Genomic DNA, 240,088 nt, shown 5'->3' on the forward strand with positions numbered 1-240,088 from the left:
CGTGGAGATCCCTGATGATGCAAGGCCCCTGCGGACCTGGCCAGGCGACACCCTTCCTTCCACAACCTGCTGCCTCAGTTTCCTGAGGTCTCACAGCAGAAAAGGTGCTGGCCACTGCACACACTTTCTGAGCTGTTTCGCTGGCTCCCAAATGTGAGCAGCTCCCCAGTGGCCGCACAGACCCCAGCAGTGTCACCCTGTCTTGATATGTGCAGATGCCAATTCAGCATCAGTGATTTGGGAGAAATCTGAATTGTTGCCTGTGCTTTTCCACTTCCAGAGGTCTGGAGGCCCCTCCAGGCCATGCCACACGGACCCATCTGCACCTCTGCCTCCACCCCTCACTTTCCTCTCTGTGCCTGGGCCCCTCTCCTGTGTGGTTTTCGGTCTGCAGAAATGTCAGGGAAAGGTGGGGAGCCGTGTAGAGCTGCCAGATTTAGGGACCCATGTGAATTTATGATAATGAAGCATTTTGAAATACCAGGATATCCCAAATATTGCATAGACTATACCTGTGTTTAAAAATGAGACAGAAGGGAGTTCCCGTTGTGGCACAGCGGAAATGAATCCGACTAGTATCCATGAGGGCGCGGGTTTGATCCCTGGCCTCTCTCAGTGGGTCGGGGATCAGGTGTTGCTGTGAGTTGTGGTGTAGGTCGCAGACGCGGCTTGGATCCTGCATTGCTGCGGCTGTCTCGTAGGCCGGCAGCTGTAACTCTGATTGGCCCCCTAGTCTGGGAACTTCCATATGCCTCGGGTGTGGCCCTAAAGAGCAAAAAATAAAAATAAATAATAAAATAAAAATAGAAAATAAATAAAAATGAGACAGGCGTTCTCATTGTGGCTCAGCGGTAACGAACCTAACTACCATCCATGAGGTCTCGGGTTCGACCCCTGGTCCCGCTCAGTGGGTTAAGGATCCCACGTGGCTGTGGGGTGGGCTGGCAGCTGCAGCTCCTATTAGACCTCTAGCCGGGGTACCTCCATATGCCACGTGTGGCCCTGGGAAGACAAAATAAATACAAAATAAAAAAACTAAGGACGAGACAACAGTGCAGCTGTAGACAGATCAGGGCAGCAGGATACGCCTGAGGGTGACGGGGGGCCTCTGTCTCCAGTCGCGCTCTGTGCAGACGGCCTTCCGCGCTCCATGAGGTGGAGGCGTGTCTGCACTTACGGAATCGGCTCAGTGAGTTAAGGCTTGTCTGTGGTTTCGGGGTCTCCCCCACTCAGTCTCTCTCCTCTGATGGGGGCTACCCTGGTCCGAGGTGGGTACAGTTTGGGGGCAGAGATGGGACAACCCGGGCGTTTCCTTGTCTGGCTTCTGGAGCCACCCAGAGGCAGGGGCTTTCATGGCAGGGAGGCCCTCGATGAGAGCGTGAAGATGGACCCAGAGCCCCTCGGCCTGGGGGGAGCTCGGAGGAGACCGGGGAGGGGGGGGGCCTGGGGCAGTGGGGACAGGAGCCTGGAGCCCACACCTTCAGCAGTCCCCCACTGCCCGTGACAACATGACAGGATGGCCAGGGCCACCTTCGCAGGTCACACCCCTCAGGAGGACACTGGGCGGCGCTCGCAAGCCTGTGACTTCCCGGTTGGAGGCTTCAGGCCACTTGATTGTGTGTGAAAACATCCCTTGAAATAGCACGTCTCAGAACCACAGATGTATGTGGATTTCTTAAGGTGAAGCTGAGACAGTTGTGTTTTCAGAATGAGTCAGTGTGACCTGGCAGTTAGATCACCGGGTCCGCAGGGTGCTGAGAACCGCAGAGCTTGGGGCAGGGAGGCCCGTGAGAGTTTCCTGGCAGGAGACCCAACATGCAATGCCAGCGCGAAGCGCAGCCCGCGGCATGGACTGGGCTCGGGGACCCCGCACCCCTTGCTCAGAAGGCCACGTCCACACCCCCGAAGGCCACCCGCCATCCTCCCTGCCGACCTCAGGGCCCAGCCTGCTGCTCCCTTGGCCTCCCTCTCGCCAGGCAGCACACGCACTCTCTCCCAAAGCCCAGCCGGGCAGGTCAGCATGTGTCAGGTCACCCCCGCCCCCATCTCCGTGTCACCTGGTCCAGCTGAGGACCAAGGCTGACCTTTGACCCACCAGCTCAGCCGAGGCACCTGCCCAGGGTGTGCGTGTGCGTGTGTGTATGCGCACCTGCGTGGCCTGACTCCCGTCGATGGGGCACCCGGACCCACGTTGGACGGCTGGGAAAATGGGGGGGGCAGACGCTGTGCCGAGGTCAGCGGAGGCGGCAGGGCGGTGTTGGGGGGAGGGGACCTCGAGGAGCCAGGAATGCTGGGTGTCCTGCCCAAGGCCTCATAAACGACACAAACGCATGAAGAGTTTATTCCGGAAACAACCGGGAGAGTTGATGGGGGTGCAGTTGCCATGGTGATGGTGTGTTTCTGCTAAAGCTCTATCATCGAGGAAGAGTTGGTGAAGGATTTGCAAAGGCCATGGCAGCGTGGGAATGAGAAGGGCTGAAGACAGGACGAGCCCGCCAGTCTCTCGAAGCCCCGGCTGGGAGTCCCCTGGGGGAGGTGGCACCAGGAGCCGAGGGCCCCGGGAGGTAGAGGTCACCCAGGGTGACCTGCAAAGGGAGAAGCAGATGCAGAGAAACGGACAGAGCATGAGCCAGATGGCTCCCTCCTGTGTCTGGGGTTTGTGCCTGGTTATCCCTGAGTGAGGGGAAGGCTGGGGTCCCTCCTGGGGACAGACCAGCAGTGGGAGACCAGGGTGTCAGCAGGCTTCCAGCTCCACCTCCCTGGGCTTGAGGCTGCCCGCCTCCCCCGCCTGGCTGCTCCCTGCCAGGATGTGTCCCCTCTCTCATCAAGACGCCAGTTTCCCAACCTAAATGTCCGTCGACAGAGGAGTGGATCCAGAAGAGGTGGTCCATATACACAAGGGGATGTGACTCAGCCATGAAAAAGAACGAGATGTCGGCATTTTTTGCAACATGGATGGACCTAGAAACTATCATGCTACGTGAAGTCAGCCAGACAATGAGACGCCAACATCCAATGCTTTCACTGACATGTGGAATCTGAAAAAAGGACAGACTGAACTTTGCAGAACAGATGCCGACTCACAGACATTGAAAAACTTATGGTCTCCGGAGGAGACAGTTTGGGGGGTGGGGGGATGTGCCTGGGCTGTGGGATGGAAATCCTGTGAAACTGGATTGTGATGATCATTACACAACTACAGATGTGGTCAATTCATTTGAGTAATAAAAAAAAGGGGGAGTTCCCGTTGTGGCTCAGTGGTTAACGAATCCGACTGGGAACCATGAGGTTGCGGGTTCGGTCCCTGCCCTTGCTCAGTGGGTTAACGATCCGGCGTTGCCGTGAGCTGTGGTGTAGGTTGCAGACGCGGCTCGGATCCCGCGTTGCTGTGGCTCTGGCGTAGGCCGGTGGCTACAGCTCCGATTCGACCCCTAGCCTGGGAACCTCCATATGCCGCGGGAGTGGCCCAAGAAATAGCAACAACAACAACAACAACAACAACAACCAAAAATAAATAAATAAATGAAAAAAAAAAAGAAAAAGGCGCCAGTTTCCATGGGGTCCCTACTCCTCGCAGCCGGCCTCCTTTTTCCCCAGAGGCCCCCGTTTCCCAGCAGGGTCCCCTCACAGGTTCTGCGTGGACGTGTCTTGGGGCCACTGCTCACCCCAGTGTTTGCGCTTTGCGGGGGGAGGGTGGGCAGTGGGCGTCGCCGCGGAGCCTCCTCCTCTGAGCCGATCCCCCTCGCGTGAGCTGGCGCGCTCGCGTGCACACTCGTGTACAAGAGCGTGTCTCTCAGGGCAGCGTTTTCGGGTGCCTCTTTCCTCCTCAACTGCAAACATGGGGCATATGTGAGAAAAGACACCGCCGTTCTTTCGACAATAAATTAGAAATAGGAACAAGCCCGGAAAACGAAAGGCGGGGGCGGGGGCGGGGCCGACACCAGCCCCGCGAGCTCAGACTCCGCCCACCGGCCCCTCGGGGACTCAGCGCGGTGGGGCCGGGCGACTCAGCTCCGGGAGACCTACAGCCCGCGTCCCCAGGCTGGGCCTCGCGGCTCCCTAGCAAACACTGCCGGGCAGCCTGACCTAGATTAAAAACCACTAAAATAAAGCATCTCTGGGTTTCAGGGATGCACAGAGGCGCAAAACAGTGCCTCCGAAAGCAAGGGAGTGGTGCCAGGGGGTGGGTGGGTGCGGGGGAGGGGAGGTCAGCCGCGGCCGGCATGGGCGGTGGGCTCCCCGGCGCTGAGTCCTGAGCAGATGAGCGGATGAACTGGACCGGTGGCGAGAATCACAGTGACGCCGCTCTGGGCTGTGGGCACTGGCCGATTAAATGGGTGTCCACGCAGATGGAAAGCCGGCACCCAGCGCAGAGCAGTTGCCACTGGTGGGCAGCGTTCAGGACACACCACCAAGCGAGCGGGGCCCTGCCCCGAGGAGAACGGGTGGGTACTGTGTGGAGTCCACTCCCCATTTGCCCTGGCTTCTCATCCACGGTCAGCACTGGAGGCCAGCAAAGGGCAGGGCTGCGATGTTACGGGCCCATCACACCCTGTGAGCAGCCCCCCAGGACCCCAGGAGCCCCTGTGTGTTAGGGGAGAAGAAGGCCCCTCCCGCCATGGGCCTGGCCATCTGTCTGTCTGCTCCCCCAGTCTGTCCCCCAGGAGGACAAGCCGGCTCGGGCCACCCCTGGGCCCATGGGCACACCTGTGACAAGGTCCCCTGTGCCCCCAGGAGAGTGGTGGTCAGCCCAGAGCCTCCGCAGGCCCGGCCCTGCAGGAGGAGGACAGGAGAGTGCTGGGCAGTTTGCATCGTATGTTCCTGAAACTCCTCCTGGCTCAAATGAGATGTTTCTTTCAAAGCTGGATGCAGCCATTCTCCTTCCAGGGCGCAGTGGGTCTCCCTGTGCTGCTGCCCCGAGGCCCCCAGACCAGCGGGGTTGTGCACCCACCCCACTCACACCAAGAACCCCTCGTGCCCCCATACACTGGCCCACTGGCCGGACATGCAGGCCTCAGGCCCCCAGCCCCACAGGAGCCCCAGGGGGAGGCAGGTGGGGGCAAGACCACTGGTGGTCGCTCAGCTAGAGGCAGGAGCCCAGTTGGGGGTGGGGCGGGGAGGATCACAGCCCCCTGCCCCCCCACCCACCCCCGCCCCAGTCCGAGCTTCCGCACTTGCAGCACTGGGGAAGGGGGTGTGCCGCCGCCAGCTTGTCCTCCAGTCATTCTCCTTGCTCAGCCCAGAGCCCCACGGGTCAGGACGGGGCCTGATCGCCAATGGCCCGAATCTCTCAGAGGCCTTTATGTTCCCGTCTGGCTTTGCTCCTGGCCCTTCTGCCCAGTTCCCCCAAAACTGGGGGAAAAAATCAGAAGCAGTTGCATTCAAAACCGAACGATCCCAGCCCTGACATCCTGGAAGAGGCGAAACTATGGCCTTCGTCAAAGATCAGAGGTGGCCAGGAGTCGGGTTGGGGGCGCACAGAGTGCTTAGGGCAGTGAGACGGCTCTGTGTGGTGCCTAAGGATGGGTGCGTCCCACCTCTGCCCAAGCCCACTGGGTGTCCCGCACCGGGGGGGCCCTGCCGGACCGTGGGGCTGCAGCCAGTGTGGCTGGACAGGCTCATCAGCTGTGTCGAAGGGCCTGCGGGTTCGCGGTGTCTGTCCTGCGGGGGCGCAGAGCCTCCGCACTTCCTGCCCCGTCTTCCTGTCGGCCTGAAACTGCTCAAAACCAAAACAGCCTATTGTCACTACTGTCATTCTTTTTATCAAAGGGTCAGTTGTTTAATTGAATCAGTGAAGCTCATCTTTCGCTTTTAGTGGGAGCTGAAGATGGGTGCTTATTTCAGAGGAAGTGAAAGTCCCGTTTTCCAGAGAACTCACGAGCTCCACGGGGGGCTTTCTGTCGCTGAGAGCAAGTCCCCACGTGCCCAGCCGGGAGTGCGGGAGCGGGAGGGGGCTGGGGGCCGAGGCCGGTCGCCTCCAGCTGTAACCCTGTGGGACACACAGCCCAGCCGTTTTGCACGTTTTATATAAAGTGGGAGGAGGATGCCTGTGGCGTGAGCGGGGGCCTCTCCCGGGCCTCGCTTCCTGTGTCCTCTGTCTGCCAGTGTCCCCTGGCCCACATGATGAAGTCCAGAGAAGGGCTGGGACACAATGGCCCAGGAGGAGCTGGGGAGCTTCTGCAGGAGCTTCTGCAGCAGCCCAGGGCACCCATGACCCATGGGCCTTCCTTCCTCCAGGGAGCACCCTCAGCACCGCTGAGGACCACCAGGGGCCCCGGGGCCGACCCCGGCCGCCGGCCACGCAGGCCTCCACGTCCCGCCTCCTGGTCGCCAGGCTGCTGTGGGCCGTCCTGCCCTTGGCCGCCTCGGGGAGCGCTCCGAGAGGAGGTACGCGCTGCTCGGCCCGGGGGGGATCCCACAGGGGCCAGGCAGCGGTGGGAGCCAGCCCCGGGTCAGGCCAGGAGGGGCCCAGGCCCCCGGGGGAGGGCGGTCGGTGGGCGTCCTGGCGCCCAGCCCTGCCCAGCGTGTGCGACATCCCCCCCCACAGGCTGGGACAGCCCCAACTGCACGGCGGGCGTGGTGTCGGTGTCCCGGGGCGAGCACGCCGAGCTGGCCTGCAGCATGGCCAACCCCTTCTCCCACGTGCGCGTCTCCCTGCGAGCCCACCCCGGGGAGAGCTGGCAGCTGGTCTTCGACGAGCAGGCCCCGGGGAGCTTCTGCCGGGACGGGTGGCAGCTCTGGGTTCAGGGGAGCGAGGCACGGCTGGTGATTGAAAAGGCCCAGGACGCCCAGGCGGGGACGTACAGGTGGAGTCTGGCGGGCCTGCAGCGGAGCTTCAGAACCACCGTCCTGAACGTCTTGGGTGAGCCGCCTTTGCCTTAGGGAGCGGCCGAGGCCAGGGTGGGGAGCTGCTGCCCGGCTGAGGTGCCCGGAGGCTCAGGGACGGGCGTCCTGCGCTGCCCACCCTATCCAGCGTCTTCCCGGGGCCCCCTGCCCTGTCTTCACTGGGAGCTGGTCCCCTTCCTCCCGAACCCCCCCTTCCTTTGCTGCCAAACTCTCCAGATCACCCCCGCCCCCACGCCTCGATGTAATGCCCTGGTGGGCACCCTGAGGTCTGGGGACGGGGAGCAGGAGCATGAGGGGCTGAGGACGGCACCCCCAGCCTGGCTGAGCCCTGGGAAGGGGACCCAATGCACACTTCCCGGACTCCTGGGGCCAGGGCTCCCCTGACACCTGGCTGGAGGGGCACACTGGGGCTGGCCTTGGGCAGCCCCCCAACCTGCCTGGTGTCTTGCTCTGGCAGAACCCCAGGACCAGCTCTTCACGCCTTCCTGGGGTAAGTGTTTCTGTGTTCATCCTGGGGCACAGGAGGGGAGCCCCAAGGACACTCCTTGAGTCGACACCCCCGCCCCGCCCTCTGTGCCCAGTGCCTAGGCCCATCCTGTACACTTGTCTGCCTGCCACTCTCCCCCACGGGCATCCCGCCAGAGGTGACATCCCCCTGGAGGGTGCCCCCAAGGCGGGCAGAGGATGGAGGCCTCGCCGCTGCCCGCAGGCCCCCAGATGCTGCCCTCCAAGCCCACACCCAGTCCAGAGAAGATCCCGGTCCAGCTGGCTTATCTGGCCTTCAGCCCGGTGGCCATCTTGTTCCTGCTGGTCTGGCTCCGAAGGCGTGCTTCCAGGAGGTGCTCCAAGGTCGCGCAGGTACGGTCGCTGCAGCAGGGCTGGGCAGGGTCTTCTCGGACCCAGCATGGCCACTCCGCCATGGTACCCACAGGGGCGGGGGAAGGTGGGGAGGGGGCAGGGTCCCAGCCAGGGTGTCCTCCCCCCCAGAACACGGATGCCCCCTTCCAGCCAGGCCACTGGGTCACCCTGGGGGACAACAGGGGGGCAGGAGACCTGGGATGTGTGGACAGTGGGTGTGTCTGCACACGGCTCCCCCCCCAGATAGGGAGGCTCTGGGCTCCACACAGAGGGGAAGCTCGGGCAAGACAGCAGCTCCTGTGGCCCAAAGCATAAAAATCTCAAGTTCCAAAGCCCTCGACCCGAGAGGATCCCCTCCTCTGCCCCGTCCAAGCCCCGAGCGACGCCGGAGGGTCATGCTGCCGTGACCCCGGAGACCGCCCGGGGCGGGGGTCTTGCCTGTGAACACACTCCTGGCTTTGGACCGTGAGCAAGAATGGCATTTGAGGACCCTCCGGCCCGCAGCTGTGGGGGCCCGAGGAGCACTGACTGGTTCCAGAGACGGGGCGTCGGCTCCGCCAGCACCACCAGGGGGCAGAGCCGTCCCTCCGCCGGCCAGGTGGCTCCAGCAACACGCCCCCCCTCCCCGACACCTGCCGCCAAACACCTTTGTGCTGATGTCATCATGCTCCAAAGTCTACCTCCGTGGAGTGTGTTCTTTCGTTTTGCAGGTCTTTTTCTTTCCTCTTTTGTCCTCTGTGATTTGAGGACTATCTGGAGCATTGCATTTGGATCCGTTTTCTTTCGTGTGTGTGTGTCTGTTACAGATTTTGGTTTGCCTTGCCAAGGCTCCCATGGAAATGCTGGTTTGTGCCACACGGGGCCAGGCCGTCAGACACAAGGGGCGTCTGGGACTTCCATGCTCTGGGCCCGTGGGCGTCTCTTACATTTTCCTCAAGACAGACCAGAAGTGTTGATGCATTTAAACAGATGTCAGGAGTTCCCGTCGTGGCGCAGTGGTTAACAAACCCGACTAGGCTCCATGAGGACACAGGTTCAATGCCTGGCCTCGCTCGGTGGGTTAAGGATCCGGCATTGCCGTGAGCTGCGGTGTGGGTCGCAGGTGCAGCTCGGATCCTGCGCTGCTGTGGCTGTGGTGGAGGCCGGCAGCTTCAGCTCCGATTAGACCCCTAGCCGGGAACCTCTATATGCCGTGGGTGTGGCCCTAAAAAGACAAAGAGCCACACACACACACACAGAGAGAGAGAGAGAGATATCAGAGGTGATTTCAACATTGCTGTCACATGGGGAGGGGCTCGCATAAGCTGGGCAGGCCCTGCACATGCCAGGCGAGAAACCCAGGAGAGGCCGGTCTGCGTCTGTGACTCATTTCAGTTTCTGCATGTTGCTTATTCATGTTCTCAAGGACTTCCCTAAAGAAAGTTTAGTGCTGGGTCCTCGCGGTGTCCCAGAGGCCCTCCCGAGCCCCTCCCCCTCCTCGGCCACACTGGCCCTCCCCTCGCAGGCCCTCAGACACACCAGGCACTTTCTGGCCTCAGGGGTCCTGCACCTGCCAAGCCCTCTGGCTGGAGCCCTGTTCCCAGATACCACGTGACCCCTCCTCACCTCCTGGGCCCTTCGTTCCTGCAGCCCCTCCCCTGACACGTGCTGTGTGTCCTGGCGTAGGTCTGCTCCTCCAGACCAGCGTCGTGTCTGTTTTGTCCTCCGTTCTTGGCACAGCGGCTGGCACATGCAGGCATCCGGAGAGTGTCCGTGGTGAACAAAGGCAGCAGGAGACCAGGAAGGGGGCTCGTTTGCAAAGCCGGCGCCCTCGTCCCCTCCGGCCAGCAACTTCCTAGGACCCTCGGGGCAAGTCCTAGGGTCTGTCCCCAGACAGATCCGTCTCGAGTGCAAGGAGAGGCTGTGGGCAGGAAGGCAGCCCCCGCTAAACTGCCCCCACCCCAGACCCCAGCCACACCCCGAGACTCTGAGCCATCAGTAGACAGGAGCGTCTGACCGGCCAGCGGAGGGGATGCCGGGGAGGAAACAGCTGGGGGCTGTGGGTCCATGTGTGAGCCGGGCGCTCGCTCCTGTGCACACGTGCGCACGTGGCCTTGGGCGGCTTGAGGCTGGGCCGTCTGGCCCAGGGCTCCCGGGTGGAGAAAGGCACCTCCTCATCGTCCAGTCTCTTCTTCCCCGGGGGCCTCCGTGAGGGCACAGGTCTCCCTCTGCTTGGGGGGCAGGGTGGTGACTGAGCTGAGCCCTCGAACCTACAAGAGGCAGAATCAGAGCCACTGGGGCAGCCGCAGCCTTGGCCATGTGCCCTGGCCCTTCTCTAGGGCCACATCGCACCCACGGGCTCAGTGTGGCAGTCCCACCCCTCCCACTGCAGGGGTGGGGTTGGGGGTGGGGTGCTACTCCAAGTTTCTGGGCACAGATCAGGTCCCAGCAGAAAGGGAACCAGAGGACCAGGGCGGCTGGACCCCCAACCCGACCTGGGGGCCCCCTTGTCTTCCTCCTGGTCCTGTCCCCACCCAACCTTGACCTCCTCCCTCCCCCTCCTCTCCCTGCTGTGCTCTGTGGAGATGCCAGAGGCCAGGACCACAGTCTACCTGTGGGCACGGAGCAAGATGGGGGAGGGCATGCGGGCGGCCCCCCAGCCTCGCCCGCAGTGCCTCTCCTTGCTCAGGGCACCACCTTCAGGAAGCCCTCCTGGAAGTGCCCAACCTCCAGTCACTGCAGACAGCCCCCCCCCCAACCTCTGGCTCCATCCTGCCCCCACCACCCTAGAGCTGCGCCTGTGAGGTGGTTGCACTCAGTTGGGTGCCGCTGTAGACAGGAAGAGTCGTGAAGGCCCTTAAGAGGGGCCTTGCCCTTTCCTGCCACCCAGCGAAATGGCCCGGCTCCTGGGGCTCCCGCTGCTCCCCCTGCTCCTTGCCCTCTCTTTCAACCGGGCTGCCCAAGGTGAGTGCTTCCCAACTGCCCCCCCTCCTCCGGCCATGCCCCCTCCCCCAGGGTGCCCTTCCCAGGGTGCATGGTCCCTGGATGTGGAGCATGGGCGTCCCTCAGAGCCCGCAGCCCTTCCAGAGAGTCAGGGCCAGCCCTGGACAATGGGCACCAAGACGGCGGCATCTGGGTGCAGAGCTGCTGCGGGAGGGCTCTTCCTTCTTTTCACGGGGGCTCTGGGGACTTTCTCTTCGACACCCAGCAAGGCTGCCTCGTCCTTCACGTGCCTCCTGTGAGAGTCTCTGCGGTGAGAGGGAGACACCAGTCATGTAGGTGGGAAGGGGCTCTCTGCAGGCACCGTTCTTGTGCCCCCTGCCCCCAAAAGGGCTGCAGAATTTCGTTTGCTGAGAAGCTGACATTTGGATTATGTTCGCCCCGGGAAGCTGGTCCTGCAGGGCCCCCGTGGGCAGGCGAGGAGCCTTTCTGGGCATCCCACGGACAAGCCAGGATGTACCCACCTCAGGGAGCTGCTGGCTTCAGGTGCCGGGAAACGGTGGGGAAACAGAGGCAGTCGGCCTCGAGAGGGCTGGGCAGGCGGGACAGTGCCCTGGCTAACTGGGAACTGGTCATTTAAGAGGGAAAAGCTGGGAGTTCCCGTCGTGGCGCAGTGGTTAACGAATCCAACTAGGAACCATGAGGTTGCGGGTTCGATCCCTGGCCTTGCTCAGTGGGTTAACGATCCGGCGTTGCCGTGAGCCGTGGCGTAGGTCGCAGATGCGGCTTGGATCCCACGTTGCTGTGGCTCTGGCATAGGCTGGCGGCTACAGCTGCGATTAGACCCCTAGCCTGGGACCCTCCATGTGCTGCGGGAGTGGCCCAAGAAATGGCAAAAAAAAAAAAAAAAAAAAAAGGGAAAAGCTGTGGGAGTTCCCGTTGTGGCGCAGTTGTTAACGAATCTGACAGGAACCATGAGGTTGTGGGTTCGATCCCTGGCCTTTCTCAGGGGGCTAAGGATCCGGCGTTGCCGTGAGCTGTGGTATAGGTTGCAGACAGGGATCCTGCATTGCTGTGGCTCTGGAGTAGGCTGGTGGCTACAACTCCGACTCGACCCCTAGCCTGGGAACCTCCATATGCCACGGAAGCCACCCTAGAAAAGGCAAAAAGACAAAAAAAAAAAAAGGCTGTGGAGCTGGGGAATGCCCCCCATTCCCTCCCCCCCCCCCCGAGCTCTCAGCAGGGGTCCCGGTGCTCTGGAGGGAAGAGGCCCCAGCTCAAGCGTCCCTGACCTCGATCTGCGACCTCCTCTGGTGGGAGAGGGTGTCGCGAGTGGCCCAGCCCCCAGGGGAGGTCAGCGTGGGGGGTGCTGGGCCACGGAAGCCACCCCATCCCCGGTGACATGTCAGCAGTGAGCTGTCCCCAGGAGACTCCCCTGCCCCCGTGCCCTCTGCAGCGGTGGTGACCGGTGGTCCCCCTTGCAGAGGTGTGGCAGTGCCCCCCGGCCGCGCCATCGCTTTGGAAGGAGGTGCCATCCACATCACCTGCTCCAGCCGCGGGCCCCTGCTGGGCGTCTACCTGAAGCGAGTATTGCCGAAGGCCAGCAACGTGATCTACTACGAGGAAGGGAGGGAGGCCACCGTGGACGGGCGCTTCAGGGGCCGCGTCACCTTCTCAGGGCCGCAGCACAACCTGACAATCAGCGTGCACAGCCTGCAGCTGCCCGACACGGGGGCCTACGCCTGCCAGGCCATCATGGACAGCGAGGTCTGGGGCCCCGGGACCCTGGTCGTGGTGACAGGTAGGGAGGGTGCACCCCCCGGCCCACCCGGCCCTGCCTGGGGCTCCTCCCTCTGCATTTGCTCCGGTTATGCCTTCCAGCTGGAGCCCACCGCCTCCAGGAAGTCTCCTGGATTCCCCCGCACACACACTCCAGAGCCCCTTCCTGAACCCCCAAGGCTCTCTGGGACTCCCCGCCTGCCATCTGCCTCTCTCTGTCCCTTCTTCCCAGACAAACTGCCTCAAGCTGCGAACAGCTGCCGGGAGGCTCAGTGGACACACATGGCCCTCTCTGCAGCCCTGGCTGCGGTCTGCTTCCTCGCCGGGCTGGGGCTGGGGGCAGTGTGTGCGCGCCGAGGGACACAGGTCAGTGTGGCCTCAGATGTCATCCACCAGCCAGCTCCTCTCAGGGAGCAGGGAGGAACCGGCAGGGGTGCCCAGGGAGCTGGCGGTGTGGGAGAGCCCAGCGCCCCCCCACGCCCTCCACCCAGTCTCGGGAGCTCGGTGTGTGCACAGCAGGGTCCACGTTGGGAGGAACCCAAGAACTGAGCCCCAGCAGGGCCGGGCATGGGGCCCGGGAGGATGCCTGGTCAGACACCTAAGGGCAGTGAGCGGGGCGTCACTATCTGAGAGTCTGGGGGTGCCCGTGGGACTGAGAGTGTGCGTGTGTGTGAGCCCGTGTGCGTCCGTGTGCAAAGGGGAACGCGGGATCTGTGGCTGCAGGAAATCTGCATGGGCATGGCCTGGAGGTGGGAGGAGCTGGTGACGCGGGTCAGCTCGGCCTGGCCCCTCTGCTGTTGCCCCTCCTGGCACCTCCAGCTCCTAGGGGCCTGCATCCACCCTCCGCCTCCCCAGGCCTGGCAGCCGGGAGAGCTGGGGGGCTGGCATGGCTTCCTGAGCAGAGGTGCCTGGAAGACGGAGGGGCCCTGGGCTGGCTGCCCAGGGGGAGACATCAGGCTTTCTTCCAGATCCGCAGACTCTGCTGTGCGGGGGGCGAGAGCTCCGTGTGTGTGGTCTACGAGGACATGTCCCTCAGCCGCAGCAACACCGTGTCCCTCCCCAGCCAGTTCCAGTGAGCCTGCAGCACTCAGCCTCCCGCTGCCTCCTCCCGGAAGCCCTCCTCGCCTGCGTCCCAGAGCCCACCTTGGAGCCCCCAGAAAGGAAGCCTCTCTGTCCTGCTGCTGCCCTGACCCTCGCACCACTGGGCGGGGGGCTGCTCTGTAGGACGACGGAGTTGGGCAGCTGGTGGGGAGGCGGGGGCGGGGGTGGCCCGGCCTTGCCAGAAATAAAGGCTTCTCTTCTCCCCTTTCCTGCCAGTGTCCATTTCTCAGCCAGCTCAGAGCCCACGAGGGGGCCTTGCCTGAAGCTCCCTCTGGTGTCTCCTAGGACTCGGGCAGCCTAAGTGCCTGTGGGTGAGACGGTCCATGGAGAGGAAGGGGCGGGGGACACACGTCCCCTCGGGGCCCTGGACGGGACTGGGGGAGGGGCGAATCAGCCAAAGCCCTTCCGGCCTCGGAGCCGGTGGGGCGGGGCTGACGAAGGGCTGCTCGCCCGCGGGCTGGGGTCCTGGATGGGGGAGCAGCAGACGGTGTGGCCGCCAGCTGAGCCGAGCTCGCCCTTCATGCCTGGGATTCTGCGCAGATTCAACTCTCATTAGCAGAGGGCGTCCCTTTCACCCGGAATCGTATCTTTGGGAAATGAGCTTTGGGCATAGAAATGAACTGCAGTGAGATCCATGGCAGAGTTGCTTCCAGGACAGAAATCAACTGAGAAGTTGCCCGAATGTCCAGATGAGAGATGTGCTGCGTTGGCGACATCACGCACCAGCTCAGATGTTCAAAGGGCACCGGGGGCACCCGTGGGAACTTCGTGGGACACTGGAGAGACGCAAGCGGGGTGCAGAGCGTGTTGTGGCCCCGCAGGTGTAAAGCGCAGATGGGTGTGTGTGCCTCTGTGTCTACGTGGTGACACCATGGAACAGCAGAGGGTTGCTGACACTGGCTGGGACTGCATGTTGCCAGGGATGCCCTGGGCTTGCGGTGGGCAGCTCGGGCCACTCTCAGCCTTTTGTGGAGGGCCCTGGGCCTGCAGCTGGGATCCACACGGGTGCCGGGCAAAGGCAAGGAGCACAGCGCCCCTGCACCCTGCCTCCATGGACCCCGAGGAAAGGCAGAGCCAGGAACCTGGTGGTGTCCGCCAGCTGCCTGCTGATGCCTGGTGCCTACGCAGGACCACTTGGCAGCGTGGCCCTGGGCAAGCCCTGCCCTTGGGCCTGGGTCCTCATCTGTAAGTCGGGGGCGTGGGGCCCCTGCTCTCCTCCGGAGCCCTTGCGGGCCCCTCTCCACCCTGCTGCGCCTGCCACCAGAGGCCACGCCCACTCACCAACCCTGAACGGTCACTTCTCGGTCCACACGGGACTGTGGAGATGGGCAGGCAGGGTGGAGCCCTCGTCTGCGTGCCCCCTCCCCCGCCCCCGAGCACCGCTGGCATGGAGCACATCTGCACTTTGGTCCTGGCGCACCCCTGGCTGGGTCCGGGCCCTGCTTCTCCGTGTGTCCCCTGGGCCGGAGCTTCTGGGACCTCGGATTCCTCAGTGTAAAACGGGGGCCCAGGGTCAGGCCTCAGCGGCCTCCTGGAGCAAACGTCCTACACTGTGCGGGCGTGGGCTGAGCCCACAGAAGCTGGAGGCAAAGGCCTTGACTGTGGGGGGCCCCCACCACAGACTGCAGCTTTGGGGCCCCTGGGGGCTTTCAGGTTTGGAGAAGGGGGGACGGGGGGGGGGGGAGCACAGCAATGGAAACATGTGCCTGGGGGATGGGCTGCTCCCCGCTCTGGCCCCCAAGGCCCTGGCATGGCTGCGGATCCTCCCAGCACAGGCCCTGCCAGAAGGCGGGAGGGGCAGAGGGCGGGCTCTCACCTGCCCAGGGGGCGCACCCCTCCCTGCCCTCGAACCCCCGGCTGAACTCACCAATACTAAGGTCCTCTCAGATTGGATTTAGAAGAAAAGATCCAACACTGTCTTGTGTGCCGAGCGACAGACCCGCCTTCAGCAGGACACCGTAGATTGGAAGGAAGAGAATGGAAGAGGTACGAAGCAAACAGGCACCAACGAGAAAGCTGGAAGGGTCCCTCCTACTTTCTGACAAAGCAACAGCAGAACACAATACATAACCAACGTGCAGACTGGGGGGATCTAAAAATAGCAAAACACGAAGGCCAGGAAAGATACACCCGCTGGGAAAAGAGACCAAGCAACCACTTCCGCCTGAGAGTTCAATGCCCCTTCAGACCGGAATCTTCCTGCTAGTGGAAGTGAATCCCACGCTCATCGACAGGAAACAGACAGAACCGCTCACCACCCGTGAAACTTTTTGAAATGAACATTGACTGTCAACAGGGGCTGAGCAAACGCAAGAACTGAATGAAGTCTGCAGGCCCAGCGCTGCCTGCAGGGGCTGCAAACAGGCGCGCGGGTTTACCTTCAGCAGACGTACCTGTGGCAGACTCAGCCTTGGGCTTCAGGGGCGGGGCGGGGCCGGGGGCGGGGCTCGAGGGGCCGGGGGCGGGGCCTCTGTCGGGGACCCAGGCTGAGACCCCGGTGGCCACCACGCTGACCATCCCAGGGTGCCGGCCACAGGTGCAGCCCAGCCCTCCGAGGTCCCAGGTACAAAACCGGCACAAAAGCAAGTGCTAATTTAGAATGAGAAAAGAAAACAATTTTTTTTACAGCATCTAAAATATCTGGGAAATGACACTATTTTAAAATTAGCTGACCCCACTCACAATTCTCTCTCCTGCTCCCTGCCTCCCCTTTGCCTCTTCGGGTGACCAGAAAAGAGCGCAGCGACCCTTCAGCCCCAAAGCCCAGCGCTGGCCAGGCGGGGGCGGGGGGTGGGGGTGGGGGGCCCTGCTGGACCAGGATGTGCTCGGCCGGCTGGGGAGGCCGAGCAGGGGCCTGGGCTCTCCGTGAACCCAGAGATCTCAGGAAATTCTACTTTTCAAGCGTCTCCAAAAAGAGAAAGGGGGGATGGGGCAGCTAAGGGTCAGGCTGCCGTGCTGGGCGCAGTCCTGGGGCTGAGCCTGTTCTGACCGGCCCGGACGCGCACCAGGCCCTCTGCCACACCGTCACGCTCCGCACACCTCCGCCGGCATCGCAGGGCACCCGTTCCGCCCGCCCCGACCCCCACCTTCCTGTCGGGGGCCGGAGAGCCCCTTGGGAGCTGGGATGTGAGGACAGGCCCGTGCTGGTGCCCACAGCGCCCCTAGCGGACTGCGGGTTAGGACAGCTCGGTTGGCTTAAAAGAACAGAAACTGATTTTCTCACGATGCTGGGGGCCAGAAGTTCAAAACCAAGGTAGGGTTGGTTCCTCCCGGAGGTTCTGAGGGAGGGTCTGCTCCAGGCTGCTCCCAGCTCCCAGCGGTGCCAGCGAGGGCTCCTGCCCTCATCCCCAGTCAACACATGGTCTTCTGGGCCCAAAGTTCTCTCTGCCTGTAAGGACACCAGCCACACCGGGTTTCGGGCCACCCGGGTCTCCTGGTAACTCGATGACAGCTGCAAAGACCCACCGCCAAATCAGGCCCCAGTCAGAGGCCCCAGGTGGACATGAATTTCGGGGCCCCGTTCACCCCAGCGCACTATCCCTCCCCAGAGCGACAGCAGAAGCATCATTGATCTTGGAGCCAGCAGGAGTGCAGAGGGGGCAGGGGACACAGGCGAGGGGACCAGCAGGTCACACACTCACTCTGGGAGGGCCCGGAGCCGGGTGGCCTGGCTGAGGGCGTTACGGTTCTTCTGGCTGGACGGCGGCCAGCCGTGCATCGGCCCCCAGGACTGCAGTGCGCGGAGCGGATGGAGGCTGAGGACGGTGGCAGGTCAGCTCTGGACGCCTTGGCGGACCGGCGGCACTGAGTGGAGGGGTTGCAGATGGGGGCCTGTGGGCATAAGAGGTCAAGGCCGTGTCCTGGGGGGCAGGGGGACCTCAGCCAGACACCAGGCCGAGGGGCAGGGCTGGAGCTAAGTCCGCCTGCTGCCCTCGCTGCCCTGGGGAGGACTCAGGTCCGAGGGCCTGGGGAGGAGGAGGGGCAACCCCAGGAACCCCTCCCTCACAGGCAGAGATGAGCAGCCACAGAAATGTCTATCTGCCCACAGCGCCTGTCAGCCTCACCACAGAGCCTGCGGGTCCTGTGCCCGGGCCCCCAGCTGCATGCAGGAAGGAGAGGTGAGGCCTGCAGGGCCCCTCAAATTCTCACCCCCTTGCCGGCCGCACGTGTGCCCCCATCCCGGCTCAGTCCTGCAGCACCCCCCCCACCCCCAGGGGCAGTAGCACAAGTGGCCCCCATACCCTGGCATCTGCCTTTCACACCTCGACCCCACCCCTACCCCTGCCCGGGCACCATCACCACCTTTGCAAATGAAAACCCACAGCCCCGAAGGGCCAGGGACTCCTGTGCACACCGCCCTGCCCCCACCTGGCCACCAGTGCGGCCACAGTCTGCCCCCCAACCCCGGGCACTGGGCCCAGCCCGCCCCACCTGTCCGGGCTCCTGGAGGCGCTTTCGCCCTCCTCCCCTCCGGGTCCTGGGCCCCCACATCCCTTCTGCCCCCCCAGGCCCTGGCTTTGCACTCTGACCTCCTTGCCATCCGGTAGAAGGTGTCCAGGACTTCCTGAGCACCCGGTCTCTCGGGGGATGGCCGGCCTTGGGCAGGGGAGCTGCCTGCTCTGGTGATGCCTTGGCCTGGAGCTCCCGCCGTCCCTCAGACCCCCAGCATCCGCCACTCAGGCTGGAGTCCTGGGCTTCTGGCACCACGTAATGCATCCGCAGCCCCCCACCCACTGACACAACCCCGCCTTGGCCCCCACCCCGATGGGCCGCCCAAGAAGGAAGGCGGGCTCCCTTCAGGAAAGGCTCCAAAGCCCCCGGAAGTGCCGTGGCTGCATTTCAGAAGTGGCATCACAACCCCTGCCCCCCATTCAGACGAGCTGTCCCGGGGTTGGGGAGGGGGCTCTGCTTCACTGTAAGACCTGCGGTGGGGGGTGTCCCCATTTGACAGTTGGAACGTGGGGTCCTAGAAGCCAGCGACACACAACAGCAGGCCTCAGGGCCCCCACGCCCCAAGGCCCTGCAGCAAAGGGCCCTTCCTCACAGCTCAGCACTGTCTAGGGGCTTCCTGAGTCCCAGCAAAGCCTGCCTAGAGACCATGGACGAAGATTCCAGAAGCCTGGAGGACCCCGTCCTGGGCTTTACACGTCATCACTGTGCCCACTGCTGGCCACTGGAGGGGTGGCTGCTGTTGACCAGAGCACCTGGAGAGACGTGGCACCCAGGGCCTGGGGATCTTGGAGGGGCGTCCCAGGCTGCAGCTGAGTGGAGTCTGTGGGTACCTGTCCCCTGGGTCACAAGCTCCAGGCCTCCCCGGGATATGAGGAGAGCCCCCAGAGGCAGGTGGAGACGGCCCCTTGTAGGCGACCCCGTGAGCACCCCACAGTGGGGGGGCACCGCTCATGGGGAGCCAGCCTGGACCCACAGCTCTGCAGGCCAGTTCACCCAGCCAGGCCCACGGGTTCGCACCACAGCGGCCGCGCTTCCTGCTTCTCAGAGGTGGGCAAGGAGGCCACATCCTGCCTCTCCTGGGTGCCCTCTGTGAAAGCCCACTGGCCCAGGCCAGCCCCAGCCTGGGGGCCCCCACTGAAGCCTCCCCCCAGGACCGCCCCCCCCATCTGGTCCATGGCGAGGGGTCCAGTCTACACTCAGCACGTCCAGAAAGCCACCACTTTGGCTGCAGGGTCCTCTCTCTGCCTTCTCACACCCGTCCACCTGGCCACGTGGGTCTCTCTCCACCTGGGCTCGAGGCTTCAGCCTTCACTCGCCGGAGGTGAGGGTCCCCTGGGGGACCAGGCAGAGGCTGGGATGTCCCCTCGACCACTCTCCCTCTCCTTGGGCTCCAATGTCCCCCTGCCAAGGGGCCATCACTTGCCAGACCACAGGGCCAGGAAATGGTGGTCAGCCCCAGGAATCGGGGCTCCTACGGCCCTCCAGCCACAGAGCCTTGGGAGCCACTGGCACTCCTGGCTTGGGCCTCGTCAAAAGGGACACCCGGTCCTGGTCACCGAGCTTGGGCAGGTGGCCCTTGTGACACGGCCAGTCACATCTTGCTGGTATCCAGGCCACTTAGGGGTGGGGCTGCCTCTCTCATCCGGTCCCTGGACCTTGTGTGACCCAGGCCAAGCCCACACATGCTGGACCCCTGCCTGGACCCCTCTCGGCTCCAGCCAGGGCTCCGCTCCCCCAGTTCTCGCCTGGGTCCCTGCTGCCCCACACGCAGACCGGAAGGCCTGCGTCACCTCCTCCCTCTTCACCCAGAGAGCTTGCTCTGAGCACAGATCTGCTCTCAAGATGCCACCGCTTCTGCTCCCTGACGTGGGCACAGCCCTGATGGCCCCACCCAGTGGGTTCTGGGCACCTGTGGCAGGGAGGTCCAGTCCTGACCCCTGCCCTCCATCAATCACCTCAGCCGCTACCCACCATGGCCCCCAGAACCCCTTGCCTCTCCACCCCCTTCTTCTGGAGCCAGAGGAAGGGTCCAAACGAGGGAAGAAGCCCTGGGCAGCGGCCGCGTCAGAGCTCAGCCTGCACACACCCCCACCCTCGCCAGCCCCTGGCTGCCTCCAAGGGCCCTCATTGCCCACCCGTGATGAGCCTGTGCCCAGCCTGGCACAGCTGGCCCTGAGCGGGGTCCCCCAGCCCCTGTGGATGCTTTAGCGCCCTAACCGAACCCGTCCACCAGGCCGCAACTGCCGCCCTCGAGCGCTGTGGAGCGCGGAGCTGCCTGCCCTCTGGTGGCAGGACCGGGACAGGGCAGGGAGCGGACCCAGCCACAGTTCCCGGCTGGACATGCCAGGCCTGGAAGGGACTGAGTGCCGGGTTCATGGGAGTCCAGCCCCTTGCCGACAGACGGGAGACGGAGGTCCGGAGGTGGCCTTGGACGAGAGTTGCAGCCCCCAGCCTCAAGGTGGCTGCTGCGGTGGGCTGACTGAGGGGCATGGAACGGTGGGAGGGTGTCACCAGGCTGTCAGGGTGTCCCTGAGAAGTGGGCACCCCTACCGCTTCACAATGGTTTGGGGGTCCAGGATCTGGGAACTTTAACGACTGCCCCGAAGGGCTGGGGTGGTTGGGACCCCCTCCAGGGCTCCAGACTCTGGGGCCTAACTGCTCCTCCCCTTCTGGCCATTGAGGGGGGTTCTGGCCCATGGATGGGGCCTGGTTGCCCAGCCTGTGGGGCAGCAGAGCCTAGGTGTGACAAGCACCAGTACGCAAGCACACAGGGCCTTCACGTGGACCAAGCCGGCTCCCCACCCGTGCAATTTTCCACGTGCCTGACCCCCCCCCCCCAAGCCGTCTCCTCCAACCCCCTCACCTCTGCACAAATCCGGAAAGGAGCTCAGCTCTTTCCTGCTGGCAGTTACGGACTCAAATCTGTTTTTGCCACGTTGGTGGGCTCGGGAGACTGACACACACACTCACACGGCCTCGAAGACAGCTAATGCTCCGCAGCCTTCACTCCTGCGCCCGGATCAGCCTGCCCACTGCTCCCCGCCCTGGACAAAGGCCTGGGGGGCACGGCTGGGGGCACAGCGGGCAGAGCCACTTCGAGAAGCCCCCCTGCCTGGGCCTCAAAGGGGCTTCTAGGGGCCGCTGGGAGGAGGCTTGGGGCACAGTGGGGAGCAGACATTCAAGAAGGGTGACCCCTGGAGTTCCCTGGTGGCTCTGTGGGTTAAGGATCTGGCATTGTCACTGCTGTGGCATAGGTTCAATCCCTGCCCCGCGATCTTCTGTGTGCCACAGTGCAGCAGGAAAAAAGAAAAGACAAAAGAAAGGAGAAAGACAGGTCCTGAGGCTGTGGCTGTGGGTTTGGAGTCGGAGGGGCCGAGTGCTCCCACGGCTCCTCTCCCTGGGCCACGTCATCACTCCAGGCACAGACTTCCGGTGCGCTGGCCCGCTCGTCCACTGTCGAAATACGCGTCATGGGACAATGACCCAGAACACGTCCGAGACAAAGGAAGAGAAGCTCTCGCGAGGCAGAAGCCCACAGCCCAGCGCACGCAGGCTCTGGAAGCGTCTGGGTCCGGCGAGCCTGCCCCCCACGCCCAACGGACACCTACGGTGCACTCCTCCCTGCCACCCTCCACCACCCACCTGGGCCCCTCCAGGGTGCCCCCCAGCCCCACCCCCTCCCAGCTTTTCTAGGCCAACACCTCCTCCCCCTTTCTCACCCCTCGCTCATCCCCTCCCCCCACCCCCAGGTCTCAGAGGGAAGGGACCCAGGCCGGGCACCCCCGCCCAGCACCGTCCTCACACCAGGATGCCAGGAAACAGAGAATGCCCCCCTTGGTACTTTGTGTTTTAATTCAGTTCCAAATCATCTGCAAAGGTAACAATAAAATGACAATGAAATGTCATCAAAATTTTTAATAAAAACTTGGAGTTCCCGTCGAGGCTCAGTGGTTAACGAATCCGACGAGGAACCATGAGGCTGCAGGTTTGATCCCTAGCCTCGCTTAGTGGGTTAAGGACCCAGCGTTGCCGTGACCTGTGGTGTAGGTTGCAGACGCGACTCGGATCCCGCGTTGCTGTGGCTCTGGCGTAGGCCGGCGGCTGCAGCTCTGTTTAGACCCCTAGCCTGGGAACCTTCATATGCCACCGGTGCGGCCCTAGAAAAAGACAAAAAAAAAATTTTTTTTAACAAAAACTTAAACATAGAAAATATCTTTTTACTTTTATCAAGTTTTTGGGCTTTATTTTTCAGTCTCTTCAAGGCCATAACTGCGGCATATGGAAGTGCCCAGGCTAGGAGTTGAATCGGAGCCGGCTAAGCCACAGCTACAGCCACAGCCACTTGGGATCTGAGGCAGGTCTGCGACCTACACCACAGCCCATGGCAAGCACCGGGTCCTTCGCCCACCGAGCGAGACCAGGGATCCGTCCCCCGTCCTCATGGACATTCGTCGGGCTGGTCACCGCTGAGCCCCCACGGGACCTCCCTCGAGTGTTTCTGAAACGGACAACACCTCTGGAACCCAGCCAGAAGCCAGATTGGGACATGAACCTACCGTTTTTGTTTTTGCTTTTTGTCTTTTTGCCATTTCTTGGGCCGCTCCCGTGGCGTGTGGAGGTTCCCAGGCCAGGGGTCAAATCAGAGCCGTAGCCACCGGCCTACGCCAGAGCCACAGCCACGCGGGATCCGAGCTGCGTCTGCGACCTACACCACAGCTCACGGCAACGCCGGATCCTTAACCCACTGAGCAAGGCCAGGGATCGAACCCGCAACCTCATGGTTCTTAGTTGGATTTGTTAACCACTGAGCCACAACGGGAACTCCCTGAACCTACCGTTTTTAAATTAGAATCGCTCACCTGGTGCCTTGATTTACAGAAGTTCAGGTTCTTTGTGTCTCAGCGCAGAAGGAACTCAAGCAAGAGACAAAGTGATAGGCGAGAAATAGATTTATTAAGATAAGATGCTTGTGAGAGATGCAAGCGGGCAGGCAAGGAGGCTCTGCCCGGGGATCCGGTGGCTCCAGTTTTATAACCCAGGGAAAGCGGGGAGGGGAAGAGACCCCCTTCTTCCTCGTCCTTCAAGGGAAGGTCCGGCTTTACGTGGAGGTCCCTGGCCCCTCTTCAGACTGGGTGAGAGAGTCTTTGATCCCATGAGGTCAACCTGGGACTGTGCTGGTGCTTTTTCAAATCAGCAGAAAGGTGGTCACAGACGCTAACATGTGTTGAATCATCATCTCAAGTTCCCGTCTTGAGAGGCTCTCCCACGTGGAAGGTCATCTTTCCCTCCGACTCCTGTGCTGGGTCCTGGGGAATCCTGTCTTGCTGAACTGGAACGCAGGCCTGCTTTCATCTTTCACTGAATGCCTCAGCCTGTGTGTCGGCATGTCTCGTGCTTGCAGTTATGATTTACAGCGAAGCAAGCCTGCTTCACCCCCCAATGTTCTGATGGCTTTCTTGAGTGATTATTAACTTACAGGGACTCCCAAAGTCCCCTAGGTTTCCCTCCTGGGACTTCTGCAGCTGCCTGTGTAACTATCCTACTCCATCCTATCAGTTTTAAATCACAGACTTCGCTGAAGATGGAAGAATCCTGTCCTGGGTCCTTTCAGATGGGAGATGGTCCAGGTGCTGGTGACAAAATGCTGCGACCTGGCCGCCTGGGGGCCGTTTCTCCCTCCACCGCCAGGGCCAGGGCTGCTCCCTTTTCATCTTCCGATGTGCTTCTCTTTACCTCTCCCGCAGCAAATGAGAGGTTCCCGGAGCCTCCACTGCGCTCAGTAGAGCAAACTGCCCCCAGAGAGGTGTCTTGGGAAAGAGCACCGTCCCTCTGAAGCCCCTTGGGAAAACTGCCTTCCGTTTCACAGTGGTTAGTCACTGTGGGCAGAGAGGGAAGTGTGGAGAGCAATGACGAGTCACTCCTTTACTGAGCAGGACCTAGGGGGCAGGGGACAGTCCCTCCCCCAGGGCCTGTGTGCCTCCCTAGGGTACCTGCTGCATGTTCCTGAGTTGTTCTACACACGTGAAAACCCGCCACCAGATGGAAGATGTTAATTACCTGCTTGGGGCATGTGGCCCGGCCTCTTGGAGCCTAAACACAGATGCTGTGGACGCCCCCCCCCCCCAACGTGACCCCGCCCTGTTGTCTCACCATCAACCAGAGAATCGTGCAGGAGCTGATCCCGCACCCTCTGTGCCCTCTGCCCTTAGACGGGTTCTTGCAGCACCCGGGTTCATGGTCCTGCATGGCCACTGCGGAGGCTCGGGCTGGCTCCCTGGCTTCGGAACTTCCACATGCCCGCAGGCTCGGCCAAAACAAACAAGCCAACCAACGCTTTCCTGAAAGGCACCGGGAGTTCTGGCTTTCTGGGCACTAGCTGCCCGGACTCCTTGCTTGGCGCCGGCAGTAAACGCCGCCGCACGTCCCACTTCCCCTCCCCACGACCCGGTGTCAGGACCCAGTGTCAGGCCAGGGGCGCCGAGCTGGGCTTGTCAGCAACCTTAGGATGATGAACTAGCAAAACGTCTCAAGCTACAGGAAAACTAAGAAGGGCTGGTGGGCCCACTCTAAGTGCAAGTCAGGAAGCGCTTTATTCTATTTAGAAAAAGCGTAACCGTGAGTCCCCCGTGCACTTCGAAGACCTGTACGAATTAAAGCCTCACCGGAGTCAGAGCGGTGGAGAAGCGTCTGACCCAGGCCGGACCCAGAGCCCCAAAGGCCACCGGCGCAGCTCGGCGCAGCTCTGCGCAGCGCGGGGAAGGAAAGACGAGCCCGTGAGTGCCGCGGGGGGTGCGTGGGGACGCCGCCTGGGGGCGGGGGGTGTGGGGGAGGCGGGGGGGGGCGCCGAGGGGCGGGGAGGCGGGGGGGGGGCGCCGAGGGGCGGGGAGGCGGGGGGGGGCGCCGAGGGGCGGGGGGGGGGGGGGCGGGGCGAGGGGCGCAGGCGCGGCAGGGGCGGGGCGGGTGGAGAAGGCGCGGCATCTGCGGCCTCTGGGGACTTGGGGCGGCGGAAGGGGGTGGGAGGACAGGATCCACTGAGGATCACGGGGGCCCGGAAGCCGGCTGCCGACCAGGCCAGACACTCCCGCCGGGGTTTGTCCGTGCGGCCCCAAGTGGATGGTGACCCAGGGAGCGCGGTGCGCCGGGGAGGAGACTTCTGACCGGACGCCCTCAGTGTCTTGGTCTGAATGCGGAGGTTCAGGACCCCTGCCCGCAGCGCAGGCGTCAACGGACCAGAGCCCAGGAGGCAGCCCTCGGGTGAAGGGACACCATGCCAGGCAGGCCCGCTCCCAACCCCAGGAGGGTCCGCGGCCAGGCTGCTTTCTCCGGAGGAGGCGCCTGTTAACTCCGCACACATCCGTGCCTGTTTGACCTCAAGTCCTTGCAACAAATGATGCGATTAAACGCAGACATCCACATCGCAAAAAGAGATCCTGCGTCATGTCGTGTCTAAAAATTAATTTCTAGATTTAAAGGTGAAAGCTAAAAGAGTAAAGTTTTCAAGGAAAACAGGGGGAAAAAAATCTGCTTGATTTAGGAGCAGGTTAAGGTTTCTTGGCAGTAACCCTAAGAGAATAAATAGAGAAATTACAGGTCACTGAAATTTAAAATGTCTGTTCCTGGGTGTTCCTGTTGTGGCTCAGCGGAAATGACCTGGCTAGTATCCATGAGGATGTGGGTTCAATCCCTGGCCGCACTCAGTGGGTTAGGGATCCAGTGTGGCTGTGGCTGTGGTGTAGGCTGGTGGCTGCAGCTCCAATTCAACCCCTAGCCTGGGAACTGCCATATGCCACGCCTGTGGCCCTAAAAATTTAAATACAATAAAACAAGGAGTCCCTGTTTTGGCCCAGCAGGAGAAACTAATCTGGCTAGTGTCCATGAGGATGCGGGTTCCATCCCTGGCCTCGCTCAGTGGGTGGGGGATCCAGCATGGCTGGTGAGCTGTGGTATAGGTTGCAGACCCAGCTCAGATCCTTCGTTGCTGTGCCGTAGGCCCTGCAACTGTAGCTCCAACTCAACCCCTAGCCCGGGAACTTCCATGTGCCGCAGGTGCTGCCCTAAAAAGAAAAGAAATGAATAAATAAAATGTCTGTTCATGAAAAGACACTAAGACAAGCAGCAAGCCACTAGGACTGGAGAGGATATTTGTAAACCTAGTTAGTATCTGACATGGACTGGTCTCCCGACTATGTAAAGAACTCCCACTGCTCCACAGTAAAAAGTCAAAATTGGAAAATTCCATAGTATCTCACTATTGCTCTTTTGACCACGTTGGAGAAAGGGCCAGCCAAAGCTCCAACATGAATACACCTGTCTTTTATGAAATCAAATCCACGTTTAGGGTGTATGACCTCTTCACCCTGAGGAGGAGAACCAACCAGCCCAAGAAAGTAAATTGGGAGCCGTCCGTAACTAAAGGACACGAGGTCAAGGCATCCGGAAGTAAAAGCTAAGGTGACCACAGGCAGAAGGTGGAATGTGCGCTTCTTCAGATTGACATTTTGAGTTGCCTACATGATGGAAAGTTAAGCAAAATGTACACTAACCTGCTTCCTCTTTTATTATCACATACCCTCCCTGCAGCGTGACTAAAGCTGGCACCGTGAGGAGTGCCCGCCCAGAACTGCCAGAGGCCAGCAGGTCCTCCTTAGCGACACCACCTGCAACACACAAGTTTAGGTGGGCCCACAGGCCAGACGCACTTCTGCCATCTGAAACAAGGGTTTAAACACAGGGAGGGGTATTTTAAATCCACCAAAAACTTGTTCTTCTCAAGAGAAGAAAAAAGTACCTAGTCATCAAGACAAGGCAATTGAAAACCACAGTGACATACCACTTGCGTCTTTGGTAGAATGACTACTAATTTTTTAAGTGCTGGGGTCGAGTACTTAGGATTTGGCTCCTTCACCACTGCAGGCTGGGTTCAGTCCCCGGCCCTGGACGTCAAGTCGCTGCGTGCCGTGGCCAAAAAGGTACAAAGTGCCGATGAGGATGTAGGGAACGTGGAGCCCTTGTTCGCTGCTCGTGGTGTGCAAATTGAAAGTTGCGGTGGACGATGTGCTGGCTTCCAGTGACACAAAACACTCCTATCCTTTGGCCTGGTCCTGGATATCTGGCCAGAGAAATAAAAACATATGTCCGCACAAAGACGTCCAAGAGGAGGTGAGCAGCAGCTTTATTCGCAATAGGCCAAACCTGGAACCGGCCCAAGAGTCCGTCATAAGGTAGAGGAACACAGTGGAGCCGACCTCGGCTGTGGAAATGACCAACTGCTGATGCACCCAACATGGATGGGTCTCAAAAACACTACACTGGGCGGAGAAGCCTTACACAGAACTATGTTCTTGGTGCTTCACGTATGCGACTCCCAGACTATCCAAGACCACAGTGGGAAAAATCACAACAGTGAATGCCTCTGGTCGGCCGGGGTGGACATGGAATGGGAGGGGCAGGGGGAAACTTTCCGGGTGCTGGGCTTGTTCTCTTTGCCTGGACAGCGTCTGGGCTCACTCAGTGGTTGTATTTGCTAAAGCTCAGCAAATGTATGACTAGGATTTACCAACTTCACTGTGAATTTAACATTAAAAATCTGTGAACAAATGCTACATGCTAAGGGTATGGGTGCTGACGTATTCGGGGGGAGTGTGCTTATACTTGCAACATAATAATATTAAGTTTTTTATAAAAAAGTATGTTTTTACCATAGTGGTGTAATAATATAATGAACACCTGCAAATCAACCTCCAGCAGGAACATCAGAGCATTTCCAGTAATTGGCGTCTGTCGCTGTGCTTCTCCTCCTCCCCATACCCAAGGTGTTTAGCATTTTCCAGCTTTAAAAGGTACCTCCCTATGTCTGTATGCTGTTATGTATTGTAAGAGTTTATAACACATTTACAGGCCTAAAAAAAAGACGGACTGACAGATGTCAATGGCAAAGTTTCGGTGGCGTTTACTGGAAAATTACTTCCACTTTGCTGAGTTGCATTATCCGTTGAACAAAACCCTGAAGGGAAGGGTGGGGGTGAGGCGGGGGTCTGGTCTTTGGGTGGTCCACCCTGGACGAGCGCTTTGCCCAGGGCCAGGGGCCCGGGAGGATAGGCTTCCAGCGTTCTGAGCTGGCCAGCCGGACGCAGCCTCCGCGATCAGCGAGGAACCCCGCCCCGCTGACCCTCCCAGCTCCCTTAGCCCAGGCTCCTCCGCACATGACCCAGTCTGGCCAATCACAGAGGCCGACTGGGTCCGAGATGGGCACATGATCCTAAGTAGCCAATCATAGCCCAAGGAGGTCTATTTAAGGTGGAGCTGGCCCCTTATCCGCAGCTTGGCGTGGTGGCGTTTGCGGCTGTGGGTTTGCTTCTCGTGGGCGGTTGGAGGGGGCGCTGGCGACCGCAGAGAGCTTTCGAGACGCTAGGGGCGCCCACTTGGACCACGAGGGCCCTTGCTGCATCTCCCAGAGGGTGACTTGGGATAAGTCCCAAATAAGCCCGCGGGGTCAGGGGTCGTTGCGGTGGTCGGCCTGGGGCGCATAGTCACGTGTGCTTCTGGGGTCCTGGCTCGCCAGTCCCTGCAAGCCTCCCCCGCTGGCCCACCACTCTATGGCCCCTACGACGTGGCAAGAATAAGCCCCAGGAGGGAGCACAGGGGGCTGTGGATTAAATGCCGGGTCTTTAATTGAAATACAACGCACCGGACTTCCCGTGCGGCTCTCAGCATAACTACTCCGCGTTGCTTCTACAGTGGCTGTGGCTCGACCCCTGGCTGGGGCACTTCCATGTGCCACTTGTTTAAAAAAGAAAAAAATGCAACGCACCTACTATAAAATTCGCTTATTTAAGCTGTGTTGTTCAGGAGTTCCCGTCATGGTGCAATGGAAACGAATCCGACTAGGAACCATGAGGTTGCAGGTTCGATCCCTGGCCTCGCTCAGTGGGTTAAGGATCCCGAGTTGCCGTGAGCTGTGGTGTAGGTCGCAGATGCGGTTTGGATCTGGTGTTGCTATGGCTCTGGTGTAGGCCGGTGGCTGTAGCTCCCATTCGACCCCTAGCCTGGGAACCTGCATATGCCGCAGAAACAGCCCTAAAAAGTTAAAAAAAGAAAAGGGGGGGGTGTTTCAGTGGTTGTCAGTATATTCAGAGTTGTGCAACCAAACCCCTCTATCGAATTTCCATTTTCATCACCTCAGAAAGAAGCCCCGTACCCATCAGCAGCCATTCTGGGTCCAGTCCCCCCGCCCATTCTAGGCAAAGCACTAATATACTTTCAGTCCCAGTAGCCTTACCTCTGTGGCGCATACTAAAAAATTATTCCGGGTTCATTTGAAGTAGAAGTTTGATTGGATGTCTTGTATTTTCATTTTTTAAGAGTGTTCAAGCATCCTCACCTGACGAGGGGTGACTCTCTTTCCCTATTGTCTAGTTTTCTCTATATTTAAAAATAGTTCAGAAGTTCCCAGTGGCCTAGCAGCTAAAGAACTGGTGTTGTCACTGCTGTGGCTCAGGTCACTGCTGCAGCATGGGTTTGAAACCTGGCCCTGGGAACTTAAGCATGCTGGTGTGCAGCCAAAGAATACATTTACATGCGATAGTTCACAGCGAGTTTCCTAGGTCACATTTCAATGTTGTCTTTAACCATTTCCCAGTTTCACTACGCAATGGCTCAGTAACCCTTCCTTTCACCTGGAGGCCCTGCGGGAGGGAACCGGGGCTGGTGCCTCCCCTCCCTGCCCTCTTAGTGGAGTAAACAGGCTGGGAGGCCTCACCAGCCTAGCCAGAAGCAGGCGGGCTCTGTGGCTTTGGGGCTAGCCTTCCAGTTTCACAGGTCCCTCTTTCTCTGAGAGTCAAGTTCATCACACGTCTCAGGTTGTGGAATATGATCGTGCTTTGTAGTGCGAGGCCCTTTCTTGTTTCATCTGTTTGTATTTTACTGATTCGTTTCCTGCTCTCATTCCCTGACCCCATAGGCAGCCCTTCAGATGGGTTTTGTGTGTTTTGTTTGCATGTATATTTTTTCACCTCAGAGGATGGTTTGACTTAAATATTAAGTGGATACTAATTATCAGTACAGTTATGAGCCAGCTGGGGATAATGGGGAAGATCCTACTTGTTATGGTAACAATCGGGAACCTGCAGCAAATATCTTTTTTCTTTAGAGCCATTTTCTTTTTTTATTACTCAATGAGTTTATTACATTTATAGTTGTACAAAGATCATCACAATCCAGTTTTATAGGATTTCCACCCCCCACCCCCCACACTGTCTCCTTTGGAAACTATAAGTTTTTCAAAGTCTGTGAGTCAGTATCTGTTCTGCAAAGAAGTTTAAAAAAAAAAACAAAAAACCCAAAACTGATGTTCCCGTTGAGGCTGAGCGAAACGAATCTGACTGGTGTCCGTGAGGATGCAAGTTCGATCCCTGGCCTCGCTCCGTGGGTTAAGGATCCGGTGTTGCCATGAGCTGTGGTGTAGGTCACAGACGTGGCTCGGATCTGGCGTGGCTGCGGTCGTGGCGTAGGCCGGCGGTGGCAGCTCTCGTTCAACCCCTAACCTGGAAACCTCCATATGCTGCACGTGCCACCCTACAAAGATAAAAGATTAAAAAAACCTTATTTTCGTACCTGTTTATGGAAAAGCTGTGACGACAGTAGAGTTGCCGTAAACCCCACGTGCAGTTTTCACCTGTTACCAGCATCTGGCATGAGTGTGATGCACGTTAGAGCTCTTGAGCCACAGCTGATGCAGTATTATCAACGCAAGTGCCCGCTCTCCGTGTCCCCTCAGTTCCAACCTCACACCCTCCTGCTTCTCCAGGACCCCAGACCCCCGGACCCCCGGCCCCCCGTCGCCTGGGGCTCCTCCCGGCTGGGAGGGTCTCGGCCTTTCCTGGGGTGAAGGGCCCGGCAGTTTGGAGGAGGGCTGGGCAGGGGCTCGCAGATGGCCCCGTGCTGGTGTCTGTCTTCTCCCCGTCGTTAGTCTGGGCGTGTGGGTTCGGGGGAAAGTGCCCTTCCCATCATGTCGCGTCGGGGCCCGGGCTCTCAAGGCCACTCATGGCCATGGATGTGCCCTGGGCCCCCCGGCGGTCCTCCTGCTCTCTCTGGGGGTTTGTGCCCTGGGCCACCTGCCCTGGGCCCCCCGGCGGTCCTCCTGCTCTCTCTGGGGGTTTGTGCCCTGGGCCACCTGCCCTGGGCCCCCCGGCGGTCCTCCTGCTCTCTCTGGGGGTTTGTGCCCTGGGCCACCTGCCCTGGGCCCCCCGGCGGTCCTCCTGCTCTCTCTGGGGGTTCGTGCCCTGGACCACCTCCCTGGGCCCCTCGGCGGTCCTCCTGCTCTCTGGGGGTTCGTGCCCTGGACCACCTCCCTGGGCCCCTCGGCGGTCCTCCTGCTCTTTGGGGGGAGGTCACCAGGCGCGGCCCACACGGAAGAGGTCTGTGCCCTCCCGGAGCAGAGCACCGACACGCGGGCCTCGGGAGTTCTCGGCGCAGGCCCGTCTCTTCTCCCCGTTTGTGTGTTTACTTGGTCGTCTTTGCATCAGTATGAACTCGTAGCTGCCTATCCGTAGCCTTGTGTGTTAATCCAGCGCTCCATTATCTATTTCGTGGCTCAGGTCATTCAGCCTTGGGGGCTCCTTTGGTCCGTGTCCATTTAACAGGAGCCCTTGGCACGGGCTGCGGCTTCGGTCCGTCTTTGAGGCGTCCTCGCATCCGAGTCGTGTTCCTGTGCCGGGGTTTCTCTAACGAAGCACCACAGACCGAGAGCCTGACAGCTTTTCTCACCATCTGGAGGCCGGACGTTCAAGTGCCCCTCACAGCTCCTTCCTGGGCGTGGGGATGGCCGTCCCCTCGCTGTGTCCTCTGCTGGTCCTCCACCTGCGCCCACTCGCTCCTGGGCAGGACAGCAGTGCTGTTGGGCCCGGACCCACCCGCAGGACCTAATTTAACCTTCGTTGCCTCTTAAAGGTCCCATCTCCACGTACGGCTGCGTGGAGGGCTAGGGCCTGCCACCCATGAATTGGGGGTGACCGGTGGGGGCACAAGTCCGTCCGTGACACTAGCACTGCAGAAAGCTCCAGGGTCATCCTGCATATTTGCCGTCCCGTCCTCGAATCAGCTGTTTCCCTGGGGAGCCCTGGCCCCTGTTACCGGCATCGGTGTTAGGAGACCGAGGTTGGGGTGCCTCGTGTCTCAGCTGTGCGTGCGCTCAGCTGTGCGTGCGCTCACCTGTGTGCACACACGCATCTGCAGGTATTTCTACGCGCCCCGCGGGAATCCGCCGTAAGCCTGGGCTCCTCCTGGTGCCTGCATCCTCCTCTGCTCATGGATCTGCCAGCCGGCGCCCTCCCTCCGTAAAGTCCCCTCCCACAGAGAGAAGCCCTTTGCCGCATCCACCTTCGTGCCCTCGACTGTTCAGTTCCAGGGTGCCTGCCAGCGACCCGGCGGGTCCGGGTTCTCTTCTCCTGCCTGTGGTCCCAGGGACTCACTCATTCCCGAAGCGGCTGGGTCAGCACCTTCCCAGCCCATCCCCTACGGGGGCGGTTCCATCCGTTTGTAACGCAGCCCGAGTCTTCGTCATTCCCTCCGGAGAGCCCCGGCTCCGGCTCCGGCTCCGGAGTGGTTCTCTGAGATTCGCCGCGACGTCAAGCCTCGTGTGTGTGTGTGTGTGTGTGTGTGCTTTCATGTGTCCCCCATTCCAGTACCACACAGAGTAGTTTCACGGCCCTAACATCCCCCGTCTTCTGCCTCTTCATCCCTCCCCGACCCCATCCCCACCCTGCTGACCATTCATCTTTTTTCTGTCTCCATGGTTCTGCTTTTTCCAGAATGTCATGTAAAGGAGATCCTATGGGAGCTCCCACTGTGGCACAGAGGGATCCGCAGGTCTCTGCAGCTTGGGCACGCAGGTTTGATCCCCGGCCTGGCGCCGCGGGTTAAGGATCCAGCATTGCTGCGGCTGTGGCGTGGGTTGCAGCTGTGGCTTGGATCTGATCCCTGGCCCAGGACCTCCACATGCCACGGGACAGCCAGAAAGGGAAAAAGGGGGAGTCAGTGTAGCCTTTTCACACGGGCTTCTTTCACTTGTGATAAAGGTATTTACACGTCATCCAGGCTTTGTGTGGCTTGACAGCTTCTTATCGCTGAATGATATTCCGCTGCATGGAGGGTGCAGCCTGTGGTGGATCCATTCATCTCCGGAAGGACAGCTCCCTGACTTCCAGTTTGGGGCAATTCGGAACCAACCTGCTATAAACATTTGCCTGAAGGTTTTTGTGTGAGTGTGAGGTTTTAACTCAGTTGGGTACATAGCTGGGAGGGTATCTCAGTTCAAGCTGCCCTAATGGGATCACCAGAGGCTGAGGGGCTGAGCGACAGACGTTTATGTCCGGAGCCTGGAGGCTGGACGTCCGAGGCCGGGGCGCTGGCAGATCTGGTGTCTGGTGAGAGCTGCTTCCTGACTGGCAGCGCCGCCTCTGCTCGGAGTCTGCATGCGGCTGGGGGCGAGCTCGCAGGCCTCTTGGAAGGGTCCTAACCCCATGGGCCTCTGCTCTCATGACTGGCCACCCCCCGAAGGGCCCCCCCCCGCCCCCCCGCTCCTCACACCATCACGCTGGCGGCTAGGGCATCGGACGTGGGGGCAACATTCTGTTGATAGCCAGGCGCGACTGCAGGTGGTGCGGCCCCTGAGGCTGCGTGGAACCCGGGCCTCACCCAGCAGCCCGTCCCGGGCTTGCTCGCTGTGTTCCCTGTTGCATCCACCGGTGCCATGGGCTTGGGCCCAAACCCCCGCCACGAGAAGGAAGTGCTCTTCTATTTCTACTGTAAGAACTTTTTATTTTATCTTATTATTATTTTTATTATTTTTTTGTCTTTTTGCCTTTTCTAGGGCTGCTTCTTGCGGCATATGGAGGTTCCCAGGCTAGGGGTCTCCGCCAGAGCCACAGCAACGCAGGATCCAAGCAGCGTCTGCAACCTATACCACAGCTCATGGCAACGCCGGATCCTCAACCCACTGAGCAAGGCCAGGGATCGAACCTGCAACCTCCTGGTTCCTAGTCAGATTCGTTAACCACTGAGCCATGACGGGAACTCCTGTAAGAACTTTTTAATCAGAACAAAAAGGAGTTCCCGTCGTAGTGGGGTGGAAATGACTCCAACTAGGAACCATGAGGTTTTGGGTTCGATCCCTGGCCTCGCTCTATGGATTAAGGATCCGGTGTTGCCGTGAGCTGTGGTGTAGGTTCCAAACAGGGCTCGGATCCGGCGTTACTGTGGCTCTGATGTAGGCCGGCAGCAACAGCTCCAATTGGACCCCTAGCCTGGGAACCTTTGTATGCCACAGGTGCAGCCCTAAAAAGACAGAAGTAAATAAATAAAAATCAGTAACAAATAGACTAGACCTGCTTTCTTGCAGGCAAGTGTCAACTGCTCTTCCGTTCCTATGCTTCGCAGCACCTTTCTCCCTCTTCTGGGAAGATGAACTACGCGAGGTGTTTGATGTTAAGTCCAGACCGTGAGGCCTGGGTCTCACTTACCACGGGGGCCCGACCTAGCATTTTATCTCGGATCTTTTGCATCCAAGTTCCTGAGTGAAACGGGCTTCTCATCTTCTCTTCCCATTTGTCTGGTTAGGAGCCAGAGTGAGCTGGACACATCCCACTCTCTTCCACTTTCTGGAACATTCTGTCCAAGGCAGGAATTAACTGGTCCCTGGAATCAGGGTGGGACTCTCATAAAAGCAGCTTTGGCTCCAGGCTGGGGGAGGGGATGGCTCTGGCAACCACTTTTTAATCTATTCCTGTTTTTTGCTTCATTCTGCTCTTCTTTTTCCCACTTTATATTTTTTTGGGAATTTATCTACCTCATTTCGGTTTTCAACTTTGTTAGTGTGTACAGTTTCCTAATTCTATTATTTTTTTTTTATTTTAAAATTTTTATTATTGTTTTTGGCTGCACCCATGGCATGGGGGAAGTTCCTGGGCCAGGGATGGCATGTGCCCCACAGCAGTGACAGCACCAGACCCTTAACCACAAGGCCACCAGGGAGCCGTGTCTGCGACCTACACCACAGCTCATGACAGCACTGGATCCTTAGCCCCCTACGTGAGGCCAGGGATCGAACCTGTGTCCTCATGGATACTAGCCAGATTCGTTTCTGCCGAGCCACGATGGGAACGCCCCACGTTCTATTATTTGGAAACTCAGGTTGTGCTGCAGCTCGTGCTCTCTGGCTCTTCTGCTTGCCTGTCTCTCTTCCTGCCTTTCTGCTGGAGGGCTTTCCTGTGGTTCTTCTTGCAATGACCAGCTTTGGGTTTTGTCCCTCTGCCCTCTTCCTGCTCTCCCTCACGCCAACCTTGACCTCTGCCCTTTTCAATTTCTTTTGTATCTTCTCCTCGTGTCTTTGGATTTGCTCTGAATTAAACTGCATTTCTGGGACCCATGCTCAGTCGGAGCAGAGCTGGTCTGGAGTCAGCTGCCTCCATGGCCCCGGCACCACGATTATTTCAACCTTCGGGACAACTGTGCGTCCCTCTCGGGGCACGACCCTGCCCCCCACCCCCCCAGGCAGGAGCCCCGCCGGAGAGCATTCCGAGTCTAGCCTTGATTTGACCCCGGAACCCTCTGCTCCTGCAGCCCTCCTGGAGGCCTCCCGGGGAACAAGGTCAGGGCTGGCCAGGGCCGGGTCACTCGACCAGACACCCTTTGCAGGCTGCTATTGGGGGTATCCTGGCTGGAGCAGACTGCTGGACCTGTGTTGTCAGAGGCCCCGGCCCCCACCTTGTCAGGGACTGTTCCGTAGGACCCTCCACGTGTGTGACAGGGGCCCCAAGCCTACCTGGGGTGGGCAGACCAGTGAGGCCTCAGGGGAAGGGGTGTCACGGAAGTGCCCGTGGCTGCCAGCTCATCGGGTGGCACCTGGGGTAGCAGCTCAGCCCAGTAACTCACCGCCCAGTTGCACAGCACAGCTGCAGATGCGGAGATGGGCAGACAGTGGTCTGAGCGCCCCCAGCTGGCCTGGCCCTGGGCACACAGAGTGACTATGAGAGAGGACACCACCTGAGGCCAGGGACAGGCCGGCAGCCACAGTCCATCAGGGAAGGGGCACCCCAACTTCCTTCTGGCCAGATCAGAAGCACAGGTGCCCTCGTTGTGAGGGCGGCTTCACTGCCTACCCACAGGCCGCTGTTCCTGGCCCCTGGACAGCGTGTAGCCTGCTACCAGGGCCGGCAGGAGCACGTCTGGACCCTGCCTGCAAGAGATGACAGAGGGTGGCGAGGCCAGAGGTGAGAGGGGACAGCTAGGAGAAAGGCCTCCCGCTGGAGGGGTCACCGCCAGAGATCCTGCGGCTCATGTAGACCAGGGCAGGACTCCAGACGAGGCTGCAGGGACCTGCCTCCTGTCCAGGAACAGGGCCCGGGGCCCTCTGTGTCTGTGGGTGACACCTCCAGGAGGCACCTGTTCTTTAGGGCCCACCTGAGCCAGGCATTCGGGCCGGAAATCAGCTCCCTGAGGCTGGAAAGTAATCAGGGAGCCGCAGAGAGGGGTGGGGAGCTTGGGTTCAAAGGTCAGGGTTGCCTTGCTGAGATGCTGCTGCCCCTCTGACTGCCCTGTGTGTGAGTGCTGAGGACCCGCAGAGCCTCTGCCCACTGCGGGCTGGCGTGAGGATGGGCTGCTCCTGAGCCGGGCCTGGTCACACGGAGACCGAAGACCTGGCCGCCGTTGTGAGCGGCCCCACCGCTCCCAGCTTGGAGGCCCGGGACTCCCAGCGTCGGACCCCAGCCGCCCAGAGCCTGGAAGGCTGCTCCACCCGAGCCCGCGGGTGCCTGTCTGGCCAGGGCCCGGGGTGACCGCAGTGCTCCCTGGCCTTTTCCTCGGCCAGCGGCTGGGCACGAGCACACGCAGCCTCTCAGCCCTGGGAGGCCCCCACGGGCCCCGCTGCCGTCCCCAGGCGAGGCCACACTTCCTCCTTCAGGTCTCTGGGCGGGTCACCTCCCCATGGAAGCTGCCAGAAGCCTCAGGCTGCAGGCCCCTGCCCACGCCTGCCAGGAGCCCGCCCGGGCGCGGCCCAGCCCTAGTCCGGTTGGTAACGGCGTCCCTTCCCAGGGAGTGGACTGGGCAAGCTCGCCGCCGCCCACCACCCCCACCGCAGCTCGCTTGGTGAATTAATTCTGCGAATTAAGTGGGGATGACCATTGATGCGGGGGGCCGGGGCGGGGGGGGGTGGGCATGGTCCCCACTGCCCAGGATCTGAGCAGGGGGCTCCAGAGGGGGCTGGCTGGGCTGTGGGCTGTGGGGCAAAGGAGCCCCTGTGCACAGCCTGGCGGGTTAGGAGCCTGGGTCACCGAGGAGGAGCCCAGCCCAAAGCGCAGGTTGCTGTGCACAGCCTGACTCAGCTTTTTCAGGAGGAAGGAGGGGGCCCTGCTGGGGTCCTGCTCCCAGCGAGGCTGTTGGGGGAGAAGACGGGGCTGCAAGTAGGGGAGGGGGAGGGGCTGCCGCAGGGCCACCCCAGCGTGGCCTCCCCCCCCCGGGGGCCGTGGGAGGGCAGATGTGGGATACTGCGGTGGGGTGGGCTTCCCCTGCGGCTGGGCTCTGGCCTTCAGGGGCAACGGGCCTGGCGGTTGCCCTTTAAAGATCAAGAATGGCTTCCATCAGTCAGGGGTGTTTGCCTCCCGTGAAGGAAGCAGGGCCTCATCTTCGGCTCAGGGCGGGGTGAGGAGTGAGCCCTTCCTGGGGGACCATCTGTGGGGGCCGAACCCCCTGCCCTCCCCCTGGGCTGTCCCCTGCGGAGGACGGCCTGAGAGCCGCACCCCTGGAAAGGGCACAAGGGCCAGGGGACCACTGGGGGTGGGGAGGAGGGGGAAGGCCCTCCCCACGCCGCACCTTCCAGGCCTGGGCTGAGGGCTTGAGGGGACAGCCCCCAGCCAGCTCTCAGGCCTGCGTGACTGTCTGGAGCCTCCCTGTGCACACGCCTGGGCCCGGCCCTGAGGAGCCTCCCCGCTCCAGAGGCCGAGGGCCCTCCTTGGACGGCCTCCCGCTTGCTCAGAGGCCCCAGAGAGCCTTTCCATGGAGGGGCCACGTGAACCGGGTGCAGAGCCCACCCCTGCCAGCCCGCAGAACCCCTCCAGGTCCCCTCTTCTTCCTTCGACATCTGAGGGGCCGGCTGCTCCATTTCTCTGGCCGACGAGGGACCGACAAGCAGAGTCCCCTCCCAGCCGCGATGGAGGCTGGAGGTGGGGTATCAGCAAGACATAAACGCGCCTCATCAGTCCCCGAGGTCTGGGGGCTGTTTGTCACACAGCTTAGCCAGCCTGGCCTGACCGAGACCACCCGTACCCCAAACGGTCCACCGAATGTGGCCACCCGGAACATGCAGGGCTGGGGACTGCTCTGTGGGCACCTGCGGGGCCCAGGAGAACGTCGAGAGCACATCGTGGGGGACACGGGCCCCATGGGAGAGCCCCGCACAGGCCTCTGAGGTGTGGCCGCTTTCCTCAGCCTTCCTCCAGCTCTGACCGTGAGGGTCACGGAGCAGGCACAGGGGCGAGGGAACCTCCCGGAGCTGTCACCCAGCAGGGCCGGCTCGGAGGAAGAGGCAGCTGCTCCCCGCCCCCCATTCAGGCCTCTCCCCACCGGGGTCCACGCCCTGGAAGCCCCACAGCACTTTCCCTCCCCTCGGAGGGCCCTCCCCGCCCCGAGGTCAAGAAGCAGCCGGTCTGTTCCTGCCGTCTAAACAAGACCCCAGCTTGTTTTCCCCATCAAGTCCCTGTCCTCCTCGTCCTCCCGAATACCAAGAGGACATCCCTGGAGGATTCACTCCTGTGTCCTCCCCTCCTGCCCACCTGTCGTGAGACCTCAGAAGGAGTCTATCGTTGACTCCCCTCCCCCAGCTTCCGCTTTTTTAGCGCTAGCCACAGATGGATGGCCTGGCAGCAGCCCCTTCTACAGCAAGAGTCCTCACTGAGAGCCTCCTTCCCCGACCCCGCGAGACGTCACTACCTACTTCCACTCCGTGTCAGCCGCACGCAAGCACAGACACACAAACCATGTGTGTGTGCCCGTGTGTCCGTCTGCAGGATGCGTGTGCACATGTGAACTCACAAGTGCCCCCGAGGCCGTGCTGTGCCTCGTGCACCCGTCGCACACGTGCGGATACGAGCGCCGGGGGAGAGCCGGCAGAGGATGCTGAGCACTTCTCCGTGGTCCCTGAACCTCTCTGCCTGGAGGCCTGGTTCTGTCTCAGTCTCGTTTCCCAGGAGGCCTCTCTGGGCCCCTTCCTGGCTGGCCTCAGGGCATCCAAGTCAGGCCGTGTCTGCGCCGGCCCGTGAGTCCTGGGAGCGGCCAAGGCTGCTAGAATGTGCTCTCCCCCAGCCTCTGCAGGCTTCTAGTCACACAAGGCGCCGGAGGCCAGCCTGCCTCTTTTTCCTTTGTCAGCATCTCAATAAAGTTTTGAAAACCTCTTCTTTCCCCATTGGATGTAGGAGTTTTATCGGGCTGGGCCTGGGCGGGCCTGTCCTGGCTTCCCACGCCCGGGATCCCCCTTCGGCTCAGCAGGTGTTTGGTCACCTGTCCCACAGTCCTGGTCACACTCACCACCTGTCACCTGCCCCCTCTGGGTCTCCACCCTCGGCCGAGGTCCAAGCCTCGCACCTCCTCCTGGCGCCTGGCCTCCTGGCGCTTTCCCTCTGTGATGAGGGGGTCCTCCTGCCTGCACGTCCAGGTGTTCACCGATGGTGGCCTCTCCCTCGGGTCCCTGGCTGACATTTTTCTAGTTCGGCTGCAAGGGTTCCTCTGCGTGTGTGTGTGTGTGTGTGTGTGTGTGTGTGTGTACACATCTCTGTTGGTTTTCTCTGTGGCGTGTGGGGGCCAGGTGTTCGCACTGCCTCCTCTGGCAGCTCTTCCTCTCGGACTCCTGGGCTCTGGCCCATGTCCCCTCCCATGTCACATGTGCCGGAAGAGGAGTCTGGGCACCTGTGGCCCCACCAGGGACGACGACAAAGCCACCCTCTTGCCCTGGGCTGGCCCATCTGACGGCGCCTTCTGGGCGCCCCCTCCCCTGTGCCTGCGGGCTTCTCCACTGTCTAGGTTACAGAGCCAAGACACAGAGAAATAGCAAGACACGGGCACGCAGCACAGCACCGTTGCAGCTGTCTGAAGCTCTGCCACGGAAAGCAAGAAAGATAGATAGGCGCCATTAAGAGGTATAAACAGGTATCTACAAAATAAGCTGTAAGGATATACTGTACAAGACAGAGAACGTAGCCAATATCTTATAATAACTACAAGTAGAGTATAACTTTAAAAAATTATGAATCTGGTGGTCACAATTTATGCAAATGACCCCGCCCCTGCCCCATCATTTGGCTCTTGCCAGTGACCTGTGACTCCCTGCAGACAAAGAACTGGCCGACCAGGACCAGCCAGTTAGCTGAAGAGGCACAGAGGGAGGTCACGAAAGCTCAGTGGCAGAAACTACCAGAAGCCAGAAGAGGAAAGAGAATGGAAGTAGTGGCTGGGAGGTGCGAGGCCACTGTGACAGCAGCAGCAGCGGGGGGACCCCAGCAGCTCCCAGCCCCCACCAGGCCCAACAGACACATGCACACACACCAAGCTCCCTCCCCAAAGGGCCGAGGCCGGAATGGGAGAAGGGAGGAGCGTGCTTTCAGGACGCGAGAAAATGCGAAGGTCTGCAGCCAGGCCCCGCCGACCTCAGAGCACAGTACTTTGTTCATGCGTGGGCCTGGGGCATGACTGTGGGGTGGAGGCTTCTCTTTGGGGTGATGAAAATGTGAAGTTGACTGTGATGATGGTTGCTACGTGCTAAAACCATTGACTCGCACACCCTAAGTGGGCGCGTTGTGGAGTTCTCGCCATGGCGGTGTGGGTGAAGCAGCCCACCGCAGTGGCTCCGGTGGCTGTGGAGGTGGCTGGTTGGATGCCCAGCCTGCTGCAGTGGCGTAAAGGATCTGGTATGGCCGTGTAGGTCACAGCTACCATTTAGATTCAATCCCTTGCTGGGAAACTTCCACATGCCGCTGGTGTGGCCATAAAATCTCTCTCTCTATATATATCTATATATTTTCCACTGTGTGTCAGGCACAGGCTGGGTGTCAGCTTTGAGTCCGTGTGAGCTGGGACACTACTGAGGCTGTTGGCACCCAACAAAAAAAACGTACCTAGCACCTAGTGGAGGGAGCATATTACTCCCTGCAGGTGCCGGTGCAGGGAGGTGCCTCCCCCCCCCTCATAGGGCACTGCCTGGGAGCCTGTCCCAGGCCTGCAGCAAGGAAACGCTGGCTTCCCAGACAGCTGCAGGGAATCCTGCACGAGCACATAGATCCTGCCGGCGGAAGGGGGCCAGGCGAGGGGGCTCTGGGCCCTGGGCTGCCGCCAGAGGCAGGGGGCAAGGAGCGGGGGGGAGGTGCCTGGCCGGGGGCGTCAGTGGATCGGGAGAACGCGGTCCCTACCCCTAGGGCAGCGCAGGCCCCGCCCCCAGGCCCCGCCCCGCGGTCGCGATCGCCCCGCCCCGGCCGTCGCTTGGAGCCGCGGCCCCGCCCCGCCGGGTTGCTAGGGGAAGTGACGTCACAGCGCGATGGCGGCGGCTCCTTCAGGCCCCTGAAGGGGGATTTAGGCCCGGGAGATCCGAGTCCATCCGCGGCGGGGAGAGGGCGAACGGGGTTGGCGGAGGCCGGAACAGGGGCGGCGGCGCCCGGACTGTCCCATCCGCCCCGTATTGAGGCGCTGGGAGCGGCAGGGCGGCCGGAAAGCGATGGTGAAAGCGGGGCCGTGAGGGGGGCGGAGCCGGCAGCCGGACCCGCAGTAGCGGCAGCAGCGGCGCCGCCTCCCCGAGCTCAGACCCAGGAAGCGGCCGGGAGGGCAGGAGCGAGCCGGGCCGCCGCCGCCGCCATGGAGCTCAGAGTGGGGAACAGGTACCGGCTGGGCCGGAAGATCGGCAGCGGGTCCTTCGGAGACATCTATCTCGGTGAGGCGCCCCTCCCCCCGGGCGCGGCCCCCAAACCGGCGCCCGGCCGCCGGGCTCCGCTCCGGCCGCCGCCCCGGCGACCCCGCCCCCGGCGGCCGGACCCCTGACTCGCCCCGGGGCCCCCACGGCTCGCGCCGCCCAGCTCCCCGGGCAGGAGCCTGCGCCGCCCCCCCCCCCGACCCGCGCCCCGGGGCAGCCGCCCCAAGCCTGCCCGCGGCCTCCGGGACGGCCGGCGACCCCGCAGGCGACAAAGCGGTCGGCGGGCGTGCGGGCCCGCGTCCTGCGCGCTGCGGCCGGGCACGAGACGAGGCGAGGCTTGCGCGCTGCCCCTGGCGGTGCCCAGCCCCTCCGGCCGCGGAGCGCAGGTGCAGCGCGGGGGGCCCGTCGGGCGGTAGTGGGGTACGTGTTGCGCCTCCAAGTTGCAGTCTCTGTCCCTGGCCGTCAACCAGAACGACGCTCAGGCGACCCAGGACGAAGTCAGCGTTTAGGCGTGGGCTGAAGTAGGGGCAGGTCGAGTGGCGCAGCGCTACCCGGAGCTTGTCCTTTGCTGCGAAAGTTCTCGGGGTAGACCGGAAAACCTGGGGTTAGAATGTCCCGGATTGTTGGAGGTCTCCTGCGCAAGAAGGCTCGGATACACCCGTGTGCTAGAAGGTGGGCTTGGATCTTAAAGTGGAAGTTTAAACAGAACTCAGCGGCATTCCTCGGAGGAACCGTGGGTCACTCGCTGCCACCCCCGCGTCGGGGCTGTCCAGCCCGGCACGCCTGCTGTGCGGCGGGAGGGACTGTCGTTGCGCAAGTTCGGGGTAAACATGCGCCGGTGGCGCAGCCCGCCCCGGGGCTTCCGTTCGGCTGCTGCTGCGCTTGTCGCCGAGGGTCACTGATGCTTCTGGTTATGCCTTTCAGGTGGTCCCAAGTGTGCGTGCTCCCCGCCCCATCCTGGGCTCTCGTTACCTGGAGAGGGTGCGCGACCTCGGTGGGCTGGTGTGTAAGAGGAGTCCCCACTGAGGGAGTTGGGAACTGCTTTTGGTACCCTTACCCCACAGGGTACCTGTCCCTCCAGCACGTGCGCTGCTCTCCAAGTAGGGGACACTTCAGAGACACTTGCGTTTTACTACTTAAATATTTATGTCCAGTCGTCAGGAGCTGCCTTCTCAGCAGGGTTTTGGAGGCGAAGCGCTGGGTAAATGCAAGCTGTTTGCCTTATTTATAGAACAATGGATTTTGGCAAAAGTTTTAACCTAGGATCTAGGAGCTGTACTCCAGAACCGATCCATTAGCCGCCTTTGCACAGATAAGAAAAAGATACTTTGAAGCTTTGTGTTCTCCTTTCTGAGACTTTGCCAGATGGCTGCTTTCCGAAGCTGCTTTCGGACGCCCAAGTGGAGGAAGGTTGTGACCGAGACGTTCACCGATATGGGAGCTTCGCGGGAGACACCGAGGGCCTGTCCCCAGCTGTGTCCTCCGGGCCTCACCTTGTGATGGACGCACCAGTGGCGCTTGATACAGATCGGGCTTGCCGGCCTCAGAGGGGTCTGTCCTCAGTCTCCTCCACCTTGAGGCTCGGGAACCCCCGTCAGGCGCGCCCTGAGGCCCACCTATTGGAATAGACTTTGACTGACTGGTGTGGCGTTCGCACAACCGATTTATTTTCTGTCACCATTGGCTCTTGTCCCACAGGGCGGTCCCTTCAGGCTGCCTGCGACCCCACAGAAGAGCCGCAAGGTGGTCTCGTTAGATTAAGATGTAGCGGGAAAGGTGGGTCTGAGGAAGCTCACCTATACCGTGGTTAAGGGTGGAAGAGGGCAGACCCTCCACGAAGACCACGTGATGGAGTGAGTTGTCTGTATCACGGGTGTTTTCTGTTTGTTAGGAGACTAATTAGGTGAGGAATCGGGTCCTCATCTTAAAAATGAGTGTGTTCTCCGTATCCTGGCGTGACAGTTAAAACCACGCCTAGTACTGTCCCTTCGCCCTAGTGTCAGAAGGCTCCTGACTCCTCCAGGTAGGTTCACCTTGTCTTTAGGCCTGGGGTTTGGGGTCCTGAATTTCCACCTGAGACTTTCTGGTGCTTTCAGGTATTTGAGGTGGGAGGAAAGAAAGCTTGTTCAGCTTGCAAAGTGCCTCCTGGACCCAGAAAGCCCAGTGTTGCCCTCCCTTCCCAGTGGCCTGCCGTGCTGACGTGGGCAAGCGGCACTGTGCCCTGCCAGCTTGTTCCAGTCCTTCCCAAACACGTGAGCCCCTATTCTTAGGGAACTCTGTTCCCCCCCCCGTCACGATTGGTGGGATGGAGGTTTCCTTCCTACCGGTTCTTGGCACTTGGGCTTGCGCCTTTCGCTCCATCAGCTCACTGGGGATGGCCTCTCCTGTCCAGATGTTACCCAGCCGGACTGTGTCTGCGGCTTCATCACGGACACAGGTGCCTGTTGGGAAGGAAAGCTTAGTACTCGCTGACGGTGCTTCTCTGCAGTGGACCTAGCTGGGTGTCTGGCACGTAGTAGGGCTTCTGAAGTGCTGGCCGGCTGGCTGTCAGAAGAGGAGAGCAGTTAGCTGCCTGCACGCTCAGCTTGAGCTTTCGTCGTTTTCTGTCTGTGTTCTCAGGGTGGTTTCTGGTGAGAAGTCACCAGACTGTGTCAGCTGTCTTGTCAGTGGTTGCCCTGCGAGAATGACCTTTGCCCTGCTGTTCAGAGGCCTCTCCCTGCTTCTTCGTGATAAGACAGGCATCCGTGGGAGTCACCTTTCTGTCCCAGGACGGGGTCCTGCTGGGGGTTAAGTTCACGTAATTTACCATCTGCCTTCGCGCAGCTTGAGAGATGGAGTTTTGTTTTCCCAGGACCAGCCTTAGCCTGTGTCTGACGTAGCCGGACGTCCCTGCTTAGGGAGGAGGACTCCTGTGTGACTGGCACTGGAGCTGCACAGCGGAGCTGAGGTTGCTGGGAGATAAACACGCCCCTGAGTCAATGGGACATGCTCCGAATCTGGCCTCCAGAGCTTCGTGGTGTCTTGGGGATGTTTGTTCCCCATGTAGAAGTACTTCTAAAAGTTACCTGCGGTGAAGGACTGGGTTTTGTAATTTCTGATGTTACAGACCGGCGCTTTTGTAAAATACAGTCCTGTCGCAGTGTCACGTTGCTGTCAGCTCCTGGGTGCTTCCTGGCTGTCCTGTGTGTGTCCCCTTGTGGGCTGGTGGCGGCTTGAGGACTAGACATGGGGCAGCGCAACCAGTGGAGCATATGGGCTGCTTTCAGCCAAGGGAGCTGGGACAGGACTGCAGGGCTGGGGACTGGTGGACCTCAGTTTTGCTTAGTGGTCTCTGGTGTTTGGTTTGCATGGGAGGCACAGAACTTGAAGCTCTGCTGCTTCACCCAGTGGGGGAAGACCTCTCAAAAAAGGCAGCCCTGAGTGTTGTGCTGCCCTTGAGTCTGTTTGGCAGGGAACCCTTGTCCACCTCCTCTCTGAGTCATCAGACTCAGGGCAACCTTCACATCTGTGGTCCTGGGGGAGGCTGGCCGTGTTGCTGGTGTGGTCCTGCGGGAGGCTGGCCGTGTTGCTGGTGTGGTCCTGCGGGAGGATAGAATTCATACTGTTCCAGAGTCGCCTGTGGTCATTTGTCCCCAAGACTGTCAGTATTGCAGGGTGACTGCCAAACCTTAGCTTTGTCCGCTGCAGTATGGTGGAGCTAGAAGCGTTCTTAGCCTTCTCAGAGATGCTAGTTCTGTAGGCAGCCTGTGCGGGCCCAGGCTGTCTTGTCATTGAGGACCTGCCTCCTAGCAAGGGTGACAGTGCCAGCAAAGTTGGAGGAGCAGGAGTCCTCTCAGCAGAGGCTTCACTGCTCCTGCTTTGGGGGGCGGGGAGTTGCTGACGTAACTCGTGAGATGAGTCATCCGTTCCTCCTGGGCTTCCGAGTTCAGTGCAGGGCTCCAGGTCCTCACAGGAACTCTGAGTTCATTTTTCATCTGCACGGTACATTTTATGATGAAGTCGTTTCTCTTGATAGATTGTCCCAACCTCAGGCAGGAAGAACAAAATGTATTACCTGTCTTTCTTCGGAGTGCCCAGGAGTCTCTGTGGAGTGGTGGGGGGAGTTCTTCAGTCAAGCATGGTCACTGGCAGTGACCAGGTGGTGCTTACCCCACGGAACCCCAGCACTGGGGACCAGTTTGGGATCCAGGTGGGCTAGGAGTGGCCACATCTCGTCAGCGATCTGAGCAGACGAGGGGAGAATGCCTCCCTGCCCTTCCTCGGCACTTACTGGGTTTGTGACTCAGCTGACAGCTCTCCTGCAGGTCTCGTTGCTCTAACGCCTGCCGAGTTCTCTCTACCTTTTGTCCAGGAGTCTCCGAGTGCTTTGTCACCTCACCCACTCACCCCACAAGTCCCTCAGGATGCAGGCTGCAGGTCTCCCCACTGAAGACAGGTGGCCAGAGAAACTGAGTCGCCCAGGACTGGCGGGGTTGCTTTGCCCCGCAGCACGGGTCTCCCTGAGCAGGCCGTGTCTCAGGTTCCGTCTGGTTACTGGTCAGAGCGTTAATTCCTTCGCACACAGCACTGCTAGCGGGAGGGATTAAAGTGCATGTACTCGGAGAAGCTGGCGAGGAAAGCAGGGGGGAGCGGGCTGAGCGCCGAGGCTGCTTTTCCCTCGGCTTCTGGAGGAAGGTCCTGCAGCGCAGCTTTGGGCCTCCACTGACGCCTGGAGGGGTGGCGGGTGTCACGTGTGCGGGCCCTTACTGGAGCCAAGAAGAGGGTGGCTGAGCTCCCGTCATGGCACAGCGCCAGTGAACCTGACTGGGACCCATGGAGGTTCAGGTTTGCTCCCTGGCCTTGCTCAGTGGGTTAAGGATCTGGCGTTGCCTTGAGCTGTGCTGTGGGTCGCAGACATGGCTCGGATCCCACGTTGCTGTGGCTGTGGTGTGGGCCAGCAGCTGTAGCTCCGACTCAGCCCCTAGTCTGGGAACCTCCATGTGCCGTGAGTGCGGCCCTAAAAAGCAAAAAAAAAAAAAAAGGTGAAGAGTAGGGTATTTTCCCACAGGGACATATCTGTCCTGACCACACCTGACAGCAGAGAGTGGGGTGCACCTATCACCTGGCCCTTGGGAGACCCTGCAGCCTTCGTCTCTCCAGCGTGGGATGACTTGGGTTGGGTGGGGGACTCCAGATGGATAATGCCTGTGATTTTCTTTCTTTGCCAAGGTACGGACATTGCTGCGGGAGAAGAAGTTGCCATCAAGCTTGAATGTGTCAAAACTAAGCACCCTCAGCTCCACATCGAGAGCAAAATCTACAAGATGATGCAGGGAGGAGGTACGGCTCGCCTGGTGGCAGCGAAGGCCAGGGCAGTACGGGTGTCGTGAGCTGCTTTGTGTGGGGCGGGGAACCGTTCCCACCCTGAGCCCGTCCCATGGCTTCTTCAGACTCTGCCTGAGTCCGCGGACCCTCCGTCCTCAAAACGTCATTTCGTGCTTTTCTCATAAACATCCCCTTGCTTGGTTTTTTGTTACGTGACTGTCTTTGGACATGGCCTGCGAGGACGCTGACCTGGAGGACGTCACTGGTTCTCCTGGGCCACCTCTGTCACGCCCTCGGCTTTGGGCCAGACCCTGCAGACTCTCCTGAGTGAGGGGCACGGCCTCAGCCACCCTGTCCAGCTCAGTTACTGCCCCCGCCCCAGGAACCCGCCTTGGAGCGCGAGGGTGCCTGAAGGCGGAGGGTGCCCAGCCTGAGGTCAGGGTGCTGGCATTCTCTCAACTTTGGTTGTTTGGCTGGCGGAGCAGGAGGGGGTCTTGCTGGGGGTCTCAGAGTCCTGGGGATGCTGTAGCGTTCTGAAGGGTGTGCCCGGGCCACTCCTCAAGGAGCTCAGGAGGCCAGGGCGTGGCCCGGGGTGTCTCGGGCCTTCTCCGGGGTCAGGGCTTGCTGTGCGGAGATGGGCCGTGCTGCTTCCTCTCTGGCAGCTTGTCCATCAGAAGCCCCCGTGGTGCCTTCCTGGCGGGCGTGGGGTGGGAGGGCTCTCGGCGCTTTGCCAGGGGAAAGCTTGGCTGCACGGGCTCTGTGGCCCTTCTGTCGGGGAGGAGGGGACTGGCGAAGCCACGTCTTGACATCTTTGCTCTGCGAAGGGGGTGAATGCGTGCTGCTCCCCGAAGCCAGCCTTTCTCTGTTGTCACCGCACAGGGTGTCTCTCCAGTCGCGGCTCGTCTTAGAGCAGCGCGGTCCCGCGGGGGCGCCGCGCACCACAGCGGCCTCGTCCCGCGCCTCCTGTCCCGGGTCCCCCGGGGCCAGAAGAGGCGGCGGGCTCTCGGGCGGCCTGTGGGGAGGCGACTCTTTGGCTCCCCTCGTGCCCGGGAGAGGTCAGTGGAGGACCCCATGGGTGTGTCGGCCCTCGGCGGGCTTCTCTGCGCAGCTGTCAGCGGAAGCGGTGACGTGGGCTGCGGCCTTCGTGGTGGGGAGGAGCCCGAGGCTGGACGTTGTGTTCCGAGGAGCAGCATTTCCGCAAGGCCGCGGAGGCCTGGTGTCGGGGTCCGGGTCGGGGGAGGGCGGGCGAGGGCTGGCGGCGCCGCCGTCACGTCTCTCACTCGTGTGCCTGGTCCGCTCCCACGGTGGGGCCCAGACGCTTGCCGTCTTTTTATTAGGAAGCCTCGATGGCACCTAAGAACATGCGTGGCGTGGGGCTTCAAGGGCGGTGACACGGAGCGCGGAACGCCACCGGCGACCTGCCTCCCTTGTCTTTAGATTGTTGTCGCGCTCACCCGCCGGAAGTCTGTTTTTCACAACCTGATGACGTGCTCCCCGAAGCCAGCCTTTCTCTGCTGACACAGCACAAGGTGTCTCTCCAGCCGTGCTATTTACGTTGTTCTCAGGTTGAATCGGCAGACACTTCGTGAAAAACGGTGCTCGCGTTCATGCCGAATCCCCGTGTTTGCATTGAAACCTCCCACAAGTCGGGTGGAGGCCTGTCCAGGCGGGCGCTGTCCCCACTGCCCCCAGGTGTGTTGTGGTGCCCTTGGCCCCGATGAGGGAAGAGGTGGCAAGTGGTAGCAGGCTGGGTGACCATTTCCTGTGCCGGGGCCGCGGGCCAGGGGCAGCTGGCGTCTGCGGCTGGCAAGACCCGTGCCTGGGCGCGGGGCCGCATCCCAGCCGCTGCTTCTCTAACCCACGGCCCCGCGTGTCCTTCCGGTTGTCTCAGGTCACAGGGCGGCCGTCTGTACGGGTAGCAGCCCGTTCTTGCGTGTGGCTTCCTGGCCGTGTGCTGCCTGGGGCTGTGGCACGTGGTTTGCAGAGAGTCCACGCAGGACGAAGCAGGCGGCCCAGCGTCCTCGTCCTCTGGCCGGAGTGCTGAGAGCAGAGCGCCTGGCCGGGCGCGTAGGTGCGGCCAGGGGCTGGAAGGAAGGAGCTGCTGTGACAGGCCGTTGGAGCGGGCGGGCGGTGGCCAGCCCCTGCCACTCGCCCCCCCAGTCCCCCCGCTTCCAAATAGACACAGTACAGTCTTGCTGGGTGCGTTCTGCGGCCTTCCTTTTTGGCTCGCTGTGCTCCTGAGGCGGGTCTGCGGTGGCGCAGCTGTGCTCTCATGGTTTTCGTCGCTGTTAACGTGCTCCCTGGGCTGGGAGCCGAGGTTGGCGCTCAGCGCTTTGCTCTTAAAGATGGTGCCTGGATGACCCCGAGCCCACGCCTGTAGGTGCAGAACCCGAGAGTGCCCCTGTGTTTGCTGGAGGGGCCTGCAGGGTGGCACCGGGGCTTTGGGGAGCAGGGGTGCGTTCCAAGGGGGCGCTCGTTTACCCTCCCGCCTGCACGGCATCGGGGCTCCTGTTGGATCCGCATCCTCTTCAGCCTCGCCGTTGCCCCCTCTCCAGCGTGGCCGGCGGTGTCCCAGCCAGGCCAGACGGCGTTTTCACGGGGTTGTTTGCAAGAGCGAGGATGGGAGAGCGAAGAAGTCAGCGTGCTCGTGCTCGTGGCTAGGAGACCCCCGTCCATCGGCTTCTTCTTGGTCCCGACCCCACTTTCTGCCGGGGCCCCTGCTTCTCTCCCTGGGATTAGAGGTTAAGTAGGTGTGAGCAGCCTGAGTGTCACGAATCACGTCCAGGAATGGTCTTGGCTCAGGAGGCTGGCAGCGAGGAACGGAGCGTTTCTAGCTGCTTCCGTTTTTTGGCGCAGGTCACCTAAGGGTTGTGGAGACAGAGTTCCCATCATGGCTCAGCAGGCAACAGACCTGACTGGCATCCGTGAGGACACAGGTTCAACCCCTGGCCTCGCTCAGTGGGTTAAGAATCCGCCGTTGTCGTGAGCTGTGGTGTCGGTCGCAGACGAGGCTCAGATCTGGCGGTGCTGGGACGGATGTCTGGCTGCTTTTCTTTCAGTACAGTAGGGAGTTTGCAAACAGTGGAAACCCTGGAAGAACTTGGAGAAAGACCCACACGCTGCACCGAGAGCAGCTGCGCCTCACCTCCCGCAGCCCTCGCAAACGGTGGGGCGGCAGAACCCGGTGTCAGCACGTCTGCCGCCTTCAGATGCAGTGAGTCCAGCGGGCGAACCAAACCCTTTGTCCTTCAGCCGCCACACTGGCCACTGCTGCCATGGGCAGGACGCTGGCACCAGGTGCTACGGAGGAGCCCTCGCCTCTGGTCTCAGGACGCCGAGGGGAGAGAGCCACGCCTCGTTAAGCCTTAAGGATCTGGGTTCTTGCTTCGTGTGGCCACCCGGTAGCTCGGGGTGGGGGCACAGGACCCTGGTGAAGGGCCAGGGAGGGACACAGGCCTGCCGGGGGAGGTGCAGGAAGGCTTCCAGCGCGGAGACAGCCTTCCCTGCCTGGCCTCCCCTGCCCCGTCCGAGCCACGTTTCCTGATCGTGCTCATTCCTGCCTTCTGGTAGGAGGCGCTCAGCTGGAGGGCAGCAGAGTCAAAGCCTGGCCTCCGGTGGAACGGTGGCTTTGGAGGGTTTCAGGAGGGCAGACGAGCCAGCTCTAATCGGCAGAGTGAGATGGTGCGGTAGGCTCTGCTCTCCAAAAAGTTGTCCTTCTCAGTGTCAAAACCCCAGAGTTGGTGCCTGCTGTGCTTTCCTGGAGCCACCGCCACCGCCGCTGGCCTGAGACTGAGGCACACAGACGAGTTTCTGTCAAGAAAGGGATTGAAACGCGCAGATGGGTCGTTTGCAGGGGGCTAGTGCCGTCAGCACCCCGAAAAGGGACCCCAGGGAGCAGTAGGCCTGTGCTGCCGCAGGGCTGTAGCTGTTGGCCTGCCTCCCTTCGCCTCAGCCCGGCACCCCGCCCCGCCAGTGGGTCTGGAGGAGACCAGCGCGGCCCTGAGGTCCCCCGAGAGAGCACTTTGCCTGGCCCTGCGCCTGGTCTTCTGTCATTAGCGTGTAGCTTTTCCTTTTAGGAAAACGCCCGGCCTCTTTCCAAAGCTGGGGTTTGGGGTGGAGACGCCAGGAAACAAGCGGATGCGGGAGGGCTGTCCCCCACGCCCTCAGGCACTGGCACAAGCAGGGTTGGCGCCTGGCACCCCAGCTTTGCCCACTTCCTCCACCCCCCGGGCCCTCGGCTCAGTCTTGGTAGGGCAGGGGTGTGAGCTCCTGCTCCTGAAAGGAGGCCGGCTCACTGTGGGGTGATGCCCTGGCAGAGGGGGCGCTTCTGGGGTGGGCCGGGGAAAAAGTGGGTTCCTTGGCACGCAGGTCTACACCTGCCCACAGCCGCCTCTGGCCTGTCTCCGTCCATCTCTGCACTCCCAACACAGAACACCCTCCAAGGCCGGTGGCTGGAGAGCTTCCGGGCCCTCGGCCGCCTTCCGAAAGGTCATCTCTGCTGCCTCGTCCTCCGTGAGGCTCTGGACGCTCTCCGTGTCTCCCTGGGACTCAGACATCCGCTTGGAGGCCAGGCGTGGCCTCGGGTGCCGGCGGCTCTGCTGGCCCCGGAGAAGTCCAGAGGCCAGCGCGTCGTTCTTAAAATACTGTTTACAGCAGCGGAAGAACCCGTGGGGTATAGGTGTGACCTGTATATGGAAAATTTTAAGCTTCGTTGGAGGACCCTGACCAAGACTGGTCAACGGCAGCCGTTCTGTTCGTGGTCAGGGCACCGCGGCAAGATGCCGCCTCCCAGCGCTCCGGGGCTCCGGCCAAGGCCAGCAGGCCTCTTCCCACAGAGCAGGCCGACGCCAGGATTCACAGGGCTGAGAAGGGCCGAGTCGACGATGGCATGGATGCCACACGCCCACACACAGCGCCTGGGCTGGTGACGACCCGGCACCCTGGTCATGGCTTCTAGTGTCACTTGCCACCACGAGGGGCCCAGGTGCCAGGTGGGGCAGGAGGAGCTGGCAAGTCACGTGGAAGGGACGCAAGTGCTCCCAGGCCAGTGGGCGGGAGTCCAGAGGGCGGAGCGAGCCCGGAGCAGCGTCTGTCGGCCACGCTTGGGTCAGTTAGAGCCTCAGAGCGGTGAGGGGGTGTGACACAGGGGCGACCTCACCTTTTCTCTTGAGCACTGATGGCCGTCCTCGCCAGAGCGGTCGGATGAGGAGCGGAAATAAAGGAGCCTAACTGGCAAGGAGGAGGTGACGTCGTCCTGATCTGCAGGTGACGTGAGGCGGCCTGTGGGAAAAACCCTGGAGGCTCCAGGCCACCTGCTGGGCGGGTGGACGGGTCCCGCAGGGCAGCAGCGGGCAAGGTCGACGGACATTTGCACTCACAGTGAAATGCCAGGGAGAGTCTGAAATACTTCGGGGTACACCTGCCCAAGGAGGTGGGAGATCGACATGCGGAGAACCGTAAAATACCAGCAGAAGAACTTGTAGGTGATGGAAAGACCCCAGGCCCTGCATTGGAAGAACTGCTGTAGACGCGGCCGTGCTACCCAGGCCGCCTACGGATTGACGCTGCTGGAGACCACTGAGCAGCCGAGCTCTGTGGAGGCTCCGGCTGCGGACTCGGCTGTAGAGCGCGGGGGCGCCCTCAGAGACGTTGTGCAGAAACTGCTCCTCCGTAAGCAGCTGCGCTGTGCCCTGGAGGGACGCGCCGGTGCTGATAGTGGCCTTGTCATTGCCTGTGCCTGCTGCCCACTCATAGCCACACAGCACCTTCCTTAATAAAGGGCGTGTGGCCTAAAGCCCAGGGCCTTGGTTCTGCGGAACAGGGCCTCCTGGTGCCGCACTTTCTCGTGGAAAGGAGTCTCGAGGGTTTCGCGATGCTGCCCGCTCTTCCAGGACTGCCCGTTTCCCGGCAGCGCTGGGCAGCGCGGCAGAGTGGTGCCCCCTTAATTCGGTCGCTTTCAACTTCACGCTTGGCCTTTTTCACAGAATTAGAGCAAGTAGTCCCGAAACTTATATGCGACAGGATTCGCTTTGCTGTCAGTTGTCTCATCTGGTCTTGGCTTTGCGTTTCCCCCTTTCTCGGCTTGCTTTGGGTCGAGGAAGTTTTCCCTCGGGTTTCAGGATGACTTTTGTGCTGCCCCTTTGCTGAATTCCTTCGCCCTGCCTGAGCCGACTCGGGGTGGTTGTCGTTGATGTGTCACCACCCACCCCCGAGTGCATGTGGGGTGCCTTTCCCACAGAGCCCTGTCTGCGGGGAGAAACCCACCCGCGTTTCCATTTACTGTGGCATCGTTTTTGTGGACGCCGTCGCATCTTTTAAATGTCAGTTGTCTTTATGTACTTGGGTTGCTCCTCCCCGGCCTCATCCCTTTCTGTAGGCGTGGACGTCCCGTAACAGGGGTCACAGGGCGGGCCTGCTGGGGCTTGACTGGTCACCTCCTCGGTCTGTGACTGTTGGATCTCAGCTCCGAGGTGTTTTTGTGGATGGCCGGTTCTGTGCCCAGCGCTGGGAAGGTCTTCCTCCACGGCGCTCTTTCTCCGGCTGCTTCCAGGGTGGTCTGTTTGTCCCGATCTGGGCTGGCGTCTGTGTCTCCCTCGGCTTCCCCTCCGTGTGCTCTCGGTTCCCTCCTCCCTCTCCGTGGGGCTCCAGTTTCAGGTGGCAGGGTCGTGAGGCTGTCCTGTCGCTCCGAGCGCTTGTTGGCTTTTGCAGTGGCTTCTGTCGCTGTGCCTTCAGGTCAGGCGTCTCTTCCCCCGCAGTGTCTGACCTGCTGTTAATCACATCCTCCCGGACGGTGCAGTCTCGTCTCTGGGAGCTGAGGTGTGCATCTTCCATTTCGTCTCACGCGGGACACAGCTGTTGTTCATGGCAGCTTCCTCCTCTGCTGCCTCTGACACCTGAGTCTGTCTTCACGGGTCTTCTCCGCGTGGGTCCTGTTTGCCGCTTCCTGGCGTATCTGGTGCTCTTTGGGCGCAGCACTGAGGTTCCACGTCCTCAGACTCGCTCAGCTCTGTGATGGGTTGGAGCTGCTCGGTTTGCCCCTCTGCTCGCTCAGGCAGGACTGGCGTGTCGCGTCTCAGTGGTGGTGTCGCTCGATGCCCACGGTCGTGTCGACTTGTGCCTTCTCCTGGTTACTGTGTGTGAACACAAGTTGGGTCCCTTTGTCCATCTTGGCGGGACTCTCACGTAAGACACCAAAGAACAGTAAAGGAGCGGACCGAGACCTTGGAGCTCCCGTCGTGGCGCAGCGGAAAGGAATCCGACGAGGAGCCATGAGGTTGTGGGTTCGATCCCTGGCCTCGCTCAGTGGGTTAGGGATCCCGCATTGCTGTGGCTGTGGTGGAGGCCGGCAGCTACAGCTCCGATGTGACCCCTAGCCTGGGAACCTCCATATGCCGTGGGTGCGGCCCCCAAAAGCAAAAAAGAAAAGATCAGTACGTTCATCTTCGTTAAACCCTAGCATCTCGGAGTTCTCATTGTGTCTCGGTGGTTAACAGACCCGACCAGCGTCCATGAGGACTTGGGTTCGATCCCTGGCCTCGCTCAGTGGGGTTAAGGATCCAGGGTTGCTGTGAGCTGTGGTGTAGGTCGCAGATGTGGCTCGGATCCCACGTTACTGTGGCTGGGGCATAGGCCGGTGGCTACGGCTCCGATTCAACCCCTAGCTTGGGAACCTCCACATGCCACCGGTGAGGCTGTGAAAGACCAAAAAAAAAAAAAGTAGCGTCTCTGTTCATCACAAGACCCAAAGAAAGTAAAAAACATCCATTAACAGAGAGAAGGTATTTATTTGCCTTTCATAAAAATGATAATAGTTGAGTATCCAGAATTTATAAAAGAACTGCTGTAAATAAAAGACCCTGTGATAGAAAAAAATTGTCAAAAGATACGACTAGACGTTTTGGAGAAGAGGAGACATACAGCCAGTAAATAATGAAAAAAGATGCAAACTGGGAGTTCGGTGAGAACCGTTTCACACCCACCCACCCGACTGGTGGAAATTAAGAGCTCTGATGAGATCCTGCCTGAGCTGGAACCTGTTCACTTCTGACCGGCTGTGAACGGGGTTGTTTTCAAAAGCAGTTTGACGTTATCTTGTGTAGTCAGATGACTTGTACCCTGTGTTTCTCGGTACAAACCTGGGAGAACTAGGTAAGAACAGGGACTCATGCGTGGGACCTTTGACCAGTGGACACGCGTGAGAACGTCCTTTGCATCCTGTTTAATCATAAGAAACCGGGCCTGTGCTGTGCTCGCCGAGTGGGTGCGTGTGGCGCGTACACGTTATCAAAGCCGGGGAAGGGCGCAGTCCCTCGTGGCCCTCGTCCAGGGGGTGGGGGGTGAAAGCGGACCCCGTGGGGGTAGCGGCCCTGGTCTGTGTTCACTAGGGTGCCGCAGACTTCCTTACATCGTGTGTATGCCTGTGTCATATGTCAAAGGTATTTTTTTAAAACTATTTCGTTTTTTGGCCGCACCTTTGGCATGTGGAAGTTTCCAGACCAGGGATGGAACCCGTGCCACAGCTGAATCCTTAACTGCAAAGACAGGGAACTGCTGAAGTGTATTGTTAAGATACTTAATTTAAAAATAACAGGCGTTCCCATTGCGGCTCAGTGGGCTGTGAACCCGACTGGTATCCATGAGGCTGCGGGTTTGATCCCTGGCCTCACACTCAGTGGGTTAAAGGGTCCGGCGTCGCTGTGAGCTGTGTTGTAGGCCGGCAGCTGCGGTTCTGATTGGACGCCTAGCCTGGGAACTTTGATATGCCGCAGGTGTGGCCCTGAAAAAAAAAAGCCCAAAAATGAAAAACAAAAGGAAGCGTTTGCCCCATTGGTATCAGAACTAAAACTATTAGCGTCTTATAGTATCGGAAGGTAAGGCAGTGCTCAGAACGGGCAGCGCCTGCCGCGAGGGGCCGCTAGGGAGCAGCCAAGGCTGGGACACGCTGTGCAGCAGGGTCCAGGACGTTGTTGGAGAGCGGGCCACACGGATGGGAGACCCTGAGCGCCTAAACGGGGAGAAGAGAACTCCCGAGGCCCGCGTGTCGGTGCTCTGCTCCGGGAGGGCACAGACCTCTTCCGTGTGGGCCGCGCCTGGTGACCTCCCCCCAGAGAGCAGGAGGACCGCCGGGGGGCCCAGGCCCTGACATGACGTGATGGGAAGGGCACTTTCCCCCGAACCCACACACCCAGACTAACGACGGGGAGAAGACAGACACCAGCACGGGGCCATCTGCGAGCCCCTGCCCAGCCCTCCTCCAAACTGCCGGGCCCTTCACCCCAGGAAAGGCCGAGACCCTCCCAGCCGGGAGGAGCCCCAGGCGACGGGGGGCCGGGGAGAGTGGTTCCTGGATCGGCGGGAGGGCGTGAGGTTGGAACTGAGAGGACACGGAGAGTGTGTTGCTCATGACAGCACCACATGCGTGCCTTAGTTGTGACAGGTGCACCAGGCTGCTCTAGGATGTTGGCACCGGGAAGCTGGGTGCTGGTGTGGGGGGAGCCCGGCCCCTCCCCCACTCCTCATCGAGGGGCTGGTGCAGTTGGTCACAGGTGCCAGCGCAGTGCCCCAGGGTGGTGGGGGCGGGCTGACGCTGGCTCTCTTGCAGTGGGCATCCCCACCATCCGGTGGTGTGGGGCCGAGGGCGACTACAATGTCATGGTCATGGAGCTGCTGGGGCCCAGCCTGGAGGACCTCTTCAACTTCTGCTCCAGGAAGTTCAGCCTCAAGACCGTCCTGCTCCTCGCTGACCAGATGGTGAGAGCGCCTTTTCCTCAGGTCCCACGCTGGGTCTGGCTCAACAGCGCAGGGCCTGCGAGCGCACGGGGAGGGCAGGAAGGGCTCGGGGTCCTCCAGGGCTTTGTGTCCACAGCACAGCTGTCACGTCAGGCTGCGGCTGCCCTCCTGTGAGAGCCCAGGGCGGGGCCGGAGGGATCAGCTCGGTGCCCCCACACGTTTTTATTTTTTTTGTCTTTTTGTTGTTGTTGTTGTTGTTGCTATTTCTTGGGCCGCTCCCGCGGCATATGGAGGTTCCCAGGCTAGGGGTTGAATCGGAGCTGCAGCCACCGGCCTACGCCAGAGCCACAGCAACGCGGGATCCGAGCCGCGTCTGCGACCTACACCACAGCTCACGGCCACGCCGGATCGTTAACCCACTGAGCGAGGGCAGGGACCGAACCCGCAACCTCATGGTTCCTAGTCGGATTCGTTAACCACTGCGCCACGACGGGAACTCCTCCCCACACGTTTTTAAATTGGTGTAGGGTGCTGGGTTTTTTTTGTTGTTTTTTTTTTTTTTTTTTTGGCTGTGCCTGCAGCATAGGGAAGTTCCTGGGCCAGGAACAGCGCCCAAGCTGCAGCTACCACCTGCACCACGTGGGTCCTTCCTTTGTGCCCCTTTCTGACGCCGAGGGCTGCGGAGTGTGGGCACCGGTCTCCTGTGGGGCCCCCTGGGCTTTGACCTGGCTCCCCCCCTCCCCGCAGATCAGCCGCATCGAGTACATCCACTCGAAGAACTTCATCCACCGGGACGTGAAGCCGGACAACTTCCTCATGGGGCTGGGCAAGAAGGGCAACCTGGTGTACATCATCGACTTCGGGCTGGCCAAGAAGTACCGGGACGCCCGCACCCACCAGCACATCCCCTACCGCGAGAACAAGAACCTCACCGGCACCGCGCGCTACGCCTCCATCAACACGCACCTCGGCATCGGTGAGGCCTCCGGGCCCTTCCCGGCTGGGGCGGGGCGGGGCGGGCGCGGGCTGGCTCCCTGATGGCCCCCGCGACGCTGTTGCCGCTCTTGCCGTCTGGGCTGAGAGCGTCTCTCGGCAGCAGGGGCGGCCTGTGCCGCGCAGGCATGCGTGCCGCCCTGACCCTCGGCCCTCTTCCCAGAACAATCTCGAAGGGACGACCTGGAATCTCTGGGCTACGTGCTCATGTACTTCAACCTGGGCTCGCTGCCCTGGCAGGGCCTGAAGGCGGCCACCAAGCGCCAGAAGTACGAGCGCATCAGCGAGAAGAAGATGTCCACGCCCATCGAGGTGCTCTGCAAAGGCTACCCCTGTGAGTGTCCCGGGGCCGGCGGGGGCGGGGCCCGAGGCTGGGGGGGAGGGGGCGAGGCCCCGCCCACACCCCTGTGGGTGTCCCAGGGACGGGGGGCGGGGCCCTGCCCACACCCCCGTGAGCGTCCCAGGGATAGGGGGCGGGGCCCGAGGCGCGCGGGGGGGGGGGGGGGGGCGAGGCCCCGCCCACACCCCCATGAGCGTCCCAGGGATAGGGGGCGGGGCCCGAGGCGCGCGGGGGGGGGTGGGGGGCGAGGCCCCGCCCACACCCCTGTGAGTGTCCCAGGGACGGGGGGCGGGGCCCGAGGCGGGGGCGGGGGGGGGGCGCCCACACCCCTGTGAGTGTCCCAGGGACGGGGGGCGGGGCCCGAGGCGGGGGCGGGGGGGGGGCGCCCACACCCCTGTGAGTGTCCCGGCTTGGGCGGGGCCCGAGGCTGGGGGCCGAGGCCCTGCCCACACCCCTGCGCTGGGGCGGGACAGGGGCAGGTGGCCTCCGTCCCTAGAAGAAGGCTCCTCTGTCTTCCTAAGCCGTGCCTCCCGGGGCCCTTTGTTTTCCTGGGGCGGCCCCTGGGGTAGGTTCCCCCGATGAAGCCTAGGGTCCGGCACTGTTTTCTCAGCCTCTTTGCTCAGTGTGTGCCCGCGTTTCATGTCCAGCACGTGGCAGGCCTGCTCAGGGGTCCTGCTGACAGCCGCCGTGCGGCCCTCGGTCGGGCCACGGCTGGTTACCCTGAGTTTCCCGTGTTTTGCAGCCGAGTTCGCCACGTACCTGAACTTCTGCCGTTCCCTGCGCTTTGACGACAAGCCTGACTACTCGTACCTGAGGCAGCTTTTCAGGAACCTGTTCCACCGCCAGGGCTTCTCCTACGACTACGTCTTTGACTGGAACATGCTCAAGTTTGTAAGTGTGCCGCCCGCCGCCGAGCCTCCCCCTCCCTCCTCCGACACCATGGGGCGGGCTTCGGGTGGCGTCGCGGATGTGGGGAGCACGAGGGCCTCCGAGACCGAGAAGGCCCTTCCAGGACAGCCAAGGCCACGGGGGTGTCTGTGGTGCAGGCCTGCCCCCTGAGGTCACTGTCGTCGTCGTCGTCCATCCTGGGGTGTCCAGCCGGTGGCCCGGGTGGCCGGGTCACTGGGGCGTGGCTGCCCCCGTGTGGTGAGGACCTGCCTCTTCCCCTGCGCGGCCTCCGAGGGGCGCCATGTGTTCCCAAGGCGGGAGCCTGGCTGTGTGAGCAGGGGCCGAGCAGGCTGGCGCTTTGGTGTTGCTCTGAGACAGGCCTCCTGTCGCTGAGTCTGTCCAGTGCACTCGATCAGTCTTCGGGAAGCACTGCCGGCGTTCCAGTGTCTCATTCAAAGTTGGTTCTAAGTTTTTAGTTCTGCGCTTCAAACCAAAGCAGGCACGTTTCTGGGGTGACGGAACCTGATGGGGACAGAACCGCCTCTTGAGGCCCCAGCGCAGAGCAGGCAGCCCCTTCCCAGGGCCTCAGGTGTGCAGTGCTCACACCGGGATCAGGTGGAGGGTGGCTGCAGCCTCCTGCAGTGGGGCCAGCCCCAGGCCTGGTCCGTGTCCGCTGGGAGCCAGGCCCCTCTGTCAGGGTGGCCCGGAGTTGCCACCGCTGGACCTCCTGCCAGAGCCGCTCTGCCACGGTCTGTTCTCTGGCAGATGATTTCGGACCTGCCCTCTGCACCGTGTTGGCACCGCTGGTCCCTGTTGTGCCCAGAGAGCTGCCCGTGCGGTTTGGACAGAAGGGCGTGGCTGCGCCAGGGGCGGCTCGGGAGCGGGGCGCTGCGAGGGCTGGCGGGAGTTGACTAGGACGGGTGCCAGCACCGCACTTCCTCAGGTGCCCCCAGGCTTCCGGTTGCACTTCACTGTTTCGGGAGCAGCCCGGCCGCCTCATCACCTACGCGCCGCCGTGACCTTCGCCTGGGGCTCGGGGCTCTGGCTGGAGCCCTCAGCCGACCGAGTGCTGCCTCTCCCTCCAGCTTCGCGGGCCCCGACTCTCACGGGGCTGGGCCACCTCTGACCCAGGCTGGCTCCCGTCCCACGGGGCAGGGCTGCTGGGCGCCGCCGGTCCCGGCTTTGAGGAGGCAGCGGCTGGGGCTTTCTCTGCGCACCGGCGGGCCGGGCCGCCAGGTTCCGGGGGGAGAACCGCTGGGCTGCTGCGTGGCTGGCGACGGCTGCCCCGGCCCACGGACCCCCACGCGCGGCGTCGCTGGAGCAGTGGCTGAGAATCGCCGAGCCCAGTTCAGTCCTGGTCTCGCCCTCTTTCCTCGCAGGGAGCCAGCCGGGCAGCCGACGACGCCGAGCGGGAGCGCCGGGACCGAGAGGAGCGGCTGAGACACTCCCGCAACCCAGCCACCCGCGGCCTCCCCTCCACGGCCTCAGGCCGGCTGAGGGGGACCCAGGAGGCGGCCCCTCCCACCCCCCTCACCCCTACCTCACACACGGGTGAGTGTCCTGGCGCCCCAGCACGCGCCGCCACCCGCTCTGCCGGCGGCCGGCCCTCCGGCTCGCGTGTCGGTTGCTCCGGCCGCGCCAGCGTGTGACCTTGTAGGGCCCCGTCCCCGTCGGTTGTTATCCCGAGGCGCCCGGGCGGCTGGCAGTGTCTGTTGGCGGGTGCTGGCCTCCTGAAGGGCTGCATGTCCCCCCGGGAGCTCCGCGTTGTCGTCTCGCTCGTCTCGAGACGCGCGTCCTCCCCACCACCCACCCCTCCGTTCTCTTCCTCGCCCGTTGCCTCGGCCGCCCTCCCACTGGGCGCCTGGCGCCTGGCTCCCAGGAGTCACCTGGGTGCTGCCAGGGCCCCACCGCAGGGCCGGCCTAGAGTCCGGGTGCAGCAGCGCTCCCAGCCCGACGCCGGCGCAGCCGCGGGTCCTCGTGAGACACGGCTCCCGAGGAGAGGCCCTCGCGGAGTGTGGGGCTGCGTCCTGAGGCCTCACGCTGCCCTGTCTCCCTCTCCTCCAGCGAACACCTCTCCTCGGCCCGTGTCCGGCATGGAAAGAGAGCGGAAAGTGAGTATGCGGCTGCACCGCGGGGCCCCCGTCAACATCTCCTCGTCCGACCTCACGGGCCGGCAAGATACCTCCCGCATGTCCACCTCACAGGTACGCGCCCGGCCGCCACCGGGCCCTGCGCTCCGCGGCCGCGTTGCGCGCCGGTCCTGCGGCCCCCCGCAGAGGGCGACGGCCTCGGAGGCTTCCTGCTTTCCATCCTTCTCGCTCTCCCTCTTCGGAGCGTCTGAACTGCCGGGGACCTCGTGTCTCTCGCTGCCGTGGGGCCCTCGGTTGAGGGCCCCAGGGACAAGCTCTGTGGGGCCAGGCTGCGCCCTGGCTGTGCTGGGACGCCCGCTGGCGCCTCTTCTCTTGCGCTGTCTTCCCTGGGCGGACGCCCCCAGCCTGCGGGCGCCTGGTGTTGCGGCGCGCCTGGCCCGGCCTTCGAGCCTCTGTCCTCGCTCTTGTCAGCCGGGCGCTCCACCCCTGCGGAGAGCCCTTGTCGCCGGCAGTCACTGTAGGGCGTCCTAGGCGCCCGGCGCCGTGTCTTCTCTAGCCACGCCCTATGCCCACTCGCTCTGCTCGCTGTCCCTGCCCAGCAGCGCCGCTCCTCGCCTGCGTGCTGGCAGGTCTTCTGCGCGTGGGTGGCAGGAGGCGGGCAGGGTGAGGAATGGTCCAGGTGGGCCTCTTCTCCTCTTCAGCCGGTGTCCCGTGGGGCCGGGGTCACCCCATGCTGTCTGCTGGGGGGTAGCTTGTCGGTGAATTTGGCGGGTTGAGCGTATTGATCTGGAGGCACAGGGCCTGTGCGAAGTGTCCAGAGCCTGGTCCTGCAGCGCCGGCTGGCCAGGCAAAGGGCGGGATGTGCCCAGCAGAGGAGGTGCCCCGACCACGTTTTCTTAACTGCGTGAAGTAAACAGGGCACCTGTCGCTTGCTGGCACTTCTACTGGAAACGGGCTGCTGTTCGCCCATTAAGCTTCTCTCCGGCTGGAGACGCAGCTGGTCGGAATCTTGGGGCACAGAGGCTCTGGTCAGGGGCGCGAGATTGGCCCCACGCGGCTCCCGGCCCCCAGCCATCCTGCCTCCCTCGGGACACAGAAAGGGCCTCCGGGTGTGTTCCCACGAGCCCTGGAATGCACGCCTCAGCGGCCTGGCACGGGCCCGGAGCGCCTCGGCCGGGACGAAGGAGGGCAGGCCTCTCTTTGGCTTTAACACGAGGAAGGATCAGGAAGCGCCAGGGGTTCAGGGGCGCCGGCGCCTCGGGTCTGCGTCCACCTCTGCCGCCAGCTCCTTGGGCTTTGCTGCCCAGTCTCCCCTTGAGGGCCTGCCTCTGCTCTCTGGTTCTCTCTCTGCTTTCCTACCAAGACGTGTGCCGTGGCTCTGAGGAGGGGGCGCCTCCACTTTGTCCCTCTTCCCCCCGGGGTCTCCTTAGGACCTCTGCGTTGAGGGCACAGCCCCAGTCCCCTCTGTCCAGGACAGCTCTATCCCTTGGCGCTCTTGCTGGCAGGCGCCGTTCCTGGCCGCCAAGGGCCTCTGTGATCAGGGCTGTTCCAGGCTCGGTCTGGCGGCTTCCCCCAGAGATGCGAGCGGAGCACGTGTGGTGACACAGGGGTGCAGGGTCGCAGTGGGCCGGGGTGGCCACTTCCCTAGCCGCCTCTGCCCCTTAGGGAGGAGGCGCCAGAGCCAGCACTGCCGCCTGAGGGGCCTGCTGATCTCAGCTGGGGGCGGGGGGACGTTGGCCCGTGTCCCTGGTCGTGGCTGGAGTGCCACGGAGACGGAGGGCAGCTGGCGGACGAGCCTGGCGGTGGCGTTTCTCTGAGAAGTGCCCCCTCCGTCCAGTGCTGTCGAGGGACACGATCCCGGCTCCTGGTGCCAGTCACTCGTGCGGACTGACTTGTGCGAATCCCTGCCTCCCCCCCCCCCCCCCCCCGAGGCCCGGAGCCCGGTCTTCTTCCCCGCGTCCAGCCCTCGCGTGCCTGGGCCTCGGGGAGCCGTGGGCGTGAGAGCCGATGGAGGGGCCGCCGTCGAGGGTCCCGTCCTCTTACAGCCTGCGCCCTGGGGGCGGGCTCCGTGTCGGCAGGTCCAGGGCAGGGACCACTCTTGAGAGGCCGCTCAGCGGGGAGAGGCCCAGCCCGTGGCCTGGTTCGCGCAGGCAGCGCTGGTGCAGGAGGAAGGAGGAGGGGCCTCCGTGCTGGTCCCGCCGCGAACCCTCCCCAACAGCTGTCTTTTCCCCCCACCTCAGAATAGCATTCCTTTCGAACACCACGGCAAGTAGCTGCACGGCTCCCGTCGGAAGGCAGCGCTGGGTGAGTGTGCGCAGGCCGGGTGGGGGGCTTGCATGCCAGGAGCCGCCAGCGGGCGAGGCCCCTGGCCCAGGTCTTCTCCTCAGGCGGATTCCGGGGCAGCTGTCCGCTGTCCCTTGGCACCGGCGTGGGGCGCAGGAGCCCGGTCGCGGCTCCCGTGGCCCCGAAGGCTGGTGTGGACGTTGCGTCCCGTCGTGCTGGCAGAGGGCCGCACAGGGGAGGGGGGCCCCTGCGCTCTCGCTGCGGGAGACACTCCTGGTCTCGCTGTCCCGGCTTTGTCATCTCTCTTCCTGAGCGTTGACCTATGTCGTCCTTGTTTGCTTTTCTTTGCGAGCTCGGTCTCTGCCCAGCACCTCGTCCACGCGCTCGTCTGCATTAACCCATCAGCCACAGCTGCCTGCTCCCTGCCGTCGGTGCATGGCTGGGCGTCCACGCCGGCTCCTCTCGGCAGCGACTCTTGTGGCTCCTCCTGGCTCTGTCTGCTGGGCGCTGCTCTCTGGGGGCGTCTCGGTGGGGAGTGCTCATAGGTCTTGCCCGCCGGAGTCCCAGGGCCACCGGGGCCTGGGTCCTGTGTTCAGAGCAGCAGGCTCCTTTCCAGGAAGCGGCTGGGAGCAAGCGTCCCTTCTCCGCTCGGGCCCTGGTCTGACTGACCGGCTCTCGGCCCCACGCCTCCGGGCTTCCTCGCCTGCATGGCTCTCCTTCCCTCCCCGTCTTCTGTCACTTTCTCTGCTGCACGTGTCCTGGCCTTAGAGGGACCTTCCGGAGCGGCTGGGGGTGCGCGTGCAGAGGGGCCAGGCGGTGTCTGTCCCCTGTCCCAGGGCACTGTCCCTGGCGGTGTGTCCAAGCCTGACCGGCTGCGTCCCTCAGGCCTCATGCTGACCTTCTCCTGTGCTTTGGCTCCGACAGATTGCCGGTCGGGTGGCTGCCAGCGGTCTCCAGTCCGCCGTGCACCGGTGAGAGCGCTCCTTTGGCTGAGGGCAGACATGCATGGCCGACCTACTCTGTTATAGTGACACGCCCCGGTCTAGAACCGAACCGTTACCACCGGGAGCTCTCCAGGCCACCCACCCAGCGACGCCCACGGGGAAACAAACACAAACCCAACCGGACAGACTGCACGCGCTGCCATCGCCAGGGGCTGCGCCGAGGCCCCGCGAGCTCGGTGGCAGCGGGGCTGGGAAGAAGAGAGACGAGCGCAGAGAGAATCAGACTCCCATCCAAGAGCCTCTTGGTCCGGTCCCTCGGGTGGCGGCGCGCCTGTGCCCCTGCCGAGTCTGCCGTAACCACCGACCTTCTACTCGGCTAAGACAGTTTTGTATCATTTTGCTAAAAATTATTGGCTTAAATCTGTGTGAAGAAACCTGTCTTTTTATTGTTTCTTTCCTGTCTGTTTTGCTGTCTGTAAAGAAATCCGAAGCAGACGCTGGCGTGGAGTCTGGGAGGGCAGGCCGGGCGCGGAGGAGCCCACGGGGGCCTCCCGGTCTGTGTCTCGTGCTGTCTTGTGCGGGCTGCTTGGGAGCCTGGCACGTGTATACGCGTGTGTAAGTAACGTGTGTGTCCGTGTGTGCCTGTGTCTCGTGACCTCCCTGACCCCTCCCTGCCATCCCCGAGGACTGAAGCGCCTGCTCACGGTGGACCCGCTGGGACTCTCGAGTCGTCAGAGCGATTGGACTGTGCCGGCGACGGCGCGGGCGCGGCAGGTGCCTCCCGATTGAGCAGCCACGGCGAGGAGGAAGCTGAGCCTGGAGACGTGGGGCCCCCCTGGGGGCGGGGGTGCTTGTTTCAGTGGCGCTTGCCTCAGCGCCTTTGCGTCTGGGAGGTTCTCTAAGCAGACTGTCGGCGTTAATAGCGCAGACCGGTCTTCTGTCCGTGTTAGCAACCGGATGAACGGCCAAGGGCTGTGGCGTCCGCCCCGGATGCCAGCTTGGCCCAGGCCCAGGCAGGCCGGCGCACCCAGGGGGATCGGCTCTGAAGTGCCACGAAGCAGGGGACTCTTGACAGCCTGACCACCCAGCAGGGCGAGGGTCTGGACGGGGGGGGGGGGGGGGGCTGGGCAGCCAGGGGCCTGAGAGGCGTCCGTGTCCCGGGACACCCTGACTGCCGAGTGGCCGGCCCGGAGCACAGCCGTTTGCGTCTTTCCGAATCCCGAGCCGGCTGCTCCGTGTGTTGGGGCGCGGGCACTCGGCCACGTGGGCTGAGACCCAGGAGGGTCAGCACGAGCTGCCCAGTGCCTTGCGCAGAGGGCGCCTGCCTTCCCGGGGAGGCATTGGCAGCTGCGGCCCTCGCCCCGCGCCGTGGCTGCAACGTCTGCATCGCCTGTGTGCCGGCGGCCGGTCCCTGCGCTGCGCTTCTGTTGGATCCCTGTACCCGTGTCCAGCCTCCGTGTAAATAATAAACTCATGACCACTTCCACCTCTGCTCCCTGACCTGCCGCCTGCTCGTTATTTGCTTCATCAGTTCCAGGCTCGGTGTCCGTCCCTGACGCGAGACTAGCTTTCTGAGGCCGGGCGTCGTGTTCCTCCTCTGAAGCTGTCGCTGTCTTTTGGCAGCTGATGGGGGGCAGGCGGAGTGACACTGCGGACATGGCACGGCCCCACCCCCAGGGGTACCTGTGGGGAGACACCCGTGCGCTGGCACCCAGCTGTCTTCCTGCTGCCCGCAGGGGTGCACATAGCTCCCAGGAGGCAGCTCCCAAGGGGGCCCTGCTGGGACCCAGGGGCTCAGGCCTGGCAGCTGCTGTTCCAGTCAGGGCAGCGCCCTGCCCACCCCACGGCCTGGCGCTGGCCCTTCCTATCAGCCAGCACGATCCGTCCGTCCACTGCACTGTGGCCTCCACTTCTTTCTCACCCTGGAGTCGTTAAAGCCCAAGATGTCCCCAGCTTCAGGGAGCGCCGGGCGGCGCCGAGTAAGAAGGCGTGGGCGTGGGTCCACCCGGGTGGCCCCAGCAGGCCCTCCTGTCTGTGGGGACTTGCCGGCGGGGGTGGGGGGCACCTGGGACCGCAGATGTGCACTTTCTGGTCCACGTTCAGCTCTGGAGCTGAACACGCTGAGCACAGGCTGGGCACGGGGAGGCCCTGGCCCTGCCTGCCCATGGGACACTGCCCTGGGCCCAGGGGAGGGGGGCAGCATAGCCCCTTACTCCTTCCGGCCGGCTCTCCTGCCGTGCCAGGTGGTCCCTGGGGTTCCCGAGGGGGCCTGGGCCCTTGCCCCCCCCCCCCTCCAGCCTGCTGACAGGTGAGCTCCTGAGCTCTGCTTTCCTTGCAGGAGGGGGAACCTTGCCTGGCCTGCTGCCCGGTCCCGGACCCACGTCACAGGGTCTGAGCTCAGGAGAGCAGCCCTGGGAAGGAAGGTGGACTCTGTCCTTGGCCTGCTCCCCCTTCCCCACCTGCCCGGAGCCCTTGGCACCATGGCCCGTAAGGGTTTCTGGGTTCCGGGGCAGAGCAGGAAGCCACGAGGGGACTGGCGGGCAGGAGGGCGGCGGCCTCTGCCCTGCTACCAGGCTCCTCTCCGCTTCAGGCCCTCCCCCGTGTGTGTGGCAGGCAGGCGCCTCAGGATCTGGCCAGGCTGGCAGCCCAGGTGCCTGGCTCTGCTGTAGGCTGATGTGTGGGTCCTCCTAGGATGCTGAGCAAGGCATTCAGAGGGCAGGGGCGCCCTGTCCGTGCCCGCCCCTCCCCCCGGCACCGCTCTTTGGGCCCTTGGCTTCCTGGGCATCGGACGTTTCCCTTGTGCACCTTGGGCACAGCTGCAAATAGCCGTCAGAGGACTTGGCAGACAGGCCGGTCCGGTCACCCTGTGTCCCCTCATCCTAGCCCCGCAGACCAGCCTCCAGTCTGGGCTGTCGCTGCTGTGCAGGCAGGGCCTCGGGTCCACCCCGACCTGCTGTGGGTCCCGCCCCCAGGGGAGCAGGTCCCCACATGTCAGCCCTCTCAGAATCACAGACCTGCGGACTCCGAGCCTGGGGCAGGGGTGAGGGTGAGGCTGCTGTGGCAGGGTACTCGCACCCAGTCCAGGAGACCCAGGAGGGGTGGGGTCCGCACGGAGCAGGCCAGGGTGCCTGGGGGAGGGGTTTGGGCAGCCTCCCTTCCCTGCCACCCCTGGCTCAGCAGGTGGCTGTGGGGAGCGCAGGTGGGGCTTGCCCTTTGAGCCCTGACAGGTGTGGTGTGCCTGGCTCTGCCTTGCCTGAGCGCCGGCCTGGGGCGAGGGCAGTGAGGCTAGGCTGCCCCTCACCCCAGCATCGCTGCAACCCGAGCCCCTGGCAGCGGGCACAGAGGGGCAAGGGCGCCCGGCTCCCCCTTAAGAGCTAAAGGGACAGATGGAGGAGGCGGCGGCAGCCCCCTCAGGGTGCCGTCCCGGGGGCAGCCCGAGATGTGAGCTCTCGCTTGCTTTTCGTTGCAGAGGAGCAGGGACGTGGCATCTCTCCGGCTGCACGCGGCCCGCCAGGGTGCCCGCTGCCGTCCCCAGCGCCCTCGACGCACCACCTACTGAGGCGGCCCCAGCGGCCTCTGACCGGCTCCCAGCCATGCAGGCCGCCGCTGGCCACGAGGGCAGGTGGGTGTGAGGTCCCCGGGGCGAGGAGAGCGGGGAGCAGAGACCCGCCCTGCGCGCGGACTGCGTGGGGCGACTGACCGGGGGGCCGGTGAACGGAAGGCAGGCAGACCGCCTTCTTTAAACAACACGCAGCGTGTACAGAACCCGCGCCACCCTCCAGCTGCCGTGCGGCCCACCCCCGGGCAGCCCCCAGGGTGCTGTGGGATGCTCTGAGCCGTTGGGGCCCAGCAGGGCAGGGTCCAGAACCAGCAGTACTCAGGAGGCTGACACGGACCAGAACCACTTTGTAAAAATAACTAGGCTGTTTGTTGAGAAAGTGAGATCCCGGGCACACGGGTCAGACCGCTGCCCTGCGGGGAACACAGCTTCTGCCCCTCCGGGAAGGCGGCGCCTCCCACACGCAGGCTTATTTCAGCCCTTCCAGACTTCGGGGGTGGGGGGCTTTGTCCACTAGACCCTCAAGAGAGGGGTGGGCTGGGTGCCCAGGGAGAGCTGGCAGGACGGGGAGCTCGTGGCACCAGGGAGGGCCGTCATGGCGGCGCCCGATCCGCAGTGCCCAGCCCTGCCCCAGTGAAAGTCGTGTTGTCTCCGAGGCGTGGGTTTCTAGGTCCTCAAGCCCCGCGGTGGGCCCTGGGCTCGGGGCAGGGGGTGGCAGGCGGGGCCCCTGGCGCAGACGGCTCGTAACTTCGCGGCTTGGCTTCACCACAGATCCGCCTTGGAACGACGCGTTCCCACCCCGCCACCTCCCCCGAAAAACACTGATGGGGCGATGACCTGCTGCGCGGGCAGCTGGTGCCCAGCCGACGGCCCCGCCCGCTGGTCCTGTCTGTGAAATAAATACGAGCGTTGGCGCGCCCCGTCCGGCTCCCTGCGCCCCGGCCGGCCTCCCCGGCTCAGACGCTGGTTTCCGGCGTGTGAACCACCTCCCCGTTCTGCTCAGGCTCCGTCTTCAGGAAATGCTCCACCTCCCGGGAGTCCACCCTCACGTCCTCGGGGGGCTTGGGGGCCTCCTCCGGGGCGGCCGCGGGCCTCCTCCCGATGCAGAAGAAGTTGCCCAGCACCAGCACGAGGGAGGAGGTGAGCACCTCGGCCCCCGCCAGGATGAACACGTACTGGTAGACGTGCGTCGCGTCCAGGAGCTTGCCTGCGGAGGGGACGGGGTCAGCCAGGGCCCCCCCCTCACCGCCCCCGCCCCTCCCCCCACCCCTCGGGCAGCACAGACTCAGAGGACGGGCCAGCGTGGCTCTGGCGAGGGTTTGGAGCAAAGCCACCCTCCCCCACCACCCCCGCCGGCGGCCCTGCCGGGAGCCGCCCGGGCCCCAGGACCGCAAGGCAGTGGCAGTTCAGGCCCCAGACCTCTGCCGGAGGGGAGAGCCAGAGGGGCCAGGGTCGAGTGGGAGGCGGGAGACTGCAGGGCAGGGCAGGCCGCAGACCCACAGCTGGGTGCGGGGACAGCCAGGGAGGGCCGGGACGCCACCTCGTCGCCACCACTTGTCTCCAGCACGCGGCAGGGCCCTTCCTCGGGCCCAGGCCCACGGCCGCCTCCCCCGGGGGACCAAGCACGCGCCTCCTGGGGCCGGCGCGAGGCCGCGCTCCCTGCCGACGCCCGCTGGCCGTGGCCCAGGCACGCGCTGGCCTGGCTGCTGCGAGCCTCCCCCCCCCGCCCCGCCCAGCAGCACTCACCTCCCGACGGGGGCCCGATGAGCACGGCCATGGCCTCCAGCAGCAGCACGAGGCCGATGGCGCTGGAGAACTTCTGGGTGCCCACGATGGCCATGAGCACCTCGAACTGCAGGGCCCCCACCATGCCGTAGGAGATGCCGAAGAAGATGCAGAAGACCACCAGGCCGCCGTAGTCGCCGGCCGTGGACCCCGTGAGGTCCGTGAAGCCGTTGAAGAACATGGCGAAGCTGAAGAGGTAGACGGAGTAGGGCCGCACCCGCTTCAGCCCCGCGACAAAGCCCGCCGCGGGCCGGGCGAAGATGTCGATGAAGCCGAGCACGGTGAGCAGGAAGGCCGCCCGGGTGTCGGGCACGCCCAGGTCCTTGGCGTAGCTCACCACGAACACGGGCGGCACGAAGAGCCCCAGCACCATGACGGAGGCCGCCACGGCGTAGATGACGAAGCCGCGGTCCCGGAAGACGCTCAGGTCCAGCAGCCGGCGCGCCGGCCGCTGCGGCCCGGGCCCCTGCCCGCCTCCGGGCGCCTCCAGGGGCCGCATGAGCGCGGCGCACACGCAGCAGTTGAGCAGCAGGCCGCCCAGGATGAGGAAGCCGCCCCGCCAGCCGTAGTGGTCCTGCAGCAGCTGCCCCAGCGGCGACAGGGCGCACAGGAACACGGGGCTGCCCGCCGCCGCCAGCCCGTTGGCCATGGGGCGCCGCTTGTTGAAGTAGCGGTTGAGCATGATGAGCGAGGGCTGGAAGTTGAGCGCCAAACCCAAGCCTGGAAGGAGCGGGGCAGGTGAGGGCTGGACGGGCAGGGGCCCGGCAGGGGCGCCCCGCTGCCCGCCCCCGGAGGCCCTGTCTCCTCCCCCCGCCCGCTCCCGCGGGCCCCGCTCACCGGTGATGACCCCAGTGGTGAGGTAGAGCTGAACGATGCTTCCGCAGAAGGACGCGGACACCATGCCCAGGGACGCCAAGAGGCCCCCCGCGAGCATGACGGGCCGGCAGCCAAAGCGATTCACACACACACTGCAGAGCGGGCCTGGCGGGTGGGGGACAGCTGTGGCCGGGGGGCGAGGCCGAGGCCCGCCCCCCCCGTGCCCCACCTCCGGCTCAGCGGACACAGGTCACCAGCTCGCCGCAGCTCGCCGTCCGGGCAAAGCGCGGCTCACCAGGAGAGCCTCCCATGAGAGGCCTCTCCTCCGGTGGAGCTGCGCAGGCGGCAGGACCCGGGCGTCTGTGGGGACTGGCGCCGGGACCCAGCCCAGCTGGGCAGACACAGCCCTTTGGCCAGGGCCCCCAGGCAGCCTGGGCGACCACGGAGCCCTGGTAGGGCTTCCCTCTGGGCGACCCCGCGGGCTGGGCTGCAAACACCAGGTGCGCCCCCTGACCCCCGATCCCCGGGCCTCTTTGCCCAGAACCGAACCTGGTGAGCTCTCAGAAGCGGCCCCCGGGCACGACGGCCCCTCACCTGTCCCGTACAGCATGGCCAGCAGGATGGAGGAGACCCAGGCCGTGTCACTGTAGCCGATGCCGAACTCGCGCATGAGCTCCTTGAAGAAGACGCTGACCGCCTTGGGGAAGGCGTAGGAGAAGCCCGTGATGACGAAACAGCCCCAGAGGACGGCCCAGCCCCAGCCCCCGTCCGGGGCCTTGATGCCTGTCGGGCCCTCGTCGACCACGGCCCCTCCCATGGCCAGGAGGGCTGGTTCCGCGTCCCTGAGAAAGAGGAAGCCTGGCTCTTCACCTGCTGCAGCCCGGCAGTGTGGGGACAGAGCTGGCCCCGGGGGCCGGCCCCCCGCCCCGTCAGGCCTCAGCCCCCGGCAGCTGCCCTGTCTTACCTGGGAGCCCCGCGTCTGGCTCTCACCTGTGCCCGGCGCGGGGCAGGAGGGTCTGGGGTGACGGGCAGCTGCGTGCCTCCACCCTCCTCCCTCCCCCGCTCAGGCCTGGCCAGCTCCCATTCAGCTGGCTCTAAAGGGCAGTGGCTTTTTTGGGCTCAGCCAGGTCTCAGGTTACCTCCTGAAGACGACAGACCCCAGGCGGGAAGTCAGCCCTGCTCTGCCTCCCCCCTGACCCTGCGTCTGCAGCAGCTCCCCCTGCAGCCTGGTTCTGGCTGCCAACACCTCCCCTCTCCTCCGGCAGCGACGCCAGCCCTGGTGGGGACCTGGGGCCTGAGCTGTAGGGCACTGTCCCTTGAGCCCTCAGCCTAGATGTGGCCGCCCAGCTCTCCCACCCCCGGGGGACAGGGCTCCCCTGCCCACTCGGGCACCCCACACCAGAAGTGCGCCGGAAGAAGAGGCCGGGGCGCCTGTGCCGTGGACTCAAGCCGTGCCCCCCAGCTCCCCACACCCGCTCCTCCCGCCTGCACAGCCCTCTGGGACAGGAAGGGGCCCAGGTGGAAGGCGGGGAACGGGCAGGAGGGCCGGGCTGACACCCAGCCACCCAACAAACCGTCCCGGCGTCCCAGCGCCGCTGCCAGGCGTGGAGGGGGCGGCACCCGCTGCAGGAGCCCGGCCGACTTCCCTCTTTTAAGTCCAGGGCCCTCGGCTCCTCTGAGGCCCAGGAACGTGAAACACCGGGGCCAGATTTCCACCTGCAGATACCCCCTCTTCGCTCCTCGCCCGCCCCGTCGCCACTGCAGACACCCCCTGAGCCCCGGGGCCAGTCCAGGGCCCCTTTCCGCCTCACCTGGCAGAAGCTGCTCCGAGGACGGTCGGCCTCCTGCGGCGGGCGCTGGGCCGGGAGGGCTTGTCCGCCGAGGCTCTGTCTCTGCCCCCGCGGCGGGCTGCAGACCCGGCGTGCAGGCTGCAATGTGAACGCTCCACCTGCACAGATGCCCCCAGCACCTCCTGACCAGGAACGCTGGGCCAGCACCAGGCCCCTTCCCTCAGCCCGCCCGCCCCCGCGCCGGTTTCATAACCTGTCCTGGCTCCACCCCTTGCCCCTCTTCCTTGGGTCCCTCTGGACCTGGCACAGCCCCCTGGGTGGCCACCTCTGTGTCCGAGGTGGACACAGAACCCGGGATGGGACCCCAGGACAGACAAGGGCCTCTGCCCTGGGGCAGTCTGAGCAGAATGTGGACCCCCACCTCCAGCCTGCTCCCAGCACCCCGGTCACAGCTGCCGTGCCCCCTGGGGGCCCCAGGTCGGCAGTGTGGTGGGGTCTGGGGTCTGGGCTCTGATTCAGAGTGTGTGTTGTGGGGGGGTACCGCTTTAAGGGCTTCCTAGGTCCCAAGCCGCGGCCACTGTCCATGACTAGCACTGTGTGGTGGCCAGACCCCCAGGAGCCAGCTGGCTGCCCGGGTGATGACCAGGCAGACACAGCCCACTGGAGCAGAACAGTGGCCCTGCCCCCACCCCAGGCTGGGCCAGAGGCCCACCTTCAGAGCCCGCGCTGCCTCCCAGCTGGGCCAGTGCCACGCGCGCCACTTTCGGGAAACGCAGAAGCCCTCGCCTCCTCGACCCTTGGCCCCCCGTGCTCCGAAGGCTTGGACTTCAAGGGGCAGGATGGAGGGTGCATCTGAGGCCAAGGGCTGCGCAGCCGAAAGGGGCCTGGGGGCGCCCCAGCCAAGGGAGCCTGTTCCCCTGCAGACGCGGGCACAGCCCCTGGGTGGCCGCTTCCGTGTCTGAGGCAGACACCGCACCTGGGATGGAACCCAAGGAAGGGTGCTGGGACAGTGAGCACCGCTTCAGTGTGGCCTGCCCCCAGGGTCTCCACGTGCCTGGGCCTAGGACAGGGCAGATGGCACCGAGTGGCCCTCCCGTTCCCTCGTCAGCGGTAAGTGTGGGAGGTCTGTCTCCAAGCTACATGCGACAGAGTGGCTGAAAACAACAGCAGCTGTATCTTAGGAACAGGAAGGCGCTGTGGCGCAGTGACACCGTTTCAGGCAGAAAACACGCGGACCCCAGACCCGGCACCCAGCGATGCAGCTGGCCACGGGCATGGGGCGCTGAGAGCCTGCTTGTCCTCAGGATCCTGACTTGTTTGAGGCAGTGGGCTTCGTAAGTAAATCACACGGGCCACGCAGAGGCCCCGGAGGAAGCGGGTCTGGGCCGAGCAGGTAGGAAGAGCCCAAGTCTCACGCATTTCAGGTCATAGAACAAGACGAGCCTCCCTCTGGAACCTTCCCGGTTGCACCCAGTGCTCACAGGGGGCGGGGGTCACAGAGGGCACCCCAACCTTTGAGGTCTGTTCTCTGCCCACCAGGGCCGGGCCCTTCCTGGAGAACTAGCATCTAGGAGAGCAAGGAGGCAGAGGGCTGGTGCCAAGGCCCAGGGGAAGGAGGACACAGCCTGTTCCGGAACCTGTGTGGCCCAAGTGGCTGTCACATGAGGCTCGTGTGGGAGAGGGCCATCTTCTGAGCCTGTCCCCTCTCCCACCAACCCCTCAGCCTGGGGTGCCAGCCCCACTGTAAAGACCCCGCACCTGCCGGCCCGCAAACAGGCTTCTCGGGGAGCTTTTGGCTTGCCCCCGGGGCGGCAGGCAGGGAAGGGGATAGAGGGCGGGGTGGGGTGGGCTCTAGGTTGGGGGCCAAGGGAGTCCACCCAGCAGGGCTCCACGGGTGGAAGAAGGGGCTGGGATTTCCAAGAGCAGCCAGTGGGGCCTCATCAGACCCGCCCGCTTGCCCGCCGGGTAGAGGCGGCAGTTCAAACACAGGCTGGCTGAAGTTCAAGGAGAACCCTGGGTGGGAGGAGCGCCCCCTCCGGGTGGGGGCGGGGGGGACCCTCAGTGCAGGGCAGGGGGCGGGGGGGTGGCACCAGCATATCTGAGGGCACATGCTGGCCAGCTGTCCTTGCAGTGACATTTACTCTCCCAAGGAAGCATGCAAACCACGTCCCCAGCCCAGAAATAACCCGCCCTGTGGGCCTCAGAAAGCTGATCTCCCAGGTGGGGTGCGTGTGTCCACTCCTGGGTCAGGTGAGGCTCTAGGGGCCACCCGGCAGGTCCCGGCCCAAGGAGGGGTGTGCATGGGGCCCCCTCAGAAGGGCCCGTCCGCCTTGTCCTCCCAAATTGGGACTCTCCCTAGCTGCTCGCCGGGCGAGGGTCCTACCTAAGGCCAGGCTCCAGCTTTTGCGTCACCCCCTCCCCCAGGGCCCTCCTTCTCTGCCTACCTCACCCCACCCCGCATCTCCACCCAGGGAGCTAGAGTTCCCAGCACGACCACCCTCCCTCCACCCCGAAGTCAGCCCTGGCTGTGTCTGCTGACCCCACCTCTCTCTCACGCGCATGCGCGCGCTCTAGACGACGCTCACCCACCTTGTCAGTCCCCAGGGTGGGCCATGAACCTGGGGCGGGGTTCGGGGGGGCCCCGGAGCCCTAGAGCCTGCAGCCTGTCCCAGGTGCTTAGGCGGTGTGCCCTCTAGGCTGGCTGGTTACCTCACTGGACTTCCAGCTCCTGGCACGTGGGGCAGCAAAGGGCAGTTACATTCCTTCCTGACTCTTCTTCCCACACCAAGGGAACAGCCCAGCCTGCCTGGCCAGCACCCGCTCCTTGGCCCCGAGGCCCCTAAAATCCGTGGGGGTGGCTGACGGCTAGAGGGTGCCGCATCCTCAGGAGGGAGGGTCTCCCCTTCTTCCATCTCCCACTGCCCCTGTCGTGAGACAGGACTCAGAGAGCACCGCTGGTCAGAGTGCCTGTCCCTTCCCAAGACGCCCGCCCTAGCCACACCCGCCTGTGGCTGCAGCTGCGGCTGGAGGGAGGTGGGCAGTGGGTGAAGGTGTGATGCCGGCCTGCTTGGCCGGGCCTGGCCCTCCACTCCAGCTCCCCTGACCAGGCGGCCCTCCCACGTGCCCAGTGCCCCTGCGGGCCCTCAAGTGGGGATGGAGACAGTGGCCTCACTTGCCAGGTTGGACACTGCACCCTAGGCCAGCCCCGAGCTCTGAGTCATCTCCACTCCACCACCGTCACCCCACGACGACGAGGAGGCCACTGGAGGGGGCCTGGGACATTTTTGTGCTCACCAGGAGACCCTCCTCTGGGAGGAGGGTGATGGGGAGGGGCCAGGACGGAGCCCGGACTTGAGCAGACCCAACCCTGCCCAGCCTGGGAGTGCCCGGCCAGCCCGTTCACGTGGTCGCCTTGTCCCATTCCGCAACTCCCTGAAGCCTCACAACCCTAAAGCCAGTGACCTAGGGTCAAGGCCCAGAGGGTGGTCCGTGTCAGCAAGCTCCACCAGCCAGGAGGAGCCCCTGCCCCTCCCAACTGGGTTCCTAGCTCCCACCACCACACAGGGCCTTTGGGGCAAGTGGGGGAGGGGAAGGGCAGTAAGCGGACGGACCCTGAGCTCCACCCACTCCCCTGGCCCCGCCCCCACCCCACCCCCTCCCGGAGGCAGCTGGATGGATGCCCCTTCCCGCGCCAGCTGCCAGCTTCCGGCTGGTCAGGCGGGGGGTCGGGGTCGGGCTGAGCTGACCCTGCTGGGCGGGGGGGGGGTGGGAAAAGGGAGGATGCTACGTGCGCCCCGCCCCGGACCCGCTGCCTGGCCGCGCGCGGGACGTGGGGGACGTGACCGCGCCAAGGGAGGAGCCGCCGCCGTATTGCCTGGAGTAGGCGCCCCCCGCGCCGTCCGCTACCGCTACCGTATTGGCCGGAGCGTACAGCCAAGGCAGGGGGCCGCCGAGGTCAGCGAGTCCCGGGGCTGCACTGGGCGTCCCCGCCGCGCGGAAGGGGACCCCAAGGCTTCTCCAGGGCGGGGCCCGCCTCCCTTTCCCTCCTTCGGGTTCCCAGGTGGGCGCGGCTCGGGCTCGCAAGTTGACTGAGAATTCTGTGTCTCTGGGACCCGCTTTCCTGCCCTGAGGCCAGGTCTGCACTCGCAAGCGACGCCACGAGGAGCCCCAGGCCCTGTCCGCTCCTGCCCCGCCCCTGCCTCTGGGCCCAGTGCCCGGCTGGCCCGAGGCCCGATCCATGCCCGAGGCCCCATGCGGAGGCACCTCCAGTGGATCAATTGCTCTGCGAGGCCGTCTTCTCCCCTGACCACCGCCCAGAAGGGCCAGTCCAGGGGTCGCTCTACCGGGCTCCTCGCCTCGAGGGGGGAGCAGTGACCCTCTCCACACCCACCAGGTGACTGCGAGGACCACCCTGGAGCAAATCAGCCTTGTCAAGAGGGACACCGCTAACCAGTGAGTGAGACCCCACAGGCCCCGCTCCACGCACACGCACGCACTAGTGTCAGGGAGCAAAAGCCCTCCCGCTGGGTGCAGCCCTAAACACTGAGGTGTCCAGCTGTAGTGGGAGAGAGCAGGGCTGCCTCCTGGGTATCAGGCCCTAGCCAAGGTCACACGAGGTCATTACAGAGCCTGCCTTGGGGTCAGGCCTCCCAGTGTCCACCCTAGGTATTATCTGGAACACACCTGCCTGGGCACTGCCCCCCAGGGCCCTCAGAACCCCTTGGGGGCAGACCTCCCAGAATGCGAGCAGCTCCTCAATCGCTGGGCCCAAGGGGACCCAGTCCACCCTCCAGGACACAGGCTGGCATCTGTCCCTGTCCCTCCCAGTGCCCATCTGACCCCTGAAGAATCCTGGTCCTTCAGAATGAGGCAGGGGACCCACCAACTCGCACAGCACCCACCCCTGCTCTTGGCTTCAGAGGAGCCCTTTGACCTGGGTTGCACGAAGGTTGGTGAGTTCAGCTGCCATCTCCTGTGCCTCAGACCCCTCAGCTGGCCATGGTCAGCACACAGAGGGACCCCGCCAGCCCAAGCGCCTCTGATGGGCAGCTCAGGGCTTCCGGGACAGAAGTCTTTGTCCCTCACCGTGACTCCAGGCACCCCCCGCGGCCACGACCCCCATGGCCTCCCTTCCACTCATGCCTGCTGCCCACCGGCCTGGTTCAGCATCCAGGCGCCTTATCAACCAACTTTCCGGGTAAGTAAACCCAGGCCCCCCAGGTGTGTCGCCTGGTTTTCCCAGGGCTAGGGGCCTGCTGGGAGGGCGCGAGCGAACTCAGGAGTCCAGTCTGGTCCCCGAGGGGCTCCCCTCCTCTGCCCGGGACTGGAAAGGAACCGTCCGGTGTGGGTTGGTGAGTGTTCGGGGCGGCGGCGACAGCAGGAAGGAGGTGAGAGAGGACAGCCTCGGCGCCGCCGCCCGGTGCGCACGTGCTCCCCGCTCCCTCCCGAAGGGGGCCCCGGCCGGCGGTAGCCCCACCAAATATAGCCGGCGCGCCCCGGCAGCTTGCCGCGGACCGCGGACCGAGTTATTTATACCCGGGACCGGCTCTGCAGCCTGGCGGAGCCTTCTCCTGGCCCGAGCCCAGCCCCCGAGGGGCGCCCGACAGACGGGTCCCCGGGCGACCCTGGGAAGTCGCGGCCGTGCGACCCGGGTCCGAGGGCGCGAAGCGGCGAGGCTGGCTCCCCGGGGCCCTTCAATGGGGGCAGCCGCCGGCGAGGGCCTCGTCTGTGCCCGAGGCGCCCCCCAAGCGAAAGCGCGGACCCCGAGGCCGCCCCCACGCCGAGCGCAGACTCAGCGCGCGGGCGGCTCGGAAGGTCCCAGGACCCGGCCCGCGGAGCATCCGGGCCGCGCCTACCTGTCGCCGCTCGGCCGCCGCGCGCCTCTGCCGGCCTCGCTGCCAGGCGCCGAGCCGGGGGCGACTCAGTGCTCCGGTCGCTGGCGCGGCACGTCCCCCGTGCACGTCACCGCCGCCTGGCACCGCCCCGGCCCGCCCCTCCGGACCCCGTGGGAGGGGCGCCCTAGTGCTCCCCGACGGCGCGGACCCCCGACACGGGCTGCGCCTCCTCTCCCCACCAGACCCGCGCCCTCAGGCCAGCCTTGCCAGCCCCTGGCGCTAGGCTGGGGGCCGGGCGATAGGACCCCTTCTGCCCCTCCATCTCCCACTCGGTCCGCGCTCGCTTCCCTGTGCCCGGACGTGATAGGAGCACGCCCGTCGCCCCCAAGCCCAGGGCCGCGCCCTCTGACAGGTGCACCCCACACGGCGAAGTGTCCGCGCACCCGGCGAGGTTCCCGCCTACCTGCTCAGCTCTGGGGTCTGCAGGCCTCCTTCGCCAAGTCCCCTGGGATTTGCGCCTCCATCCAAACCTCCTTCCTCCGGGGCGGGGCGGCGGCGGCTTCTCCGGGCCACCATGCGCTTGCCCGAGTGATCTTGGGCAAGGCCGGCATCCTCTGTGACTTCCGTTTCCCCCTGTGGCTCCGAGCACCGCGGAGCCACAGATGCGGCTACAGCCCCTCCCCCCCCGCAGCGCGCACTGCGCTGTGCTGGGGTGACGGGGCCCCACTGCGAGCTTCCCATGCCCACGCCCGCGCCCTCCATCCGGCGGGATCCTGGCCAAGGCGCTTCAAACTCTGGGTTTTCTGTTCTTTATTTTTTCTTTTCTTTCTTTTTGGTTTTTTTTTTTTTTTTTTTTTTTTGCTTTTTAGAGCCGCATCTGTGGCATGTGGAAGTTCCCAGGTTAGGGGTCGAATGGAAGCTGCAGTTGCAGGCCTACACCACAGCCACAGCACCACTGGATCTGAGCTGCATCCACAACCTACACCGCAGCTCATGGCAACATCGATCGGTAACCCACTGAGCCGGGCTGGGGATGGAACCTGACTCCTCAGAGATACTAGCGGGATTCCTAACCCGCAGAGCCATGGCGAGAACTCCAAACCCCGGGTTTACTGATCTGCCATATGGAGAGAACTCAGGTTTGAGGAGCTGCCGCAGCAGAGAGGTGTGGCCCGGGCCCAGGATACCTCCTGGGGGTGGCCACCCAGCCACATGACCATTTTCCACCGAGTTTACTTCAAAACAATAGCCAAGTCTCCTGGGACCACAGAGGCCAGGCACTGGTGCCTGGGCTTTATCGCAACAACCCCAGTCCCTCTGGGCCAGGGTGGCAGAATGACCATCCCTGGAGGACCACCCCTCCAGGCCTGGAGGGCGGGCACCCCCCTTGGCACAGTAAAGAGGAGTGGGCAGAAAGGCAGCATTGGCCTCCTGGCCCAGAGTTCACCATCTGACCACCCCTTCTTTTTTTTTTTTTTTTGTCTTTTTAGGGCCACGCCCTCAGCATGTGGAGGTTCCCAGGCTAGGGGTTGAATCGCAGCTGTAGCCACTGCCCTACGCCACAGCCACAGCAACACCAGATCCAAGCCGCGTCTGCGACCTACACCATAGCTCAGGGCAACGCCAGATCCTTACTTAACCCACTGAGGGAGGCTAGGGATCGAACCTGTGTCCTCATGGATGCTAGTCAGATTGGTTTCCGCTGAGCTACAGTAGGAACTCCCCAACCACCCCTTCTGAGACACCAAGTCCACTGAGGCCTTTGTGCTCTTTTCTTCCCGGCACTGGGAGACCATCACCCACCCATTCCCTCTTAAATGAGCCCTGGCACTCACAGAGGCTGTGCCAGCCCACCCCTGCCTCGGCCCAACCACCCTCACCCCAACGTGCCAAAGCAGTTGCCACAGGGGCACGGCCCAAGCCTCCAGAAGCCTGGCCAAGGCTCCCAGGTGAGGCCCACTGAGTTGACCTGGACCCTGGCTCACTGTAGGGACTCTTGGGGAGGAAGGGGGTCCCCACGGGGTCTGGGCAAGCCAGCCGCCACCTGCCTGCACCAGTGACAGTCACTGGCCTCCTTACTGCTGGAGGTGAGAGACGTAGCAGCGTGGGGGTGCGGGGCAGAGCTGCAGAAGGGGTCCCTCCCCGGGGCGGTACTTCCAACCTCTGGGGGCACCACCCTCCGCTGGCCCATCACCGAGGCGCACACCCGCTCTGCCCGGGCCCCTCTTGCCACCTGCCCGTTTTCATGAGACTTGGGACCTGGAGACCCCACCCCTGACGCCAGAACCAATGATTCCCTGCAGCCCCAGAATCCCCTCCTACCCCCCAACTGGGAGAGCTGAGAGGAGCAGCCAAGCCTCCCCCAGACGGGGGGCTGGGTCTTCTCTGAGACCTGGGACACCCCACCCAGCGACTTGGGGGAGTGCCGGGGTCCCCCCTGCCCCCCAGAAGGAGGGTTCCTGAGGGTCCTGCCGGGATCGGTTAGCCAGAGGCACTGTGGGCCTGCAGGGGCCCTGGGGAGGCAGAGGTCGGGCCCCCAGCCCCGGGCCCTGCAGGTCGTCCCTGGGTGTGGCCCCTCCTGGGGGCACGGAGGGCAGGCTGACTTGCGTTCCAGGGTGCATGCTCTCTCGGGGTGTGGAGGACCAAAGTGGGGTGATGGCGTGCTGGCTGCCGTGTGTGGCCCTGCACGGGAGCCGGCCTGCTGACAGCCAGCGGGGCAGAGCAGGCTCACCCTGGGGCCGCCCCGGGCCAGGAACCACCCGGACCTGAGACCCACAGCCCTCTGGACCCTGAGCTCCCCCGGGTGCTCCCATCCCATGTCCAGGGCCAGGAGCCCTGAGCACAGCAGGCAAGGAGTGGGGCCAGCTCCTCGGAGCGGGGGGTGGGTTGGGGTGTAGGTAAGGCCAGGGGCACCCTCCCTGGACCTGGCTCACATGCCCAGTTCCCCACTGTGGCCCTGGGCCAGCCCTCCACCCCAGGCTGCCCTTTCCTGAAAGAGAAGGGGGTGGCGACCCAGGGTGGGGGTGCAGCCAGCCCCGGCGAGGTCTGACCCTGGTCCCAGCCTGGCCCCCCCCCCCCCACCCCTGTCCACCGTGCCCCTGCCAGTGCCCCACTGGCCGCATCCTCCTCTCCACCTCCTGGACCCCAACTCCTCTGGTCGTTGCAAACCACAGCTGCAGGTCCCAGCCCGGCCCGCCGCCCCCCCCCCCGCCCCCAGCTGCAGCTCCTGGGGTCTCTCCAGCCTCCTGGGAGGAGCAGGTGGACATGGAGCCTCACCCCACCTCCGATCTCCACCTCCCACCCAGACGGCGGGTGGAGCCAGGCTCCGCAGGGCAGCTCTCCCTGAAAGTGAGCTGGGAGACCTGCAGAGACTTCTGAGGATCTCAGCCGCGCCTGCGGAGTGGGGGGGACAGGCCTCTCGTTCCTGCCCAGGGTCAGATCTTGGCACCAAGGAAACTTCTGGGGCCTAATGGAGCCGTGAAGGCGTCCCATCCTTTTAATTTTTTTCTTTTCTTTTCTTTTTAGGGCCACACCTGTGGCATATGGAGGCTCCCAGGCTAGGGGTCGAAATGGAACTACAGTTGCCACCCTACACCACAGCCACAGCAACTCCAGATCTGAGCTGCATCTGTGACCTACACCATAGCTCATGGCCACGCTGGATCCTTGACCCACTGAGGGAGGCCAGGAATCGAACCTGCATCCTCATGGATACGAGTTGGGTTCTTAACTCACTGGCCCATGATGAGATCTCCAAGGGACCCCATCCTTGAGCCTTCCACACCTCCCACTGGACTCCAGGCCCCAGTGGGCCACTTGTCCTGCCCCAGGCCTGCCTGTGCTAGCCAGCACTGGCTGCCACCACCCTGGGGACAAGGTCAGGGCCAGCACAGGCCAGATTGTTGAAGAGGTGAGTCTTGGGATGGATGTGGGGCTCCCTCTGCCCTGGAGTCCTGGCTCTTGAGCCCGCCCTCCTTAGGGACCTGGAGGCAGGACTGTCACAGCAGGGCCTCGCTCTCGCACTACACCTGCAGGAGGTGCAGCAGCAGAAGCTTCCCTGAGGCCTAGATCTGGGTGGGGAGGCCGCCTTTCCAGCCAGAGGGCAGTGGTGCCCAGGCCTCTCTCCCAGCAAGGCCACCCCCTCCTCCTGCGGCCCCTGGGCTTTTCCTTGGAATCGGCTCTGGCTTCCAGTAAAATAAACACATTAACCATTTGGCTGGCCCAGGCTGTAGGCAGAGGCAGAGCCAGCTGCAGAGGCCAGCGCCCGCCCAGCTCAGCCTGCTGTGCCTGCACTCCCCACCCAGGGCTGGCACGGCTTGGGGTGAGCATGTGGGTGGGGTTGGGGTGCTGTGGGGGAGGAGAGTTTGGGGGGGACGGGGCAGGCTCTGGCCTGGGCCTGGTGGGTGACCACCTGGAGGCCAAGGCTGGCTGCCACCACTCAGGCCAAAGTCAGTCACGAGGGGGTCACCCCAGCTCCCTCCTCCTTATCCCACAGCCGCCCCCCCTCGGGGGGGGGGGCGGCAAGGAACAGCAGCCTGGCTGGGGTGGGGGGAGGCCCGGCGTCTCTCCAGAGGGCCGGGTGTCCTCGCACCGTGTGGCAGCCGCCCCCAGAGGGATGATTCAAAGCAGCCTCGGAGGCTCTGCCGACTGGTCCCGGAAAGCCAGCGCCATCACCCCAGCTGCCTCCTGTGGGCACAGTCCTCCATCCAGGCCCCACTCGAAAGGAAAACTGGCTCCACTTTGGGAAGGCCCCGGAGGACACAGACCCTGGACCCTGAGAGGAAGCGGAGGGGTGGCAGGTGCCAGACTAGGATTGCTGTCTGGGCCATGACCCCCGGTCCCCTGGCAAGGGCACCGCCGGTCCTTCCTTCCACCCCAGCCCAGAAGTCTCCAGGCAGTGCCCCTTCCAGGTGGGTCTCGGCAGGGGGTGGACTTGACCATCGAGCGGCCAGAGGGCTGGGCAGACCCTGCCCCCTCCCCTGCCATGCACACCCCAGCTGCTCAGCCACGGTGCCCCCCTTTGCCTCTTCTCCTGGCCTGGCCCAGGCCCCTCACCGGGCCCTGGGGGTTCAGGCATGGCAGTTCTACCACTCGGCCCCTGAGAGCAGCCTGGGTGACAGAGTGTGCTGTGGTCGGCCTCACTTTGCCCAGCCGGTCCTGCTTCTGAAGGCGACGCCTACAGCCCCGCTGCCTGCCGACCCCGAAGCGGGAAGCAGCGCCGGAGCGCAAAGCAAAGGCCACGTGCTTGCTTGTAGAAAAATACCCGCGTGGCCTGGGAGCGACAGAGGCCCACGCCCCCGGGGGTCAGGTAGGGCGATATTCCCTTTCTCCTTTGCACTTTTCTAGGCTTTCCCAGTGTTCCTGCAGGGAGTGTCTATTTGTTGAGTCTTTTCCTTTTTTCCAGTTGCGTGTTCACATAACACGCACTTAGTATCTAAAGTGTGCAACTCAGTGGCGTCCGTGCACTCCCAGTATTGTGCAAGCACCGGCCCTCGCTCGTCTCAGAACTTCTTCACCACCCCGTAAAGACCCTCCCCGGATCCGAGACGTCGTCGCGCCCCGTGTCTCGCTCCCGAATCCTCCGGGAATGGCTGACCCGCGCCGCCCCCTTGGACCCACCTCATCCGGGTCCGCCACGTGAAAAGCACCCGGGGAGGGGGGCCGGCGGCCTTTGTGTCTGGCTGCTTTCACGCTGCAGTGTCCTCAGGTCCATGCACGTTGCCTCTGCCCCTTCACTCCCTTTTGGGGTGAACGCCAGCCCACAGTTGGAGGTCCATTTCTCCGTGGACATTGGGGTCATTTCCCCCTTTTGGAGATTGTCAGTAACATGTCTATGAACAGGAAAGGTTTTTAGTTTTGTTTTGTTTCGTTATTGCCTTTTTTTCTTTTGGTCTTTTTAGGGCCACACCTGCGGCGTATGGAGGTTCCCAGGCTAGGGGTCCAATCAGAGCTACAGCTGCCGGCCTACACCACAGCCACAGCAACGCGGGATCTGAGCCACCTCTGCGACCTACACCACAGCTCATAGCAACGCGAGATCCTCCACCCACTGATCGGGGCCAGGGATCGAACCTGAGTCCTCACGGATGCTCGTCAGATTCTTTAACCACTGAGCCACGAGCCATGATGGGAACTCCCCGTTTTTGTCTTTTTAGGGCCGCATGTGCATCCTATGGACGTTCCCAGGCTAGGGGTCGAATCGGAGCTGCAGCCACTGGCCTGCACCACAGCCACAGCGATGCAGGATCCGAACCACATGTGCAACCTACACGGCAGCTCACGGCAACGCCGGATCCTTAACCCACTGAGCGAGGCCAGGGGTCAAGCCTGGGTGCTCAGGGATCCTGGTCAGACTCATTTCCACTGAGCCAACCCAGGGATTCCCCTGCTGCACCCTTGTAGGTTCCCAGCAGCACACAGGCAAGTTTCCATTTTAGAAAAATCAAAACCATCTCAATAGGCGTGAAGTGGTCTCGCATTCTCGTTTTGACTCGCATTTCCCTTGTGACCAGTGACAGTGCATCTTTTCCTTAGTTCACTGGCCATTTGCACATCTTCTTTGGAGAAATGTCTCTTCAAGTCCTAGACCATTGTTTAAATTCGATGATCTTTTCTGGCTGAGTTTTCTCTGTCCTGGACCCTATCAGATGAATGTTCCTGGGCCTCTTTGCCTTTCAGCCTCTGACTCTGCCCCTTGATGCAGAAGGCACTTGTTTCTTTGGTTGCTGCGTCTTCCGTGTCACAGCTCAGAAGCCATTGCCTTGAAGACTTACGCCACGTTTCCTTCCAAGGATGTTTGGGTCTTGCTCCTTGGGTTTAGGTTGTCGAGCCTTGGGCAGATATTTGTGTGTGACGTGAGCTCGGATCAGACTTCATTCTTTGGCAGCTGGAGACCCACTCATCTCAGCGCCGTTTGTTAATCTATTACTTTCACAACTACGAAAATAAGTTTAAAAAAAAGGCTGTCCCGGAGTTCCCGTCGTGGCGCAGTGGTTGGCGGATCCAACTAGGAACCATGAGGTTGCAGGTTCGATCCCTGGCCTCGCTCAGTGGGTGAAGAATCCGGCGTTGCCATGAGCTGTGGTGTAGGTTGCAGACGCAGCTTGGATCCCGCGTTGCTGTAGCTCTGGCGTAAGCCGGCAGCTACAGCTCCGTTTGGACCCCTAGCCCCGGAGCCTCCATATGCCGCGGGAGCGGCCTAAGAAATGGCAAAAAGACAAAAAAAAAAAAAAAAAAAAAGCCTGTCCCTGTGTTTAAATTGGAGTAGGCGTGGCAGGACAGAGGCCTCCCTTGGGTCCAGAGGCTGCCCCAGGCTCCCCTTCCTACTCCCAGAGCCGCAAAGCCCTGCCCCCACCCTTGTCCTCTCCAGCACTTGGGCCACAGGGGGCCGATGAGCAGCCTCGAGCCAGAGGCCCTACTGATGGATGTGGAGCAGAAGGCCACTCTCCTGGGGAGGCCAGGCCAGGCCAGTTCAGGCCATGCAAGAGACCCATCTCTCCCTGGGATCAGGCTGGGCAGGTGGGCCGGTGGGTAGGGGCACAGCCCTTGGCTCTCAGCCCAACCTCTTGGCCTCGAGGCTGGATAGGGCAAGCCCCTAGGGTTTGGGCTCTCCCTGCCCCCACCTGCTGCCCCAGGCCCTCGGATCCAGTCCTCTTGATCCACTCCGCGCAGGCGACGCTAGGGCTCTGTTGCCCCTGCTCCATCCCGAGCTGTGGGCTGGGGGCAGGAGGGGGTCAGGGCTCCCACTGCCCCTCCTCAGAGCCTGGCTAGGTCCTGGGGTGGGCCTGGGACCTGGGGGTGCATGGGTCAGGGTGGGAACTGTCCTTTCGTGCTGCTCACCAGCCGGAGCCTCCCACCTCCCTCTTTGCTCCCTGTGTCCCCACCCCTCCTCTCCCTGAGGCCTCCTGGACCTGTGCCCCCCAGGCCCCAGCCCTTCCAGCCATGGGCCCCACTGCCCACGCCTCCCCTCCTGCCGGAAGCCGCCCAGGCCAGGCGCCCAGCAGACAGCTGCTCTGCTGGCTTCCTATAGGCCTGTTCTTCCTCGGGGTCTCCTCCCTGTGCACCCCCCTCCAACCCCGCAGCCTGCCGCTGTCTGCCCCCCACCAGCTGTGGCCTGAGGGAGGTGTTGCTAAGAGCGGTGGAGCGGCCAGGCAGGGAAGGACTGGGGACAGAGGCTGTTGGAGGTGGGGGTGCAGGGGCCCCTCTGCTGGTGGGCCTGGCCCAGAGCTGGCCCTTCGCGATGACGAGTGGGGATTTCAGGAACTGGCGCCTCCACGCATGGTCCGGCCTCCTCGCCACCCTCCAGCCTGTGCCCTGTGCCCTGTGCCCTGTGCCACGGCCGGAGGGAGCCTCCCATCCCGCTCCTGGCCCAGGCCTGGCCCAGGCCACCGTTCAGGCCTCCGCTGCTCAGATGGGCTGCCCGGTGGCCCCGGTAACTTAGCCCACGCTCTCGGCCTTGACCTCCCGCTCGCTGGGGATCTTCGTACCTGCTGAGGGCTGAGCCAGCTGGGGGCCCCCTTGTTTCCCGACTTCGCTCTCTAGGGATCAGGCTCGCTCACCCGGGCTGCCCGCTTCCAGGTGGCACCTGGAGTTACAGCTCCCCACTAACCCCCTAATCTCAGCCCCAGGGAACAGAGGTTGTAGCCCCTGCCCGGCACACGGAAACCCTGGAAGGTTCTCCTGAGGTGCAGGGTGGGAGTCGCAGCCCGCCCCCCCCCCCCCCCCCCCGCCTTCACCACGTCCCTTCCAGGAGTGCTGTCCAGGCCAGCTGGGGGTTGCAGCCAGGCCTTGGCCAGGAGCCAGCCAGGGAGCCACCGCGGGGCCGAGGGATGGGGCTGGGGCTGGGCTGCATGCCAGCTGCCGGGAGGCCGAGGCCTTGCCCAACCTTCCTGCGCCGACCGCAGCGCTCGGCTCCCAGTGACTCAGCACAGCGAGCGCGGCCCCAGGGCCTGGGGGAGCCGGGAGAGGGTGGCCCAGTCAGGAAGGCGTCCTGTCCCCACTGTGCTTGGCCGCTGCCCCCACCCCCACCCCCCGTGCCCTTGTTTCACCCTGGAGGCTGGACCTCGTGGCCTCTGGGGATTCGGTGACAGGCAAACTCTCCAGGAGCCCCCAGGCCCCAGAACCCCCTCGCAGGCTGCGGTGGGGGCGCCAGCGTCCTGGGCAGTACCATGTGGGGCTACTCTGACCTGCAAGGCACAGCCCCTCCTGGTGCCCACCTGTGAGCATCCCGTGTCCATGGTCCAGGCCTTGACCTCTAGGATATGGCCACACTGGGCTCCCTGGTCCCCTCTCCTGTCCCTTCCAGGATTACTGACCTTCCCGCCAAAGTCCCTTCCTGGCTGTGGGGCCGTGAGGGTGCCCGCCACCCCCCAGTCTGCCCCCCACCCCACCCCCCCAGTTTGCAGGCAGCAGGGAATCTTCGGGCCGATCGGCCACAACCTGGCACCTGTAGAGGTGAAAGACATCTCCCGCTGGAGCCCCCTGCTGGTTGCTGCTTCCGCCGGCCCCACCAGGGGTTTGCCCTTCTGAGGCTCAGAAGGACACGCAGAGGCCCAGGTGGCAGCCCGGCCTTTCCTGCCCTGGGGCCTGTGAACCAGTGGAGAGGCCATTGCAGGCGCCCTCCTAACCCGAGGGGGAGCTGACCTGCTCGTGGCCACGCAGGTCGGTGCCAAGCCTGCCCCACCCAGATCCTGTGCTCCCAGCACCGGGAGCCCTGAGGCCAAAGACCGGAGGAAGGTCCTGAAGTCACAGGCAGTCCAAGCGGGGCCTCCTGGGCCCGCCCCTGGCGCTCCCCACATCCTCCGTCCTGGGGGGACCTCCAGCTGCCAGGCCAGGCTGCCCACCCAGGGCTCCCTCGATGGCCACTGAGGTCAGGCTCTGTTCTGTCCCCTGATGGGCACCGTCCTGGTTTCTGCCCCCACAACCACCCAGCCTGCCCCCCCGTGTCGGCGTTGGCTCTGGGCTTGGGCGCGGGGCCTGCTGATGGGCGCAGGCTGGTAGCTTCGGCCACGCCTGGACCCCAGCCTCGGGTTCCCCATCTGTGAGGTGGCTCTGAGGGGGCGATGAGACAGGGCAGCAGGGCCCCCCAAGGCAAGCCGGGGAGGTCCCGGCCGGGCGCTCGGCCGCCGTCAGGGCTGCTGCGTGTTGCTGCTCCCGCACCAGCAGGAGCTGGCAGCCTGGGGCGCGCAGTCAGCCGGGTCCTGGCTACACCGGTCCCGAAGGGGCTGGGCAGGCCCTCAGCAGCCACTGTCCTGTCTCACATCTGTGACGGTGACCTCAGGGTGGCCTGAGGGAGGCTGGCCTGGGCGAAGCAGCCTGACCGTCTCAGGGGTGGTCTCTTCCAGGGCATTCGGTCCCAGTGCCGTGGGGCGACCCAGATGGAGTCGGTGAGGCAGAGGTCACGCTGGAGCCAGGTGGGGACCTGCGCCCGTGGGAAAGAACATGCGAGACGGCAGGGGGGAGGGAGGCCGTGGGGCGACGCGTCTGCCGCCGAGGGAGGAGGCGGGTCAGGGTCCCAGCGGGGCCTTGGGCGGGACCAGAGCCCCGCAGGCACCTTGACTGCAGCTTGTGGCCTCCAGAGCTGCTGTCTCAAGCCCTGGCCTGTGGTTCCTGTCACTGCTACCACAGGACAGACGCATGGCCAGCCAGCCCTGGGCATCGGGGGAGGGGGGGTGCGGCAGGCCGGCCGGAGGTCACCCGGCTTGCAGGGGGGCAGAGGGTATTCTGGGCGGAGCGGGGAGGGTGTGGGTCTGCCTGGACCCTTGTGGTGACAGGGCAGGGAGCCGGGCAGAGAGCAGTCAGAGCAGAAACGAGGGCCCACTGTGCGTTGCTGCCGGCCTTGGCCTTGTGGGCTCAGGGGACAGGAGCCCCTGATGGCCAGGGGGCCGCTGGGTGGGAGGTCACTGAAGGCTGGTCAGGTGAGTGGGGCGTGAGGGGCCTGCCCGGGGAGTGGGCAGTACAGAGGCGCCGGGCACACAAGTCAGTGAGATGGGCAGAGACGGCCCATGCCAGGGCCTGGTGTCAGCATGTCCCTTCTCCACCCCTACTGGGCTCCTGGATGTGAGGCACAGATAAGGGGCCGGGCTCCAGAGCCCCAGAACTCCAGATGGAAGACCTTGGAGGGGCTACGGGGCCGGCCAGGAGTGACGAGGCCCCTTGCAGGGTGGCGATCCCACCACCACCGCTGGCTCTGCTGTTCTGTGGCTGTGTGACGCCCGGGGGCAGGTGTGTACCACACCTCTCTGGGCCTGGCCCCTCAGAAGCCTTAGGTGGGGCTAGGTGAGGGAGTCAGAGGTTCTGGGATGCTGGGCAGTTGAAGTGGTGGGAGCTGGCCCTGCCACGGGAAGCAAGGCCACGCTCCACCTGGGCTACCCTTGGGGTTAGTGCTAGGGTCGGAGTCTGGGTTGGCGTTAGTGGGGGCTTCTGCGGGGACAGGGCTCTGCTGGGGTGGGTCTCAGGGCATGGACGGTGAGGTACAGAGCCTGTGTTCATTGTTTGTGTTTATCTTTATTCAAAGGAGCAGGTCCTCTGGCCCCTCGGCTTTGCATAGACACACCCCAGAGCCCCTTCCCTGGGGCTGAACCAGCCCTTGTGTAGCTTCTGATCCTCAAGTCCATGGGCATCCACTGGGCGTCGTCCCTGCTTTATGAAGAAGCAGAGTCCCAGAAAGTTGTAATAAGGCTGAAGCAGAGCTAGGATTTAAAAAAATGTATTGGGAGTTCCCATCATGGCGCAGCAGAAATGAATCCGACTAGGAACCACGAGGTTGTGGGTTCCATCCCTGGCCTCATTCAGTGGGTTAAGGATCTGACGTTGCTGTGGGCTGTGGTGTAGGTTGCAGATTTGGCTCAGATTCTGCGTGGCTGTGGCGTAGGCCAGCAGCTGTAGCTCTGATTCGACCCCTAGCCCGGGAACTTCTGTATGCCGCTGGTGCGGCCCTAAAAGGCAAAAAAAAATAAAATTAAATTAAAGAAATGTTTACTATGGTTGATTTGCCATGTTCCACCGATTTCTGCTGTACAGCAAGTGCCCAGTTATACGCATACATACATTCTTTTCTCACGCTATCCTCCATCAGCTTCCGTCGCAAGTGATCAGATGCAGTTCCCTGTGCTGTGCGGCAGGATCTCATTGCTTATCCACTCCCAGTGCGATCGTTTGCATCTACTAACCCCAGACCCCCAGTCCCTGCCATCCCCTCCTCTTGGCAACCACAAGTAGAACTAGGATTCGAACCAGGACTGTCAGGCAGGTAACTAGGTCTGGAGGCAGCAAGGTTGCCCAGGGCCTGAAGGATGTAGGTTAAAGCTCATGGGAACCTTTTGTGGCTCCTCCAGGCAGGCTGAGCTGTTTTCACCTGCTCTCTGCACCCATAGGCTCACACCTTCCACTTTCCACGGGTCTTGAATTATTGATCTGCCTGATATTTAATACCCCCTGGACTTCCCTCAAGAGCTGCCTCCTAAAGCAGAGCCTTTCTTACTGTCAGCCGGGTTGGGATGCTCATCCAGGAGTGGCAGGACCAGCTTGGGGACTGCCCTGGGCAGCCAGAAGGCGGCCGGGGTGGAGAAAACACTGTTGGAGAGGAGGGACTGGACCCAAGATTGTGTCCCGTCCCCCCCGCCCCCCCCCCCCCGCCCCCCTCTGTGCCCATCCCTGCCCGGAGCCCTGTGGTGCCACCGGCGGGGAGGCTGAGCGTGGGTGTCTCCATTTGTTGGGACAACTGCCTTCCCTTCAGCCTGGGTGGAACCTCGGATGCCCTAAGCACGGGGTGGGGGCCTTGGCGTAAAGTTTGCTTGTTGCCTCTGTGAGAGTTTTTTTTTCTTTTTTTAACTCTTAATTGAACACATTAACACCAAACGCACAGGTTATGAGGGCACACAAACTCAAGAATCCAAACAAGCCAAGCACACTGTGCAACACAGCTCCGAACAAAGGGCCATCCCCCGCTCTGCACCAGCGGCCTCGCCCGGGATGCCGTGTCGGCCTCTTCCACGGCTGGAGGAGCCACGCTGCAGGGAGAGATGCCCCACGTCCTGTGGGCCCGGGCGTTCGCCCCGCGGTAACTGTGCTCCAGCCCACGTGCAGCCCCAGGACCCCCACGCCCCTCGCATCCCGGGCCCCACCGCTCCCAGGTCCAGGCCCGCCCCGCCCCGTCCGGAGCCACCAACAGCCTGGGGCTACGAGGCGGGCGGGATCGCGGAGTCCCGCTGGGCGAGGGAGGACCGTCACTAAGAGGAGCCTCGGCCGCCGCCCGTCCACCCCCGGACCCCGCGCCCTGGAGAGTCCGAGGCCTTCCTCCCTGGGCGGATCCGCCCGAGTCCGGTGGGAGGAGAGGGGCGGGAGGAGCCCGGAACCCGGCGCCGGAGCTCGCGTTTCTGGCCGGCGGGACCCGAGCGCTGCACCGAGCGCGCCCGGACCTCGGCCGACGGACTCAGGTCACCATGGCAACGCGGCGGGACCGGAGGCTGCTCGCGGCTGGCGTTCCGGGTGAGGCGCGGGCGCGGGGCGGCGCAGGGCGTGGGGGACCGCAGCGCGGGAGGGCGCGGCCTCTCGGGCCACCTGTTGCGGGTGTCGTGCTTTCCTTGGAAAACCCGAGTCGTGCCGGGCCACCGTGCGTGGCTGGGTGCGCGATTGGTGCTGGCCCGCGGAGCCCTGTTCACCGAGCTGGGGCTGTTCCCTGCTCATCTGTTCCCTGCAGCGCCCGGCCGGCCGCCGGGGTCGGGGCCCTGGAGGCGTTCGTGGGCGTCGCGCTTTGTTTTGGGAACTCGCGGTTCCCTAACTCGTCCCTACCAGGTGCCTGAAGAGCGGGGCGCTGCGGCGCCGAGAGGCTTTGCCGGGTTCCGCAGCCGGCGAGCTCGGGTCCAAGGCCAGGCAGGCTGGTCCAGAGTGATTCTTTGTTATTTGAGACTCACATACAAGTTGCAAAAGGTCTAAATATACAGGATTTATTCAAACTCAGCAGTTATCTTGCGAAGACTTTACCTGTTCACAGAATCCAAGCTAGGACCACCCGTGTTTTCTTCGTTTTCTCATTCCTTAATCTGGAGCAGTTCCCCAGTCTTTCCTTGACCTTTATGAGTCAGTTGTCTCGCAGAATGCTCCTCACTTTGGGTTTATCAAAGTTCCCTTATGATAACTTGTATATTTGGTGAGAAAAACCTTACCAGTGGAATGGTGTTTTCTCTGCACCCTCTCAGGAGGCACATGATGCCAGTTTGTCCTATTACTTCTTTTAAAATGATTTTCATTTTTCCTGTTATAGCTGGTTTACAGTGTTCTGTGCAGTTTTCTACAGTACATCAAAGAGACCCAGTCACACACACATATGTACTTTCTTTTTGTCACATTGTCCTCCATCCTAAGTGTCTAGATGTTCCTATTACTTCTGATACTAACTTTGGTCCTTTGTCCTAGGTGATATCTACAAGGTGTTTGCGTCATTAAGCTTCCATTTCCCCCTTTGTATACAGTAAATATTTTGTGGGGAGATACTCTGAAACTATTACATAGCTTGTTTCTAACCATACTGCCAGTCATATGGAGGTGAGCATTTTCTGAAAAAAATTATAAATGTACTTGCCAGGCGATATTTCCATTCACATTATTTCTTCTACTTTTATTAGTTGGAATCTCTTTTTTTTTTTTTTTGTCTTTTTAGGGCCACACCCTCAGCGTGTGGAGGTTCCCAGGCTAGGGGTCTAATCGGAGCTACATCTACCAGCCTGCACCACAGCCACAGCAATGCCAGGTCTGAGCCACGTCTGTGACCTACTCCACAGCTCATGGCAACGCCGGATCCTTAACCCACGGAGTGAAGCCAGGGATCAAACCCAAATCCTCATGGTTCCTAGTCAGGTTCATTTCCGCTGAGCCACGACAGGACCTCCTATTAGTGGGAATTCTACTGTAAGGAAGAATCTTCCATGTTTTAATTTATTCAGTTGTTTATGTTGGTGTATACGTTTTAATTCTATGTTTGTTTCACAGGTTATAATCCATTCCTATCATTTATTTTGGTGCTCTTGTTGTCCAGATCTGGCCCGTTCTGTTTGGCTTTTATGTCCTTTTACCCTGTGTCCTTGTCCCCAACAGTTTGAGCACCTCCTCATTTTTTGACCCCAAAAGATGTCCCAGACTCATCAGTGCTTCTTTGACCTAGGCTGGCATCAGGCATTTCTGTAAGGAGTGTTGGCTCCTTTTAGTTGAGAAGGTGTTTTCCATAAGCCAAGATGTGGGAGAGGTGTGCTGCTGGAGTGTCATTGCTTTTTGGCTTTCTCAGCGGGAGGAGCCAGGAGCCAGGACACTGCACGCCCTGTATATACATCTGTATCTATTTCTAGATCCACATGTCAGCGTGTATGTTCAAAACTGGGTTTAGGAGTTCCCGCTGTGGCTCAGGGGTAGCGAGCCCAGCGCGTATCCACGAGGATGCAGGGTCGATCCCTGGCCCCACTCGGTGGGTTCAGGATCCTGCGTTGCCACAAGCTGCATCACAGGTCACAAACCCGGCTCAGCTCCCGCATTGCTGTGGCTGTGGTGGAGGCCGGCAGCCAGCTGCAGCTCTGAATTTGACCCCTAGCCTGGGAACCTCCATATGCTGTGAGTATGGCCCTAAAAAACCCCAAATAATAAAATAACAAAACCGCCCGAGTTTACCCTGAGGCCTCCAGCTCCAGTCCATCCCTCAGGGCTCGTCGCACATTCCCCTTCCTCTCGAAGTCTGGCTCCTGTTGTCCTCGGCGTGGGCACCTCTCGCTCGGCGCTAGCCTGCTCGCGAAGTGGGTTCGGTGCTGCCCATCCGTGTTTACGAGAAAAGCAAACCGGCTCACCTAGAGCAGGACATGTGCCTGCGCGTGTTTGTTTTCATCCTTAGGACAGGTAGTCAAGATGCTGTTTTACAGAGTCGCTGTAGTGTTTACTCATTAATTTATGATGAAGTTATAGGTTTATTTGTTTCTGGTTATATTTCACGGTGAGTCCTTACTGATTTTAAGTTTCAGGATGTGACGCATTTATGTGGTTCTAAAAGTTAGCAGAGCTCTTAAGTACACGCTGTTGGATTTCTCTTTTTCTCTCTCATTTGTGTACTTTTTTTCCCCCTGCTTTTTAGGGCTGCACTTGCGGATTTGGAAGTTCCCAGGCTAGGGGTCAAATCGGAGTTGCAGCTGCCCGCCTACACCACAGCCACAGCAATGCAGGATCCGAGCTGCATCTGCATCTTAAACCACAGCTCACAGCGACGCCGGATCCTTAACCCACGGATCGAGGCCAGGGATCGAACCTGCATCCTCATGGATACTCGTCAGCTTCATTTCCACTGAGCCACGATGGGAACTCCCCATTTACTTTTTTTGGAAGGGGGCAAGGCAGCTGTAAATTCAAGTAAAGCATTTCATTCCTCTCAATGCAGCAGTGTTCTCTCCCCCAGCAAGTTCCTGCCGTGGAACTGAGGTCCATCTGCTGCTTACCTCTCTCATTTCAGGCTTTGCACATGGTGGTGGGACTATTTGGCAGTCAGTGAAGGGAAGGAGAAGAGGCTTGGGAATCACAGGCCCCTAATTTTCATCCCCCAGAGCACCTGAAAGATCCCCTGCACTGAGTTGAGTTCCCGAGGCCCACGCTGGGATTCCAGAGGGTGCGACACTGAGTCCCTGTCCTGAGGCCGAGACGAGCCACCTCTGGACTTTCAAGTCCCACAGAAATGTTTTGTCAGTTCAGCTTGTTAAATATGTTTGCAGAGCAGCAACAGGACAGTATTCTTGACCGAGGCAGACCTGGGTTCTTCTGCATAAGGAATGGTGTTTGGGGACTTCCCGTCATGGCTCAGTGGAAACAAATCCGACTAGCATCCATGAGGTTGCAGGTTCAGTCCCTGGCCTCGATCCGTGGGTTAAGGATCTGGCGTTGCCATGAGCTGTGGTGTAGGTCGCAGACGCAGCTTGGGTCCCATGTGGCTGTGCCTGTGGTGTAGGCCGGCAGCTACAGCTCCGATTAGACCCCTAGCCTGGGAACTTCTATATGGCGCTGGTGCAGCCCTAAAAAGACAAAAGAAAAAAAAAAAAAAAGGTGTCCGGGTGGAAAGCCAAAGGCACCTCAGTCTTTCAGAGGAAGGGGGGAAGGGACCTTGCTTTGGGTGTCTCTCTGCTCAGCCAGTGCGCCTACGTGGCGCGTTTGCGAGCGTCTGGGGCCTGACTTTCAGCCTTGTCAACAAACGGTCCTTTTGCGTAAATGCTAGCGTCTGCAGCAGCTTATATGTCATTGAGGTCGTGCAGTGCTGTCCCAAGGGCGCACTCTCAGATGCATGTTCTAAAACAATTCCTCCACGTTGTTGGTCAGACCAACGAAAGTGGGATTAGTTCCGCTGTCGCAGCTGCAGGTGGGGAGCCTGGGCTTCCTCTCTGATGGCTGTGCTTTCCTCTGCCCATCCGGTGCTCGGCGAGGCCTGAGGGTGGCGTGGAGGGCGTCTTCCTCTGGGGCCTCCTCCCCGTGTATCCCGCTCGCAGCCCCTGCAGCCCCCTCGCTGGGGGGCGGCCCCTGCCGGGCAGGACCAGCCGCTCTGCAGGGCGCTCTGCAGGGCCCACTGCGCTCGGGAGGCTCTGGCTCTTCGGCGCGGCTCCTCCTCGCAGCGACTTCGGGCCCATCTTTTGCCTCTTCTCTTGAGTGTGCTGCTGGCTTGGGGATGCTTGGCTGTGGCTCCGGGCGCAGCTCCCGCCCGGCCTGGGAAGAGGCGCTGAGTCTCTCTCCCTCCGTCGGCCGCCCTCTCGCGGCTCCCTTTGATCTGACCGGGCTGGGGGCCCGCGCCGGGCCACCGGCCGGAGCCGGGCGCCTGTCCCAGCTGGTCCGGCTCCGCTGTGTCATCTGGCGGCTGAGGGGGTCTTCCCGGCGGGGCCTCTGCTGCTTGTGTCTGGCTGCAGCCTGCCGGGCTTCCTCGTGTGGGAAGCATGGCTTTCACGAGGAGTCATTTCCACCTTCCGAAGACCCAGGGATTTGCAGGTGCCTTTCAGACCTGACAGGCAAACATCCCCCTTAGATTCAAAACGGAAAGTTAGAAAGCTCAGCACTTTCATTGGGTTGTGATGTTCGTTGTACAGCTGTAAATGTAATACAATGCACTGAGTTGGAAAAAAAAAGCCCAGCATTTTACAGATAAGAAAGTCAGAGATGAGGTGACCCGGCCCGTCCCCTGCTGACCCCGCTGGTTTTCGTAGGGACCGTGAACGCTGTGGGCAGAGCTGAGTTGCCAGTGTGCTGCCCCGCCTTTCTGGAGGTTTCTGCTGTTTCCCCAGAAGTTTTGCGTGGTTCCTCCCGAACCCTGGGTGCCTGCTGGGGCGTTCGCTGGTTGGCTGACAGACTGGCTCCGGATCATGAATCGGTGACATTTAATAAAAGTGGATTAACCTCGGCCTTGGGGCTTCAGAATTTGTGATGACAGAGGCAGGCAGGCTGTCTGTGAGGGGGTAGGAAGGCAGGGAGCATCAGTGCTGGGCGTATGGGGCATGGGGCGGGGGGGCCTGCACGGCCAAAGCTGTCTCTGGGGAGCCGCCGGAGCTGCAGAGGGAGCTGTGCTGGGCGTGGTGGGCAAGACGGGCCAGGCCACCCTAGGGATCTTTGAATCCTGTGCCAAACAGGTGCAGCTTTACTTTGAAAAGGCCCCAAGCCACGGGCACAGGGTCACGTGTCCAGATTTCCGTGCCGTAACTCCCGTGGGTGGCTGTGTGACCATGCCTTTAAGAGGCGAGCCTGGTGGCAGGGCGCCTGGCACGGGACAGGGCACACAGGGCAGTCCTCAGAGGAGGGAGGCCCTTCCTCGCAGGCCTGGTGCACTGTTGAGGCAGCGCAGCGATGACTCACTGCACTTCGCCCGGGCACGGCATCGGCGTCATCGAAGGTTGTGTATTTGCTTGAATCCCGGTTCGTGGCCTGTGTGTGCACTGATTTCTGCCGACGGGCCTGTGCCGGAGCCCAGAACCCGCTCGGCTGTGCACCAGCCCCACCGCAGTCAGCGGGTTTGTGTGGATGTTGGGGTTTGGGGGGCCAGGCGTTAGGCAGTTAGTGTGAGTGAACTCCCAGCCGTGGAGGTCACCGCATCGCCTTATTGTTCCTTGATGCACTTTCCCTGAGCTTGGTGGCCTGACCTGCTTCCCGGGGGTCCTGGGCTTGGAGGCCGGCCTGACCTGCTTCCCAGGGGTCCTGGGCTTGGGTGCCGGCCTGACCTGCTTCCCAGGGGTCCTGGGCTTGGGGGCTTGCCTGACCTGCTTCCCAGGGGTCCTGGGCTTGGGAGCTTGCCTGACCTGCTTCCCAGGGGTCCTGGGCTTGGGGGCTTGCCTGACCTGCTTCCCAGGGGTCCTGGGCTTGGGTGCTGGCCTGACCTGCTTCCCAGGGGTCCTGGGCTTGGGAGCTTGCCTGACCTGCTTCCCAGGGGTCCTGGGCTTGGGTGCTGGCCTGACCGGCTTCCCAGGGGTCCTGGGCTTGGGTGCTGGCCTGACCTGCTTCCCAGGGGTCCTGGGCTTGGGAGCTTGCCTGACCTGCTTCCCAGGGGTCCTGGGCTTGGGTGCTGGCCTGACCTGCTTCCCAGGGGTCCTGGGCTTGGGTGCTGGCCTGACCTGCTTCCCAGGGGTCCTGGGCTTGGGGGCTTGCCTGACCTGCTTCCCAGGGGTCCTGGGCTTGGGGGCTTGCCTGACCTGCTTCCCAGGGGTCCTGGGCTTGGGTGCCGGCCTGACCTGCTTCCCAGGGGTCCTGGGCTTGGGGGCTTGCCTGACCTGCTTCCCAGGGGTCCTGGGCTTGGGGGCCGGCCTGACCTGCTTCCCAGGGGTCCTGGGCTTGGGGGCTTGCCTGACCTGCTTCCCAGGGGTCCTGGGCTTGGAGTTCCCAGGCCAGGTGTCATATCTGAGCTGCACTTTCAACCTACCGTGCTGCTGCGGGCACACCAGATCCTTGAACACACTCGCCTGGCTGGGGGTTGAACCTGCTTCCTGGTGCTGCAGAGACGCTGCTGATCCTGTTGCGCCACAGCAGGAGCTCCTGAATACTTGTTAAGTGGAATTTAAGAAAGATTGCTGGGTCTGAGGGAGGCAATTTTCCACTATTTGGTATCATTATTTTTCTGGCTACAGTGATTCCCACTCGAAATGGAGTTGGAGTAAAATGCTTGTTATCTCCTTCAAGGGGCCAGGGACTGGCGTACGGGACAGAGTGTGACTTGGGACATAGCCGAGGACCTCCTCTGCTGTGTACTTGGGGGAAGTACTTGGCCACTGACTGAATTTGAACCCAGTACCTCCAGTTTTTACTGATTGAAAACTTTTTTTGGCCGTGCCTGCTGCGGCATGTGGAAGTTCTTGGGCCAGGAATCAAACCTTCACCACAGCAGCGACTGAGCTGCTGCCGTGACAAGGCCAGATCCTTAACCTATTGTGCCACCAGGGAACTCCTGAAATCAAAAATTTTTTTTTGTCTTTTGTCCTTTTAGGGCCACACCCATGGCATATGGAGGTTCCCAGGCTAAGGGCCAAATCGGAGCTGTTGCTGCTGGCCCACGCCAGAGCCATAGCAATGTGGGATCTGAGCCACGTCTGCGACCTACACCACAGCTCACGTCAACGCCGGATCCTTAACCCACTGAGCAGGGCCAGGGATCGAACCTGCAACCTCGTGGTTCCTAGTTGGATTCGTTTCCCTTTCCGATGCGCCACAACGGGAACTCCGTGAAATCAAAACTTTTTAAAGTAATTGTCCTTCATTTGCCCGTAGTTCCTTGGTACACCCTTAACACGCTTAAGGGTCAAGTGATCACAGCTCTCGGGACGACTCTGAAGGGTGGAGGCTGGGGCCGAGTGCAGGGGCCGGAGTGGGGGAAACCATGGCGGGTAGGGTAGCCCAGGTGGGCCGGCGCCTCAGCAGGTGCGGGCCCATCCCCTGGGGGTGGAGCCACGTGGCGGAGACTCCAGCCTTGGGAGGAAGGAGTGGTTTGGAGGGCGGGAACGGGGGAGCAGAGATCCCTGCCACCCCAGCTCTTCTGCCGGAGCCCCACGGTTGTGTGTGTGGTGTGACAGTGTCCCCGCAAAGTTACGCAGCTTGGGAGCGCCTCCTGGGGGCTGCCGTGTGGAGGGGCGGGGAAGGGCGACGGGCGAGCGGGCCCCGCCGGACTTTGAACAGGCCGGTGGGCGGGGCTTCCGTCTGTCCCCGCCCGGGACGGACAGACCGACGGAGCGAGCCCGCCGGGGGCGCGCGGGGCGCGCCGTGCTGGGCGCGGCCGGGCAGGAGGCGGGGCCCGCTCTGCTGCGAGCCCCGCGCGGAGCCCCCGCGCCGCCCCGCGGTTAGGGCCGTGACCGCCCTCCCGCCTGCGCTCGCTCCGACGCCGGCGTCGCCTCCACCCAGCGCCCCCAGGTCCCCGCGGACGCCAGCGAGCCGGCGGGCGGGCGTCCCGCGTTCACCTCGGTTCCCACACCGACCGCCCGGGGCTGGTGCCGGCCCCGCAGACGCCGCCTGGAGGGGCCGCCGGCCCAGGTGGTGGCCTCCGCTTCCGCCCGACGCGGAAAATCAGGGTCCCTCCGCCCTGCGGAGCCTCAGCTTCAGCAACGGCAGCTCCGGCAGGCGCTCTGCTGACCGGGCCGCCAGGTTCTTAGGAGGACGCGACGCAGGGCAAGGGGTGCGCGCGCAGGGGGACACTGGCGTCCACGTCTCGCCTTCGCCGGCCGGGAGCTCCCCACACCTGGTGGGTCGGGATGCCGCGAAGCTGCGCCCGAGGATTCGTCAAACCCTGCACCTGCCTCCACTAATCAAGGTCGTCCCAGGACCTTTAAGACCAGAAAGAAAGCCGTCTGCCTGAGTCGAGGGCCGGGCGCTGCCAGTTCAGACTGGCTGGGACCTCGGACCCTCCAGCTGGGCGTGGGGGCGCGGGCGACACCTCCACCCTCCGAGCGGGCAGGGGCTGTCGCTTAGTTAGACCTGTGCCGGGCAGTCCCACACCTCCTCCCAGTCCCCTTTCCTCACCCCCCCTCCCCAGGCCTCTGACCGCCTGCTGTCTTTTTTCAAGGTCCTTTTAGGGCCGCACACACGGCATGTGGAGGTTCCCAGGCCAGGGATGAAATCACAGTTACAGCTGCCAGCCTGCACCACAGCCGCTGCAACGCGGGATCCGAGCTGTGTCCGCGACCGACACCACAGCTCACGGCAAGGCCGGATCCTTAACCCGCTGAGCGAGACCACGGGGCCACAGCAGGAAGGCCTCTGACCGCCTGCTCTTTTTTCCTGATGCCCTAATGCCCTGAGCCCCCGGCCTCTGGGGAGGTGGATTTCAGCTCCATTTCCCTCCCTCCACCATCTGGCGAATAAAGCCCCTCTTTGCTGCAAACCAAGGTGCTCCAGTGTTGGACTTTGCTGTGTGTGGACCAGACTGAGTTCCTCTTGAACGCTGGAAGCTTGGGGCTGTGGGACCAGCCTGAAGCAATGGTCGGCCTTGTCACCCGGGTGCGGAGAAGGCACCCTGCACAAGACTGGCCTTTGGCCAGACTCGGCCTTTTGTCTTCTGCGGCCGCTTTCACCAGCCACCCTGTAACCCCGACTGCCTGTGGAGAGAAAGCGCGCCCCTCTGGGCTCTCACAGGAAGAACTGCATAAGGAATTCGTCTGGATCGAAATGCCTGAGACATTGCCTTGCTTTTTCCTTATGAAACATGCAAATCCTAGGATGGACCCTGTCTTCCTCTGCGCTTTGCCTTCCAGCAAGCCCTTAGACGCGTTGCTCAGTGCTCACCAAATACGTGGCCTCTGTTGCTCACCGCTAACGTTCATCCTGTTGTGTTTTCTTCTCTCTTTTTTTGGCTTTTTTTTCTGGGCCACACCGGCAGCATATGGAGGTTCCCAGGCTAGGGGTCTAATCAGAGCTGCAGCTGCCAGCCTACCCCACAGCCTCACAGCAATGCCAGATCCTTAACCCACTGAGCGGGGCCAGGGATTGAACCTGCATCCTCATGGGTCCTAGCCGGGTTCGTTATTGCTGAGCCACGATGGGAACTCCTGTGTTGTGTTTTTTTATGTTACTTTCTGTGTTTTAAGTGCAGAGATAACAAATGTCTAAAAAGCTTTTGTGGGGAGTTCCCGTCGTGGCGCAGTGGTTAACGAATCCAACTAGGAACCAGGAGGTGGCGGGTTCAATCCCTGCCCTTGCTCAGTGGATTAAAGATCCGGTGTTGCCGTGAGCTGTGGTGTAGGTCGCAGGTGCAGCTTGGATCCCGCGTTGCTGTGGCTGTGGTGTAGGCTGGCGGCTACAGCTCCGATTGGACCCCTAGCCTGGGAACCTCCATATGCCACAGGAGCGGCCCTAGAAAAGGCAAAAAAAAAAAAAAAGAAAAGCTTTTGTGTCCCCACTGTCTGCTGGGCATCCTGGCACACAACATGCATCTTTTCCCAGAAAACACACCTTGTTGTTTCTTTGGTCCTGGCGGAATATTTAGGGATTCTCTAAACACCAGCCCAGGCCATTATGACAATTCCTCCCTTACTGTTTTCTTCATTTCGTTACCAAGATGTTATAGTAGTAATTCTTTTTTTTTTTTTTTTCTGGCTGCGCCCACAGCATATAGAAGTACCTGGGCCAGGGATCGAACCTCTGCCTCAGCAGGACAACAGCAGATCCTTAACCCCCCAGGCCACCAGGGAACTCCTGTAGCACTCATTCTGACTACATAGATCATTTTTTGGTGGGGTTCTGGGGTTTTTGTTTTGTCTTTCTCTGTTGTTTTATGTGTTCTGCTAGTGGCCATATTAGTGATTACGGGGCAGAGAGCTCTCAGCTCATAAACTGAGCAGGGATGTGGGCTGTGGGGTGGCAGCAGCTCTGCAGTCCCGCCGAGAGCTGGATCGCAGTAAAACCAGTGCTCTCAGAGCGCTGCTGGGTAAAGGAAAAAATTTTCCGCTTCTCCTTCCACTGGGTTTTAAAGATAATGTTTCATTGTGGAGCAGCTGTTGGGTTTTGTTATCAGTAATTTCAGGACTGAAGTGAACCTCGTGTCTCTAAAAAGTAGGGTTCTTTTAAAACGGGTTAGAGAAGGGAGTTCCCGTCGTGGCGCAGGGGTTAGCGAATCCGACTAGGAACCACGAGGTTGCGGGTTCCATCCCTGGCCTTGCTCAGGGGGTTAAGGATCCGGCGTTGCCGTGAGCTGTGGTGTAGGTCGCAGACGCGGCTGGGATCCCGCGTGGCTGTGGCTGTGCCTGTGATGTAGGCTGGCGGCTGCAGCTCCGATTCGACCCCTAGCCTGGAAACCTCCATATGCCGCGGGAAGAGGCCCTAGAAAAGACCGAAATAAATGAATAAATAAAATGGGTTAGAGAGTGTTTGCTGGATCAAGAATTCTGTTTAGTTTTTGAAGAATGTGTACATGTATGTGCCTGGGTCTCCTTGCTGTGCAGTAGACAATTGACAGAACACTGTAAACCAGCTACAATGGAAAAAAGAAAAATCATTATTAAGAGAAAATAATTTAAAAAAAAAGAATTCTGTTTAGTTTTAAAAGAAGAACCCCCCCTCCCCCGCCCCGAGTTCTCTTGTTCCTGTTTCCGAGTCTGGATGTTTGCCGTGACCCGGGGGGACCAGTACTGATGCTGCTGGTGCCCCTCGGGAGGGGCTGGGGGGCTTCTCCAACTCACAGGTGCTCTCACAGGCCCCAAGTGCTGGCTCCTCTGCCCCAGGGCCTGTGAGTGTGTATTTCCCTGTGGCTTGAGACCACCTGGGACACTGTGTCTTTTTCTTCTTAAAAAAGACCCGTTTAAAGTGAATGGGCAGGAGTCCCCGCGGTGGCTCAGCAGTCAACGAGCCTGACTGGCATCCATGAGGATGTGGGTTCGATCCCCAGCCTCGCTTGGCGGGGTAAGGATCCGGCGTTGCCGTGAGCTGTGGTGTAGGCCGAAGATTCGGCTCGGATCCCGCGTTGCTGTGGCCCTGGCGTAGGCTGTCGGCTACAGCTCTGATTGGACCTCTAGCCTGGGAACCTCCATATACCATGGGTGTGGCCCTAAAAAGAGAGAAACACAAAAACAAATAAAATAAAATGAATCAGCAAACTATTGCCTTCGGAAGGGATAAGCAAGGAGATCCTGCTGTGTAGCTTCGGGAACCATATCCAGTCACTTGCGACGGAGCCTGACAATGCAAGAAAAAAGAATATATACACATATGTGTGCCTGGGTCGCCTTGCTGTGCAGTAGACAATTGACTGAACACTGTAAACCAGCTACAATGGAAAAAAAATCATTTAAAAAAAAAAGCCTGGAGGAAGAAATATTGAATTACTATGTACGTCTGAAGCTAACATAATAATGTAAATGAACAATACTTCAATTAAAAATATTTTTTAATAAAAAATAAAAAACCTAGAAGGAAAGGGTTAAAAAAAAAAAAAGAATCAGGCGCTCCTGCGTGGCTCAGTGGGGTTCAGCCTTGTTGCTGCTTCGGTGCAGGTTCCAGCCCTGGCCCGGGAGCTTCTGCATGTCGAGACCAAGGCCACAAACAAAGGAATCAAACGAATCAGACATTTCAGATTCTTTGGGGATAAGATGCCTGTCCCTCCACCCGGCCCCCGGAAAGCCGCTCAGAGCAGAGTTTCATTCTCACGCCCCCCACCCCGGAAGATGCCAGGGCACCTCTGTCAGCCGGCCACCCTCCAGGCTGGTTGTGCAGCAAAGCTTCAGGTCCAGCCCATGGGTCCAGGCCAGGAGGGCCCCCACCAAGCGGCTTTTCCCATCGGAATCCACCCCTTCCCTGCCAGCCGGCTGCACTGGGGCAGTTCTGCAGGTGCCGGGGCGGGGGAGGTGCTGTGGCCTGGGCAGCCTGGCCCCTGGCAGGTCGTCCTCGGCAGACAGGGGAGCCGGGGGCGGGGGGGGGGCCCTCAGACGCTTGTGGGCAGTTTGACAACGCAGTTGTATGCTGTTTAATACGTTCAAAAGTGGAACATATATCTGGGGTTTTTTAGTTCATTTTTTTCTGGCGTTTTATTGTTTGGGAAAGTATCGGTGCTCAGCAGGTCAGAAGCCGAGGCCGAGGCACCTGGTCCTGGGTGGTGACTCTCCAGGAGAGCGGGGGCAGGAAGGGCGGTGGGAGCGGCCTGGCCCTGCAGGACTCGGTATGGCTGGACAGCGGTGACCGGCCAGAGCGTCCTCCCGCTTCCGGGGCAGCGGCCACTTGGGCGGGGATCTGAGGTGAAAGTCGGGGTCCCTAATGGTGAACCCGACCCGCGCCTTCTCTTTGCTGCAGCAGCCGAGATGCCGCCCCCGCCTGGGCCTCAGGACCAGGCCCTGGACGCCCTGCTGGCCCGCAAGGAGGAGGAGTGGCGGGCGCTGCAGGCCCGGCGCTGGCAGGTGCAGGAGGCCGCCCTGCAGGACGCTCAGCGCCAGCTGGAGGAGGCGCAGGCGAAGCTGCGGCGCCTGCAGGAGGACTTCGTCTACAACCTGCAGGTGCTAGAGGAGCGGGACCGCGAGCTGGAGCGCTACGACGCCGCCTTCGCCCGGGCCCGCGGGCTGGAGGAGGCCCGGCAGGCCGAGGTGAGCGAGCTCCAGATCGAGGTGGCCAAGCTGAGGCAGGCGCTGGCCCGCGAGGCCCGGCGGCTGGAGGACGCGCAGCAGCAGCAGGAGCAGAGGCTGCGGGAGCACCGCCTGGAGCTGGAGCGGGTGCACAGGTGAGGGGCGCCCCGCCCCCGGCCCTCGGCCCCGCCCCCGGCCCCGCCCACTGTCGGTCCAGGGCGGGCGCGCCGGCCGCCGCACCCGCACCCGCACCCGGGCGTCTCTCGGGGTTTAGCTGTTTGGAATCTCGCATGAATTGCAAATCTGTATCATTTTCATAACGCGTATTTGAGCTTATGATTATTTCGATGAGGTGAGATACAGATTCCATTCAAAACTGAGCGAGCTACCTGGAGGCACGTGGGCTGAGACCCTGAAGGCGCCCACAGGTCCTGGGGGCTCCACTCAGGTGAGGCAGACAGGCCTCACCTACCGCGCTCTGCTCTCGCCTGGAAGTGCTTTGTGTCTTTCTGTGAAGCGTCTGCCCGGGGCTTTTGGTTCCTTTTCACTGTATTTGGAACCTTTTCAACCGCTGTTTCTTCAAGTACATTTGGGCCCCACTCTCTTTTTCCTTCCGTTCTGGGACTCCAGTGACAGTGCCAGCTCTTTTGTCCTGCTCCCATAGGCCCCTGAAGCTTCTGCTCAATTTGTTTTCAGCCCGTTTCCTCTGATCCTCGGGTCCGTGGCTTCTGCTGCTCTGTCCTCGTTCTTCCTCTAACGGATTTGCTCCGCCGGCCGCCCGACCGGACTGCCCTCCGTTTTGGGGTGGTGCGTTTGAGTGCTCAAGTTTCCATTTCATTCTTTGTTGTGTTTTCTTTTTCTTTGCTGAGAGTCTCTGTTTTCCGTTTGTCTTAAGGCTGTCTGGGAGTTCTGCCGTGCACTGGATCTGTTAAGGATCTGGTGTGGTCACTGTTGTGGCTCAGGTTGCTGCTGTGGTGCAGGTTCGAGCCCCGGCCTGGGAACTTCCACATGCCACAGACACGGCCGAAAAAAAAAAAAAAAAAAGATTATATGAAATTGCTTGTTGAAGCGTTTTTGACAGTTGCTTTAAAATCCTCGTTAGATAATTTCGCCATCCACGTCATCTTGCTGTTAGCGTCTGTCGGTTTTCTTTTCTCCAAGTGGAGGTTTTCCTGGTTCTCGGCATGGCCGGTACTTTCGATTGTGTCCTGGGCACTTTGGGAATTACGACGTCATGAGAGCCTGGGTCCCACGTCATATTCTCTTCTGCAGGCAGTCACCTGTCTACGTGTGGTACACAGACCCCACGTGTTCTGCCAGAGCCACCTGCAAAAGTGAAACCTGTCACTTCATGTTTGCACAGGTGACCCTGCAAATGTGTACTTTGGAGACTGTTCATTGTGACTTTCCAAACACCGTGTTTTTCACCCAGTGACAGGAACAGTGAGCTGGACCAGCAGCAGGAGCAGTACAGAAACCTGAAGTGGAAGCTGGAGCGGAGGCTGGAGGAGCTGGACGGCGAGCTTGCCCTGCAGCGGCAGGTGGGGTGGGGCTAGGTCTCAGGGGCTGGTGCAGTGGGGGGTCTCAGGGGCTGGTGCAGTGGGAGGGGTCTCAGGGGCTGGTGCAGTGGGGGGGGTCTCAGGGGCTGGTGCAGTGGGGGGGTCTCAGGGGCTGGTGCAGTGGGGGCGGGGTCTCAGGGGCTGGTGCAGCAGGTGGGCTGGGTTCGTTGCAGGGGCAGGTGGGGCCTGGCAGGTGGAGCGAGGCTCCAGTCCCTCCTCGGTTGCCCGCCTGCCCGCTCTGACGGCAGAATTGTACCAGGTGGAGAAGATGGTCGTTTTGTCGCCACCTGGTACCCTGAGGGCTGCAGGAAGTGGGATGGGGTGTCTAAATCTTCCTCGGTGCTGACTCCAGGGTTCTCTTTCCTCAGAAATCAATCAACATTTCCTCCTTTATTTATTTTAGAAAAAGGTATTTGAAGTTAAATCCAGAGAGACTTACTGTAGAAAAGACCTGGGAACACAAACTGTAGTAACTGCATTTCTTTCAACAAAACAGTAAATGATCATAAGTTTAAATATAGATGCGTCAGCTGACTGGTGACACTTAAACCTGTCACCCAGATTTCTCCTCGGTGTCCTTGAAACTCGGCCTCCACCTCCGCACGTCTCAGCTGTGTGGGGTTTGCGGGAGCCTCTCCTTCACATGTGCGGCCGAAGCGCACGGCCAGCAGAGCTGCGCGCGTGCAGGGGCCTGGGGTCCCTTGGTCTCTTTCCAGGAGGCGCCAAACTTGCGTCCTCGAAGCAGTGGCTGGTGTTGATGGAAACTGCTGCCATGATGCTCCTCGAGCAGGGGGGTGAATTTATCTGCTCAACCCGTTGTTGTTGTTGTTGTCGTCGTTGCTTTGTCTTTTTAGGGCCACTCCTGCGGCACATGGCAGTTCCCAGGCTACGGGCTGAATGGGAGCTGCAGCTGCCGGCCTACGCCGTAGCTCACGGCAACACTGGATCCCCGACCTACTGAGCAAGGCCAGGGATTGAACCCGCATCCTCATGGTTCCTAGTTGGGTTTGTTAACCACTGAACCACAAAGGGAACTCCGGCAGAGACCAGTTTTGATCTGCATTTTACAAACACGGGGGCCTGAGGTCCAGAGGTGTTAAGTAACCTGCCCAGGACCCATCTTAGTAAGTGGCAGAGCTGTCATTTGAGCCCGAGACACCCAAACGTGTGAACTCGGGCGCTGTTGGCCTGTCTTGGGGCAACTACTCACGCCTTATTTTTAGCCTTGTGTCTGTGATATTGGAGAAGGAACTGGATCTAGACGTCAGCCTTGCTGTGCCCTCGGAGTGATGCTGAGTGAGCCACTGGACCCGAGCTCGGGCCCTGGTTTTGGGGCAGGTGTGTTCCTACACCGGCCTGTGCTGCTCTGTGCTGGGCGGGGCCCCACAGTTCTCAAGGACAGCCCCCCCCCCCCCGCCGCCGTCCTCAGCCCCGCGCCAGTGCCCTGAGATAGGGCAGCATCGTGAGCCATGCTGTGCCCATCGGTCAGGGTAGACAGGCACCTGCCCGAGCCTCCCGCGTGGCCGGCGGCAGAGAGGCCCCCCCCCACCCCCCGCCTCCGCCCGGGTCTGGAAGCCCCGTCCGCGGTGCTGCGCGCGACGCCCTTCCCTGAGCTTCCTTGGAGGGCTTTCCTATGGGGTCCTCGGGGCCGGTCTGACTTTTGGAAACAGCCCAAGATCACTGGGGTCTGAGCTGGGTGGCCAGGAAAAGCCCAGCTGTGACTCGTGTCCCTCAAGGGAGGCTTCCAAAGACGGCGCTTCGGAAGGGCTCCGGCCAGGCGGGGGCTGTGGCCCTGGGAGGCAGCGGTGACCCGGGGGAGTTGTGGCCGCTGGCCTGGGTCTCTGGGGGCAGCCCCGCCTGTCCACATGCAGCCCTTGCTGAGACTCAGGCTCGTTCTGGCTTTGCGCCCTCGCGGCCGTGAGGAAGGCGCTCCAGACTGGGTTTTCACTCCGGCGCTGTCTCCGGAGCGAAGGAGAGGGCGCCCGGCTCTCCCACTGCTGGGGGCTCTCTGGGCCGGGCAGCCGGGCCCACGCCGCCTCTGGGGCCCGGGGCCTGTGTGCCTGTCTACCTTGGGGCTTCCCTAGCCGCTCTGCTGTCTCCGTTTGAGGCTCTGTGGGCACACTGTCCACCCGTCGGAGGGTGAACTCGCTCAGTGCTGACAGTGAGTTTTCCTCCGGGAAAGAAGCAGAAGACGACAGGCACCGAGTTACCCTGCTTAGCGCTTGGTTGGGTCTGCAGGTTGTAGACGGTGGACTTGGGGAAGCTTTTCCCTTGCTGGTTGGCAGGCACAGGATTAGAAGCCATTGGAGGAGAGACAGAATGGCTCATGGGCTTACTCATCACGTAACAAACGGTCTCTGCCAGGCCCCCGCCCCGGGCCCAGGGTTGGGCCTGAGCACCGGCCCCGCCTGCCCTGGGTGCACAGTGCAGGGGAACAGCACCGTCCCTGGGGGGAGGCCACGGAGGGACACGGAGGCGGGGCCCTGGGAGGGAAGAGGACGTGTGAGCAGCGCACGCCTGCAGGTGCCCGGGGTGCGGGAGGGAGCACGGGTGCCTGGGGCCAGAGTTCAGGTTCCCCAGGCCGAGGTGGGGCGGCGTAGCCCTCCCAGGCCCTCGGGGGAGGCCTGTGCTCCAGGTGAGCGGAGACGCTCTTGGGCGCTTTTTAAAGGGTCCTCTGCTGTTGCACTGAGGACAGGCTGTGGGGCCCCGAGGCGGCTGCAGCCCTGGTGAGAGGTGTGCCGAGCCCCGCGGCAGCGGGCAGGTGGGGACACACGCTGAGAGGACAGGCGGGCCACGAGGCAGGCGCCGAGGACCCAGCCGGTTTGGAGCTGAGGGCCGACCTCGGGAGCCCAGCAGGGAGCGGGGGGTCGGGGTGGGGCTGGTCAGGCTGCGTGAGAGGTGGGGGCGTCACAGGTTCAGAGCTGAGAGCCTGGGGCTCCCCAGAGGGTGAGCCTTCAATGCAAGGACCGGGAAGGGGAGGGGACATCAGACGGGGTGGGGGCCGACGGGGCCCAGGAGCAGCAGAGAGGGTGGTGAGGCGTGGGCCGGCTGGCCTTGGACGCAGCGTCTCGTTGCCTTCGCACCAACTGCTTCCCGCCGCGGGCCTGCGGGCCTCCTGCCCCCTGGCGGCCGCAGCCTGCGGAACCTGGGGCAGGACCAAGGGCTTCGTTGCTGTGCAGAGTGTTGGAAGGAGCGACCCCGTGATCCTTCTGTCCTGATCCCAGTCTCTCGCGTGCCCCTGTACTGCATCTCGCTTCGCAGAGGATTAAAAAGTGTGACTCTCGTGTCCGTACCTGTGTTTCTGCGCAGTGTCGCTGAGGATGGCCGGGAGGCTGCTGTGTGTGTATCGGCCTCCCCCAGACCCCCTTCTTGGGAGTCGTCCAGGCCTCTTCAAGGCAGGCCCCTGGGGAGGTCCCTGGTGGCTCAGTGGGTTAAGGACCTGGCCCTGCCACTGCTGTGGCTCGGGTTGCCGCTGTGGCGCAGTTTTGATCCCTGGCCCTGGAACTTGTGCATGCCGCAGGGGCAGCCGAAAAGAAAAAAGCAGGTGCTGTTACTTGGCCAGAGATCTTGAATCCGCTAGTGCGCTGTGCTGTCCACGACCCCTAAGCCGGTCCCCACTGCCTCGTCCCTGGCGTGAGCGCCTCGCGCTGGCCGGGGTCTGGTCAGCTGGCCCGCGGGAATGAGTGTCATCTGCGCCCCGCTCAGCACGGTGCCGGGTGGAGTCGCTGTGGGATTTTAGGGCAGCAGAGGGATTGGAGTCGCCCTGGCCCGTTTCAGTGTGACTCTCTCCCTCACTGGGTACTTGGTGCGGCTGTGTCCAGGCCTCTGGTCCGTGTGGCCCGTCGGCCACGCGTGTCCACTCTTCCGACGCCACTGGAAACGGGACGATAAAGGACCAGGGCGGCGAGGACGCACAGCGGTGATGGGGCAGGAGCACCGCCGCGAGGGCTTAGGGCTCAGGAGGCCAGGGGCCCGCGTGCGCCGTGCGGCCATACGGGGGTCGGAGGTCCGCAGCTGGGGCCAGGACCCCCTCGCGTGCAGACGGGGTTCCCAGGCTCCGGCAGAAGCTCGGTGCAGCTTTCTTTCAAGAAGCTGAATTGCCCAGGGGGAGAAGCAAGGCGGCCGTGCGGGCGCCTGTGCCTGCAGCGCAGGTCTGACGTGGGGGAGATGCGCCCTCGTCACCTCCCGGAGGACTCAGCCCTGCTGAGCTGTAATTTCCTACGGCCCCGGCACCCGTGCTAAGCGTGTGCTTCCACAGGGTTCCAGGCAGGTTCTCCTGTGCAACCAGCAGGAGCACCCCCCGCCCCCCCGCTGGGGGCTCCCTGCTCCAGGCGCTGGGAGGTGGCTCCTGCCGGCCGTCTGAGGCGTCCCGTCTGTCTGTCGGGTGGGCGTAGCTCGTCCCTTCTCTGCCCGGCACCCTGCAGCTGTGTGGGCGCTTGGGCTGCTCCGTTCCCCGGCCGTGCCGCCGCGCGCATCCTCCGGCGCGGGCTCGGTGACCGCCGTGCGGTGCTGGCTTGGCTCTGACGTCAGAGCCTGCCCAGCCGTCTTCCTGGGCGGTTGGGGCGTTCCACAGATGGGCCTTCTGGTCGCTCCGGTCCCGGCCCGCGGCGCCGGCGGTCTCTCTCTGCCCCCGTCTCGCGGGTGCGTAGTCGTGCCGGGCCGTGGCTCGAGCGCTCCCGATGATCAGCGTCTGAGCACCTTTTCCTGCGCTCGTTGCCACACGTCTTCTTTTGGGAAGTGTCTGTCCAGCTTGCTATTTGTCTCCCCATTGTCATTTGGCCACACCCACGGCAGGCAGAAGCTCCCAGGCCAGGGAGCAGGCCTGCAGCACCGCAGCAACCCAAGCCCCAGCGGCGACAGTGCCGGGTCCTTAGCCATTAGGCCACCAGGGAACTCCTTATTTTCACATTATCAATGTGTCAGAGTGCTTCTTGTGTACTCCAGAAACACATTGGGTTTTTTTTTTGCCATTTCTTGGGCCGCTCCCGCGGCATATGGAGATTCCCAGGCTAGGGGTTGAATCGGAGCTGCAGCCACTGGCCTACGCCAGAGCCACAGCAACGCGGGATCCGAGCCGCATCTGCAACCTACACCACAGCTCACAGGAACACCGGATCCTTAACCCACTGAGCGAGGCCAGGGATCGAACCCACATCCTCCTGGTTCCTAGTCGGATTCGTTACCCACTGCGCCACGACGGGAGCTCCCAGAAGCTCATCTTTAGATGCGTACATTTGAAGTAGCTTCTCACTCTGTGCCTCCTCTTTTCCTGTCGTGCATGAGAAGCAGGTGTCTTTAATTTTGACGTCCCGGTGAGCTCTCTGTTGCCTCAGTCCGGAGGAGAGGCTTACAGCTGAGGGGGATCATGCAGCAGCAATGCCCACAACACGAGAGGAAGCCCAGGGAGATGGGGGAAGTGACCCGGGTGGGACGGAGACGACTCCTGAGGCGGTGACCCCAAAACCGGCCACCGTGTGGTCCACTCAGGTGTGAGGCGACGGGGCGGGCCGCCTGGCCAGCAGGGAGACGGCGGCCCAGGCTGTGCGCGTGGCCCTGCCCGAGCGTGGCCCTGCCCGTCCTTGCCGGTGTAGCTGTCTGCCTGTGGCTCTGGGCCCCGCAGGCAGCCCTGGAGGAGGGGCTGGCCGTGTCCCTCCTTCCCGGGGCTCATCCTGTGCCCTCCCCCAGGCGAGAACTTGAGCCTGTCGGGAACCCGCGGGGGGGGGACAGGGCCCCTCACCCGTTAGCGCTTCGTTTTCAGCCTCTCAGGGCATGCTGCGGGGGCGTCCTGTGACGAGAACCCCCAGAGTTGTGTTTTGTGTCCAAAACTCGAGAACAGGATGCCAGGAGGAAGGGCGTCAGAACAAGAAGGATTTTGACAATTAGAAGTATGATTTGAAAAATAAATTCAGGAAATAGAAGAAAAGACAGAACATCCAAGAGAACATTTAAGAGACATGGAAGATGAATCCAGGGTCCACCAGCAACGGAGATTCTGGGAACCCGCAGGGGAGAACGGGGCGGGGGTGGCGGGGTGTACCGAGCAGACAGGGAAGCCGCTAACAAAGGTACCGCCCGGAGTTCCCGTCGTGGCTCAGTGGTTAAGGAATCCGATTAGGAATCACGAGGATGTGGCTTCCACCCCTGGCCTCGCTCAGTGGGTTAAGGACTCGGCGGCGTTGCCGTGAGCTGTGGCGTAGGTCGCAGACGCGGCTCGGATCCCGCGTCATTGTGGCTCTGGCGTAGGCCGGCAGCTGCAGCTCCGATTTGACCCCTAGCCTGGGAACCTCCATATGCCACGGGAGCAGCCCTAGAAAAGGCAAAAAGACAAAAAAAACCCCAAAGGTACCGCCAGGCCCCAACCCCACAAGCGCAGCTGGGCTAGGAGACTTGGGACGAGGTCTTCGGTGTCTTGGGGGGAGCTGTAAGCGGGGGGCCCAGCCCACATGTGGGGGTGTGCACCGCCTGGCTCGGCCACGGCCGCCTGTGGGGTGGCTGGAGCATGACCACTGAGTGAGTGCTGTGCGGGGTGCTGTTGGGGGGGGGGCGAGGGCTCAGCCTAAGGCTGCCTCACTTTCCTTTGTTTTCTTTTTTGTCTTTTTAGGGCCGCACCCGCGGCACATGGAGGTTCCCAGGCTAGGGGTCGAATTGGAGCTGCAGCTGCCGGCCTGCGCCACAGCTCACGGCAACACCAGATCCTTAACACACTGAGGGAGGCCAGGGATCGAATCCGAGTCCTCATGGTTCCTAGTCGGATGCGTTTCCTCTGCACCACAACGGGAACTCCTGCCCCACTTTCTCCTCTGAGGCTGAGGACCAGGAGATGGCGTAGAGCAGCCTGCCTGGAGGAGGAGGCCCGGGCAGGGCAGGCTCCCTGGGCCCCAGGGCTGACCGGCAGCTCCACACTAGAAGCGGAAATGGGAGCCTGGGACGAGATGAGGGGCAGGAAGGTCCTTTCTGGCAGGGATGACCCAAGAGGGGAGGCCTCTGGACCCAGGAGAGCTGCAGGGGGGTGGTGGCCGGGGGGGGAGCCCCAGAGAGGGTCATGCTGTGGGGGCGACCTGGGACGTGGACAGGGAAGTGGAGAGGGGGCGGGGTCAGGAGTCGGGATTGAAAGCTGCAGGGCGGTGGTCGTGGTCCAGTGGTTCTTATACCCGGGCCTCGTGGACGCAGCCTGGAGTGAGGCTCAGAAGCCAGGGCAGCCAGAGCCAGGGGTTGGAGCCGTGAGCCGGTGTCAGGTGTCGGGGGGCGCCTGCCGAGACAGACGGGAACCAGCAACCAACGGCCGTGGGCTGGGAGGGCGGCTGGCGGGCCTGGTGCCTCTCCTCTGAGCCACCAGCAGCTGTCTGTGCCCGGCACCGCCAGGACCCGCCCACGCAGGCGGCCGGGGCACCGCGAACCCGCCGATGCCCTCTGTGCAGGGTCACAGGTCGCTGTGGACTGCGTGCTCCAGGGGGCCCCACGTGGCTCTCTCACCACGAGCCCTTCCTGTTCCAGGAGCTGCTCCAGGAGTTTGAATCTGAGATGCAGAAGCGGGAGCACGGGTTCCGCCTGCAGGCCGACAGCATGAGCAGTGTGGTCCTGGCGCACGAGCTCAAGGTAGCGCCGCCCTGCAGCTGTGCCTGGTCCCCTCGGAGCTGGGAAGCCCCTTGGGAGTTAGGGTTCACACCAAGGCCCCTTTATACAGGGGCTGGGGTGACATGTGGGTGCTGCGGTAGCTGCTGTGTCAGGTCCTGTTACCCGGCCTCCAGGAAGCGGCACCCCCAGAATAAAATGCCCTCTTGTAAGCCCTGTTCTTGGCCTGTGGCTTCCTGGGACCCCTGAGAATGGGCCTGTGTGGGGGTGACCCAGGACCCCTGAGAGTGGGCCTGTGGGGGGTGACCCAGGACCCCTGAGAGTGGGCCTGTGGGGGGGTGACCCTGGACCCCGAGAGTGGGTCTGTGTGGGGGTGACCCGGGACCCTGAGAGTGGGTCTGTGTGGGGGTGACCCGGGACCCCTGAGAGTGGGCCTGTGTGGGGGTGACCTGGGACCCTGAGAGTGGGCCTGTGTGGGGGTGACCTGGGACCCTGAGAGTGGGCCTGTGGGGGGGTGACCCTGGACCCCGAGAGTGGGTCTGTGTGGGGGTGACCTGGGACCCTGAGAGTGGGCCTGTGTGGGGGTGACCTGGGACCCTGAGAGTGGGCCTGTGTGGGGGTGACCTGGGACCCTGAGAGTGGGCCTGTGGGGGGGTGACCCTGGACCCCGAGAGTGGGTCTGTGTGGGGGTGACCTGGGACCCTGAGAGTGGGCCTGTGTGGGGGTGACCTGGGACCCTGAGAGTGGGCCTGTGTGGGGGTGACCTGGGACCCTGAGAGTGGGCCTGTGGGGGGGTGACCCTGGACCCCGAGAGTGGGTCTGTGTGGGGGTGACCTGGGACCCTGAGAGTGGGCCTGTGTGGGGGTGACCCGGATCCCAAGAATGGGCCTGTGTGGGGGTGCTGCCCGTCCCAGCTCTCAGGAGGCCTGTCTGTGCTTCACGCCCCCAACACCCCAACTCGAGTTCTCTAAAGTGCTGCCCCCACCCCAGCCCAGGGCAGGCGCCAGAACCACTCACTGAGACAAGGACCAGCCTGGAGGGGACAGGGGTGTGTGGGGGACGAGGAAGCGGGGGTGACACCTGGCTTGGGCCCAGGGCCCCCAGCTGGTTGCCCTGGGCAGCATCCAGCCAGGCCTTAGTAAGACAGACCCCTGCCCCCGCCACCAGCCCCTGTAGCCCGCGGTCCCAGCCCGGGCCGCCTGAGCCCTCACGGGAGCCCCGTCCCTAAACTGCCCCTGCCGTGTGAGTCCAGCGCCTACAGGCCGGCCGGGGTCGGGACCCCACACGCTGGGAGCGCCTGAGGAGGCTCCCACTGGTTCACGGCCCCTGAGTTCCAGGCTTTCTTTTGTGCTGCTCCTGGTAAGACAGTGAGGCTGCCCTCACGCCTCATCTTGTTCCGCTTACAGCCTCATTTTGAATGTCTGCCCTCTCCAAGGTCAAGCTGTTGAACAAGGAGCTGGCGGCCCTGAGAGAGGCCGGGGCACGGGCGGCGGAGTCCCTGCAGAGCACGGAGGCGGCGCGTGCCGAGCTGGCGGGCCAGCTGCAGCGCAAAGAGCTGGAGCTCAGGGACCTGGCCGCCGTGAAGGACGCCAGGTGTGCCCCCCAGCCCTGCCCCGTGGGTGGATGTGGCTGCCGTGTTGAGCATCTGGGCTTGGTCTGGAGGCATCCACCCGTCTGGCTCTCAGGCTGTGCTGCGGCCTTATCTGCCTCCCCACTGGGGGCCGAATCTTTCCAGGATAAAGGACTTAGAGGAGACACTTCGCTGGGCGCGTGTCACCAGGAAAAAAGAAGAGGATTCGCTCAGGAGGAAGTGAGTGTGTCTCGTGCCAGTTTGGGGAGCACGGTACCCCCCCCCCCAGGCGGCAGAAGGTCCTCGGCCGGGTCAGCCTTCGCGCTCCCTTCCAGGGGGCGTGTTTCCGCGTGGCGGGGGGCGAAGGCAGTTCGCCCTCGTCCGCGTGCCTCCTTGAAACGAACGGCCCAGACGGAGCCGGGCGCGCGCAGACCCCCGTCCCTCCCCCGCCGTGGGACCGGCAGGCGCACACGCGGCCGAGGTGACAAGGGACCTGTGTGTCTCAGTGTTCGCTTTTGGAGAAAAGCTAACCGATGGGCGTGAAAGCAAGCAGTTAGGAAATAACTCCCTTGCTTCCCCGGCCGTCTGGACCCGACCCGGCTTGTGCCGCGGTGAGGAGGACGCGTGTGGCCCGCCGGAAAGGAACGGCCCCGCGACGGGCCTGGGCAGAGCTTTTGCTCCGAGACGGTGGGACACACTGGCCAGTCGGCAAGATAAGTGAGCTGAGTGACTGGGAGAAGACGTTGAGCTGTCTCTCGTCTCTCGGAGCAGCGCTGGGGCTTCTCACGATTCTTTGCAACCGGACAGAATGAAGGCGCAGAGAGAGCAGCGCCTCCTCCTCTTCGCGACGCTCAGCAGCCGCCGTCTCCTTGAGACGGAGTCTGTCCCGCTCAGCACCCGGCTCCAGGGCTTCCCGCGAGCTGCCCCGGACGCTGCTGCTGTGTTTCAGGCACGAGGAGCTGGACCGTCTGGCCCGGGAGAGAGACGCGGCGCTGGCGGCGGCCGAGAGCACGCACGAGGAGCAGCTGCGGGCGGCCGAGGCCCGGGCCCTGGAGCTGCAGGCGCGCTGCGAGGGCCTGGAGGTGCAGCTGCGCCGGGCCGAGTGGGGACAGACGGCCGCCTCCCGGGAGAGGGACGCCACCATTGACAAGTGAGCCCGGGCCCAGGGCCTGGCTGCCTGCTCCCCGGGTCAGAGGAAGGGAAGTGGGCCCCCCCCCGGGGGGGGGGCGTCCCCGTCGGTGTTCTCACTGTAATCTTCGCTCTTTCTGTGAAACCGCGCGGTGAGGGTGGTGGCCGTGCGGCAGTGCGCGGGTGCTGGTGGTGAAACACACGCGGCCTGAGCCTCCCGTGCGAGCCGGGTTTAAGTTCAGCACGTTAGGTCGTTCCCTTGCCGGGCGGCTGCCCCCCACTCGCCCGAGGCCTTCGCTTTGCAAAGCCAGGCCTGCGTCCACCGTGTGCGGCCGCTCCCGCTCCGGGCCCCTCCTGTCCTCTCCGTGAACTTGGCCACCCCAGGGGTGCGGGGGAGCAGGACCCTTGCAGCGTCCGTCTCGCTGTGACGGCGGGTCCCCTGGGCGTGATGGCGCCAGGGTCCAGGGTGTCGCGGCCTGTCCCCCTCCGTGAGGTGGAGGCGGGCGCGTCGCAGCGTTGGGCGAGAGCTGCACGTGCTTTATCGGCTCCGCCGGGGCCGCCGTTTGGGTCGGTTCCGCCTTTGGCTGCGGTGACCAGTCCCGCCGTGAGTGTGAGCGAGCAACACCTGTGCAGGTCTCTCTTCAGCTCTTTGGGGCGCGTTCCCAGAGGTGGGTTTGCCGGGGCACTTGGGGACCCTGGGTTCCGCTCTTTGAGGAACTGCCTGACTTTTCCACAGTGGATGCGCCGTTTTTCACAAGGGTTCCAGTTTCTTTTTAAACCCGGTTTTCTGGAGTTCCCATCATGGTGCAGCAGAAACGAATCCAACTAGGAACCATGAGGTTTCGGGTTCAATCCCCGGCCTCCTTCAGTGGGTTAAGGATCTGGAGTTGCCGTGAGCTGTGATGTAGGTGGCAGACGTGGCTCAGATCCGGCGTGGCTGTGGCTGTGCTGTAGGCCGGCAGCGACAGCTCTGATTCGACCCCTAGCCCGGGAACCTCCATGTGCCGCAGGTGCGGCCCTAAAAAGACAAAATGGCAGAAAACCCAAACAAACCCAGTTTTCTTTTTGGCGTCTAGGCCAGGCCATGCTGTGAGCCGCTCTGTCCCACTGTGCCTGGTGTCCGGGGTTGCCGGGGGGAGGCGTGTACCCGTGATTGAAGTTGACTGACCTCCGTCTTGGCGGCCAGGAAGGAAGTGGTCCTTAGGGCAGCTGTGTTTCCGGAGCGTGAATCAGACAGATAGGTCCCTTGCAGAGTCTGCTGTTTAGCGGCTGGCTTCCCCCTTTGTTGGGGAATATTTCTGTCTCTTCTTTACCGAATTCTCTGCCAGATTCTGTTTCCGTCTGAGGGCCCAGCGGCTCCTGCAGCTGTGAGATACGCGAGGTACACTCGCTCCTGAGCTTCCTTAGACGTGGCTCGTGTTACAGTCGGTTGGGTCTGTTAGAGGCAGCAGCAGTGGCTGGGGGGAGCAGAGGTGGCTCTGTGTGGCGTCGCGTGCATGGGAGCTCTCTGGGCCCAGGGGCCTCTCGGGGTCTCCACCCTCACGTTCCCTCCTGCTCCCCGTGTGACCCCAGGCCGGGGCTGTGGTCCCCAGGAGAGCCTGGGTGTCGCGCCAGTGTCCATCTTTGTGAGGTGGCTCCCGATGGGCCTGCTGGGCAGCAGCGCGTGTGGCGAGCTCGCCGTCTCTTTGGGCCTGCTGGAGAGGTTTTCCTGGGAGCGTGGTCCGTGAGTGGCAGCAGGGAGGAGCGTGAGACCTGGCCCCTGCGACACGGTACTGTGCGTGGGCCACATGCACCCCTGCTTCCCGACCCACAGCTGAGACGCAGAAAGGAACAGGCGAGGTTACTTCCTGGACCACCCTTCTTCGTCTGAGCCAGAGCGAGCCGTGTGCGATCACTAACGAAGGATGAACGTACCGAGCAAGTTACTGTTGCGTGATTTGCACTTTTTGGTGCTAAGATTTGAAGCCACGTCTCAGTTCAGACTGGCCGCCTGCCCGGGAGCCTCGCGTGGACGTGGAGCAGTGTGGGCAGCGCTGGTGTGAGCGCTGGATGGGGGCTGGACTCGGAAAGGGCGAGTTCCCGGGCTCTCTGAACGCGCAGCTGCTCGCGCTGGGCTGGTCTTGGCGGAGGGGGCAGGAGCCAGGTCCCAGTCCTGGACCCACGTAGCCTGGGGCGCCCTGCACAGCCTCAGCCCTGGAAGAGTCGGGCTGGGCAGAGGAGCGGAGTGACCTGGTGGGAAGGACGGCGGCAAGAGCCGTGTGGGAAGACGCGCGAAGAGGAGGTGGCGGCGGGAAGAGGCACAAACCCCCCCCCACCCCCAGCCTGTGCCGCGGCGGGTCTGCCCTGAGCAGAGAGCCCGTGCTGTCCCCGCACGCAGGGCTGGGCCAGGACGCCGGGTGCCCGGGGGTCAGCTGACCCTTTGCCGAGTCATCTGCCTTGATGCTGAGTGAGGCCTCTTTAAGCTGAAACCTCCAGAGGCGTCTCCCACGAGGTGGCTGCTCCCTTCTTCCCATCTGCTGGGTCGGGGTGGGTTCTGTCTGGGCTCCGAGCTCGTCCGCCTCTGCCCGGTGGGCTCGTGGCTCTGGGTCGTGGCCGGGCGTAGCCACACATCCACCCTGCAGCGGGGCCACGTGCAGCTTAGAAGGGGGCAGGCCAGGGCTGCAGACGGTGTGACGGCCCGCGGGCACTGTGCGGCTGGTAGCTCGGCCCCTCGGGTCAGCATCTGCAGGTGTTGCCCCCGAAGCTCCGCCTCCTGGGAGACTCGCCCAGTTTTGGTGCCGCTCCCGGGAGCGGAAGGGTTTCTGCCGGACCGTGTCTCTCTGTTGGCGTGGAAACGTGTGACCATCTACACAGGGGGCGGGTGCTGGGCCGGCAGCGGCACGTCGGCTGGCGCTGCCTCAGGACCCTGGGCTCTGGGAGGCGCGTCCTGGCCCACGGTTCCCCACGGGCCTGGCCTGGGCCTGCAGCGGGCTTGGCGTGGGCTTGGCTGCTGCCGGTGCCCGACCCAGGCCTGGGTTGGTGGGGGATGGAGGACGGGTCTCGGGAGGGACCAGCCCCTGATCTGGGCGGGGAGGGCGAGGAGGCCCCTGCCCTGCGTGAGGAGCCCCTGGTCTGCCCTTCCCGTGCGGGCTGTGCGTGCTCGCGCTCGCGCTCGTGTGCGTGCCGGCGGGCATGAGGGCGCTCCGGCGGGAACCCGCCCTCGTTCACGTGGCTCCCGTCTCTGTTTAGACTCCGGGAAGATGCGTCGGCTCTGAAATCCGCCTGGGATGCCGAGGTGGCCCGGCTGTCCAGGGAGATGACGGCCCAAGACCTGCAGGTCCAGTCGCTGCGGGAAAAAGAGGGGGAGCTGAAGGCACAGCTGGCCAGATGCCAGCAGGACGTCGGAAGGTACCGAGCGGGGCAGGTGGGGCGGAGGGCGGAGGAGGCCCTCCCCACGGAGCAGGGCTCCCGGTGGGGCCCCGGGGCTGGCCGGGGGCGAGTGCCGTCAGGTCCCGGTCAGGAAGCCTCTGGAGCCTTTTGTGTGATTGTTGGTGTCTGAGCGTCTTTTCCTTGCAAGGGAATGGACACTTGAGGGACAGGGGTTTTGGTTCGTTTTTTATAATGATTTGTATTTTTCCCATCATGGCTGGTTTACAGTGCTCTGTCCGTTTTCTCCTGTGCAGCAAGGTGAGCCCGTCACACATAGGGCTACACATTCTTTGGCTCTCACTGTCATGCCGAGGGACTGGGCTTAGTTCCCAGGGCTACACAGCAGGATCTCATTGCTTCCTGGCTCCAGGGCAACGGTCTGCGCCTCTTAAGCCCAGACTCCAACCCTCCCCTCCCCCTCGGCAGCCACAAGTCTGTGCTGCAGGGTCGTGCGTTTCCCTTCTGCCGAAAAGGTTCATCTGTCAGGCTGCTCTTTCTTGGGGTGTCTTTGGAGTACAGAGCACGTGTTCTCTGACAGGCACGCACCCAGCACGGCCGCCAGGCTGCTCGCCTCCTGGGGGACCCCGCCTCACGGGAGGAGCCCCACAGTTTGCTCTTTCCTGTGTCTGGCTTCTTTGGGTGCTTATTTGAACATTCAGGATTTCTAGTTTCTTCCTGTGTTACTTTTGGCAATTTGTGTCAGTTGGTGAGTTTGTCTCTTTCGTCTTTATTACTGGGATGAAGTTGTTTGTAATGTTTCTTTCCTTTTTTCTTTTTTCTTCTTTGGGCTACACCCACGGTGCGTGGAGGTTCCCAGGCTAGGCGTCACCTGGGAGCCACAGCCACAGCCACACCACTTCTGAGCCACATCTGCCACCTACTCCACAGCCCACAGCAACACTGGACCCTTAACCCACTGACCGAGGCCAGGGATTAAACCCGTGTCCTCATGGATGCCAGTCGGGTTCGTGAACTGTGGAGCCACAGTGGGAACTCCTGGAGGGTTTCTTTACCGTCCCTCTGATAGGAGGAAGTTCCTGGGCGAAGGATTGAACCCGGGCCACAGCAGTGACCATGCTGGATCCTTAACCTGCTGCACCACCGGGGAACCTCTGCGTTTTCTCTTTTTTCCTCCATCAGTCTAGCTAGAGGTTTGTCCTCTTCACAGATCTTTCCAAAGAGCTCGCGCTCGGTTTCACTGCGTTTCCTGTCTTCAGTCTCATTCTCCGTCTTACCCTGACCCCTGCCCCTGCGGCTCATGGGCCTCCCCGGCCTGCTGTCCAGGAACTGACAGCCGGTTCGGCTTCATCGGGTGTCCTGGCTGGTGAAGAGGGAGGGCAAGCCTGCCGACAGGTGTCTGTGGAGGCGCCGAGCTGGCCCCGAGCTTGGCTTCCCCTCGCAGCCGCGGGGGTTGGACGTCTGTGACCGTGTGTGCTCATCTTCTGCTCGGCCTCCTGTGGCTCGGGGCTCTCGTCCCTCCCGCCCCAGCTTCCACTGCCGCCCCATCGGGGCCGCTCATGGAGCCCTTCCCTCAGCTTGGGGAGGGCACGGCCCCGGGCGGACACGAGGCCCCTGGAGGGGGATCTGCCCGGGCCTGACTCGGGTCTGCGTTCCCGAGCCTGACTTGGATTAACCGAGGGGTTTCTCTCGGGAAGCGGCCTCTGTCGAACACATCCTGCTCGCGGAAGCGAGGCCGCGTCCCAGATGCTGCAGCGGTGCCCCCCGCGACCTCCCACGGAGCGTCCTGGGCCTTGGCCTTTGGGCGACAGGGTGACAGCCTCCACCCGGGAGGCAGGGCGCAGAGAGCTCAGGCAGGTGGGGTCCCGCGTCCCCTGGGTGAAAGCCTGGGGCCCAGCAGCGGGCGCTTTAAAGACTTGCTGCCTGAGACGGGATCTTCGCGGCCTGTAAGAACCGCCATCCGACGATACGCCTCCGGGTGACCAGCTCCAGGCTCTGTCTTCCGGGGGCTCCGTCTTCCCCTCCTGTGTCAGTGGGGACCTGGCTGCGCTTTGGGTGCTGGATGCACATCCTTTTGCCTCTGGATTTTAAATCCGTCGAGGGTAACCATCGTCGCTTTGTGCACACGACGCCATCGGAGCGGCCTGACTCAGTACCTCCCCCCGCGCCCCCCGGGACTTCGGCCTCTGTGCTCAGAGGCCCAGCACGGCCCACTCCCTCGGCTGCGTCTCTTCTCGGGCTCGGCCACCTCCCGGCTTGTTCAGGCTGCTGGGGAGGTCTGCTCTGGGGGCGAGGCCTCCGTCTCCTCCTCTCTCTCCTCCGTCCCCTCATCTACTCCAGCCCCTGCTGGCCAGCAGCTGGGCTGTCCTGGCCACGTTCCTTCTCCGTGTGGCCAGCAGGAGCATCCCCTGCAGTGGGCACGACGCATCCTCCTGGGGTCCCCCTGGGGAGGGGCGACCTCCTGCCCTGTCCTGGCCCTGCCCACCAGGGATCCCTACCCGCGCTGGTCCGCGTGGCCCTGTGGCTGCTGAGAAGCCTCCCTCTCCGTCCCAGCTGCGCCTTCCTGGCGTGAGGCGCCTCCCGTCTGGTCCTGCGGACCGTGTCCCTCCGCGGCTGAGGTGGCTCACCTTCTGCTTCTGTGCGGGTCCTTCCAACGTCCTGGCCTCTCCCAACCCCCTTGCGGATGGATGCTGGTCTTGTGCGTCCCGTTGGACGCCCCGCTGGCCGTTGCCGCTCCAGCTCCATCCATCCACCCGCACGGCCACGTCCTCGCCTGCAGCCATCCTCCTGGGCGCCTCTTGGCCCCTGGCTCCTCTTCCTGGAGCCGGCCCTTCTCTCTCGCCGCCCCGCTGCTCTCTGATGCTGGGCCTGCAAGCGGGGGCGTGGCCTGGGGGGGGGCGCCCGCTCAGCTGCCTCCCACCCCTGGGCGCGGGGAGCTGATGCTGGCGCTGTCGCCCCAGGTATAAGCAGCAGCTGTCCCTGGCGGCGGAGAGGGAGCAGAGCCTGGAGCGGGAGAAGGTGCAGCTGGAGCTGGACTGGCAGCGCCGCTGCGACGGCGTCGAGCGCGAGCAGTACCAGCGGTCCGAGGACTTGATTCAGGGCCTGACCGCAGCCAGAGACCAGGTCTGCGCCCCCGGGGCTCACGCCCGTCCGCGGGAAGAAGGGCGGGGAACTCCACTCGGCGCGGGAACCGGCCTGGGCTGCACCCAGTCGTCCTCTGCCTTCAGAACCCCAGCCGCGCCCAGCAGCTCTCTGTGGACCAGCCGGACTTGGGGTGATCACAGCGCTCGTGTGCCCGGCTGCTGGGTCCCTGGCCCCCGAGCGGGCTGCCTGCCTCGCGGAGGCCCGAGGGGCGCCGTCTGGACCCTGGGGGCCGACACTGCCCCCTCGTAGCCCCCCCAGGTTGAGCCGAGTCTGCCTCTTCCCCAGGCTGCCGCCAAGCTCCAGGAGGCAGAGCGGGTGCTGCACGAGCAGGACGTGGTGCTGAAGGCGGTGACCCGGGAGCGAGACCAGGCCCTGCAGGCGCTGCGCACCCACGGGCCCCGCCCTGAGGAGGCGCAGGTGAGGCCCTGGGGCCACGTGGGGGCCTCTCCGTCCCAGCCTCAACCCAGGGGAGCCTGCTCTCGCTCTGTATCTTCCGCCTCTGCGGTCCTAAGAGACCCCAGGTTCAGACAGCTCGCAGGCCGTGTGGCGGGCTCCTCCCAGGGCCGCCCGGGCCGTGTGCGCCCTGAGTCTGCCCGGGGCGACACCCACGCTTGGTGCCAGCTCACCCCCCCGCCTGGCCTGCCTCCAAGGTGGACCCTGACCGACTGGCCTGAGGTGTCGCAGCTCGGAGGGAGGGTCCCTGGTCAGAAGGGCCAGCGGGAGGGAGGGGCTGGGGCTGGGGGTCGCTCCAGGCTGTGCGGGACTCGCGTCTCCTCCTGCTTGTCTGTTTAAATGGGGGCATCGCCGTGCAGGGAGAGGCACCTGCTACCCACGCCGCTGATGCGCGCAGCGTGTGGCCACCCCAGAAGGTCCCCGTGCTCTCCCTGTGCCCCCCTACCAGAGGCTTGTCATGGGGACCCAGCCGGGCAGGCCTTCCGCCAGGCGCCCAGCGGCCGTGTGTCCACAAAACCCCGGACCGTGTCGCCTCGTCACTCACCCAGCCCCTCGCTGACAAGGGCGCAGACCAGGTGCCCGTCCGCCCCTCCCGAGAGCTTGACGCTCTCACACAGCGTCGGCCCCGGGGGACTGTCGAACCAGGAGACTGAGCTGGTGGCTGAGTGGACGGAGGGGGGCGGGCGGCCCCGCGCAGGAGCGGGAAGGCCAGCGTCCACCGCACGCCATCCCGGCCACGGAGCTGGCCGGCCCTCACTTGGCGGACCCAGGCGGTGCCCCCGCCGGCTTGCTTCAGGTGCCCAGAGCGCCACCGCCGCAAGGGCCTCCGGTGACACGAGAACCGAGTCCTCCCCTTGCCTCTTCCTGCCTGGTGACGGAGCCACCAGAGCCGTGATGACGGCCGCTCCCTCCCACCGCTGTGGCCGGGCCTGGCTGACCGTGGGCCCCGTGCCCCGGCGGGCGACCTTCACGGCCATGGGGCGTCCGGCACGGAGTTGGTGAGGAGGTCACGCTGGAGCAGGTGGGGACCTGCGTCCGTGGGAAGGAACGCGCGAGACGGCAGGGGGGAGGGGGCGACGGGGCAGCACGGGGCGACGCATCTTCAGCCGACGGGCGCCAGGACGAGCGCCGAGGACACGGAGGCTGCAAGCGGCCACAGGGGGGGCCTGTGCCGGGGCTCGGGTGTCATGTGCACCCTGCTCGGCCCAGGCCTTGTCCCCGTCCACCTGGGGCCTGGAGGGAACCCACAAGGACGGGGCCTGCGGAGCCGCTGCAGTGACACTTGGCACAACCCGACCGTCTCAGACGCGGCCGTCCTGGTTCCGCGTCCCTTTGTAGAAAGCCATTCGCCCGGTCCTCCAGGGCAGCGGAGCCCCCAGACCCCTTAAGCTGTTTCCGGGGGTACCGGCCTCTTCCTGCCATCCGCCCGCAGGGGCTCTGGGTGAGCAGGAGCCACGTCTCCAGGCATCCCCCTGCCTGCTCACACTGTCGGGGGCACAGCTCACAGCCCCTGGGCCCTCTGCGAGGGACACGGGCTCCCTGCAGGGAAAGGCAGCCGGGGCCCCCTGTGGCCTCTGGGGCTGGTGCATGCCGGCAGTTGCTCAGGGTTGACCGGGACTTCACCTGGACAAGGTGGCCTCCGCCAGCCATGCCGTGTGGCCAGTGACAGTCCTGTTTGCACAGGGGCCTGCAGAGCCCCAGCCTGCTGCTCGGAAAGCCTGCGGCGTCCGGAATGCACCCCTCAGCCTCCCACCTGGGCTGCTAGGCCGCATGCCCAAGGGGTCGAGTTCTGGACGGCGTGCCTGAAGAAGCCCCCAGGAACAGTCGAGGTCAGCAGGGGGTCAGGCCTGGGAGCACCGGTGTCCCCGGAGGCGAGGTGGGACCGACTCTGGCCATCAGGGTTCCCCACAGTCCCGGGGCTCACGGCAGGTGGTCTTTGCATGGGCGCCTCCTCCAGGGCGCAGGAGAAAACGAAGGCCTCTTTTTTTGCCAGTGAGCCACCCCCGCCCCAGTTGTCCTTTGTCGTGTTCCTTCCCCGGTCTGGCAGTTCCAAGTTGTTTGTGTCCAGGCCCCAGCTCAGCATCGGAGGAGGCCTCTCGGCGCTGCTCCTTGTTCAGTAAACAAGGAGCCTTAGAAATGCCTGGCAGTCGGGCACAGGCACCTGGCCATCCCACGCGGCAGGGGGCACCCACACCTTGGCCCTGTCCAGAGGGTCTGGCCACGCGGCCACGGGGGCGAGGCGAGCGGGGCGTGGCGGAGCGGGCGGTCTGAACGTGACCGGCCCTGACGGAGAGACGTGGCTTCTGAGCCGGGACGGCGTGGGGGCCGGGGCTGCCCAAGCTCCTGGCTGACACAGTGGAGTGAGGTTCCGAGCCCTGCAGGTAATCCAGCAGGACACAGCACCTGCATCCCCCCTCACGGGGCCTTCCTGGCTCCCACGGCGGGATGTGGCCCCCTGGCAAAGCGGCAGCTGTCGGTGGGCAACAGTGGCACTTGCTTCTGCAGGGCGGGGCCCTCCTGGCACACACTCCTCTGGGAGCAGCGGGATCCCTGCCTACGCCGAGGTCCGACGGAGGCTGCTCAGGGAGGCAGCGCCGAGCGAGCGTCCCGGGGTGGTGGCCCCCGCGGCGTCCGCTCTTGGCTGCGGCGCGACTTCCCAGCCCGGAGCCTCCGCGGGGGCAGCGTGTCCAGCAGGAGGCAGGGGCTTTCCTCCAGCAGACTCCGCGGAGGGCTGGGCGGTGCCGGGCCAGACGCGGGCACCCGCAGGCCCGGGCCGCCCTCCTCCGCCCCCTCGGGCAGCCCGTCCTGGGCCGCGGTGCCTCCCGCTCTTCCGGGCTTTCCCGGCGGAGCCGCCGCCGCCGCCTGGCGAGTCCTGCGGCCGCGAACGCCTCCCGGGCCAAGGCGGCGTCTCGCCGCGCCTCTCGGAGGCTGTTCTCAGTCACTGCAGGCCGCGGGCTTTTCTTTCCGAGTGCGGTTCCGGCGTCTTCCAGGTCGCCCTGGTTCTCACGGGAAGTTGGCAGTTTGTTGCATGTCACTGCTCCTCGGCAGTGTCGTCACCTATCTTTTTTCTGTTTTTTTTTCGTCTTTTTGTTTTTTCTGGGGCCGCTCCCACGGCATATGGAGGTTCCCAGACTAGGGGTCGAATCGGAGCTGCAGCTGCAGGCCTCCGCCAGAGCCACAGCCACGCCGGGTCCTTAACCCACGGAGCAAGGCCAGGGATCGAACCCGCCACCTCATGGTTCCTCGTCGGATCCGTCGACCACTGCGCCCCTACGGGAACGCCTGCTTTGGTTATTTTTACGAGGCTTTTCTCTGTCACTGTGTTTCAGCAGTTGGACTGTGAGGCACCCGCTGCTGTGAGCTTCTTTGTGTTTATCCGGCTTCGGGTTTGTTAAACTTCTTGAACCTGCGGACGTAGCTTTTCGTCAGGTTTGAAATCTTCGGCCCGCACGTTCTGCACATTCCCCGTCCTCATCGGTCTGGGCCGGTGCGTGTGTCGGCCACTCGCTGTTGCACGGCCGCCAGTGCCCCCCGCTGTTGGTTCTTCTCGGCCTCCCTCTCTCTGCTGGAGTTTGGGTGCTGCCCTGTGTTTACCCTCACCCGCCGCTCCTCCCGCAGTTTCCGACCTGCTCGTAATCCGCAGCCGTCCCCGTAAGTGTTTCTCTTGGATCGTGCGGTTTCTGTCTCTGTAGGTCGCATTTGACTCTCTCTTTGTGTGTATCTGCCATTGCACTCTCTCGCGCTCTCTTCTTCTCGGCTGTGCCTGTGGGATGTGGAAGTTCCCGGGGCAGGGGTCAAACCCACACTACAGCAGTGACACACATGCTGCAGGGACAACGCCGGGTCCCTAACCCACTGTGCCGCCCTCTTCCGTTTCTCTCTCTCTTATTTTGTTCCTTTTTCCGCTGCACCCACAGCATATGGAAGTTCTCAGGCCAGCGATGGAACGTGAGCCACTCCTGTGACCTACGCTGCAGCTGCAGCAACGCCAGAGCCTTAACCTACTGGGCTGGGCCAGGGATCAAACCTGTGCCCCTACAGAAATAAACTGGATCCCTAACCCATTGCCCACAGTGGAAATTCCCATTTCTCTTTTCGTGTTCTTGTTTTCTTTAAATCTCTGAGAAAAAAAAAAAATCTCTGAGCATATTTATGGGAACTGCTTTAAAGTCCTAACTGCCACTTAGCATGATGTTTTCATGGTCCGTCCATGTTGTGCTTCGTGTCAGGACGTCACCCTTTTCGTGGCTGAATAATATTCCACCCTGTTGCTTTGTGTTGATCCATTCACCTGGTGGTGGGCATTTGCGTGTTTCTGCGCTTTGGCTGCTCTGAAGATTGCTGCTGGTTTCCGTGGGGCTGTGTGTTCTCGGCTCTCTCTGTGTGGAAGCTCCGCGGTTCCCTTGAGAGGAGCAGCTGCTCCGCGTCGGGTTCTGCAGCCCACAGGGCTCGGTCTGCTCCACATCCTCCCCACACTAGTTGTTCTCTGCCTTCTTGTCACTGCCACCCTAGTAGATGCACAACGGCTATTTTTTTTGGCTGTGCCACGGCCTACAGAAATTCCTCAGCCAGCAAGCGAACCCGAGTCACAGCAGCGACAACACCAAATCCTTAGCCACTTGGCTCCAGGGAAAAGCCATTGCAGTAGCTGCCTACAAGGGCCGAATCTTTTCTGTCCCTCATAGATCTGGCTGAGGGTGTGCCTCGGCTTCCCCAGGGAAGTCCAGTAAAGGCTTTTTAACCAAAGAGAAAGGGTCCCCACATTTCTCAACGAGAGATTTGTTTGAAACCAGTGGTCTCGTGTTTGTGAAACCACGAAGGAAAAAGCTCTTCGTGCTTCTGTCAACATCAGCCACCTCGGGGTCAGCCGGGGGCAGGGCAGGGGCGGGAGGTGCGGGAGCCAGCCGTCGGTTCTTAGTGGTGACGCCTCCGTTCCTTGCTTTGTTCTCCTGTGTTTGACAGACGCTCCTGAGGCCTCGTGAAGAGGAAACGAGGACCCGCTCTCCGGCTCTCGCGGTGCAGCGGCTGCAAGAGCAGAACGCGAGCTTGCGAAGTGTCATCGCGCAGATGAGACAAGAGATGGAGACGCTCAGTGACCAGATGCTCCCTCCTGCCCGCTTAGGGGCGGGGGCCCCCGAGGCCACCCAGGACCCGAAGGCAGCAGCTGATCCCACCGTTCCTGGTGAGCGGGGGAGGGTGCGGGCCGTCTGCTGAACCCACAAACTGACACCGCTGCAGTGGTTGTTTTTTGTTTGGGGTTTTTTTGTGTGTGTGTCTTTTGGGGGCCAGACTCATGGCACATGGAGGTTCCCAGGCTCGGGGTCGACTCGGAGCTGTCGCTGCCGGCCTACAGCACAGCCACAGCCACGCCAGATCCGAGCCATGTCTGCCACCTACACCCCAGCTCACGGCAACGCCGGATCCTTAACCCACTGAGCGAGGCCAGGGATCGAACCCGCGTCCTCATGGATGCCAGCCGGGTTCGTTAGCCGCTGAGCTGCGTCGAGAATGCCCCTTCAGTGCTTTCTGCAGAGTGGCAGCTGCTTTTCCCCAGGGGAGGGCATCTTCAGTCGGATGTATACGCACCTGGGCGGTGGGGGGAAGCACAGGGTGTGCGCACAACACGGGGATAAACCAGAGCCGAGCAGGGGCTGGGATGGCGGGGACCCCAGCACCGGTGGGCGACCCACGAAGGGAGGTGCAGGTGCCCGAAGCCGCGGCTGCGCCAGTCCCGGGGGCAGACCTCCTTGCAAGGCCGGCATGGGACAGTCGTGGGTCGGCAGGCAAGCGCGGGTGACAGATGAAGGGCGGGGAGTAAACGCATGTGCCCTTGTGTTCACTGGGTTTTGCAAGGTTACGTTCTGGCTCTTGAAGCAGAAATGCGACACCTAAAGCATAAATTTAAAACCCTGGAGGAACACCTGGAAGTGTCAGAGCCTTGGAAGACCCCCTCGTCCTGCGCCGGTGCTCAGCCCGGTGTCCCGGCTTCCGCAGATGCTGCCGGTGAGTCCCTGAGCAGCAGCACAGCCGCGGAGCTGCGGCAGACGTGCCGCCCAGAGGCATCGGGTGCCCGCGGCGGGAGCTGCCCTTTTCCGTGTAGGTGGGATCACGCGCGGGCTCGTCTGCCTTCCGAGCCGTGGGTGTGGTCAGTGTGGACCCAGCCGCCCCCTCCCCATGGCCTCCCGGTGGCTCTGAAGTGGCTGTCGCAGTGGCTGTCGTCTGTACCCGTTGACTTTTTCCGTGTTCCCTGCGGCGTCTGTCTGCTTGGGCTCCACGGCAGACCCTGAGGCGGGGGCCGAAACCGCCGACCTTTGTGCCTTCACTGTTGTCTTTGGGGATGGAAGGGCTGTTTTGTTGGGTTTGGGTCTCTGCTCTTTTGGGCCACACCCACAGCCTATGGAGGGTCCCAGGCTCGGGGTCCGCTCGGAGCTGCAGCTGCCAGCCTCCACCGCGGCCACAGCGACGCGGGATCCGAGCCGCGTCTGCAGCCTATACCACAGCTCACGGCAATGCCGGATCCCCAACCCACTGAGCGAGGCCAGGGACCCAGCGCAAGTCCTCATGACCCTAGCTGGATCTGCTTCCGCCGCAGCGCAGTGGGGACTCCTAGATGGTCTTTTTTTTTATTTGTAAATTGCTGTTTTTTTTGAGGTATAGCTGATTTACAGTGCTGTGTTTCAGGTGTACAACCGTGATTCAAACATTTCATAGATTTTACTCCATTAGAAGTTATTATAAAACGTTGCCTGTTCCCTGGGCAGTAGCTTCTTCACTTTTTTTTTTTTTCCTGTCTTTTTAGGGCCACACCCACAGCCTATGGAGGGTCCCAGGCTCGGGGTCCGCTCGGAGCTGCAGCTGCCGGCCTCCACCACGGCCACAGCGACTCGGGATCTGAGCCGCGTCTGCAGCCTACACCACAGCTCACGGCCATGCTGGATCGTTAACCCCCTGAGCAAGGCCAGGGATCGAACCCGCAACCTCATGGTTCCTAGTCGGGTTTGTTAACCACTGAGCCACGATGGGAACTCCCAGCTTCTTCACTTTATACCTGACAGTTTGTCCGTCTCACTCCCCTGCGCTGTCTCGCCCTCCCCGCTCCCCACCGCTCGCCGTGGGCTTGCTCTCTGTACCTGTGAGTCTGCTGCGGTTTTGCTCCGCCCACTGGCCCGCTGTGTCCCCAGACCCGCATGTCGGGGTGCCACACAGCACTTGTTCTCGCCCCCTGCCGTGTCCCATGAGCAGAACGCCCCCCACGTCCGTCCGTGTTAGTCTGTGACCAAGGAGGCGGAATAGGCAGGGGAGACAGCACTCTCGTCAGTGGTGCAGGGACCCCTGGAGGTCGGCACACCCGCCAGCACGGGTGCAGACACAAACTCCGAGCGGACCAAAGACCCACACCCGCGACCAGACAGCGGGGCGGGCCCGGAGGCGAGGCCGGCGGGCGCGTGGCCGTAAACTGCAGCCGCGGCGTCCGTCTGGATCCACGGCCCGAGGCCCGGCAGGCGTGGATCTCGGGCGAGCCGGGCATCCGGCTGGCCCCCTGGGCAGGCCCCGCCTCGCAGGGTCCGTCCCGTCTCCTCGCTCCAACTTCCTTTTCCGGCGGAGACGTCTGGCTCCCTCGGCCGCCTCGCGTCTCCCGTCCAGTCGGAGGCCCCCCCCTCAGCCCGGGCTCCGCGCTCCGCCGCCCCGCCAGATGGCCCTCCCCGCGAGGCCCCCAGGCGGCTGGCGCCCAGGGGACCAGGGGACGGGGTGGCCACCAGGAAGGGCAGGGCAGGGCATGCAGGGCCCTCTGCCTGCGGAGGCATCGCCTCCCAGATGGTGCGGTTTTGTTTTTCTTTTCCAGGGCTGGTGTCTTTTGCTTCTTTGGTGCGATTTCCTTGGGCCGGAATCTCCCGTGTGAGGGGTCATACCCGAGTTTCTGCCTGACCCCAGAGAGAAACTTTCCACATTTTACTTTCATGTTTACGTTCGCTTTTCTTTTTCTTTCTTTCTTTTTCTTCCTTCCTTCCTTTCTTTTGGTTAGATTAAAGAAGATTCTTCCTGGACTTCCCATCGTGGCGCAGTGGTTAACAGCCCCGACCAGGAACCATGAGGTTGCGGGTTCGGTCCCTGCCCTTGCTCAGTGGGTTAAGGATCCGGCGTTGCCGTGAGCTGTGGTGTAGGTCACAGATGCGGCTCTAATCCTGCGTTGCTGTGTCTCTGGCATAGGCTGGTGGCTGCAGCTCCGATTCAACCCCTAGCCTGGGAACCTCCATATGCCGCGGGAGCGGCCCTAGAAAAGGCAAAAAAAAGACAAAAAGAAAAAAAAGGAAGAGTCTTCCTTTTTTTAAACCACAATTCTGTCCGTTTTCGGTTAACATTGTTAGATGCACGTACATTCAGAATTATGTTCTCTCGGGAGTTCCTGTCGTGGCTCAGTAAGTTAAGAAACTGACAGTGTCCGTGAAGACGCAGGTTCGATCCCTGGCCTCGCTCAGTGGGTTAAGGACCCGGCGTTGCTGGGAGCTGGGGTGCAGGTCGCAGACGCAACTGGGATCCCACGTTGCTGTGGCCGTGGCGTAGGCCGGCGGATGCACTCCAATGCGACCCCTGGCCCAGGAACTTCCATATACTGCAGATATGGCCTTAAAAGGTCAAGGAAAAAGTGTGGAAGTTAAAGAGAGAGCGAGGGAGCGTGTCAGATTGCCTGTTGTGGGAATTCCAGCGTCTGCCGTCCGGTGGTGCCTTCTTTCTTTCGGGGTGAGACTTTCCTCGTGAGTTCCACGAGTGACTTCAGCTTCTGTCCTGGGCGTTTTGCGTCTCAGGTCGGGAAAACCTGCCTGTCACAGAGTCTGTTTTAATTCCGCATCTTTTCTGTTAGCGGCCGTGGGTTTTCCCTTGTCCCGGCCCTGCCTCCTGCTGAGCTCGGCGGTCTCTCCGGGCTGTGGCTGCTCCAGTGCTGGAGGGGGAGGCACGGTGGGGAAAGGCAGGCGCTCCCTGGGGTTCGAGCCCCCGCCTCCGAGGCCCGCAGCCTCGCTGCCTGCCTTTCCGCACTGTTCAGGATCCGCAGGGGCAGCCTTCCCGTTGCTTTCGCTGTTTCTGTCCCCCTTTCCTGCTGAATCTCACCAGGGACTTAGTTTGAAAAGAACCAACTCTGGTCTTTTTGTTTTTTAAGAGCCTTTTTAATTTTTTTTTTTTTAGGGCCACACCCGCGGCATATGGAAGTTCCCAGGCTAGGGCTCAAATTGGAGCTACAGCTGCTGGTCTACACCACAGCCACAGCAAGGCCAGATCCGAACTGCATCTGCGACCTACACCCCAGCTCACAGCAACGCTGGATCGTTAACCCACGGAGCGAGGCCAGGGATCGAACCTGCGTCCTCATGGTTCCCAGTCGATTCGTTTCTGCTGCGCCGCGATGGGAACTCGGAAGAGCCTATTTTTACGTATTTGTCTACTTACTTGGCCACGCCCAGGGCTGGCGGAGATCCTGGGCCAGGGATCCAGCCCGAGTCACAGCAGCGACAGCGTCAAACCTGTAATTAACCTCTAGGCCAGCAGGGAACCCCCAGCCCGGTCTTGCCCTGCCCCCAGCACCCGTGCTGCTTTCCGTTTCCTCGGTGTCTGCTGTTGGCTTTATTCTCTCCTTCCTCTACTTTATTTGCTTTTCCCCTAATAAGTTTTTTTGGCTCCCTCGAGGCATGTGGAGGTCCGCAACGTCAGATCCTTAACCCACTGCGCTGGGATCGAACCCGCGTCCACATGCGCCCCAGATGCCGCCAGTCCTGTTGCACCACAGTCCCAATTTTTGAGATGAATGTTCAGCTCATTTATCTTTTATCTTTCTTTAAAATAAGCTATGAATACTTCTGAGAGGAGAGCTCCAAATACATCCTTAAGATTTCATCAGCCCTGCTTTGGGGACAGTTCAGAACTTCTAACCTGCACGGTGACTTCTTCAGTGGAAGCCCCCCCCCCCCCCGGCCCCGGCTGTAGGAGGTGCGTCTGACAGGGTCGCTCTTTCTGCAGGAGGAGCTGTGCCCGGCGACAGCACCTCCACGGGACTGGCGCTCCGGAAGCTCCGAGACAGGGCACGGCTCTTGAACTTCCTGGTGGCGCGGCTCAGACGGAAGGTATGGCCACCCTCTGACCCTCGGGCTGTGAGGGCCTAACGGCTGGAGAACGCTCCTGGGGCGGGAGTGAGCCCGGCCGCGGCCCCTCCGAGGCGGGGGGTTATTTGAGGGGCCGCAGGGAGGCATGTGTGGTGACGGCCTGGTGCACAAGGGAGGGAGCTGGAGCAGGTGCACGGGGCCTGGTCTCTGCCCCCTCCAGCAGGTGCTCGGGCAAGTCCTGGCCCCATCCTAACTGGGGACCAGCTGCTGGAAGGTGGTCACCAGTGCTGGGCTGACCCAGCTCTTCCTGCGGAGTTCCCAGCGCAGCTCCAGCTGGTACTCCGGGGTGGGTAGGCCATGAGGTAAAATGTACCTTTTTTTCTTTTCTTTTCTTTTTAGAGCCACACCTGTGGCATATGGAAGTTCCCAGGCTAGAGGTCGAGTTAGACTGGCCTACACCACAGCCGCCTGCACTGCAGCTCCGGACAATGCTGGATCCTTAACCCACTGATCAAGGCCCGGGATCCAACCTGCATCGTCATGGGTACTAGTTGGGTTCATTATCACTGAGCCACAGTGGGAACTCCCATACCTTGGTTTTTTTGGCCACCCAGCAGCATACGGAATTTCCCAGGGCAGGGATCAAATCCGAGCCAGAGCCTTAACCCACTGCACCAGGCCAGGGATTGAACTCGCGTGCCACTGCACCACAGCAGGAACGGCTCAAATATACCATTTTTGTGGGTACAATCTGGTGACACTGAGTATACCCACGGTATTGTGTAGCTGTCACCAGTCTGTTGTCAGGCATGTCCATCGTTTGAACAGAGCTCTGTCCCCATTGGGCACTAGCCCCGCACCCCCTGCCCCTCTGTCTCCGTGGCCCTCACGCGGCGAGTGCATGGCACTGGAACTGCACAGCCTCAGCCCCTGAGACCGGCTCCCTGCATGGGCAGTGTCCCCAGGGTGCATCCGCGCTGTGGCAGGTGTCAGGGCTTCATCCCACACTGTGTGTCCTTCTGCTCCACCCCGGGCTGCTGTCTGTCCACGCCCGGCTCCGGCTCCCCGGCCGTGTGCATGGAGCACCTTCCGGGTCACAGGGCAGCTCTGCACCTGACTGCACAGGGGCAGCCAGCACCCACCAAATGCGCCCAGGGCGGCTCTGCGCCGTCCACACCTGGCTGGGCGCACGAGGGTCCCGCGTCCCGGGCCCGCCCAGCGCCCGCCGCCTTCTGTCTTTTTGACTCTGGGACGGCGCTGTGGTTTTGACTTGCACTTTCCTGGTGGGGGTTGATGCTGAGAGTCCCTCACGCGCTCACTGCTGCCGTCCGTACCTCTTCTTTCCCGAGAACACCCTCGGCCCACTTTCAGTCGGGTTGTCTGTCGTTGCAGCTTCAGAGGGCTTGTGCGCTCTGGATACAAGCCCCTTGTCACATGTGCAGGTCGTGAACTTTTGCTGCCATCCCATGTCTTGTCTTTTCTCAGTCTGGCAGTGTCCTCGGGAGCAGCCCATCCTCCTGGGGAACCACGCGGTTCCGTCGCCTTTTGCACATTCCCGCGAGGCGATTTTCGCGTGTCCTCTGAAGTCCGTAAGCATGTAAATTCCAGTGTCTGGTGGGCTTTGCACCTTCTGTGAAACAGATCACCCGGCTGGTGACACGTCACTCGAGCTTTCCGTCCCCACAAGGGGCAGGCAGTGCTCCGGAAATCAGAGGCCTCATCCTGGCAGAAAGTGCACTTTTGCTGTCTCAGTGGAGACGAACTCGACGGCATTTCTGCTTCTGGGATCGTGGGTCTTTGTCACGTAGGAGGGGAGGCCTTCTTCTTCTTTTTTTTTTTTTTTTGTCTTTCTGCCATTTCTTGGGCCGCTCCCACGGCATGTGGAGGGTCCCAGGCTAGGGGTCGAATCAGAGCTGTAGCCACCGGCCTACGCCAGAGCCACAGCAACACGGGATCCCAGCAGCATCTGCAACCTACACCACAGCTCACGGCAATGCCGGATCCTTAACCCACTGAGCGAGGCCAGGGATCGAACCCGCAACTTCATGGTTCCCAGTCGGATTCGTTAACCACTGCGCCCTGACGGGAACTCTGAGGGGAGGTCTTCAGACCTCGGCCCCAGTTTAGCCCCACTGTCAGGATTTCACGCGCACGCACACAGGGAAGGCACGCACACATGCACACACACACCAGCATACAACTCGACCCCCCCCACTCACGCGACTAACAAGAAGGAGACATGGAAGTAAGAGCCGTCAGTCTGTCCTCAGTGATCCCATGTGGCTTGATTATCCTGAGGGAAAAAATCCGCCTCGAGGAGCTTTTGCGTTTTCCCTTGCGGTGTCTGCTCAGCCCGGGGTCACCTTCCAGTGTCTGTGAGACGAGGCATGAAACACTCCCGCTGCCGCTCTTCACAGGAGCCTCTGCCACAGGCCGACGGCGTTTTATCTTCCTGAGACTCCGACGAGCAGGGTGCGGTGCAGAGAGCTGTGGCTTTCTGCCTGTTCCTTTTTCCCGCCTGGGTTGGGAGCGGGGGCAGACGTCGAGAGCAGCCGAAGGCCGAGGCTGGTCCCCGGGCTCCGGCCAGGACTCTGCCCGGGCACTTGCTGGCCGCCTGTAGCCGCCCCAACTGTTCCTGTGGCCGCACCTCCCTGCCAGCCCATCCGCCCACCTCTGGCCCTGCTGGGCCTCCCCCACACCGCCCTCGGCCTGCGGGACGAGGGCCTCCGTGCAGACCCCGGCGCGCACGGCCTCTGCCCGGCCGGGCTTTGCTGCAGGGGCCATGGCCCCTTTGGAGGCTGGGGGCGGGGGGCAGCCGTCGCACGCCCTCCCGCCCTTCCTGCACTGACCGCCGTCCTCCTCTGTCCTCGTCCCAGCTGCCCGTCCTCCCCCAGAGCCGGCCGCCTTCCTAACGTTGTCCCCGCACGGCCTCCCAGGTGCTGCAGGAGCCCCTGGACGTGGACACCGTTCAGCGAGAGCTTCCCCACGAGCTGGACCAGGTGCGCCTGGAGGTTCTGCAGCTGCAGAGGCAGGTGGCTGAGCTGGAGCAGCATCTCGGGGCGGCCCGGAAGGAAGGCGGCGGCACCTTGGACACTGCGGGCCTCGGAGCAGAGGTGGGTGCCTTGCGCCGGTCTCGGCTGGGTCCCGGCCACCTGGCCCTCCCTCTGCTGCCTCTGGCGGGGCTGCCGTCCCATCTCCGGCCTCCAGGTCTCCGAGCCCCTGGGTTCAAGCCGGGTGGGGAGCTCGCACACGTGAGGAGACTCTCTTGTCTCCTCCAACACCGGCTCCTGGACCTCCTGCCTCGGGCCTTGGGAAGCCCTCTGCGCGCAAAATGGCAGCTTTTCCTTCCTGGGAGGCCTGAGGGTGGGCCCTGCAGGTCCCAGCAGCTTCTCGGGGTGTCTGTGGCCGGGCTGAGCCGGGGCGAGGGCTCCGGGGCAGCACGCGGGGCCCATCGCTGAGTCAGGCCACCTTCCTGCACCCTGAGCGCAGGGACACAAAGCTCTCCTCGCGGATGTCCTCCGACCCGCTTCCCAGGCCCATCAGTTACCTGTGTTCCCTGTGGTTGCAGGTAGTGACCTGCTCATGAGCGCGTCCGGGGACCGCTAGGCGCCGTCTGGAAGCCACAGGGGCCAAGGGTTGAGAGCGACCCTTGGGAGCGCAAGAGGACAAGGGCCTCGTGTCCAGGCAGTGAAGGGCCTGGGCTGGACAAATGCGGCCTGGGGCTGGCTGCCTGGTGGAGTTCGAGGGGCCTGCGGGGGAGGAGCTGGTGTGGGGGGCCCGGAGGAGGGCCAGGCCCTCTGTTCTTTTGGAAGGTGGACGCCCGGGAGCCTCGTGGTCTAGGCCGGGCTCTGGGCCGGCTGGCGGCCAACACGGGCGTGACCCACGTGCTGTCCCACAGCACAGCCGCCCCAAGGGTGCCAGGCACTCGCTGCAGCCCTGGCCCTCGCGGCCTCTGTTGCAGCCCTGGCGTCACGAGCTGGTCCCACTTGTTCAGAGTGAAGGGGGAAGAGGCCGTGCACGTGAGGGGAGTTACAACTCGGGTGTTTGCCAAGAGGACCCCGTACCCGAAAGCCGCGCGGGATCCTGGGCCCTGGGCCCGAGACACAGGCCTCAGAGAGGCCGGAAAGGACGTGCTCTGGACGCGGCTGGAGGCTCCCAGGCCCCCGCGTCGGCTCACATGGCTGAGCCCCTGGGAGACGGGAGGTTCTGAGAACCGGTTGTTCTTAGGACGTGCTGGCCGCAGGGCTCGGGGGCGCGGAGTGTCCAGCTCACGCTCGCCTGGCGCGGGGAGCGTGTGTGCGGGGGGGGGGCAGTCACCGTGAGGGGTGGGACAGCGGCCTGGGGCCTTGGGCAGCCGAGGGCCTCCATGCGGGATTGAGGCTCTGCCCCGAAGGGGCCAGTGCCGCCTGGAAGGGAGCCTGGGAGCCTGGGGGCTCTCGTGGTTACAGCGGGCCCCCGTGGGGCGGGCGCTGCAGGGTCACACTGTCACTCTGTCACAAACACCGCTGGGCAGCCCCAGGCCTTCCCACTGCCCTCGGCCGCTGGGGGGCAGTGTTGGCTGGCAGTCCTCCCCCCGGCTCAGCCTGGAAGTTCAGGAACCTCTTTCGCGGCCCTTGGGAGCCGACCAGGGTGGGGGCTGGGCTGGTGGGCCCGTGGCCTCGGGGCCTGAGCTCAGCGGGGGCAGGAGCTCCGGGCGTCTTGGTTCACGGTGCGCCTCAGTGCTGTGGGGACAGACGGGAGTCATCACACCACCGAGCCCCCACCCCGTGTGGTGCGGGGGCCGGTCGGGGTTGGGACGCGCCTGCTGCCGTCTTTGAAGAGATTTTCCGTCTCTGAGGTCCTGCAGTTTGCGGGGTCTGCTTTTGCAGCTGTCCCCCACTTAAAAGAACAGGAGACTCCAAGAGCAAGTCCCTGTGGAGGGTCAGGCCTGGAGAAGGGGCGGCCTGGCGGGGTCCCGGCCCCAGGGCTGCTTGCCTGGAGGCCACAGGGACTCCTGCGCCCCAGCACCCAAGCCAGGCCTGCCTGGGGGCCGGGGCCCGAGGCCTTTCCCTGGCCTTCCCTTGGCCACCTCGGCCCCCTTCACAGCAGGCATGTGCCCGGGGACATTGTGCAACCACCGTGGGCCCCAAGCCACAGGAGGGCCTGGCGCTGCAGCCTGCAAAGGTGCACCAGGAAACTGGCCGGGACAGGGCGTGCTGCTCTGTTCTAGCCAGTTCCTCCTTCTGGCGCCAGCTCCTGGAGGCGGGACGGCACAGGGTGGCTTTTCATAGGTGTCAAGAGCAGCCAGGCTAAGTAGGCCACCTGCTTCCCTCGGGGCCTCGGACGCCACCGCCCCGCTGGCCCACCTCCCCTCCCCCACCCCCACCCTGTTCCCGGTGCCTCCGCCGGGCCCTCGCGGCGGGACCAGGAGTCCAAGCCGGGGGCCAGGGGCCGTAGCTCAGCTCGGTGTTGGCCCAGGGCAGCCCCCAGGCCCAGAAGCTGAGGCCCCAGGTGGCCGCTGCCCCCTCCCTCTGCCTCCCCTGGGCGGGCCGCACATGGTAGGGGTGGCATCCACCTCAGGTAGAGAAGGTGGTGAGAAGGTGGGGGGCTGGGCTGGGGTCCGGGTGGAGGGGCCAGCCGTGCTTCCAGGACAGAGGGAGAGAGAAGGAGGCCGCCGCCCCCCACCCACCCCTGCTGGGGCGCCGCCAGCCTCCTTGCACCTTGGGCGGGCGGCACACGGGAAGCAGGGTCAGAGCATGTGGGCAGCCCTCAGGGGTCCGGGGGCGATGGCTCCTCCTGGTCCCTGGAGACACACAGGTTTGGGGGGCACAGAGTCAACGCAGACCGGCAGGCCTTGGCCAGGGAGCCTGGAGGCCTTGACATCCCCAGGCCCACCGTGAGCCAGGAGGCGGCTGCGTCTTGCCACCAGAGCACCGCAGCACGAGACCCTGCCCTTCGGTGCGTCCCCGTGGAGGGACCTCGCCCAGCGGTGCCGCTCTGGCCTCGCGCCCTCCTACCTGTTCCCAGCGGGGGCGCTTCTCACAGCAGGTTTGTTCACAGGGCCCCACGGAGGCAGACGGAGGGCGTGCGGGCACCGGGGATCCGGGGGCACAGCCCCCCCAGGCCCTGTGTGTGCCCCGGCTCCAGAGGAAGCTCAGGGAGGCGGCAAGGAAAATCCTGCGGCTGCGCCTGGAGAAGGAGCAGCTCCTGGAGCTGGGGAACCGGCTCCGTGCAGAGCTGGGCCGCCTCCCCGGTGGCGAGTGCCCTGGTGAGTGCCCGCCTCACCGCCCGCGGTTGGGGCTGGGGGTCAAGGGGGAGGAGGGGGGAGGCCAGGGCGCCTCACCTCCGCATGGGGACTCCCAGGCGCCCGCTCTGGCGGCGTTTGTGAGAAAAATACCACAGGTTAGCCGAGCAGCTGGCCTTTTGTGGCTGCGGCAGAGGCTGCGTGTCCCCAGGCTGGCTCGGGCCTCAGTCTCCTTTGCACAAGGCAGCAGTGTCTGGGCGAGGCACGGCCTCTGGGCTGCAGATGCCAGGCCCCCGTCGTGCCTGGGGTGCTGGTTCCCGAGAAAGCCGCACCCGTGTCCCGTGTTTGCAGCACAGAGCGGCCGGGAAGGCCCCGGGCCCACCCTCCCTGCCGAGGGCCTCTCGAGCGCTCGGGCTCCCCCACCTGCAGAGCCCGGAAGACAGGGCCTGGGCGGTGGGCTCTTCCCGGCGCTAAGCTGCGTGGGCAGCAGCCGTAGCTTTGAATGCGTCCGTAAGACTCCCGAAGAGACCCCGTCAGGCCGTGGGCTTGGGAGACCCCTGGACGGCCGTGGGTCTGGGCCCCCGGTGCCGGCGCCTGGGGTGCAGGGCGGCAGGTTGGCACCCCTGACCTCCGAGGCTGCCAGTGGACCTTGGCCTCCTTGCCAAGCGCTGCCCTACAGGGGCACCCTCCCCGGCTCCCACGGCCCCAGAAGGTTCCTGTGACCACAGCCACGGCTGCCTGTCCCTCTGACCTTTCATCTCGGTGAACCCGTCTCTCCCCTTCCCGCGGGTCCCCGAGGTCAGCGGGCCTCATGGCCAAGTATCCCAGTAAGTTGTCCGCCTGCCTGTCCAGCCGCCGTCCATCACCCACCTGTTCACCCGGCTGTCTTGCCGCCCGCCCCCCACCCGCGCGGGGCCCGATGCTGCCCGCCGACCTCACGGTCTGCTCTGCCCGGGCCTGCTCCCCGCGCGTCGGGGGGCCAGGGACCCCCAGTGACCGAGCGTTAGAGAGACCTCCTCAGCGGTAGGTTTTCAACTCGCTCTTCAGCTCCTCTCTGCTGCCTTGTCTGTGTGGGCTTTCTGCCCCGGTTCCCCGCCTTCGCTAAGACTACCTTGTGCCGCGAGGTGGGATTCGGCTGGAGCCGTCCTTCTCCCCGGGCTGTGCTCACTGCGCCTTGGCAACAAGCCCAAGCCGTGTGGAAGGCTCCCCCGAATGAGGGTAGAAAGTCTAAAACCACCCGGACATGGGCGCGCCGAAGATCAGCAGATTTGATGTCGTTAGCATTTTATTTTAGTTTTTTCATCTATTGGATTTTATTGGCGTACAGTTGACTTATGGGTCAGTAGCGCGCGCACACACGCACGCACGCACGCGCGCACACACACTGCTTTTTTGCCGTGTGGGTGGTTGCAGGCTGAGTAGATCTCCCCGAGCTGTGCAGCAGGGCCCGAGATGGTCTGACTGAGAAGCAGGCGTGTGATGTGCTCTTTCCCGGCCTCCTCTTTTGTCCCTTCGCCCCACGGTCCCCTATGGTCACGATAAGCTTGATGTCAAAATCTGGGCGTTTGTTTCTGTTTTACAAATAAATTCTTTTGTATCATTTTTATTAGAGTCCACATATAAGTGATCTTATATTTCTCTCTTTCTGACTTATTTCACTGAGTACGTTAATCTCTGGATTCATCTATGCTGCTGCAAATGGAATTATTTCATTGTTTTATGGCTGAGTAATATTCCAGTGCATATATGTGCCACATCCTTCTCTGTCCCCCTGTGGTGGGTGTTGTTTTCATATTCCATGGAGTGTCTTTATTTTTTACTTATGTTTGTTCCTCAGTTACGTTTCCAGCGTATGGTAACCATCACAACCCAGTGTCACGGCATTTCCATCCCAAATCCCCAGCATCCCCCAACCCCCCAACCTGTCTCATTTCGAACCTGTAAGTTTTTCAAAGTCTGTGAGTCAGCATCTGCTCTGCAAAGAGGGTCCTTGCGTCCTGTTTTCAGATTCCACATGTCAGTGAAAGCACTGGATGTCGGCGTCTCATTGTCTGGCTGACTTCACGTAGCATGATAGTTTCTAGGTCCATCCGTGTTGCTAAAAATGCCGACATCTCGTTCTTTTTCATGGCTGAGTCATATTCCCTCGTGTATACGGACCACCTCTTCTGGATCCACTCCTCTGTCAGCGGGCATTGACGTTGTTCCCACGTCTTGGCTGTTGAAAAGAGTGCGACGATGAACATCGGGGTACATGTGTCCTTGCGAGTCGCGGTTTTCTCCGGGTAGGTGCCCGGGAGTGGGAGTGCTGGGTCGCATGGCAGTTCTATGTTTAGTTTTCTGAGGACTCTCCTTCCTGCTTTCCGCAGTGGTCGCACCCGTTGACAATCCCACCGACGGTGTCACAGGGCTCCTTTTTCTCCACTCCCTCTCCAGCACTTACTGTCTGTAGACTTGCGGATGACGGCCTCTCCGGCTGGTGTGAGGTGGAGCCTCCTCGTGGCTTTGGTGTGCGTGTCTCTAATGACGAGTGATGCTGAGCGTCCTTTCATGTGGTTCCTGGCCATCCGTATGTCGTCTCTGGAGAACTGTCTGTTTAGATCTTCTGCCCATTTTTGATGGGGCTGTTTGTTTTCTTGGTATGGAGCTGCAGGAGGTGTTTATAAGTTTTGGAGATGAATCCCTGTCAGGCGCTCCATTGGCAGGCATTTTCTCCCAGTCTGCGGGAGACCTGCCCTCCCCTGGGCTGTGCACGTACTAGCTCACTTCATCTTTGCAACAACCCCAGGCTGGGTAGAAGGCTCCCCAAATAAGGGTAAAAGTTTAAAACCACCTGGACGTGGGAAAGCAGATTTGATGTCATTAACATCGTATTTTATTTTTAAAAACTTTATTTATTTATTAATTTATTGCTTTTTACGGCCGCACCCACGGCACACGGAGGTTCCCAGGCTTGGGGTCCCGTAGGAGCGACAGCTACCAGACTACACCAGAGCCACAGAAACGCGGGATGATCCGAGCCGCGTCTGCGACCTACACCACAGCTCACCGCACCGCCGGATCCTTGACCCACTGAGCGAGGCCGGGGATGGAACCCGCACCCTCATGGCTCCTCGCCGGATTTGCTTCTGCGGCACCGTGACGGGACCTCCGTCATTCTGTTTTAAAATGTCTCTGAGGAAAAGTCATCATAAAGATCAAACACAAATAGCGGACTCGGGGAATGTTTGCCATGTGGGTGACAGGGACAAAGGGTCGGTACCGGGACGGGCAGCGTGCTGGATGGCACCTCCTGGAGAAAACGCACAGAGCTGCTGAGGCACGGAGGTCCGGCGTCCCCGCAGGGGCCTGAGTTGCCACCTCAGACTAAAAGGACCCCCGCTCAGTGTGCAGGAGAGCGTGGGGACACCCTGCCTGGGTGGCAGGAGCCCTCACTGGGGAAGCCGCTTGGTGCATGTTTCAAGTGTTTAAATGTTCAGACCCGTCGGATAGGCAGGTCTTCCCCTAGATCTTCTCCTCCCACATCCGAGAAACGTACTGCTTCAGGGGCATCTGCCGCAGTGTTTCTGCTACAGGGGGAGGGCAGCTGGGGTCTGGGCGTCCCCCTCGGGGCAGCAGAACCAGGGCCCGGGTGCCCCCTCCGCACAGAGCTGCTCAAGGGAGCAGGGTCGTCACCGTCCGCGAGCCCCGCCCACTCGGGCGGTTCTTTTGTCAAGTGCGGTGAAGACGCCGCCAGTCCCCGTGGCTTCAGAACCACTTCCGTGCCCTCATCTCGGTCCGGGAGGAGCAGCCTGGGCGCAGGGAGGGGTCCGCCGGCAGAGCAGTGCGCGTGGAGCCCAGGCGCGTGCACAGCGTGTGCGCGTCCGTGTGCGTGCCCACGCGTGCCCACACCCAGGGCAGACCGGACGAGTGTCAGCACTTTGAGGAGCCCGGGGAGGGGGGAGAGGAGAGAGGGCAGTGGGGGCCTCTCTCCACCTGCTTCCTTCCCCCGCACCGCGGGGTGGGGGCCGGGGCGGCGGCGGGGGGGTCTTCCTGTCCCTCGTGGGCGTTCAGACTTGACAGCAGAGGCTGGTCTGTCTGCATTTTCTTACAGAGATGACCTGTCAGGTCATGAACCCCGTGGCGGTGGCCGCGGTCATCACGCAGTGCAGGGACGCGCTGCCCAGGAAGGGTCCTCCCATCACTTGACAGCAGCACAAACGCGAGCCCGGCCCCCACCCCGCGGTGCTGGGGAAGGAAGCAGGTGGAGAGAGGCCCCCACTGCCCTCTCGGTAGCTCTGCTCACGGCTGCCCTGCCCTCCAGGCTTGCCCTCCGGTGGGCCCTCACCCCCCGGGAGCTGCCGGAGCAGCCCCGTCGCCGCCGAATGAAGATGCTGCCCTTATTCGTTCCACAGCCCCCGAGGCCTGGGGTCGGGCTCCCCACGGCCACGAACGACCCTCTTGGGTCCGCGTCTGCGGACAGGTGCGTGGCCCAAAGCCCGCGGGGCCCCTGAGCTCGGCCCGCCCCTCCCCTCCTCCGGGCGGGTGGGTGGCAGTGTCGGGAGCCACCTGTCCTCGACCCTGGCCGTTTCCACTCCCGGGGCCCCGCTGTGGTGGCCGGCTTCGCGTCCCGCGTCCCTCATCCCTCCCCTGCGCCCTGCTGCCCGCATCCTGCCCGGCTCTTACCTCGGGGCAGGGGGGCGCATCTGCGGTTCACAGCGCGAGGGAGCAGGCCCCGCCCTCGGCCGCCGCCCTGGACCTTCGTCTGTCACCACCAGAGAGCCCTCAGCCAGAGCCCGCGGTGTAGCTCGGGCCCCTGTGCGTGGACAAGGGGAGGTGACGGACAGGTCCCCACCTGCAGGGCAGCGGAGGGGCTTCGCGCCTGGCCTCTGCCCCGCTCCCTCCTCACCGGCTCTGTGGCCGCCTGCTCCAGAATGTCAGAGGCCTGGAACCACACAGGGTGGAGCCTTTGACATTTGACATTTGAAAAGTCTTTGTTGTTTTCTGATCGTGAAAAGGCTGCTTGTGCTATAAACCTTGAAATGCGTGCTGTGAAATTGCTGGTTTCTGCTGGGAAGCACAAATCACTAACTAGTAGTCCGGTTGGTTCACCACTCAGCCACGACGGGAGGTCCTCTTTCTGCTGAATTTTTGATTCATCAAGAAATGATTTGGGAGTTCCCGTCGTGGCGCAGTGGTTAACAAATCCGACTAGGAACCATGAGGTTGCCGGTTCTGTCCCTGCCCTTGCTCAGTGGGTGGAGGATCCGGCGTTGCCGTGAGCTGTGGTGTAGGTTGCAGACATGGCTCGGATCCCGCGGGGCTGTGGCTCTGGTGTAGGCCGGTGGCTGCAGCTCCGATTCGACCCCTAGCCTGGGAACCTCCATATGCCGAGGGAGCGGCCCAAGAAATAGCAAAAAGACACACACACAAAAATTAATTGAACTTCTTAATACTGTCAATAAACAATTATAAAAAAAAAAAGAAAGAAAGAAAAGAAATGATTTGGTAGGAGTTCCCGTCATAGCGCAGTGGTTAACAAATCCGACTAGGAACCATGAGGTTGCGGGTTCCATCCCCGGCCAGCTCAGCGGGTTAAGGATCCTGCGTTGCCGTGAGCCGAGGTGTCGGTTGCAGATGCGGCTTGGATCCCGCGTGGCTGTGGCTGCGGTGGAGGCCAGCAGCTGCAGCTCTGATTCGACCCCTAGCCTGGGAACCTCCACATGCTGCGGGTGTGGCCCTAAAAAGACAAAAAATAAAACTAGAAAGATTCGGTAGGAGAGGACCCATCGGGGATCCGGCTCTATTTTTACCTGTGTCCAGCGGGCTGGCCCAGGGCTGTTGCTCCGGCCCCCGTGGGCAGACTGAAGCTCTCTGCACACAGGGCGAGCTCGCTCCAGCCTCAGGTCTGCATGGGCAGCCCTGCTGGAGACGGTGCTGACTTAGAGGCAGTGATGTTCAGTCCCATTTTGTGGCCTCCCGCGTGTTGGCTCCTTGATGGCAGCACCCTGCCCACGTGCCCTGCACCCGCGTCTCCCCCGAGGGGCTGGGAGGGGAAGGGGCTGCCGCGCTCGGGGCCCAGACCTCCTTAGGAGGAGCCTGTGGCGGCCGCTCTTCCCACGCTTCCTGGAGCGTGGCACGGGGACAGGGACCTCTGACTGGCATTTTCTCACACCTTTTTTCCAAACAATACCCGCTGTCCTGGGAGAAGCCGGCCACAGTCTGAGCGCCTTCCTCCCAGGCGGCCTCTCTCTCCTCCCCCGCTGCTTCCAGATTTTTCTTCTCAGCAGTATCTGCTCCTGTTCAGTCCTGAGTCTAAGTGGGGGTTGCTCTGCTTTCATTTAACCTGCTCCGGAATCAGTGTGTTTTTAAATCTTAAGCCTTGTTGTTTGGGGTTTTCCTCCATTTCTGAAAATTCTCAGCCGCCGTTTCTTTAAACATCACTTTTTCTAATGTCCTTTGGAGCACATTAGACGGGTTTATTAACAGGGCGGTGCTGGGCGGGGGGGGGGGGGGAGATAAGGGGGAGGGGAGAAGGGGGGGAGAACTTCTCTGCTGGCTTCTGGGGGGTTTCCTCAAAGGCCAGCGTGTGGACTCCTGTGTCTTTTCCAGACGTTTCCATTTCATCTTCATCCATTACTTCCCTTGGGCTCATTTTACTGTCCTTCCCGGATTTCTTTGGCACCTATTTTCTTCCTTTGCGTGCAGTACTTGCGTGTTTAAGGGTGGCTTTCCCATCCGAGCAGCCCCTCGACCCCGTCCCCGAGGTTTCCAGGGACTCTGGCTTCGGTGCCATGAGTTGCCGGGTAGTTTGCCGTTCCAGGTCAGCTTTTCTGTTTAACTCAAGTTGGTGAGAATGTTCACCTAAAACGAAGAGGTGTGGCCAGTGTTTTTGGTTTTTTTGTTTCTTCCTTTTTCGGTTTTGCCCCATGGCCCGCGGAGTTCCTGGGCCCGGGAGCAGATCCGAGCCTCCGTTGTTGCCTACGTGGCAGCTGCAGTGATGCCACACCCTTTCGCCTACCGTGTCCGGCTGGGGATCAAGCCTGTGCCCACAGCAGGAACGCCATGGCCAGTTATTTTACCAGCAAAAGAGGTTTCTGGGGGAGCAGCAAAGAATTGCCGTTGGAGACCTTCAGCCACGGCGAGCCAGCTGCAGAGGGAGGCAGGGGTTTCTTACAGGGAGAGGAGGGTGGCCCCGCCTCACACCCCCGCCTCACACCCTCTCTCAGGGACTTTAGGCCTCAAGGGAAAGGCCCTTTGCCTGGGCGGCACGGATTAATTCGGGGGCCAGGTTTGAATCTTGGTGGGAGGTGCCCTGTGGATTTGCTGATACCAGTGGGAGATTTTGCCCAAAGGAGGGTGGCAGCTGGCCTGAAAGGGACAAACGGTCGTGTTTCCAGAATCGGGTCCAGGACCATCAGAGACAGAAACAATAAAACATGTCAGGGTGGGGAGTTCCCGTCCGGGCACAGCGGCTATCGAACCCGACTAGGAGCCATGAGGACGTGGGTTCCGTCCCTGGCCTTGCTCAGTGTGTTAAGGACCTGGCGTTGGCATGAGCTGTGGTGTAGTTTGCAGATGCGGCTCGGATCCAGCGTTGCTGTGGCTGTGGCGTAGGCCAGCAGCTCCAGCTCCTCTGATTATATCCCTCATCTGGGAACCTCCATATGCCGCCAGTGTGTCCCTAAAAAGACCAAAAAAAAGGGGGGGGGTCAAAGTGTTGTTTAAATCACTTGTTTGGCTATTTTGATGGCATCTGTCAAGTTTTTTTTTTTGTCTTTTTGCCTTTTCTAGTGCCACTTCTGCGGCATATGGAGGTTCCCAGGCGAGGGGTCGAATCGGAGCTGTAGTCACTGGCCTTCGCCAGAGCCACAGCGATCGGAGCCACGTCTGCAACCTACACCACAGCTCATGGCAACGCCGGATTGTTAACCCACTGAGCAAGGGCAGGGATCGAACCCGCAACCTCATGGCTCCTTGTCAGATTCGCTAACCACTGCGCCACGATGGGAACTCCTTTTTTTTTTTTTTTTTATCTGTCAAGTTTTAAAACGATTTCCAGAGTTCCCACTGTGCCCAGCAGGTTAAGAACCTGACATAGTGTCTGTGAGGATTCTGGTTTTTGCGTCTTGTTTTGTTGTTTTCTTCTTCAAGCGAGCAAAGTCTTTATTAAAGGAAAGCAAACAGCTCCCAGGGCTGCTGGGAGCAGGGAGACGCGCCCCCCCCCCCATTGTCTTATAGGGGTTTTTGTTCCTTAAAGATGGGTCCAGAGACGTGGGGTCTTCTCCCATTGGCCTTGCTCAATTACCCACACCCGTCCTTGTCCAGTAGGGTCCTAGGGGTGGAAATGTCCCGTAAGCCTCAGAGGTTCTTTGACCTTTTCTTCCCGTAAAGGGAGTCATTGGGCGAGGGACTCCTGTCCCTCTGGGCGCAGGCACACTCCCTGCAGTCAACAAGGCCTGCGGGGCTGTCACTCCCGGAGCCCTTAAGCCGCACATGCTCACCAGTGGCCACGTCCAAGCGGGCATCGAAGGCCACGCTCCTCCACGGACGACCCGAGTTAACAGTCTGCCTCTGTTACCCTGCACCGCAGCGTATCTGCTCTGGCGACAGCCCCGTGGCTGTAGCCTACTGGCTCCAGCAGCCCTGTGGCCGCAGTGGGTCAGCTCTTTCACCCGGCGAGAGACCAAGCGGGCCCTCGGAGAGCTGGAGCCCCCAGGTTTATGACGCCGGCGGGCTCAGAGGAGACCGCTCTCCAGAGTCTGCGCCCCGAAGGAGGGTTTCGCAAGGCTTTTGTGGGCTCCCTCTTCCGGGTCCACGCGAGGCTGCTGGGACCGGGTGACGTCAGGCCCGGGAGTCGATGCGGAACCACATTTGCAGAAGCAGATGTGTGTGTTGGGGAGTTGGCTGGACTTTGCTCAGTCGGCATGGCCGGGGTCTCTCCCTTCTCCGTTTTTCGTGGGACAGCTTCTCCTACATTCCCGCCCACCTGCATCACTCTCTGTGTGTGCCAGTCTGTCCCTTGTCTTTCCATCCAGAGCAACAAGCTGAAGTCAGACCGACTTTCTTTTCCCTAATAAAAGGCAGTTCGCACATCCTTCCTTTCTAAAGCAACCACCGACTGTCTGTCATGATTTCTGGAGACACGTGTTTTTCTCCCGGAGGACGCCTCAGGGTGGCCCTGACCACACTGGTTCACCATCCTGCAGTCCTTTGGGCTGTGTTTCGTACCTGACTCCCAGGGTCTCGTCGACTTCTGATAAATCCACGTGCAGGACGTTATGTTTAATGCCCACGCCTGTATGAATTAGATCGACGAACTTCAATTTTCACATGACATTAATTTGATGCTATTTCCCAGTTTATGTGAACCTAAAATTAATTTTGGCCGGTTAGTTCCCGTCCATATTTTGAGAACTTATATATGCGAAGCCTCAGTCAAGGGAATGCAGAAAAAGGCATCTTTCAAATCTAATACAGTCACCCAGGCTGCTGTTTCTGGAATCTGCGAGAGGAGGGTGTAGGGTGGGCGCCACCGGATGCAGTGGGACCACCGCCTCATTAGAGGAGGGTCTTGCACTCGGCACCAAGCCCCATTAGGCTTTTGTATTCGAATATAGGGGTGTGGCAGGGGCCGTTACATCCGATTAATAAACCCCGTTCCTTCAGGTCTCTTACGATTGGGACAAGTCCCCGTCGAGCCTCGGGTCTCAGAGGATGTTGCTGCTGGCAAGGAAAGAACGTTTGCTCTCTAGGAGTCATTTCTAATGCTTGAGCATTTTTTGCTCTTCCTGTCTTTTGTCCTGGGGCCCAGACTGCTGGGTCCATATCCATTTCCGTCAAAGGCAGGCACAAACCTCGATTAGGCTCCATGGCCATGTGATGGGGGCTTTAGCCTGTGACAAAATAGCTCTTCCTAAAATTGGAGTTGGCTCTGGAACAATCAGAAAAGCAAGAGAGAGGAAAACGGGCCCCCAGTCACCACTCAAAGGCTGTGTGAAGAAGAACTTTGGCACCGAACCGGCTTGCCAGGAACGCCACGAGTGGTGGCAGATTTATTTGAGGGGGGCCAGGCTTGGAGGACAAGGCGGCTCCCGTATCCAGGGGGAAGTGGACAGGCTGGCTTCATACATTTAGGGCCGCCCGGGGCTCCTGGGTGGTGATGAGGACAGGAGCCGATATGGACAGCCCCGGGTCCGGTCAGCCTCGGTCCTGGGTTTGAGGGATCGACCCCAGGGGCCTTCGTCTTTGGGGGCAGCCCTTCCAGTGATCTCCCCGACATAGGCGGCCCGGCCTGGGTGCTGGGGTCCGAGCCTTGGGGCATTCCCACTTCCGGGGCTCCCTCGTTTCCACAGAGGACACAGGCTCCGGGCTTAGGTCTCTGCCCTTGCCCGCCCCCCTTGGCGGCTCCCAGGCTGGCTCCCTGCAGCGCTGGAGCCAGAGCCTCGGCCTGGTCCCTGCCTCTCTCCTTGTTCTCCTTTTGTTCTTCCTGGTCCCGGCTACGACACACTTGAGCTGCTCCTCTGCGGAGGTGCTCCAGGTCCCGACCAGGGCCAGAAGCCGATGTGGGGGGCTTTCTCTGTCTCTCTGGCGCCGACTGAGCTGCAAGTGTGTCTCTGAGGATTGTTTGGCGCCTCCATCGATTCTGGGTCCATCGGTGTGTGCTTTCTCAGTGCCCCTCAGAGAAAGCCGATGGTGCCCTCCATCGATTCTGGGTCCATCGGTGTGTGCTTTCTCAGTGCCCCTCGGAGAAAGCCGATGGTGCCCTCCATCGATTCTGGGTGCCCTCCATCGATTCTGGGTCCATCGGTGTGTGCTTTCTCAGTGCCCCTCGGAGAAAGCCGATGGTGCCCTCCATCGATTCTGGGTGCCCTCCATCGATTCTGGGTCCATCGGTGTGTGCTTTCTCAGTGCCCCTCGGAGAAAGCCGATGGTGGCCTCCATCGATTCTGGGTGCCCTCCATCGATTCTGGGTCCATTGGTGTGTGCTTTCTCAGTGCCCCTCGGAGAAAGCCGATGGTGCCCTCCATCGATTCTGGGTGCCCTCCATCGATTCTGGGTCCATCGGTGTGTGCTTTCTCAGTGCCCCTCGGAGAAAGCCGATGGTGCCCTCCATCGATTCTGGGTGCCCTCCATCGATTCTGGGTCCATCGGTGTGTGCTTTCTCAGTGCCCCTCGGAGAAAGCCGATGGTGCCCTCCATCGATTCTGGGTGCCCTCCATCGATTCTGGGTCCATCGGTGTGTGCTTTCTCAGTGCCCCTCGGAGAAAGCCGATGGTGGCCTCCGGCGCCCCTTGACAGGCCCCCGACGGTCTGGGGCAGACTAGGGTCCTTACTCGTGAGGCTCTTGGTCCCTCCGCTGATGAGAAGGTCGCCACGCCAGTCGTCGTCATCCCCCATCCGCAGAGCCGCGGGGGTCGCGCCCGGGAACCGCCTGACCCCCGTGGGCAGCCTTGTCCGTTCCTCTCCTGGTCGCCTCTGGCCCTTTCCGCGTAGGCCCGTCGCCCCGGCCTTGCGCGGTGGCTGAGACTTGCTTTCTTTCACCGCCGGCCGTGTCTGTTTTCCTAAGAACATGACGTCCTTCCCGGCCAAGTCGAAGGACTGTGTGAGACCCTGAAAGACCCCCGTGCATCTGTCCGGGTCTTCGGCAAAGTGTCCCAGATCTGCCTCTATCTGCCTTGAGTCCTGAAGTGAAAAGGGCGTATGGACCCGTGTGGGTCCCCATTCTCTGTTTGCCACGACTCGTAAAGGCAGCGAAGGGGGGTATAACTTTGGCACTGGAGCGGGGAGAGGAGGGGCCTTGGGCGGTGTTGGAGAAGGCTGATGACCTGCCGGAGGGTCGGGCCCCGTCGGGTGGGCATACGGTGGGCACCTAGGCCCTGAGGGACTTGGCATCCCACACTGAGAGAGTCCACAAGTGTAGTGTCTCCCTCCTTGTAAAGAAGATGCGGCGTAAGGCGCCTCCGACCGTTTCCCTTCTCGTCTACCAAATCGGTCTCGTGGGAGAATGGTATTAAAACCTAGAGAGCCTTCAGATGGCCATCGCGCTCCATCCGACAGGTTATACAGGGGCCAGGCTTCTGCGCAAAAGAAAATGAAACGTGGAGGTCCCGTCGTGGCGCAGGGGTTAACGAATCCGACTGGGAACCATGAGATTGTGGGTTTGATCCCTGGCCTCACTCAGTGGGTGAAGGAGCCGGCGTTGCCGTGAGCTGTGGTGTAGGTCCCAGATGTGGCTCGGATCCCACGTTGCTGTGGCTGTGGTGTAGGCCGGCGGCTGTAGCTCCAATTCGACCCCTAGCCCGGGAACCTCCATCTGCCGCAGGTGTCCCCCCCCCCCAAAAAAAAACCCTATTTCCCCCTTTTGGGAGAAAGGAGTTCAGCATGATACTTTCCCGAGAAGCCTCAGCCTCGTAAATGACTAGCATCAGAGGAGCTGCAGAGGAAGGGGCAGGAGTCTCTCAAAGGGTCAGAGCAACAGAGAACAGGTTCAGAGACAGGCGCCCCCCCTGAGGTTGAGTAGAGACCCCGCTGTTTGGACCGTGTGAGTGTTCTGAGGCAGGGGCTGCCGTCAGAGTGTGGTATCAGCAGCACGGAGACGTTCACCCCCCGTCTGGAGAGTGGTTTCCCCAAGCTGATTCAACGAGAGGACTGAGGAGGCCCCATGTGGCTTGGGGTTAAGGACCTGCCATTGTCACTGCAGCGGCCTGGGTCACTGCTGTGGTGCAGGTTCAGTCTGGGGCCTGGGCATTACCACATGCCACGGGCACAGCCAAAACCAAAACAAAGCAAAGACAGGGTTGAAAGAGCCCCAGCCTTCCTCAGAGCCCCCTCCTTGAGAGTGAGGTCGTTGGAAAGGCCAGTTTGAGGGCTGACGGTGCCCCGGTGCTTATTAAACTTGTCAGCATTCTTTGCAGTAGTAGCAGAAGCCGGAAAGTTTTTGATGCTGTTTAGGAGCCTTCATTTGTGGGGGTTGAAGCTTAAGAATTTAGTGGGTTTTGTTTTTGTTTTGCTCTTTAGGGCCGCACCTGCGGCTTATGGAGGTTCCCAGGCTACGGGTCTAATCGGAGCTGCCGCTGCCAGCCTCCACCACAGCCACAGCCACGCAGGATCCTTAACCCACTGAGCGAGGCCAGGGATTGAACCTGCAACCTTATGGTTCCTAGTTGGATTCGTTTCCACTGTGCCACGACGGAAACACCAAGAATTTAGTGGTCTTTCTTGGAGTTCTCTTGTGACCCAGCAGGTTAAGGATCCGGCCATTGCCACTGCAGTGGCTGGGGTCGCTGCTGTGGCGCGGGTTTGATCCCTGGCCCAGGAACTTCCATGTGCTGTGGGCGCAGCCCTCAAAATAAATAAATAAATATACTTTAGAAACATGTTTAGAAAGAATCGAGTGTCTTTTAGGGGACTCATCTAAGGGTCAAGTGAGCTGATTTGCCAAGTTACCTGGATCTAGAGTGGACACAATTTCCCGTTCCACCCTCGTCCTGTTAACTGAAAGAGAACGATTTGGATCCAGCCCCCACTGGTGCGTAGGAAGAGAAGGACCCTCTGAGTGGTCTCGACATCTGAAGGAAGCCCTGAATTTCCTTTAAAAACAAGCTGAAGTCAATTACCACAGTCATGAACAGGCTCATCAAGTTGTGATGTGTAAACCTGAATTTTGTTCCCATCCGCAGGCTTCGGAGTGAAGGTTTTCAGACAGGATTCTAGCCTCTTGCCAGAAGCCAAAGGGTTGTTTTCTTTCTGAATCCCCTCCAGGGTGTTGCCATCGGGCTAATTTCATCCGGTCTTTAGCTTGCCCCTCACCCAAAGCACATGAACGCTGCTACAGATCTGAGAAGGCAGACTGGCGGGTCTGAGGAACTGCGAAATTCTTCAAGCCTCCGGGTCCTCGGGTGCTTTGGGAAAGTCTTTAGCTGCGCCTGGCAACTCAGCCTTGGTCAAAGGAACATGAGTATCTGGGGTTTATCTGGATTCTCGGAAGGTTTGACTATGAAGGGCCGATTCGGAGAGGGAGGGGCAGGGCAGGGGAGGGTGACCCTGGGAGCAAAGGCAGGTGTGGGGACGGACAAGGCCACACCAGGGATGGGGGAGCCGGGGGCGAGGGGCAGAGGCGTCAGGCCTGTTTGTCTTAACTGTTTGCCTCAGTAAGTGTAAGCACTGTATGTGCGGAGAAGCACCTTCAGATTCCTGATCCACTTGGAAGCCTCGAAATAGCCATCAAAAAAGGCATCCAGTTTAATTTTGATCATGTGCGAACCGTGGCGGCTTAACCCAGTTGTAAGAAAGGGAAGTTCGGGGAGTCCAGAATCCACCGTGGCGGTCACAGATGTTCTAATGACTTTCGGTTAAATCGGTCCCTTTCGTTAGAAACGTGCGCGAGGAGGAACTGGCTTTTAACCAGGGTCCCCGAGCGGGGTGCCCTCGAGACGCTTAGAGGACCGGGATCTCATTTTTTAGAATTTCTTCTCCCTCTAAAGCAAAGGGGTAATTCTTAAACAGCCTGCAGGCCAAATACCAGCCCAGCTCCAGTAGGAACAGCCAGATCCCAAAGAATCAGGACAAAGGCCGAGTGGCCGAGGCCCAAAAGGAAGGGCCTAGAGGCCAGCACAGGGTCTGGAGGAGGTGCCAAGTGAGTCCTCGCAGACCAAACAAGGCCTTAGCAAAAGAGGCCGAAGCCTTCCACCAGGTCCCAGATAAGGCCCGGAGCCTCAGAATGCAAGACAGCGGAGCTCGGACCCGAGAGGCGCTTCCCCTCCCCCTCCAGGGTTGGCTGGACAAACAGCGAGCTCAGCGGGTTCCGGGGCCCACACATGTTTGCGCACCAGCCTCAGGGCTGCGGGGGGTCAGCTCTGGATCTCAGTGGGACGTCCATGCCATGTCAACCTAAAACTGATATTTTTTACCAGAAAAACGAGTTTATTCAGGAGCAGCAAAGAATTGCAATTCTGAACACACATCGATGGCAAATCTCAGGCAGGTCCTTAAAGCAACAGAGAGGAGGCTCTTTTATAGAGGAGAAGGGCGGGTGGGAGGGGCTGTCCTAAATGAGAGGCCATTGGAGGGAACCAGGAGGTCCTGGTGTAGTGGCCTCTCATTGGCTGGGCTGTTGCTGGGCGAGGAGAGTATCTCCCCCCACTGGCCGTAGTGAAGCAGCCTCATTTCCTGCTGGAGGTGGGAGCTGGTCTCTTCTGCTGGGATCTGTGGCCATGTGAGTGGGACTTGGGGGGGGGGAGGCTCCCCTTCTGCTCCCCCCCAACTCCGTTTTAGTGAGATTTCCCTTGGTTGTTCTACACAAGAGAGTTTCAAAACTCCTTTAGTTTTTAAGCATGAAGTCGACTTTTGCGTCTGTTAAGCAGCCCTATTAATTATTAACGTTCTATCTAAGACGATTTATACTTGGTCACTTCAAATGCCAAGAACCATTTTCCCGGCTAAAATCTTGCACTGCTCTTGTATTTCTTTCCGTTTCTCCTTCCACTCACCGTCATATCAACTTTCAGCAGAAGCTCCTCATGGTTCGTATTATTCAGTGTCCTTTCTGATGTTTAATAATGGTTAATAATTCTTTAACAAGATGTTATCATTTTCAGAAAGAAGTAAAATATGGCTCTCAGGCATGAAAATGAGCACGTATTTAGGATTTTGTTCTTTTCATTAAACAGATGTGAGAACCAGTTCCAAAGAAAAATCCAAAGAGCACAGATTTATGGGGAATAAAAGAATTGAATTGCAGGAGTTCCGTCGTGGCGCAGCGGTTAACGAACCCGACTAGTATCCATGAGGATGTAGGTTCGATCCCTGGCCTCGCTCAGTGGGTTAGAGATTCGGCATTGCCACGCGCTGTGATGTAGGTTGCAGACTCGGCTCGGATCCCGCAGTGCTGTGGCTGTGGGGTAGGCTGGCAGTGACCCCAACCTGGGAGCCTCCTTGTGCGATGGGTGAGGCCCTAAAAAGACCAAAAAAAAAAAAAAAAGAATTGAATTGCAAATGGAGGCAGAACTGGCTTCTCAAAAGGGAGGGAGGGCAGCCAGCGAACCCCCCAAGGACCAGGCATCATATGCAGGTCTGTCGACTTCCCGACTTCCCGAGCCTACCCGAGGTGGCTTGGGCACAGTGAGAAGCAGACCTGACAGCCTCTGAGCACGTCTCAGGGATTGCAGGTCCTTGAAGCACAAAATTTTTCCTATTGTCTCTCAGCTTTTGATAAAAAATAATCTCAAAGAAAGAGTGTAGGTTTTTTTTTTTTAATTTGTATTTTTAGGGCGGCACTTGAGGCATGTGGAGGTTTCGTAGGCTTGGGGTTGAATCGGAGCCACAGCTGCAGGTCTACACCACAGCCATAGCAACGTGGGATCCGGGTCACGTCTGCCACCTACACCACAGCTCAGGGCAACGCCGGATCCTCAACCCACTGAGCGAGGCCAGGGATCAAACCCACATCCTCATGGAGACTAGTTAGATTTGATACCACTGAGCCACAACGGGAACTCCTCTTTTTTCTTTTTTTTTCTTTTAAATCGCTCCTGAGGCATGTGAGTGTCCTGGCCAGGGATCGAACCTGAGCTACAGCAATGGCAACACCAGATCCTTAACCTGCTGAGCCACCAGGGAAGTCCAAAGGAAAGTTATTCTTGGTCACGAAACAGCGTTGGTCCCATTTGGCCTGATTGTGTTAAGTGGCCTTAACAAGTTTAAGTGGCCACAGTGGCCCTCTCGAGTTTGTTTTACTGGAAGTTTCTGTAAGGATTTCAGATTGGGCTTTCGCAAGCTTCTTGTTTATTGTTTTGAGTCTAAGAAGCCAAGAACTCACCATGTTTCACCTGCTGGGTGATTCTGAGCAAATGCCTTTTTTCTCAAGATTTCCAAATCACCCCGAGGGCCCTGCACCTGCCAGGAGATGACCTTCGACCTCCCTGTGAGCCTGGTTCCTGGCAGTCTCCCTAGGAGGCTCCGTCGTCAACCACCGTTCCCTACAAGCGATGGGCCCATGCGTGTCACTGTCAAACCTGGCCTCGCCTGCACGGCCTGGGCCTCCGTCACCTCCCGGGACAACACGGGCAGAGGCTCTCTGAACCTGTGCCAAGAGCCGCATTGCCAGGCAAGCAGGCGTGCTCAGCAGGGCTTCTGAGTCCAGGAGGACCCGGGCAGGGAGAGCAGATACCACGCAGAAGTGTTTCGTTTCCGTTACAAAACCAGAGACCACTCCTTTTTACAGCTAAGGAGGAAGGAGGGCAGGTGGCTTGTGTATCCAGGAAGCAGAACGGGAAAGTGGCCTCGGCGGGAGTCTCGGCAGCCTTGCGTCATGCGTCATCAGAGCCTTCATTCCTGGGTGTGAGTCCTCATTCTGCTCCGCCTAAACGGCCGGCGCTCCAGGCCAGGAGTCTGGAGCTCACGGCAGCCCCCGGGGTGGGGCACGGCCGCCCCCAGACTGCAGGCCTCTGCCCTTGGGAAGAGGAGCTCGCTGGCCCGACTCTGCAGCTCCCTCTCTTTCTCCTCTTTCTCTTTCTTTCCTTTTTAAATAAAGAAAAAGAAAATCTTTGTCAGGATCGACTGAAAATCGGTGCACAACCTACAAGTTGGGGATTCTGTTTTATTTTAATTTTTTTAAATTAATTTATTATTTTTTTGTCTTTTTGCCTTTTCTGGGGCCGCTCCCACGGCATATGGAGGTTCCCAGGCTCGGGGTCCAATCGGAGCTGTAGCCACCGGCCTACGCCAGAGCCACAGCAACGCGGGATCTGAGCCGCGTCTGCAACCTACACCACAGCTCACGGCGACGCCAGATCCTTAACCCACTGAGGGAGGCCAGGGATCGAACCCACAACCTCATGGTTCCTGGTCGGATTCGTTAACCACTGAGCTGCGCCGGGAACTCCGGGAATTCTGTTTTATTCGGGAACACGAGCGAGGACGGTAGCGCAGGAGGCAGCCTCCCTGTGGCTCCCGAGGACTGTTCCAAAGAGGTGACGGAGGAGACAGCACGCGCAGCAGTTCTTGCTGAGAAGAAATTGTTGAACATCCAAAGGTTACTGCTAATCCCCAGAATCTGCGTCTCCGGTTAAAGATTTTAGTGCTTTTCTCCTCTGGGAAGGTGCCAGAACCTGGACCCTTTGAATTCATTCCTTTCATGTGCCTCCTCACTGCCTGGGGCTTCTCTCCATCCTGGGTCCCCTCAGGGTGCACGTGGAGGGACGGGCAGGGGCACAGGTGGCAGCTGGCTTCGTGGCAGGCAACATTCTTTGTTGACTGAAATGGCAAACTTTTTTTGGTCACACAGACGACAAAGACTTACCATGGCTGTGGTTACCGTGCCAGTAACTTTCAGAAGTAACAGATCTGAAGGGAGCTCCCAACAGGAAGAGGGCCACTGAGGGAGCTCCCGTCGTGGCGCAGCGGTTAACCTGACCGGGATCCGTGAGGATGTGGCTTCGATCCCTGGCCTCGCTCCTTGGGTGAAGGATCTGGCGTTGCCGTGAGCTGTGGTGTGGGTCGCAGACGCGGCTCGGATCCCCCGTGGCTACGGCTCCAATTAGACCCCTAGCCTGGGAACCTCCATCTGCCGCCAGTGCGGCCCTAAAAAGACAAAAACTTCCATGTGGTGCAGTGCGACCCTAAAAAAAAAACAGTGCAACTGAGAAGTTACATCGGGTTGTCTCTGCATCATGCGAAGTAAAGGCATCCCCTCCCCCGACGTTCTAGATACAGTTAATCTAAGATGTTCATGCCTGTTTTCAAAGCGGACGGTGACTGTTATATCTGACCTATAAAAATGGGTGAAAATAGCTTTTAGAGGGGCAAGTCCCGTGAGAGCTGACGCAGAATAACCCTGAAACATCACGCACCGTGAATGAACCAGGAGCATCAAGTGGAGAGTCAGGCCTCGTGGAGCAGGCACACCAGCTACAGATGTGAAGCCACAGCTGCAGGCTCCTGGCCTCCCAGACGCCGGATGCAGGGAAAGAAGTCAGACTGTGACCACGTGGGCACAGAACCGCAGCCGGGTTAGGACACGAAGCGCCGCGTGGTCTCCTGGCGCCGCCAGGCAGGCCCTTCGGGCCTCTGGTGAGAGGACCTTTGCGAGCAGCTGGGGACCCGGCCCATCGCTGGGAAGGTCCTCAGCCACGTGATTTGGACGACCCTTCACTGACAAGCACGGTGTAAAGTGGCTCAGCGGAGCGTCTTTTCCGATTGGGCGGCTCTCCTTGGGAAACGCCTCAAATAAACCTAATCATTTCTTTATTTGTATTTTTATTGATTTTTTTCCGAGTCTCCCACGGTCGGGCTGCGACGTCAGGATCTAGACACAGTTCCCAGTGGGACACAGCAGGATCTCATTGCAAACCCATTCCAAAGGCAAGAGTTTGCATCCGTTAACCCCAAGCTCCTGAGCCCTCCCACGCCCTCCCGCTTGCCCCCGGGCAACCACAAGTCTGTTTTCCAAGTCTGTGATTTTCTTTTCTGTGGAAAGGTTCATTTGTGCTGTATATTAGATACCAGATATGAGTGATATCATGTGGTATTTGTCTTTCCCCTTCTGACTTACTTCACTCAGGATGAGAGTCTCTAGTTCCATCCAGGTCGCTGCAAATGGCATTGTTTCATTCTTTTTTATGGCTGAGTAGTATTCCATTGTGTATATATACCACATCTTCCTAATCCAGTCGTCTGTCGATGGACATTTGGGTTGTTTCCATGTCTCAGCTATTGTGAATAGTGCTGCAATGAACATGCAGGTGCATGCGTCTTTTTCAAGGAAAGTTTTGTCCGGATAGATGCCCAGGAGTGGGGTTGCAGGGTCATATGGTAGTTGTATGTGTAAATTTCTAAGGTACCTCCACACTGCTCTCCATAGCGGCTGAAACCTAATTATTTCTAGCATCCGCCTTCTTCTAAGAACTGATCTTCGGGCTTCTCTGGGGCCCGGGGAAATCTCAGATGATTTCAGGTGAGAAGGGCATCCGGAGCGTTTCATCTCATTTTACAGCTAGGTTCAGTTTGATGAGGAAAAATATAAAAAGCCACCAGGAGATCTGAACACTAAAATAGGGTCACGGCTGCCTGAGATACAGTATCTATCTACTCAGGTGAGAGTGATAACGAATATTTCAAAATAAACACAGAGGGAGTTCCCCGGTGGCCTAGTGGTTAAGGATCTGGCATCGTCACTGCTATGGCTCGGGTCACAGCCGTGAATCAGGTTCAATCCCTGGCCTGGGACCTTCCACAGGCGGCAAGTGCAGCCAAAAATAAATAAAATAAAAATAAACACAGAAACGAATGCCGTTGTAAAGAACTTTAGCTCTCATACGTGGGAAAGCTTTGTTGTTTTCAAGTCATGAAACATAATAAACTCAACATAAAGCAAAGAAAATTGTTTCCGTAAGACACGGAAGCTCTGCTGTTCGGGCATATTTCTTAGAAGGTGAAGACTACATTTCCATATTTTAGGCGGAGGCAATAAAGAGCAAACCGACAAGCCCATCAAAATGGAGCAAACTGCAGAGATGTTAACACTTTCCATAGCCTTTTTCAAAGTGTCTTTTTAACTCAGGTAGAATACGTACGATAGCCTCCAGCAGGTAGACCATTGGAAAGTGTACGATCGTTGTCATTTCACGCAGTCCCATCTAGTTCCAGAACCTTTTCGTTGCCTCAGAAGAAACCCTGTCCCCTCCAGTTACTCCCTGTGCCCCTCCCCTGGCAGCCCCGCACCCTGCTTTCCGCCTCCACAACTTGCCTGTTCTGGGCATTTCACCTCAGTGCCGCCGCGTGTCGTGTGCCCTCTTACGTCTGGCTTCTTTCACCGAGCGGGGTGTGTGTGAGGTTCGGTCGTGGTGCAGTGTCTGTGCTTCACCCCTTTTCATGGCTCCGTAATATTCCTTTGTGTGGCTGCACCCCCCTCAATCCATTCATCAGTAAACGACATGTGGGTTTTTTCTGTCTTTTGGCTGTTATGAATAATACGGCTGTGGAAATTCACATGCAAGGTTTTGTTTGGACTTGTTTCAGTTCTGGGTGTATACCTTGAATCGGAAGGGCTGGAGTGATACAGTAATTCAACCTTGAACGCATTGGGGAGCCACCAAATTGTTCTCCACAGCACCTGCGTTTTATTATTTATTTATTTATTTATTTATTTTTGCCTTTTAGGGCCGCAGCTGCAGCATATGGAGGTTCCCAGGCTAGGGGTTGAATTGGAGCTGTAGCCACCGGCCTACGCCAGAGCCACAGCAACGAGGGATCCGAGCCGCGTCTGCAACCTACACCACAGCTCACGGCAACGCCGGATCGTTAACCCACTGAGCAAGGGCAGGGACCGAACCCGCAACCTCATGGTTCCTAGTTGGATTCGTTAACCACTGCGCCACGACGGGAACTCCGGAACCTGCTTCTTCATGGATACTAGTCAGGCCCTTAACCTGCTGAGTCACGACGGGAACTCCCAGCTGCATTTTACTTTCCCACCAGCAGCATAGGAGGCTCTGATTTCTCTCAACATTTACTTTCTGCCTTTTTGATCTTAGCCGTCCTGGGGGTGCGACGGACCATCTCAGCGCGTTTTGATTTTGCCTTTCTCAAATGACGAATGATGGTGGGCATCTGTCTTTTGATGGCTTGTTAGCCATTTGTGTATCTTCTAGATTGTATAGCCTTTAAACTTAGGTATTATAAACTAAGGAAAATAAATTCATTTCCAGATTTTGTCCTTCACATGCCCTTTTATCACCTGGAACAAAGGGATGCATTCCTTTAGGCCCCATCTCAGGAGGACTGTGGCGTCGGAACTAAGCTCAGATGTTCATGAACTGCAGAGTGTCCGTCCCTGCTCTCGGTAAATGAAGGAATCTGTAAGCTTTCAAAAAATTCCTCTGAATCAATTTCTTTTCTTTTAATCTTTTTAGGGCTGCACCTGTGGCATATGGAGGCTCCCAGGCTAGGGTGCAAATCAGAGCTGTAGCGGCCAGCCTAAGCCACAGCCACAGCCATGCGGGATCCAAGCGGCATCTGCAACCTACACCACAGCTCACAGCAACGCCGGACCCCTAACCCTCTGAGTGAGGCCAGGGATCGAACCCGTGTCCTCATGGATGTTAGTCGGGTTCGTTCACTGCTGAGCCACGACGGAAACTCCTGATTCAGTTTCCAATATGGTCGATATCAATAGTTTTAACTATTAGCCTAAAACAGTAAAACAGCCAGTTATTTTATAGGCAAAATGGGTTTATTCAGGAGCAGCAAAGAACTGCAATTTGGGACATACAATTATGATGGACTCCATGCAGGTCTGGGGAGACAAAGAAGAGGAAACTCGTAGACAAGAAGGGGCAGTTGGGAAGGGCTGTCACAGGTCTAGGAGTTCCCACTGTGGCCCAGTGGGTTAAGGCCCTGACATTGTCTCTGTGGGGATGCAGGTTCGAATCCTGGCCTTGCTCAGTGGGTTACGGATCCAGCCTCGCTGCAGGCTGCAGTGTAGGTTGCAGATGAAGCTACGATTTGACCCTTGGCCCAGGAACTTCATATACCACAGGCGCAGAGGTAAAAAGAAAAAAATCAGAATGTTCATTGGAGGAAACTGAGACCTTAGAGTTTGGCGGCTTGTTTTGGCTGGGTTGTGACAGCGCATTGGCTGGGCTGTTGCTGGGCGAGGAGAAAAGCTTCCTCCCACGGGGGGCAGTGCGGCAGCCTCATTTCCTGATGGAGGGGGGAGGTGGTCTCGTCCCTTGGGGTCTGTGTTGATGGGAGTAGGACTCGGGTGAGGGCTCCCCTTGTGCCCCCCAACTCCGATTTAGTGAGGCTGCCTTTATTGGTTTTCACGTAACTTCCACACAGACTCTGAGCCCTCAGTAACCTCTGTTTAACCAGGTTGATTTGTTATTCTGAGAAATACCGTTTCAATAGTAATTATGTTTTGTAGCATGTCATCTTAAAGATGAATCCCCAAGATTCTTAGGTAACAGAACACAAATTGACTTGATGGGCACATTCACTTGATGCCTAGATCATTCCCGAGTGAGGCCGAGTGCCGAAGCGTTGATTGATTGCAAGAGTAGTCCTCAAGGTTACACCCTTAGAATTTTGCTTCCTCCATCTGGGTGCTGTTGAGAGGGTGTGTCTCGGGGTCTGTGAACGTGTGTGTTCATTACAGCCACTTGGAGAAGCCGCAGTGTTTCTGCGTGTTCACGAATTCTGCTGAAATGCCAGTCTGTGTCACATACCTCACGACTGTCCACCCCGAGTCTCTGTGAGTGAAGGGCCGGGGACTCTGTTCAGCATGCAAGAAGCCCAAGGGTTGTGCACACAGACGACAAACCCGCTCCCTCATCTCATTCGCAGGGAAGCCGGCTGGTCCCCCCCTCCCCGTCGCCGAGGCGCCGGGTGGCGCGGGTGAGGCACCTCAGGCACCCCTGGGACAGCTGCAGCCCGGTCTCACAACTCAGGTAACACTCCTTGATCTAAGAAGTGTATTTTTAATAACTTCCTACTGATTGCTTAAGTACTGCATTTTCATTACAGAAACTTCAGAATACAGTAAATACAGTTTCACAAGTCTCCAATTTTCAGCACTCCAGTGTGTCAGTGTTTCCTGCCGGTTTTAAAAATTACGAACTATATCATGGAGATGCGTTTTCACATAGCTTCTGTCCGCCGGCCCGGACAGCCAGGCGGGGGCCGTCCTCGGGGGTCACAGCCTGACTGTGTGTGCCAGATGCCCTCTGCTCTCGGCGGGGGTGGCCGTGTTCCTGCCTCTCTTTTCTGTGCTTCCCGAGATTTTCACTCTGACTAGTGCCTTGGAGCTGTGCGTGTGCACGTGTCTGTCCTCTTCCAACGCCTGATGCTCAGCTTCTTTAAAGGATGTGGGAGCGTTCTAAAGTCTACAGTCTAATCCTTATGGGTGTTCTACACCTACACTCCCAGGGTATCTCTGTCTTTGCAGTTTATTTAAAGAAATAAAGAGGCAGAAAATAGAAGAAAAAAATAAATAGGCAGGTGAGAGACGGAGGGCCCCCTGGCCGCGAGGTGCCGCGCGTTTGCTCTGCTCTCAGCAGCAGCGACAGTCCGTCCCGGGTGCGGGTGGGGCCGGCTGGCGAGGAGGAGCAAGCCCGGGCGGGGGCGGGCAGCGGGCAGGGCAGGGGCCGCAGGTCCCGAGCGACGGAGGCGGCGGGCGGGTTAGAGGCCCCGCCGCGGGGCGCACGTGGCGGCGCGAGGGCGGGGCTTAGCCTGCGGCGGCCGCGCTCCGTCGCCATGACGACAGCCAGTCCGCGCCGGCGCTTGAGGGCGAGCGGGTGGGGGCAGAGGGCGGGGTCTGAGGCCCGCGACCGCGCGAGGTCGGCCGGGGGCCCGGGGAGAGACGGGTGGGGGCTGCGCCCCGGAACCGGAGCAGGGCTGGCCCAAGAGCCGGGGCGGCGGCCTCTGGGGAGAGGGAAACAGGCCGGAAGGAAGGGAGGCCGAGCGGCCCCGGGCGCGGGGTGGGGGGCAGCGCCCGCCCGACTCGCCCCACGGGCGCGCGTGGGCGCACGGACGCGCCTGCGCGCAGGGGCCTCCGCCTCCCGCTGCGGGCGGCGGTGGAAAGCTGGTAGCTTTGAGGTCGTCTGCACGGGTTGCCTCAACTTCTAGATGGATGTTTTCAGAAAAAAATCGCTCCCAAGTCATCCGTGAAGGTTATGGTAGAACATGTGTTGTTATCTAGAGCCCCACTTCTTTCTAGCACGTGAGATAATTTATTAAACTCGATCGATGTCCTTCAAGCTGTAAAACTGTCATGTGTTCTTTGTACCCAGTGAGGTAACTCATCTTAAAATTCGAGAAAAGAAGACTGGGATCCCCGTTTGGTTCCTCTTTATTCCCAGTAATAGGTGATGCTGCATGGGAAGCGACAAGAGAACATACAGAAAAGAACCATAGATCAGTAAGAAAAGAACAGACAGGCGTTCTTGGGGCGCAGCAGGTTAAGAACCCAGCATGGGAGTTCCCCGGGTGGTGCAGCTGAAACGAATCTGACTAGGACCCATGAGGATGCGGGTTCGATCCCTGGCCTCATTCAGTGGGTTAAGGATCCGGCGTTGCCATGAGCTGTGGTGTTGGTCGCAGAGGCAGCTCAGATACTGAGTTGCTGTGGCCGAGGTGTAGGCCAGCAGTAGTAGCTCGGATTAGACCCCTAGCCTAGGAACCTCCATATGCCGCAGGAGCAGGCCTAAAAAAAAGCAAAAAAAAAAAAAGGAACCCAGCACAGTGTCTGTGAGGACGTGGATTGCATCCCTGGCCTCCCTCAGTGGGTTAAGGACCTAGTGCTGCCTCGAGGTGTGGCATAGGTCACAACTGTGCTCAGATCTGGTGTGGCTCTGGCGTAGGCCGGCAGCTGCAGCTCTGATTTGACCCCTTGCTTGGGAACTTCCATATGTTGCAGGCGTGGCAGAAGGAATGAGAGGAAGGAAGGAAGTGAGGGGGATAAAGAAAAGGGACAGATAACTGGTAGGAAAGTAAGCAAAGGATAGGCAGAAGCCACGGAGGAAGAATCTCCATGAGTCAGTCAACAAACTTAAGAAGGTGCCTGTATCAGTGCCACCCAGGCACTGGGAGTCAAAACCAAAAGACACGCGTGTGTTACTACTTGGCCGAAAATTCAAAACTTAAATCAGCCTGAGCAGGAAAAGCAGCCCCGCAGCAGGTGACCCACTCTCTGCTCAGTCCAGGGCTTCCGTGCTCCTTGCTGACCCGCCCGACTGCCTTTCCACAGGGGCTTCCCCTGCGGGAGGATGTGCTGAGGGTCCAGGCTGCAGGGGACCCAGGGGCTCAGTTGCTCAGTTAGGCACCAAAGACCTGCCCCAAGAGCGAGGTGCAGGCCCCCTGGGCACTGCAGGAGAGCTGAGGGGCGTTCGGGTGCCCGGCCTCCGGGAGGGCTGGAGAGGTACTGAGATCATCAGCCACCAGCCGTCCTGGTCCCTGCTCTGGGCTTGTCCAGAGCCCAGTGAGTCCCGAACACCAGAAATTTGGGGAACATGGTTCTTCCTCCTCTTGAGGGAAGACTTAGTAACGCAGCCCATCGACGACCTGCTGACTTTCTTTTACCTAAATTTCCACGACAGGACTCGAAGAATGCCAAGAAAGAAGGCGTGTCCGAATGCTCCGGGAAAAGCCAAGCCCGCTTGGCACAGACCGTCCACAGAAGGGATGCTCGGCCAGGCTGCGCGCCGGGACCCGGACTGGTAGGCTCGGAAGCACCTGCAGCCAGAGCTGCGGCTGCGCCCTGAGTGACCTCGCCCCCCCGGGGGCAAGGGAGTGCCGCGGACTGGGTCCTGGGAAGACTGGGGCCCCAACTGGGACCCCAGAGCCCACGACCCTCAGAGCCTTCTTGCGGCTGTAGGGACGGGGCCTTGGGCTTGGCCCTGGTCCCCAGTCCCACCCCTTCCGTCTGGGTCGCCTCTCGTGTTTAAATGTTTAAATGTCCACGTTCTCTGTCTCGCCCCAGGAGGAGAGAGGGTGGCTCCCAGGGTTACTTCTCTTTCCTCACAGTCACAGAGGCAGCGCGGCACCTCCACGGTGACTTGCAGACCAGCCCCTCGGAGGGAGAATCGCTCTCCGCGGCCGCGCCTGGCTCAGGAATTCCAGGAGGCGAGCGGCCGCCACAGCCAGGGCTCCTCATCACTGGCCAGCAGTTCCCTCCAGGACACATGGAGGCTGCTGGACCTGGGGTCCAGCCCTTCTGGCCTCACCTCCCAGGACGACTCCCCTGCGGGTAGGTGACGAGCTTGCCGGGACCCTCGGTCTGGGTGCTGGCTGCCTGCAGCCCGCCGCGTGGTGCTTTAGCAGTCTCCATCCCGCAGTCCTGTCCTCTGAGTTACGCCTGAGTGGCCCTTGCAGATGGAGCATGCCTCCCAGCCCAGGGTCCGGCTGACATCCCTGTGTCTACACGGCGGTGCCCTCGGGTCCCCGGGACCCTCCATGGCTCCATGGGGCGGTGGGGGGGGGGGCACCGCACGGTCCTTCTGTCACTCTGGGAGGGACAGGCCTCTGTGTCCTCTCAGGCTCCCGAGGCCCGGGGCAGCCTGGCAGGGTAGGAAACTCGCTCAACCCTTGCCACTGCGAAGGGGCACCTTTGTGGGAACTGCGTGAGATCAGATGTAGCAAGATGTGGACAGAAGGGAACCGGGCTAGGGAGCAAGCCTGGAGCCCCTCCCGGTCAGCTCACCGCTTCCCGGGGCCAGTCTCCATGGACGGGCGTTTGGGGTGGGTTCCATCTTTGGCCATTGCAAATTAATGCCAAAAGGCATAAATGGGGAGTTGCCATCGTGGCTCAGTGGTTAGCAAATCTGACTAGGAACCGTGGGGTTGCGGGTTCGATACCTGGCCTCCCTCAGTGGGTTGCCTTGAGCTGTGGCGTGGGTCGCAGACATGGCTCCGATCTGGCGTCGCTGTGGCTCTGGCGCAGGCCGGCGGCTACAGCTCCGATTCGACCCCTAGCCTGGGAACCTCCATATGCCGCGGGAGCGGCCCTAGAAAGCCAAGGAAAAAAAAGGCGTAAATGTAAATTCCCAAAGTAGGGATGGCTCTGTCTGCAGGGCCGTGCTTCTCTAGTTTGGAAAGCTGTCGGTTGGGCTCCATCAGAGGGAACCAATTGATGCCCACCCAGCAAAGGCTGGGCAGCTTCTTCCTCCAGACCCTCTCTCTGCAGCAATGTCATCAAGGCGCAGCTCTGCCAGGCCGACAGGTGTCGTTTTAAGTGGTGTCTCTCCTGGGGGACGGTGTGCGTCTTTTCACACGGGAGCTGCCTCCTTTTCCTTGTCTTCAATTCTCTGCCCCTTTGTACATTGGGTTTAGAATAATTTTCTTATTGATTTGTCAGAGCTTGTTATATAAATTGGAAAATAGACCTCTTCTGAGACATGAGCTGCAAATATTTTTCCATGGTTTTCCATCTGTTTTTTGACTTTGCCCATAGGGGGTTTTGTCAGACACACGTTATATCGACTTATTTATTTCTGGCCGCATCCATGGCATGCAGAAGTTCCCAGGCCAGGGATTGAACTTGTGCCAGCAGTGACAGTGCCAGGTCCTTAACCCACTGAGCCACAAGGGAACTCCTCAAATGGGTTTTCACTGAGTTTCCAGAGTCATGTGATTTGGGGGGGGGGCTGTCTTTTAGTTAGTGATTTCTGCTGTTTTTACGTCTTGGTTGGAGAATAAGACATGCTTCTTCTGACAGGACAGTACTCCTACAGCTGCGACCACTGGCGGTCTGTCCGTATCCCTGGGGCTCTGCAGCCCCGATGCGCTCTCTGGGCGTCTGAGAAAGCCTGGCGCCCTGGGCTTTTTCTGTGCTTCCATCGGCGGGCCCCTGCCAGCGCCCTCCTCTGGCGGTCTTTGTGTCCTGTGCTTGGCAGCTCTTAGGTACTTTCTCCAGTCTCATTGGCTAGATCACATCTTTCGTCGCCTTCTGCCTGTTTTTAAGTTACCCGCTCCGTTTTCACTCTTCCTCAACTACTCAGACCTATTCTCATTTCACCTGTGCTGTTCTTACGGCTTGGCAGCCTCCGTGTTGCCTGTGTCTTCCTTGGGTTCAGCTCGAGTGGTCGCAGCTGGCTGCAGGCAGCTGTCTTTTGGAGAACAGTCACTTGACTGCGTCCTATAACTTGTCCGTGTTTGCTTTCAGAATCTCATAGGAGCCTCTTAAAACACGTTTTTCTCTTCCCAACATAATCTTAAAGGAGAATTTTTATACGAGAAACTTTCTGAGGCCTGTATGTGAGAGGGTGTTTTTCTTTCTGCTTCGCATTTAAATACGCTTCAGTTGAGTATCAGTCTCCAGGCTTCCGTTTCTCATAATGTGACAGACCGAGGGCCTGGATTGAGACTTGCACTGAAACCTGCTGAATAAAAAGTGAAAGCATGGCGTTCCCATCGTGGCACAGTGGAAACGAATCCGACTAGGAACCATGAGGTTGCAGGTTCGATCCCTGGCCTTGCTCAGTGGGTTAAGGATCTGGCGTTGCCATGAGCTGCAGAGTAGGATGCAGACGAGGCTCGGATCCGGCATTGCTGTGGCTGTGGTGTAGGCCGGCAGCTGCAGCTCTGATTCAACCCCTAGTTTGGGACCCTCCATATGCAGCAGATGTGGCCCTAAAAAGAAGAAAAAAAAAGTGGAAACCTGCTTAGGAGGCGTCAAAAGTCAGGAAGGTGATGAGTTCAGGCGACAGCAGCACAGCCCAGGGTGTCCCCACCGCTGGACTCAAAGGGCTACGCCCTCCCTGGGCTGGAAGGACCGAGGGCCTGGCTCTGGTGGCAGCGGGAAGGTTGTTCCTTGTTTAGTCCCAGCTGAAACCCTGGTTGGCCTGTAACTTTAACTTAGAGTGACTCTGAGCTGGTGGCGTCTCCGAGAGCTAGCAACAGCATGCATGCGAGGCACCAGGGATGAGGCCAGGGTACAGGAAACTGTGCCCACGTGTTTAAATGAGTAAAATGCCAGCAAGAAAACACAGTCAAGGAAGAAGGAAACAGAAAAGCCAAGCAGCCTTAAGAAAGAACCAGAGAGAGCTCTAAGAGGTGAAGGAAAGTGGGGGTTCCCGTTGTGGCGCAGTGGTTAACGAACCTGACTAGTATCCAAGAGGATGTGGGTTCGATCCCTGGCCTCACTCAGTGGGTTAAGGATCCAGCATTGCCGTGAGCTGTGGTGTGGGTCGCAGATGCGGCTTGGATCCTGCGTTGCTGTGGCTGTGGTGTAGGCCAGCAGCAACGGCTCTGATTGGACCCCCTAGCCTGGGAACCTCCATATGCCATAGGTATGGCCCTAAAAGACAACAACAACAAAAAAAAAAAAAAAAAGAAGGAAAATGGAATTATTGAAATTAAGAACTCAGTAGAATTCACTGGAGTGACGCTACATAATACCCGCTACCCAGAGAGACACAGAAAAGAAAGTGGGAAGCAGGTGCGGAGCCTGGAGAAGAGCGTGCGAGGTCCTGGGCCGCACTGCCCGGAGCTCCGGGGGCCGGCAGGGAACTGGCCGCACACCCAGTCTCAGCCCAGGAGGCCTAGCGAACCCCAGGCCCCGTGATTAAGAAGCAACCACGCCTGCATCTGCCCTGACACCGCCCAGGAGCCCCGGGGTAAAGGGGGACTTTGAAAGCTGTCTGAGCAGGCAGGCTACCCTCAGAGGGTACAGCCTGACGGCTGGCCTGAAGGGTGACATCTCACTGGCCACTGCCGGGGGTCTGGGACGGGAGACAGACCTGGATGAGCAGAGGCTGTCAGCCTCGAATCCCACTGATGAGGGCAAAACAAAGACAGCAAAGGCCAAGCACCTCTGCATCCCCGGCCGCCTCGGAGCAGTTGCCGCATCCGGGTCAGCAACTTTCCTTTAGGGCCCCATGTGACACGTTGGGCTTTTGCAGCTGCTCCTTGCTGCTTGCGGCTCGAAAGCCGCCCCAGGCCAGGTGGAAACTGCGGGTGTGCTGGGCGGCCCTAAAGCCTGATTGACCACAGCAGGTGCGAGCAGTGCGGTGCGCCTCGAGCTGAGCACACGTGTGTCCTGTGTGCTGATGCGGCGGCGGCGGCGCGGGCGGGAGCGGGGCGTGGTCAGCTGGCGCCGCCGCCGCCGCCGCCGCAGGGAGGCTGGGCGGCCGGGCAGCCAAGTGCCCGTCGTCTGCGTGACGCCGGAGCGAGAGCGGCACCGTGGCCTCCTGGCACCTCAGGGAGCGCTGGAGCTGTCACCCAGCCTTCTGGATGGAGCGCCCGGAGGGCCGGCGGCAGCCACAGCTCAAGGACGACCCTGCAGGAAGGTGCGGAGGCGCAGCCTGTCTGTCTGCAGGTGGGAGAGTGCGAGACGGGATGCTTGGCGGGAGGGTGGGGGTGGGGTGGGGGGGTGCAGGCTCCGGGGGGAGCGAGGGGAAGACCCAGGGGACTCGTCCCTCTCGCGCGGCAGGCGGCCAAGGCCAGGGCACGTGTCGGTCTTCCCTCTGGGGCTGCAGCACATCTGCACGGCCTCCCAGCGCAGCCCCGAGAGAACAGCGCCTGGGTCGGGCGAGAGCAGCCCGCTCGGGCCGCAGGAGGAAACAGGGCAGGGCAGCCGACAGAGGCGGGACGGGCCGGCCGAGGGGAGGGGGCACTGCATGTTCGTTTAAATGCTTTGGGTACAAGTTGTGGCACAGCCTGATGAAGGGGACAGAACGCTTCCCAACCTCTGTCTATTGACACCCATAGAAAATTACCTGTGGTCATTGAATGGGCAGGAGAGGGCCAAGGTGGTAGCCTTCCTGACAGGCAGCCTGCACACACAGCAGCGGGACACCCTGACTGAGACCGTGCACGTCGAGGCCGGAAGTGAATGGGCCTCGGGCTGGCTCCTCTGGGACGCTTCCCTCCCCAGGGTTCCAAGAGGGCTGCCGCAGCTCCGTGCATCACGGCAGAAGGCCAGGAGTCAGAAGGCGTACCTCTCTCCCCCTGCTTTGCCTTTTTTTAATTGGAAAAGGTTTTCCCGGAGCTCCCAACAGGTCCCCCTCTTCCATCTCACCTGGGTCATGCAGCCTCCCTTGATGGGTCTCAGGGAGATGGTTGCAGACCCTCAGAATCCACTGCCTGGAACTAAACAGGGTTGGGCTTCCAGGGCAGAAGAGCCGGGAGGGGCTGTGGGTGGGCCGCCGCAGGGTCTGCCCCCGGGACGGTGGGGAGGGAGACACCGTCCTGGGCGCTGAAGCTGCCGCTTTTAGGCAGCTCTTGGCGGTGAGCGGCGGGAACTGCCTCGGCTTTGAGAGAGATTTGGTTAGAAAGAAGGTTGGAATCGATGCCGTTTCGCCGTCTTAGGTACCCCCGTCTCCTCTCCTTGCGTCTTGAACACTGAGCCGGTCTCACCGAGCAACCGTGGGGTGTCTCCACTTTGTGTAAAGTACTTTTGAAAACCTGGCCGGCGCCCTCAGCGGTGACCACAGCTCTGAGGCCGTGAGCGTGCTGGCCCTCCTGACGGGGAGGCCCGCGGGGGCCCCGGCCGGCCGGCCGCTCCGGAAGCTCGGTGCTGAAACTGGAAGGCCCTGTGCGCCGCCTGCTTTACATTTTCAGCGCGTGGTGGGGGGCAGGCAGGCCCACCGTCCCGGGCAGAGTTGAAAGTGGGACCCACGCCGTTGAACCACGTGTGCGGTGGGCGGTGTTAAGAACGGGGCCGCGGGCGGGGTATTTCCAGCGCAGGGGGGAGGCCCAGCCCCTCGGGCTTTGGGGGTGGAGCCAGAGCCGCGCCCCGCCCCCTCCCACGCCGCATATGCGCACTGCTGGCCCTTTGTGGGCCTGACCGGGTGCTGCTGCAAGCGGGTCTCAAGGCCGAGCCGGAGCCTGACACCCCCGGCCTATACACTGGCCTGGGGTCTGGATCACCCCGCGGCACCGCAGACCCCAGGGCCACTGTAGCCCGTCCCCCACTGTCCTGGATCCGAGGAGCGCGCCCAGCCTCCTCTGACCCTAATCCTCGCTGCATCTGGACAGAGCCCTGGCCCGACCTGCCCACCCCCCCCCCAGGTTTCCTGGTAGCAGTGGCTCGGGGACTCTTCTTCTCCCCCCACCCCCTCCCGCTCCCCTCCTGCCCGCACCTGCGGAACCCTGTGCATATGCGGGCACCCCCAGCCCTCCTCTACCCAGCACCTGCTGCTTCCCTGAAGCGGGCAAAGCCCGCCCTGGCCACCTCCTCCCAGGGCTCAGCCCCGACCCGGCTGCCCACCCTTCCCCCCAGCACTAGCCTCCACACCACGGGTTGTTTGTGTCACCTATCTTGGTTCTGTTCTGTCGCTGGGAGAATGCGGGGCGGGGCGGGGTGGGGGCGGTCTGCAACTGCATCTTCCTTGACCCTTGACCCCTGGCCAGCACAGGCAAGTACACAATAGGCAGTCAGTCAGGACGTGCACGCAGATAACCAAGAAGCATGGGCGCCCAGCAGGGCCGTGTCTGCGGCTCAGGGACCAGAGCCCGGGGCGGGTGGGCGGCAGGTAGGCTCCATCGCCTGGGCCCCAAGCTCAGCCCCGGTGCACCTCAGTGCCTCAGAGTCAGGCCGCAATTATACCGAATTGGAACTGTTTACAACTGGCTGGAAGGTCATAGCCTTCAAGTCTCAGATTTCTTCTTTCTGACCTCATAAATAACCCAATTGAAAAGGTATTTTGAAGCACCGTGGCAGGGGCTAGTCGTGTGTAAATAACCCATCCAGACCGACCAGCCGCGCTCTCAGAGCGGAAGCGCTCAGCCAGGGCAGCCGCAGAGAGCAGGGGTGCTGGCTCTGCCGGCCAGGCAGCCCTGGGAGAGCTGAGCCAGGCCTGGCCCGTGGAGACATTTGGCGGTGGACCAGGGGCTCGTTGGGACATCAGCCTGCCTAGTGTCTACACTGCAGGCGCAGGTGGCCTGGCTGGACAGCACTGGAGCAGAGGGCCCCAGGCCTGGTCCAGCCTGAGTGACACCTCCTTGTGGCTGGGAAACCAGCACAGCGCCTGGGGTTTTAGGTGACAGTCTGTGCCCACCTCTCCCGCAGACGCCAGGCTCACACTACAGAAGCAGAGATCTCAGGGGGGCCCTGCCCTGCTTCCCGGACCCCTGTCTGCGGCATCTCCCCTGCCCGTGGGCACGGAGCTGCTGGATCTTTCCAGTAGTTTAATGACCTGCTGTGGGTACCTTTCACTCGGCTCACGACACCTGGGTGCTGCAGCGACCCTGCCGGTGTGTGTGGGTGCTTGTGGGCACGCGCAGTCAGGCGAGTGCCTCGGAGAGACACCACTGGGCAGAGGTGAGCAAAGCGCACTCCAGGACGGGTTACCTAATCACCCTTGGAGGGTTGGCACAGGTCATGTTCATGGCCCCGGGCGTGAGGCATCTTTCCTCACTCCAGTTCTGGTGTGTCTTATCAAACTTTTTCTTTTTTTGGCCAATCTGATGGGTGAATGGTGGTTTTAAGCTGCAGATTTTAGGATTCCCGTCGTGGCTCAGTGGTTAACGAATCCGACTAGGAACCATGAGGTTGCGGGTTCGATCCCTGGCCTTGCTCAGTGGGTTAAGGTTCTGGCATTGCCGTGAGCTGTGGTGTAGGTTGCAGACGCGGTTCTGATCCCGCGTTGCTGTGGCTCTGGTGTAGACCAGCGGCTACAGCTCTGATTCGACCCCTAGCCTGGGAACCTCCGTATGCCACGAGAGCGGCCCAAGAAAATGGCAAAAAGACCAAAAAAAAAAAAAAAAAAAAGCTGAAGATTTTAAATGATGGGTGAGACCGGCCGGTTGACGTCTGCTTGGTGTTCAGCTTTGCGGCCTTTGCAAGGAGACCATGAGGGGCAGCAGCAGGAGGAAATGAACCTTGGCTCCGGTCTTGAAATCAAGGCAAAGGTTAGAAAAGTACTCTGGGAAGGGCTGGCTGTGGGCGGTGGGGCTGGGGGCCAGTTTTCACACACAGATGCAGAGGAGGGTCCAGGGAGCTCCCATCGTGACTCAGCAGGTTAAGGACATGACTGGGATCCACGAGGTTGCAGGTTCGATGCCTGGCCTTGCTCAGTGGGGTAAGGTTCTGGCATTGCCGTGAGCTTTGGTGTAGGCTGCAGACGCGGTTCTGATCCTGTGGTGCAGCTGTAGTTCCAGTTTGACCTCTAGCCTGGGAACGTAAGGGGGTGGCCCTAAAAAGCAAAGGAAAAAAAGAGACGGAGGTCCAGCTAGAAGCCTGTATTTTCTGAGGGCCTGCTGGTGCCACGGCCACTGCTCTTCAGCCACTGGTCCCAGAGCACTGAGTCACTGCCCAAGGTCCCAAGTCCCAAGCCCCGCTCCCCCTCTGGAGTTGCAGGTGGCCCGCAGGGGCCAGGGTTGTCCCCGAGGCCAGGCAGATGACGGGCAGAGGCTCCTGAGGAACGCGAGCGCCTGCCTTCCAGAGGGAGGGCCTCCTGGCCCTGCCCCAGGGCAGACAGGCCTGCCCATCTCAGGTCCCCAGCAGGTGGGCACCCTGCTTCCTCCTGGGGGGCCTCTTCCTCTGGGCCCCCCAGGATGAGGGAATGAAGGGGGTCCAGGGTTCGTGTTGCGGGAGGGTCTCTAAGTTTTTGTTCTTTTAGAAATTACATTGGTTTTCTGCAGAATTACATTCTGCCTTTAACACGGGTTGCCTGAGGCGCTAAGATGCGACCTGCACGGGCCTGTTAGCTGGCTACTGATCCAAAGTTATCTTTAGCCTCTGTGTGGCGGGAATGTTTCTGGGCCCATCTCCCCGGGGAGATGCCTGAATCAGAGCGCGGGCTGTACGGAGGCTCCAGGAAGCAAACAGGCAGCCCCTGCCCCTCCCGCCCTCCCTCAGCCTGAGTTTGCCGCTGGTGCCCTGTGCCACCGCCGCTGCCGATAGCTGTCCCTCTGCCCACCTCAGTGTGTCCTCTTCCAGCTGCTCCAGGAGCCCCGGGATGGCATTCAGACAAAGAGGCCAGGCCCAGAGAGGCTAGGCTGCTTCCCAAGGTCACACAGTCCCCCGTTCGTGGATTCCCTGAGCCCACCTGAGAAGGATCCCGGATGCCAGTGGCTCAGGCAGCAGGTGACTGAGTGCAGGTGGGCAGGGCCGTGCTGACTACCGGGCAGTGCTTGGCCTGGTCAGGGGTTGGGGGGCCTGGGCGGCTGCCTTGTCCAGCAGAGGCAGTTGATGCCAGCACCTCACAGCTGCCCTCCATGGCGGCGTGGGGCCAGCAAAGCGAGATCGTCCTGGATTTTGAGAGATGCTGGAAATCTTGTTTTTTATACAGAATGTTTCCATGTTTCGTTTTCTGTGGGTTTGTTTATTTGTTTGTTTTTTATCTTCTTTCAGGGCCGCACCTGCGGCATATGGAGGTTCCCAGGCTGGGGATCTAATCAGAGCTATAGCTGCTGGCTTATGCCACAGCCACGCCAGATCTGAGCCACGTCCGTGATTACACCACAGTTCACGGCAATGCCAGATCCTCAACCCACTGAGCAAGGCCAGGGATTGAACCTGCAACCTCATGGTTCCTAGTCGGATTCGTTTCCGCTGTGCCACAATGGGACCGCCCCATTTTTGAATATTGGCAACTAATTACAAAATCAAAGGACAGGCCAAATTACTGCCCAGCTTGAGAGCTTGCACCCCGGGAGCCAGACCCATCCCTGCCAGGTGGCACGTGGTGTCTGTGGCCCTTCAGCTCGGGCTGGGGAGGGGGGCAGCCTCCAGCAAGGCACCTTCCCAGACCAGGAAGACGCGCGAGCCGGGAAATCCAGAGTCTGCCTCCCGCTGGGAGGGTCGCGGTGATGGCGCCGCAGAGCAGACGCTCCCGTCCCCGTTCTCGTGCTCGTGGTTAGCGGACCGGCCTGCAGGGGTCACCAGCCTCTGAGGGGGCCCAGGACACCACCTCATCCTGGCATTTTGTGTTCCTGAGTGGAGAAGCAGAGTTTGGGGCCTTCCTCGCAAGTCAGGTCGTGACTCAGCCATGGCTCTGCCAGCCCAGCTGTGCTCCGAGGACACGAAAACACACTCTGAACACGGGACCTTGGAGTCACCTTGTCTGTGTGCCCTCAGTCTGGCCTCCCCACAGATGCTTCATGCTTCTCACGAAACCCGGGCTCTGAGCACAGGAGAGCAGGGCCACGTGCCCAGAGCCACAGCCGAGGGACAGGCAGAGGGAGCAGCCGCTTGTGGTCGGACTAGAGAGAAGCAAAAAGAGGGCGTGTGATCCGGGGACAGTGGCCTCAGAGAGCCGTGTGTGATTCCAGGGACAGACTCACCAGGGACGTTACTTTGCTTCTTCCCAGCTGTGGTCCCCACACCTGTGTGCAAAGCAGGCACCCTTGGGCCTGGGACCCCGTTCTAGAAGGTGGACTTGGGCTTCTGGTGCGTCACAGTGAGGCGGGCGGGCCCCGGGGGAGCCTGGCGGGGTGGGGGTCCAAGCTCCACCGCCGCCCCCCCACCCCCCACGCGGGAGGATGTCCCAAGAGCCAGACCTCAGAAGGGCTCCGGGGCCTCGGGCCGTAGGCGGCAGTGGGACGTGCCCGTGGGCACCGTGATCGGGAGTGTCCCAGGGGCTCTGCTGGTGCCAGCCTCACCCACGGGACGGGGCCAGGCGGGGGAGCAGGCTGCGCAGCCACAGAAGAGGCCCGCTCCGCCCTGGGCAAGCCCTTGCAGCTGAGAACCCACGTCCTGGTCAGAGGCGGGCACTGCAGATCTGTGTGAGCTGAGCAGCCCCCCCGCAGCCTGCCTGCCTGACTTGCCGAGACTCGCCAAAGCCTCAAGTGTCCCTGAGACCTTGGGACACCTTCCAAGATGTCTCTCCCCTCAGAGACCCTCCGAAGGAAAGGTTTCGAGAAGCAGACGGCGAACTAGGCCTTGGTGAGCTCTTTTTTCGAAGTTGTCATGATGCAACGCTGTGTGCGGCTGGCACTTGGAAAACACTTGTGTTGAAATAACTTTTAAAACAAAGTAAATACTTGAAGAAAGAGCCAGATGGGCTTATAGGTTAGTGATGTTTATTCTGGGGCCACAGCTTGACCAGCACTCGCTCCCGCTTCTGGCCGGGCTGAGGACTGGGCAGCCACACCCTCCATAAACAGAATGTATGAAACAGCCGCTTCAGGCATCAGACGAGGGCCCAGGACGGTCGTCCTTGAACGAGGGAAGACAGAGGCGGCACCACTGGGCCCCCCTGCTCCCGCCCCAGGGTTTCTGGCTGCAGGCACAGCGACAGGAACACCAAGCAGAACACAGCGCCCTGCGGGGGGGCGGGGGGGGGTGCAGGGGGAGAAGCAGGAGTTGAGCGTGGGGAGGCAGAGGGTTGGGGTGGCAGGAAAGGGTCCAGGGCCGGCCGGGGGTGCGGAGAAGCGCCCAGAGCCCGTGCCGGGATTGTCTTGCGTCTTTACTGGGTGCCAGCCCGTGGATGGGCAGAGTCAAACTCCGCGAACCCGGACGAAGGAAGGACCGACCGCCTGTGAGCTGCCCCACCTGCAGGGCTCTCATGGGGGGCAGTGTTCAGGCTCCAGCCTTCCCTCTGCAGCCCCAGAGAAGCCACACCTCGCGCCCAGAGCCAGCGGCCTCTGGAGTGCGAGCCCCTCCGGACTTGCCCTAAGAGCTGAAGAAGAGTCTTTGGCATGGCCAGATAGGGAACCTAACCGCCTGCAAGACAAAGCCCAGTGCTCTGAAAAAAGACAAGAAAACTCAACAAGGCGGTTAAACTGTCCAACAGCCAGTGAAAAATTACAGGATGGCTTCACTGGCAAAATTTATAAAATATTTAAGAAAAAAATAGTATTCATCCCACCCAAACTCATTTTGTAAAAACTAAAGGATGGAAGAAGATAATTGGTCTTGCGAGGCCAGCACTGTCCTGATGGCGAGATGCGGGGAGACACAGACATTATAGGAAGCGGGAACTGTGGGCGCTGTGCTCAATGAGCAGAGGCCGGGAAATGCTGAGTAAGGCACTAGAGCACCACAGCCAGCAGCTTGTGAAAAAGGTGGTACATCCGGACCTGCTACACCGACGCAGGTTGGCACCATGTTAGACTATCGGTATGCTGTATTTACAGATTCAAAGCAGGAAACCAGGAGTTCCCGTCGTGGCTCTGTGGTTAACGAATCCGACGAGCATCCATGAGGTTGCAGGTTTGATCCCTGGCCTCGCTCTGTGGGTTAAGGACCCGGCGCTGCCGTGAGCTGTGGTGTGGGTCGCAGACGCGGCTCGGATCCCGCATTGCTGTGGCTGTGGCGTAGGCCGGTGGCTACAGCTCTGATTCGACCCCTAGCCTGGGGCCCTCCACTCCATATTCCGTGGGTGCGGCCCTAGAAAAGGCAAAAAATAAAAATAAAAAGAGGGAAACCACATGATTGTCTCAATAAATACAGAAGAATATTTAACCAAATGGAACACCCACTCGTGGTTTCTTTAAAACCCTCAGCAACTTAGGAGCAGAAAGGAACTTGTTTGCCTCACAAAGGGCATTTAGGCAATGCCTACAGCTAATGTTTCACTCGGTGGCGAAAGGCTGATGTCCATTCCACGCTGTGCTGGTGGCGCTGTGGCCACGTAGTGAAACAGATTTTGCACAAGAAGTCCCACCGTGTGGCGTTCCCGTCATGGGCTCAGTGGTTAACGAATCCGACTAGGAACCATGAGGTTGCGGGTTCGATCCCTGGCCTTGCTCAGTGAGTTAAGGATCCGGCGTTGCCATGAGCTGTGGTGTAGGCTGCAGACACGGCTCGGATCCCACATTGCTGTGGCTCTGGCTATAGACCGGCAGCTGCAGCTCCGATTCGACCCCTCGCCTGGGAACCTCCATATGCCGCAGGAGCGGCCCTAGAAAAGGCAAAAAGACAAAAAAAGAAGACGTCCCACCGTCTTTATTCACATAGTACTCATCTAGTACATAAAACATTTATATTTTTATTTACATAAAAATCGTAAATAGCATACCCCCAAAAAAACCTTACTAGAACTAACAAGTGATTTAGCAAAGGCCCACGATCCAAGATCAATTTACCAAGTCAATTATATTTCTGTATCTGTTAGAAATTGCAATAAAAATACCATTAATGATAGCATCCAAAACCATGAAATACTTGAGGATACACTAAGCAAAATCCTGTATGCTTAAAAAAAAAGATCATTGCACAGAAAATTAAGACCCAGGTGACAGAGAGATGGGACCCATTCCTGGTCTCCATGTTCAGAGGTCATTTCTTATAAAATTTATACATTTAACACAATCCAAATCAAAATGCCAGCAGGCTCTTACAATTGAAATTGAAAATGAAAATTTACGTGGAAACAAATAAGGCCCATTTTAAAAAAACAGCCAAGATACTCGAGCAGACATTTTACAGAAGACGAGGCCCACGTGGCCAGCAAGCTCTGAAAGACCCTGTCCGCGTCACCGGGGACGCGGATGTAAGCCACGGCCAGAGGACACGGCACGGTCACTCCGACGACGGGAAACCTCCAAATCCGGACACCGACCCGAGCCTGGCGTGGCTGGAACCCACCCGAGGGAGCACGGATGACTGCTCCTGGAAGGCAGCGTGGCCGCTGCTTAAAAAGTGAACCACACCCCGCACGGCCCCGCCGCTCCGTCCCGCTCCGTCCCACGTGGCTGGGAGAGCGCGAGGGAGAAGGGTCCCCGCAGCCAAAGGCCGGAACTCGGGCGGGAACCGCACCCTTGTCCGTCAGCAGATGAACAGAAGGCGTCCCCGTGCTGAGCAGTGTCGCCGTCCCACACGCGCACGGCCCGATGGCCGTGACCGCAGAGGCAGCGCTCTGCCCTCCGGAAGGACCAGACAGTGAAATTCCGCGGACGGCCGTCGCGCCATAAAGTCATGACGACGGACAGCAGAGGGTGGGTGCCGGGGGCGGGGGGGCGCTGGGGGGACGGAAGCCTCCAGGCCCGCGGTTGTGTGGACTCTCTGCCGCCCCCGGCATGTGCTGCACACTCAGAATGGGTGCGTCTCGCTGGACGGGAATGACCGAGCGGTGGAAGCTCCGTTCTCAGATGCAGCAGGACTGCCTGAGCTCAGGGCCGCCGGGCAGCCGCGGGGACCCGCCGTGGACCAGGCGGCCGTCCTGCTCCCCACGTCTGTCTCTCTCCTGGCCCTGCCCACCCTCCCAGGCCCTGTCTCCAGTCTAGGAGACCGGAGGCTGTCACAGGCAGCGCCCCGAGGACCACGGTGGGAAGGACGGCGTGTCCCCTTGCCTCTTGGCTGCTGTGGGTCCCTGCAGAGCTGCTCTGATTCCCATCAGCTCACTTGGCTGCTCCTAACCATCCTCCGCCGAGGCGCTAGGCCTCCTAGGGGATGTCATCCCTGTCGGGGCCCAGGGCCTCCGGGAGGGCCTTGGGGTGGAGGAGCGGCTGGCCTCCCCCTCCCACTTGGCCAGGGCTGCCCTGGGCTGCAGGCCTGCACTCAGGACACGTGTGAAGAAGCCGTTCCTCGGCTGGAAAACCCATTAGGAAGCCGTGGGTAGAACAAACACACGCCTGTTTGCTGGAGTCGCACGGTGATTTGCACCCCGGAGACCATGGCACATCTCTCACTCGTTGTGGAAAGCGGTGGCGGCCTGGACCCTGCCTGCCTGGGCGGGGAAGGCCACCAGCGGCTAGTGGCAGAAGCGGCCGTGGAAACCAGCCGCCACCCCTGTCCTCCAGCCGGGGACAGTGACGGCAAGGCATCCGGCCCGTCCCAGCGAGACTCCCTCTACCAGCCAGGTGGCAGGCGGGTTTGGCGTTTTCTCGCTGCTTCTAAGACGCTGTCCTCTTGGCTGGGGGGCTCCGGGGCCCAGGCTGCCCTGTCCCCGCGAACGTCCACGCTTCACTAGCAGCTGTTCCTTGGGGCCTTGTCCCTGAGAGCGGCCTGTGGCCCTGTCGTCCCCGTGGTGACTTTCCTCCCTCAGGGCTGACGCGCACCCGCCGGAGGTGGTGGGGGCCCTGGAACCATCTCAGCCGGGGGGTCCCCTTGTCTCGTCCCCTGACTCGAGAGGACTGGGGCTCGTTTTCCACAACGAAAAAGGATTGCAGAGGGTTTTTAAAATCACACCTCTATCGAGCTAAGGACCTTCCCCCACCGTCTCGCTGTCCTCAGAAACGGGGGTCACGCGTCAGGCGTGGTCTTCCGCATTCAGATACGCCTTTCTTTCCCCTTTGTGGTGAGATCTGGGCTCCTCTTAACGTGATGACGATATGTGTTTAAGACTCATCTGATGTGTACAAATCAGGTCGTCGTTTGTGGGCAGGTTGCAGAGCCACACGCACGAGCCGACCACGTCCGGCACTAACCGTCTCTCGCGCGGCCCTCCCCTGGGGCGGGAACCGCTTCGCTCATCCGTGAGCGGGGCCGCTGTCTCACACGCTCTCCCTGCTGATCCGAGTAACCGAGTGCCGTGGACGTCGACTGCCCCTGGAAAACCCGGTTTCCTTGAAGCTCCAGCAGGCTCTCCCCAAGCCGTCGGAGCCGGTCCGTCGCCGTCGCGGTTCCGGAGAAGGGACTGGCCGAGGAGCTCAGCGTGTGCCCTACCCGACGGCCTGGATGGCTCCTCGGTCACCCGAGTTACCCCTGCTGGGTTCATTTCCTCTCCATTTTTGGGGTCAGTCTTGACAGAGGTCAGTCCTGCGCTGTGCTGTTTGTTTGCCTGGGTGTTTACTTCGCTGGAGTTTGCCCCTGTCGCTCCGACTTCCTTTTCCTTGTTGCCGAGTGTGTTCTGTGTTCTGTCTTTCTGCCTCCTCACGCTGGAGGCTGGCCCACCTCTTGGTAGTTTGAACCGTCCGTGTTTCCGGATAAAGAGGACCCGAGGCCCTTTCAGCCGCGACCTGCAAATTCCGAGGTTCCGCTTGGAAATGTCTCGTGCCTCACTCCGCGATCTCCAGCAGAGCTCAGGGATTGCTCTGCTCCGTCAGGGCAGTACAGGCTCGGGAGGGTTTTGATGTGGCTTCAGGTTTTGTTGTATTCTCTTTGGAAGCATTGAGACCTGCCCTGTGGCCTGATAAGTGGTTTGATTCTGTATGTGGCCTTTGTCTTAGAAAAGGAAAGTGCATGAACTGCCCTTAGTTTAGGCAGGTAACTTGCCTCCTAACTTCATGCTAATTAATACCTTTGCCTAAGTCTCTGCGTCTCTGTATGAGCTTGTGATCTCCGGGGAGATTAAACCCTTCATCTACCTGTTTCTGCCACTTGCTTTACCCTGCACCTCTGTCCCGTGTCACCTGACATGTTTTAAAGGCATCTCTTCACCAGCACACAGAGTTCTTCTTTGCCTCTTAGGACATTTTGTGCCTAATTCCCCTTTTTTGGTCGTTTTGCCTGCCGTGTCGCACATGGAGTTCCCGAGCCAGGGGTCAGATCAGAGGCAATTTCCACCTATACCACGCCTGTGGCAACCTCAGATCCGCGAACGAACCCTCTGTACCAGGCCAGAGGTCTGCCTCCCAGTGCTGTAGAGTAGCTGCTAATTCCATTGTGCCCCAGAGGGAACTCCCTAATTCTGGGTTGTTTGGTTTGTTTTCCGATATCTATGTTTCTTTTGTTTTGAATGGGTCTTTTACACAACATCTTACTGGATCTTGTTTGTTTTCCAAATAGAACCAATTTGAGAGTCTTTTCCTCATTGGTGAATTCACCTCATTGACGTAATTCTTACCAAGCTCTCCTCCTGCCCTGGAGCAGCTCCCTCCCTCCCAGCCCTGTGAGCACTTGAGTGTGGTCCCCCTGCCCCTGCGTCTTTACACACAGTGCCCTGCCCCCCAATTCCCCCCCTGCCGTCTTTACACACAGTGCCCTGCCCCCCAATTCCCCCCCCACGTCTTTACACACAGTGCCCTGCCCCCCAATTCCCCCCACCGCGTCTTTACACACAGTGCCCTGCCCCCCAATTCCCCCCCCCCGCCGTCTTTACACACAGTGCCCTGCCCCCCAATTCCCCCCCCCCGCGTCTTTTTACACACAGTGCCCTGCCCCCCAATTCCCCCCCCCCCCGCGTCTTTACACACAGTGCCCTGCCCCCCAATTCCCCCCCCCCCGCCGTCTTTACACACAGTGCCCTGCCCCCCAATTCCCCCCCCGCGTCTTTACACACAGTGCCCTGCCCCCCCAATTCCCCCCCCCGCGTCTTTACACACAGTGCCCTGCCCCCCAATTCCCCCCCCCCGCGTCTTTACACACAGTGCCCTGCCCCCAATTCCCCCCCCGCCATCTTTACACACAGTGCCCTGCCCCCCAATTCCCCCCCCCGCGTCTTTACACACAGTGCCCTGCCCCCAATTCCCCCCCCCCCGTCTTTACACACAGTGCCCTGCCCCCAATTCCCCCCCTGCCGTCTTTACACACAGTGCCCTGCCCCCAATTCCCCCCCCCCCTCTTTACACACAGTGCCCCCCCCCCCCAATTCCCCCCCCCCGCCGTCTTTACACACAGTGCCCTGCCCCCAATTTCCCCCCACGACCCGTCTTTACACACAGTGCCCTGCCCCCAATTCCCCCCCCGCATCTTTACACCAGTGCCCTGCCCCCCAATTCCCCCCCCCCCCCGTCTTTACACACAGTGCCCTGCCCCCAATTCCCCCCCCCCCGCGTCTTTACACACAGTGCCCGCCCCCAATTCCCCCCCTGCCGTCTTTACACACAGTGCCCTGCCCCCCCAATTCCCCCCCCCCCGCCGTCTTTACACACAGGCCCTGCCCCCAATTCCCCCCCCCCCCGCCGTCTCTTACACACAGTGCCCTGCCCCCAATTCCCCCCACCACGCGTCTTTACACACAGTGCCCTGCCCCCAATTCCCCCCCCCCGTCGTCTTTACACACAGTGCCCTGCCCCCAATTCCCCCCCCGCGTCTTTACCACAGTGCCTGTCCCCCAATTCCCCCCCCCCGCCGTCTTTACACACAGTGCCTCCCCCCAATTCCCCCCCTGCCGTCTTTAAACACACAGTGCCCTGCCCCAATTCCTCCCACCCCCGTCTTTACACACGTGCCCTGCCCCCAATTCCCCCCCCCCGTCTTTACACAGTGCCCTGCCCCCAATTCCCCCCCCCCCCGCGTCTTTACACAAGTGCCCTGCCCCCAATTTCCCCCCCCGCCATCTTTACACACAGTGCCCTGCCCCCAATTACCCCCCCCCGCGTCTTTACAAACACAGTGCCCTGCCCCCAATTCCCCCCCCCCCGCCGTCTTTACAAGCACAGTGCCCTGCCCCCAATAATTCCCTCCCCCCTGCCGTCTTTACACAACAGTGCCCTGCCCCCAATTCCCCCCACCCCGCGTCTTTACACACAGTGCCCTGCCCCCAAATTCCCCCCCCCCGCCGTCTTTACACACACAGTGCCCTGCCCCCAATTCCCCCCCCACCGCCGTCTTTACACACAGTGCCCTGTCCCCCAATTCCCCCCCCACCGCCGTCTTTACACACAGTGCCCTGCCCCCCAATTCCCCCCCTGCCGTCTTTACACACAGTGCCCTGCCCCCAATTCCCCCCCCCCCGTCTTTACACACAGTGCCCTGCCCCCAATTCCCCCCCCCCCGCGTCTTTACACACAGTGCCCTGCCCCCAATTCCCCCCCCCCGCGTCTTTACACACAGTGCCCTGCCCCCCAATTCCCCCCCTGCCGTCTTTACACACAGTGCCCTGCCCCCAATTCCCCCCCCCCCGCGTCTTTACACACAGTGCCCTGCCCCCAATTCCCCCCCGCGTCTTTACACACAGTGCCCTGCCCCCCCAATTCCCCCCCCCCCGCGTCTTTACACACAGTGCCCTGCCCCCAATTCCCCCCCCCCCCGTCTTTACACACAGTGCCCTGCCCCCCAATTCCCCCTCCCCCACTGTCTTTACACACAGTGCCCTGCCCCCCAATTCCCCCCTCCTCTGCCCCCCCCCACAGCACTGTGACCGGAACTCTCCTTTGGGGCTGCTTTGCTGTCCCCACTTCCCAGGTCTCTGGCCGCTGCTTCTGGTTTGCTCTTCTCGTCATGTCAGCACTTCTCCCGGGAGCACCCTCTACACAGACCCTTCTACTGAACCACGAGTGTGATCCTGCTTGTTTAAGAAACACTCACGCCCGTGCCCCCGGAGGGATTTAAAGTGTGTGGTCCCCGGAATTCAGTAAAGAGGTGGCAGGGCTCCTGTCGCCTTGACCTCATGGGAACTGCGTCCTCTGAGCACTGCCCGGGGCCAGTAAGCCTCGTGACTGTGTAACGACTGCTGGACAGCGAGGGATTGTTCTCCAGCCTGGGACGGGCGGTAAAAGAGTTCCTGGGGGGGAGTCCCCTCATCAGCAGAAACCAGTCAGACTGGGATCCGTGAGGAGCGGGTTCAATCCCGGCCTCGCTCCGTGGTTAAGGATCCGGCGTTGCTGTGGCTGTGGTGTAGGTCACAGACACGGCTCGGATCCCGTGTGGCTCTGGCTGTGGTGTAGGCCGGCAGCTGTAGCTCTGATTGGACCCCTAGCCTGGGAAGCTCCGTAGGCTGCGAGTGTGGCCCTACAAAGCAAAAAAAAAAAAAAAAGAAGAGTATTTCCTGGGCTTTGCACGAGTGACGCTCGTGGCCGGGTCGCTTGTGAATCAAAGGTCCAACTATGACGGCTTTTGGCACTGTCCCGCACGCTGCCCCCACTCCGTTTACATTCTGGCTTAACCCCGAGAGCCAGGGACCGACCTGACGGCAGGTGCCACGCGCGTGAGCAGCCCTCCCAGCCTGAGGTCCCGCTGTTGGGCTCCATGGCCCCTGCTGCAAACGTGGGTTCCAGGGCGGGCTGTGTGGTCCCGGCCGAGGCTCCCTGGTCTGCGTGGGGACGGAGGGAACCCTGCAGATGGGCAGAGAAACCCAGCCACCCACGGAAGGGGCACCCGACCCAGGGGGCTGGGCCGTGGGTCGGGGCCCTTGTCTTGGCAGCACCCACAGGAGGCCTTCTGACCTCCAGCCCGGCAGCCTCTGCCCTCGGCCCCGCTGCACCAGCTCCGTGTCAGGCCGGGGCCCCACCGCCCCCGTGTAGGGGCTGGGGCATGAGGCGGCTGTAGGCCAGGAAGCTTTGCCCGGAGCCGAGCCTGTCACCGGGCCGGCACTGGGCAGACAGACGCTTCCCTGCCCTCACGCGGTCCCTGAGAGGCCTCCTGACCTCCCTGCCAGCCTCGGGCCTCCCCCCAGGGTGACATGGGGTGGGGAGCCGTGGAGAAGGTGCGGGGAGCACCCGGGCAACCCAGTGGGTGTGTGTGATGCCCACTCCCGGCCCGAGTGCCAGCCGCCTGCCCTGCTGGGCCTGGCTGTCCCTGGCCTCTCCTCCCGGGGTTGGAGGGGGACTGAGAGCTGTCCGTGGGGTCCTCAGGTCATCCTGGGGCCTGGGCCGAGCCAGGCAGCTGGCGCGTGCCTGCCAGTGGTGGCTCTCCCGTGGGGCCACGTTTCCATGGAAAAGGGGAGCGTGGCCCCGGGCACAGCTGTCCTGCCAGGAGGAGCAGAGAGCCGGCCCTGGAGGCGCGTGGCCTGCGGGCTGCACCCTGGCCGGGCCTCCCCTGGGGCAGAGCCCCGCGGGCTTTCTTGAATTTCACCTTGGTGCACGCCCCCGGCTTCGATCTCCACGGAGAGGCAGGCCAGCCCCCCAGCGCTCTGGTCAGTGTGCTCCAGGCTGTCCCCACACACAGCCGGCCAGGGTCCCGACGGGGGCGCCTGGCTCCTCGACTCCTGCCTGCACTCTGCCTCCCAAGGGGGACCAAGCCCCACCCCTGGGCCCAGCCCCCGCTGTCCTGACCTCTGTCCTGGCGCCAGCTCCTCTGCTCCCTTCCCAGCCTGGCCTCTCCCAGCCCCTCTCCCGCGGAGCTGCACCTCAGACAGGCCTCCAGAAGGGCTGGGTTCCCTCGGAGGGCAGCCGGCTCTCTTCACAGAGCGTCACCCCTGGTCCCCTGCCCGAGGCCCGGCTCCCTGCAGCCCAGCGGCCTTTCCCAGAGCCCACGATGGCAGCCAGGCTGGGCCACACGGAGGGGTGCCCGCACGTGGGCTTGGGGAAGCCCCAAACCAGGGAGGAGGTGCCCCTAAAAGTGACGTGAGGAGGATCAGGGCCACTGTCCCGGCCTCGGGAAGGGCAGAGGAGGGCGCCGGTGTGTTCACTAGCGTGGGTTTGGAGGCTGCCGCAGCTCCAGGCTGGGAGTGGCCTCCGGGCCCTGGAGACTCAAGGGCTTCCCGCCTGCCCTCCTCCCCTGCCGCCCAGCAGAGCAGCGCGGGTCCACCCAGAGCCTCTGCCCCAGGGGCCAGTGGCCGGGCGGGCTCAGGGTCTGGCCACAGCGTCCTGCCCGCGGGGATCCCGCACTGAAGGCCCGGGCTCTGTCCCAACGAGCCGGGGCCTTGGGTGGATTGTGGGGGCAGCAGCAGACTCTACCTTGTAATCACCGATTCCCTTGGGTCCAGGGTGGGGGTGAGGAGACTCCCTGGGAAGCAGGAGAGAGGCCTCGGCAGAGAGGAGGGGCCGTCGGCACGGGGCGGGGTCCCCCCAGAGAGGAGCCCAAAGAACCGGCTAGAGCAGCTGAGGCCCAGGTGAGCCTCAGAGGGCCTTGTCCCTGGTGGCCAAAGCCGCTGCCGGGAGCTGAGTCTTGAATGGCCCCAGCTCCAGGGAAGGCTCTGGAGAGCCAGGGCGGATATCCCCTTTCTCAGCAGTGCAGCGGCCCTTAGAGGCCTGGCCGCGTGTCCTCGGGCTCAGCCCGCAAGGCAGGCACGCTGGAGGCCAACGTGGAAGGGCTGGGCCAGCTGGGCCAGCTCAGGCCTCAGCGCGCAGAGCCTTGGAGCCCCCAGACGGGAGACTGGGCCGCCTCCCCCAGCGCTGGTCCACGAGGCCTTCCCCACCCAAGGCCCTAGGGTGCCCTGAAGGTCTCGGGGAAGGCCACCCACCGAAGGGCAAGCACATGCCCCTCTGCCCTAGGAGCCCCGCCTGCATCTCAGGGAACCTTCCCGAGAGTGGGGGCTGGACTATTGGCGCCTGGGAGGCCAGAGCCGTGCCCCTAGCACCCAGCGCAGGAGGACGGCAGAACGGGCCGGGTAAGGGAGCGAAGGCAGGCAGCAGGGTGGGGGCCTCACTGCCATGTGCCAGCTCCTGCTCTGAGTTGCGGGACCACGGTGTGGGCACAGGGAGACATCCTAGGGCGAACAGGCCTGTCCTGTCCGGCTTCATGCCTGAGCCAGGCCTGCGCTGCCCTGGAGGCCTGTCCTGGAGGAGCCAGTCACCCCCCAGGGTGACTCTGCAGAGAGAAGGAGCTTGGCCTTGTGCGCAGGTCCCACCCCCGGCCCCGGGTGACCCTGGGAGGCAGCCTCTGGTCCCAGGGCGCCGGCCTCCCAGCCAGAGGAGGGCTGGCCTTCGCCCTCCAGCCCGCTTTCCCCGGGAGCCCGAGGTGGCTCTGGGATGAACTCAGGCCACCGGAATCCCCTGAGGGAGGGACCCCAGCATCCCGGCTGTCGGAGTCCTGGCCCTGCTCCTCCCCACTGGCTGCTGCCTTCCATCAGGAAAGCAGGCAAACGGCTGGAGCTGGCCAGAGGCCCCTTCTCCACTTGTAGAGGCGTCTGGGCTGGGAGGGCCCGTGCCTAGAGAAGGAATCCCTCTGGGGTTGAAGGACCAAAGACATGGAGCATTTTCTTTTTCTTTCCTTTTTTTTTTCCTTTTCCTTTTTTTGGCCATGCTTACCCCACATGGAAGTTCTCGGACCTGGTATCAAACCCGTGCCACAGCAGTGACAATGCCAGATCCTTAACCTGCTGAGCCACAAGGGAACTCCCGACACAAGCCTTTTCTTTTTCTTTTTCTTTTTCTTTTTCTTTCTTCTTTTTTTTTTTTTTTTTTTTTTTGCTATTTCTTGGGCCGCTCCCGCGGCATATGGAGGTTCCCAGGCTAGGGGTCGAATTGGAGCTGTAGTCACCAGCCTACGCCGGAGCCACAGCAATGCGGGATCCGAGCCGCGTCTGTGACCTACACCACAGCTCACGGCAACGCCGGATCGTTAACCCACTGAGCAAGGGCAGGGACCGAACCCGCAACCTCGTGGTTCCTAGTCGGATTCGTTAAGCACTGCGCCACGACGGGAACTCCCAAGCCTTTTCTTACTGAGCGGGAAGCCGGGGGCCTAGGGGTGGGGGGATGTCTAGGGACCCACATCCTCACCCCACCTGAGACGCCCGCCCTCAGAGGCCCACAGCCAGAGGATAGCGGCCGTGAGGACACAGGGGGGGCACCACCGGCTATGACCCCACGGAGGCCCTGGGAAAGGGAGACGGTTCTAGATGTTTCCAGATGCCAGCGGAGCAGAGAGTCTGGCCCGGGTGCGCCTGGAAGACCCCCCAGCCTGAGGTCGCTGGAGGAAGTGCAGTGTGGGCTGTGTGCTTTCAGAGCCCAGCTTCCCTGTGCGGCTGCCCTGCTGGCCTGGCCTCAGCCTCCAGACCCGCCCAGGTGGATCCGCCTGTGCAGCACGCGGTGCTGGGCCACGTCCTGGCCGGGCCTCCAGACCTCTCCCCACAGCATCAGGGTTCCACGCCCAGGTGGTGGCTTGGCGGCACCCGTGAGGGATGCCAGTGCCACTCAGCCAGGCTTACCGACCCCGGGGCAGGGTCCTTCCCCGGTGCAGACCATTCTGGAGCCCAGACCGCCACCCACCGGGCCAGCGCACTAGGGAGGGAGAGCAGCCTCGGAGCTTGCACGTCATAATTGCTTTGTTTGTTTTATTTTTCAATTTTTAAATGTATTTGTAGACAATATATTTTTTTTTTTAGGGCCGCACCCACTGCGGCATAAGGAGGTTCCCAGGCTAGGGGTCCAATCGGAGCTGTAGCCACCAGCCTACGCCACAGTCCCAGCAATGACAGATCTGAGCCACATCTGCGACCTACCCTGCAGCTCATGGCAACACGGGATCCTTAATCCATTGAGGGAGGCCAGGGATCGAATCCGCATCCCCGTGGATCCCAGTCGGGTTCGTTAACCACTGAGCCACGAAGGGAACTCTCATAACTCCTTTTTAATAACATCTTCTTGGTAAAAAAGAAATACATTCTTAGTTCTAAAAACTAGCAATAGAGAGCAAAGCTCAAAGCACTGTTGAAAAATCACCCGTGGTCCCTGGTGCAAAGACAGCTCTTGTCCACATTGTTGAGGCTGCCCCCGGAGCATCGCTGGGCCTGGGCCTGTCCACGCCTGGGGCAGGGGGGCTGCCGGAGGGGCCGGGCAAGCATGGCCAGAGGGCAGGGGGTGGTTGAGAGCCTGGAAAGTGAGTCAACCATTAACCTCGGCACCCCTGTGGGACCCATTACGAAACGGTCGCGACGGGAGATGTCCCTTTCAGGGCCAGATGTCCTGAGTGCCCAGCGGAGGGCCAGGCCAAGCCCCACAGAGCATCTGGAGAGCACGTGCCCACAGAGCCCCTCTGTGCGGGAGGCCAGGGCCGGGCCCCCAGGCACAGCTGATGCCGCTGGGCTGTGACTGCTGGCGGCCACTGGCCTGCGTGTGCTCAAGGAACGGGGGGCGGGCTTGGAGTGAACCCAGCTCTCCAAGCACGGCATCCGGCCCCTCCCGCCTCCTGGTGACCCCCCCCCCTGTTTCTCTCCACCTGCTAGAGCACCCGGCACCCCCAGTGGCCTACAGCCTCCAACACCCCGAGGGGAGCCCCCTGCGGCCCCAGATGGTCTTTGCCGTCGAAGGGATGAAGATGGACACCCGGGCGAGGGGCAAGCCCGCCAGACAGCTCAGGGCGCGTCCTGCCAGACCTAAAGGCTGCCAGCGGCCCCCCAAGACTCGTAGCTACAACGCCAAGGCCTGACCTCCTCGGCCACCAGCACCCCCCGCCCCCCGCCTTCCCACCCCTCCCCCTTCTGCCTCCTCCTCCTTGGCGCTTTTATCTCCACATCAGGGCTGTGTGTGCCCCTGGCGAGCTGCAGGGCAGCCTCCGCAGTGCTGCGCAGGTGCCTCCCAGACCAGCCCCAAAGCCCCCAGTTTTTTCCACTTGGGAAAGGCAGTAAAAGATTTCCTGGGCTTTGCACGAGTGACGCTCGTGGCCGGGTCGCTTGTGAATCAAAGGTCCAACTATGACGGCTTTTGGCACTGTCCCGCACGCTGCCCCCACTCCGTTTACATTCTGGTTTAACCCCGAGAGCCAGGGACCGACCTGACGGCAGGTGCCACGCGCGTGAGCAGCCCTCCCAGCCTGAGGTCCCGCTGTTGGGCTCCATGGCCCCTGCTGCAAACGTGGGTTCCAGGGCGGGCTGTGTGATCCCGGCCGAGGCTCCCTGATCTGCGTGGGGACGGAGGGAACCCTGCAGATGGGCAGAGAAACCCAGCCACCCACGGAAGGGGCACCCGACCCAGGGGGCTGGGCCGTGGGTCGGGGCCCTTGTCTTGGCAGCACCCACAGGAGGCCTTCTGACCTCCAGCCCGGCAGCCTCTGCCCTCGGCCCCGCTGCACCAGCTCCGTGTCAGGCCGGGGCCCCACCGCCCCCGTGTAGGGGCTGGGGCGTGAGGCGGCTGTAGGCCAGGAAGCTTTGCCCGGAGCCGAGCCTGTCACCGGGCCGGCACTGGGCAGACAGACGCTTCCCTGCCCTCACGCGGTCCCTGAGAGGCCTCCTGACCTCCCTGCCAGCCTCGGGCCTCCCCCCAGGGTGACATGGGGTGGGGAGCCGTGGAGAAGGTGCGGGGAGCACCCGGGCAACCCAGTGGGTGTGTGTGATGCCCACTCCCGGCCCGAGTGCCAGCCGCCTGCCCTGCTGGGCCTGGCTGTCCCTGGCCTCTCCTCCCGGGGTTGGAGGGGGACTGAGAGCTGTCCGTGGGGTCCTCAGGTCATCCTGGGGCCTGGGCCGAGCCAGGCAGCTGGCGCGTGCCTGCCAGTGGTGGCTCTCCCGTGGGGCCACGTTTCCATGGAAAAGGGGAGCGTGGCCCCGGGCACAGCTGTCCTGCCAGGAGGAGCAGAGAGCCGGCCCTGGAGGCGCGTGGCCTGCGGGCTGCACCCTGGCCGGGCCTCCCCTGGGGCAGAGCCCCGCGGGCTTTCTTGAATTTCACCTTGGTGCACGCCCCCGGCTTCAATCTCCATGGAGCAGAGGCAGGCCAGCCCCCAGGCGGGCACTCTGCTTGTGCCGGGCTGCCATGCATGGGGGGCTGCAGAGGCAGTGGCAGGTCTCTTTGGTGTGCCAGGCAGCAGCCTGCTGGCAGCAGGTTTGCAGCCAGCTGGCAGGGCTCTCCATGCTCCCTCTTTCTGGCTTGCGCCCCCTTAAGTGAGGGGTGGCCTCGTGACTTCCTGTAGTGGAAAAAGTGAAGCGAGATGCCCTGCTGCTTTTCCTCAGAGTGCTTCAGTGCCCACGAGCAGCTCCAGCCGCTGGGCTGCAGACCAGGGTCTCGCTGTAGCCGCCCAGCCTGGGCCCCTGTCCCCCTGCAGTGAGCAGAGCCCCACTGACCATCAGGAAGTAAGCCTAGGATAGTTCAAGGCACCAAGAGTTGGGGTGTTGGTGCAGCATGGCCATCCACTCCTTGTCCAGGGTGCCGGGGGTCTGAAAGCTCTTAAGAGGGAAGTTACAGAAGATCTGGCGTGGTGGGGACGGCAGTTCAGCCATGGAACCTTGGGGCTCTTCCCCCTTTGCCTGCCTCTCTCTTCCCTACAGTGTGTGAATCAGAAGCCCCCAGGGACGAGGCCAAAGGGAAGGTTGGGACCAAGGTATGGAGCTGCCAGCAGGACCTACGTAGAGGCCTGGGAAGAGAGCACTGTGGTGCCTGGGGGCGTGTGGGCACAGGAAGCTGTGGTTTCACGTGCCAGTCCCATTCTGTGCCGGCCCTGAACGCCCCTGGCCGGTGCCATGCACCACGGACAGCCCTTGAGCTTCCGAGGGCAAGGCAGGAGGGGTTGCCAGAGAGCAGGGGCAAGAAGCAGCCTCGTTTGATTTCAAGACCATGAGGCTGCGGGGCCTGGGGACCTGCCAGGGCTCCTCTGGCCTCCCAAGGGTCTGTCTGAGGCCCCAGGAGGTAGCTGGAGCGCTGCAGGGCGTGGCAGTCAGGCCACGAGGGCAGCCCTCCTGGATTCTCACGTGACCCCGGGGACTGTTTTCTCTTTGGTTTGGAAGTTAAGGGGTTTTTTGGTAAATTTGGTGCACATTTGAGGAGGGGAATTACAAGGGAGGGCGCGCTGCTGCGCCAAGACAGCGGTTTCTGTGCGCGCGCCAGTGCCCCTGTCTAGCGAGGCTCCTTTGTTCGAGTCATACGAAGAGCCCGCTCGCCAGACGGCCAAGCCCTATCCCAGCGGCCGCCTCCAGGGAGCCGCGGGGAGCACCCGCCGGGCCCCAGGAACGTCCCCGTGGGTTCCCGCGCTGGCCTCGCGGATTTGGGCGGCAAAGCAAAGAGGACCGGCCTGGCTGCGCTGGGGTGACCGGCAGTAACCCCGCGCGGGGCGCCCTCGTCCGGGTCAACGACCGCGCTCGCCCCGCGGCGTTCAGCTCAGCGCCCGGGGCCCGCCCGGCCCATCACCCTATCGCCTAGCAACGCCCACTCGCGCGCCTCCATTGGGTCGGCGCGCACGCCCCCGGTCCCCTATTGGCTGCGGTGGCGGAGCGAGTCACGCCCCCGGCCCGGCTCCGCGGGGCTCGGAAGCGGGCCTGTCGGTCCAGACGCCCGGGGGGTCCGTCCGACCCCCGTAGTGGCCCCAGTATGACCCCCAGAGTGACCCAAGCACGCCCCGTCCCGTTTCCCCCGCGCGCGGTGCACACGTGGCCCCCGCGTCCGCGAGGGTAGAGGTGGCCCCGGGAGGCGCGGGGCGCGGAAAGGAAGTCGGGGGCGGGGGTGACGCCGCGCCCCGCCCCTGCGCTCCCCAAGTGCCAGGCCCCCAGCTCCACGCCCCCAGGGCGCGCCTCCGTGCAGGGTCCCGGCGCCCGGCGGCGGCGCGCGGCATCACCCCACCGGCGGCGGCGCGCCTGGTCCCGGGGCGCAGCCCCGACGCTCATTGGCCTGGGCGGCGCAGCCAAGCTGTCAGCCCATGTGGCGTGTCCGCGCGGGGACGGCCGCGGTTAAATAGCGCCGGCGCGGGCCTAGAGGGAGTCAGAGAGACGGCAGCGGCCGGGCCTCTTCTCCTCCGCTCGCTCCATCCTCGCTCTCCCTCCGCCACCCGTCTCCAGACAAGGTACGAGCGGCCGGGCCGGGCCGAGGTCGGGTTTTGGGAGCCAGAGACCTGGATCCTGGGGTCGGGGGGCCCCCGGGGCCGGGGCCGGGCTGGGGGGCGACGCGGCCTGGCTCGAGGGGGCGCCGCCGACCCGCATCCTCCGGCCTTGGGCGCGCGTGCTCCGGAGCGACCGTGGTGACTGTCGCCCCGCGCAGGCTGCCTTGGTCCCGGGGTCCGAGCCCCCGGCCTGGACGTTTGAGCCCCATGGGGCTCCCGAGGCCGGGCTGCGAAGGGCCCTAGCGCCTCGTCCCAGGCCCGGTGGGGCAGGTGGGCGGATGGCGAGAGGCAGAACGCCAGGGAGCGCCGCCAACAGCCATTTTGGTCTTGGGCTGGGCCGGGAGGCCGCGGACCCTCGAGGCCTGTAGGGTTCGCGCCCCGCTCCCGGCGCCCACAAGAGCCTCCTTTCGGGCCGGGCCTCCAAGCCCTTCATCCGCGCCATCCCCCCACCTCCGGGTGCCGGATAGCCGAGTCTCAGCCGCCCGGAGGGACTGAGAAGGAGGGGGTGGGCCGAGGAGGCGCGGGGCTGGGTGCGGACGGCTTCCCCACCACGTGGGCTCCGAACGCAGCCCCTGAAGTTCTGGGGGGATAGCAGCTCCCGCTCCGGACGGCCCCGCTGCGGCGCAGGCCGGGCCGCGCGCGCGCTGCAGGGGTCTCCACCCCCCTGCCTCGCCCGCCCGCCGGACTCCGCGTGAATAGCAAGTAGGAGGAGAACAGAACAGGCACTTTCTGGAGGAAGCAGCAGCCCCGGGAGCTGGTGCCTCTGAGCCCGCAAAGGGCTCTTTATTGAGCGCTGGGGGAGGGGGATCCCTCTTTGCCGGGACAGCAGAGTGATCAGACCACCGGTGGAAGACCCCCAGCGAGTGGATGCTGGCTCCACTGGCTCGGGGTCTTCCTTGCTCAGAGAGCCCCAGGAGGGCCGGTGATTGGCCAATCCCCTGGTCCTCAGTGCCATGAGGCCTGGAGCCTTGGCGGAAGTTGCAGGACCAGTCCTGGCCATGCCCCCTTTCTGGAGGGCTTCCCAGGAACCCCCAGGCTCAGAGTGGCCCAGCCGCCCTCTTTGGTGCCTTGGGGACCTGGGCCTGGGTGGGTGGGCAGGGTGCATGAAGGTAGCCAAGCAGGACCCTAAGGCCTCACCTGTGCAGGTGTGTGGGTCCAGGTAGGACTTTCCTGGCACCTGACCAGGAGTGGTTGTCCAGGTCCGAGCCTGCCGGGGAAGCCATACTGTCTGAGCCTGTCCACCATGGGGCAGGGACCACTTTCCCCCCAGAGTCCCACGAGGCCTTGGCACCCATAGCACCTGAGCCGTGGCCCCAGCGTGGAGGGCAGCGGTGGGCGCTGAGTCCAGAGCCGGCCTGGGCCTGGGCCTTCCTTCCCACCACCGTGTTTGCCTTTTTTCCTTTGCCTGCTGGGTTCTCTTAACAAGCTGACCACCAGGCGGGGCGGTGCCTTCCTCGGAAGGGTTTGGGCCCTTCTCCGGACTGGCCCTCCGACCTTGCACCCCCACAGGGGGTGGCAGCAGCCAGCTAAGTGCTGGAGAGCGGGCCCAGGGCAGCTTGGCCGTGGCGGGCTGACCCCAGACCAGGGCCGGTGCCCCAAGAGTCGTGCGGGCAGGCGGGACCCACGCGGACGCAGGGGCTGGCCGTGCGGATCTTGGGTCTCAAGGCTTTCTGACCTGCGGCTCCCGGACCGGATCGGGGAGGGAGCATCTGGACCTCCTCTGAGGCTGCCGACGAGGCAGTGCGGGGCAGCAGCTGATGCCCACGCGGCCCTCCCTGCAGAGAGAGCAGCCATGGAGGAGGTGGTGATCGCCGGCATGTCCGGGAAGCTGCCCGAGTCGGAGAACCTGGAGGAGTTCTGGGCCAACCTCATCGGCGGCGTGGACATGGTGACGGCCGACGACAGGCGGTGGAAGGCGGGTACGTGGGCCTGGGGCGCCCTCCTCTCCCTGCGGCGTGCGCCGAGCACGCTGCAGGCTCTTCCTGGAGGTGGCGCCAGGAGAAGGCCGAGGACGAGGAAGCCTGGGCCCTCTGGCCAGTGGGCTGGGGATGGAGCGCCCGCTTGCAGGACGCTGAGGGCTGGCCCGCTTTACAGACGGGCTAGGCGAGCTGCCGGGGGCAGGGCCGGGGCCGGGCCAGGGGCTGGGCTCCTCCAGCCCTGCGGCCCCGTCCCCGCAGAGCCTGGCCGGCCACGGCCAGCCCACGTGTTTGCTGGAACAGCTCCCTGCCGGGGAGCTGGTCTGACTCTGACTCCCTCACGCCCAACAGGGGAACCGCGGAGTGGTTCTACCTGATCCGCAGGATGTGAGTCAGTGTGGCGGAGCCTGGCCTGGCCTCAGGCAGAGGGTCTGCAGCCAGGGCCATGGAAGGGGTGGCTCTGCTCTGGGAGTGGGCACAGCGGTCCCGGGGAGCCTCGGCTCCCGGGGCGGCCAGGCGCCCCCCCCACCCCCATCGGCGGCTCAGGGCTGTGGGGTCCCGCGGCCGGCCCTCCAGCTGCGTGCCTTCCGCAGGGCTGTACGGTCTGCCCCGGCGGATGGGCAAGCTGAAGGACCTGTCCCGCTTCGACGCCTCCTTCTTCGGGGTCCACTCCAAGCAGGCGAACACGATGGACCCCCAGCTGCGGATGCTGCTGGAGGTCACCTACGAGGCCATCGTGGACGGAGGTGGGTCGTCGGGCGGCGGCCGGGGGCCCCGCCCTGAGGTTCTTGCCGCTCTTGAAAACAGTCCCTCTTTTTGCTTTTGAAGCCAGCACGTGTGTGCAGCAGAACGCCTAGAACCAGAAGCGGCCGCGGGGCGTGCGCGGGCTGGGGCTGGTGGCTGGGAAGGCGTGGGCCTCGGGCAGGTCACATTTCACAACCGCATGCCAGAAGTGTCCCGGGTGTGTCCTGATGCCCCAGTTTCCTCGCTTCCCGTTGCATGGCTGATCTTGGGGTGAGAGCAGGTTGCCAGGCCGAGCGGGAGGTGCGATCTGGCCCCAGGACTCGTCACCATCCACTCTCCCCTCCGCTGGGTTGCGTGTGGCCTCGGACAGGTGCCTGAAGCCAGCTGCCCCTTGTCCCAGGACACAGACCCATGCCAGGGCCACTGGAGCGTGGAAGGCCTGCCTGGTGAGAGAGGAGGCTGGCCATGTGGGTGTGGCATCTTAGCAGGTGGGCGGCGATGGGCGCCGCGGGCCTGCCCGCTCCTGCCTGTGCTTGGCAGCCCATGGGGGTGGAGGACGTCCCAGCTTGCAGGTCTTGTGGCCTGCAGCAGATGCTAGCCAGCCCCCGGAGCTGACGTTGAGCGTGACCAGGTCATGGACACACGCTGCTGATGGGGGGGTGAGGGGGGCTTCCACTGCCTGGGGCTTCCACCCGGAGACCTTGGGTACCGCTCCCCAGGGGCTGGGCAGGGTCCCTCCTTTCTTCCTAAGCCTGGACACTCAGCCTTTGTCTTCCTCTGTCGTCTTATCTTGGCCAACCCAGGGCAGGCCGCCCTTGGGGCCCACCGGACCCTGCCAGCAACACCAGGGGCCAGGGGAGTAGCCTGGGGACAATGCCACCCTCTGTCTCCACCTCTGGCTGTCTCTGCCTGCTGCCTGCCCCAGAGCCTGGAGCCCCACCTGGCACCCTGCCTGCCCCCAGGCCCCGGTTCCTTGTGACCTGTTTTCCGTTCCCGGCTCTACCTGGGCTGCCCCCCGCCGACTGCCCCTTCAGAGTCAGGTTGACAGGGAGCCCCTCTCACCCCAGAGCTGGGCGGCGGGCTGGGTGCCGCAGTTGCCAGCTCGGACCTCTGCCCTCCACAGGCATCAACCCTGCTTCCCTTCGTGGCACAAGCACCGGTGTCTGGGTGGGTGTGAGCAGCTCTGACGCCTCAGAGGCTCTGAGCCGAGACCCCGAGACCCTCGTGGGCTACAGCATGATAGGCTGCCAGCGCGCCATGATGGCCAACCGCATCTCCTTCTTCTTTGACTTCAAGGGTGAGCGCCCACCCAGCCCCTCTGGGCCTCGGGTTCCTGGCGGCGGCGGTGGGGCCGGACGGCAGCCAAGACCCTTCCTGACGACCTCCCGCCGGGGCGGGGGGAGGGGAGGGCCCTGCAGGGGTGAGGTCCCCGTGTCACGGGCTCCACGTGGGGGGCACCCGCTAAAGCTGCCAGGGTCCTGGGGATCCCACAGCCCGCGCCCTTGCCCGCAGGGCCCAGCATCACCATAGACACGGCCTGCTCCTCTAGCCTGCTGGCTCTGCAGTCCGCCTACCAGGCCATCCGCGGAGGGGAGTGCTCTGCGGCCGTCGTGGGCGGCCTCAACGTCCTGCTGAAGCCCAACTCCTCGCTGCAATTCATGAAGCTGGGCATGCTCAGCCAGGACGGCACCTGCAGGTCCTTCGATGCCGAAGGTGAGGGGACGGAGGGGCGCGGGGCGGCACCGGCCCCCCCTCTCGCTGTCCGGAGCTCCTGGCCAGGTGGGGGGACTCGGCGTCGCCCCCAGGCCTGAGTGCCCTCTGCCCCCAGGGACCGGCTATTGCCGTGCAGAGGCTGTGGTGGCGGTCTTGCTGACCAAGAAGTCCCTGGCCCGACGGGCATACGCCACCATCCTCAACGCGGGCACGAACACAGACGGTTCCAAGGAACAAGGTGCGGGCGGGCCTCGGGGAGGGGGCAGGGGGCACAGGGGGGGTCCACCCGGTGGCAGGGGTGCTGAGGCCCGGCCCCGCCCCCACCTGCAGGTGTGACCTTCCCCTCGGGAGACGTGCAGGAGCAGCTCATCCGCTCCCTGTACGCGCCAGCCGGGCCAGACCCCGAGTCCCTGGAGTACATCGAAGCCCACGGCACCGGCACCAAGGTGAGGCCCCGCCTGGCCGCGTCCACCCCCTACCCCCCCACCCCCAGAGGCGCTCCCGTGAGTCTTCACCTCCCCGAGTCCCCGCAGGTGGGCGACCCCCAGGAGCTGAACGGCATCGCGAATGCCCTGTGTACCACCCGCCGGGAGCCCCTGTTGATCGGATCCACCAAGTCGAACATGGGACACCCGGAGCCTGCCTCGGGGGTCGCGGCGCTGATCAAGGTAGGGTGTGGGCCTGAGGCCGTCCTGCCCAGTGGGGGCAGGTCCCCGCAGGCTTTGCTGTGGGGTGGGAGCCACTGAGGCCTGGACCTCAGGGTGCCAGCTTGCGGCCAGTCCCTGCCCTGGTTCCTACACGGCCCATCAGTCTGGGGGGGGGGGGGGGCCTGCGGGGGGGAGGGAGCTGGGAGCGGGGTGGGGGGACCTGGGGACCCTGGGCAGCAGGCAGAACTGTATGGTGGCCTCAGAGGGTCCCTGGGGGATGTGCCCACAGCACCCCTGGGGCAGCCACGCCACTGACCTCGAGCCACTCGCAGGTGCTGCTGTCGTTGGAGCACGGGGTCTGGGCCCCGAATCTGCACTACCACACCCCGAACCCCGAGATCCCAGCATTGCAGGACGGGCGGCTACAGGTGGTGGACCGGCCCCTGCCCGTCCGTGGGGGCAACGTGGGCATAAACTCCTTCGGCTTCGGCGGCTCCAATGTGCACGTCATCCTCCAGCCCAACTCCCGCCCCGCCCCACCGCCCGCCCCGCATGCGGCGCTGCCCCGTCTGCTGCAGGCCAGCGGGCGCACCCTCGAGGCCGTGCAGACCCTGCTGGAGCAGGGCCTCCGGCACAGCCGAGACTTGGCCTTTGTGAGCATGCTCAACGAGATCGCGGCGGTCTCCCCGGTCGCCATGCCCTTCCGCGGCTACGCCGTGCTGGGCAGCGAGGCTGGCAGCCAGGAGGTGCAGCAAGTGCCAGGCAGCAAGCGCCCGGTCTGGTTCATCTGCTCAGGTGAGCCCCCCCGCCCCGCTCCCCAGGCCGTCCCCGAGGGCGGTGGGGCGGGGCCGCGCAGCCGCCCCCTGACGCCTTTCTCCGGGACAGGGATGGGCGCACAGTGGCAGGGGATGGGGCTGAGCCTCATGCGCCTGGACAGCTTCCGCGACTCCATCCTGCGCTCGGACCAGGCCTTGCAGCCTCTGGGGCTGCGGGTGTCCGACCTGCTGCTGAGCACGGACGAGGCCGTCCTCGATGACATCGTCTCCTCCTTCGTGAGCCTCACCTCCATCCAGGTGAGCCCGGGCCCGGGGCCGGCGGGCCGGCGGGCGCTCGGCCGGGCATCCCCGTGACGTGCCCTGTCCCCCCCAGATCGCCCTCATAGACCTGCTGACCTCCTTGGGCCTGCAGCCTGACGGCATCATCGGGCACTCCCTGGGCGAGGTGGCCTGCGGCTATGCCGACGGCTGCCTGACCCAGGAGGAGGCTGTGCTCTCCAGCTACTGGAGGGGCTTTTGCATCAAGGAGGCCAACATCCTGCCAGGGGCCATGGCAGCCGTGGGTAGGTGTTGCCCTGGGCTCCCCACCCTCCTCTGCCCACGGGCCTGAGGGGCTCCTTGGGAAGGGCGTGTATGGAGAGGCCTTTGCCGGTGGTGTTGGGCTGGGGCCTGGGGGCGACCAGCTGCCACGTCGCCACTGCAGGCCACGCGCGGCCCTGGACGGCCTCCCCGCGCCTGCTGGCCTCAGTGCCCAGCCCCTTGCCCTCAGGGACTGGTGTCAGCAGAGGCTGGCATGGTTTTCACATGGGAAGCCACCGGCATTGTGATCAAGTTGGGATGACCCAGCCCTGCTCCCCCCTGTTGGCAGCCGATCCTGGGGGGCTGCTCGCACGTGGGGCAGGCGGGGCAGGGCACAAGCGGGGCCTGGGAGCCTCCGGTGCCCATGCTGAGCCAAAACCGGCGCCCACCCACGGTTGGCAGTAACGGCCCTTCGGCCTGAGGTCAGACGCGGCGGGGGTGAAAGTCCCTCGTAGAGGTGCCGCTCTGCAGTTGCCGTCACCGCCCCTGTCCTGAGGGCCACCTTGGCAGCGTCTCCCCCCCTCCATGCCGGGAGGGGCCGGGCAGGGGTGCGGGCTCCCCACGACCACCCTCTGAGGCTCTCTCTGTCCCCAGGCTTGTCCTGGGAAGAGTGTAAGCAGCGCTGCCCCCCTGGCATCGTGCCCGCCTGCCACAACTCCAAAGACACGGTGACCATCTCGGGACCTCAGGTGGGCCCTGGGAGGCGAGGCCTCGTCCCCAAGCCCCCTCCCGTCCCTCAGGGTGAGCTCTGCACGGGGAGCCGGGCGCAGGCCCAGGCCTGCTCGTCCAGCGCCCTGCCCCCGCCCCCGCCCCCAGGCCGCTATGTCCGAGTTCCTGCAGCAGCTGAAGCAGGAGAACGTGTTTGTCAAGGAGGTGCGGACGGGCGGCATCGCCTTCCACTCCTACTTCATGGAGTCCATCGCCCCCACGCTGCTGCGCCAGCTCAGGAAGGTGGGCTGCTGCCCAGCGGGCCTCCCGGGGCGGGCGGGCTGCGCGCGCCCTGGCGCCGACTGACGGTCCGGTGCATGCAGGTGATCCTGGATCCGAAGCCCCGCTCCAAGCGCTGGCTCAGCACCTCCATCCCCGAGGCCCAGTGGCAGGGCAGCCTGGCCCGCACGTTCTCGGCCGAGTACAGCGTCAACAACCTGGTGAGCCCGGTGCTGTTCCAGGAGGCGCTGCAGCACGTGCCCGCGCACGCCGTGGTGGTGGAGATCGCCCCGCACGCCCTGCTGCAGGTGCGCGGCCCGGGGGGCCGGCGGGCGGGGTCGCGGCGGCCTCGCAGGCAGGGGCCTGGCAGGAGAGGCCCAGCCCTGTGTGCCTCCCCAGGCCGTTCTGAAGAGAAGCCTCGAGTCCAGCTGCACCATCATCCCGCTGATGAAGAAGGGCCACAGCAACAACCTGGAGTTCTTCCTCAGCAACGTGGGCAGGCTCCACCTGGCGGGGTGCGTCCTCCCACCCAGACCCCCCCCCCCCCCCCGCCCCGCCTCGGCTGTCACGGGGCCTTAGGGGAGAATGATGGGCCCTGGGTGAGGGCCCTCATGCCTCCCCCCCCCCCCCGACCTTCCAGCGTCAGCGTCAACCCCAACGGTCTGTTCCCACCCGTGGAGTTCCCTGCTCCCCGGGGGACCCCCCTCATCTCCCCGCACATCAAGTGGGACCACAGCCAGGCCTGGGATGTGCCCTCCGCGGCCGACTTCCCCAGCGGCTCCAGCTGCTCCTCTGTTGCCGTCTATAAGTTCGGTGAGGCGGGCGGGGCGGGCGAGGCGGGCGGGGCAGCCCCTGCCACCTGCGCCCAGCACTGAAGCCGCCTGTCTTCCAGACGTGAGCCCGGAGTCTCCGGATCACTACCTTGTGGACCACTGCATAGACGGCCGCGTCCTCTTCCCTGGCACCGGCTACCTGTGGCTGGCCTGGAAGACGCTGGCACGAGCCCTGAGCCAGAACTTGGAGGAGACACCTGTGGTGTTTGAGGACGTGACGCTGCACCAGGCCACCATCCTGCCCAAGACCGGTAGGGAGGCCGTGCTAGGGGAGTGGGCGGGGGTGCCGGCCGCTGACCCCCGCAGCTGACCCCCAGTCCTGTTGCCCACAGGGACCGTGTCCTTGGAAGTGCGGCTTCTGGAGGCTTCCCACGCCTTTGAGGTGTCTGACAGCAACGGCAGCCTGATCGCAAGCGGTGAGCAGGGGCACCCGGCCAGGCTGCAGCGTCCCCAGCAGGGGGTTCGGGGGGGGTGGACCCTGGCTGCTGCCTCGCCCTGCCCCACGCTCAGGCCTTTCTGCTGCACCCCGCCCCCCCCTCCCCCCCAGGGAAGGTGTACCAGTGGGAGAGCCCTGACCCCAAGCTCTTTGACACCCGGGCCGCCGTGGACCCCGCGGACACCACGGCTGAGTTCCGCCTGAGCCAGGGCGACGTGTACAAGGACCTGCGGCTGCGGGGCTATGACTACGGGCCCTTCTTCCAGCTGGTCCTCGAGAGCGACCTCGAAGGTGAGGGCGAGGGGCACCCTCCTGCTGCCTGGGGCCCGGGCCGGGTGGAAGGGGGGTAATGGTAGGCCTGAGGGGGCCCCAGGGGCACCCAGGTCGGGGCCCACGGAGGAGAGGGCCCAGCCGAGCCGACGTCCCTCTCGCCGCAGGTACCAGGGGCCGCCTGCAGTGGAACGACAGCTGGGTGAGCTTCCTGGACGCCATGCTGCACATGTCCATTCTGGCCCCCGGCCAGCTCGGCCTGTACCTGCCCACGCGTTTCACCTCCATCCGCATCGACCCCGCCACCCACCGGCAGAAGCTGTACACGCTGCAGGACACCACCCAAGGTGGCGCTGGCCCAGCCCCCGCGCCCCCGGGTCCCCACACCAGGTGCCACCCGCACTCACCCCGCGTGTCCCCGCAGCGGCCGACGTGGTGGTGGACAGGAACCTGAACACAGTGGTGGCTGGAGGCGCCCTCTTCTTGGGGGTCCACTCCTCAGTGGCCCCACGGCGACCCCAGGAGCATCTTAAGCCTATCCTGGAGAAGTTCTGCTTCACACCCCACGTGGAGAGCGGGTGCCTGGCCGGGAACACGGCCCTGCAGGAGGAGCTGCAGCTCTGCAGGGGTGAGGCCTGCGCCCACCACCTGCGTCCCAGGGTCCTGCCCCCAGGGCCTGTGCCTGTCTCTGGCAGCTGGGAGCTCGTCGCGTCCCCGTCCGCCCCGTCCCAGCCCCTCTTCCCTGTGGAGCCCAAACCTGCCCCCTCAGGGGCCCCAGGCCTGGCCCCCGCCCACAGCCCAAGTCTTCAGAGGGGCCAGGCTTGGCCCCTTCTGCCTGTGCCCCCAGTCAGCTGCCCACAAGGCAGCCCCCCTGCCGAGCCAGTGGGCGGGGGTGGGGGCAGAGAACTGGGGGATGCAGCCAGGGGGCATCGGGGCCCGAACCCACCCTCTGGGGCTCACACCTCAGGCAGGGGACCCGAGGCAGATCCTGGTGCTTGATCGGGCTGCCCCCACCCCACCTCTGTTTGCTGTCAGCGGGCAGGGCTGGGAGGCGGGTCCTGGTTACCACCTGCTCCGAGCAGCCACCTGCTGTGGGGGGGCTTGAGGAACCCCAGCCCGACCAAGGCCGTTCCCCTTCTCCAGGGCTGGCACAGGCACTGCAGACCAAGGTGGCCCAGCAGGGGCTGAAGATGGTGGTGCCTGGGCTGGACGGTGCCCAGGCCCCCCGGGAGGCCCCGCAGCAGAGCCTGCCTCGGCTGCTGGCCGCCGCCTGCCAGCTGCAACTCAACGGGAACCTGCAGCTGGAACTGGGCCAGGTGCTGGCCCAGGAGAGGCCTCTGCTGTGTGACGACCCCCTGCTCAGCGGCCTCCTCGACGCCCCGGCACTCAAGGCGTGCGTGGACACCGCCCTGGAGAACATGGCCAGCGCCAAGATGAAGGTGGTGGAGGTGCGTGCCGAGCGCGGTGGTCCGGCACAGCGCACGTGGACCCAGGCAGGGCAGCGCCACAGCTAAGGAGGGCCAGGGCCTGTCGGACGGGAGGTCACTGCCTTGGCCGGCTCCCGGTAGCTGGGGCGGGCTTTCTGGGAGACACTCAGCCCAGGGGGGGGAATGCCTGCCCCGTGGCAGCCGATCCAGGAAGCTCTTCTGCCCCAGGTGCTGGCTGGTGATGGCCAACTGTACTCCCGCATCCCGGCGCTGCTCAACACCCAGCCCGTGATGGATCTGGACTACACGGCCACTGATCGCCACCCGCAGGCTCTGGAGGCCGCCCAGGCCAAGCTGGAGCAGCTCCACGTGACCCAGGGCCAGTGGGACCCCGCCAACCCAGCCCCTGGCAGCCTGGACAAGGCTGACCTCGTGGTGTGCAACTGTGCCCTGGCCACCCTCGGCGACCCGGCTGTGGCTGTTGGCAACATGGCAGCCACCCTGAAGGAGGGGGGCTTCCTGCTGCTGCACACGCTGCTCGGAGGACACCCCCTCGGGGAGATGGTCGGCTTCCTCACCTCCCCTGAGCAAGGCGGCAGGCACCTCCTGAGCCAGGTAGGGTGGGGCCCGGACGGAAGGGGGCGGGGCCCGGGAGGAAGGGGGCGGGGCCCCGCCCCCCTGCGCGCTGACCGCCCGGCCCTGCAGGACCAGTGGGAGAGCCTGTTCGCTGGGGCGTCCCTGCACCTGGTGGCCCTGAAGAGGTCCTTCTACGGCTCCGTGCTCTTCCTGTGCCGCCAGCAGACCCCACAGGACAGCCCCGTCTTCCTGTCCGTGGAAGACACCAGCTTCCGTTGGGTCGACTCACTGAAGGTCAGTTGCTCCCAGGCCCCAGCCGTGCCCAGCTCGCCCAGCTCCAGCACGTGGGCCTGGGGACCTGCAGAAGCCGACACCCCCCGCCCCTCCTCCAGGACATCCTGGCTGACGCCTCCTCCCGGCCGGTGTGGCTGATGGCTGTCGGCTGCAGCACCTCGGGCGTCGTGGGCATGGTGAACTGTCTCCGAAAAGAGCCCGGCGGCCACCGCATTCGGTGAGATGCTCACTGAGCCCCGCCCCCGCCCCGCCCCGCCCCCGCCCCCCAGCCTCCCCTCACCAGCCTGGCTGCCCACAGGTGCGTCCTGGTGTCCAACCTCAGCAGCACATCGCCCGCCCCTGAGATGCACCCGAGCTCCTCGGAGCTGCAGAAGGTGCTGCAGGGGGACCTGGTGATGAACGTCTACCGGGACGGAGCCTGGGGGGCCTTCCGCCACTTCCCGCTGGAGCAGGGTGAGCCCCCCCCAGCCTGCCCCCCCACCCTCCAGGCTCCTCACATCACAGCCTGGAGGGCCGAGAAGGAAAGCGGGGGGCGGGGGTGGGGGGTGGACCTGGGCGGAAGCCCCACCTGGCCCCCGGCTGCACGTGGCCCCGTGGCAGCCCCGCGTCCTGCCACCCCCAGACCGGCCAGAGAAGCAGACGGAGCACGCCTTCGTAAACGTCCTCAGCCGGGGGGACCTCTCCTCCATCCGCTGGGTCTGCTCCCCGCTGCACTACGCCCTGCCCGCCTCCTGCCAGGACCGCCTCTGCAGTGTCTATTACACCTCCCTCAACTTCCGAGACGTCATGCTGGCTACGGGCAAGCTGTCCCCTGACTCCATCCCAGGTGCGGGCAGCACCCAGGCCGGGCAGGCCCTGGGGGAGGCAGGGGGAGGGGGAACCTCCCTGGGAAGATGAGGGCCTCACCCGCCGTCTGCCCCCAGGAAAGTGGCTCACTCGAGACTGCATGCTGGGCATGGAGTTCTCCGGCCGAGATGCCAGCGGCAGGCGCGTGATGGGAATGGTGCCCGCGGAAGGCCTGGCCACCTCTGTTCTGCTGCTCCAGCACGCCACCTGGGAGGTGCCCTCCACCTGGTGAGTCGGTGAGGGGTGTGACCTGAGCCCCCCCCCATGGGCACGGCCTGGGTCAAGCCCAAGCCGACCCCCGTGCCCCCCCCAGGACCCTGGAGGAGGCAGCGTCGGTGCCCATCGTCTACACGACGGCCTACTACTCGCTGGTGCTGCGAGGGCGCATGCGGCCCGGGGAGTCGGTGCTCATCCACTCGGGCTCGGGCGGCGTGGGCCAGGCCGCCATCGCCATCGCCCTCAGCCGGGGCTGCCGCGTCTTCACCACCGTGGGTAAGCCGCCAGCCCTCGCCGGGGGCCCGGGCCTGCCCTTCCAGCCCCCCCGAAGGCCAGGCTCCCCAGCAGCACCTCCCCCTCCCAGGGTCGGCCGAGAAGCGGGCGTACCTCCAGGCCAGGTTCCCCCAGCTCGACGAGACCTGCTTCGCCAACTCCCGCGACACGTCCTTTGAGCAGCACGTGCTGCGGCACACGGCCGGGAAGGGTGAGTTGCGCCCCCGCCGCCAGCCGCGTGCAGCCGTGTCCCGGCCCTCAGCCGCCCAGCCGGAGGAGACCCTGGCCCTCGGCTTGAGCCGGGTTGGCCAGGCCGCAGTCCTGACCGCAAGAACCCCTCTCCCCCCACGAAGGTGTCGACCTGGTCCTGAACTCCCTGGCGGAAGAGAAGCTGCAGGCCAGCGTGCGGTGTCTGGCCCAGCACGGCCGCTTCCTGGAAATCGGCAAATTCGACCTTTCCAACAACCACGCCCTGGGTGAGGCTGGGCAGCGTTCCTGGTGGGCGGCTGGGTGGGCGGGGGGCTGGCGGCCGGGGCGGCCGGGGGCTGAGCCGTGGAGCACCCCTGCCCGCCCGCGCAGGCATGGCCGTCTTCCTGAAGAATGTGACCTTCCACGGGATCCTGCTGGACTCGCTCTTTGAGGAGGGCGGCGCCACCTGGCAGGAGGTGTCAGAGCTGCTGAAGGCGGGCATCCAGGAGGGCGTGGTGCAGCCGCTCAAGTGCACCGTGTTCCCCAGGACCAAGGTGGAGGCCGCCTTCCGCTACATGGCCCAGGGCAAGCACATAGGCAAAGTGGTCGTCCAGGTGAGCGGGGCACCCCCGGCGCCGCGCCGGCGGGCGGCGGGCGGCGGGCGGCGCCTGACGGGCGTGCGGCTCCGCTGCAGGTGCGCGAGGAGGAGCAGGGGCCGGCGCCGCGCGGGCTGCCGCCCATCGCAGTGACCGGCTTGTCCAAGACCTTCTGCCCCCCCCACAAGAGCTACGTCATCACCGGGGGCCTGGGCGGCTTCGGCCTGCAGCTGGCGCAGTGGCTCAGGCTGCGAGGGGCCCAGAAGCTGGTGCTCACCTCCCGCTCGGGCATCCGCACAGGTGAGGGGCCCTGGGGGCCCCGCGGGCGGGCGGGCGGGCGGGCGCCCGCAGCCAGAGCCCTGATGGCCCAGCCCCGCTCTCCACCTCCCACAGGCTACCAGGCCAGGCAGGTCCGAGAGTGGAGACGCCAGGGCGTCCAGGTCCTGGTGTCCACCAGCAACGCCAGCTCGCTGGACGGCGCTCGGAGCCTCATCACTGAGGCCACACAGCTTGGGCCCGTGGGAGGCGTCTTCAACCTGGCCATGGTGAGGACGGCTCTGGAGGGGCTGGAGCCAGCTGCCCGGGGAAGCTCCCCCTCACCCCCCCGCCCCCTGCGCCAGCCATCTGGAGCCCTGGGGCCAGGGTAGTGGGGTACAAAGCTCCCCTCGCCCCAGGTCCTGAGAGACGCCGTGCTGGAGAACCAGACCCCGGAGTTCTTCCAGGACGTCAGTAAGCCCAAGTACAGCGGCACCGCGAACCTGGACAGGTGCGCCAACCCCGCCGCACTGCTGTGCAGAGACCAGGCCGCAGGCCTCTGCTGGGGCTGAGCCAAGGGGCTGGGCAAGCGGGGGCAGTTTGGCGGGCAGGCGGGGGTCCTGGGCATGCCAGCCGGTGCGGCTGGCGCAGCCGGCTCGGGGGTGACTCAGGGTCCCACAGGGTGACCCGGGACGCGTGTCCCGAGCTGGACTACTTCGTGATCTTCTCCTCCGTGAGCTGTGGGCGCGGCAATGCCGGCCAGGCCAACTACGGCTTCGCCAACTCTGCCATGGAGCGCATCTGCGAGAAGCGCCGGCACGACGGGCTCCCAGGTGGGCCCAGCCCCCCCACCCCCCACCCCAGCCCCAGCCCGCGGGGCCACCCTCCCCGGGGCTTCTGCTCACGGCGGCCGCCCCCCCCCCCACGCCCCGGCCCACAGGCCTCGCCGTGCAGTGGGGTGCGATCGGCGACGTGGGCGTCGTCCTGGAGACCATGGGCACCAACGACACGGTCGTGGGCGGGACGCTGCCCCAGCGCATCGCCTCCTGCCTGGAGGTGCTGGATCTCTTCCTGAGCCAGCCCCACCCCGTCCTGAGCAGCTTCGTCCTGGCTGAGAAGAAGGCCGCCGCCCCCAGGGACGGCAGCAGCCAGAAGGACCTGGTCAAGGCCGTGGCTCACATCCTGGGTGAGAGAGCTCGCCGCGCCCCTGGCCGGCGCGGCGCCCCGGCCCGGCCTCCTGGCCGCCGAAGGGGCCGTGCGTGTGGGTGGAGGGAGGGACAGGAGGGGTCTGCAGAGCGGGGTGGGGGCTGCGTGCCAGGACGGGGGTGCCCGTACCCCACCGCCAGCTGAGCGCCTCTCCCCAGGCATCCGGGACGTGGCCTCCATCAATCCGGACAGCACGCTGGTGGACCTGGGCCTGGACTCGCTCATGGGCGTGGAGGTGCGCCAGATACTGGAGCGTGAGCACGACCTGGTGCTGTCCATGCGGGAGGTGCGGCAGCTCAGCCTCCGGAAGCTACAGGAACTCTCCTCGGAGACCAGCACGGACGCCAGTACGTCCCCTTGGGGCTGCCGGCCTGTGGGCAGCCTGGGTCACCCCCTAGGTCAGGGCTTGTCCACCTGGCCCCTTGTCGGCTGTGTGCCCACGCTCGCACATGCTCCTGGGTGTGCGGGGAGCCCGCGCGACCCCTCCCTCCCTGGCATCTGCCCCTCTTCGCAGACCCAGCAACTCCCACATCCAACGAGGACAGCCCTGCGCGGCAGCAGACAATGCTGAACCTGAGCACCCTGCTGGTGAACCCCGAGGGCCCGACCTTGACGCGGCTCAACTCCGTGCAGAGCGCAGAGCGGCCCCTGTTCCTGGTGCACCCCATCGAGGGCTCCATCACCGTGTTCCACGGCCTGGCCGCCAAGCTCAGCATCCCCACCTACGGCCTGCAGTGCACGGGAGGTGCGTCAGAGGCCCCCCCCCCCCGGGGGGCTGGCCCCACCGCGGCCCCCCACGCCCCCCCCCCGGCAGAGGCTAAGCCTCCCCCTGTCCCCACAGCCGCCCCGCTGGACAGCATCCAGAGCCTGGCCTCCTACTACATCGAGTGCATCAGACAGGTGCAGCCCGAGGGGCCTTACCGCATAGCCGGCTACTCTTACGGGGCTTGCGTGGCCTTCGAGATGTGCTCGCAGCTGCAGGCCCAGCAGAGCGCCACCCCCGGGAACCACAGCCTCTTCCTGTTCGACGGCTCACACTCCTTCGTGCTGGCCTACACGCAGGTGAGGGCAGCCTCCCCCGCCACCCCACCCCCCCGACCCCCGCCCCGGGCCTGCCGTGGGGTCCAGGGTCACGCCCAGGAGCCTGTGGCTGCAGCAGCCCCTGCTCCCCTTGCAGAGCTACCGCGCTAAGATGACCCTCGGCTGCGAGGCCGAGGCCGAGGCCAAGGCCATGTGCTTCTTCGTGCAACAGTTCACCGAGATGGAGCAAGGCAAGGTGAGGCTCCGGGCCATCCCGGGGTGGGGGGGGGGGGGGAGGTCCGGCCCCGCCCCGCCCCTGGCGCCGCTCACCGTCCTGTCCCGCAGGTGCTGGAGGCGCTGATACCGCTCCAGGGCCTGGAGGCGCGCGTGGCGGCCACCGTGGACCTGATCACGCAGAGCCACGCGGGCCTGGACCGCCACGCCCTCAGCTTCGCCGCTCGCTCCTTCTACCAGAAGCTGCGCGCCGCCGAGCAGTACTGGCCGCAGGCCACCTACCACGGCAACGTGACGCTGCTGCGCGCCAAGACGGGCGGCGCCTACGGCGAGGACCTGGGCGCCGACTACAACCTGTCCCAGGTGTGCGACGGCAAGGTCTCGGTGCACGTCATCGAGGGCGACCACCGCACGCTGCTGGAGGGCAGCGGCCTGGAGTCCATCCTCAGCATCATCCACAGCTGCCTGGCCGAGCCGCGCGTCAGCGTGCGGGAGGGCTAGGCCGCCCCCCGCCCCCGCGCCCGCCCGGGCGAGGCGGCGCCAGGTGTGGGGCCGGGCCCCACGCCAGCCACCGCTCGGAGACCTGCTCGGTCTGTGAAGAGTCGGCCCAGCCTCTCGCGGGGCGGGGCTGCCTGTCCCTTCTCCGTGGGATTCTCCTATTTATTGTGTTGCCGGGAGGCGCCGGCCGGGCCACCCAGGAGGCCGGCGCAGGAGCCCGGCCCGGGTCCCATGAAGCCCGCGGCGAGCGGAGCAGCCCCGGCGCCGGGCACCCACCCCTGCTCCCCTGTGTTCGTCTGTCGAGACATGTGGCTCGAGTCGCGGCCTTGAAATTTACTGTCATTGTCTGTGTGAACGGTATCTGGACCCCGTTTCATTTTTACACGAACCTGGTGAAAACCCTGTCTCCTCTGGAGCCCCCCGCCCCCCACGATTAAAGTGCACGTGTGCTCTGACCGCCCGGCGTCCGTCCTTCCTTTCTCCCCGCGCGCCTGCGCCGGCAGCCTGGAGGGGACCCCCCGCTCGCTCCCCGCCGGCCGGCGGGAAGGGCCTCCAAGCAGGGAAACGCGGCCAGGGGGAGACAGGCACGCAGGCCCCTTGGTGGGGGCCCCTGCCCGAGCCGCTTACCTCACGTGGCCGGGCCTCAGCTGAGTGGAGGGTGCCCGGCCCCGTGGCTCAGACCACCTTTGCCTGAAGTCGCCACCGCCCTCCCTGGCAGCGCCTGGACCGTGTGCGCTGGCCGTCCCTCGGCTGTAGGCGGCGGAACGGCGGCTGCGCTGGGAGGGAGGGGCGGAGGGAGGCCCCCGAGGATCTGAACCCAGGGGCTGGGGCTTCTGGGCCTGGAGAGCAGGCCCACTGCTAGACGCCCAGGAGGGTGCGCGGTTGAGCCCAGAAGCAGGCCTGGAGCTCTTCCGCGCTCCTCAGAGAACTAGCCCGTGAGCCGGTAACTCCACTCCCAGGTAGAACCCAGAACAGCTGGAATCAGACTCCGAAGCCGGTACACCAATGCTCACGGCAGCGCCACTCACCACGACAGCCAAAAAGCATCGGGGACAGAAAAATGAGCACACAAACATGGCCTGTGCCGAGATGGGCTGTCACCCAGTAGCCTTAAAAAGGAAAGACGCTCCCATAGCAGCCACGACAGGCGCGAACCTTGAAAGCACGCCAACGGTAGCGAGAGGCTTTCTAGGACGGGCGTGTGTTGACATCAGGTACAGTATATTTCAGAGCGAGGAACCTATCAGGTCTGAAGAGGGGCCTCGGACACGACGCAAGTCAGCTGACGCAAAGGACACGAGGCCTGCAGCTCCGGGGGCTCCTCCGGCAGCTCCAAGTTGCAGGAGGTCAAAGCTCCAGCTCTGACAGCAGCATCGGGCAGGACGACAGCCGCAGACGTCAGAACCCCTCCTGGCAAGGGAACGAGTGGACAGAAGGTGCACAGGGACCTCAGTCCCGAACGATACAGTCAACCAAGGGACAGCACACCCAACGGGAGCAGAGTGCGCCTCCATCCAGATCCACGTGGAACATTTACCAGGATGCTTTGCATCCTGCAGCATCAAACCAGTCTTGACACGCTCATAGGAGCTCAACGTCTGTGAAGAATTTTCTTTGACCGCAACTGAATCAAGTGAGAACCAGTAGCAAAAAGGACGCTAAGCTATCTTCAGAGGTTTAGAAACCAAATAACATACTGCCAATACCTCCTGAGTTAAGGGAGGAAGAAAAGAAATTAGAACGCCTCTTGAACTGAAGACAAAGGCGGCAGGCCAAAATCCGCGGCCTGCAGCTAAAGCAGCGTGAGGGGAAGAGTTAACCCAGAGGCCCGTGTCAATACAGACGTTTCTCGGTGGCTGCGAATTCTTCCTTGTGGAACTGAAAAAAAAGGAGCAGATGACACCCAAACCAAGCAAAATAGAGGAGATAATACAAATCAGGGAGAATCAAATAAGAAAATCAAAAACCACTTTTCGAGAAAACCAGTAATTCATAAACCTTAAACGAGATTGAGCTGGAGGTCCCTTCGTGGCTCAGAGGTTAAGGAACCCGACTAGGATCCATGAGGACGCAGGTTCGATCCCTGGCCTCGCTCTGTGGGTGAAGGATCCGGTGTTGCCGTGAGCTGGGGTGGAGGCTGCAGGCCTGGCTGGGATCTGGCGCGGCCGTGGGGTAGGCCGGCAGCGGTAGCTCCGATGAGATCCCTAGCCTGGGAACCTCCTTATGCCGCGGGTTCGGCCCTAAAAAGACAAAGAAAAAAAAGAGAGGATGACAGGGGCGACGTCGCTGAGAGTCGACGCACGTTGAGCGGCTAATGAGGAATTATCACCACCAACTTCATGCCAAACAACTGGACAACTTAGGAATGAGGAAATTCCGCACAAGACCCAAGGGCAAGAAGGAGACATCTGAAAAAGCCCGCATCCATGGAAGAAAATGAATCTGGGATTAAAAACATAACCGTGGGAGTTCCCATCGTGGCGCAGTGGTTAACGAATCCGACTAGGAACCATGAGGTTTCGGGTTCGGTCCCTGCCCTTGCTCAGTGGGTGGAGGATCCAGCGTTGCCGTGAGCTGTGGTGTAGGTTGCAGACGCGGCTCGGATCCCGCGTTGCTGTGGCTCTGGCGTAGGCCAGTGGCTACAGCTCCGATTCGACCCCTAGCCTGGGAACCTCCATATGCCGCGGGAGCGGCCCAGAGAAATAGCAAAAAAAAGAAAACATAACCGTGAAGAAAACGCCAGGCCTGCATGGCAGCCTCTGCCCAGTATCTAGTGGGAAAATATTACCAATTCTACTCAGACGCTTCCAGAATTCTGGAATGGAAATAACGTTCAAAAGAATTCAAGTTACATAAAATATTTTGGGGGATTCCTGTTGGGGCTCAAATGGGTGATGAACCCGACTCGTGTCCGTGAGAATGTGGGTTCAATCCCTGGCCCTGCTCCACAGGCGTTGCTGGGTGGCTGTTGTAACCTGTCCTCTGGCCTAGGAACTTCCATAGGCTGCAGGTGTGGCCCTAAAAAGCAAAAAAAAATTTTTAAGTTAAAACAAAATAAACATTTTTTGGATGTCTCTGTCTGTTTAGGCGGCCATAACAAAGTCCCATAGACTGAATGGCTTAAACAACAGGAATTTGCTTTCTCACAGTTCTAGAGGCTAGGAAGCCCAAAACTAAGGTTCCTGCCAATTTGGTTGCTGGTGACAGCCCTCCTCCTGGCTCTCAGCCGCTGCCTTCCGCCTCAGCCGCCTTCTGCCTTGCTGTGCCCTTGCGTGAGCGCCAGCCCGGTGTCTCTTCCTCTTGGAGTGTCACCCATCCTCCCGGGCCAGGACCCCACGCTTGTGCTTGTGACTCCATTGAATTTTTTAGCGCCTCGTAGGCGGCCTCGTCTCCAAATCCGGCCCCCTTGGGGGTTAGGGCTTCAGCGGGAATGAAGAGAGGATGTGGGATTCGGTCACTGCAAGGGAAAAATTCGCAGCTCTTCCTGGAGGCCAGCGTGACTTTTGATACCAAAACCCCCCAAAAAGGCACAATGAGGAAACTACCAGAGTTCCTGCCGCGGCGCAGTGGAAGTGAGTCCGACGAGGAACCATGAGGTCTCGGGTTCCATCCCTGGCCTCCCTCAGTGGGTGAAGAATCCGGCGTTGCCGTGAGCTGGGGTGCAGGTCGCAGGCGTGGCTGAGATCCTGCGTGGCTGTGGCTGTGGTGCAGGCCGGCGGCTACAGCCTCGATTTGACCCCTAGCCTGGGAACCTCCACATGCCGCCGGAGTGGCCTTAGAAGAGGCGAAAAGGCAAAAATGAAAAAAAAAAAATCGATATAATTCACCATGTTACTGATAAAAACCTTGGTCATCTCAGTGGATGTAGAAGGCAGCATTTTTTTTATTTACTTTATTCGTGTACTTATTTCCCCAATACAAATTTTTTTTTCCCTGCGGTACAGCAAGGTGACCCAGGGACGCATGCATGTACACATTTTATTTCCTCACATGATCAGGCTCCATCATGAGTGACTAGACAGAGTTCCCAGTGCCACGCAGCAGGATCTCGTTGCTCGTCCGTTCCAAAGGCAGTAGAAGGCAGCATTTAGAGAAAAACTCAGCCACTTCCTCAACCCGCTTAAAGACTTCGGCAAAAAACACACAGCAGCTACCATCACACTTAAGGCTGAAAGAGGACATATTATTCAAGATCGGGAACCAGACGGAGATTTCCAGTCTCACCCCTTCTGCTCAGCCTCGTGTCGGAAGTTCCAGCCAGTGCAGCAATTCCAAGAAAGGGAATAAAAGGCATACAGATCAAAAAGGAAGACATAAAACTTCCCCTATTTGCAGACAACGTAACTGTCCTTGTAGAAAAGCTGATGAAATCTGCAAAGAGCTCCTGGAAGGAGTGCATTTGGGACGATTGATTGCAGGACAGAAGATGGATACAAAAAGCCCAGCTGTATGGTTATGTGCAAGGAATGAGCTCATAGACATTGGTATGTAAAGATCAATACCAGGAGTTCCCTGGCGGCCCAGCAGGTTAAGGATCTGGTATTATGAACCACTGCGGTCCAGGTCACCGCTGTGGCTCAGGTTTGACGCCTGGCCGGAGAACGTCTGCCTGCCACAGACGCAGCCAAAAAAACAAAGAAAAAACCAAAACTATAAGCCCCAGACTTAGGGGAGGGGGGCTGCTCTTTAGAATTCCCATAGCCGACAAAGGATTTCTTCCCCAAATTATGCAAAGAACAAGTAGGGGGCAGTAATAAGACAAAGCATGCACTGCATCCTAATCACCGGACCACCAGGGAATCCCTACAGTTTCACCTTTTGCATTTAAGCTCATGATCCATTTGGAATTAATGTTGGTGTAAAGTTTGAGGTCGAGGGTTTTTGTTCTTGTTTTGCCTACAGACGGCCAGTGGCACGATCCGTCCATGGGAGAATGGCTGCTGGCCCTCTGTCGAGGTTTAGTTGGGCTTAACCGTGTGGGTCTTTTTCGGGGTTCTCTCCCCTGTGTCGTGTGTATCTGCCGACAGGACGGCCACCATCTTCGCTGCTGTAGCTGGACAGCGAGCCTGAACAGTGGGGAAAGCAACGCCTTTCCCGTCCGCTTTTTTCAGTTTTTATTGGCTTGTGGTTGATTTACAATGTCGCCTTAATTCCAGGAGTACGGCAAGTGGCCTGGTGCACACATATATTCTATTTCTACAGTCTCTTCCGTTGTTACAAGTGAACGAGTATAGTTTGCTGGTATAGTTTCCTGCTCTTTTTCAAAGTTGCTTTAGCCATTCTAGGTGCTTTGCTTTTTCATGTGCATGTAAATATATTTGTTTATGTCTACACACCTTGCTGGATTTTTTGGACAGATTTACATCCAATCCGCACGTTGATCTGCAGAGAATCCACGCGATGTCTCGTCGTCTGGTCTGCGACCGCGGCAGACCCTCCAGACCGTGAACGGAGGTCTCCTTTGATTTCTTTCACCAACATTCTGGGATCGTCGGCACGCGGATCGCGTGCACGTTGTGTTTGATTTATTCCGAAGTATCTACTTTTCTTTGGCGCAACGGTAAATGGTATCGGGGTTACAATGTCAATTTTCGTGCGTTTGTGGTTAGTATATAAAAATGTGATTGAGGAGTTCCCGTCGTGGCGCAGTGGTTAGCAAATCCGACTGGGAACCATGAGGTTGCGGGTTCGGTCCCTGCCCTTGCTCAGTGGGTTAACGATCCAGCGTTGCCGTGAGCTGTGGTGTAGTTTGCAGACGCGGCTCGGATCCCGCGTTGCTGTGGCTCTGGCATAGGCCGGTGGCTACGGCTCCGATTCGACCCCTAGCCTGGGAACCTCCACATGCTGTGGGAGCGGCCCAAAGAAATAGCTAAAAGACAAAAAATAAATAAATAAATAAATAAATAAAAATGTGATTGAATTTCTGCACGGACCTTGCTGAACGCATTTGTTAGTTAGAATTGGGCTTTTTGTTTTCGGAGATTTCTTAGGAGTTTCTATTAGGACCATCTGCCATGTGCAAGGTGGGACGCTTCTTTTGTTCCCAGCCACATGCCTTTTTTTTTCTTTTTATTGCTTTATTGGCCAGGTTGGAATTGCCCACACTATTTTGAATAAGAGCTGTGAGAGCAGGCGTGCTTGCTTTGTCCTGATCTTAGGTGAAAAGCAGTCCGGTCTGTCACCACTGAGTATTAATTATAAGGTTTTTGGGTAGCTATTTGTTTTCAAGCTGAGGAAGTTCTCCCCCCATTCCTAGTTTATCAAGGTTTTTTCCTGTTTGTTTGCTTGTTGCTTTTTAGGGCCGCACCTGTAGCCTATGGAGGTTCCTAGGCTAGGGGTCGAATCGGAGCTACAGCTGCTGGCCTCCACCACAGCCACAGCCACGCCAGATCCGAGCCACTCTGTGACCTACATACGCCACAGCTCACGGCAACACTGGATCCTTAAGCCACCAGGGATCGAACCTGCGTCCTCATGGATGCTAGTCAGATTCGGTAATCACTGAGCCATAATGGGAACTCCGTTTTTGTTTTATTTTGTTTTGTTTTGTCTTTTGTCTTTTTAAGGTGGCATATGGAGATTCCCAGGCTAGGGGTCAAATCAGAGGTGTAGCTGCCGGCCTGCACCACAGCTCACAGCAACGCTGGATCCTTAACCCATGATCGAGGCCAGGGATCGAACCTGCATCCTCATGGATCCTTGTCGGGTTCGTTCACCACTGAGCCACAACGGCGACTCCAAGGTTTTTTTTTTTTTAAATCATGAGTAGGTGTTGGATTTTGTCATCTGCATTTACTGAGATGATCCTGTGTTTTTTATACTTCGTTACATTAACTGATTTTCAGAAAACAAGCCAACGCCGTATTCCTAGGAAAAATGCCACTTTGTCATGGTATGTAATTCTTTCTATATGTCGGTGGGATCGTGTTTGCTAAGGTCTTGAGGATTTTCATCGCTGCTCATAAGATACGAGTGTGTAGTTTTTTTACCATGTTTGTGTCTTTATACCTCATCTATGTAATTACTGGTGTTCCTTATGTTTTCATGTGGATTCATGTTACAACCTGATGTCATTTCTTTTAATTCTAAAAAGACTTCCAGGATCTCCCCCTGTGGCTCAGAGGTAACGAACCCGACTAGGATCCATGAGGACGCAGGTTCGATCCCTGGCCCCACTCAGCGGGTTAAGGATCCGGCGTTGCCGTGAGCTGTGGTGTAGGTTGCAGACGGGGCTCGGACCCAGTGTTACTGTGGCTGTGGTGGAGGCCAGCAGCTGTAGCCCTGATTCCACCCCTAGCCTGGGAATTTCCATATGCTTCATTCAGGTGCGGCCCTGAAAAAATGGAAAAAAAAAAGTTTAAATAAAAAAATAAAAGACTTCTTTAATATTTTACGTAAGGCAGGTCGGCTAGCAGCACATTCTCTCCATCTTTATCTGGGAATGCTTTTCTTTTCTTTTTTCTTTTTCTATTTTTTTCCAGCCTTGCCCACAGCATGTGGAAGTTCCTGGGCCAGGGATAGAACCTGAGCCACAACAGTGACCCGAGCTGCTGCAGCAACAATGCTGGATCCTTAACCCACTGAGCCCAACGGATGTTTTTCTTCTTAAGACCACAGGTGCAGCCCATGGAAGTTCGAATCCGAGCTGCAGCTGCCAGCCCTCGCCACAGCCACAGCAACGCGGGGTCTAAGCTGACTGCCACCTCCACCACAGCTCACGGCAACGCCGGATACCTAACCCAGTGAGCGAGACTGAGGATCAAACCCGTATCCTCACGGACACTGGTGGGGTTCGTTACTGACGAACCCCGGTGGGAACTCCCGGGAAATTCTTAATTTAATCTTATCGAAAGAGTGGTTCTGCTTCTTTCACAATCCTATCCTTGGGGCATGTGGAAATACTTAAGGATGAAATGATAAAATGAAACTTGGCTCTGCCAGAGGGAAACCTTTCTGTCTTCCCTTTGGGAGGGTGCTTGGGAGGCCTGCACACCAATCTGACAAAAGGCGGGTGCACTGCGGCGGGGACAGAAGGCGTCCCTCTGTGATGAGAGGTGCGGGGAGGACGGCAGGGCGGCAGGGCCAAGGCCCCACGGCGTCCGTAGGAAAGAGAGGCCGGGTTTGGGGGGAACAAGCAGGTTGTGACTCCGTTGGCCGCGCAGGGGACGCGGGAACGCCTGGCCTCTAAAGCGGAGAACCTGTGGTTCCGGGCGGCCGAGCGCGGCGCCGTCGGGCCGCGCGGGCCGGGAAGCTCGCCGGCGTTGCCGCAATAACACAGCGGCTTCGCTCCTTCGCCGTTTTCACGAGGTTCCGCGCGCGCCAGAGGCCGGGACCCCGGTCCCGGCCCCTCTGCGCGGCCGGGCGGAGCGCGGGCCCGGCGGCTCGGGCGCCCAGGCGACACCCGGCCCAGCGAGGGGCGACTCCTGCCGCCCCCGGCCCCGCGCGCGCGCCGCGCCTCCGCCGCGGGGCGGCCCCTGCGCAGCCCGGCGCGGTTTCCCGGGGACGCGTTTCCCGCCGCACCGCGGGCCGCCCGGACCGCCCTGGCGGAACACCTTCCGGCGGCCCCGGCGCGGAGCCCTGCGCTCGGCGGCGGCGGCGGCGGCGGCCCGGCGGTGGCCCCGGCGCGAGCCCGGAGCCGCACCCCGCGGGACCCCCGGCTCCGAAGGCCCAGCTGCGTCGGGAGGAGCCGCAGCCCGGCCCGGGCGCCCGGGTGGCCCGGCTCCGCCCAGGTAGGCTCCGTGCGGGCTCGACCCGCGCTTCTCGGGCTCCCGGGGCCCTTCCTCGGGTGGGGGCGGAGAGCGCGCCGCCGGACGCGTCGTGCCCTGGTCGCTGGGCAAGACGTGGGCGGCCGAGGTGATTTTTACATGTAACGTCACAACTTCGCGAAAATATGAAACCCCCGCTGGGAACTTGGGCACTAAGCCGATGACCCCGCTTAATCAGCCCCTACCCAGGTCCGCCAGGTGAGCAGAAGGCGCCTCCCTCCCTGCTCGTCGGCGCCGCCGGTGTTTCCTGTTGTGATTAATCAGGGCCGGGCGGCTGCCTGTTCAATCCTTCAGGGATTTAAGCAGGCTCCTTAGGGACCCGGCAAGCCTGGCCAGGCTGCGTAAGGACCCCTGGAGGGAAATGCCCTCAGTACACTGTCATAGGGGGCCGACCCCCGGACCGCCAGAGGAGCTACAGAGTGGCCAGGTGGCCGCCTGGGCCCCCTGGTGGCCTCCAACAGTGTCACACAGGGGGGTCCTGCCTCGGTGGGAGCTGCTCTGCGGCGGGCCGGCCCGGACAAGGCCCTTACGTTGAATTTCCTCTTCACACCCGTTCTGCCGGACACACACCTTCATCCCGTTAAGAAGTGAGGGGTTCAGGCTCAGAGAGGTTGAGCGACCTGCCTAAGGTCTCCCCCGGCACTGGGGTTTCCTTCTGCTCCTGGTCTGCACCAGCGTCACCCTTCGGGTCCCCGTTTGTGACCGAGAGGCAGCACCGGAGTGGCTTGGGGAGAGGTCGCTCCTGCCCTGCGCCCTGCCGGCCTCTGAGCCCCTGGTTGTACCCCTCAGTGTGGAGACGATGCCAAAGCTGCAGGGCTTCGAGTTCTGGAGCCGCACCCTGGGGGGGGCCCGCCACGTGGTGGCCCCCATGGTGGACCAGAGCGAGCTGGCCTGGAGGTTGCTGAGCCGCCGGCACGGCGCCCAGCTGTGCTACACACCCATGCTGCACGCCCAGGTCTTCGTCCGAGATGCCAACTACCGCAAAGAGAACCTGTACTGTGAAGCGTGCCCCGAGGACCGGCCCCTCATCGTGCAGGTGGGTGGCCCGGCCCCAGAGTGCTGGCGGCGGCGGCGGCGGGCAGGCAGCTTCCCGAGATCAGAGCAGAGGGGCTGCCCTTTCTCCCGGGGTTGTCCCCTTTCCTCTGGTGGCCGGCGCTGGGTGCTCTGAGAGATTTGCAGCACACGCCCCCCAACCCCTGCCACGTGTTCCCTCTGCACAGGCATGGTTAGGACAAGAGTGTGACGGGCCTGCTGGGCGCTGGGGGCGCCGCCTAGCGCAGCCCTGCTGTACACATGCAGGAAGGGGCGCCCCCTGCCGTCGTGCTCACCCCCACACCCCCTGTCAGCTCTGAACCCCTTGTGGGACCAGGGCCTGGCTCAGGCGCTTGTGACCTCCGTGTCTCCCCCAGTTCTGCGCCAACGACCCAGAGGTGTTTGTCCAGGCGGCTCTCCTGGCACAGGATTACTGCGACGCCGTCGACCTGAACCTGGGCTGCCCGCAGATGATCGCCAAGCGAGGTGATTCGGGTTCCGGGGTTCTGCGTTGAGTGCCAGCCCCGGGCTGGGGCGAGGCTCTGAGCCCAGGGTGTGGCTGACGCCAGGGGCAGCTCAGGGGCAGCTGGCCCTCCCTGGGCTCCTTTCTCTGGAGGGTGGGGACGGGGCTCAGCTGGCCGTCAGAGGCCGTCATTTCCCTCGGTAGTTGTCGGGCTCCCTCGGGACAAGTGTGTCCTGCTGAACCGAGGTCTCCCCGCACCGCCGTGGAGCCGCTCTCCTGGCGCCTCAGCTCCTCTCCCCCACTGGCTGGAGGAGTTAGGTGCTGGCCGCTCCGAGCGCCTGTCGGGAGGGTGCTCTGCGCGGGCCGGGCAGCCGGAGGCCTGTGTGGGCCCGGGAGCAGGCGCAGAGGGCGTGCCTGTCCTTCGCAGGCCACTACGGCGCCTTCCTGCAGGAGGAGTGGGACCTGCTGCGGAGAATGAGTGAGTCGGCCGCGTGCTGCCGGCGGGGACTTGGGGCCGCTTTGGGGGCGGGCTCCGGAGAGGACGGGGGCCGGCAGAGGCCTCCTGGCCCTGGTGCTGTCCCTGCTCTGGGAGGTGGCTGCGGGGAGTGGCCTGTCCCGCCGCAGCTGCCCCCTTAGAATCAGAGCGCGGGTGCCGGTCAGAGGCGGCGCTCTCCGCTGCCCCAAGCGGCAGCCCGCACACGGTCCCCTGGAGGCCTGCCCGGAGGTGGCCGCCACGGCGCCCGGAAGCCCACTCTGCCTTTCCCCAGTTCTGCTGGCCCACGAGAAACTCTCTGTCCCTGTCACGTGCAAGATCCGTGTCTTCCCCGAGATCGACAAGACGGTGAGATACGCCCAGATGCTGGAGAAGGCTGGCTGCCAGGTGAGGGCCGGGGGCCCTGGGTGGGGGGTGGGGGCGGGAGTCCCTGAGACGCATGGAGGAGCCCCACGCTCGTGCCGGGGTGGGGGCAGTACTGGGCAGACCGGCTGCTGGGCCTCGGCCACCTCCTCCCCAGCCCAGCCCAGCCCAGCCCAGCCCAGCCCAGCCCTGCCCCGCCTGGGTCAGGCTGGCACGCATCCCTGCCTCGGGCAGTGACGGTGCTGCCACTTCTGGGAGGACTGGCCCTGGGAAGGGTCTGGGCCTCCCCGCCCCCTCACCCTGGGGGCACACGGGATGGCTCTGCCATGTCACCCGGCCCCGGTGCAGCCAGCCCAGAGGACTGGGCTCGGGACCGAGAGCCAGGCACGGGGCGGCCTCCCCGGAGTGGTCGGGTGCAGTTGAGGGCGGGCTGTGTTCCAGCTGCTGACCGTGCACGGGCGCACCAAGGAGCAGAAGGGGCCCCTGTCGGGCGCGGCGTCCTGGGAGCACATCAAGGCGGTGCGGTGAGCGGACCTGGGGGCCCAGGGTGGGCAGACGGGGGAGGGGGGGGGGCTGGCCCTGCCGCGGGGTGAGGGGCCAGCGCCCTCTTTTCTGAGCCGCTGCCGCCCCGCTTGCCGACAGGAAGGCGGTGGCCATTCCCGTGTTCGCCAACGGCAACATCCAGTGCCTGCGGGACGTGGAGCGCTGCCTCCAGGACACAGGGGTGCAGGGGGTCATGAGTGCAGGTGAGGCTGGGCCCTGCCTGCCGTTGGGCCACCCCTGGCAGCCGCTAGAGGGGCCGTCTGCCCGCCTGCATCGCGCCTCCACAGGCCCAGATGAATCGCCCTCAGGCCGCACGGTCCTCGCCCAGAGCCCCGTCTGCCCTGCGGGGCAGAGCCCTGGGGCCCGTGGCCAGCCTTGCCCTCGGGATGGCGCCGCCTGGGGAGGACGTGCGCCCCTGACCCGCGCCCCCGCCCCGCCCCGCAGAGGGACACCTGCACAACCCCGCTCTGTTCGAGGGCCGCAGCCCTGCCGTGTGGGAGCTGGCCGAGGAGTACCTGGACCTCGTGCGGCAGCACCCCTGCCCCCTGTCCTACGTCCGGGCCCACCTCTTCAAGCTATGGCACCACACGTGAGTTGCCCCCCGGGGGACGCAGTCTGGTGACATGGCGAGGGCGGGTGCAACGGCCAGGCTGGAGGAGAGAGTGCCCCTCTGCGCCAGGGCCCAGGGCCAGTGGTCGCCGAGCTGGGTGCTGGACCGGCTCTGACGGGGCGGCCGTCTCAGGCTGCAGGTGCATCAGCAGCTTCGAGAGGAGCTCGCCAAAGTCAAGACCTTGGAGGGCATTGCTGCCGTGAGCCAGGAGCTGAAGCTGCGGTGCCAGGCAGGTGCCAGGGCGCCAGGCAGTGGGAGGGGCGCTTGGGCTTCAGGCCCCTGACCAAGGGCCCCCTGGGCTCTTGCAGGAGGACATATCCAGGCAGAAGGAGGGAGAGAAACCCTCGGGCGGCCTGCCTTTCTTCCACTGGATCTGCCAGCCTTACTTCCGGCCAGGGTGAGCCTCCCTGTGTGTAGGTGGGCTGCGGGGTGGGGGACACACCTGCCTGGCCTTGGCCAAGGTGCAGGTGGCTCAGCTGTGTCTCTCGGGCGGTGGCAGGGGGCAGGCTCGCGCCTTTGTCAGACGGCTTAGGTTTCTATGAGACGCTTCCCTGAGCAGCTCTGCCCTGTGGTCCCGAGGCTGACCCCCTGAGCTTTCTCTGGGTTTTCTGAGGAGGGGACAGACTCATCTGAAGCTGCAGCCCTACCCAGGGGCCAGTGGCTCAGACTGCTGTCCCCTGGTGTCCCAGCCTCCACGCCAGCCACTCGGGCCAGCCCTGGCCCAGGCAGCCTGAGCCGAGCCGCCAGGGCCTCGGGAGAGCTGCACGCACGTCCTCACCCCAGGCTGTGGCTGCTGGGCTGCCTCTCACGGGCGTCCCCTGGCTCTGCCCACTGCCCCTCCCTCTCAGGCCCCAGGAGGGGAGCAAGGAGAACGGGGGTGCCCGCAGCAAGCGGGCCCTGGAGGAGGAGGGCAGCGCAGAGGCCCTGTCCAAGAACAAGCAGAAGAAGCAGCTGAGGAACCCACACAAGACCTTTGACCCCTCGCTGAAACGTAAGCCGCGGCACCCCCCACGGGTCCCCAGGTTCAGGTGGTTCAGATAGATGCCTCCTAAGTCGTGGGGAGTCCAGCAAGAAGGGCCCGTGACCCTTCCACGTGTCCCCAAGGAGGCTGATGGGCCCCCCAGTGGGTGGGGTGAGGTTTCCCGGCAGATCCCGCCCAGCGCCCTCCGCCCCCCCAGCCGCCTGCCCAGGTGGACACCCGACGGGAGCCCCGGGGGCGGGCGGCGGCGGCGGGTAAGGTCACCTAGGTCAGCTGACGCCTCTGCTCTCTTCCCAGCAAAATACGCGAAGTGTGATCAATGCGGGAACCCAAAGGTGAGGGCGTCCTCGGGGCCCCACCACCAGCCCCAGTCCCAGGAAGGGCCCCGCACGAGCTGTCCTCGTCCTCAGCCGCGGGGGCGGCCTGGCCACGGCCCAGGGTGGGTGGCTTCTCCCCGTCAGGCTGGCTCTGCCCAGGCTCACGGGCTTCCCCGTGCCCAGGGCAACCGGTGTGTGTTTAACCTGTGCCGGGGCTGCTGCAAGAAGCGCGCTTTCAGGGAGACTGCCGACTGCCCAGGTGAGGGGCGCCCGCCGCCGCCGCCCCCCCCCGCCCAGAGTCGAGGGACCCTCGGCCGCCTTGGACCCACGTTTCCTTCATCTCGCTTCTCCGCCAGGTCACGGGCTACTTTTTAAAACCAAACTGGAGAAGTCTCTGGCCTGGAAGGGGGCCCAGCTGCGGCCACAGGAACCTCCTCCGCAGGCGGGGCCGGGGCCGCTGGGTGGCCTCCCCGAGGCCGTGGGCAGCGCCCTGACCTGAGGGGCACCTGCAGCCCCAGGCTCCAGGCCTGCCCGCCGACGCCTGGACTCGTGCCCGTTAAGGAAACGCCTTTTCTCAGGGAACCTCCTGCTCCTTCACGCGGAAGGACAAGCCGCTCTTCCCCTCGGCCCAGGCCGGGGGCCCGGAGAGGCCACACCGGGGAGCGGGCTCCCCGGCCGGACCTGTCCTGGGCTCCAGCCCGCCTGTGTCCCCAGTGAACAATAAATCACTTCAAAGCCGCCCCATTCCCGGGCCTGAGACCTGGGTGTTGGCAGGGCCGCTAGGGCCCAAGGCACCTCCTGCCAAATAGAGCCTCAGTCTCCTCCATTGCGGCCACCCTGTCCCCGGGTGGGGGGAGGAAGGAGCGGCGCCAGGGGCTGTTCTCAGGCTGCCCTTTAATGAACTCAGATTCAACGAGGCTGCGACCCCAGACGACACAAGACCCCATGGAGGCTGGGAGGTGGGGCTGCCGGGTGGGGGCCTGGGCGCCACGGGGCGCCCCCTGCAGGCCCAGCCCTCCCGTTAAGCCCACCTCCTCCCTGCGGCCCCCAGCACAGGGTGAACAGGGCCGTGGGAGAGGGGTGGGGGCCGAGGGCTGGCATCACCCGGCACGTGGGCTCCAGGCACCACCTCCACAGGCACTGCAGCAGCAGGAGGGAGGCCCAGGCGTCCGGGGGAGGCGGGGGTGGAGGGAGGGCGCAGACCGTCCCGGAGGCCGAAGGGAGCCCTCACATGTTGGTGCTCATCCGGGACTGGCTGTTGGCCGGCGTCAGCTCCCCCTGGCTCCCTTCTCGGGGAGGGGACTGTGGTGGAGACGGCTGCTCAGCCCGGGGAGGGGCGTGCGTGCCCGTCCCCCCCCCCCCACATCCCAGCCCAGGGCGGCCCCCGCCCCACCTTGACATGGATCTGGTTGCGCAGCACGGCCGCCCGCAGGATCATGGCTTTGACGCGGCGCTGGAACTCCTTGCCCATCAGCAGGGACTTCTCGAAGGTGGTGCTGCGCTGGTCCACGTCCCGGGCGTACAGGATCTGCGGGGGCGCAGGGGTCAGCGGGGCCCGGGCCGCCCGCCCCGCACCCCGGCCTGAGCCCGGACACCTTGCTGTGGGAGTCGATGCGGGCGTTGATGAGCCCTTCCAGGATGAGCTGCGTCAGCTCGTCCTCCAGCGCCGCCACCGTGGTGTTGAAGGCCGTGGCCATCTTGCGCATGTCGGCCGACACGTAGGGGCTGAAGTACTGCAGTGTGGGGGGGGGGGCTGTGAGCAGAGCGCGGCCCCCCCCGCCCCCGGCCCCGCCCCCGGCCCGGGTGTACCTGGATGAGGGGGGGGGCCGTGAGCAGAGCGCGGCCCCCCGGCCGGCCCCCCTGGCCCCGCCCCCGGCCCCGCCCCCGGCCCAGGTGTACCTGGATGAGGGCCCGGTTGCGGATCTGCGTGTACAGCGTCCTGACGTGCGGAGCCAGGTACATGTCCAGGAGCAGGTTGTCCTGGGGGCAGAGCCGGTGAGGACGGCTGTCCCCGCCCCGAACGGCTGAACCCGCCGCCCCCGGCCCGGCCTCTCACCTTCATCTCGTCCAGCATCTTGAGGCACGAGGCGTACTTGGACTCGTAGAATTTAAAGATGATATCCCGAACCTGCGGCTCCAGCTCCAGGAACAGCTTGAAGGAGCTGCAGACGCCGGACTCCTCAGAGCCCGCCCGCCGGCCCGCCCGCCCGCCCGGGAGGGGCCGGGCACGCGGGGCAGAGCCGGGCGCTGGAGCCCCACAGCCGCCCTCCCTCACCTGCTGGAGATGACGTTGCGCTGCAGCTCCTGCCGGTCAAAGGTGGCCAAGGCGCACAGGCCGCCGTAGACGGCCACGTTGCTGGGGGAGAGCAGCTAGGCAGCAAGAAGCGGGGAGCGGAGACCCGGGTCCCCAGCCGTCAGGACACAAGTCCGGCCTAGGCCCGCCCACCACCCACCACCCACTGGGAGAAGCCCACCCAGGGTGCCACGGGAGAGACCCCCTCCGCCCCCGCAGAGCCAGACGCTGCTTCGCCCTCACCTCGGGGAAGTCGCAGTGATCGAAGGCGGCCAGGAGGAAGCACTTGGCAGCCTGCTTGTACTTGCGTGCCGCCAGCTCGGCCAGGCCTGGGGGCGAGGGGGAGGCGGGGTGAGGCAGGAGGAAGCTGCCAGGGCCGCGCAGGGCCGCCAACAGACGCACCCAGACGGGCCCTCCTCAGCGTCAGGGACAGAAACGCTGGCAGGCACCAAAGGCAGTCCCCTGGGCCAGGCGCCCAGGGAGGCCGTGCGGCTGCTGTTGCTACTGCAAAGGGGCTTCTAGCTGATGCCCCTTGTTCGGCATCAGGCACCAGCCGGGGGTCAGGGAGGGGAGTGACCAGCCCCGGCAGCAGCTGTCAGAAAACAAGGCCGGAGTTCCCCCATCGTGCCGCAGTGGTTAATGAATCTGACTAGGAACCATGAGGTTGCAGGTTCAATCCCTGGCCTTGCTCAGTGGGTTAAGGATCCAGAGTTGCTGTGGCTCTGGCATAGGCCTGTGGCTGTAGCTCTGATTTGACCCCTAGCCTGGGAACCTCCATATGCCGCAGGAGCGGCCCTAGATAAGGCAAAAAAAAAAAAAAAAAAAAAGAAAACAAGGCCTCCCCGAGGGGAACCTGAGCCCGGCAGGTGCCAGGTGCGGGGCACATGGGTTTCACTGGCTGGGACAGGGTCAGCTGTGGTGCCTGCCTGCCCCAGTGCCCCCGGGCCCTCACCTGCGGCACACTTGAGCTTGGTGAGGATGGCCTGAGTCTGGGTGTCTCGCTCCCCACGCTGCTGCAGGAGAAGGGTGTGCACGTGAGCAGCGCGTAGCCCCCAGATGCTTCCCCACCGCAGGCCCGGCCCCGCCGAGGAAGAGCAGAGGCCAGAAGGACCAGGCCCGCGGGAGCCGGCAGCGGTCAGGGCTCCTGGGGCCGGGGCCCAGGGCTGGCGTTACCTCAGCAATTTCTGGGGTGGACTCGGCCTTGCTGACGTAGCTCAAGACGTGAGACCAATTCTGCAAGTACACACTGACCTGCCAGGCAGGGGGTACGGGCTCAGCCTGGGGCACCCCCTCCTGGCCCACCAGCACAGCTGCCCGGCAGCCCCTCCCACGCCCCCCACACCAGGCCCCACCTTGATGACGTTCAGACACATGTTAATAACGTGCTTGGCGCTGGTGCAGTAGTCACGGGCCCGGGAGTAACACTTGAGGGCGTTGCTGAGGTCCCCACAGTCCAGATAGTGGTCCCCCAGATCGTCATGGCCCCGCCTGTGGGCCCAGCCACGAGTGGACATGGGTCAAGCCATGAGCCTGGTTAGCCGCCCCCCAGCCCTGAGCACAGCTAAGGCTGCCCCCATGGAGCCCACCCCCAGCCCCGGGCACACCTGATGCTGCCAGCCTGGGATGGAGCCCGCCCCCGGCCCCGGGCACACCTGATGCTGCCAGCCTGGGATGGAGCCCGCCCCCGGGCCCCGGGCACACCTGATGCTGCCAGCCTGGGATGGAGCCCGCCCCCGGGCCCCGGGCACACCTGATGCTGCCAGCCTGGGATGGAGCCCGCCCCCGGCCCCACCTGATGCTGCCAGCCTGGGATGGAGCCCGCCCCCGGGCCCCGGGCACACCTGATGCTGCCAGCCTGGGATGGAGCCCGCCCCCGGGCCCCGGGCACACCTGATGCTGCCTCCCGGGATGGAGCCCGCCCCCGGGCCCCGGGCACACCTGATGCTGCCAGCCTGGGATGGAGCCCGCCCCCGGGCACACCTGATGCTGCCTCCCGGGATGGAGCCCGCCCCCGGGCCCCGGGCACACCTGATGCTGCCAGCCTGGGATGGAGCCCGCCCCCGGCCCCGGGCACACCTGATGCTGCCAGCCTGGGATGGAGCCCGCCCCCGGCCCCGGGCACACCTGATGCTGCCAGCCTGGGATGGAGCCCGCCCCCGGGCCCCGGGCACACCTGATGCTGCCAGCCTGGGATGGAGCCCGCCCCCGGGCCCCGGGCACACCTGATGCTGCCTCCCGGGATGGAGCCCGCCCCCGGGCCCCGGGCACACCTGATGCTGCCTCCCGGGATGGAGCCCGCCCCCGGGCCCCGGGCACACCTGATGCTGCCAGCCTGGGATGGAGCCCGCCCCCGGCCCCGGGCACACCTGATGCTCTCCTTGATAGAATTGCCCTTGTAATTCTTCAGATCCGTGTCCAGCTTCTCCAGCTTCAGCAGGGCCTTCTTCCGAGTGGCCTCCACCCAGGCCGTGTCCAAGGGCGGGGGCTCCACCCCACTCTCGGGGATGGCGTCGGGCGTGTTCTGCAGCTCCCTGGGGAGGACCCGGCCGTCAGGGGGGGCTGGGATGCTGCCAGCGGCCCTCGCCCCACGGGGAGAGCGCCCCGTTGACAGGGGCACAGCTCTGACCACAGAGGCCCGCCGCCTGGTGGGACGGCCCAGGGGGGAACAAGTCTCGGCGACGCTCCGAGGAGCGAGGAGAACCCGCTGCGGTCTCCGCAGGCTCCGCGCGGCCCAGAACCGCGCGTGCGCACACGCGAGACGCCGCCGCAGACGCGGGGCGGGGCCGACGCGCCGCAGCGCGAGCGCCTCCCGCGTCGGCTGCGCCTCCCGGCTCTTCCACGAGAAAACGAGGTCGCCGGGTCCTGGGGCCTCACCTGGTGGCCTCCGAGAGCTTGCGGTGGATCTCCTCGTACATGTCCACGTTGAAGGTCCGCTGCACGAAGGAGAGGGCCATCTTCAGGGCCTCCGCCCGCAGCGGGGGGCAGTGGTCGGCGATGAACTGCAGCCGCTCGATGCGCATCAGGCCGCTGTAGCTGGCCGCATACTGCTCCAGATCCTGGGGGCAGGGGGCAGAGTGCTCGTCCCCCAGGCTGGGACCCCAGACCCCAAGCCCCAGCCAGTGGTGGGGAGCAGTGGCGTGGGGGCACCAAACAAATCGCCGACCGCCCACGGGCTGAGGAGAGGCCGCTGGAAACGGGCCGGTGAAGGGGCCTCCGGGGTAAAGCTCTGGCCCGGGGTGAACAGCCGGAGGCACGTGGGCACCCGCCCAGACCGCCAGTCACCAGGCTGAGCAATGAGGAGACGGTGCTTCACAGGCTGGGCCCCAAAGAAGACGTGTCCTTGCAGTGAGATGACCAAAGCGCAGCCTGGCACCCAGGGCTCCTCCGTGGGGGCGGGGGGGGGGGGGAAGCAGGTGAAGGGTCTGGAGCGGACTAGCAACCCATCAGAAATGAGCAACTGAAACCCGAGAGGTTTCCAGGTCAGAAAAAGACGTGGTCGGCGTGGGGAGCCCAGCCCAGACCTCACAGCAAGACTGACACCCCAACAAACCCACTGACCCCCTAGGAGCGGCTGCAAGGCTCCCTACCAGGGTGGGGTTCTCCACGACATAGTTGACATCGGGTGCGTTCTGCGGGTCCTCCTGGGGGTCCACGTCAATCTGCATGGGCTCCACCGCCCCCTGCAACACGGGCGGCACCTTGACACCTCTAGTGGGGGATGCCCAGGGAGAGCGAGAGACCCTCACTGTGCCCCAGCTCAGCTCTAACCCGGCTCCAGACAGGCCCCTCCCCACTGCCCGCCACGTCCAGCGCCGCCACATCGGGGAGGGGGCTCCCGGCGAGACTGGCGCTCAGGAGCAGAACCCCCGCCCGACTGTGACAGCCTATCTCCGGGGCGGGAACCGGACGCCGGAGGACCGCTTCCCAGGGACCCCCGAGGGTCCCTACGCGCTCCCGGCCACCGTCCTGACGCAGCCTCCTCCGAGCCACGGGGAGGACCCTGGGCGGCCTCGACCGGGCGCATCCGAGCAGCGGGAGCAGCGGCACCCGGCGACGCCCGCCGGGGGCCGGCCGCGGCCGGAGGCGGGAGGAGGGCGCCCGGGCGCCCTGCGCGGCCCGCGCTCAGTGGGCGGGCGGGCGGGCTGGTCCCGGCCCCGGTCCTGGAAGGTACCTCATAAAGCAGCGTACAGGCCGACAGGCTGGCGCTCAGGCTGAAGTCCCCGGCCGTGCCCGGCAGGAAGAGCTCTGACCTACCGCTGGGAGGGGCGCAGTGCACATCTGCCACTGACGACGCGGCCGCACGGGGGGCCGGGCCACCCCGCATTCTGTCCTGACTGTCTGCACCCCCCGACCCTGACACAGAGCTGGCTGGCTGCTGAAGGAGAAAGAGCGTTAGCGCGCCGGGCCTGCCGGGCCTGCCGGGCTGCCGGGGCCGACGGCCGGGACGCTGCGGCCGGGGTCCGGGCGCGGGGAGAACGCCGCGCGGGGGGCGCGCACGGCCGGCCCCCCTCCGGCCCGGCGGCGGGGGCGCGGAGGGGCCGCCGGCCGCGGCTCGTTACCTGCAAGTTAAACACCTGAACCGGCAGCGGCATCTTCGCCAACCCCGCCGCGGCGCGACGTCCACTTCCGGGGCAGCGCGGCAGCCGCTTCCGGGTCGCGGCGCGGGCGGGGCGGCTCTTAAAGGGGCCGCGCCGCGCTGGCCGGGCGGTGCCCGCGGGTCCCGCGGTCGTATGAGCCGCGCGCGGGGGGCGCTCTGCCGGGCCTGCCTCGCGCTGGCCGCGGCCCTGGCCGCGCTGCTGCTGCTGCCGCTGCCGCTCCCCCGCGCGTCCGCGCCCGCGGCGGCCCCGACACGGGCCCGGGCCCCGGGCCCTGACTCGCGCGCGCCCCCTGCCCGGCCCGCCGCGGCCCCCCGACTGCGGCCCGACGACATCTTCATCGCGGTCAAGACCACCCGAAAGAACCACGGGCCGCGCCTGGGGCTGCTGCTGCGCACCTGGATCTCCCGGGCCCGACAGCAGGTGGGTCCCGCTCCGGGGCCCCGCAGACTTCGGGATTCCCGCCCCGCACCCTCCCACGCCCCGAGATCCCCGCTCCCCAGATGCCTGCCTTTGGGATCCCGCACCGCTGGCTTCCCAGGACCTCCACCGCCTTTGGACTCCGCTCCCTCATCTCTAAACTGGCATCCCTCCCTGAACCCCACCCCGGATCCCTTCCCCACCGCTGTGTCCCCAGCGTGGCCGTCAGGCCCCAAGCCCCGAGTACGTGGGGAATGGACGGGCACCCCCAGCACCCACCCTCCCAGGCTCCAGGCTCGCATGAGTTCTCCCAGCTGACCCTGGGCTGAGACCCCTGAAACATGCCTGGCAAGAGCAGGGCCACCCCAACATTGCTGGGGACGCTGAGGGTACCGGCAGGCTGCTCTGCTCTCCTCTCTGATCTGCCCAAGCCCAGGCCCAGCCACTTGTGCTCCTGCAGCTTCAAGCCAAGGCCCTGCCAGACCTTGGGGTCCCCAGGGGGTGCCCCTTGACTCCTCACAACTCTCTCTTTCCAGACATTCATCTTTACTGATGGGGACGACCCCGAGTTGCAGCTCCAGGGTGGTGAGTGCCCCCGTCCCGCCCCACCCTGCTAGCTGCCTCCTCAGCTGTCCCTCGGTCCAGGGCCACCCGGCCCTCTGCTGTGTATAAGGCGGGGGAGGGCGGGGAAAGGCACCTGCTCAGGGCCACACAGCTGGTGGAGGACAGAGCCCCGATGCCCACCCACCGCTGGCCCCGCATCCAGGGCCCCAGGCCCCAGCCCTGCTCTGCCTCCCTCAGCCACGCCCCCTACAGGAGGGCCAGCAGGGAGCCCTCCCTTCCGGGCCTGCCCACCTCAGTCCTGCTCCCTGGCAGGTTTTCTCTCGTGAGATTCCAGGAGGAGGTTATCTGTCTGGACCTCCGACAGCAGCAACAGAGTCAGCCGAGCGAGGCCGGGACAGGGCTGTGATCGGCTCCGACGTCAGGGCCTCGAGCAGGACAGACCTTACGTCGCCAGCTAGCCACATCTTGCCTGACTTCAGCGGGGTGGGTACACTGGCCACAGGCTTCCCTGGCACTCACTCTTCTCCTCCTCCCACCGCAGGCAGCCACGTTGTCAACACCAACTGCTCAGCCGTGCACACCCGCCAGGCTCTGTGCTGCAAGATGGCAGTGGAATATGACAAGTTCATCGAGTCTGGACGCAAGTACGTGGTGGCCGCGCCCTGTCTCCTGCAAGCCCAGGGCCAATGCCGGGCGCGCCCCCTGGTCCGGGCTCACTGCAGGTTTCTGCACACCCCTCCAGGTGGTTCTGCCACGTGGATGACGACAACTACGTGAACCCCGACGGCCTGCTGCACCTGCTGTCCAGCTTCTCGCCCAGCCAAGACGTCTACCTGGGGCGGCCCAGCCTGGACCACCCCATTGAGGCTACCGAGAGGGTCCAGGGAGGTGGAACCGTGAGTGCCGGGGCCGGGGAGGCAAAGCAGAGAGGAGGTGTCCCAGCAGGTGTCCCACCCACGTGTCCAGAGCTGAGGCCAGTGAGGGGGAGCCGTGGGAGGGGCCGAAGGCACAGGTGATCGTGGGCACCCCCACCCATTGTGCCCAGGGAGCTTTGGCCACCTGGCCGGGGAGCCCTTGATGGGTGGCCGAAGAACAGGCCTCGGGGTGCGCAGGGCCAGGAGCTCTGATCGCGGCTCCTCCTCCCCAGGTGACCTCGGTCAAGTTCTGGTTCGCTACTGGGGGGGCCGGGTTCTGCCTGAGCAGAGGCCTTGCCCTCAAGATGAGCCCCTGGGCCAGGTGAGGGGGGACCTCTTGGGGCCTGGCTGCCTGGGAGGGGGTGCCCAGGGCTGGGCAGGCGCTGACCGGACCCCCTCGGCTCCCAGCCTGGGCAGCTTCATGAGCACAGCTGAGCGGGTGCGGCTGCCAGACGACTGCACCGTGGGCTACATCGTGGAGGGGCTGCTGGGCGCGCGCCTGCTGCGCAGCCCCCTCTTCCACTCCCACCTGGAGAACCTCCCGAGGCTGCCGCCCGACACCCTGCTCCAGCAGGTAGGCCTGCTGGGCCCCTGCCCCCACCTGGCTCCCTGACGGGTCACAGCACCGAGGCACAACTGCCATGGACTCGGGGTCCAGAGAGCCGGGGGCGGGGGGCCCGGGGCTCACATGGGGGCTCCTCTGTAAAGGGAACCACTGGGCTTTCCCAGGGGCCCCAGCTGTCACAGACCTGGCCTGGAGAGGGGAGCAGCTTCGCGCAGGGGGTTGGGGACGGGCGCCAGCCGCCTCCCTGGGGTGTCGCCTGTGCTGGCCACGCCTCCGGCCCTTCCATGCTGTTCCTGAGCTGGCCCCGGGGACGCTGGGAAGGCCAGGCGGCCTCTCCCGTGGAGAACACGGCACGGTGGGAGATGCTGGCCCCGAGCGTGACGCCGTCCCTTCTCCCAGGTCACTTTGAGCTACGGGGGCCCTGAGAACCCGCACAACGTGGTGAACGTGGCCGGGGGCTTCAGCCTGCAGCAGGACCCCACGCGGTGAGCAGGCAGCGGGCAGGGGTGCCGGGCCAGCCTGCCCTTCCCGCAGCCCTGACCTCCCACTCCCTCCCAGGTTTCAGTCCGTCCACTGCCTCCTCTATCCGGACACGGACTGGTGTCCCGGGCAGAAGCAGAGCGACCTCGCCCCGCGGTGACCCTCGGCCCCTGGCCCAGAGGCGGTTCCGGCTCTGCCCCGCGGTGCAGGCGCAGGGCGAGGCCTCCGCGGGAGCAGGCTGCCCCCTCCTGGGCTCGGTTGGCTCCTCCAGGCGGCTGTGGACACGGCCTCCCCCAGGCGGGTTAGGGGCACCTGTGGATACTCAGGCCGGCCGGCGGGCCCTGGAGACCCGGTGCTACGGAGAGGACCGCAGCGCTGTGCTCCTGCCCGGGGGCCCAGCCCCAGTTCTCACCGGAAAGGGCTTCCAGGGCGGCGGCCTGCGCCCCTTACCTGCAGGAAAGGGGCCTCCAGGCCCGAGTGGCGCCTGAGGTGCTGCCGCCGTGCAGAGGTGTCTGCAGAGCCTCCTCCGGGGCCCCCCGGAAGCCACCCTCCCACCGTAGGCTTGGCGCTGGCGGGCCGGCTCCAGCCCGATGCAGAGGTGCCGTCGTGCGGGCCCCGGGCGGAGGCGTCCTCGCGGAGGGGCTTCGAAGACACCGTCATCCACGCTGGCTCGTCGCTCCGTCCTCGTCCTCCCGCCTCAGGCCCCACGTCCACAAAACAGAAGGAGCCTTGGGTCTGGGGCTCCCGCTGCAGGGAGACAGCCCCGCCCGCCCGCCCTGGCCTTGACGGGGGTGGGGGGGGGACGAGGGGCCCGCACCTCCTCCTGGTCTCCCGCTCTGTGCCCGCAGCCGCTGAATAAAGGCCCGCTCGCTCCCTAGCTTCCTCGTTGTCTTCGCCCACCAGCCACCCCTGGCAGCCCCGTCCTCCCCACCCAGGCTCTGCCCTGAGACCGGCTCCCCAGCGGGCCCGTCCGCGCTCCCGGCCCTGCCGGCGGGTCTCAAGCGGCCACTGGGCTCCTTGGTGTGAGCACAAGTGCCTGTGGACCCGGCTCCCCGCCGGGCGTGCTGCCCGCCCCAGGGTGAGGCTTGCTGTTTTAGCACATTGTGCGCACCTGTGTGTGCGGCATGTGGCTGCGCACACACAGGCGTGTGTGTGTGTGCGCGCGCGTGCATGCAGGCCAGGCCGGCAAACCCAAGAAGCGGGTTGAAGTCAGCACAGGTTGCTGCTCAGGCTGAGGTTCCCGGGAGAGGGGCTCATGGCGGGTCACCAGGAACTGTCCCTGCTCAGCAGTCACCTCCCCTCACGTGCCCGGACGTGGATGTGTAGCCCCCGAGGCCTAGACCCGAGCTGCGCTTCCCAGACCCCGGCACACTGGGGCGTCCACACAGCAGCCCCCAGGATGCTGCAGTTGGGCCGCCCTGCCCTCCCCAGCCTGGACCGCCTCAGGCAGACGCCTCCCTCGCCCGGGCCCGAACCCCCGGCACCGTCCAAGGCGAGTGTGACGGGCCAGCGCCCTGAGGCTGTGGGCACGGCCAGGGGGTGGTCCATTTATTGCTGAGAGAGAAAAAAGCCTGGAAGGCAACACACAAAGGTGTCTGTGTGTGACGTCGCCCCGAGAGGCAGAAATTGGTGGAAGCGTTTTTTTCCTCTGACCCCTTTCTGGTATTTGGCAAGTAACAACATGTCTCCTCATGGTCATAAAGCAGACGTATAATCAGGAAAAGTTAAAATTTTGTTAAATTAAGTTTCCAAATTAAATTGTGTATATTTGGCCCCCCATTTTAACATTTTTTGGACGACCAAGTAAGCACCTTTGGTCCCATGGCATTGCATGGCTGGCACTGAGCCAGCCCTGGAGGACTGACCCGCTCCCCGGGGCCGCAGAGCATTGGCGTGAGGGCTGCGTAACCCCTGGGGGGTGCGGGCTTTCTGGGTGGGGGGCGGGGGGGGGTGAAAGCAGGCATCCTCATTATTCGAAGATTCTGTGTTTGCAGATTCACCCACTCGATGCAATGTATTCATACCCCACATCCATACCTGCCTCCTGGTTGCTCTCCGGCTGCGGAGACGCTGAGGCTGACCCCGGGGAGGCTGGCCTCGGAGACAGGGACAGGACGCAGGCAGCAGGGGGCAGTGCCGAGTAGAGCAAGGAGTCCAACGGGAATTAACTCATCCTGGAATGAGAGTTCGCTGATGGTTCCACAAGTCGGAATGTTAGAAGAGCTACCACAGGTGGATCCTAAAAAAAAAAAAAAAAAAAAGGATGCAATTGAACTTATGTGCAGAACAGAAACAGGCTCACAGACTTGGAAAAACTTGGTGACCAAAGGGGACGGGTCCGGGGGCGGATGGGGTGTGGGATGGGCGCAGGTGCCCTGAGGTCTATGGGGTGACTGGCCAACGGGGACCTGCTGTAGAGCACAGAGAACTCTACCCAGTCTTCTGGAATCATCTAGGTGGGGAAGGATTCCGAGCGTGAGAGAGGAGTTCCTGCTGTGGCGCCGTGGAAATAAATCTGACTAGGAACCATGAGGCTGCAAGTTTGATCCCTGGCCTCAGCTTGAAAAAGAACCAACTACTGAATTATACCCTTCAAAACTACACTTTTCCTTTGAGGCACAGTGGATTGAGGATCCAGCGTTGTCACTGCACAGCTTGGGTTGCTGCTATGGCGTGGGTTCAGTCCCTGGCGCAGGAACTTCCACATGCCCTGGGAGCAGGAAGAAAAAAACTCATGCACGTTTTAATTTTTGGCTGCGCTTGTGGCATGTGGAGGTTTCCGGGCCAGGGATCAAAACCATGCTACAGCAGTGACCCGAGCTAGAGTGGTGACAACACGGGCTCCTTAGCCTGCTGCGCCATCAGGGAAAGTCCAGGACAGTGCGCTTTTACTCTCTTTTTTGGCTGCTCCAGGCCAGGGGTCAGATCTGAGGCGCAGCCTCAACCCAAGCCACAGCTGCTGGATCCTTAACCCCCTGTGCCAGGCCGGGGATCCAACCTGTGTCCCAGCGCTCCCAAGACTCTGCCAGTCCTGTAGCACAGCGGCAACTCCAGGACTGTACACTTTTTGGTGCGTGAGTGCTATCTCAATAAAGACGTTATTTAAAAAAATCGAGCCAAGGAGTTCCCACTGTGGCGCAGTAGGAACAAATCCAAATAGGAACGGGCTCAATCCCTGGCCTCCATCAGTGGATTAAGGATCCGGCCTTGCCGTGAGCTGTGGTGTAGGTCACAGACCTGGCCTGGATCCCGCGTTGCCGTGGCTGTGGTGCAGGCTGGCCCCCACAGCTCCCATTGGACCCCTAGCCTGGGAACCTCCATATGCCACAGGTGCAGCCCTAAAAAGACGGGGAAAAAAAAAAAAAGCCAGCCTAGGGAAATGTGTCCATCAGGATGGGCCAGGCTGTGCGGCAGGAACTGCTAAGCCCTGGAAGTCTGTGTGTTCAGGTCACACTGTGACACGCATGGGTGCCCCCCTTCTCGGAGAGTCAAGGACCCAGACCCACGGGAAAAGAAGAGGAGGTGGGATGAAGCCACCAGCGCCTCACCACCTGAGCCCACAAAGGACGCTCGTTTCTCACGTTTCACAGGCTTGAAGAGGTCACGCAGCCACCGCAACACCCAGGGAAGCCAGAACGTGAGCAGAGGCCCAGGGTTTGCTGGGTGCTGGGCACCGATGACATGGAACAGGCACGTCGGAGCCCCCGCGGGCGAGGCCACACGGGCCGGGTGTGGGGTCCGGAGCGGAGGGGAGTGCGGTGTGGCCCACTCCCCTCAGCCCCCTGGACTCCCGGGTGGCTTGGGAAGAGAAGAAACGGGACACAGAGGGTGTTAGTCCCCGCGAGGGCCCCGCGGGGCCTCGGCGGCTGCTGGCGGCCCACTCTCATCAGAGAAGAAAGACCAACTCCTGTGGTTTCGGCCAAGTGCCGCCAGCTGGCGGCTGAAAGCACCCACCTCACCGGAAGCGGGCCGCGAGGTCCAGCAGCGCAGAGAGCTTCTGGAAGGAGTCGTAAAGGCAAGCAACGAAATAAAGGAACACAGAAAAAAGGAAGTCAAAGGGCAGACAGACGAGCATGCGGGAGGAAGCGCCCTCGGCTTGAGAGGGCGGCTCTGTGTCGGTTCCACGCACACACTGCACCGCACGCGGGCGGGACATCCATCGGGAGCCGAGGGCTTCTGTTGGGAAACCCGCAGCCCTGGAGGTGGAGGGCCTGGGCTCGTGTCCCACGGAGCCGTCCTGCCCGGGTTAGAACTCAGCTCTTCGTACTGCAAGGGCCGGGGCTCCAGGCCAGACGGGCGGGAGGTCACGTTCCGCCTGCAGCCCCTCCCAGGGCCCTGGTTGGAGGTGCCGGGAGCGAAACAGGCCAGCTTCTCCGGCTTAAGGCTCAGCACCTGAGAGGCAGGGAGCCCAGTGTCAGGTGTCACTGGAGCTAAGAGGCCGCGTCCCTCCACTGAGGAACCTGTCGGGGAATCGGTGCTGTGCACAGTTAGGGGGAGGTTGGCTGTCCCTGTCCCTTAAGAGGAGGGGAGAAGCACCCCCACTTCGACTTGGCTGGGGTGTTAGCGGCTTTGGAAACTTGACAGACTGGAAGATGCTGGGTCGAGGTGACTCTGTTCTGCACATGAGCTGCGTTCCAGACCGGGTCCCGCGTCGTCCCCTCGCCCAGTTCTGCGGGCGCCCGGCCTTCCCATGCCCCATCTAATCCCCAACAGGGCTGGTGGCGAGGGCGGGCCCGGCTCCCCTGAGCTGTGCTCCTTCACTCGCCGCACAGGCGCTGGTCTCTCCCTTGAACTCGTGGAACACATTTATAAAAGCTGCTTTCAAGTCTTGCTTGGCGAAGCCAGACAGGTTTGTTTTTGTTTTAGAACCGCACCCACGGCATATGGAGGTTCCCAGGCTATGGGTCTCATCAGAGCTGCAGCTGCCCACCTACACCACAGCCACAGCCACGCAGGATCCAAGCCGCGTCTGCAACCTACACCACAGGTCACGGCAACACCAGATCCTTAACCCACAGAGCGAGGCCAGGGATTGAACTCGCATCCTCATGGATGCTAGTCGGGTTCGTTAACCGCTGAGCCACGCTGGGAGCTCCCCATTTTGCTGCTCCTTTCCACGCCTAGCCCGTTTTCCTGTCCATGACACTCGGGGCCAGAGGCCATAGAGCGACTGGACCCTGTTTCCTTGCCCTCACGTGCTGACCTGTGCCCTGGCAGGCAGTTTACTGACTCATCACTCTGCCCTTGTTTGGCTTTGGTCAGGGGCTTCATTGGGGCCGCCTGTGGGAAAGCTGTGGCGTTTCCCCAGGGCCTCCAGCTTAGTGGGATTCAGCTCCAAACTCCCATCTCCCTGTGCATTTTATCAAGGCTTCAGGGACTAGACCAGAGCAGGCCTGCCTCGAACTTGGCAGGCCTCCGCTGGCAGAAGAGCTGAGGGGCCGTGACCTGACCCCTTCACCCCGAGGGTGACCTTGGACCCCAGAGCGGGGCCCTGTGCCTCCAGGCTGAGGTCACCCCCTCCAAATGTAGACTCCAGAAGGGATTAGGGCATCTGTGCCCCAGGCTGGGGCGGGATCCACCAAGAGGCCGCTTGCCTGCCGAAACCCCACGCCCCCCAACTCTGCATCCCCACTAATCCTGGAGTGGCCTGGGTGGCTTTCCCAGGGGTATCACCTTACAGGCTCCGCAAGAGCCTCTGTGCCTCAGGAGCCGCAGCAGCTCCCCTCTCCCAGGAGCCCCTCCCTACAGGGAAGAGCTCAGCC

The 240,088-nt window shown here is 62.5% G+C and overlaps 9 protein-coding genes and 2 long non-coding RNA genes across 35 annotated transcripts; 8 read left to right on the forward strand and 3 right to left on the reverse strand.

Moving 5' to 3' along the window:
- The first annotated feature begins 1,516 nt into the window (after positions 1-1,516).
- LOC125114965 (uncharacterized) lies at positions 1,517-13,710 on the forward strand. Its single transcript, XM_047758649.1, has 9 exons — positions 1,517-1,591; positions 4,653-4,794; positions 6,238-6,387; positions 6,548-6,862; positions 7,304-7,336; positions 7,428-7,704; positions 12,108-12,424; positions 12,635-12,768; positions 13,371-13,710. The coding sequence occupies exons 1-9, from the start codon at positions 1,517-1,519 to the stop codon at positions 13,476-13,478; spliced, it is 1,551 nt and encodes a 516-aa protein (XP_047614605.1). The 3' UTR covers positions 13,479-13,710.
- On the reverse strand, positions 8,948-11,318 carry LOC125114446 (uncharacterized). The gene is made up of 2 exons (XR_007131803.1): positions 9,310-11,318; positions 8,948-9,116 (listed from the first exon to the last, which is right to left on the reverse strand). It is a non-coding gene; the product is annotated as an uncharacterized LOC125114446 (long non-coding RNA).
- Positions 13,711-41,508: 27,798 nt separating the features above from the next.
- Positions 41,509-65,967, forward strand: CSNK1D (casein kinase 1 delta). 2 transcript variants are annotated; one of them, XM_047758395.1, is made up of 10 exons: positions 41,510-41,917; positions 47,105-47,215; positions 56,802-56,950; positions 57,677-57,905; positions 58,086-58,256; positions 59,005-59,153; positions 60,530-60,701; positions 61,215-61,354; positions 63,481-63,544; positions 64,448-65,967. In XM_047758395.1, exons 1-9 carry the CDS (start codon positions 41,842-41,844, stop codon positions 63,511-63,513), a joined length of 1,230 nt encoding a protein of 409 aa, XP_047614351.1. In that variant the 5' UTR covers positions 41,510-41,841; the 3' UTR covers positions 63,514-63,544; positions 64,448-65,967. The 2 variants fall into 2 exon arrangements, with proteins under 2 accessions (XP_047614350.1, XP_047614351.1); XM_047758394.1 differs by lacking the exon at positions 63,481-63,544 and having other exon boundaries at positions 41,509-41,917.
- Positions 65,968-68,353: 2,386 nt separating this feature from the next.
- SLC16A3 (solute carrier family 16 member 3) lies at positions 68,354-78,876 on the reverse strand. 6 transcript variants are annotated; one of them, XM_047758388.1, is made up of 6 exons: positions 78,715-78,876; positions 72,439-72,555; positions 71,222-71,469; positions 70,649-70,792; positions 69,773-70,531; positions 68,354-69,233 (listed from the first exon to the last, which is right to left on the reverse strand). In XM_047758388.1, the coding sequence occupies exons 1-6, from the start codon at positions 78,825-78,827 to the stop codon at positions 68,983-68,985; spliced, it is 1,632 nt and encodes a 543-aa protein (XP_047614344.1). In that variant the 5' UTR covers positions 78,828-78,876; the 3' UTR covers positions 68,354-68,982. The 6 variants fall into 6 exon arrangements, with proteins under 6 accessions (XP_047614344.1, XP_047614348.1, XP_047614347.1 ...); XM_047758392.1 differs by having other exon boundaries at positions 78,273-78,832; XM_047758391.1 differs by lacking the exon at positions 78,715-78,876 and adding an exon at positions 78,273-78,291 and having other exon boundaries at positions 72,439-72,575.
- On the forward strand, positions 76,159-78,259 carry LOC125114841 (uncharacterized). Of its 3 annotated transcripts, none has more exons than XM_047758398.1 (4): positions 76,159-76,371; positions 76,811-76,869; positions 77,245-77,369; positions 77,514-78,245. In XM_047758398.1, exons 1-4 carry the CDS (start codon positions 76,198-76,200, stop codon positions 77,663-77,665), a joined length of 510 nt encoding a protein of 169 aa, XP_047614354.1. In that variant the 5' UTR covers positions 76,159-76,197; the 3' UTR covers positions 77,666-78,245. The 3 variants fall into 3 exon arrangements, with proteins under 3 accessions (XP_047614354.1, XP_047614355.1, XP_047614353.1); XM_047758399.1 differs by having other exon boundaries at positions 76,183-76,371; positions 77,245-77,365; positions 77,514-78,256; XM_047758397.1 differs by having other exon boundaries at positions 76,183-76,371; positions 77,245-78,259.
- A 3,730-nt stretch (positions 78,877-82,606) lies between the features above and the next one.
- LOC125114200 (uncharacterized) lies at positions 82,607-84,109 on the forward strand. Its single transcript, XR_007131732.1, has 3 exons — positions 82,607-83,161; positions 83,298-83,559; positions 83,656-84,109. It is a non-coding gene; the product is annotated as an uncharacterized LOC125114200 (long non-coding RNA).
- A 7,568-nt stretch (positions 84,110-91,677) lies between these two features.
- CCDC57 (coiled-coil domain containing 57) lies at positions 91,678-191,317 on the forward strand. Of its 13 annotated transcripts, none has more exons than XM_047757003.1 (19): positions 91,678-91,739; positions 104,502-104,922; positions 106,200-106,308; positions 113,821-113,922; positions 115,334-115,491; positions 115,634-115,708; positions 116,418-116,618; positions 119,825-119,983; positions 122,923-123,085; positions 123,392-123,523; positions 128,522-128,741; positions 129,413-129,562; positions 133,568-133,671; positions 136,587-136,763; positions 139,690-139,897; positions 163,196-163,299; positions 165,946-166,065; positions 166,373-166,595; positions 190,888-191,317. In XM_047757003.1, the coding sequence occupies exons 1-19, from the start codon at positions 91,694-91,696 to the stop codon at positions 191,088-191,090; spliced, it is 3,075 nt and encodes a 1,024-aa protein (XP_047612959.1). In that variant the 5' UTR covers positions 91,678-91,693; the 3' UTR covers positions 191,091-191,317. The 13 variants fall into 13 exon arrangements, 12 of the variants coding, with proteins under 12 accessions (XP_047612959.1, XP_047612961.1, XP_047612965.1 ...); XM_047757005.1 differs by lacking the exon at positions 190,888-191,317 and adding an exon at positions 185,244-185,449; XM_047757009.1 differs by lacking the exon at positions 190,888-191,317 and adding an exon at positions 173,955-173,983.
- A 2,939-nt stretch (positions 191,318-194,256) lies between these two features.
- Positions 194,257-211,385, forward strand: FASN (fatty acid synthase). Its single transcript, XM_047757002.1, has 42 exons — positions 194,257-194,423; positions 196,241-196,378; positions 196,969-197,121; positions 198,243-198,416; positions 198,632-198,832; positions 198,948-199,070; positions 199,163-199,278; positions 199,366-199,500; positions 199,812-200,274; positions 200,365-200,552; positions 200,629-200,818; positions 201,429-201,523; positions 201,651-201,785; positions 201,866-202,069; positions 202,161-202,276; positions 202,402-202,574; positions 202,654-202,845; positions 202,927-203,010; positions 203,142-203,321; positions 203,468-203,647; positions 203,725-203,928; positions 204,444-204,748; positions 204,956-205,342; positions 205,433-205,597; positions 205,696-205,814; positions 205,896-206,050; positions 206,220-206,423; positions 206,521-206,671; positions 206,757-206,935; positions 207,024-207,143; positions 207,286-207,408; positions 207,512-207,735; positions 207,816-208,017; positions 208,111-208,262; positions 208,392-208,483; positions 208,654-208,805; positions 208,913-209,158; positions 209,337-209,525; positions 209,693-209,923; positions 210,020-210,240; positions 210,356-210,454; positions 210,544-211,385. Exons 2-42 carry the CDS (start codon positions 196,252-196,254, stop codon positions 210,931-210,933), a joined length of 7,539 nt encoding a protein of 2,512 aa, XP_047612958.1. The 5' UTR covers positions 194,257-194,423; positions 196,241-196,251; the 3' UTR covers positions 210,934-211,385.
- Positions 211,386-219,534: 8,149 nt separating this feature from the next.
- On the forward strand, positions 219,535-225,305 carry DUS1L (dihydrouridine synthase 1 like). Its single transcript, XM_047756628.1, has 14 exons — positions 219,535-219,659; positions 220,485-220,731; positions 221,105-221,213; positions 221,618-221,668; positions 221,958-222,070; positions 222,488-222,570; positions 222,689-222,792; positions 223,034-223,178; positions 223,332-223,428; positions 223,508-223,596; positions 224,048-224,190; positions 224,476-224,513; positions 224,679-224,754; positions 224,852-225,305. Exons 2-14 carry the CDS (start codon positions 220,495-220,497, stop codon positions 224,992-224,994), a joined length of 1,428 nt encoding a protein of 475 aa, XP_047612584.1. The 5' UTR covers positions 219,535-219,659; positions 220,485-220,494; the 3' UTR covers positions 224,995-225,305.
- Positions 225,306-225,372: 67 nt separating this feature from the next.
- On the reverse strand, positions 225,373-232,812 carry GPS1 (G protein pathway suppressor 1). 5 transcript variants are annotated; one of them, XM_047756627.1, is made up of 14 exons: positions 232,659-232,812; positions 230,376-230,468; positions 229,663-229,844; positions 229,155-229,319; positions 228,141-228,276; positions 227,962-228,039; positions 227,741-227,801; positions 227,032-227,117; positions 226,771-226,865; positions 226,552-226,657; positions 226,395-226,475; positions 226,091-226,228; positions 225,889-226,023; positions 225,373-225,797 (listed from the first exon to the last, which is right to left on the reverse strand). In XM_047756627.1, the coding sequence occupies exons 2-14, from the start codon at positions 230,451-230,453 to the stop codon at positions 225,723-225,725; spliced, it is 1,416 nt and encodes a 471-aa protein (XP_047612583.1). In that variant the 5' UTR covers positions 230,454-230,468; positions 232,659-232,812; the 3' UTR covers positions 225,373-225,722. The 5 variants fall into 5 exon arrangements, with proteins under 5 accessions (XP_047612583.1, XP_047612582.1, XP_047612581.1 ...); XM_047756626.1 differs by lacking the exon at positions 232,659-232,812 and adding an exon at positions 231,348-231,439 and having other exon boundaries at positions 227,741-227,798; XM_047756625.1 differs by lacking the exon at positions 232,659-232,812 and adding an exon at positions 231,348-231,439.
- On the forward strand, positions 231,476-235,203 carry RFNG (RFNG O-fucosylpeptide 3-beta-N-acetylglucosaminyltransferase). The gene is made up of 8 exons (XM_047756629.1): positions 231,476-231,806; positions 232,340-232,388; positions 232,909-233,011; positions 233,110-233,263; positions 233,515-233,603; positions 233,690-233,855; positions 234,246-234,331; positions 234,405-235,203. The coding sequence occupies exons 1-8, from the start codon at positions 231,519-231,521 to the stop codon at positions 234,484-234,486; spliced, it is 1,017 nt and encodes a 338-aa protein (XP_047612585.1). The 5' UTR covers positions 231,476-231,518; the 3' UTR covers positions 234,487-235,203.
- Positions 235,204-240,088: the final 4,885 nt, after the last annotated feature.

This window comes from Phacochoerus africanus, chromosome 14, assembly GCF_016906955.1.
Source record: "Phacochoerus africanus isolate WHEZ1 chromosome 14, ROS_Pafr_v1, whole genome shotgun sequence".
In the NCBI taxonomy this organism is placed as follows: domain Eukaryota; kingdom Metazoa; phylum Chordata; class Mammalia; order Artiodactyla; family Suidae; genus Phacochoerus; species Phacochoerus africanus.

Bases quoted from the DNA above. Each gene is read 5' to 3' on its own strand.
- SLC16A3 (XM_047758388.1), bottom strand. From the start codon at position 78,827: ATGGTGGCCCGGAGAAGCCGCCGCCGCCCCGCCCCGGAGGAAGGAGGT. The intron at 70,793-71,221 runs GTGAGGGGCCGT...CCCACCCGCCAG, and splicing joins GGCCATGCTGTACGGGACAG to GCCCGCTCTGCAGTGTGTGT. The intron at 70,532-70,648 runs GTGAGCGGGGCC...CGCTCCTTCCAG, and splicing joins CACCACTGGGGTCATCACCG to GCTTGGGTTTGGCGCTCAAC.
- DUS1L (XM_047756628.1), top strand. From the start codon at position 220,495: ATGCCAAAGCTGCAGGGCTTCGAGTTCTGGAGCCGCACCCTGGGGGGG. The intron at 222,793-223,033 runs GTGAGGCTGGGC...CCCGCCCCGCAG, and splicing joins GCAGGGGGTCATGAGTGCAG to AGGGACACCTGCACAACCCC. The intron at 223,597-224,047 runs GTGAGCCTCCCT...CCTCCCTCTCAG, and splicing joins CAGCCTTACTTCCGGCCAGG to GCCCCAGGAGGGGAGCAAGG.
- GPS1 (XM_047756622.1), bottom strand. From the start codon at position 231,112: ATGCGGGGTGGCCCGGCCCCCCGTGCGGCCGCGTCGTCAGTGGCAGAT. The intron at 227,802-227,961 runs GTAACGCCAGCC...CTTCTCCTGCAG, and splicing joins CCACCCCAGAAATTGCTGAG to CAGCGTGGGGAGCGAGACAC. The intron at 226,024-226,090 runs GTGTCCGGGCTC...GCGCCCCCGCAG, and splicing joins GCATCGACTCCCACAGCAAG to ATCCTGTACGCCCGGGACGT.
- LOC125114841 (XM_047758397.1), top strand. From the start codon at position 76,198: ATGCTACGTGCGCCCCGCCCCGGACCCGCTGCCTGGCCGCGCGCGGGA. The intron at 76,372-76,810 runs GTCAGCGAGTCC...CACACCCACCAG, and splicing joins CAAGGCAGGGGGCCGCCGAG to GTGACTGCGAGGACCACCCT. The intron at 76,870-77,244 runs GTGAGTGAGACC...TGTCCCTCCCAG, and splicing joins AAGAGGGACACCGCTAACCA to TGCCCATCTGACCCCTGAAG.
- LOC125114965 (XM_047758649.1), top strand. From the start codon at position 1,517: ATGGCCAGGGCCACCTTCGCAGGTCACACCCCTCAGGAGGACACTGGG. The intron at 6,863-7,303 runs GTGAGCCGCCTT...TTGCTCTGGCAG, and splicing joins CACCGTCCTGAACGTCTTGG to AACCCCAGGACCAGCTCTTC. The intron at 7,337-7,427 runs GTAAGTGTTTCT...CTCTGTGCCCAG, and splicing joins GCTCTTCACGCCTTCCTGGG to TGCCTAGGCCCATCCTGTAC.
- CSNK1D (XM_047758394.1), top strand. From the start codon at position 41,842: ATGGAGCTCAGAGTGGGGAACAGGTACCGGCTGGGCCGGAAGATCGGC. The intron at 56,951-57,676 runs GTGAGAGCGCCT...CCCTCCCCGCAG, and splicing joins TGCTCCTCGCTGACCAGATG to ATCAGCCGCATCGAGTACAT. The intron at 57,906-58,085 runs GTGAGGCCTCCG...CCCTCTTCCCAG, and splicing joins CAACACGCACCTCGGCATCG to AACAATCTCGAAGGGACGAC.
- FASN (XM_047757002.1), top strand. From the start codon at position 196,252: ATGGAGGAGGTGGTGATCGCCGGCATGTCCGGGAAGCTGCCCGAGTCG. The intron at 202,575-202,653 runs GTGAGGCGGGCG...CCTGTCTTCCAG, and splicing joins TGTTGCCGTCTATAAGTTCG to ACGTGAGCCCGGAGTCTCCG. The intron at 209,924-210,019 runs GTGCGTCAGAGG...CTGTCCCCACAG, and splicing joins CGGCCTGCAGTGCACGGGAG to CCGCCCCGCTGGACAGCATC.
- RFNG (XM_047756629.1), top strand. From the start codon at position 231,519: ATGAGCCGCGCGCGGGGGGCGCTCTGCCGGGCCTGCCTCGCGCTGGCC. The intron at 231,807-232,339 runs GTGGGTCCCGCT...CTCTCTTTCCAG, and splicing joins TCTCCCGGGCCCGACAGCAG to ACATTCATCTTTACTGATGG. The intron at 232,389-232,908 runs GTGAGTGCCCCC...CTCCCACCGCAG, and splicing joins CGAGTTGCAGCTCCAGGGTG to GCAGCCACGTTGTCAACACC.
- CCDC57 (XM_047757003.1), top strand. From the start codon at position 91,694: ATGGCAACGCGGCGGGACCGGAGGCTGCTCGCGGCTGGCGTTCCGG. The intron at 106,309-113,820 runs GTGGGGTGGGGC...TTCCTGTTCCAG, and splicing joins AGCTTGCCCTGCAGCGGCAG to GAGCTGCTCCAGGAGTTTGA. The intron at 128,742-129,412 runs GTGAGCGGGGGA...GGGTTTTGCAAG, and splicing joins AGCTGATCCCACCGTTCCTG to GTTACGTTCTGGCTCTTGAA.